The sequence below is a fragment of the Colias croceus genome, chromosome 7, assembly GCF_905220415.1.
Source record: "Colias croceus chromosome 7, ilColCroc2.1".
NCBI classification, from domain to species: Eukaryota; Metazoa; Arthropoda; class Insecta; order Lepidoptera; family Pieridae; genus Colias; species Colias croceus.
The window spans coordinates 2,271,751-2,509,267 of NC_059543.1; the positions used below are offsets into that span (position 1 = coordinate 2,271,751).

Consider the following 237,517-nt stretch of genomic DNA (forward strand, 5'->3'; position numbering starts at 1 on the left):
AAGTATGAAATAATTATTTGTTTATTATTGTATGTTGGCTTACTTGGATAGCTTCCAATGGAATGATTTTATAATTAATCTTGGATGAAGTTATGAAAATTCAGATTTTGCTACATTGTGCATAATATACAAAGCATAATAGAATGAGGAATATTTTGTTAATTTATTTTTTAATTATCTTAGTCACGTCAAAGAGAGGCAAAGAAAACAATCATGTATGCTGCCGTATTTCTTATATAACATAAAAGAAATAGCATCTACAAGTACTTGACGAATAGCGAAATTGCTGATATCAAGTTGATATGACACTGTTTGGCTATTAGCCATGTAATAGCAAAACAAAACGTGTTTTAGTTTTATTAATAATTCTAAGTGCACTTAGAATACGACACTTTTAAGACTCGCAATTTGCTCATTAGCATACACATTTTCCTGACTACTGTATCTTATAACTAAGTAAGCTCTTTTATTCTAAAGTGCTATATCTAACTTGATAAACTTAAAATATAAGATAACTTTTTCACAGATCTTGTTACAAGGTCACATCGGAATAAACAGAGCGATCGACGGAGACATTGTAGCAATCGAAATATTCCCCGAAGAAGATTGGAGGAAGCCGAGTGACATAGTTCTAGAGGACAAGGCTGATGATCCAGGGGATTGTTTGGAAGAAGAAACGATTCTCTTGAACAGTGCGAAGTCAGCTGCGAGCGCTGATATCAGTCCAACGGGGAAGGTGGTCGGCATCATACGGAGGAAATGGAGGCAGTACTGTGGTATACTGATGCCGAGCAAGTTCCCTGGTATGTGAGAGATGTTTTAAGGATATAAAATTTAGGGCCGATTTTTCAATCCTTGGTTAAAATTTATCTATCCAATAAAGTATTACAAGAACATTTTAAAATGTCACCTGTAAACTGTCAAATACGGACAATTAGAATAAATTTTTGAAATGGTAGTTAAATACGTTATTCAATGAATAAGTTTTAACCAAGTATTGAAAAATCAGCCCTTAGTATAACAGGAGACTAAGATATGTTGATACTGGCATGATAATGTTTGTGTTTGATTTACTTTACTACTGTTGTGTACAGCTGTTGTAGATAGTGTTTTTTTATAATTTGAAATGAAATCCTTTCTTTATAACCATGTTAAATATCGTTAAAATTAATTGGACGTTTGGAATTGTTAAAAATATTAATAAGAAAGAAAGAAAAAGTTGTGTCATGTTTATATTTTAATTATTTATTTTTAAAATATTTATGAGAGGCGGGCTCATCGGCTGGTGAAACCGTGCGGCGTAATAAAAAAAAATGCGTCAACAAGTGTCAAATTGGCTATAAGAAACGCTATTAGAGCTAGCGCACAAGAGCAACTTTTGTCTCCGCAACTATTTTGGCTCTCGCATCAATTCTATGGGCTAGTAAGAAAGTGCGCGCACGTAGCGACGCAACTTCCTAAAGAGTTGATGGGAGAGACAAAACAGTTGCGGAGACAAAAGTTTCTCTTGCGCGCTAGCTTTTAGGAAATTAAAGTTGTCAAACAAAGGATGGAAGAAAGAAAGAAAGAAAGAAAAGAATTATTGCCAAAAAAAAAAAACACAGCCAAACACATTATAAAATTTATCTTACAATTAGGCAAACAGAGACAGCCTCAGCAAAATGCTGCACAAAAGCAGCGCTGATTTTCAGGCTGTACCGGCGATTGCGGTTCGTCTTAATATTAAAAAAGAATTAAGTCTAGGTACTTAAAATAAATATATAGATAAGGAAGTATATAAATATTAATAATAAATAAATAAATGCATATAATTTATATTACGGCAGAAACATATAAATAAGAATAATATAATATATTAAAAGGCATATAATGTGTCATATATACATATACAATAAATCTCAGGAAAGTCAGAATGACAGAAATATATTACTTTTTTCAAATATAATTATTTTCCAGGCGCCACCCGTCACTTATTCAGTCCTGCAGAGCGGCGTATACCGCGTGTGCGTATAGAGACGCGGCAAAGCGACGTGCTGGCGTCGCAGAGGATACTCGTCGCGCTTGACTCTTGGCCCCGCAACAGCCGCTACCCGTTGGGCCACTTTGTGAGGGCCTTGGGGCCTATTGGTGAGTTATTAATTTATTATTTAGATGAGAATATTTCGTGTGCGTATAGAAAGCCGGCAAAGCGACGTACTTTCGTCGCAAAGGATACTCGTGGGCCACTTTGTGAGGGCCTTGGGGCCTATTGGTGAGATACCTTTATTTTATTTTACTATTCAGCAAATTATATATTTAACTCCTCTTGAAGAAACACGCTATCCATTGGTGAAAACAGAATGAAAATCGGTGCAGCAGTTTTCGAGTTTATTTCAAACAGATAGACAGACAGACGCGGTGGAAGGTTTCATTTTATAATAGTGTATACATATATATATGTATATAATAGTGTATGTAGTACACACGTTTGACACAGAAAATTACATAAACACAAAAATGATATGTGTAAATGGCGCGTTATTGGTAAATGTAGGTCTAAATAAATTTAAATACATATATTTTAAATTACTTACCATTAAAATAATTGCTATTAAGATGGAACCAGAAAACTTTGTACTCAGACCTCTCAAATCACTCCACCATTAAGCCTGTTATACACTATTTAATGTTCACTTTATATGGCTTTAAATAAGAGTAAAGTTACTATAAATATTTATTTCAGGTGATAAGGACGCGGAAAACGAAGTGATACTGCTAGAACATGATGTACCGCACGCGAGATTCAGCGAAGCAGTACTATCTTGTCTACCGCCCGATGATTGGACTATACCCGAAGAGGTAATCATTTATACTATAGATACAAAATCATATAGAAAACCCCTTAAAAGTGTCTACAAATGTGTTTGTCAAATTATAGTTGAGAGAATCAAATGTTAAAGCAAAATGAAGCTTATTTGCATTGCGCTAAGGTGTATTTTTAAAACGTACCAAACGGCTAAAACTAAGTCAATGTATAGGTAAATAAATTGAACCTTATAGCAGTGGTTTAAAGTCCGAATTTACATGTACTCAATCTGATTAACAAATCAAAATAAATTTTGTTAATCACTACATAGTATAAAAAAAGTCGCTTTCTCTGTCCCTTTGTATGCTTAAATCTTTAAAACTACGGAACGGATTTTGATGATGTTTTTTTAATAGATAGAGTGATTCAAGAGGAACGTTTTAGTATATAATTTATTAGGTTTTAGACAAAACGGGCAAAGCCGCGGTCGGTAAACTAGTTATCTATATTTTGAGTAGTTCATAACTTATACTTCCTTTTTCTGTTTCTTTGCCATAACTCAAAAAGTTTTTTGAACGTGTTTTTTTAACAGGAAATCAAAAAGCGCGTAGACCTCCGTTCTGTTTGCGTTTGCTCCGTCGACCCGCCTGGATGTACCGATATCGATGATGCTCTCCACGCGAGACTGCTGCCGGAGAAGACGAAAGATGGTCTACTCAAGTATGAAGTTGGCGTGCACATTGCGGACGTGACGTACTTCGTGAGACCGAATACTGCTCTGGATAAGGAAGCCGCGTCCCGGTCTACTACGGTCTACTTGGTGGGGAAGAGGATTGATATGGTCCCAGGTTGGTTAAAGTAGCTTATTTTTAAATATTTAGATGTTGGGGCGGTCTACTGAGAAGACGAAAGACGGTCTACTCAAGTACGAAGTTGGCGTGCATATTGCGGACGTGACGTACTTCGTGAGACCGAATACTGCTCTGGATAAGGAAGCCGCGTCCCGGTCTACTACGGTCTACTTGGTGGGGAAGAGGATTGATATGGTCCCAGGTTGGTTAAAGTAGCTTATTTTTAAATATTTAGATGTTGGGGCGGTCTACTGAGAAGACGAAAGACGGTCTACTACGGTCTACTTGGTGAGTATGAAGATTGATATGGTTGCAGGTCGGTCTTAGCAGAATATTATTAAATATTTTGTTGATGGGGTGGTCTACTGAGAAGACGTCAACTGTCTCTGTCGTAAACGACTCGTGAAGCACTTAGGAGTTTTTTAAAATCTCCTAAGTACTTCACGAGACATTTTAAAATTTATGTTTATAGGTATTTTGGTGTATTTCTTAAATAGGTAAAGTTTTAGGCTTTAGTAGAATTTCTTAAGGCCGTGTACGCGGTCCGTGCGCTGTTTGGCTCAAATATGTGATTTTCCAAACCAGATTGTCCATCAACCACTTATCTTACAAACATATGAATTACTAATAATTTTAGGGAATTTTATTGTCTATATAGTTAGTTAAGAGTTTTTTTCAATTAATACAGTATTTGTGAATACCATCAAGATAACTGAGCCGATGATTACTTGATTTCACTTTTAGTGTCAATTTCGAAGCTAAAAATATATGAAATTGCTGACAGATCTAACACACATTTTTTTTTAACTAACTGCAAAAATCCTTATTAAAATAGTTAGTTAAAAGATTTTTTTAATTTGGACTCCTAACTTACGAAATTAAAATCCGAACAATGTGAATTTTTTTAGAAATTATACTCGACAAAATGATTATTTTCACCAAGATATTTGACTTAGTTGAATATAATTTATACATATTGCAATAAAAGAACGTATTACTTATAAGATAAAATTTAAAAAATCAACTAAGGTACCTCTATTATTTTTCTACAATTTTTTTTAAAGTACTATAAAACACTGCGCGCGACCCGATTAAAATCAGTCGGCAGCGAGCCTTCCCAGCGAGAGGACATGTAGCTCGGCGCTCTCCTGTGGACCTATGCTGTTCATAGTAAAAGGATAGCGCAAGCCGCGATCTATCGTAATAGATCGCGGAGATTTTGACTTGCGTTAAATTGAATAAGCGCTCTTAAAATATGTTACCAACACATTTGTTATATTTACTATGACAATCTATTTTGACTAGATACTGCTTCAAAAATGCAACTTCTAGAATCGTCCTTATAATTTTTTTTTACTGCTTGATAAAATTACAAAAACACATTATTGCAAAATCCACAGACAAAGGCATATTATACATTTCTTCACTATCACTACATAGTATAAAACAAAGTCGCTTTCTCTGTCCCTTTGTATGCTTAAATCTTTAAAAATACGTAACAGATTTTGATGCAATTTTTTTAATAGATAGAGTGATTCAAGAGGAAGGTTTTAGTATATAATTTATTAGGTTTTTGACAAAGCGGGTGAAACCACGGGCGGTAAGCTAGTCAACTATTAAATAACGCACATAATGAAATTTAAATTATTTTCAGATCTATTAAGTTCTAACTTATGTTCGTTACGCGGCGGTGAAGAAAGACTCGCATTTTCTTGCGTTTGGGAAGTCGACGAAAACGCAAACGTGCTGTCTACAAAATTCCATAAGAGTGTTATAAAGGTATGTTCGTTTATTTATCTATTAATTATTGATAATATTGTATACAGGAAATAAAAAAAAATATGTTTTGTTGGATTTTTATCTCACTACATCAAAACACACGTAAAATTAATATGCCGTTTAAAATCTAACTGGTGTAAACGTGTAAACTGTTAAAGAAAATATAACAATTTTTCACTACGTTACGCAATATTATACGCATATCTGACGAAGTTTTGTAACAGATTTATATCAAAATCACATTATAAGAATGCAAATGATATTTATTATAAAACAATTTATTTTATTTTCCACTAAAAATAACCTCAAAAAGTATGTAGTATTTAATAATTTCCAGTCCCGCGCAGCGATGACATACGAAGAAGCACAAATAGCAATAGATAGTTCTAGAAGTGACGAAATAGCTGAATCTTTGAGAGTTCTCAATGCGTTAGCTAAGAAACTCAAACAGAAGAGATTGGACAATGGCGCCTTGTTATTGGCCTCCCCGGAGATACGGTTTGAGGTAAGTTTTAAGGAAAATGTAATTTAAAATGTTTTCTTTTTTGTATTTGTCATAATTTTCCATAATTTTTCCTCTTCTTACATGAGTATTATACATTTAGAAATGAAAAATATAAACGGATTTTAAACGCGATTTATTCAATATATTCTTATCTCGACGAGCGAGCGTTGTCACGGAGAGACCGCTCCACGCTGCAAAGTGTGCGAAACGTTGAGATTATATGCATAAATCGCGTTTAAAATCCGTTAAAATCTTTTTAATAGTATGTCTTAATATCTCCCAGGTGGACTCCGAAACGCACGAACCCATGGAGGTGCAAGCGAAACGCATTTTAGACACTAATTCCATGGTAGAAGAGTTCATGTTGCTGGCAAACGTTAGTGTGGCTCAGCACATAGCGGGCGAGTTCCCACAGAGCGCTCTGCTGCGGCGACACCCCGCACCGCCGCCAGCTAACTTCAACACTTTCCTGAAGGCCGCTGCTCAGCAAGTGAGTATAATTGAGTATTTGAATAAAAAAAAATTATTGATTTCTTTATGTATTTTAAAACTTTATTATTAATAATATTGATATTTAATGCAAAAAACTTCAAATTTTTTTTTCCATTAATTATAAGCAATTAAAAATTGATGAAATTTAAATTCAAATCACGTGACTAAAAACGCGCCGTGACTGGTCACTATAGTTGTGACGTCATAATGTTATAGCTATTGACTGCAGTACAGCGTTTACGGCTATTCGGTGTAATAGCCGTAAACGCTGTACACGTGACTAGCACTAGACAAATGAAAATTTATTGAAACTACTATATTGAAAATTTATTGCTAAAATACGATTTGTTAGTTGGTTCCGAATTAGTTAGTTAGTTCCTAAAATAATATTCTTGATGTTGATATATTTATAATCACCGATTTTTGTCAGGAGTTGCCTTTGTAGTATTCGTACATAATGGTACAAAACGATAACTTTTGAGGTTCGCCATTTTCAATATAAATTTAAATAATATAATTAACAATTAATATAATTAATATATACTTATTAATTTTATAATAACAAAAAAATTAAATAGATCAAAACACTGAATTATTATTAACCCACTTAAAACCGACGGATTTTGTTCAAATTTTGAACACTGATTATCAAGGTCCGACGACAATACAATAATATCATAAATTTATCGTGAATTTATCCTTTTATCCTGATAAGGATCGCTATCAGCTTAAAACATATGTTTGTATGTAACCAATTCTCCTTTCGATTCGATTTAGACCCATTATAAACCACCGGAAGGAAGTTAGCGCGGAAAGTTTTTTTTTTATTATTATTAATATCTCAAAAAATTGCTCCTTAAATGCTCCATCAGAATCTGTAATTGCTCCACTTCTATAATTATTAGTTTATTTATAATTAATTTAAAAAAAAATCCAAATACTGAAAATTTGATTTCCCTATAGAATGAAAAATATTCACTTTTCATAAAAAATTTTTTTGCAAAAAAATTGCTCCCGATTTGCTCTACCAATTACAAAAAAAATTATTTAATTTTGATAATTTTTACAATAATTAACTGAAAAACTATGTTTGCATAGTAAACTACTGCGCTGTGACGTCATCAATTATTGTCGTTGCGACGCATAAGGGCCATATTTACATGTATCAGCACTGCAGCGATATGTATAGACCTTAATGTTTATGTTTTCTTATTTATATTATTCACTAATTTCCGCCCGCGGCTTCGCTCGCGTTTTCATAGGAAAACCCGCATAGTTCCCGTTCCCGTGGGATTACCGGGATAAAACCTATCCTATGTGTTAATCCAAGTTACGGTCTATATGTGTGCTAAATTTCATTGGAATCGGTTCAGTAGTATTTGCGTGAATGAGTAACAAACACACACACATCCTCACAAACTTTCGCATTTATTATATTACTAGCGGTCCGCCCCGGCTTCGCCCGTGGTACATATTTCGCAATAAAAGGTAGCCTATGTTCTTTCTCAGGGTCTAAAGATTGTCTGTGCCAAATTTCATCAAAATCGGTATAGTAGTTTATGCGTGAAAACCATACATACATACATACAAACCTTTCCTCTTTATAATATTAGTATAGAAGTATAGATTAGTAGGATGGTATTACTTAAAAGGTTATTAATTATTATCATGTAATTATTTGGTTCTGATCACAGATCACAGAAACTAAAGGGTTCTGATGATAAGAATAATAAGAAATAATTATAATTTTTGTTTTATTGAGTCTTCAAGTTAGGATTGCAGGTTCGAATGATAATAATTTTTGTATACCATCGTATATATATTACATATAACATAATATGGAGACATTTCATCATGTCCACAACAATATCAAGGTTAGTAATAAATATTTCTACTATCAATTATCATCAAAGTATTAAATCGGTAATAAGTATTTTTATAATTGAATTTGAATTTCTGTTTACTATAAGAAAAATTAATAGGCACTTTTTATTTTAGGGTGTGAAGGGATTCAGTCAAGGAGTTTTAAATTATTGAAGAGTGGTAATTATTTAGAAGTAGGGTTCGCGAAAAAATTGAGCCCTACTTTTATATAATCACCTGAAAATTTTTCACTAGAGTATAAATAATAAAATATGTGCTAATTATAAAGAATTTTATTTTTGACAAAAGGTTTTACATACAAGACATAACTGCGTTAAAAACTGTGGTTAAAAACAACCGACTTCAAACTTGCACTTGCAACATTTACAAATACAGACAAAAATGCTCATAAAATAAAATACTGGGCCTATCCTAATAAAATTTTTATGGGACCAATTCGACACCATCCCGCATCGAACAAAAAAAGAATCACGTAAATGATTTATTAAATAATTCACAAAACACGAAGATTGAATTTGATATTTTTGGTTTTATGACATTCAAATGCTTTATAAATATAAATTTATAAATATAAAGAATATAAACATTCGATCACGAAATTATGCGGGTTCGAGTCCCGCCTCGTGATCGAATTTTTTCTATTCTTTATAAATTTATAAAACACGAAGATTTTAAAAATGTAACCAATGAACACAATCAATATTAGATTAATTGTAATGGTGTATAAAAAGTATTATGTCCTATGGAATTCTACTATGGGGCAGGGCAGCAGATATAGAAACTATATTTATCTTACAGAAAAGAGCCATTCGCTCTATATAATATAATTTACGTGCTCGGGACTCGCTAAGAGATCTCTTTAAGAATACTGGTATCCTTACTGTACCATCACAGTATATATTTAATAATATTTTGCATGTACACAAAAACGCCGACTTACACACAAGAGTAGGAGATAAACACTGTTATGGCACAAGGAACAGAAATAAAATTGAAATGCCATTTTACCGGTTAGCCAAAGTTAAAAATTCATTTATGGGTCTAGGTATACGCTTTTACAACAGAATTCCACATTGTATTAAAGAGTTTGGTAGTGCTAAATTCAGGTAAAACTCATGTAAAAAATATATTAGTTCAGAGAGCCTAATATAGCATTAAGGAATATATGGAAGATGAAAATGATATATTATGAAGTTAGATATAAGTTACAGATTATGTAATATTGACATGATTTTAAAAGAGCAACTATTTAATATGATTAATTACCTTAAAATGACATTAATAAGTTTTATGCTGGGAATAATAATATTATTATTTAATACTTAGTACTTACCTTATGTTGCTATTAATTATACTCTAAGAATATCTAGGCGCCATATTTTAATTATTGAGTTTTCATCTAGCAAAATTTCAAGGAACAGATATTACCTCTATTATGTACCTATTTAAATCATTCTTATTATAGGTATTTTTTATAAACATTTCCCTACCTATCCCTAAACTCGTACGTTTATTCGTATTATTAAAAGTTCAAGTAATTATCAATTAATTTGTGTTTCAGTCGTTTGTTTCATCTTTCGGTGTCAAGTTGCTATCGTTTGCGTTAGCGGGAACTACCTATGCGGGTTTTCCTTTGAAAACGCGGGCGAAGCCGCGGGCGGAAATCTAGTGAATAATATAAATAAGAAAACATAAACATTAAGGTCTATACATATCGCTGCAGTGCTGATACATGTAAATATGGCCCTTATGCGTCGCAACGACAATAATTGATGACGTCACAGCGCAGTAGTTTACTATGCAAACATAGTTTTTCAGTTAATTATTGTAAAAATTATCAAAATTAAATAATTTTTTTTGTAGTTGATAGAGCAAATCGGGAGCAATTTTTTTGCAAAAAAATTTTTTATGAAAAGTGAATATTTTTCATTCTATAGGGAAATCAAGTTTTCAGTATTTGGATTTTTTTATATTAATTATAAATAAACTAATAATTATAGAAGTGGAGCAATTACTGATTCTGATGGAGCATTTAAGGAGCAATTTTTTTGCAAAAAAAATTTTTATGAAAAGTGAATATTTTTCATTCTATAGGGAAATCAAGTTTTCAGTATTTGGATTTTTTTAAAAATTAATTATAAATAAACTAATAATTATAGAAGTGGAGCAATTACTGATTCTGATGGAGCATTTAAGGAGCAATTTTTTTGCAAAAAAAATTTTTATGAAAAGTGAATATTTTTCATTCTATAGGGAAATCAAGTTTTCAGTATTTGGATTTTTTTTAAAATTAATTATAAATAAACTAATAATTATAGAAGTGGAGCAATTACTGATTCTGATGGAGCATTTAAGGAGCAATTTTTTTGCAAAAAAATTTTTTATGAAAAGTGAATATTTTTCATTCTATAGGGAAATCAAGTTTTCAGTATTTGGATTTTTTAAAAATTAATTATAAATAAACTAATAATTATAGAAGTGGAGCAATTACTGATTCTGATGGAGCATTTAAGGAGCAATTTTTTTGCAAAAAAATTTTTTATGAAAAGTGAATATTTTTCATTCTATAGGGAAATCAAGTTTTCAGTATTTGGATTTTTTTAAAAATTAATTATAAATAAACTAATAATTATAGAAGTGGAGCAATTACTGATTCTGATGGAGCATTTAAGGAGCAATTTTTTGAGATATTAATAATTAAAAAAAAAAAACTTTCCGCGCTAACTTCCTTCCGGTTTATAAACCGACGGATTTAATTTAAATTTTGAATACTTATAAAAACCCGTAACAATACAATAATTTCATGAATTTATCTTATTATCCTGATAAGGATGGCCACACAATGTGTAACTATTTTACACACGATTTCAACCCAATATTTGTGAAAAAAGCGTGGGGTGGCCATGTAGAATGTAGATACCTATCTATAATACGATCAGCTCATGAAAAGCGCCCCACGCTTTTTCCACAAAAATACTATGTATTGGTTATTGCTTGATGCCTAGATTAAGAATTATTTTCTACTTTTTAGTTGTAAGTATCTATCTTGAAAGCGTGTTTTTTAGTTTTTCAAACTATATTTATTTTTCTATCAACTGCAATGAGTGAAAACTAACATTATGACGTCACACGCGCTCTGGTGACGCTTCGGGAGTTGTCGGCGCGTTTTCGGTACTGGATTCAAAGACTAATTTTTGTTTTGAAATAACTTTTGAATTATTGCAAAAAAAAATAAAATAAAAACAGTTTTGTTATAAAACTAATACATAATCTTTCCATTTATCACAAAAAAAATTAATTCAAATACTCAATTATATAGGGGAACTCGGGGACTGCCGCGGTTGCGCTATTGCATGCTATGCCTTCAAGCCACACCTCCGCCCGTCGGAGTGGGGAGCGTGAGGTTTTTTCGTTACGGAATTTCTCGATTCGGTCCCCGCGCTCAAGGCCCGCGATAGAAGCTATGCAATAGCTTAAAAAATAGAGGGGAGAATAGTGTTCAAAGCATTCTAGGCACTATTTACATGGTAAATGAGTTCATGTTGTTAGCCAATGTTGGCGTGGCGCGGCATACAGCAAATTATCTACAATTTCATGATTTATGTTTTATTTTGTAAAAAAAAAAATCTTATGTAAGATGATAGGAGTCTTCTGTACTAATGAATTCATTAATGTTTATTAAAATTGACCAAAATTGTATAAGTTCTGGTGATTAGCAATGTTATTGCTACCATTTACATGAATTTACCATTTACATTGTTTTTTTTTTACTTCAAATTGAATACCAATGTCTTGCTGCAATATGAGGCTCTATATTCTCATAAACATTTTGGTCCATAATTAAATTTGACTGAAAATATCTCCCCTACTCAACAAAGGTAATGTCTGTAATCTATATAATAAAAAAAAATCTAAATATTATTTATGTATGTGCTAAAAATTTAATTCACCAGACACACTAAGTAAATTTAAGATTTCCGTTAATACATTTATGTACTATAAATATATCCAACTAAATTTCCGCCCGCGGCTTCGCCCGCGTTTGCAAAGGAAAACCCGCATAGTTCCCGTTCCCGTGGGATTTCCGGGATAAAAACTATCCTATGTGTTAATCCAAGTTACCCTCTATATGTGTGCTAAATTTCATTGTAATCGGTTCAGTAGTTTTTACGTGAAAGAGTAACAAACATCCATACAAACTTTCGCATTTATAATATTAGTAGGATTCCCCACACTAAACACTGAATATTTCCAGGGTTTCGATCTTGACGTATCAACAAACAAAGCGTTCTCCAAATCTCTCAACGAAGCGATAATACCAGAACGACCATTTTTCAACACGTTATTGCGTATAATGGCAACCCGTTGCATGCAGCAAGCGGTTTACTTCTCAAGTGGGAGTATAGCACAAGAGGAGTTCTATCACTATGGGCTTGCGTGTCCTATTTATACGCATTTTACGTCGCCGATCCGTAGGTAAGTGTGAATGTAGACTCTATTCCTAATAGTTTTAGAGGCGAATTTAGTAACTTTGAGATTGTGGGCCTTATTTATACGCACTTTACGTCGACGATTCTTAGGTGAGTGCAAATATAGATACTGTTTAAGGATGAATTTTCCAAAAGTCTTTAGCTTTAAAGGTGATTTTCCAAAAGTCTATAGTAGCGTGTTACTCTATCACTTTGGACTTGCGTGTCCTATTTATACGCATTTTACGTCACTGATTCGTAGGTGGGTGCAAATATAGACTCTAACTATAATAGTTTTATGGGTAAATTTCCATAATTCTTTAGTAGCTTTGGGCTTGCGTGGCCTATTTATACGCACTTTACGTCACGACACTACCACAAAGAGTAAAAAATATAACAAGTAATTAAATATGTACACGTTTATTAAAAATTAGTTGCTGAATATTGGATTAAATTTTAACTATTAGATGATTTGCTTGAATGGCTGCATAGCAAAAAATGTATATCATTTAAAAATCGATACTAACTATTAAAAAAAAATGTGTGTGTGTACTAGTGTACACACGTAAGAAGTGAAACTTCTTTATGATCTTATTTTTCAAAAAATAATTTACTATAAGTATGCAACTTTACAGAAATACGTAGAATCACGCGTGGTAGGGATAAAAAAAAGATGGCGCGTAACGGCAAAATGTCACGCGTAACGAAAAAATGTTACACTAAATTTTTTCCAACCCCGATAAAGAAGTTTCACTTCAAACTCAAACTCAAACATTCATTTATTAGACTACTATTTAGTAGCACTTTCGAATCGTCATTACATAATTATTTTTAACATTCACCACCGATTCGGAAAGCAGTGATCTATGGAGAAGAACCGGCAAGAAACTCCATAGTTGCTCTTTTAAAATCATGTCGATATTACATAATATGTAACTTATATCTAAATACATAATATATCATTCAAAAATAAATTCATTTGACCAGACCCTCCAAAACTCTTCCCTTCCAGATACGCAGATGTGATAGTACACCGTCTGCTAGCTGCGTGTATCGGCGCGGACTCAACGCACGCGTCCATTTTGGACACAAAGTACGCGATCTCCCTGTGTGAGAACCTGAACTACCGGCACCGACAGGCGCAGTACGCGGGACGGGCGTCCGTAGCTTTGAACACACATGTGGGTACTTTGGAATTTTGTTTGAATGTTTATTTGGGATAATATTCTTTTTTTTTCGTTTGTAAAACTATTACGTTATAACAATGACCTATTATACTAGTAGACGCGGCATACGCCAACATCATTGCACTAAAAAACAGCGTAACTAATACATACCTACTTACTAACGCATTATCACCAATACAGTTGTTCTCTCTTTCACTCTCACGCACGAGACATAATACATGTCTCACTCATGTACTTCGTAATAACAACTGCCGATTAAAATACAAAAAGAACGTCCAGCCACGACGCTGAATGGTGCGTGACTAAGTGAAACTCGGGCACTTACCTGAGTTTTTTCTTGCCAAAATAGAGAGCGGGTAACGTATCTAGCTCTTTTATATATCATAGCGTTATAATTGTTACGTTATTGTTGTTGAGAACCTTTAATTGGTTTTATGTTATCGTTAACTGCTGCATATCTCTTGTATGTAAAAGCTGTTGGTGCTCTAAGTAAAATAAATAAATAATGAGCATGTGAGCATGATACACTGACGGCGGAACACCCTATATATTATATAATAGAAACATGAAAATCGATCGAGTAGTGTTAATTCATAATAATAAATTAATAAAAAACACTATTTTATCAATATGACTATAGAACATTTTGGCTTTAAATTAAATTTTGTTTGAAAAAAATTACAGCAGGATTTTCTATTCCAGTACTTTGTCAAAAATATCAAAGTTTTGCATTCACATACACATTTTAAATGTGTATTTAAAATGTCGTTGAATGTTGACAGAGCAGCTCACTAGAACCAAAGAAATTGTCTAATAATCCTAAAATATGCGAAAGTAGCTCTGTCTGCCTACACGCTTCAACCACTGAACCGATTTAGATAAAATTGGATACAGTGATAGCTTGAGACCTAAGAAATGTCATAGGGTAGGTTTTATACCGAAAATCTCGTGGGAACAGGAAATATGAGAATTTCTTATTAAATACGTGGACAAAGCCGCGGGTGAAAAGCTAGTGATATTATATTGCGTCACAAATGAATGCGGCGGGATTCCCTTTACGCGAAGCGTCATAAAGTATGACATTGTGTGAAGGAGATGTTTGGGTCATTCGTGTCAGTTACAATTATAATAGATATTAAATAAATAAATAAACATAAGAAGGCACGTACATCTTGTATTGGTACTTCTGACATTATTTTTTTATACATTGTAACTATCTTATAGGTAACTAGTCAGTTTGTAAATTGTAAAAGGGTGAAATTGTTTTACATTCAAAATAACAGTGTCTTTTACTTTTCAAAGTGTATTTAATATACATACCTTGAAAAGTGGCCTTTTAAAAGTTGTAGCGAAAAGGCGACAGCAGGCATTTCTTATAATAATATATCTAAAATATGAAATCATATCATATTTGCCAGATGCCATTTAAATTCCACTCTTCTCCTTGTTTATTACAAAAACGTTGTTTATACGACGTTCGACCCCACTACCTTCACTTTGCTAATAGTCGTTGACTTGCTGCGTTTTGTTATCAACTACCTACATCAATTAGGTAGCTGTGTAGAATCGCAGTACATTCTTATTACATTTCCAACTAATATTTAACCCGGTTTCGCTTTTTATTTCTTATAATACTTTCTTTACAGATTCTCTTCAAAAATCGTATTGAGATTGAATCAGCGGTAGTGTTGGCGGTGAAACGTAACGCCTTACAAGTGTTGATCCCGAAGTACGGTCTGGAAGGGCCTTTATATCTGCCCTCCGATAAGTTTGTTTATAATGAAGAGGTATGTAGTAATTTTTGTGATTTTTTTTTGGTGTAGTTGTCAATGTTTTGTTTAAACTTAAGAGGGCTTATTCAATTTAACGCAAGTCAAAATCTCCGCGATCTATTACGATAGATCGCGGCTTGCGCTATCCTTTTACTATGAACAGCATAGGTCCACAGGAGAGCGCCGAGCAACATGTCCTCTCTCTGGAAAGGCTCGCTGCCGACTGATTTTATTCGGGTCGCGCGCAGTGTTTTATAGTACTTTAAAAAAAATTGTAGAAAAATAATAGAGGTACCTTAGTTGATTTTTTAAATTTTATCTTATAAGTAAGACGTTCTTTTATTGCAATATGTATAAATTATATTCAACTAAGTCAGATATCTTGGTGAAAATAATCATTTTGTCGACTATAATTTCTAAAAAAATTCACATTGTTCGGATTTTAATTTCGTAAGTTAGGAGTCCAAAATAAAAAAATCTTTTAACTAACTATTTTAATAAGGATTTTTGCAGTTAGTTAAAAAAAATGTGTGTTAGATCTGTCAGCAATTTCAGATATTTTTAGCTTCGAAATTGACACTAAAAGTAAAATCAAGTAATCATCGGCTCAGTTATCTTGATGGTATTCACAAATACTGTATTAATTGAAATAAACTCTTAACTAACTATATAGACAATAAAATTTCCTAAAATTATTAGTAATTCATATGTTTGTAAGATAAGTGGTTGATGGACAATCTGGTTTGGAAAATCACATATTTGAGCCAAACAGCGCACGGACCGCGTACACGGCCTTAAATAGAGGAGAGAGGATAGATAAAGTGGTTTTTTGTGTTATGTTTATTATATGAATCGTGAATACTGTTTTATCAATGCTTCAAAGAACAATACAGAATAAAAATAAATAAAATAAATAGTAAATTACGGCATAGTGTCAGTACGAAGCAGTTAGAAATTAGAATATAAGTGCTACAGTAAGAAGTCTTGAATACGACTTCAAATTTTGACTAGAAAGTCTTGGTTTGCTGTCATAAAGAAAATGCGTTTGATTTTATATTTGTTTGTTTATTATTAAACTAGCGTTCCGCCCCGGCTTCGCCGGTGGTACATATTTCGCAATAAAAGGTAGCCTATGTTCTTTCTCAGGGTCTAAAGATTGTCTGTGCCAAATTTCATCAAAATCGGTCCAGTAGTTTATGCGTGAAAACCATACATAAATACAAACCTTTTCACTTTATAATATTGGTATAGATTTTTATCAATCGTTACTTTATCTACAATGTTATTTTACAGGAACACGTTCAAATATGCAATGGAGTGGTATTACGAACATTTGACGAAATAGTAGTGCGTTTGAGTCTAGACAGTTCGAACTTACAGCACAGGAAATTAGTTTTCCAGTTAGTTAAACCCTCCATACCCGGTTTTAGTTACGTAGAAGATAAAGATATGGACGTGCAAATCATAGACAAGACAGAAGTCATAGAGATTGTGGATACCACAGACAAACAAACGAAGAAACGCAAAGACGCGCCAGAAGGAAAGGGCAAGAAAAAGAAATCGAAGCAATAATTACTTTTGTAACGCTTTAAGTTTAATAAAAAATGATTTATAATAAAACTTTTATTTTTCATTGAAAATACAATATAACAACATAGATACAAACTTAAATAACAGTCTAAACCAAAGTCACAATGGTACAATCCTAATTAAAATTAAATTTATTCATTCGTAAAACTATGCCTTCTTATTGGCGGTGGACTATCTGCTAAAGTTGTAGGCGGCATCAAAGTTCCTTGACTAGTTTCGACTTCCTGTGATTCGTCTATGCCGTTTTCTATTTCTGGTTCTGGTTCTATAATCTCTGGTATACGAACAGTCTCTGGTATGAATTCTCTTATCTCTGGTACTTGACTAGTGCTCGGTTCTATCTGTTGTATAGTCTGTGGTATTGTGACTTGAGCTTGCGCGGCAATTCGAGCGATTTGTTGATCGATTTTGTTGACTAGTTGTTCGATTGCTGTCGGCCATCTTGATGTGGGTATCGTGTGTGAAGGTGTGAGACGAGCGTCGGCCATTACGGTTAAGCAAACCGTGTCGGCGTATTGAATTACTGTTAGCGACATACCTGAAAAAAGAGTAAAGTTTTTTAATTATTTCGTAAACAGTAAAATTTTGTATGTTTTAAAATATAAGGATTCAAATAACTAAAATAAGAATATTAAGTGATATCAAGCATTTTTTTAACCAATTCCATTTTAATTGAAGTTTTTTAATTGTCAAACTTACTTATATTAGCTTGAGGCGGTCTCCAATACAAAACAGCATCCACTTCTTGTCCCCACAACGTTTTCCGTTGCCTCGAGTCCAACGGGGCATTTATTTCGGCGTACGACACCGCATATCTCCTGGATAGTGCATTAAGAGTCAGTCTAGCGAAGGGCGAAGGCACGGAGCGTGTTAGGGCTCCGCAGCGGGCCTGGGCAGCCCATGCACCGGCTAAGGCAACTTGCCTGTTACATGCTTCTTCTACAACGGATGCTATTCGGCGTGGTGTAGCACCAACGGGTAGAGATAGACAGACCATTCCTGGAAATATGAGGAGGGATATTTTGCAGATTTATTACTAGATAATGTGCACTAAAATTAATGAATCGTTAAGTTAAAGATTAGACATTTCAATATTGCCAACCAAAATCATCGTGTAATCTTTCTAATGTGAAACTATGGCCAAGACTTATTATTTGTCTCTTCTAACATAACGTAACAGGTTATTTTACAAATATTTTATCAATGATATCATAATTTAAATCATAACACCTTACCTCCAGTTTTAGATTTCTTATAGTTCTTCCCATTGCCTTCAGCAAAAGTAAATAGAAAATCTTCTGAAGCGGCTCTTGCAGTGACTAGAACAGAATCAGGTGTACCACATTGGGACTGTTCGAAGAATGCCCGCAGAGCCTCGGTGGCTGCGAATAATGCTATATCAGTAGATGATACTCCGAGAGCTCGGGCCGCTCTGTCTATGTTCGCTCGAGGGACTGGTCTGGACCATGAGGTTACCTGAAAGTAACATAGAAATTAACTGATTATAATAATACAAATTTATAATTTTCTAATTTATTTAAATGGAAACAACTACTTTTCATTGTGCACTATATTAAGGCTTTATATTTGTTGAGTTTAAATAGTTTGATGGTAAATGATTTATTCAATCAATTACTTGACCTAACATAGAACTAAATACATATACTAATAGGTTTGTAGAAATTAACATGTCGTGTCAAATAAGCTGTAATTGTTTTCATCTCAAATGTATCACTTTGTGATTGTGTTATTTTATTTTCTATAACAGACAATATCTCACCTTCCTTCCACACAACGATATAGTTTGCAACAAATGCCGCTTTCCATCGTCAGCTCCAATGGTATCGGTCCATAACTTTCGAGGAGCCCTGTACGCTTCTACCGTGCCCCTGATTGTTTCACCCACAGCTTTGACAAACAATTGAATCAAATCTCCATACTTCCAAGTCAACGTATGGGTTTGACGAACTTGTCCTGTATTTTTTAACTCATTGAGAGCCAGGATTTCATCCCGCATTCTAAAGGGTAGCGTTACAAAAATTTTCGTAGTTGTCAATGCTGCATCTATCATTCTTCTTGGCCACTTCCGAGGGTCCACTGTTACAAGAGGTGAAATAATTATCTGTAATTACAAAACTGAAATCAATGCAAGAATAATTTATATATTTTAAAGAAGAATTTGTCGCATACCTTTGGAAAAGTTAAGTTCCTTCGTTTGCATTCTTTTTGCACGGTTAGAACGAATTTAGCTGCCGACAACTCGGCTGGGCCGTTTCTTTCTTGAAATCTCTTTTTGGAAATTTCTCTTAACGCGCTAGCTACTGATATGGAGACTAATCCAGCAACATGGAATGCTCCAGGTAATGATTTCAAGGCCCGAGGGCTTTCTACCGGATCATATTCACAAATGAACTCATTCCATATATTTGATAGGCTCTCATTTAACTTTGACCATAATTCTGGAATAGCGGACGGTGTTGGAAATAGTTGTGCTAGCGGGCTCAAGTGTCGGATATCACGGTCTAGTGATCGATTTGGCAGTTGTTCCATAAGGAGAAAATCTCCAATGTTAAGCGAGTTTTTCCCAGTGAGCAGTAAATGATGGGCTCGAATGAGTATGTAATACTTTGGCTCTGTTGATACACAGGAAATTATTATATACTGCCAAGGAGGATGATCACTAGGAAAATATTTTGATATTATATCGCTGATATAATCCTGGAATGAACCCAAACAACAAGTTAGTAATTTTCCTTCGAAATTAAAAGAACAATGTTATTGTAATAGGTTAACGTTGTGTTTTAATTATTTGTTAATTTATTGTGACTTTGGTAAATTTTAGACCAGATAGAAGGTATGGATATATTATATACTTTTATAGTATGGATGGAAAGTTTATGAACTAAATATACCAACCTGTATATTAGTATCTGTAACAGGTCTCCCTCTATAAATTGCATTGGCTACTAGTACATGATTATCAGGTCTAAAAGGCACGTGTTTGTCCCAGGCATAGTTGCCCCAACAAGACACTAGGAGTTGCCGCAGTCGAGGGAACATGAGATCACCATTTTGATTCCTTCTATCAATGACGTGTTGATATAATTGGAGTTTAATATCATCTATATTGGGAGTACCTGCGAATAATAAAAAATAATATCGATTAGAAAATATAGGCTTCTATAATACAGTGATGGTTTTTAAAATATTCGTGCTACGAGCTATCTCATGGAAATGGTTCAAGTTGTAGCCATTAGTTTATTACAGAGGTGGCCAGACGAAGGGAATTGAAGTGTAGAGACCTCATTATTTTCTACTATTATGTTTTTACATTGAAAGTCAAAACTTGATCCATAAATGAATGAGTTCATTGGACACGTAGTAAAAATTTATTGTTCTTAAATCACCTGTTATATAAACAGTCATCGTCAATTACTGGGTGTTATACGATTACGAAACAGTACCAAATTAGGGCTATAATTATATTTTAATACCTTCAAATATTTACCTTTAACGCATAACAGAACATTGATAATTCCCTGGTTCCTGTGAGTGTCCAGTAAGGAGCGGACTGTGTCTGTCCTTATAAATTCCAAACTGGGATATTTGCTGGCAAGTAACTTTATCCATAAGTGCTTGCTTATTCTAACAACTGTAAAAACAGTTTAATAACATTAGTTTTATGCGTTGGAATTAATTGTTGCGAATAATTTTCCCGGTTTTTTTAATAAAATTAAGAAAATAGTTATTTTAAAAAATGTTGAATGTTTTTTTTAATTCACATTTAAAATAATAAAGAAATATTGATTGGTAAACTTAACTATAGATCAAACAAGGCCTGATTTCTACATATGAAATCAAACCTAATTATTCTAAAGATACGCTAATTTCATCACCGCTACACCGGCATCGAAATGATTTTATTATTTACGGAAATTAATTATCGATATCGATAGGCAAATTGTTTTCATTCGAAATCGTTCAATGATACTTAATCGGCGAGGCCATTGACCTTTCGAATTATCAACATAAATCGCTATCTTAGTCTGTTCCTATGCAAATAAATATTAAAAAAAAAGTAAATTGCCAACTGTTATATAAATGCCGAATTTCAAATAAATCATATATCATATTATTTCTTACATAATGGCGAAGTAGAAAAATTATTTACGCGCCATTTTTGAGCTTACAAATAAGAAAAAAAGAAACTATATAACTATACACGTAAGAATTATTGAAATACAAAATAACATTACATTTAATATTAAATGTTCACTCAGTGATATGAAAATCTAATCACATTTGTGTGACTTTAGATCTCCACTGATTTTCAGTGGACACTACATTGACCTCCTGACTAATAATTTACGCACGTAAATGTTAACAATATAAATTAAACCACAAACTAATTAATTGACAACAAATAATCAGTAAAACATTAATTTTAATAATATATTGTTTCAAATGATTAATAACTTACCAACATACGATAGTGCGAGTGCAGGCAGAGCAGACACGGCAATACAGAAAGCACAATATGTATAGAATTCCTCTCTCAATCTTGATCTGAAACTTAGCGGCTGTCTCCTCATTTTTAAGTAATTATTTAAACTGAAGATAAAATCTTATACCTGTAAAACATAAATTAGAGAAATTAATTGTTTTATTTATAAAGCGATTTATCAAAATTATGGAATATTTCGATTTAGTTAAATTGATTATTTTAAGTCTCATGAGATTTCTCCACTATGTTATCAGAAATTAGTGGACACCAAATTAGGTCAATAATATTAACTAAGGTCGACTGATGTTTATTTTACTTAGAAATGTTTGAGGAGATAATATTATGATCGAATTTAAACAACGTTATTATTTAAAACATAATTATTAATTACCTAATTATTTTCCTTTTAAATAATTTTAATCAAATACAAAGTTTTACCAAAAATGTTTATTTTTTATGTATAAAATTGACTTTGATTTTAATATATTAACTAAAGGTGTTATCACATTGATCAGCGAGAACCGAGAAACTGGCTATTATAATAATACTTTAATACATATAGACAGTATGGAGGTGGAAATGGTTACTTTCTCTTAGTTTTGAGGTAAATCGATAGCTCTCTCCATTTACATACCGTCTCTCAAAGTCAATGCTACGAAATACAATAAAAATCGAATTGCAGAACTTTACGTAAATACGATTACCTACCTACAGTAGCAAATATAAGTATTGTAAAACTGTGATTACAGTTTAAATTAAAATGCAAATTACATAAGTATCTATCTATTAGGGCCGTTTTTCAAACTTAAGCTAAAACTTATCCGTCCAATAAAGTAATAAATAATCATATAAAAGGGTCACCTGAAAAATATGAAAAGAGGGGCAATAAGAACAAATTTTTTAGATGATTGTTTAAAACTATAAATTACTTTAAGTTGGTGGTCACTGTGTTCGTGGGTTACATTTCCAAAATATTATGTTGGTGTGAGAATAGTTACTAATGACTAAAGTGCATTAGGTATATATTTTTTTATTACATTACTTACTACTTATATGCAAGGTGAAAAGGGTATCGTGGTAGAAATTAGAACATCGTATGTCGAATGAGAAGTACCTTTATGATTTATTTTGACTTAGTTATATCCTACAAGTACCTAATTAAACAAAGTTACAAAATATACATACCTAGTCATCTCTGCATGCGTGTATTATAAAATGATTATAATGTTAAACGTTTTAATATAACCTACTAGTTTATCTAGTATTATCTTATTATAAAACAACTATCATGCCCCATTTAGTTTTACTATTGGAGATAACATCAATTCTATCTTTATTTGATAATAATAAGAGCGCGCTGGGTGACCTTTAGGAGAGTCACGAAGTTAAGTGAAAGAAAGACAATCAACTAACTTTACCTATGATTGTGCATCCAGTAACAATTTTGGTTAGGGGTCAAGAGCGTTCCTTATTTCGCCAAATATTTTAAATATGTTTTATACACGCATAATAAGAAATTTCGAAATTTCAGCTTTCATGAAATGTGTTCTTAACATGTTTGTTTATTTTGCTAGAATAATTTAATAATCATCCTTTTCTCTGTTCAAGTAATCAATAAACGGATTTTATACACGTTCTTAATTGCCGTACTTATTATGTTTTGTTATTATATTGCGATACGTGGTAAAAATTACCTGTAGGTTTCACTTAATTCATTAAAGATTACCTTTTAATTTATTCTTAATGTTTCGTTATAGATTAAGTCTCCTTTATTTTTTTTTATATATGAAAAAGAAACAAGCGTCGAAATAACTTTAAAATTGACCCAATTAACGAAGTCAATATTTAAATTTGTAGTTGCATATTTTATTCCTAAAGCCTAATGGGACATGTAACTTCACCAACAAAAATATTTTTATATAAAGATTGACCATACTAGACTAGGTAACTAACGTTATACCTAATAATGAAAGCACTTTACATGAGGATTAGACGAATTAAGTAGAATATTTTTATACGAACGAAAATAATTGTAAAAGATAACCTTTTGATATAAACCGATGTAGTTAAGTTATAAATGAAAAGTTTACACGATCAAAACTGAAAAAATATTTATAAAAAACTTACTGTAAACACAACACAATTAACTCACTTACACAATGTTTTCACAAAACAAATTATTCAGAGTGTGTCGTGGAGCAACCGCGGTCGACTGTGTACCAAGTCGCTTGTGGGTGTCGACTGTAGAGTGTAGACTGGCTATTGCTTATCACCGCTTTGTCCAAGGTTCAAGAACGGCGGTTATTAATAAATGGACGTGGAAAGCATGTTTACTATGGTGATACGGTTTCGTTTACTTGTGGGTAGTTTTTCGTAACGTTACTTAAAAAGATTATACACAGCTAAAGAGAAGCCGTTCGACTCGGGTAGGTAATGTTAGGAAATTGTGGTTCAAATTAAAAAAATGTTTTCGTGTTACAAAGTTTATTTATCGAGGAATGCTACAGTCAATATTACAACACGTCGGTCACCGCAGCATACTACGGCCGGAGGGAGCGGAGCAGCAATGAATATGGGAATTACATACATTGCTTTTGAGAGCAGTCGAAATTGCGTGATTCAGCCATGAACAAAATTGGAAAACAAACCAAAAATTACTAGATTATTGCGTAACTTTGTGTTGTAAGTTTTTCTATTGATCGTCAATAATGCATAAATTTTTGGAAAGTAAAAATACATTTCATGAAAATAAAGTGGTTTTTTTTTGTTCCTTTCATCCCTTCAAGTTTCCTCATTGTGTCAAAGTATGTAGATATATGATACGACAATGATGATCCATATTTTAACCATAAGTTTAATAATCAAAATTACAATTGTAGGTATTCAACTTAACTTACTAAGTATTTATTTTATTTTTTTACTTTCATTCAAAATTATTTTATCTTCTTTAAATCTCGTAATTTTTGTTTCTCAAAAAATCTGTATCATGTGGACCTTTTTACTATTATCGCAGAATAATAACTAGAATGCTATTATGTCAGTGGATCATGACCTATATGTTGGTGATATCATGGCGGCCCTCACGCATCTATAAAAACGTATCAAGTCAAATTATGTAACTGACGAAACTTAGATTACATTCGGAACCAGAAACTGCATTAAATATTTTTGAAGTGAAATAAAATATGGGCAAATAAATAGGTGTTTTGAACAAGCAACCCGGAGTGATAGGAGTTGATAGAAGGAACTAAAAAGCAATATGAACCTACTGTAAATGCTATTTTCTCGATCTAATCACTTATTAAAAAAATTGTATCTTGTCTACCTATATAGAAATAGAATGTTGTATGAGTCTAATAAAAAAATATCTAATTTTTTTTTCAACATACTTGATTAATCTATGTGTTACAGGATTACTGAAAGTACCTAAGTAATGTCTGTAATTATTGAAGTTTCGATTCTTATACCAATAAAAAATTATTTCCTGAGTGACCTAAATCATATTATTATTAATGATGAATAATAATATATTTACTATGTAGCAACACTATTGTAGTGCCCAACGAACCGGCACAGGTCAGCAAACCCATTCTAATGTTATAGATGAGAAAGTTATTGTGTATAATTTTGTTACTCTTTCACGTTTAAACTAGGTACTTAACCAATTTTAATGAAATTTGATAGACACAGCATTAAATATATAAATGGGTTGAAATTTGGTGATTTTTTATGAATACTAGTAATATTTTTTTTTCTTATAATTAAAAGTAAAAACTAAGCAGGGATGGAAACACACAGGTAAAATAAGAAACACGTACAAAATTAAAGTTATTTATTGAAACAATTTGATTTTTAAATTAATGATAATATATATTTTACTAAAGCTACTGGGTTTTCACTTATGAGGAGAAATGTACAATAACATAATTTTGCTGTTAATAGCGTTAAGTACACAAAATGCATACTAATATTTCATAAATAGGTATCAATAGGACTTAAATTAGGCAATGCGGAAAATATATCTATACAAGATAATATTATTTAATAGGCATGATTATATAGTCTAAGAGATGGCTAGAATAAGGGGGGGCTTTTTTTATAAATATTTATTTCATTTTTTTTAGTAAAATTAAACCACAAAATATTGCGGGGTTATTAAGGTAGAAAGAGTTATAAATGCGCAAGCCCGCTCGCGATATATTTCATTAATAATCTGCTATTATTCTCTTAAAAAAATAAAGTTTATCCTTCTCCTAGCCCTCCCTTAAATTTTATTTTCCAGTAATCAACAAATGCAATGACAAGGAATACAACTTTGTACCTATTTGATACCTAACTACCGATTACAAATACATTTTCATAGTACATTGAGGATTAGACGATTATAAAATAACGAAAAAAAGAACTTACAGCCACTCTTATCACATAACAGCATTATCAACTACTTTGTCTATCATAGAAAATCTAAGATAATTTTCGCCCGTATATAAATTAAACTATGGAATACTCCCGATATCCTACGTATGATACAGGTGTCATGTACAAAGGAAAATTGCGAAACGCAAACACTTCTGAAATAATCGATTTCAAGTCAAGTAAAAAATAAATTGCATAAGCAAACATTTTGGCATCTTTAACTTAACATTAGCGTCGCGAAACGAATGCGAGTAAGCCTTGTGACAATGGCGCCCCGGGGTCTTCACGATATGCACCAATGGAGTCGCCATATTACAAAACTCGCTAAATGTCGGCAAAGCTTACGCTACACGAAAATGCTATTTATGTGCAATAAATTATCTCTTTAATATTGTCAAGTTAGGGCAGAAGCGGCGACCCTAGGACCAGTCTTTGACCCGAGATCAGAGATACAATTCAACGATTTCGTTCAAGAGAAATTTCCAGAATGTTCTAGAACAATTTCAGACCGCGCTCGCTCGGATTTGCTTCGTCGATATGAATTTTTGTTCGAGCGATCTCCTCGGAATTCCGCTGACTTTTTTCGGGGATCCGTAGTTTATGGACGAGGGCAGAGACTTGTAGCCTCCATCTGAGCTATAGTCTGTATCTGTTGACTGTCCGTTTAAGCTGGGACTGTGTCTGTTCACGCTTTCTCTACTCCCGATCCTTCCATTATACAGATCCCCGTATGAAGTGTGATGTTTCATCGTGGTCTCTTCTATGACGGCCGTTTTGGACAGCAAGGGTTCTGCTGTCGAATAGTTCTGGTTCTGGAAGTTTTCTATCGAGCGAGATCTGTTTGCATACAGGTTTCTTCTATCCGATTTCTCTCCTAACGAGGAGTCTCTCTTGACGTATCTCCTCTCGGTATTCCCGGCTACGGCTTGTAGGTATTTGGTTCCGACCCGGCTGTTCGGCTTGAGATGTATGGCGTCCCGTGTCTGTCTGTCTGTCTGTACGTTGTCGTCAAGTCCGTTCACATTTCTCGCACCGCACTGACATTTCACTAGCCCGTTGGTAACAGGTCTCTTTGTCTTTTGTGCTTCACTGTATAACGGCAGCTTTCTTCCGCTCCCTTGTTCATTCCAACTGAAAATAATAATGTTTGATTGAATTATTAGTGTTCACCTTTTGACCGTTTGGTATTACATTACCTACTTTTTTGTAGAAAAGTATGTATTTATATTATGTACATTTAATTTAAAAGTTTAATATGTTTTTAAGGGCGTATTATAAGGTTGGTATATTTTATGTTCAAGTTATGTGACATATTCACAAATATGAGAATTCGTATATTTACACATGTCTCACCTTTAAATTCTGACGAGGCAGCGTGTAACACAGACAAAAGTTTCATAATCAAAGTATAAAATAAAAAATCAGTCAGTCAAAAACCAAAAAAAAAAATCACAAAACGACTTAGAAAAAACACACGACAGTTTCAGACTTATTAGGCGATATTAGTTTGTGCGTGGTTCAGCATAGAGTAAGGCAAGTATCACAGAAAAGTTAAACAGCGTAAGAAGGCACAGTCGGCAATTCCCTATTGGCAATCGAAAAGTTTCCTGCAATAGTCGTTAATTTCGCTTTCATAAATCTGAATGGTGTTCTCGGAACTTTTGTACGCGAGATGCAAGAAGCAGGCAACATTGATGGAACACAGAAGGAACACAGCAAGCAAGCAATCCAACCACGCTACCTGATCTGACGGACGAACCCTCGAACCGCCCAAGTGGAAACTGTCGTTCAACATCCATACATTTCGAATATATCCAAAGAAATGAAAGCAGCATGTGAGGAAATAGAAATGGAATTAATGGGCACCGAGATTTACACAATGGTTTGGCTACGGGAGCAATTAACTCCGTATTTGTGGTAAACATTTGTGCAGCAAAACTTGACTCAATATTTTTCTTTCAACGAGTCAATAGAGCATGTTGAAATTTTTTCGGAGGAACATTTGAACCTCGCAGAGGCCAAGTCTATAGGAAAATGCTGGAGCGAAATAAAACATGCTGCCAAAAATCAGGATACATGGCGATGTACTGTCGATCGCCTTTTGCCCCACCTAGGGGCCTTAGGATATTAAGTAAGTAAGTAAGTAATATTCAAGAGTTTGAACCTATGTTTAAATGTTCTTGGAGCGACATTTAAAGTGTCCAGCGATTGTCGATCAACTGTGGCCCAACAAATGTTTACCATTAATACGAAGCTTAACTATCTAAAACTATGAATGAAATAATACGCTAAATGAAGACGCCAGTGAAATATGGTGTCATAGTGAGCGTGATTCGGCACATAGAGGTTGGCGAAAAGGTCATTTTCTTATTCATGTAATCTTTGAAAATGCTTATCCATTTGGAATTGCGCAAGTCTGTAGTTAGCTGGTAGCTTTTGGAGATTGTGTTTTTGGTGCCTTTATAGCATAGCTCTTTGTAGTGTGAGAACTTTAAGGGCGTGAGGGGGCGGAATATTCTAAGGGGTGATATTAAGGTGATACAGTAGTATTTCAATGAGCTTAACGTGGCGGCGAAAAACCTAAAACAATAGACATATAGATAGAGCGGATTTGTTTACTGATAATAATTAATAGGAATAAATTGTATAATATGGGAAGTAGAAATAAGGTTTAAATGGAATTAAAAATAATATATTGACTAAGCAACTTCACGTCAATTATTATCTATTATATTTATAAACAAAAATAAATAAACATAAAAGGGATACTACATATAAATTGACATTATAAAGACAGTCAGTGATGGATGAAATCGATATGAAGATGTGTTTATCGATATAAAAGATAAGATTCAGATAATTACCTCACTAATCCGGAATTATCAGAACTGGTAAGTGTTGAACCCATCGGTGGCCGCAACTGAAAGTAAACATACAATATTTATTAGTTTTGTAATATTAGTACTAAAAGATTTACGTATTAATAGAATTAATTATAAAATATAGTTGCCATAAATTTGGTTTATATTAGAGTGGGATGGATGGGAAAAAGGGACATGATTATTTTGATAATATGAGATTTTTACTACCTGTAATTGTTTCACAAGTGAACATAAAAAACAGGCCTTATCAAGAACAAAACAAAACTCAAATTCCAATTTTCCTGGAAAATGAGTCAGACTAGAATCTAGACCGACCAAACGGAATACTCATCCTACCCACAAAACAAAATGAAAATGCTTATTTGCCTACACTTTATCAGCATGGGTTTATAATTCATTAGAAAATAAGCCAGACCAGACGGTCCAGACGGACCAGCCAGACCAGATCGAGGACTCACCCTATCCGTCTGCGTGGCGACGTTGCAGGTGTCGTCTGCGCGCGGCTCGTGGCCCTCCGCCATGCGCAGCATCTGCTGCTGCAGCACGCGGACCAGACGGTCGCGCTCCTCGAGCTGGCTCTGCAATGATTTTGGGAGAAGCTATAGATTTTCTGCTATCTTTTTGGAGGACAAATGATATTAAATTACAAAGAAAGAAAGTGCATTTATTTCTACCTAAAATTAACATGACCGTACAAAATGGATAATTCTCTCAGTGATTAATTAATTAGTCACATTTTAATGTACTACTTCCGGAACGCTTAAGCTATCTTTTTACTTTCACAAATTATTATTGTAGGGGAAAGCCTCCCAACATAATGGACAAACGAAAATAATTCTAATAAATACGTTCGTGAAGAAAACCCACTATATTGTTAGAGTAATTTATACAGAAAATTAAAATTAGTATTCTCATATTTCAAAAGGTAAGTACAGGATTTGGTAACGTCGTCCATGTAATTAAAAACCTAAAATGAATCACTTCCTCGCAATGTTTTCATTATGAAAAAATATTTCGTCGGTGCTAATTGAAACGGCGGATTTTAAAGTTTAAACCTGACGAGGTGGAAGATCGAATATTAATTCATAGTCATATTAAAAATGTAATCTTTTGCATGAAATTGAAATAAGGGATTTTTACGAAATGGATCTTTCTCCTTTTTACACTGATGTGAAGAATGTTTTCTGTTTTTATGATTCACACTTTAAATCTGACGAAGTTTTATAAAAAATTTACAGTTACAGTTCGTGTGTGTAGTAAACACAGTTAGGAATATGGGTGCTGAAAACAGCATCTTCTATAGTTTATTTTTTGTTCATCAGTAAAAAGTATAAGTTGTTGTTTATGTGTGCGTTTTTGTCGGCGCGTGACTATTTTGACTTATGCATGTTGCATGTGTGTTTGTACGCATGTCTAATTGTTTAGTTTGCTGTTGTGTGTTCACGTGTCTAGTGTGTGTGTTTGCGTACGTCTATAGTGTGACAAATGCATGTTTGTGTGCGTGCACGTGTGTAACTAGTATTGGTGTGTTTACATGCTATTGTGAATAGTTTGCGCGTGTGTGAACTTTTGTTACTAGGGTTGGTATGTGCGTGTGTGTCCGTCCTATTCTGTTTAGTACGTAGTGACTATTTTTTTTTTTTTTTTTGTAAGGTGTTTCTCAATGTTAGCCAGAAGGGCTTCTACATTTTAACGCGGACGCGGGGGTGAACTGAAGGTTCACCCTGGTAGCGACATGCACAAGGGCGTCCCCCCTTGACGGGGACCACGAACCTCGGCTTGAGCTGTCGCTTGAGTGGAGGAGGCCAGAAGGGCCCTAATCGGACGGGATCGTAGTGACTAGTGTGTGTGTGTGTGTGTGTATGTATGTACGTACCTGCAGATAGACAATCTGTCGCCGCATCTCGGCGCAGGCGTCGGGGTGCAGCGGCGAGGCGGGGGGGCGGCGCCCGTTGCCGCGCGCGGGGCTCTCCGCGCACGCCGCTAGCAACGGGTCGAGAGTTTCGCTCTGCAAGTTGCAGAAATAGTTGTTATTTGGGTGAAGTTATGGATTTTTTTAAAGGAATGATGCTTTTGGTCAAACTCGAGAAGGTTATCAGGTTTAGAGAACCTAAAGCTTTGTGAAATCACTGCTAAAACAAATGTGGGAGAGCTAAACAATTATTTTCTTCTTTAAAAATTTTTTTTTGAAAGATATAATTAATTTAGGTCCCAAGTTCAGTTATGTAATGTGTCATGAGGAAGATATAGAATGATATTAGAAGCACATTATAATTAATTTATACATTGTACATTTTACCAAAATTACCCAACACCACAAGTTAAACAAAATAAACTCAAATTACATTTTAATGAAAGGTAAGTCTCAATTTAGCTATCGCAATTATAAACTTCCAAAATCCATTAACCAAACATAATTATGTTTGTAAATTCAATTTCATTCAATCAATCCCCTGAAATCCTAAAACAACCTCACCTCAAAGTTATAAGCTATATACAATAATTAATAACAAAAAGTATCAAAACTGTTACATTACCACATTCTTCTTCTTGCGAAGTAGGATAGAGAAATAAATAAAAAGCGTTATTTCAAAGCGAGAAAAACAGTGCAAAAAGTTGTAAGGAGATACATGCATCTATCTGTCAACTGTGCTCATACCTTGGTTGAAGATATGGTTACTTATATGGCAAGGTCGATTACTACACAATAAGGACAGTATTTAACGTGACATTGATCTCTTAGGAAAATTTCATTGTAAGACGTTTTTGTATTCTCCTATGACATAGTAAAAATGTGTGCGTGTACTAGTGTACACACGTAAGAAGTGAAACTTCTTTATGATCTTATTATTCAAAAAATAATTTACTATAATATGCAACTTTACAGAAATACGTCGAATCACGCGTGGTAGGGATAAGAAAAAGTGGCGCGTACCTAACGGATAAATATCGGAAAAAATGTTACACTTACATTTTTTTCCAACCCCGATAAAGAAGTTTCACTTCAAAAATCTCTTTTTACTATGCCTAATAAGTGTCCTGTTTATTTAATACAAGTACAACCGTTTGATTTTCAACATTTTTGAACTCGTTAAAAATGTATGGTACAATTGAAACAATTTTATAATATTTATTAATCATTACTTCATGAAGTAGGAAATGCATTTATCTTGAGCGCAAAGCTAATTATTAGTATTTATTGGTACACCCTCACGCTATTTACAGCCAACCTGCGTGCTTCACCTATTTGCACAAACTGCTTGCGCAAACTTCAAGCTGTAGTCGAAGAAAATAAATAATTTTTGTAGAGATAGAGTTGTAATATTGAATGGAATGTTGATACCTATTCAATAATTGTAATTCTGTGAACTAATTGAATATTTATTTGCTGCTTTCTTGCAAATACTCAGGAAGGTACATACTACTGAAGCGAATTAACAATTGAATGAAATATAGCAGGCAGACAGATTATTGCCTGAAACATTGCTATTTTTTCCTGAACCACGCAAACGAAGCCGTACAGTATAGTGCAGTTAAACGTAATACCAATCATAATCGAACATTTGTCAAACCGCAAAAGTAAGCTTATGGACCCTCTACACTACACGATGGGCAGCGTTAGAGTAGAGGTACGTAGTACTATTATATATTCTGTGGTAGAGGCAATAACGAATAGTCCTAAATGTCAATGATCGGTCATCATTGCAGATGTTTTTTCATAATCGCAAATGGCGTAAATGGCGGCAAACATGGATCATTTGAGCCAGGCCCATTACTCAAATTGACGCCAAGCATACCCGAAACTGTCTACAATATTCTACAATTCAACATTACAACTCCACTTTTACCCAACTCCATACTTTCCCAAGCCGACCCGAGAACGCAGTGCAAACATTTACTTACACTCATCGTATTGTGCTCCTCCCCGGGCTGTAGTTGCGTGCAGCGAAACGATGCAACCAAAACATAAAAATTATAACACGAACAAATCATAATGTGCCAACAAGCAACAAAAAAACTTAATGGTCGCGATCAACGCTCGCGACGAAATTGCTTTATAAGATTTTTAATTTGTCATGCTTAAATGGATTAAAGATATCTTTTGCACAATGCCTTTTCAGATGTAACTTATTAGTTTTATTACTTATAAGTAGTATCCACTATTGTAACTTATTACGTTGGAGGATAGATATTTAATACTGATGAAATTATGTTTTTAAAGGCTGAAAAAGCATTGTGCAAAATAGATTAATTAAAACAACATAAAAACAACAAAAAAATATTAAAACAACTTGAAAGAAATGTATTATAAGAATAATTGAATTATTGACTCTAGCTGCTATTTATCGTCATACTTGCTTCAATGTATAATTATTAAAATAAAAGCGCTTTTATAATAAAGAGCATTTTTTGTTTCATTAGATTATAAGCAACCCATTTTTTAATGATTGAGATTAATACAGGAACTTAAGATTCGAAGGTACCGTAATTAAAAATTTTTACAAACTATTTTTACAACAAAAGATATTACCAGTTCTCATAATTATTTTTACTCTATATTCTAGCATTATCTGTGGCTTTTGACATTGACAGATCACGAGAAAACTCACTATGCTAATGAGAATAAATTATCACGCGATATTGCAAGCATATTTAAATCAATTAGCGAAAATTACTAAGCTGTGTTGCCATAATATAGCTTCCTATGCGTAATTTAAATTAACATGCAATGTTTGATACAGATTTAACGACACGCATGAGGTTCGTTTTATAGTCATTACTATGCGCATTGCCAATAAATTGGGTTACATTTAAAATTGCTCTTTTATGTTGACTTTCTAAGGCTGTTTGAGAGATAATGCACGGCTATTAATGTCAAGTTGAACGACTGGATGTGAATATAAATTCGTTTTTAAAATAGATATATCGTATACTGACGTTATACTAACATTAAAAAAAATGTCAAACAACTGATATAAATGAAATTGATAAAACAGAGAAAATAAAATCAAATACCTAATTTGATATAATACTCTTATGACAAAAATAATGATAAACTATGAATTTCGTTACACGTGCACTAATCTATAAAATAATAAAAAAACATACTAATAACACGATGCCATCAAACTTTCATAACAATAATAACAAAGTAAATTATTAAAAAAAAATCTTCACATAAAACATTAAAAGGAAAAGAAAACTTATATTATGTATTGGCTTATTTACAGGTAAATGCATGACAATTTATACAAAGCCACAAATTGTTGAACGACTCACATTAATGTAGAACGCTGTCAATGGCCTTAATTCTGATGTCACTAAACTTAAATCACATCCATCACGATATAAGTAATTATACCCGGCGCGGCCTAAGATGATCCCTATGACAGTTCGTCTTAGTGATTGCTTGTATGATGGATCGTGTCGATACTTTTAACTATTTTACAGGCAAAGGCGTGGTTTGCATTCAGCCACGTCGGTAAACATGTTTTTACAAATATTATAAAATGATTTTTTAACGTCTATTATGTAAACGAAACGGTAAGTAAAACGAAAGTTTTTCTAAACATAAAAATGCACCTTATCATTTTCTCGTAATTTTTAACCCGTTTAACACAGTGTATATTATTTTATCATGAAAATGGAATCCCCTATTTAATTTTTCTAAAAAACTTATATTATCATAGGTAAGTAAATTAACGCGAACGGTAATTAATTATGCTGCGATCTTCTGTTCCATTCAATAGTGAATGAACTATAGCTTAAGCATGGAAAAAATGTGAACTCGTTTTCATTATCGAAATTTGTTTATCGATACTTTCCGCACTAGTCGATAAATGCCAACGATGTAAGTTTTGAAGGACGTAAACGTAAAGTCAGATTGATATAATATCTCGTAAATGTTAAGAATTGTTATAATTCCAACGGAATATCATTGTAATGGCATAAAGCTACGTAAAAATTAATAAATGCCATTTTTAGACGCCTCCAATACGTTTCTAATTTAATGGTGACGCCATTACAAGTTTGTCTCTTGAGAATAACTGTCAGTGTCATAGGGATCATCTTAGGCCGCGCCGGGTATAAGTACACACAAATCAAACTGTGATATTTAATAATGCCAGTAGATGGACGATTCTGACTGAAAAATTGTTTTTGTTATTATGAAAATTTGTGCTTATTATTCTACTATTTACTAAAGTTAGCTAAAATTTATCAAATGTGTTAAAAATTAATGTTTAGTGACAACAAAATCTCGCGATTGCATCTTAACCTTGGCACACAATATCAAGACGAAGTCTTATGTTCTATACCTGACGACTGAAACCTATTAGAACATCACTACCTTTTCGCGAATGAATCTCTAATCTAGTTCATTTAGTAATATCACTGCTTACGAAAGTCTATTTCTCATTGTTATAAGTAATGAAATAATGAAATAATTTATTTGCAGGAATTGTGGTCTACAAGGTTTTACAATATATTACATTAAAGTGCGCACAATTCGCCAGCAGACTGGCATACAAATATTTATGTGTATTTAACTAACTAAATTACAATATATATTTAGATTAATTTTAACATTTTACATTACAGTTATTATTATTATCTACCTTTTCTATCTTTAGTGTTTACAAGCAAAGAACTCATTTATATTATAAAAGCAATGAGATTGCAGCCACTTTTTTAATTTAAGTTTAAACAATTGCATGGGCAATTCCTTAAATACCATTGGGATTTTATTATATATCTTCGCACTCATAACATGACTGTTTTTGCTACATAAAGCAGTGCGACAAATTGGAAGTTGCAATCTGTGAGGATCCCTGGTTGGGTACTGACTATTTTGACAACTTTTAATGTACATATAGGGATGCTGTTTCACAAATATTCCAACCTCCAAGATGTATAAGGAAGTAAGTGTTAAAAGTCCGAGTCGCTTAAATAAGTCTCGACAACTTTCTAAGGGCCCTACTCCACATATTGCTCTGACACACCTTTTCTGAGCTATAAAAACTTTTTTTACGTTAGTAGAGTTGCCCCATAAAATAAGACCATACCGAAGCAACGATGAAACATAACCATGATATGCAATGATTGCCGCTCTCTCATCAATAATCTGTTTAATTCTTCTGAGGGCAAATACAAACTTATTTACACGGGTACAAACAGAATCCGTGTGAGCTTTCCAATTTAAGTGGTTGTCTAATGTGATACCTAAAAATACCGTTTCAGTAACTTCGTCAATACGTTGTCCATTATAAATTATGTCAAGGTTATGTCTAATGTTATGATAATTACAGAATTGCATTAGTTTTGTCTTTGTAATGTTAGGAGTTAAATTATTATATTTTAGCCATTCTGTTACATTTTTAATAGTCAAATAAATGTCTTCTTTGTAGGTGGTCAATTTGTTACGAGGTATGGTGATGGATACATCATCCGCGAACAGAGTACATTTATGTTCTGTAACGTTAGGAAGATCATTTATGTACAATAAGAACAGGAGAGGCCCGAGGATACTGCCTTGTGGCACTCCGTATTTATTATGTACGTATTGTGATCTTACCGACTTTTTTAACGAATTGTTGTCTATATACGATATCTCTACACATTGCATACGGTTAGTCAAGTATGAGGTCAGCCACTTGTGCGCTGGACCTCTTATTCCGTACAGAAAACATTTGCTGAGTAGAAATTCATGGTCAACACAGTCAAATGCACAGCTCATATCAAAGAAGACTACAGATACCTCATTACGCCTATCAATGTTGTCAATAATATTTTTTGTCAATGTGTGAGTTGCGAGTGTGGTCGATTTACCTTGTTGAAATCCATTCTGTTCTTGTTTAATGATGTTAAATTTGCTTATAAATCGATTTAACCTGCTATACATAATTTTTTCATAAATCTTTGCTATTATTGGTATAAGGGTAATTGGTCTATAATTGACTAATTCCTGACGTTTGCCTTTTTTATGTATAGGTCTAATGACTGAATATTTGAGTCTATCAGGGAATATACCTTGTGTAAGAGATAAATTAAGCAGATGGACTAATACAGGACATATTACTTTAATACACATTTTAATAGTACATGTTGGTATATTGTCATATCCTACTGCTGCAGTATTATTCAAGGATTGTACAGCTTTATAAACATCGGATTCTATGCACGGAGATAAGAAAATAGAGGATTCTTTAGACACAATACTATACTTAGCAGAACCAGAACCATTAGCGGAGTTATGTCTATTGAAAAACGTATTGAAAGCTTCTGCAATTTTAGCTGGTTCATCTATTACAATATCGTTTTGTGATATATATTCGATATTTTCAGACATGTTACTATTATTAATTTTATTTGATATTATATTCCATGTCGCTTTTGATTTATTTTTTGATTTATTTATATAATTACGGTTAATACATTTTTGAGAAGATACAATACACTTTCTTAAAACTCTTTCGTATTTTTTATAATTATTTCTGTTATTTTCAGATTTATTTTTGAAGTATGTATGACGAAGCTTACGTTTATTTCGACTTGAGATTCTTATACCTTTTGAAATCCATTTGGGTGATGCTACACTGTTCTTTAATTTGATTTTGTTTATGGGAAAGCATAGATCAAAAAATAATTTAATGATGTCATGAAATTCATTGAAAGCTTCATTACTTGAGGTTTGTTGTAGAACCTCGGTCCAGGATAAGCTGTTTAGAGCATTTACAAATTTCTTCGTATTTTCTTTACTGTAACAACGTTTTTTTATAAAGATGTGATTTTTTTTCTTCACTGTGGCAATGGGAAATTGTAACGTTTGGCCAGTTTCATGGTCTGACAGATCAAGAAAATGAACTTTGCCAATTGACTCTCTAATGTTACTTATGATAACATCCAAGCAGGAGTTTCGCCGCGTGGGTTGGTTAATGTGCAAATAAAGGTTGTAGGCCATTAAGATTTCTTTAAAACTATTGGAAATGGGTGTATTTTTTAAAATATCAATGTTCATGTCGCCAGCAATTATGATTTTTTTATTTGATTTAAAAGTCATTTTATGCAAAAGAATTTCAAAAATGTTTAGAAAGTTGGTACTATTAGAATCTGGTGTCCTATAGATACAAATAATAATCATTTTCATATTTGGTATTTCGACTCCGCAACATTCAAATACTTTTTCCACTGAAATTTCATTACAGTACGGTATATTAATTGATTGTATAGTTTTGTCAGTTAAGATACATACTCCTCCTCGCTTTTCATTGCGTCTAGAGAAGGAACTTGCAAGTTTAAAGTTTTTTAATTGTATGCATGTTTCGTGTCCTGCTTTTATAAAAGTTTCCGAAAAACAAATAAAGTCAATTTTATTACCAAATTCCGAAAGCTCGTTAATTGTAACTTCAATAAGTTGCATTTTGTTAAGTAGGCCCGCAATATTTTGATGTAATAGACTAGCTACGTTAGACTCGAAAAAATGTTACTGACGTGTCTGGAATCGAACTAACGTGTATCTCCGACGACTTTGAACATTTTGTTTTTGAAACAATAGGAAAGTAGTATGGTATGGTACCTTTTTCAGGAGGCAACTCTTTTTTTACAGAAAACGTTTTTTGTCTTTTATAATGGCTTTTTTTGAAGGTTAAAAATGTTTTTGTATAGTAATACATGTCAATTTTATAGTTGAGAATTTTACAAAGTTCAAAATAGTACATTTTAGTTGTCCTATAAAAGGGTTTTAGATTTACAAAGTCACAGTTTTTAAAATTATTACATACATAAAATAACATCTCATTTAGCTTTTTTTCGCTTAGGTACAGATTATTAATTACACTTAACAAGATTACTTTTGCATTTTTAATATTTCTTAGGATAACTATGAGTTCTGACATTATTTCGAAGGGATTTTTGTCATGCTCGCCAATACATAAAATTAGGACATTATTGGGAGAATCTGGAAAATTGGAAACATTTTTCGTTATTTCAGGGGTTGAGGCATACGGTTTTGTAAACGAACTTATCGCATATTTTAGGTACTTTGTCTTTTCCCTGCTTTGTATCAATGCGGTTGATAAACCGATGCATTGCTGTCCACCTAGGATAAGTATTTTGTTCTCATTTGTCGACTCATTCACAGGTAAAATAATGCGTTTATTATCTGTATTATTTTTTAATTCAGCGCCATCTAGCGAGAGTACTGATGTGGAAGAGTTTGCTTCCGCGCCATCTTGTGTTGGATAGGGTGCTTCATTATTTATGATTTTGTGACTAATATCTATTGGACACTTTGAATTTGTCGATTTTTCTTGTTGGCCATCTAGTGACGAGGAGCATGCATTTTTCTTAGATGTTTTATGATTCGATGTTGAGGGTAGTGATATTTTTTCAAGCGAGGCTATGTAATCCTTGTTTTGTTTATAGTTTAAATTCAAGTCTGTACAGCTATTACTAAGTTGCTCATCAAGAGTAGATTCATTTAAGTATTTACGCCGTTTTCTAACACTTGAAGTTTTTAACATGGTGGGCGTTGTGCATATAGATTTATATTTTGATATTGTGATTTGTTGTGATGAGGTAAGTTTTTTTAGGGAGTTTATTTCTAAGTTTAACTCGTCAATTTCATTATGTGCAGCTTGTAGTTGATAACTTAATTTTCGGATTTCTTCTTTAAGTTCTTCTCTGTCATTTATTACAGTTGATAAGTCAGGTAGGCTTTTTGGTGAAATAGTGGAATGCAAGGACCTGAATGAAGAGTTTAAGGATGTATTCAGTGTTTGGGATTTATATTTCCGCAGAGTTACGAATTCTTCATCCATATTTAGATTTAGATAGATTTCATTTCCTGACTCGTGCTATAATCAGTATTTAGTAGTGATAACCCTTATAAATATATACCAGCTGTTTTAGTATCTAGATGTCTCTCATGTCATGTAGGTAATAACTAATAACGGTCTCAGGGACAAGATTTAATTTATATATTTTTTCCTCTAGAATTTATTTTCTATGTTGAAAATTTGGATTTTTGTCAATTCCACTAGTTATTTGTTATTCATTTAACCTTGAAAGTTGGAGTTGTTGCTTGATTTCGAGAGTTTTAACAGTTACGGTTAAATGTCTTACTACCTATATGGAATTTTTGCAGTATTATATGTAACTTACGGCACTTATTGTGAGCAGTGAGGTAAAATCCATTTACACAATTGTTTTTTGTTGAATTCTTCTTAGTTCAAGAAATATTTTTTACTTAGTAAACTATCTTTATATCTAGTTCATATAGGCTGGTTGCAGAGCTTGACCGACCATCAGTGCGTACCGTCGGTCATGACGATACGCAATACGCATCAACAATTATTGTATGACTATATGACACTAATATACGCATGACAATACGCGTGCGTATGGTCGGTCTAGCTATGAACGGTTTTATGAATTTCCATACATATGACAAGCGCGACTGACGTACACACTGATGGTCGGTCAAGCTCTGCAATCAGCCTTAGTAACATCACTACCTGTAAATTGAGTAACTGACCTCCTGTAAGACCCGTTTCAGCTGCAACAGCAGCGTTTTGATGTCCACGACGTCCTGTAACAGCGTGGAGGGGGCCGCGGGGGACCCGCTGCCATCGCTTATACCGGCGTCAGATGGCGTCTGCGTGCGCGACCGTTGGAGTAAACGCGCGCTCCTGATTGGTAGACTGGCCCTGGGGAGGGTTTGGATGTTTAGAAATGTGGATTAGAATTTAAAGAACTTTTGCGATTGCCAGATGTGGCGTCAACACTTTTTTACTCGTGTGGTATGAAGCTATGAGTAGGTACGCAAACGGTTAAGTAAGCAACGTTACGGATTTAATATTTTATGTTTATGATATAAATAATATAATAAAAATAAAGTATATAAACTCAAGTTAAGTACATGATAAATATAAGAATGGAGAATTACAAATAGGTAAATAAACACCTGTAAGTTTGGGGTGACCTATCCAGTATCCTGACCGATTTATTTCAATCTATCTAACGGCGTTATTAATCCTATCATAATATTATCCTTATTAACTAAAGGCTTATAGCATAATAAGAACATATTACGAAAGTAGTAGAAAAATCCTATTATCACATAATGTTTTCATTTCATGACAAAGAGACTCGTTTTACACATTCATAGAGATCGGATTAAGTACAACATTATTAACCGAGTTAGCATGAATAGCACAAATATAAACACAAGAGGAATATTTATAGAAAGTATTCAAATAGACGTGTTCTAGTTATTTCAAGAGATACATAGAAAGTCTGTTTAAATTAGTTATTTGTAACAATCATGTTGTACTTGTACATGTGATCTTCTATAGTACTAAATATTTAAACTCAAACTCATTCATTTATTTATTCAATTAGACTTCTTCTAGAAGCACTTGAATCGTCATATATAGTTTTACCATTTGCCATCAGTTCGGAAAGCAGTTTCTACAGAGAAGAGCCGACAAGAAACACCCTAGTTGCTCTTTTAAAAGTCATGTCATTTTCAAAATATGTAGATAGTAATAACGATGCTAAAGAACTTTTAACATTTAAAATTAACTATTGATAACATAAGTAGGATACATATCTTATGGAATATGGATAGACTCATCCATATTTAAGAGAAATTGGTGTAGATTAACTAAATATAGGTATCTAAATATATAGTAAATACATCCTTTTAACCCGCACTCTCGTTAAAACTTTGGCTTTCTGTCACCTTCCTCATTAATTTTACACAAACTACGGATATTCTACACGACCGGAGTGAGATCAGGTGTAAAGCAAAAGTTTCAAAGTGCTATATAAAGCAAATTCTTGTAAAAGCTTGCTAAGGTACCTATATAACGCAAATATAAGGTGTAAGTTTATAAAAACCCCTATATTAATCTTACTTTAAATGTGTCCTTTGATTAATTGTCGTACATATTTCTTATGTATAATAAGAACTGACTAGCGACAGCAATCTCCGTATAACTATCCATACTTAATATTATAAATGCGAAAGTAACTCTGTCTGTCTGCCTGTTACTCAATCACGCCTAAACTACTGAACCAATTTTCATGAAATTTGGTATGGAGATATTTTTATAGCCGAGATAGGACATAGGAACTGTGCGGGTTTTTCTTTGACTGCGCGGGCGAAGCCGCGGTCGGAAACCTAGTTGGTAATAATTATTGTCTTTTCGTTTCTTTTAAAACGCAAATATCTGCACCTTTGCATGCAATGCATAATCTAAATGTAGCTTGTGAAGTTAAAATAACTTTCTAAGTATTTCTTTATAAAATAGTTAATCAGTAGATAGCAAAATATTATAACAACTTGTTGGAAAAATTTGGAATAGCTGAAAAACACTACTAGGCATATTATGATTGTAAAAAGCCCTTCCTTTTTAGTAAATAGGTGAACACCTAAATAAATTGATCTATAAAAGAAATAATAATTAATCCACTAATCCAGATCCATTTGGTTAAAAGCAATTTGTCTGTGTTTAATTTCGTTTGCCATTGAAATAAGGCGTGTCTTGATACCTGAAATTAATTAGGAAAATTACGTTTTCCGATATGTACCTAACTAAAGCGAACGCACATAATATTAGCACTGATGAAATTACTGCTAGGTAGCTAGAAGCAACGGTGGAAATATAGACTGGTATATTTATTTTTGAAGAGAAACTTCTTTGGGCGCGTTGAGAGTAAAATTTCGAGGTGGCGTCTGCGTTATGGCTATACCGTCACGACATCGAGAAAGGCGACGATTTTTGTATCTTACAAAGAAGTTTCACTTCTGACACGTGTGCTCCGTACGTTCTTTATTATCATGGCCAGTTTTTTTATGTTTATCTAATGTTTTGAAGGTTATAGACAAAGAAGAAGTAACTACATATTGTCTAACAAAATAGGCAGAATAATATTCTGTGTTTACGTTTATCTCGCTCTAATAATGTTATCTTTTATCACACTATCTCTATTTAAAATCTAGTTTAAGTATGTGTCACATTTTAAGAATTTTGAATTCAATATTCTAAATTCTCTTTTTTTTTCTTTATTGACCCATTGATTAAGTTTACCACTCATTAGGATTGCTATATAAAATCAACTTAACTATTTAGAATTACTTTAAGCAAATGTATTTGTCTATTTAATATCCGTTGAGTGATATATAAATACATACTCAAAATAGATCGGAAGTTAATCTGTCACTAAAACCAATTAACGGTACCGTCTAAACATCCTTGATTCTCTAAAGTCTAAACGAACCAAGGGCAAAACACTTAATATCAATTAAAGAAGATTACCATACCTATCACAAAATGTCACAGTCACAGGTAGATTGACAAATGACAAATAATAATAGTACCTATTCCACCAGGGATAAGCAAAGGCGACTTTAACCCTTCTCTTTTTTCTCGATTTTTTTTATCATCACTCTTCATTCGACTATTTTCATTCCAAATTATATCAAAATCAGGGATCCACTTGCCCAGGCTCAACAATTAAAAATTAATCAAAACATAGACAATCAAACAGCCTCGTAAATCGTAGTATAGTAAAAGTATTTTTTTTTTGTTGGTTTGTATTATCTAGAAAGAATGTCACATGAAATTCTTGTGTTAGTAAATCTCAGAAACAGCTTGTCCGGTTAATATGAAAAAGTAAACTATTTTCTCTTACTCCTAATCCAATAAGAGCGCTTAGACAACCGTCAAAACGCAAAGGAATAGAATCCGCTAGCGATACTAATTGTCAAAAGCTTACGATATTTCGTTAAGGATTTGTTCACCCTACCAACGACGAAAACGACCACAAACAAAATTTTCATTCAGTCGCAATTTAACAAAATTGTGAAAAACACACTTAAAAATAAAATATTAAAATTTCCTGTCGTCCTGGTGATTGGAATTTTTTTTTTTGAGATCAACGAATGAAAAAATAGATTTTTCGTAGAAACGGTGGCTCCTAGATAAAAATGTATTTGAAGTTTTTTATAGATAATTTTATGATCTACAATTTTGGTAAAAGGTAAATTATATGATTAACTTACCGTCTCGGCGAAAATCGCAAAAAACCTATTTTTATATTAACTGTACTCGAATTTTTTTTCTTTCCGAGTATCAGTATGACGGGAAATTTTAATATTTTATTTTGAAACAATTTTGTCAGGATGAAAATTTTGGTCGTGGTCGTAGTCGTCGTGGGTAGTGTGACCGAACCATTACTAAAATATCATGACCGTATGTCAAAAATTAGCGATAGCAGTTTCTATTCCTTAGCGTTTATTCTATTCTCTGCCGTTAAGGTAAGTCTTGGCAGAACAACTATTCGGGGCAGCTAATTCTTTGTAATTTGAGTCTTTAGAATATTATTTACTTTCATATCAATTAAAGTTTGCATGTTTGTATTAGATAAAACGCATATTCGCATGAACGCGTATTCCGCGAATCGATGCGAAAATTATTATAACCATATTTAAATTGAATAACCATATTACAACAGTATTGAGTTTCTACAAACTGTAAAGTTTATAAATGTAATATAATATCTGTATAAAAAACTCTTATAGATATTAATTATAACAAGACAATAATTATGAAACTAGTTAACTTGTTTAATTTTGATAAACATAAACGATTGTTTTTTTTTTCAATCAATCCTTTTACAATATCATTATATTTTTACGAATTTACGAATGATATTCTTTCATCACACATACCTATTGAGTTTACATAGAGTTTGTGCGATAGGCTTATTGCATCTCTATTTACCTTTTAATATAAAAATTAAAATAAAATTCCAATTACCATAGATATTATTTTTAAGCTGGGTGGGTGGGTAAGATTCTTCAAAAATAAATTGTTAGAGTCACAATTTCAATTTAAGTTAGAAATATACAAACAGGGCGAACATGTTATAAATTCTCTAAAAAGCACTAAAAATTAGATATAAGTCATATCTTATAATTATTATGCGAAAGGGGCTTCCACCCTTCCGTCGTGATGGCCTTCAGAGCACCCTGTTTATAGTTATTATTAAAATCGCAATGATTGCCAAAAGAGACTATTATCACTACATAGTATAAAACAAAGTCGCTTTCTCTATCCATATGTCCCTTTGTATCCCTTTGTATGTATCTTTTATACTACGCAACGGATTTTGATGCGGTTTTTTATATAGTGATTCAAGAGGAAGGTTTTACCTAGTATATAATTTATTAGGTTTTAGACAAAGCGGGCGAAGACGCGGGCGATAAGCTAGTTCTATATATTATGAAGATGTACCTAATGTACCTCTACTAAAGTATTTTATAATGTATACGTATGTTAGTATCGAATTAATGCTACTAATAAAAATTGTATGCAGACATTGACATAAAATTAATAAGTGCATAAGTAAATAAATGCTCTTCTTTATAAACGCGCAAAACTTTCGCAACAATACATATTGGTCAGTAATTTCTTCATTTGTAAGGGATAACTTACATAAACCATATAAAGATCATACGCTTATAATATTATATTCTACGATATATAATATTTTTATTCGTGTCTTGTTTGAAGTCGACATGTATGACATGCATATTTTTCGTTCTATTTTACCATTTTGCTTTCTACGAACTAACATTTTTAGTATTCATTCTTGGAAAAAATAATTGAATATTTATGGGATTGGACTTGCTACAGGGAATTATGAAATTTAACTGATATCACTGATATAAAATAAAATTCAGACAATTTACTACCTAATTAATCTACAAAATAAAATTTGTCCTTTTTTGCAAGTTTTTCCCTATCATATGAAAATACTGAAGCGTTATAACACATCACACACTCTAGCTCGCAAGCACGCACACTTACATTACGTTTTTGAATAACATTTTGGATACTTTTGTAGAGGAAAGCTGAAGTTAGTGAGCGTTACACGTTACTGTTAGTACGGTCATTAAAATTCAACAAAAAAACATCACGTAAGCTAGAAAAAGGTTAAAAGTGAACGAATACAATACTAGAAAGGAAAAACATCGCATCCGGTTATGACATAAACCAATAGAGCGTTGAAAGAGCGCAATATTTTCACCAAAATAAAAACAAAAAGCATAGAAACTTAATATCTTTGTAGAGCAACAAGTCGGTGGGCACTCGAACATGAAAAGCAGGTTTTGTATAATTTCTAGGATAAATATCTCTCTGCCTTTGTATCTCGAACCATATACACATAATTAATTACCTTATCACCGTCCGTATAAACATAAATAGAAACTTGCCCCGACTATAACATGTTGAAAAATCATAAAAAATGCATGCGAATTGCAACAACAATCCCGCGCATAGAACCTTGACTTTTGCGGAATCAATTAATTTCATTACTAGACTCTCGCTTGACCTTGTTATTGTCTTATATTTCCAATAACCGAACAGCACTCGAAACATCAAAAATAATCTTATCAGTCGATACGGAGTTGAAGTCACTGTAAAAATGGTAAATGAATGACCTGTACTGCTTTGCTCGCTGGCTGCGTAAGCTCTGCGCCGGGCTGGTGGATCTGGAAGGCTCGGCCACATGGAGGTCCGTCTTCTGGCGCCGAGCCCCCAGCGACGCGGACGGAGCGGCGGTCGTGGCGCAACGCATGGCGGACTAGTTGCGCGCACGCATTCACTCGACTGAGGACTGGAGCACCGGCCCGAGCTGCCGACCGATCTCGCGACCCTACCCATTCACGCTGAACGGATAATGTTTTCTTTTCGCAGTCTGTTTCCAATTTTTTGCCCGAAATTATCACAATCTATTTTCTAACTTCTAATTCGTATAACTGGCAACCACGGTCAACTAGTGTCAGTGCCATTGACACGTTATGAATGGACGTAAAAAAGATAGCGTCGATTTTTAATTTAAAGCTACTTGTATCACTTGAACGCTATTCACTCATATCAGTCTTTGTATTGGACTCGAAACGCCTGCGGAAAAATTCGCGCAAACATGTTTAGCGACGGATTTGTGGTTTGATTTTGTTTATAAGGTACTCATGGGTCAGTGTCAGACGGGGTTTGTTTATTTTGTGAGCGTTCGCCGGCAGAGGGACCTTGGTACACTTGTGCGCATGCGTGGGACCGTTCAATAATAACTGCTTTGGCTCAGCTGACTCACATTTTTAGTTTATGTTAGCGTCCCGACGCGTACTATCAAGGATGCAGCTGTATTGACCCTGTATTACATGAATGAGATGAAATATTACCTAGATACACATCTTTATTTCATCTCTGTACTTACTATTTATTCGTGTAAACTAAAGCATAAGCATGTTCTTCTTGACTTTTTTGTTCTCATACTAGTACGAGATCCGGCTGCAGGATTAGTGCGTTCATCGGTTTTTTGCTGAAAACCGAATTTTTATGTATATTTATAATTAGGAGAATATATATCGACTAGGTTGCCAGTCAAAATTTGGCCGCAAGCATGTTTAATTAAAATTTTTCTAATCGATTTTTGGGAAAAAAATTCGTTCACTTGTTTTTTGAATAAAATGTAGTCTACATCACGGCAAATGATATAAAGATTCAAAAAAATCACGGTTGCCGCTTTTCACCTGGCCGCAACATCTTGGCAGCCTGGTGCAAACAGGTATGATTTCGATTCATTTTTACGTTCATAACGTACATTTATGAACCATATATCAAATTAAAGCTAATTTTTTTCTATTTATTATCATATATGGTTGCCTAATTAAATCCGGCCGCAAATAAGGGTTGCCGGCTGTTAAAAATTATAAATATTTACGCCTATTAGTACACCGACGCATTCGCGTGCGGCAGCGAAACAACGAGAAAAAGAGAGGATCGGCTGTTAATTATATTAAATCAATATTACTTTTTAAATTTGTCATTTTGAAAAGGACGACATATTTTCTTTCACTCAACCTTAAATATTCAACATCTTTAACAGCCGGCAACCCTTATTTGCGGCCGGATTTAATTAGGCAACCATATATGATAATAAATAGAAAAAAATTAGCTTTAATTTGATATATGATTCATAAATGTACGTTATGAACGTAAAAATGAATCGAAATTATACCTGTTTGCACCAGGCTGCCAAGATGTTGCGGCCAGGTGAAAAGCGGCAACCGTGATTTTTTAGAATCTTTATATCATTTGCCGTGATGTAGACTACATTTTATTCAAAAAACAAGTGAACGAATTTTTTTCCCAAAAATCGATTAGAAAAATTTTAATTAAACATGCTTGCGGCCAAATTTTGACTGGCAACCTAGGCGATACATATTCTCCTAATTATAAATATACATAAAAAGAATGCGTCGGTGTACTAATAGGCGTAAATATATATAATTTTTAACAGCCGGCAACCCTTATTTGCGGCCGGATTTAATTAGGCAACCATATATGATAATAAATAGAAAAAAATTAGCTTTAATTTGATATATGATTCATAAATGTACGTTATGAACGTAAAAATGAATCGAAATCATACCTGTCTGCACCAGGCTGCCAAGATGTTGCGGCCAGGTGAAAAGCGGCAACCGTGATTTTTTTGAATCTTTATATCATTTGCCGTGATGTAGACTACATTTTATTCAAAAAAACAAGTGAACGAATTTTTTTCCCAAAAATCGATTAGAAAAATTTTAATTAAACATGCTTGCGGCCAAATTTTGACTGGCAACCTAGTCGATATATATTCTCCTAATTATAAATATACATAAAAATTCGGTTTTCAGCAAAAAACCGATGAACGCACTAATCCTGCAGCCGGATCTTAGACTATACGTAAAAAGTCAATCTTCCTTCACAATATAAAATTAATTATATTATTTGGTAACTAAGCGTTGCCTATATTTTTCAGGCATTAGTTCCGTATACAAGAGTCGGATATATCCAACGTAATGTCTACCTCTATACCTACTAGGTTAATAGACTGTCTAAAATAGCTCACAGAGAATAGTAAATCAGTGTTTCAGACAGTTGTTTGTTCTCTAGCTTTACTCAGTTAGATTGTCATCTGTCACTGTATGTACAATTATTAAATATTTACTAACTTAACAAGTACCTATACCACAATTGATTTTTCTTTTTTTTATTGTAACCCCGGCAATGGAGCAAGCGACCCACTTGATGGTAGGTGATGGTCGCCGCCCATGACAGTTCACCGAGATTAAACTGAAATATCTTTCAGGATTTCTATGTGATAGTGCTTGTCTAGTGTTAACAGTTTTTATTAGTCCAAACTTTGAAAATGTTAATAAAATCCATAAATACTAATTATTAATTACTTAGCATAAAATATATAATGGTAAAGAACTTAATTTTAAAAGCCACAGACAATTTTCTTTTTTGACGATTTTCAACAAGAACAACGGCATTTTAAAGTAGCGCAATTTTCTTGATTACACATCAATTAAAGAAATAGGGTATGAAATTTTGCTCTAGCGTGTATTTTTTGTAAAAACTAAAAAGTTTCGACGTTATCAGTATAAATTAGATAGAGAGATAAACATCGCTGCCGGTAACACGTTGGTATCTTGTATAGAAAATGAAGGCTTTATCCGAATTTAAATCTATAGTAATATTATAAAGCTGAAGAGTTTGTTTGTTTGTTTGTTTGAACGCGCTAATCTCGGGAATTAATGGTCCGATTTGAAAAATTCTTTCGGTTTTAGATAGCCCATTTATCGAGGAAGGCTATATCATCACGCTAAGACCAACAAAAGCGGAGCAATGCGGGTGAAACCGCGGGGAGCAGCTAGTTTAGATATATACGCTATTGCTAGTAGGATGGCATTGATATTATTTAGGGAAAATTAGGTAATAATAATTAATTTTATTTTTTTATACAGTTCATAAATTGTTGTGACTGTTTTTTTAAATATACATTATTTCTATGTAACACTAAACACCTTAATTACTTTTGTATGTACATAATATTATAATTAACTATGGTAAAATTTTATAGTCGTTTTATCATGAATTGCTATTTAAAAATTTCATTTTGTTTTCATTATAAATAACTAGCGGTCCGCCCCGGCTTCGCCCGTGGTGCATATTAACGTTTTCTCTACATAAGAACCATCCTCGTACTTCAAGGAATATAATAAAAAAAGAATTATCGAAATCGGTTCAGCCGTTCTCGAGTTATGGAATTACAACGAAAAGTGGCATTGATTTTTATACAGTGGTGGTCACATAATTAAAGACACTAAGAGCATTTTATACTACCCAAGACACTTCTCTCAACATTTTTTTTTACACTACCATTGGAACTTGTTAAATAATTTTAAAATATTCAGGTATGTGTTGTCTAATGCTAAACTAAATTTTATCAACAGAACTTGTCGGTTTGTTAGATTTTATTCGGTTCATCCTTACTACTAGCAGTTTTAACCTAGCAAAGGTCTGGCCATATAATTAAAGACATTAGACTCGCTTATAAGAAATATAAAAAAAATATTATTTTAATGAGATTATTTTTACAACACAAAATACCTGACGTATTTAGTATTTACAAAACATTTGTACACTTTTCAATTATATTTGGTTGCATGTCCTTTGGCAGTAATGACGGTTTACATCTCTTGGGCATGGAAGCAACTAATTTTGTTCAAGTTGCATCACTAAATTGGTTCCATTCTTCGAAAATGTTTTGCAAAGTTAGTCGACGTTTGATGATCGCTTTGCCGCGACTTCTTTCTTTCTTGATTTCATAACTTTTCGATCGGATTTGAATCCGGACTGTGAGGGGGCCAATCCAAAACAGTTACAGATTGGTTCCTTAACAAGCACTTCACTACTTTTGCTGTGTGCTTGGGATCATTATCGTGTTGAAAAGTCCAAACAACAGGTAAATTTTCCTCTGCATAGGGCAGCATGGATTGCTCTAAAATATACTTGTACTGGAATTTATCCATGTTGCCTTCTGTCTTTTTGACAGGTCCAACACCAAGTCCAGAAAAACAGCGCCACACTTTGATATTTCCACCCCCATGTATGACTACTTTTTAGAGTATCTTGGATCCATTTCCTTGTTGAGATGGCGTCTTACATATTGTTTTCTGACAGAATTAATCATATTTATCTTAGTTTCATGCAGAAACAGCACATGTTTCCACTCTCGTTCAGTCCATTGTTCGTATTTTGTAGCAAAGTGAAATCTTGCCTGCACATTTTGTTTTTTCAAAAGTGGTACTTTCCGAGATACTCTTCAGTGCAAGTTTTCCTCACACAGTCTCCGTCTAATTGTGCTTGCAGACCCCCCTTCAAGCCTGCTGCACCATACAACTCTGAACTGTATCAGTTCCGACCCTTTAAATGGATCTTTTTAGCCAACAACACCATTTTTTAATATTTCGGCCAAGTAGTTTCACTTGGTTTTGCTTTTCTGAGTACGTTTTCGGTCGTGTGGAACATCTTGACATATTTTATCGCATTCATAACCATATCCTTGAAACAGTTTAATTACCATGGAAGTTAGAAATATTTTTTTCTTGCGGAGGAGTCGCAACTCTTGTTTTTAACCATAGTAATTGATATTAAAACTATTAAACGTATGAATTTTAATTTTAAAAGTTAAAAATAACCAAAAAAATTATAGTGTCAACGATTTATGAAATTACGCGCCAAAAGGAAGTAAAGCACAATGCTATTTCTTTTTATTTATAAAAAATTGTAACTCATTTCTTGTTGTCTTTAATTAAGTGGCCAGCTACACGTACGTTAACAAAGTTTGTGTTACATTCCCACAGAGAGCAAGTGTCGAAACTAACAAGGAATATAACTATTTTTTGTCCCTCATTTTAAAGAACATATTGTTGTATGGTTTAATAAAAATAATACTAGATTAAATACCTTTTTCAGATAATTGTACTTCCTAATGTAAATCTTTTATGGTCAATTCGGGGGTGTCTTTAATTATGTGACCACCACTGTATATTAGATTTTTAACTAAAATGCCCTCTATCTCAGATATAAAATGATAAAAATATATATTAACGTTGCGTTGTTGCTGCGTTGTTTTAAATTTTAATGAAATAACGGTATAATACACAATATTGAAATGATGAAGATTGCGCAGTGATCGCGAAAGGCGCAAAAAATTTAAAATCACTTTTAAAAGCTTTATTTTTTACTAGCTTCCGCCCGCGACTCCGTCCGCGCGGAAAAATTAAGATTTATTTTTTTTCTACGTATTTTTCCGAGATAAAAAGTATCCTATTTTATGCCCAGGATAATAAGGTATAATTATACCAAGTTTCATCGAAATCGAACCGTTAGTTTTCACGCGATGCCTGAACATACAGACAGACAGACAGACAGACAGACAGACAAAAAATTTTTTAATCACATATTTGGGTTTTGTATCGATCCAGTAACACCCCCTGCTATTTATTTTTTCAATATTTTCAATGTAGAGAATTGACCCTTCTACAGATTTATTATGTGTAATATAGATGACAACTGTTAAACCCATTATTGCTAATTCTTTAACAGACAAACAAACAATTATTAAACACTGTCACCGTTCGAATCTACCCGTAGATTAAACGCAACCGCGCGAATCGGTAAGCCATTGTTAGGGTAACTGTAAGCCTGTCACAGTTCCACTCATTTGATTCGCGACAGATACAGCTTTACAGCTTCTACCTTCTTCGGGACCATGACCTCTTCCGGTGGTTATCTTTGGTTCATAGTGTGGTGCAGTGGTGGCTCAGTGTTGAGCATCTCAGACTCCAATCGATAAGTCCGGGGTTCGAGACTAGCAGAAAATAAATTTGTTATTCAATTTATCTGCGTATGTTATAACATCACCTGCTCGAACGGTGAAGGATAGCATCGTCACAACCGACATATCGAAGAATCAAAAGTTCGACAACCTGTGCCATCCGCCAACCCACATTTGGTCAGCTTGGTGGATTATGGCCTGTACCCTCATAGGAGGCTCGTGTCCCAGGGAACGTACATGGGCTGATGATGATGATGACTGTGGTATCATCTGTGGTGATATGGGATGTGGTTTATTCTAGTCTACCTGTTTTTCGAGACCATGACCTCTTATGTTGGTAATCTGTGGCTCATACGGTTGTAATATATAATCCGTGGTTCATAAGAATATCATTTGTGGTTTATTCGTAACGGGTATGATATTTTGGAGTAATGTGTAGGATAACGGTACATTGAAGTATAATATTCATGTGCAAGCATGCGGTTTTTGATGCGTGTCTTCTTATATCTACTTTAAAATTTAAATACATTAGACACTGTTACATAGCCACCATACAAAGCTCTAAGATACAAAGACTACATACCTAAATAACAATAATCTTACGGACGATTTTTTTCGGTTAGGGTACCCCTTCCCTCTGCGCATCGTCCTATAAGGAACTTCGTTCCAAAAATTAGACATATTTTAGTGAAAACTTTTATTCTTATTTATTAAATAGTTACAATATAAGGATTAAGCTACCTACGCTTGCAGTATGCAGGCGTGATCGGAAGCTACTATGACTAACGTTCTGAATACTACAGTATGACGCAGATTGAAATACTCCTCTATCTATTAAAAATAATAGACTTTAATAGATAATTAAGGCTTTTAATGCCCGTATTTAAACTTTTTAACGTTACATAATATTTTCTCTAACGAAAGTAGTTTTACAATATTATCATCGTCAATGACTGCAAACTACAAAAAAATATTAAATTTTAACGAATGTCAAAAGCGTTATTGCTTCATACCTACATATATACAAATATTATGTAGCTAAACACTCTTATTAACCGGAAACTGTAGGTACCATTACATAAAAATTCATGTAAGTTTTACGCAATGCAGACGAGTCAATCATGACACTCATTTGGCTAACGGGTTTGATAAGCATCTGATGTTTCTCAGAAACGGTGCAGGCATTTATTATAATCTTATATGCATGAGTATTGGCAGATGTTGCCTTTTTTTGATGAAAGTTGAAAGAACATAGAATTTGGTTTACTTACATATCATTTAAATTAAGTTTACAATAGCCAAATTATCATTATTCGAAATACTTTGTAATTTTTTGAGTATGTACGAAAAATTGCCAAAAACGGAGGCTTCTCATATTTTTAATGTTTTAATAAAATGTTATTATTAAAATATGGTCGTTCATAAATTATATTCCATATATACCTACTATTCAAAATACGAACTGGTAAATTGGTAAACGCATTGATTACGCGAAAGGAAAACTATAGCAGCCATTGAAAAAATACAACAATAATAAAACCCAATAGTTGCAACCCTACACGAATTAACAATACATACCACCTCTGGAATTTGTGACACGTATTTAAGAGAAGCCATACAGAAACAAGAAGGTACAGTAATGCCATAAGAACTGGAGTAACCCACTTTTTACGTGATAAAGCTATTAAGAGAATGTTTGCGCACAGTAAAATCTTTAAGTTGGCTTTAAAATTTTAATAGCATCCGTTCAAAACAATTTCTTATTTGTAGAATACTGTTTGCGCAACTGTTATTTATTTATCTATAAACTTTAATTGCCTTCACTTAGACTTGTTCCGGATACACCAAATAAGACTTAAAAAATAGTTCTGACAATAGCTAGAACTTTGGAAGGTGGAAAACCTTAAAATTGTCAGAAATGAAACAAATTTATAATGGAACCACATGGCAGGCACAAGATTTCAAATAAAAAAAGAATTATCAAAATCTGATCACCGAAAGTTCTGATGTAACTACAGGATGTAACAAACCCGAAAAAATAGATACAATCGAACGGAGAATCTTCTCCCTTTTTGAAGCCGGTTAAAAATATACCCTCTTGAGTATTGACTCAAGCTAAGGACTCAAGAATAAGATGGATTACGGATGGTGAAATAATATTCATTAAATTTCAAAATCTTTGAAAATTGCAGTATTGAAGCATATTTGCTTCAAATAAATAAATGAACATTTAATTTTTCCCCGTTCTTATAATTAGTATGTTAAACTATGTATGTAAAATAATTTTATTTATGTTACCTAAAAACATGTACACTGTACAGTTATAAACTTTTACGAATTATCTACATGACGTTGGAACCCGTTTTTATATCCGTTGAGTGGTTTAGAGGAAAAACGTACAGACAGACACAGAGGTGCATATTTTATATGTATTTTGTATAGATTTTTAAACTAAATCTAAACTAAGTATTTATTTTATTTTATTTAGCAAACAAATGTAGATCTATACATATATAATAAATCTGTAGAAGGGTCAATTCTGTACATTGAAAATATTGAAAAATGTTACTGGATCGATACCAAACCCAAATATGTGATTAAAAAAATTTTTGTCTGTCTGTCTGTCTGTATGTATGTGAAGGCATCACGTGAAAACTAACGGTTCGATTTCGATGAAACTTGGTATAATTATACTTTATTATCCTGGGCGTAAAATAGGATACTTTTTATCCTGGAAAAATACGTAGAAAAAATTAATCTTAATTTTTCAGTTTTGTAGAACCGCGAACACACGTTGCGTAGGTATTATTATAGGCCTAGCCGTATTTGGGTCCAATAGATATTTATAAGATGTCATTGTCAGATTTACTCAAAATGGAGAAATAAACCATCCACGCGAAGACCGACATCCGCGCGGACGGAGTCGCGGGCGGAAGCTAGTATTAAATAAATAAAAACAAATCAAAATGAGTATTTATTCCGATTTCCAAACTTTCAAAGTGGCGGACTGCGGAGATATTATTTTCATATTTATTATGTAAAGAAACCAAGATAATGTGAACAAAATAAATAAAACAATAGGTATTTTATTCCGTGAACTTTTTTGTTTATTTTTATTTTAAAATACCTTTGTGATTGTGTTATATTGAACGAGAAAGTGAAAGGTATAACGTAAAATAAATATAATATTATGTATATCGACGACATTTATTTAAAACATTTACATAAACGAGCATACTATAAATATTTCTCAATGAATTTACATTCATAAAAATTAAGATAAATTTTATTACACATTTTTATTTTATAGCTATAAAGATTGTATTTAATGAGATCGGAGTCTTTTGATGTACCTAGATAATGAACATTATTTTAAACCAAACTAAAAAAGAACTTTTTTATTGGGGTCTTGCTTAAAAACTACGCACTCAAGCCTAGTATAATAATAGGTCATTGACTCAAGCCCTTTAAAATATTTATTTATTTAACCACACCATTTAACATTACAATGTGCAGGATATATAGTTGTATAGATGCGAGGTAAAGTAAAAAAGGCGACCTTATCGCTTAAAAGCGATTTCTTCCAGGCCACCTAAGGTAGAGGATAGATATATTACGTTACGTTACGTTATTTACGTTAACACTAATAATAATTACTAATAGTAATACTTAGGCATTATTATACCATTTGGAATCGAATCTTTATCAAGTTACATGGACAATATTTTTTTTAAATTTCTTATCCCAGGTAAAATCGGGCCAGGTAGCACCGTAGCAACAAGCCTCCAGTTTTATAAAAGAACATTTCGTACCAATATAAAATTTACGATATAAAAAAGGCTTTTATTATTAATTTACATCTGATCCGATAATTTAAACTATAAATGCTCGTGCACTGATAAGTGAAAACATATACAAAAGTTATGTAAAGTTTTATTACAGTACAAAGAAGCCAAATAAAATATATTGGTCCAAATATAACTTTTACAGATCTTAAAAAGTAATATACAGAATGATAAAGTTTAAAATTTGAATATAATATCTATACTAATTTTACCTATAAAGCTGAATAGTTTGTTTGTTTGAACGCGCTAATCTCGGGAACTACTTACTCGTCCGATTTGAAAAATTCTTTCGGTGTTAGAAGTATTCAATATGTAAACTAAGTACTTCTTAATAAAACATGACCAACTAAAAATTTATTACCTAATATTACTAGCTGACTCGCCAATCCGAATGATCAATGAACTGTTAATCGCGCGAAGTTTGCGTAGTCGTTAAGTTTTTTTTTTTTATATTCAAGGAACTGTTTTAATATATTTCTTTGTAAGAATCCTTCACAATGGATAAGTGTTTATAGATTAGAATAGAATTACCACCAGTTCTATACTGTGACTTAGGCCAGGGAATCTGATCAATAAAATTAGATAGTACAACGGTAACGGAGGTACTAAATATATTATAGAAATAATATCGCCTGTACGAAAAGGGTAAGAATATTAAATAACCCTTTATTTGCGAGATGCAATGTCATGTAAACTGAGATTAGAGGCAAAGCGGGTCATGTAGGTACCTACTTCGGACGTCTCTTGAGAATTAAACTTAGGAATTAAACGATTGAATATACCTAGTAGGTAACTAATTACTTAGGTACGTAACAATATTTCGTGACATAATGTTGATTAATAAAATAAAATGTTGAAAAAATAATAATTGACGAATTCAATGTAAGAACATACCTAATAATGCATAGGTCCAAGAAATAGCAGGACTGCATTTGTTTTTAAATTTTTCAAAGACTTTCCTGCTGACTGAAACATTGTGCTTAAACTTTTTATTCTTATATTAAAGCTAACTTATCTTAGAAACGTTTGTATTCTGTATCGCAATAATATAGAAACGGATTAAATCGCTTTTTAAAACTTGAATTACGAGCATCAAAAACGAACCTTGAATTTAACACCAAAATAATTTATATAGCCTATGCAAGATCTAAAACATCTGCTAGTTTTGTGAAGTTGAACAATTCTCGTGTCTTGCAAAAAGTACATGTTATAACAATACATACCTCTGTGCTTGGCCATTCAGCATGGTAACAACCTGGGCCACTATGCCCTTTACCGGGGCCTCCCGGTCCGACACTGCACTCTTTTCCATAGTCATCACAATGTTCATTTAAACACACACACTGGGTAACTTGTAACACTGATCACTTAGAGCATTCGTTGTTTTAATGCTTTTAAACTTATTATGAAGATCTATAATCTAGGTAAGATTGAAATTTGAGGAAATTTCATTCTAAGGCTAGCTATGTATTCATTGTATTTCTATAAATTGTCGGAATTAACCAAATAAAAGTGCAACAAAACAATTCGAAAGTATCAATTGATATTTTATTATTTTTATAACATTTTTATATGCAGTTTATAAAAAAGGGAAAGCGAAAGACGTGCGGGTTGAAATAAATCCCACCTCACGATCTAATATTTTCTATTCTATCACACTTTTAATGTCATTTGGATTAGTATTATTGCTTTTAAATTAACCTAGACTTACTAGTGTCTAATCTAGTTCTTCTAGTTTTTAATAAGTATGTTCATGTTCATATGCAAATATGGCTAATATAAACAAATCGTCAAATATAGCGTATCATCTGTGGTATCGTGTAAACATCGTATGATAATGTGGTGTCAATCAAACGCACTGCAAATGTATTTAACTGTACTATACTGAGCAAAAAGTGAATGAATAGTAAGCAATATCACCGGTATCGATACAGTAAGAAAATGGTAAACAGTTGTATTGGAAACATACGTAAATTTGTATTAATTTGAGCTATTTTGTAATAACTTTAATTAAGACATCTCATAAAGCTTGTAATTTTTTTGTCGTGTTTAATTAAGTATTTACCTTTAGGATCATACTAGTGTTTTTAATACCTATACAATATACATACGCGAATCAAAATTTGTACATGCATTAATAATGTACCTACGCATGCAGCAGACGTTGCATGTCTCGGGAGAAAAAAATTAAATTCAAAAATTGCACCATTCATATAATATGGTATAAATTATAATTTATAATAGTTTAATTAGTATTTGTGAATTAATTCTAGTTTACTATATATGCTCATGATGCTAGTCTATAGTATAACAATGAATCCCAAAATGTGTTTGGTAAGCGCATAACTTGAGAACGGCTGAACGGGCTGAACCGATTTCGTTAATTCTTTTTTTATTATATTCCTTGAAGTACGAGGATGGTTCTTATGTAGAGAAAACGTAAATATGTACCACGGGCGAAGCCGGGGCGGACTGCTAGTTAATTATATAATAAGTTGCGGATTAAAATGTCATCATTTAACATTTTATTGTCCCAAAGTCGTCTTGACCAATCATTAGTTACGTAGCATTTAATTTCGTTATATATTTCACACGAATTACATTATATTATTACCTTATTATTTTTTGTTACTATTGTTTTTGTTCTAAGTACTAAACAAAATCTAGGTTTATATTTTACAACATTTAATATTAAAGTTGCATTAATTATGCATTAATCTAGATTCTAGAAAAAATGCGGTTTCAAAATTTTAGGTAGTTATTTTATCCTATTGTCACAGTCTACTGTTGTTAAAATTTATATTATTTTTAAATTTATTCGTACCTACCTGTATACCTATACATATAAAAAAATCGTAGGAAAGTCAAATCTGTACATTGAACATTTTTTTTAAATAGTTGGGCGTGATCTACAATCGATTTGGAAGGCAAAAATATATTTTTTTTAATGTCTGTTTATCTGTATGTCCGGGCTAAATTCAAAAAGCACTGTATGGATTTACTTCAAAGGTACAGAGATAGCTTGAGCTCTAAGGAAGGACATAGGATAGGATTTACCCTGGAAATTCCACAGGAACGGGAACGTTTTTTGACTACGCGGGCGAAACCGTTGCCGGAAAGCTAGTAGGTAGATATTATTTATAAAAGCCAGGTATGCTAACTTTCTGTTGAGGTTTGTATTATTTCCGCAACGTTCTTTGTTAAAAGGAATACAATACATATTTTTCAAACGTGAAACTAGGTACCTATTTTGTATAGAAAAAACTCCTTTCAATCATAAATTCTACTTTCGAAACCTCATATCGAGCTTTGTTCGACTTAATGTGGCTTTTTCATAATAAAAATAACTTTTTGACATGTTACTCAATTTAGTAACATTAGTAGCGTTACATAATTGTTACATTTGATTGAACAATTTACATAATAAAGCCTTTGTGATAGATCCTATGTATAATCTTAAGATAAAATTTACATATTATTACGTAGGTTACCTACACGTTTCCGAAAACATTTATTTGTATTGTCTTCTATATAAAAATATATAAACTTAAATTTTTGTAACTAATAAAAGGTACATATTATATTTTTCTTGTAGAAATTTAAAACGAAATTTAGTAGGTAGGTAGGTAGTTTATTGTTTTGGAAAAAATAACTTGGTAAATAATAATTTCACTTAACTAATTAAAACAGTTTCATTAAACATAACAAATTGCAACACAGTTTAGTTTATTTATGAGATTTTTTGTTAAAAAAATACCGTAGCCAGCTTAGCCAGTTGGTAGGTAACTCCATAGTCCATAGAAAGGTTGACGAACCTATAATTATTTCATCGATAATAACATAATGAGATGAGGCTTGGTTCACTCTATGAACTACCGAAATATTCGAACGTTAATTGACCAAAATTAGAGGTTTCATCGCTTCAAAATTATTAAAAAAAACTTTCAAATACGTTACCGGTAAAATTAACTATAAGGTATAAGGTAGATAATTACATCTTAAAAAGTACCGTCTAAGATGATGTGCAAAAATTAAAGAACCCAATTCACTTCACTCGCTAATCATATTTTTTGCTAGGTAGATAGAGATTGGATAGTATTTATAATACCGAAAGAACAGGAAAGATATTCAATATTGCCATGGTGATTTTATTTCGACAACAGGGCAACCCCCACCTCGTTGTGTTCGAAAATACATATTATGTAAAAGATATGGCAATTATTGTAAATTGTTGTTTATAGTTTACGAATTTACAATTTTTTTATGTATTGAGCATTGATTATTTCTAGCTAGAAGTACTAGTTGTAGGTAGTACATAGAGATAATATTTTAATATCTATGATTTGAATTTCAAAATAGGGATTTAAAATTGATAAAAATGTTCTTCTTTTTAAAAAATAACAAACAATAATTGTTTTGATTTACCTATTGTTATTATTTCGTGTGTAAGTAACTATGTATATATGATTTATGTAAGTACCTAATAAATACATTTTTTTGTATGTTTGTATCATATTTTTACAGAGCGTTAATAATAGGTAATAAATTTAGAAAATATTGTTTAACCACCAGAATGCATCGTTATGTTGTTTATAAAGAAATGGTATATAAAAAGCATTAAACCGCTGTAAAAATAACTAATATACCTAACTGCAATTTCCCGTCCGATTAGGGCCCTTCTGGCCTCCTCCACTCAAGCGACAGCTCAAGCCGAGGTTCGTGGTCCCCGTCAAGGGGGGACGCCCTTGTGCATGTCGCTACCAGGGTGAACCTTCAGTTCACCCCCGCGTCCGCGTTAAAATGTAGAAGCCCTTCTGGCTAACATTGAGAAACACCACACAAAAAAAAAAAAAAAAAAAAAAAAAAAAACTGCAATTTAGTTCAATTAATCCGTCCTAGTGAGTGGCAACTATAAGCGGGTAGAATTGACGTTACATAGAACGTTGGAACCGTTCAAGCGACAATAAAATTAAAAAGGTCAAGGCATTGTACTTAAGAAAGGGAACATCCACAAATAAATGCCATTGCACGAAGGAATCTCTGCTTGCACGTGTTCCTTTCTACCGTACAGCTGTTAACATTTTTTGTCAATAAAAGAATGCGTTCAGCAATGTTCGAAATACAACGGATATTTAGCGGAAACATTATCTTATCAATACATTGATTGTTTTATACACATGTCATCGAACTGTAGCACTGCAACGCGAAACAATTAATATAATTAGGAACACACGTGCACTTAAAACTTACGTCGAATGGAATACAATAGCCGGCTTTCGGAATTTTTTTTTGCGTACGATACGTACGCTCGCGTGCGCGTCACTTTGCAAACTAAAGTTAGTTCGACTTAAGCGCTTCGCGGCAATCGTGAGCGCATCTCAGCAGCTGCGTGGTGCAAGGACCTTTCGACACTACCAAGACCAAGAATCACCGCAAAACGTACCTTGAAAATTGCAACTCTTTCGTAAACTATTGGTCATTATTTGGTAATGGTTAATTGATTTTTATTGATTGGAATAAGAAACTACGGCTAATTGCAGTTTTAAGGTTGGTTCGTGTAAAACGAACTTGGAACTTTACAGTCTGTTGGTTTAAATTTTAACGAAAGTTTTCAAATACCTAACAAATATTAATTACAGTCTATACAGATGCCTAAAATATCGAGTTAATTAAAAGATACGAAATTATTATTAATTAAATCTTTAATCCCCATACCCATAGATAGGAAGAAAAGATAACAAAACCTGAATCAAACTTACAATTAAAATTTATATACAAAAATAGAATATATTTTCAACAATAATTTCACCTCATTAGAATGCAAAGACTGAAACCGTACAACTACCAAGATAAATGCAAGTAAAAGCTTATGCATTATAGATTATTTATAACGTGGGGCCTTGATTGGCCTCTTATATGGCCTTAAATCTATTGTTTCACGTAATCCATTGTGTCTCAGTTAGTGAAGCAGTGAACCCCATAATTAAGAGTATTATCTACTTACTTATAATTACAATGAAATTTCAGCTAATTTTCTTTACAAAGAAGGTTAGCGGAACTGATAATAATTAATTAGATACCTAAGTATTTTGTAGTCTTTGGTATAGTAATAACTTAATACTTAGGTATATATTATACATATTTAAGTATGTACCTATATGAAATATTAATAATTTTGTTTTTTTTTCATGCATTATCACGTAAAGACAACCTTGATCCAAAATATTTTTTTCATAATGTTCTTACTTAAAAATTTGATTACTTTTAGTACAGATAATTAATATTATAATAGATACTATACATCAAGTAGGATAGTAATATCAAGCAGTAGGTAGAGACTACGTAGTGCAGTATATTAATTATAACTCAAGTGTACAAACTTCTAAGTTTCGACTAAAATATATTGTACCTTAGTGAATAATTCTGTAAACATGTCTATCCCACACAATAACCATATAAAGCTTATGTCAGCATCTCTAGACCTTGGGAAGTAACGGACAATCTAACCTTTGATGCTATCTTTGAGCTTTTAAAGAATAAAGACGTGTTAAAAGATTTGTTTCCCCTTAACTATATCTATTTATTAATTAATTTATTTATAAATATTTGGGAAAAACAGTCATTATATTTGAAAAGTATCAAATACAAACTAGGTACTTAACTACATATACCTAATAGGTACTTTGTGGAACGCATTTTCTCGAATAAATTACGTCAAAGGTTTAAACATCTTATTCGTTGATTTTGTGAATGTAGGTTAATTAAATACAGAGATAAAATCGCTATCTTGTTTTAAAAGGTGTTAGAATTTATGTCTATTATGTATACGATGAGACATCGAAAGAAATTCGTGATTTATTTGAAGATAACAAATCAATTACCTAACAAAGATATCTTTCAAAATCACACTTTCAAAATAAGTTTTACGCTGGGCTATGTTTTATGGATTTAACAAAGGTCTAAGATCGTTTTTTTTTTATAAATTCTGTTATAATAATACAATAATATAATAATTGATATTTTATAAGTTGTCGTTAATAATACTACTTATCAACATCTGCATCGTTGAAAAGTTTGCAAAAACAGGAACGAAGAAATTTTTAAAGAAAGTTGCATTTTATTGCAGACATGCAAACTGAGTGTTAATAGGTATTTCAGGCAAATAAGGTTTATATGTTTTCTGTTTAAATTACCACATATGGCGTTGAGATTGTGTGCAAAAGTAAAAATGGTATAGTTACCTAACTACCTACTTTTTATTTTAATATTGCATATTATTTTTGAAATATTGAAAAGAAAATTGTTCTTCATATAAAATCTATATGATTACATTTCTGTACATTTCTGATTACTGTACCAAAAAGGTCGAAAACTACTTATTTCGATAATTCCTTCAACAAATATCAACATAAAAAAAACCCACCCAAATTAAACACCATTTAAAAATTAAAAACAAAACAAACAACGGAATGTGAATGTGATTCTTCAACTCGTCTATAACAATGCTCATTATTACAGATAATGTTTGTAAACATGTCACTTATGAGTTATTATTCTGTGTTTGTGGACTGTGTTAGAGGAAATATCACTTAAATCATAATTGCTTTTGTTAGTAACTATCTAGACATTTATACATTGTAATTCCTGTGTTAAATGGTGAAATAAAGCTTTTTTTTTAATGCTATAAATATTTTAGAAGTGCATATGTCGTGGTCATATCGTAGATTTGATCATTTCATGATATGAGTGGCCATTTCACGAAATGGTCGCATATCGTGAAATGGCCAATTTAGTTTGGCCACATCATGATGTGGTTTGGGCAGATCAATGATAAGAAATCATTTCACGATATGGCCAATTAACGCACGGTTTTTTCATGAAATGATCAAAATTATTTGATCATATCGTAAAATAGTTACATTAATCGTTGGTAGAGGCGCTGCAAGCTCTGTGTTTATGTGATAAGATGGCGGCCGCTGGCGAAAATTAAATTGTTCGCAGTTAAAAACTTCATAATTCGTTTAATAACAATATTATGAAGAAAGTCATAGCAAAGAATTTACGACGAAGAGGTACGAGTACTATGGAAAATGTGGATATCTTATATGTATTTAAGAAAAAATGCGACTTAAATAAAATAATTTAAGAAACTACTACTATATTATTATAATTGTTTGTTTTTTAAAAAGCGATCCGCTTCTGGCACTCGCCGGCCGCTGCCGCGGCACGCTCGCTTTGCTCGCTCGGCTCGTGCGTTGTTTATCAAAGTCTAACCTAACCTAACCTAACTGTTTTCTATTGCAAAAACGATTCGCTTCTGGCATTCGCCGGCCGCTGCCGCGGCACTAACTTAAATGACATTAAACAAGTTTTTAGAATATAGTTATTCTGAATTTTTTAAATATTTTATGGACTCTTTATATTTTATACGATCTGGCCAAACGTGGATGACCAAATCGTGAAACGTTGACGATTTAACGATCTGATCAAACTATGTTGGCCATTTCACGATATGCGACCATTTCGTGAAATGGCCACTCATATCATGAAATGATCAAATCTACGATATGACCACGACACATATATTATCATGCATGTGTGCACTGTGTATATAATATAGGTACATGAAACAATTCAATTTGATTATTACTTTAGGCCGAAACCACACGACTATTTGAATAAGATTAAAAAAAACTGTCTATTAATAGTTTACGTTATATACTTATTAAAAATGAATTATTTCCATCGTTGTTTTAAATTTTAATTAAATAGTAACTACGGAGTTTCTTGCCGGTTCATCTCCGTAGAAACGATTCCGTGGTAATTGGTAAAACTATGTTATGTCGATTCAAAAGTGCTTCTAGGAGAAGTCTAATATAATATTAATAAAGAAAGGTTTGAGTTTTAACATTTCAATTATTTACCTAATAAGTATTTTGCTGAAGGAAGAAACATACTTATTCTGTTTATATGAAAATTGGTGTCTCACAGTAAATTCTGTGATATTTTCATCAAAGTACCTATATTCAAACTAGGGATTAATGCTATCGATACAATCGTGTATGTTTACATTCGTTATCAGCGCGATACAATATAATCTACGTATTGAGTTTGAGATAAAATTCTAACAAAGGGTTTCGATAAACATTTTATGGTACCAAGGCATATTTTGTATATATGATAAATTAAGAATACCTAGGTATGTTGTGATTCTGATGTTGAAGATATCTAATTTATTATAGTTCAGTTTTAGGAAAATTGTTAATTCAATTAAATTTTAGTGCAGAAAATATTCGAATTGTCTCCATAATGCTATACATGTTACAGTCAAAACCCTTAACCAGTCAATAACCTACATTTAAAATCTCGGAAAAGTACGTTGCGTACGTGACCGAATCAGGTTCTCTCCTCAAATACTTAAAGAACAAATCTTTGTGATGACAGATGAAGCATATCGCTTGGTAGATATAGAAGAGGCCGCTTCCACTCCTCAAGTAAATGAAGAACAAATTCTTAAGATAGAGCAAATCCTTTGGTACCTATAAAAGAGATCACTATCCTGAAAAACAAACATAATAATATCACTTACCCAATATTACTCAAACTGGCTGTACTCCCACTGGATTCACCTCCCGCGGCCATAGCAGCGAGCTGGCGGTCGAGTAAACTATTCCGTTCCAACAGCTGGCTCCACTGGCGCACAGCTGCTGTGGACGACGACAGCTCTTGGCGGAGCTGCTTCTCGTCCAGGGAGTTTAGCCCACTACGGAGCGAACTATCCAACCTGATGGAAAGTGTTTTATTGATAGATAGATGCGAAAAACAGCTGGGAACGATATGGGATATGTCAAGTTCTGGATAGGATAATGATAGTGTTCCGTTCCAGCAGTTGGCTCCACAAAGTATCCATTGCATAAGGTATGATTTTGGAAAACGATGGAAAAACTTTAATTCGGAAAATCCCTTATTTGAAACTTTTCAAAGATGGATGGAATTATAGATAGATTAAAAACGATTTTTTATTCTATCGAGTAATAATGCCAAGCTCTTGCCGGAGGTGCTCTCTAATCAGGAAGTTTAACCCAGAGAGAGAACCGTTCAAGCTGATATGTGTATACTTATGATGTTAACTTAGAAAATTATGAAGTTATTTGCAGTTTAGCCGCTGCGCAGTAGAGTTTTCAATTTAATGTAACAGAAAAGATGTTGAACAATTTTAGGTGATAATTAGTACTTTGTATGGTAGGATGGAAGAATGGTTAATAATTTCAGGCAAAAACGGTAGAAGAGTTATTTGATTGTTAAGAACCGCAAAGAAATATCACAAAATATAGCTGATTAAATCAAATGTATCACTGACATGAACGAATTCCTTTTGTTAATAAAGAACAACCTAAATCCATACTCAATACATATCTGACATTAGTCACCTGATTAGTCTCAATGTTTTCAATATTTTGGCAAACCAACATTCTAATTTAATTTTATCTGGAAAAAACCGGCCAAGTGCGAGTCGGGCTCGCGCACAAAGGGTTCCGTAGCAGCAAATATAATAAACTTATTATGTCAATTTATACACCTGGTGAATGGAGCCTAAACTCTCCCGATATTTTGCCTTGTACTTTTATGTATGAATATTAATTTTATATATGTATTTATAAATATTCCGTGCTATAGGCGTGCCCAAATCGGCTTGTGATAACTGAATAAAGAAGTATATACACCAGCTTCACAATTAAAATTACCAAATATATTATCCAGGTGAGTTTCACCTCTAGTGGTTATACAATTTTGGAGAAGAGGTGTATATCCCGCATTCTGCATAAATTTATGTATGTAGTTTTGTTTGAGGAAATCTTCGTTAAAATCTCCAAAAATTAGTGTAGGCATAGAATGTTCAGAATACATGACTCCGATAGATACGGAAACAAGGCTTTTACATATATTTTTTGCGATTTTCCTAGAACACCAACAAGACTATCGTACACACGCAGTATTCCATTAATGTAATAAATACAACTCCAGTGCCCCACTAATCCCACGTCACCGTCATAAATTACTTGAAGGTGCGTCTCATTTTTAGGTACAGGTTCAATCAGTTCAGGGTGTTGAAATAATTCTAGCTCACGCGGTCTAAATGATGTGCACCGAAGTAACTTTTCATGAAATGCGCGAACCACATCATCTTCGATATAGTTATTATAATTCAGAATGTAGGAAAACGTATTATCTAAAGTATCCATTGTTAGATGATATACAATAAGCTTTAGAAATTTTAAAAACCTGCTACGAAACACTAAAATTTGCACCAAAAACAAATGAATTTATATTATTGGGGGATTTATTAGTACGTGACCGGTTTAATAGCACCTATTAAACCAGTATACCTACTTACTTATTTTTTATAATAGGTACAATTCAATATTAATAAATGGGAACGATGAAATTCTCTTAGCGCGCACAAGTGACAACGACGTCTGCCCTCACGTGTCTGCCCGTTCGGGTCGACGCGGTTAGCTATCTTATCCCCGCCCCCGCGCGAGACCAAGCCCCGCAACTCACGCGCTGCAGCGCAGCGAGCGACCGATCTTCTTGAATCGATGTAATAATAATAATCTATAGGATTAACGCGTTTTAAAAATATTGGTTCGATGGATATGTTTAACCTATTATTACTCAACAATCACATTTGTAATATTAAACTTTATCAAATGCACAATGTATTTAAGGTACATTACTGGATAAGGATTAATGGCGTATTGCTTGAATAAGCTAATATTTCTCGTAAAAAGTACCTACATTATAAAGATTTTATATCATCGCGGATTTTTAAAGGTGTACAATACTGTAGTATATTTTTTGATCTATCTTATAAGGTTCAGCCATCGTTTTCAGTGTAAGCACAATAACTTAACCAAAATTACAGTTAAATCAACCTATCTCAAAAACTATAAGAGATACTTTGATCAAACCAAAAATCGTTGAAAGAGTTAATTAGCATGCATCACCTCTATTTTTTTTAGAATTTTATACCCCGTAGTTATAAAAATAGAGGGGGGGGGACATACTTTTTACGACTTTGAGAGCTGATATCTCAAAAACCGTTCACTTTAAGAAAAATGTTTTTTAGAAAACTTTATATCATTTTAAAAGACCTTTCCATTGATACCCCACACGGGTATGTACATCGAAAAAAAAAATTTCATCCCTCAGTTACATGTATGGGGGGCCCCACCCCCAATTCTTTTTTTTACTATTTAGTGTCATATTTTTGTAGCGGTTCATACAACACATATTCCCATCAAATTTCATCACTGTAGTACTTATAGTTTCCGAGTAAATCGGCTGTGACAGACGGACAGACGGACAGACGGACAGACGGACATGACGAAACTATAAGGGTTCCGTTTTTGCCATTTTGGCTACGGAACCCTAAAAAACGTATTTGGCGATTTTATTGGCATGATTAACATAAAGTTACCTACGCCAATAACTATTTTTTGTACCTCGTTTTCTTTAAATAATCTAATATATATTATAAAGGCGAAAGTTTGTAAGTATGGATGTATGGATGTTTGTTACTCTTTCACGTAAAAACTACTGAACCGATTACAATGAAATTTAGCACACATATAGAGGGTAACTTGGATTAACACATAGGATAGTTTTTATCCCGAAAATCCCACGGGAACGGGAACTAAGCGGGTTTTCCTTGCAAACGCGGGCGAAGCCGCGGGCGAAAATCTAGTACTTAACTAATTGTGATGAAGATTGGTCGACGGTCGTACCAGAAACCTTCGTGAGTTCAAGCACAGTTCAAGCACAACACTTTCATTTTCTTTTGACACTAGATGTTATGATCAAATGCATAGTTTACGATTTCATAGAGAACAGTTGGACATACATATATTTTAATATTGCGGGCAAAAGCTCCTACCTTCTTCTTATATCCATCATCACTGCCATGTGGTATGTAAATTCATTAATTAGTTTTCGCGTGAAAGAGTAGAGAAGTGTTATTTTTAATTATCTTAAATCATTGTGATATACATATGGAGACGACACTGCCTACATCACTTATGTTCCGCTCAACATACGCCATATGGCGTAACTGCACGCTCATTTTTTATTTGTTTTAAAGTGAAACGCATCAAATATGCCTTCGTGTGTGTTACGATATTGCACAAATAATACAAATAATACGGAAAAGTGCAAAGGAATAACTTTAATCGGTAAGTACCTAACTAGATAATAATTTTTAAAACTTAGTTAGAGCAAAAAAATGGCGCACAGATTTTGTTCGTGGTGTCTCCTCCATACGAAGTAATATTATCTCAATGTATTAAATACTAACCGTTCGATATAATCATCAACGCTCTGCAGGCTGGTGATGGACTGCGCCAGGTCGTTGTCCATCATCAGGTCGTCTGATGCTAAACTGGATAAAGTGTCCAGTGATGCTGTTCTCTCTGCCGGATTTCTAGCGCCATTCACTATGGGATAGCGAATAGTTTCATTATTCGAGTGTTAGCTAAGATCTTTTAAATAAAGTTTGAATCATTATTGCACGTGATAGCTCAAAATAAAAGATACATAATCCTATAGAGTCGAGTTCGATAATACCTACAAGGTAATTTTTTTCTAATAACACTTTTATCGAATATTCTATTCATTTTATAATTGAAAGGTCTTGCAAATATTGCCAGAATGTATTTAAAAATGTCTACATAACAATTTATAAATTATTATATTGGTACATAAAAATTCACAAAAAATATAATAATTTGAAATATTTATTACGAAGAATTATTTAACAATCTATTCGATCCCAATTAAAAAAGATATTGATAAAAATTAACATTTTTACTAACTTTTAGGACTTCTCCTTGCTAATGGACTAGACATTAAGTGCTCCTTTGATCTTCTTAACTGTTTGCCGACGTCTGAATCCGCTCGCTTCACTGTGGGACTTCCGTGGGTATTTTCTGGTAATAATTATTGGGAATTAATTATTGATTAAGGAGATAAATAATTTATAAATAAAAGTATCAGAGAGATATGCATTGGCACTTGCCAATGCATAACACTTGTTAGTAGTTTTGTATTAAAATATGTATAGACCCGATGGTCTTAAAGAAATTAAGTCCAATATATTTCCAATCCTTACATTGACTTCATTTGAATCAGAAAATATGTAAAATAATGCTTGTCCGTTATTCCATGATATATAAAAATTTACGTCATGTAATATTTATTTATTTATATAATTTATATTTATAAAGCATTTGAATGCCATAAAAACCAAAAAATATAAATTCATTTATTTATTTGTTTTTTATTTATAAAAAATAAATAAATTACTTGAATAATTACTAACTTAACATCTTTCTTACCAAATACCAATTCTGAATCTATGACAAATGACGCAAAATGGCACCCGCCAAAAATTTTGAGAGTCAGAGACTTCAATATCTCAAAATGTAAAATCTTTTGTCAATAAAATTTTACTTAATTTTATTATATATTTTTTACAAATTTTCACTTACTCCTAAACAACAAAGCCGGTTGGTCAGCAATCTCATCATCAAAGAAATCTCTCCCATCAGACAGTGAGAGTGAGTTGGACGCGTGTGTGGGAGTCCCCGGGGACGGGGGGGTTGTGTTCTTGTCACCGCTTATTGTGTCCGAACTGAAATCAAATAAATTTCTGAAATATTGTATTTAAATAACTTTTTTCTTTACAAGATTTCATAACATTTTTTGAAGTTATACTTCTTTTGGCGCGATGGAGAAAAATGACGAGAGTGAATTTTTACGCTGCGCGCGCACACCGACACATAAATTTAACAGCATGAAGTTAGTTGTAGGTGGTATGAAACTTGATAAGTTCTATGTTCAAGTTGTATATGCTAGTATTTTCCATACGCCAAAGAAGTATAACTTCTAACGCGTGTACATAAGTACACACACTCTTTTTTTTATTTCAACACGCATTTACGATACAAAATTATAGCAATAGATGATAAAATATTGCACCTGACAGCTTATTTTCCATTCCAAGGGCAAAATAAAGTTATTCGAATTGATGCTGGAGAGATCTCGTCGTCTAGCAGTCTGTGTGGAAGTTTCTAGAGCTGACCTTTAATATTTTTAACTAAAATAAATACAAACCTAGATTCCTTCTTCTCCCCATCAACACTATCTTCTTCCACAATGGGTTCCGGCGACTTAGTCTTAGTATTCGCCGTCTGATAAGCGCTGGATATCGTATCATGGACTATATCGTTATTGGAGTCGCTAGTACTTGTGGAAGATATCTACTGAATACCGGTTGGTTTGGTTAGTAACCCTGTCTTCCAAGCCAGTGGTCGTGGGTTCGATTCCCAAGGCAAATATTTGTATGATGAACATCGATATTTGCTCTACTTCTGGGTGTTAATTTATTCATAGAAGTATTTATTTCAAATTATTTATGTGTATCAGCCATGTGGTTTCCATAACAAGCGAAAGCTTAATATGGGAAAAGAGCGTGCCGTGTGCGAAAAATGTCCTGAAATATCTATTTATTTATCTGCTGGAAAGGTCTCGTCGTCTAGCAGTCTGTGTGGAAGTTTCTAGAGCTGACCTTTAATATTTTTAACTAAAATAAATACAAACCTAGATTCCTTCTTCTCCCCATCAACACTATCTTCTTCCACTATGGGTTCCGGCGACTTAGTCTTAGTATTCGCCGTCTGATAAGCGCTGGATATCGTATCATGGACTATCTCGTTATTGGAGTCGCTAGTACTAGTGGAAGATATCAGGCTATCTGCTGGAGAAGTTTCATCATCTAGCAGACTCTGTGTGGAAGTTTCTAGAGCTGACATGTCAAATTTGGACTCTTCTAGCGTTAGGGTTAGAGTGTGGGCGTTGCTTTGGTTTGTGCATGTGCTTGTCGTGCTGTAGTTGGAGCTGGTCATTGAACCTGGAATAAATATATCATTTTAATATTGTATTCTATTTGTTAATACAACAAGTTTTTTATTTGTATTAAGTTGTAGTGACATAGTTTTGGTATGGTTTTGGTGGTTCTTTGTATTAGGTAGTATGGTATGATTTTGGTAAAAAAATAGATGTTTTATGTTTGACTAATGTAAAATTTTATTCAAATGTTGGTGTTTAGAATCGATCAAAAATGCAATTGCAATTTGCAGGATATTTAATACAGGACTGATTCAAAGAAAAAAAAAGACGGGTTGCACTCCGGGAGTGCCGGCAGAAGTGAAAACTTGATTATTAACGTTCAGCATGTTTGATATTTTGGAATGGTATCCGTCTTACGCATGGAATACTTATAAGGGCTAAAAAAATCCGTCTTACGCTTTTTCGATCAGGCCACGTGTCCTGACGCGAGTTTAAGATTTTATACCCAACGCCGCTAAAGAAGTTTTCACTTCAAAAAAACAAATTGGAGATTTTTAATATATTATGTACAGCTTTAAAACATAAATCCTACATTTGCCTTACAAAATCAAAAAATACAAATTTGTAAACCATAGAAAAATTCGATTACGAGACGGGATCCGAACCCGTATCTCTCGCCATCCCACTTCGTGATCGAATTTCTATTCCTTAAAAAATTAAATTTATAAAGCATATAAATGCTTTAAAACTAAAATATAATCCAAAAAATAAAACATACCCATCATAGAACTTCGTAACGCGTCATGTTGGCTCAAAGTCAGCGATTTCATCAACAACGGGTGAGGAGGTTCATCCACAATAAGTATTGTTTTCTTTGGAATTTCCACTTCTTTCTCTTTTTCCTTTACTTCGAATTTGGACTTGTCTTCTTCACAACTTGACACACTTAGTGCGAGGGACACGTCGTCTTGTGATCTGTGGAGAAAATAAAGTTAAAAATATATAACGTATTACAATAAAAATAATTAAAACTTTATCTTTTTAAATGATATGAAATAAGATTACGTCAAATAGGATTATTTTCACCATTTTCAAATAAAACCCAAAGTATCAAAAGTACTTAGATAATAATTTTACCAAATGAGGGTACTTGGGTAATTATTTTTTAATCTTAGTGTGAATTTAACCAAATTGAAGTACCAAGTTTTTCCTGTGTTTAATTTTGAAATTGAAGTTTAACAAGCGGATTTTAATTGCAAATTATTCGTTATTACGCTATCTATCTATCTCTTTATCTGGGCATTGAAAAATCGACCCTTATAAGAGGATTTTTATCTCGAGTTTATTCATTATCACGCAATGTTTAACATTTTTAAAGCCGTAATTATCTTTTTTTTTTAATTTTTGAGGGTACCTCCATAATCTTAATCTTAATATCTTAATATATATTATAAAGGCGAAAGTTTGTATGGATGTATGGATGTTTGTTACTCTTTCACGTTAAAACTACTGAACCGATTACAATGAAATTTAGCACACATATAGAAGGTAACTTGGATTAACACATAGTTAGGTTTTATCCCGGAAATCCCACGGGAACGGGAACTATGCGGGTTTTCCTTTGCAAACGCGGGCGAAGCCGCGGGCGGAAATCTAGTATAGCTATATTAAAAGGAGAAAGTAAGTAACTAAAATAAAAATAAATTTAATTCTGTTTTATTATAATCACAACGCATTCATAATACCTGTTAGCCATAGCCTCTCCCGCGGCGTGGCTCTGCCAAGCGCTGGTGAAGTTCTCTTCGCTCTTGCAAGAAGGACTCGACTCTTTGGACGAGTCCACTGTTGTGGGTGAGGCCACACCGCTTGACGGCTTTGTGAATGATGTCTGGAATTAAAATATCTTAATCAATACATAATATAAAGAAATATATAATGCGGACGATGCGACGGGCGGAGCACTAGTTTTATATAATTTAGCATATAAAATCAGTTATCAGAATAGAAATGGCACTTTTAATGGTTAGGCTATTTAGGCTATATAACTTACCTAAGTACTAACTTTTACCATTATGAAAAAAAAAAATTTGCAAGTTTGCTTGAAAATGAGTAGGTATATCCGTATATTGTGAAGCCTTACCATTAGAAGTGTATAAATTTTACAACAATGTATACCTAGCTTGTAAATAAATAAAAGAAAATTATTTTTCTATGATCTCTTTTAAAATATTCAGCCAATTTATTTTCCAAAATATTATCCATATATCTGAGAGTTTTACAATTTCTGAACCAAAATCTTTTGCCTATTACTTAGAATTGTATATAACTACAAACCTGTTTATCCAAAACTTCAGTTTGAGTCCTATCCAACACGAACTTCTCTTCCTTATACTCTATATTCTGTATCCTACTTGGCCGTTTCGTCCTATATCTGTCCAGGGTGGACATTGGCTGTGTTTCCATGGCAACGGGTGGTGGTGATATCGGGGAGCGGGTTTCCATGGCAACCGGGGGTGGTGATGGGGATAGCTCTTCTGGTGACTCGGTGAAGGAACTTGGTAGTTTGGGGAGGGGTATCACGGTGTGGCCTGTTACTACTGCTTCGTCTGGAAAGTTGGAAATAGGTATTAAGATATTAGGAAAATCTTTTAGGGTAAAAATTCTTAAAACAGAATGTATTATGAATTATCATAATTAATTCCATTAAAATCAAACGACATTTTGTTTTTTCTTTAGCTTTTTGCTAAAAATCGGGATTATCAACTTCTATTTCAAAGTTTTTCCATAAATATCGTCTCTCACATAAATGATAATAAAATAAATTTTTTTTTCCACTTATTTATTTATCAACGAACAATTATATTATTAACAATATATGTATTTTTTATTTTTTGCTAGAATACGTACCCATAATATCCAAATCAGCGACTTGCAGTTCACGAAGATGGAAGCTATGCGAGCCTCGCATCACCATCTCCAGACTGCGCGGGCGACGGCGCGGGGAATCCTCGCACGCGTACACACCAGAGTCGCTTGATACTGCTGAACCTGCGCCTGACGTGAAATAACGCATTAAATATCGAAGGAACTCGAGTAAAAAATAACGTCAATGATCCTTTCAAAAAACTAAACAAACAACTTGAGAGGAATCAAGAAACACCTCGATGGAACGAAGTGGCTGGCTTGCTTTTTGAGAGATAGACAGATAGAGAAACACGCGCACGCCGCACGGCTTACTAGCTAAAGCAAACAGTCGTTTCAAGTTTTGTTCCAAATTCTGTATAGCCCCCTTTCACAACGCGCGATAAGGTACTTCGTTTCAATAAAGTCAACGATTAGGTACTTTCCTAGTGGATGGAACCACTCCAAATTCTAAAATGACAACAATTCACACAAAATAGATTCTAAGTTTTAAGACGCGTGTATTCTTCGCAAGCGTACACTCCAGAAGTCCAGAGTCACTTGATACTGCTGAACCTGCGCCTGACACGAAGCAAATGGACAGATCCCGAGTGAACAATAAAGTCACTGATTATTATTTTATACAAAATACATCACCGACGCACCTGGATAAGGGTAATACAACAATTTCCTACGAAACATTAAAATAATCATGTCAATCGCGAATAAGGACGCACGCGGAAGAGGTGGAGTAAGACCACAGAGTTATCAGGTAACAAATACAAAAAGAGTCGAATAGAGAATTTTGAGAAGGCGATTTTTTGGAACGAAAAACACTTCGATAAGATTAATATATAATATCATCAAAATCAGACAAGACATAACTGTAAATAGCGCGCCTAAAATATTAAAAATGGCAGCGCTATATAGGTCGTCTAGCGCCATAAGTTTTCCACACTGGAAATAAAACTGCTAGAAAACGTAAGGTAGTACCTAACTCCCGTGTTAGACTAGCAAGGGTTGTCATATTATGTCTGTTAGTGCAACCAGCTTTCGAAAATTGGACGAAGAAACATATTTTTCTACAATTTTTGTTTTTGCATTATGTTTTATGGGAAGCTCTTATTTTGACACTAAATAAATATTGTTCAGTGTAAAATTATGATTTAATGATAGCACCTTTCAATAATTTTTGTGAAAATAATGTTTGTTACTTTCAAATATGCAAATCTATTTGTTAAGAAGTTGCTCTTGCAACAGCATTAAACTAAGTTAACGAAACTTATTGTTCTAATACTTAAAAACTTAAAAAGCATACTTCTTCATAAAAAAAATAAATTACAAAAATATACCAATACATAAAACTGTAATTTTTATATGACTAAAAGAAGATAGCTTCAAAATATATTAATATTACAATAGAAATAGAATAATGATATTATGAAATATACAAGAAAGTTTACCTTCTCTCCATCCATCGGCGTTCGCCTTCCTCGTGTTATTGACAACCTGAAAACAAAATACATTAAGCACAGATCATACACCAAGTACACGAATAAATAAGTAATAATAACCATTTTTCACATCCGAACCACTTCACATTACGAACCGCGTTCAAATGTCGTTACTACTCGCCTATCTTACCAAAATAAACTGCACTTACTACTCGGGATATATCTTGAGATAAAACTTTTTAAAGTGTAAATCATAAAAACACGTGTGAACAAGACGAAGTTTTTCTGTATTGTACGAATAATGTAATTATACGGTACGTTACAAAACTCGAACATTCACTTGCAGATTAGAATTTGCTCTTTCTCTATTTACAAATTCTAATAAAATTGCCATTTCGCGTGTTATGTAAGCTTTCAACATTATTTCGATATGATATTCTATTGTTGCACGAATTCATGTTTTGTTTCAAAGGAAAATTAAATTTTAATTCAATTAAACAAAATCTTACTTAACGTTATATTTTTGGATAATAATAATTATTTTATACAACGCGAACGTTACGAAATAAATGAGCAAAATATTACTTAGCGTGATTTTTTTGGATTATAATTATTTTATCCAACGTTACGAAATGGGTACTTATAAATAACTATTACGAATCATCTTTAATAATAATCATTTTTTTAATTAGTAATAAAAACAAAATAATAATACCCCTTAATAAACAATCTCGTGTATATCCACCGAATGCATACTGCAGTGATATTATTTTCGGCAAACGGCACCCGGTTTCCAAATCACAAGCCCTGAAATAGGTGATGTATGACCTACTTCCTATTCATTTCTAATATAGATCTTATTCCATAGTAATACAGTCTATTTTGGCATATATAGAGTTGTGATGTAAGAAAATTTTTAACAGTCATTAAGAATGGTCAATGAAAGTGGTCATTAAGCGAAGATAAACGATGTTCTAGATTATTAATTATTCTTATTCTAGGTAAGAATATGATTTCGTTGCTAGTTTTTGTAACAGAATGTATTTATTTTCATTGCTATATAAAATGATCATATTGGAATTTGGAAGTGAAATAATCAGTACATAGTACGAAACAAAGTCGATTTCTCTGTCCCTATATCTCTTTGTGTGCATAAATCTTTAAAACTACGCAACGGATATTGATGTGGTTTTTTCAATAGATAGAGCGATTCAAGAGGAAGGTTATATTATGTAGTATACCTATAATTTATTAGGTTTTAGACAAAGCGGGTGAAGCCGCGGGCGGTATGCTAGTAGACATATAATATGCATGGAATAATATATTATTTATTTACAATTTAAATATTGTCTGAGCCTTATTTTTTTACGTTTTACGGTTTGATGCAGTCAAAAAGCTGTTACTGAAAGATTTTGAATTAGAGGTATGTACTTTACTTTTTTGTACGATTCAAGTCATTGTTTATGACCTCAAAAAATGCTGTGATCAGGAGGTGCCATAGACAAGAAAAACAAACAATAAACAAAAAAAGAAGAAGAATTTTATTATACCCTTACCTGTTTCGCAGTCTTAGCATCTATGGTTTTCACAGCTGGATATTGAGGTCTTGGTAATTGGTTGGTTTGGAAGGTGTATTTCCCAGGTGGTTTTTGGTCGAAAGCTGACGGTGGTCTGGATTGACGGACTGGTGCTTCTGTTTTGGGTTTCCTGCCATCCTGTGGGAAATAGGTTGGAATGAGATATGGAAGGTAAATTATTTTTGGAAAAACGAATAAACTGCTTGTTTCCTGCCTACTAAAAATGAAATGAATAATACGATGCTTTTTAATTTTTATATTCATGTTTTAGAACTACTCCCCTTCAGAGTAGGTGTAAGAAATTCGCTCGCTGAGATAGGATCATGGGTCACGCGTGATCACGGTCATGATCATATTATGTTTTCTATACTTTAAATATTATTAATAATAATAATTTATTTATTAATTCAAGCATCAGGACTCATTTTGTTAGTAACAATTGATAACTTAAAAATTATGTTAGTAAAAATAATACATTATTATTAGTTCTTTTTCAATAAAATCTATAAAAATTAATAAGAAAGAAACAATAGCAATATTTGCTATTCGACACTTTTCTGTACTACTAAAAGATCTATAAAATTTATAACTATAACTAGCTTTCCACCCGCAGCTTCGCCCGCGAAGTTAAAGTTAAAAAAAAAACCGCATTTATCCCGTTGGATTCTCGTGGGATTTCCGGGATAAAACCTACATTATTTCCCGGGGTACAAAGTAGCCTATGTCCTTTCACGGGTATCAAAATATCTCTATACCAAATTTCATGCATGCATTCAGTAGTTAAGGCGTGATTGAGTAACAGACAGACAGACAGAGTTACTTTCGCATTTATAATATTAGTATGGATACCTGGCTGGGATACTGTTGTGCTTGGTAAGTGAGTATGACGGTTTGCTTCGTCACCGGTTTGGGGACACCGGCCGCCGACACTATGTTCGTCACCCCGTTGCTTACTTGTGTTGGTACGAGCGGCTGGGTTTTCTTATCTGTGGAAATTAATGTTATAAATTAATTCAAATCAAATTGTAATACATACTGAAATGATTTAAAAGAGCAACTATGGAGTTTCTTGCCGATTCTTCTCCATAGATACTGCTTTCCGAATCGGTGGTAAATGTTAAAAATATGTATTGGCGTTTCAAAAGTGCTTCTCGAAGAGGTCTAATTGAATAAATAAATGTTAGAGTTAGAGTTTGTAATGCGATATTCAAATTAAAAAACAGCATAGTGTCGAGCACACGTGTCAGAAGCGAAACTTATTTGGCAAGATTCAAATATACTAAACCATCGCCTTACGGCATGACGTGGCGCCTTATTGCCATGAAATTTTACTCTCAACGCGCCTAAAGAAGTTTCACTTCAAAAAATATTTATTTGGAACCTACTGAATAAGTATACTCAAATTAAAGCTTATAAACCTTTTATTAATTCTAATTTTATTAATTCTTCTTAAAAGTGAATGTCTTTAATCTTCGTAATTTCAGTGACACATAAGCCACATAATTGAAGTTAATTTGTCCCTTTGTATCCACTAATTACAATATCTATTATTATCTCCGGAGGCAGACGCCCTTTGGCATGACCTACAAGGTGACCCTACAGTTCGTACTTTACTCTCAAGTTCGGGTTAAGTTGAAATAAAGTTCATTGACGATTCATATAAAAAATGTATGCTATAGTTTTCGCTATATGTTACATTATAATGCGCTTTGTGCTATAAACAAAATTACATTCATTTAGATCAGACAGTCAAATGGGCTGGTACTGTGGCTGGTACATATTTAGTTAGGATTCCTTCACGTTTCGAAAGGTTCCACAAGGCTTTATTTTTGCGTCTAAACGTATGGATTATATCTATATTCAATCCACTATAAATATTTCATGACTATCCTACACAAAGATAGATTTCTAATGATTTATTTCTTCCTATATCCTAAGGTTGCCTGGAAGAAATCGCTTTTAAGCGATAAGGCCGCCAAATTGTACATCTATTTAAGTTATTATATAAGTGAATGTTATTTTCGTGTGCATTGTACAATATAGTGTTTTCTACACAAAGATAGCTATGAATTGACCAAGAAAATATTAACAGTCCAAAAAATTAATTCTATGATAGCTGGGAAGAGACTTTATAACGAATTCTTCTTTATTTCATTTTCTTTTGTTGCTTCTTGGGTTTATTCCAAAGCGAATAAATTTCTGAGTCTATAAATGTTTGACCAAAATTCTGATTATTTAATTTACTTATTGTTTCCTCAAACAATTAATTATTCATCTAACCTTGATTAATGTAGTATTGTCAACAACCAAGGCTTTATTGTCTTTTCTTCTATTGTTGTGGCTTTGTGTCGATTATGGCAAAGATTTATGATATTAGTTACAATAGAAGCGCCATAAACACCGGGGCATATAATGAGCAATTGATTTTAATTTAATGTTTATTTTTAGATTAGTATTGTGTTTATTTTTAGATATTGAAGAAAGTCTAAAAGATACACATAAATAAATCAAGTTGGTTACAAATTTTAGATGACTATTAATTTACGAAGATAATATTCGGAAAACTTTACCCGGTTGCCCCGGTTTGGCAAAAAGATGCGGGTTCGAATTCCGCCTCGTGATCGAATTTTTTTTTAAAATATCATTTTTATAGCATTTGAACGCTATAAAACTAAACATCCATTTATAGATAAAGCAGTTAAATAGTATTAAATAATACTCAAGCATGATTAGATTTAATCTAATAGGATTTGACTTGCCTCATATAGCAGAATATTTATTAAGTCACCTTACAAATAACTCTTAAAAAGAAAACATTGCAATATTTGCAAAATGTGGTATAAAAAACTTAACAATTAACAAATCCGAACTATTTATACCATGAATACATATACATATTTTGTAAGTGGCAGGAACTTTTTACACTTCCAAATTACCATTTTTAACACGCTTTTATTAGCTTCACCAGTAGGTATATTTGTATGTAATCTATATATGAGACGTAAATAAATAAATAATTAAGGACCTTTAGGCTCTATTTTAACCCACTTTATCAGACACTAATCCTTCACCACGAAAATACTACATAATCACATCTTTATATAAAAATTAATCCTTATTTCCCTTCACTTCAGGTCACGACATCACGCGCGAATGGCTAGACCGATTTTGAATTTTTTTTTATATGTTCGTTATTGTCAAGAGAAGCAGTTTAAAAAAAGCTTAAGAAATGTATTTATTACTTACCTAAATTATTATTGAACGCCTCCTTATTTCCGAACGCGTGTTCTGCGGTCGCGCTCACATCTCCCACCTTCGCCGTCTTGTTGTGTTGCTGCCTGAAACCGAACCTACGGGATGATGGGAGCGTCACTTGTGTGTTTGTTAACACACTGTAGTGTTATTTACTAGCTGTGTTAAGCGATTATACCATTGCTCGTTTTAGCGTGATGATTATACCCTATAGACCTCTCGATAAATAGGCTATTTCAACACTGCTTGATTTTTTCAAATCGGACCATTAGTTTCAATCTCTGTGTGTTTTTACAAACTAGCGCGGACGAAGTCGGAAATTAGGAGAATTTATAGTTTATATTATAGGATTGCAGATTGTTATTTTTTTATAATGCATAAAAAAATTACACGTAACGGATAAAAAAACATTCATGTTAGTTGCCATACTTTTCGATAAACATTCAGTATTATAACTTATAAGAAACACACATTAACTCTACTTACAGAACATTTAAATTCATTGTCTCTTTAGTTTTATGTACGTATAGTTCTTATTAAAACAATTCTGCAAAGGTCGTTTAACATGCAACAATGGAGAAACGTTGGAAGTAGGCGTCAAAGCACCGGGTGTGAAGAGCAATTTGAAACTTAACGCGCCTGTGAAAATAAAATAGCAAAGCTGTGTTTGTGCGTTCTATCTCACTTTTTATTTTAAAATTTAAGTTAAAAAGCAAGCGGCCTCCCTTTTGAAACTTCTTTGTTTTATAATTTGAATAGAATAAAAATTAACACTGCGATACAAGTATATTTTAGTAAGAGATCGCAGTATTAATTTTATCAATATTCGCCTATGATATTCGCAGTTTTTTGTGAAAAAGGTGAAAATAAAAAATTATACACTGAACTAGCAAGACTGAATTTCGTATCGCTTATCAGTCGATTCTATTTTTTTTTTTCGCCTACGTACCTACTTCAAGGAATATCATAAAAAAAGTATCAACGAAATCCGTTCAGCCATTCTCGAGATTTGCGCTTAGCAAAAAATTTTGCGTTTTATAAATAAATTCATATTAACAAAACTAGTGCAAACTTTCGGACTCGCAATCAATTAAAAATTACACAACACATTTAATATAACAAAATACTAATTTATATTGGCACCTCGATAAATCATTGTGCCTGAACATATCAATTACAGTAATGATAATTAATCGGAACAGGAATCGGTTTCATTTTATCTTTTGCCACTTTCTTTTTCATGTAAATAATATGCGACAGGAAGTTTTTATGCTATGGCTATGACGTCATCACTTTCACAATCTAATATCAAAGGAAGTGATCTATGTTTTACATATTACGAGAAAAGAATCGTATCAATTGATTATTTTTATTTTGATTTCTTAATTTTTACTTTGATATTTTTAATTAAACACATATTAATTATCCTTATTGTTTACGAATATTGTTCAAAAACGTTCTCAATATTTATTTACGTATAGAAAATCTACAACTTCGTTATACTGTGTATACCAAATACTCTGTCTTACTCAAATAATCGCTTAAAATTTAATATTAGAATATCATATTTTGAATAACTTTATAAAATAAAAATATCTAAATATTTATACTGGGTATATATATAATTACTGTTATGAAGCAGGTACGATTATAGCACAATTTTTTACTAGGGTCATTGTCAAATTTTGCGCAGGTTAACTTGTCCCTCAAAACTTTTTTACTTCTATACCATTAAAAAATTAACTGTCACTAAAAACTTACAGCAAATACAAACTTAATCGCATTAATAAACAGATATTAATAAAATAAAGACTTAGTTTTCATTTTTTATTTTATTTTTTAAAGTAACATTGTGGTTTTTTCTGGTAACAGAAGGGTTTTCCATACAAATTTGACCTGTCCCAAGTAGCACTTCGTTACAGAAAATATAAAATAACTACAATTTCCAATATACCAACCCACATCAATTAAAATATTAATATAAACAGAATATTGCGAATATTTCTAAAAGTACATTTTCAACCCGATCAGTGCTAAGATTTATTTTATAAAAAAAATTTTAACTTTGTCCCACGTAGTGTTTGGAATCGTGTGCACTACTATGTTACTAAATAAATCATTACTCAAAATAGAGGTGGCGCTGTTTTCGACTTTCTATTAGCTTGAGCGAGGTTTCTGCAGCCATTGTGGTCGTTCGTTAGGTCTGGGGGTGGGGTACATTGAATCTCAGTCGACCGCGTGGCGCTGAACGTGCCGCGTGTTTTTATTCCGCATCAACATTGTTACCTACCTATTAAAGTAAGTAAAACCGTTTTTTTCTATTAACTTACGTTCACTTTGTTGTTTAAGGGGTAATAATGCTCAATTTGAAATAAAAAAATAACTAAATGCATTATTCTATGATTTATGTCTTTTAGAATGTAAAATTTACAACTCTGTTATCATCATTCTGTTACTTAGCTCATGGTAACAGAGTTGAGTAAGCATGTATTCTGTAACTTTTGTTTGAAATTTTATATTTGTAATAATTTTTTTTCTTAAGAATCGGTTTCCCAAAGTAATTTTGAGTTGTTATATGTAAATAAATCATATTTAATTAAATGTAACTTTGAAGATATTGTTACAGGTTATTCTGCCGTTATTAACGCCCTTAAAATGCCTCTCACGCCAGCTGAGAAGCAAGCAAGTTAACAGAAACAGATCCAAGTTATTTACAGGTTATATAAAATTTAAGTAACAATTAGAAACAGTTAACAAGAGATAGGAGACGTATAAAAAACAATGCAACAGAGAAAAACGAAAGAAGTCTAAAAATAAGGACGGCAATCCAGAAAATCCAGTAAATGCTATTAAAAATGGCCATGAAAAAGTTAAGAATCTGAAGGAAAAGTATGCTATTGATAAAATATTCGACAAGAAGGCCGTTAAAATGTCTAGGCAGGAAATACAAATTATACAAGAGTGTCTTGCTGTGGATCAAAGTTTCATATGAAAAAAATCAGCCCACATGTAAGAAAAATGTTTTTAGAACCAAAATCAATCTTTTCGAACGTGACGACATATCAAAAGTATGCAATTTATTCACTTATAGTACAAAAAGAACAACTAAGTTACTGTGTTACAACTCTGTTACTTTCGTGTCCCGAAGATTAAAGAACTTAGTTACGAAATTTAGGAAAAGCTATTCAATATAATACTGCTAAATTACAATAGGTTAATTTGTCAGTTAATGAAGCGGTTATATGTTGTAATTAGCTGTTAATTTACAGATATTTCATGGAGTAGTGTAGAATTTAAGGTTTGTTATTATTCATAAAGTAATAGAGTTGACTAAAATTGTAAATAAATTACTGTTAAACTTAAAAAAAGCTTGTGCTTCTTATGGTGATTATAAGATATAAGACTGTAATTAATATAAAAGCCAAAATATGTGCGACTGGCTTATTTAATTTAATGATAAAAGGTAAAGTGTAATAATAACAGAGTTGTATTTTTTCTCCACCCTGACGCACTAAATCTGAAATAAATCTTAAATTATTAGCTAAACATCTCGGCCAACTTGAATTACAGATACTTCAGTTATTTTAACAGGCACGGGCATAAAGAAAAGTTCAATTTTTAAATATTTTCTTTTTCACATTTTTGAAATCTGCAGTTACGTTTACCTGCGCAAAATTTGACAATGACCCACTACATATTTAAAATTAAGGTTTTATACTAGTTCATGCCTCTAAACTCTAAAGTAAAGCAGCTTTAAAATTACGTTTCATAAAACTGCATAAAATGCTTTGCTCAATATTATTAAAAAGCACAAGGAAACTCATAACCGTTCTATATTTAATGAAATAGAACGAACTATAACATTTATTTGGCCATGAACTTTTACGGTATTATTATGTTACTATCAGATCATAATATTAGATAGCGTTGTTACAGCTTACAATATAATTTTATTGATATTGCCATTATAGTGTGAACTAATCTTAATCATTGGTTTTGTAAATTATTACTTGATTTTCGAAATACATAGTGTTGAATTGCAAGTAGGTAGTTATAGGTACTATGCTTTTTTAGTTAGATAGTTATGTGATTCTTTTTATAATCCTAGTCTAAAGTCAGGTGAACTTCGTGTCCCCCCAACGGTCCAGGCCTTGTCGCGGCGGAGGGGCTCAGTAGCTCAGAGTTATGGCCCTCTGAGTGAAGCGAAATTGGACCAGCGAGGGGCTGAACGGCTGGTTTAGAGTCGGGGAGATTCAACCGGCCCGACGGCCAGGGCTAGGTGTGGCCCAGCGGCCGCTGTGTGCGGCGTGGGATGGCGACCAGAGGTCGTGGTTTGGTGGACCCCGTGTCCACTAGGCAAAGGTGGCGCTGAACGGCAGTTGGGGTTGGAAAGCCTCGACTGACCCGACGGCAGAGGTCCTGTTTGTGGTCCAGAGAGGAGCCGGCTTTTATGCGGCGGTGGATGGCGGCCAGAGGTCGCGGCGCGGCGGGCTCGCTGGTTTAGCAAGCCACGCCGTGCAGCGGAGGGCGGGATCCCGACGCGTCATTGTGATGACGCGCGGAGACTCCTGCAGAGAGGTGTGGGGCGGCGGCCGCTGTAAAACGGCCGTCTGCCAACTCGTAATCCGGTCCGTGGGGCCGGACCGACGGCCGCCACCTCTGGTGAGGTGGGGGCTGCGAGGTAATCTCTATAAAAGTGCGCCGGAGGGTCCCCCGACGTGTATTTCACACATCGGAGGAGGAAAAAAAAAAAAAAAAAAAAAAAAAGGTGAACTTCGTGTCATCTACATAACAGGTTTTCCTCTTTGTTTATTTGTTAAGAAACTTCATCATTACGAGTATAGCAACTAACACTTTGACATAACAATACTACACATACGTACGTACATAATATAATTATCTATAGATATTATTTACCGATTAGTTCGCAGCGGCTGACCTGCCGTCTCCTTGCGGGGTCGCGCGAGCGGCGTCGACCGTCCTGAAAGAACCTCCTCCGCCCGAAGTTCTTCTGTTGACCCTGTTTATATTATAGTAATATCAATAAAAGGACGACATTACAAAACAAATAAACGTTCCGACAAGTCCAATTCCGTTGTTTCTGTTCCGGCTAAAAGGACCAATATGTGAAATAATAGAACGCTTTGTAAAACAGAGAGGATGTAACAAGTACACAATGCATCCACTAAAATAGGATAAAAGGTACCTGATGAGCATGAGCTTATGTAAAAGAAACACACACAGATGATATTCATCTTCCTCGCAAAACATTAAGAGAAAGAGTGAAAAGCTATCTTACTAACGCATGCATAACAAGTGTGCAATGAAAAATTATTCATTTATTTAGAATATGCATTGATTTTTTTTTTTTGAAAATGAGTACCTATAATTAGAAATACTACCAATGCTGCAAACGAAAGGTATGTATTATATATTTTTTTGATAAACTGCCTACGGAACCGTTGAATTTGTAAAAGGCATTTTGGCCATGACAGCTCAATCACTAATCAATTAATTATGATGGACGGAAATCATTATAGAGAAATCAGAAACACAGGTGTTGTCTTTTTTTGGAGTGAAGGTGTGAGGATAATGACAATTTCTTCTCATACAGTTCATGTATTTGTTTATTTTTATTATTACTATTGATTAATGTCTAAATTACACTTTGAGAAGAAGAATGATATAAAAATAACAATGAAATAAAAGGCTTCGAAATAAAAGGAGCACTAGCATACTTCTATTGAATTAACTTCCTTACAAAAAAGGACAAACACTAAAAGATGATTATCATATAACAAGTCATACGCAAAACTGGTCTATATATAGCCTTTATATAACACGTATTATAATATTTCTATTATCTTTGTAAGTGGTGTTGGAATAATCCCATTGTAACTAATGCTATTTGTGCACCTTTATAAGACTTTATACATAACTACCGGCTTTAAAGAATAGCTTTAAAATGGTTTTTTTTTAAACCTCTATATAACTAAATTATATACACATTGTTTTAAAAGTACGAGAGCTACGTAATATAACATTCTTGACATGCAATATTTTAGTGTATCCAAATCTAATTGTTCTTGAATAGTTTTAATGCCTTTTAACCTTTTCTATGAAAATTATAATATTTAGAAGAATCAAGATAGGAAAGACATCTGGATTGATATTTTATTCGCTGACAGACAAAGAGTTGTTGCAAGAGATACTTGAAGATACTTTTCTACCTCAGCCATACTATAGACCAGAGCTACCATCATAAGTTTAATTTCAGTTCTTTCCTAAAAGTTTGGTACATATCATTCCAGAATATGCTCAAATGTCTGAAGCTGAACGATGTTGCAACACCTCGTGTTGCTTGTTGCCGTCATTCACGCTCCTGACTCATAAATCATTCCAGAATGTTCTACAATATTGTCTTACCTCCATTCCCGTTCTTATCATGCGGTTTCTTCCTAGCATTGTCATCAGCTCGGGACGTGCTGGCTGGTCGCCGCCTGAAGCCGAACGATGTCGCAACACCACGCGTGGGCTTGTTGCCGTTGCTCACACTCTTGTCTCTCTTCTTAGCCCCCTTTGACTCGGAATGACCCTGGAGACAAAGAATAATTCAATTTAACATTTGTAGGTAGGTATTGGTAGTTATGCTGGGAAAAAAATGGTAAGCTCTTTTTGTAGAAATTGCTTTCCGAATCGGTGGTAGTTAAATGTTAATCAAAAACGCTTCAATAAAGAGTGTGATTTTATGAATAAATGTTTGAGTTGGGGTTTGGAAAACTGGACTAATACTGAGAGGTCGCGTTCTGAATAACTTTCAATTAGGTCAGGATTAGGGTCGGTATACATCATCCAAACAAAAAACAAACTGGAAATTCACTGAATTATTTACCAGAGAGAGTTAAAATTAAGAACTTAAATATAACTGTTTTCGTAGGATCATTCTGTCGTCTATACATTTAAAGGGAAACGACATTTCCACAAACAGTTTTACATGTCGATTCCTATCGTGTACCGTCATGTTCGTAGGTAATTATAAGCAATAATAATTATGTATTTCTGTTATCTTTACCAATTACTTTATTGGCAAGCTTATCAGTTTTCTGCATCCTGTCAGCGTGGAACTTTCTTTGGAAAATTGTCATTAATGTGAAAATTGAATCCGCTTTTCATTAGTTTGTCTTTCACGTAATTTATTATAATATTTACTTAAATCAATAACCGCGACTTTATTTTTTCTAGAGACATCTGATATAGAAAGAACATGATCTGTTCTTTGGACAAGAAATGAATTTGCATTGCATTCATTACAAAATTAAATAGGACAATTTGGCGAATGTTCCTGTCAAATTAAAAACATAGGAACACTAACTAACAGGTTTTATTAAGTGTTGGTTCTTCATAATGCGTAACATTTAAATCATTTATTAAAAACATACCGAGTGACGCCCACACATAAGTCAAGTTTTAACAGATGTCACTTTGTTCTATTGCCCAAGAGAATACAGGTTAAATTATGCATTTACTGTTTAACATTCAGCCTCAATAGCCAGCAAAATAACAGATGTTAAGATTACTATCGGCTGATTAACATATTTGGACTTGTTTTGTTAGGTAATGTCATAAAATTATATGGGGTTCATCTGAATATTATTTGGTTGGTGATTCATTAGAGGAATCCATACAGAACGAGCAATATCTTGAAGCAATTGCTGCGCGAAGTAGCTCGGTACATGTGGCCCTACCTAATAACGAATAAATCTATCATAATTTGATGAATATTGTACTGAATAGATTGTCTTATTTTTATTTGTTGGTTGTACTTTAATTGATCTTAAATTCCATACTAATGTGACACTTTTCACGCCTGAAATGTGGAGTAGTATAATTAAAATTTCCAGAATATACTAATTCATCAAAATTATACATATCTATCGTTCAGCATGAATTGAGCTTACACGGTGCTCTAGTTTTTTTCTAACAACTGAACTTCTATGCGGGTAGTTTAAAATTCTCAAAATCAAGGCTTTTAGAATGAACTTAACATTCATTTTTAATTACAAACGTCAAAGGTCTACGTTATGTCATAGAGCAAGCTATGTTAATCCGCTTAGTTCGCTCGCTTTACCGGCTTGTTCTGATAAATTGATTGTGACGTGAGGAATGCGTGGTCTAGTTTCATAAATAAGAGATCCGTTTTATATTTTATAATATAAAGTTATTCTTTTTAAAATAGCTGGGTAAATAGGGTAATTTGTTTAAGTGCATTAAGGTTATAGTGTGGATATTGTTTTTGCACATGTGTATTTTATTACAAAGTAACAATAGGCATAGTAAGCAAGTAGGTAGGTACATACAGCCGACAGCGTGTAATATTAATTAAAATATAAATATAATAAAAGTAATTGAAGTAGATAAAGTAGTTATTAATATACAAGATATTGAGCCTCAAACTAAACCCATAATTATTGATCAAATCTAAAATTTTCACTGATATGAGAAATTATAAAAATCACGAAATAGAATAAACTAGAATCTTCTGTTATTTATATTTTATTTAAGATTCTTAAATGCAGATTTCAATAAGTTGTATAGAAAATAATAATTCTATATTATAAGATTGCATGCTAAAATAAATTTAAAGTTCTATTTTATTTGTGTATAAATTACTGACAAGAATGCAATAAAATATTATTCAGTTATTTTATCCACAGTTCCCAATTACTAGTCGTAAATGAAACGAGGTGAATGAATCTACAGCATAATGATTTTACATGTAAAAGCTCTTTATTCGCGGGCAATAGGTTCCGTAAATGTGCCGCGAATAGAGAAACCATGAATATGGAATGGTAATTTGTATGGGGTTATAGGGGATACGTTCCTAGGTGACGACAACAAAAAGCAAATGCATAAAGAAATCAGTTTTATTGAAATTTTTGACCATGCATACATATTTATTAATTAATTGCCATTTAATTAGGTATTATCTTCAGGTTTAGGCAATGGCTTGGCACTTTTTGTTTTTACTCGCTTTTTAGTCGATATTTTAAATTCGTAGTTGTAGTTCAGGCGTTTACTAAGGAATTAAGGATAACGATTGATTTTTATTTAGGTAAATATGTATATACATATTTTTTTGGTTTTTATGGCATTCAAAATAAATTAATATAATAAATTTATAAATATGTACATATATGTATGTACCGATTCGATCCGCGAATAAAGAATTTTGGGCCGCGATTATAGAAATTAATTTTTCCATCCGCGAATAGTGAAACCGCGAATGAAGGAAGCGCGAATAAGGAGCTTTGACTGTATAAACCTACATTAGTATGTAGACTATGTAAGTAATACTTCCTAAGTGCTCTGTTCCTGAATTAAAATAACTTGCACATAATATGGAGAGCGACAAAAAACAAAAATATTATGTATTATATAAACTTCGAAGAAAAAATTGAATGTCACATGTGTGATGTGCGTCTATTTATCTTTTTACATATTTATGTCGTAACATAATGAGTACAGACTGCTAATGCGAAATTATTCGTAAATTTGAGTCGTAACACACTGTAGTCGTAACGTCAAACTTTCGAGGATTGCAGTTGATTTCAATATAGGTAGGCAGTTAAGTTTTCTAGAATTATTTATCAGTTGAACATCGGACAAATGTGTGTCTGAAATAATAATTCTGGCAACATTTTTATCGCTCTCTGGAACATAAAATGTTGCCAAGCTATCACGACAATCATTGCTTGTGCCAAACATAATACATATGATACAAAATCCCATTCAAAAATTTTGCAGTTTCTGTAAGAAAACTCACAAGACAAAGATCTGATATCTAATTTCTCTTTAAGACTGATAAGTATCCTACAACAATTGAAAAGTTTATTTAAAACTTTAAACATAAGTAAAAATTCCCTTACAACTATATGTATGAACCTACCCAGAAAGATCTAATCTCTTATAACTTATAAATAAAATTATCAAGTAAATCACGTTTCCAACTTATCGACCTAAAGAATGGACCATGAGAACTATTCTCATTATTTCAGAACTCTTATATCGCTAAGCTGTACTTTACGTTGCAATTGTAAGGAAGTATTTCAACACAATAATATGGGATTTGTGCAACGTTCTGTCACTTGCAGAAACATGGTCATTAGTATGATCAAACGTGAGTAAATATTTGCATAATTTAGCCCATATTAGTCTGTCAAGATATCTTTACGGGAAGAGGTATTTGATCATAGTATAAACTTAAAAAAGGCAGAGAATCTTGGAGTTCAAACGTCTTTTCAAGGAGATGGGTTATAACAACGTATTATGTAACTCGATGTAAGTTTTACCCTGGCATTGTCGGTCAACAAGGTAATATCAAGTAAAGGACACTAAACTTAAGATGCCCGTATACAGCTACTTTTACGCTGCATTGTAGCCCTTATATCTACTTGAAATACTCCGAGAATATTAACTTTAGTTATTACAGATTTTCATTTGAATTGTAACGGTTTACTTGGTAATAGCATTTCATACAAACTTTGTATATACCTACTTTTGTAATACAAAGCATACAAAAGTATTTTTTGCAATACGCTTGTAGCTTTTTGTGCGTAAGATTCAATGAACATGGACATGGAAAGGCAAAGTTAAGAGAATGTATCTTCTTGCGACAGACTATTTTAAGAGATGACAATCAGGCCCGTAACAGCTCATTACAAAGTATCACAACAATTAATCATTCGTCTATTGCATTTTTTAAAGAGGCCATAAAGCCGCTAAGTTTAAAGGAAGTTGCATAATACAGAAGTGTTCAGATACGGCTAAACAATAGCCCTCTCGGCTCCTGCTTGACATATTTGGCACCTCACGTAGAAACTTCTGACGTGTTTGAAGTTGGAGTGTGATTTAATGGAAACGTTATAAAATATCGCTTGACCAAGCTAGGTTTAGACGTAATATATGTATAATGCTGTAAGTTAGGAGGGTTTGTAAGTTAGTAATGAAATATCCAATGTATAACTTGCTTAAGAAACACTGCTGCAAATGCAATTGGTAGAGTAATACATAGATTTCTAGGAATTGGAAAGGAATTCACTCGTATGAAAAATAAATAATCTATGGTAGTCGATAAAAGCACCTACCTAATGTTTTATGATATCGTGCTACCTACACACATAGGTACTTTATTATTTGCGAATTGTATATCATGATTTCCTGTAACGTCTATTGAAAAATGCCTATGAAGCATGCTCCGTGTCCCAGCCTCAATCATGCAAACTTTAGGCTATACATACGATTATAAACATGGCATAAACGAATCCCGTGGAAGAATTTAGTTATTAAGCGGATACTTGGTTGTAATTTATTGCAAATAACATTCAAATTCACAACAATGGTGCTGAGCGTGCGAAAGTACAAGCAAGTGAACGGTCAGAGAATATAAACATTGTTAAATTTAAGTGGAATCTGAGCATTGTCTTGTGAGTTCTGTTATCAATGGGAATTGTATTAAAATGTAAAAGGTGAAACCTTTATTTATTTATTCCATATTTATATTATTAGTAATGTCATATTACTAAATAGCTGTGGAAATATGGAGTTGTAAAATTGGCTGCTGCTTGTGAGTTGTGACACTTCATATACCTATAATTAATTTTTATTTGATTATAATATATAATTACTTACAAAAATCACTAAACAAGATTTTGTATTATTTCTCTTACCTACCTATATCTAGAAAAGCTACATTATCAATGCTGTTTTTTCCTAATAAATATGCTATAAGTAGGTTCAGAGTAAATGCGGGGCGCAGTACAATATTATCATAATATTATAAAATATGTTTCCATAGCCATAATAAGAAAGCAAAAACTCACAAAAAACCAAACTAAAAAGCCTATATCTACCACAAAAAGCATCACGATGTCAGTTTTTCCCACATTTTATAAGCCATTCAACTTTTTGCCTCCATTACAACCGATCTTCACTTGGCAAGTACATTATTATATTATCTTGGCATTTGATTCACATAGGCCATGTCAGTCGATTCAATGTTAATGACTTGATCTTACAATGCTGTTAAATAAACCAGACGTTTTGTAATACTTGATGCAATGGATGTTCAACTGTTTCAAAATAGTATATTTCATTTAGCTATAAGTTCTCTATGTCTATGAGGTCAAAGCTCGAAGGTTTCTTTGGTCAATATAGTGTCATAATTAATGGAAGGGTGCGATCTTCACTTGGCAAGTACATTATTATATTATCTTGGCATTTGATTCACATAGGCCATGTCAGTCGATTCAATGTTAATGACTTGATCTTACAATGCTGTTAAATAAACCAGACGTTTTGTAATACTTGATGCAATGGATGTTCGACTGTTTCGAAATAGTGTATTCATTTAGCTATAAGTTCTCTATGTCTATGAGGTCAAAGCTCGAAGGTTTCTTTGGTCAATATAGTGTCATAACTCATAATTAATGGAAGGGTTTTTAGTATCACTGAGATTATTTAGTATTAATACTATTGGCATTAATTAACGACAAACGAAAAAACCTGAAAGTGCATATTGTAATTTAACGATAATTTGTGGTAACTATATAAAAACTTTACGAAGCATTTGAATATGATTTGAATGACTGATAGTTTGATAACATTAATTAAGTCCTATTTGACATGTTCAATTGCTTAAACCGGAGAGTTTTTATATGATATCCCAATTAGAGAGGCATTAGATATTACAAAAAAGAAACAAATCACGATATATTATTAGGTATTGAGTAATTGTAACATAATACGAAATTCATGAATTTTTCATAACTGTTACCTATAAACTACCAACGGGCCTAATAATTAACCGTTTATCGATAAGAATTAAACGTTATGAAAATTTCCTTAGAACGCATTTTCCAAGAGGAAAGTTACCGAGCTCAGATATTTTTTTCAAAATAAGCTTATTGACTCGTTTTCCTACCAAGAACAAACTTCGTTAAATCGATGCAACCGTCTGTATTCTATTTATTTATTTCCCGTATATTATAAGCAACGTGTTCTTATATCACTTTATTTTAATCACTCCCCACGGCTACAGACGACAAGTCACGCAACGGTAACAGATTTAGTTCAAAACATTTCATAAATTATAGAAGCACTCCTACAAAACCTACTTGGTATTCCATAACCGTGGGTTGAGAATAAATTTTACATTTTGAGCGCTAAGTTTGATGGTCACTGAACTTAGAAATGAGCTTTACAAATCGTAGTACAAATACAAATAACGACATAACACTCGTACTTTTTCTACAAATGTGTTGAACAACTGTTGAATATAAGAAATAACAGTTGAATCAACAGTTATTCAATAGAATTTAGTAAGCAAATAACTCAAAATGCGTTAGAACTTAGAGGTGATGTAAGTTGAGAAAAGCTTTTTAAAAATGTAACTCGATGTTACTGATTCACTAAAGGGCTTATTTTCTAGTTCTATATCATTTATCACTTTCTACGGGGATAATATTGTCCCTTTCTTTAAATTTAAGTTTTAAAATTGATACATTTATTGGCGCTCTTGACCATTAATATTTGTTTGTTGTTTATGATTTTGTTTACAAAATATATGCAAATTCACCATAATTATCATACTATTAATACATATTTAACATAGATTCTATACGTATAAATTATAAAGTACAATGAACCTTTCTATCACCAATAGATAAGAAAGAAATACTATCAATCATGCTCCACATAGATATTTTCTAAAGAGAAACAAGACATGATTATACACATCAAAGCATGTACTATTGTGTAATACATTACATAATTTCGATCAACTTCCTATCTAATCTGTATTACAATAACAATGGAGTAAAAGTGTACAATTTATTTTGAATTTATTCAATAGATACTCCATTGTACGTGGCCGTACAAAGCGCTGATTTGATTGTTAACTCTTAGGTTTGACGGTCATAAGAATGCTAACATTTTGAGTGAGAAACTTTATTATACCACAAACGCTAATATAAAATTATAAGTTAGAAATAACTTACATAAATTTGATTGGTAAATAGATATAAATGAGATGCGATAGAGGTAATGCAATAATACACTAGTGAAAGCTTTTTGTTTAGTATTTGTTATTGATAAGTGTTATCGATATCACGTTACACGTATCGCGAAATATATCGCTATGGCAGAAAAGTTCAATCACATTCAAACACACCCCTTTTTATTTAAAGTGCTATGAGTATTGAGTAACTTTAATTAAATACGAGAAAAAATGTCAAGTCAAAGCTGAATATTTTGTGGAAGCAAAACATTATACATTTATACCTCGGAGAGGTCATGTAAATTGTAAAGACAATACTTTAAGATCTGTAAATCCCTCTACAGAATGGATTTCAGAGGGACACATACATTCTTCTTCTTAACACTAAAAAGTTGTTGTAGAAATTATAAAACATCGGGGTGACATAGCCATTAAGTATGTTTAATAATTCTTCTTTGATCTAGTCGCTATACTATAAATTTAAAACCTATCCATTCTGCAGCATTGTTGGCACTCCTAAGGGAAACGATAGCGTTACTAAAACAACTGAGCTAGACGCCACTGTAGTCGATCAATAATGGAAGAAATTTCGAGCTTTAGCTAGCGTCTAGACTATAAAACATGCACTATAGAGCACATGATAGTGTTATGTTAGTCTTTTTAGCACTTGTGTTGTAAGTTGTAAAACTACTAAATAAATTACTGAAAATACCTTCATGGCTTGCGCTCACGAGTGTTAAAAACGTCAAATACACATCAAGTTCACTGTTCAGGTAATAACTGCTGCTATTTCTATTTGATTAATAGAATTAATTCATTAATTCGTCCATTTATGGTTTGAAAAATTAGAAAGAGATAGTTTAAAACAAGTTATCCTAGACCTAGACCATCAAGTAGTTACATTACTTCACAAATAAATAACGTCTAAGGCGAATGCATTGTTTTAACTTTTATGTAGTTAGGCAGTTTAAGTGTAATTAAGATTGTTCAAATTCTAACAACTTTGTTGGTTTAAGAATTTCTTTGAATTTGATGATTAATTTAGTATTTGAACTGAAAGTATTATTAGTCTGGTGAGCGTCAACCCTAACAATGTTTTATGAAAACCCTTTGTAACGTCACGCTAAAACAGTCAATAAACGACGAAAGTGCCAATTTACTTGTATACGTGTAAAATAAGTACTACGTACTCCTAGGTTTCCGCCCGCAGCTTCGCCCGCGCAGTCAAAGAAAAACCCGCATAGTTCCCGTTCCCTTAGGATTTCCGGGATTGCATCATTTTCCCGGGATGAAAAGAAGCCTATGTCTTTTCTCGGGTATCAAAATATCCCCATACAAAATTTCATAAAAATTGGTTCAGTAGTTTAGGCGTGATTGAGAAACAGACAGACAGGCAGAGTTACTTTCGCATTTATAATATTAGTATGGATAGTATGGATTTATACCTACTGGAAAACAATTTTTGACGTATTTAAGATCGTCCATTGGATATTATTCGCCCATTGGACTTCTGCGGTCTGCCGTTCATCAGAAAAGATGAAAAATTTCTAATTTAGGTAAGTAAATATGTTATTTTATTTCGTAGTTTTGTTTAACAGGAATATTTAATAACAACCACAGAATACATAATATGTAGTAGCTAAACGCTATAACAACTTAAATTCAAATTTAATAGAAATCCTAGACAATTTAAGAAATAAACGCCACTGAAAAAACCAACCATAGTAAAAAAAAGACCAACGAAGTACCAGGCTACCAGAACGACCAAGAAGCAACTAAACGTTTTGTTCTCTCCAAATTAATTCATTTAATTGCCATTGAATCGCGCAATTACGTATTTGCATCTAAAGACGGCATCAATTAAAATGATTCGCGAGTTAAGGCTTCCGGTGCTTTAGCTACCAAATGTACACGCTTATGTAAGTACAAGTCAGCTATTATAATGAATGAAGTAGTGAAACTGTTCTGATCATAGCAATCGAAGATATCTTAGAATAAAATGTTCCAAAATTGGGAACAAGTAAAAGCTGTAGTAGGTAGTTAAAGAGTATGTTATTATACATAACACCACGGCATGAAAATTGTTTATGAGGAAACAATCTAGCTTTTAAACAGAAGGAATCTTAAACTCAAACTTGAAAAAATAAGAAATGTCTAACGCTTACAAATATGTCCCCATTGACCATTTACTCCTGCGCTTTGACACAGATAAAGACGTAGAAATGTCTGCCAAAAGGTCACCTTTACTCTTACACCCATAGCAGCCATTTAAAACAAAATTTATAGCGAACTTCATTCGTAACTATTCCCATACCATAACGGTACATGGCGGATGTAAGACTTGATATCATCCAAGGGCCAGACCACATGCCGTCCTAACAAGCTCAATTGAATTGCTCCTAGACGTGTGATAACATGCTTGATAGTTGTGAAACTGAAATGAACCCTTGCTTAATAGAAATAACGATAAAATTACATAAATAAGTATTAAATTGCAGTTTGCGGCGCCCTGTACAGTTATCCGTACGCCAATAAATTGTTTTATTACTATGAGATCGTTTATTATTGAATTATAGGTAATTTCAAACAGACCAGCAATGGTCGGTACGAGTTACTATCTACTGATTGGTCAATTATCAAATTAATATCAAACTAGACACTTTACTTTGGGCTAAATATCAAACATAACTGTAAAAAATTTCTAAATAACTATTTGTTAACCAGTTTCCCTGATTAATATAAATATTAATAATAGGCCTATGATATTTCTCACTATTTCTATATATTCATAACTGTAGTTTATAAGATTTGCATCACAATATAATCAGAAAAGCTTACATTTTGTGATGTTAATTATCCACGCATTTCACACGTCAACGCTAAAATTACTCAGTTAGCCATTGAAAGGGTAATTTCTTTGATAAGTTGCACCTAGCTGTTCAAAACCTGTCAAGAGCAAGGTCTTTTAGTACTAGGGCTACCACCTCATAAGTTATGATAATTTATATATCAACTAGATTTCCGCCCGCGGCTTCGCCCGCGTTTGCAAAGGAAAACCCGCATAGTTCCCGTTCCCGTGGGATTTCTGGGATAAAAACTATCCTATGTTTTAATCCAAGTTACCCTCTATATGTGTGCTAAATTTCATTGTAATCGGTTCAGTAGTTTTTACGTGAAAGAGTAACAAACATCCATACATCCATACAAACTTTCACCTTTATAATATACTAGATTTCCGCCCGCGGCTTCGCCCGCGTTTGCAAAGGAAAACCCGCATAGTTCCCGTTCCCGTGGGATTTCCGGGATAAAAACTATCCTATGTGTTAATCCAAGTTACCCTCTATATGTGTGCTAAATTTCATTGTAATCGGTGCAGTAGTTTTTACGTGAAAGAGTAACAAACATCCATACATCCATACATCCTTACAAACTTTCGCCTTTATAATATATATTAGATATTAGATTAGATGGTAGGATCTGTTTTTAATGTGTAGATAACAGGGACATCAGTTGTTCAGGATTTGGTTATATTATTGACTCTATCGTCTATATTATATGGTCTAAATCGCGCGTATGTAAAACTCAATTATATCGTGGATACATTTCTGATTTATTTATTTTAATGAATGACATAATATGTTACAGAATCAATGCCATCTCGTCATACTGATTAGGTAACGATGCAAATTGAATGCATGAATAATCATAGGATCCTTCCTCACTTCCTACTAGATACTATTGCAACGAATAAGAAAAATAAATTGTCTGAATAACTATATTTCATTAAAAATCATCCAAATCCTAGACATATTCACACATGTTGAATTTTCGAATAAACCACCACATTATTTAACAATGTAAAAGAACTTAACCATGGAAATACCTTAAAATGACAACCATGCATGCCCTATAACGGCATGTAATCGGATAGCTGTAATAAATTGATGCTGTTTATACCATCAGCAAGTAATTTCATCTTGATGATGCTAAAGCACCAGATATGTCTTCTACTATAAATAAATTGAACAGAGTTTTGATCAAAGATGTTACTAAAAATCTCTCAAATTCTATCAAAGTTTATGGTTTGCAGTCATTTATATTTCATTAAAGTTTATACAACATTCACTTATGTATGTAAGTAAATAACTTTCCACGAATTTAAGTTTCGTTAAAATTATTCAATTAAATTTTTATCATCATCATTATTAGAATCTTGCATTATTATTTATTACAACTGTCAAAGGTTCTACAAGTCAAAACTAAGTATAATGTGAAAGAGTAAGAATTTTTTTATGTTTAGAAAGTGAATTTTTAAATGAATTTATAATTAGTGATCCACAACTCTTAACTTATTATTATTAAAATGATTTTATATTTTATTTTGCTTTAATATAATATTAAAATACAAAATTAAATTAAAATTATTTCTTTCCTCTATCTGTAACCAAAATGCAGGTAAAATTGCGTAAACGCATTCTCCCCAGAAGAAATAAGTTCTAGATAGGTACATCCAGAAAAAGGTCTATTTTCGAATGGTAACTGGTAAGCTATTGCAAATCCATTTTACATTGGTGTACTATAAGCGCAATTTATTCCCACTGCAAGAAATGCCGAGTGTAATCTTAAAACGTTTGTCAACGTAAGTGTGAAATTCGTAATAACAATAATGCGAAATTTATTGGACACAGCGTCTCATCATAAGAGCCTATATTATATGTGTGTCTTAAAGCAGTATTTATTGCAACGTCGAAAAATTACTTTATAGGTCATCTTGCGCATTCGCTTTTCCTGTAAATAATCCTGTTTAAAGACATCATGGTAACCCCCTGAGTTTTAAACACCTATCTACCTATAGGTATATAAAAGGTAAAAGGCAATTCATAAGTTTAAAAGGTGGCATAAGGTTAATACGAAAGGGGAGAGATCTCTTTCCAATAAAAGGAGTTTAATCCCAGGCCAAGAAAGTTTCCTTTGAGCTGAATAGTGTAGTCCCCAGTGTAACAAGAATATATGCTTTTCATATATTTCCCTGTAAAAGAATATTCTTAGATTCGTGTGAAGTTTTCGAGCAACTTTTGGAACCAGTCAAGACAAGGTATTGTAAGAATTACAGGTTTTTGGAAATGAAAACCTGGTGAAGAAATATTAGGTAATTCAATGTTCAATTACATAAAATATCCTTGGATCTATCTAGCCCAACATAATTGGAAATATCTTTATATATTCAACATAGGCTTAGTTACTGGAATAGGCTCACCTATACGTAATATATTGTCCGCAGTTTAAACAAATTGATTTATTAATTAATCAAATAACTCCATAGCAGTACAAAAAATAATATTCTTTTCATGTATACTAAAGGTATAGTAGTACCTATACATTTCCATCAAAAAGAATACTTAACCGTACTGATAAAATATTCAGTAACAGAGATGGCATGACCATATTTTTAAGATCAATAACCGACAGCATAACCTATTGACCGTCAAATTGTCCATCACAAAATGGACCCCGTTATGCTCGTGACAAGCGGAACCGGATTCCGATGTATCATATACACGCGATGCACTGACCTATTTAATACTTCTGAACTACTTTTGCTGTAATGTGTTTAGCCTTTGTAAGTAGACCACTGTTCAGAATGCGTAGGAATGCCTTCATTCACAGGTGCAACTGTGTATCAAACTTGGGGCCGGCTTTTTCAATGAAGTGTTCCACAATCATTGCAATTTCTTCTTATTGTGATTTTGTATTAAATATTCAAAAGCACAATAAAAAGAAATTTTGAAATTGTGTAATACTTTACTGGACGGACAAGTTTTAACCAAATATTAAATCGGCCCTTGAACATAATAAGTAGCTAGAGATGGTAGTGTAGATCTAGATTTCAGAAAATCAATTATTATCACCATTGACCAAAACGTAAGGTGAGGCTTCTTCATTATTTTTAAGTTACCCAACTACCAACTTACAGTTTTATACCACTTCCTAAGTTTTTATGTATTATATCGTGTAGGTATCAAATCAGCCAACGTAACCATGACCCAATTCTTACTGAAGAATGTTCAACCATCCCACATGAAAAATCATCAACATTCCATATAAATTAACCAAAATGTTATAAAACCAAATGTCCCCTAAGTTTTAATATGTTAGTCACGAAAGAGAATGTTTTTGTTTGCCTCTATATTGTACAAAAGAAATGCTCGATGCTATTTTTATTCCAGATCTACAATTTTACATTCTGGTTACAAAACTAAAATAAATTATCGATAAATACTTGTTATATTTCAGTTTCAGTTTCTTGTTATTAGATCTATATTATTAAATCGTTTTTCAAGAAAAATCAAGAAAATTATCCACTGTCCTTCCAAATTGAAGTGGGCTTTTCCAACATATAATTGGAAACCATGTTTTTTATTTTTCATTTGTATATCTCGAGTGTCTTGTTATTTAGATTTCTATGTATATCTCCATTATATCTACTTCAATCTGTTCTTTTCAAGAACATATTCAAATAGAATTATGAAATTCATTATCTTAGACTTAAATTAAACAAATAATTGCAAAGTTACCTTTTAGGATGAACGCAAAAAGTATTTCAATGCTATTTAATGTACATACATATTTCTCAAGGTTTTGTAAAGACGTTTTCATATTGATAGTTCATCCATTACATCAAACAATAGCAAAGCGTGTGAAATGGCATAATGATGTTCTGAACATGCTTTCACTATTGATTTATGATTTTTATTTATTATTGTGTTATGAAGAATGAAGATTAATTATTAAGGCTTATATTGTTCTTTTTTTTGTTAATAATAAGTAATCAGTCTTATTTTAATTAAAGAATATTGTTCCTCTCAGTGAGTATAATGGAGCTAATAATAATAAATAATCGATCTCTATGCCTATTTTGCTGGTACAGATAGGACTAGGTACGATAAGAAGTCGGAAAAGTTAAGTTATATTAGAATTATATACATTTATATTTATAGTAGACACAATCTAGTTAATTCCTGTAATCCCTTCAAACGTTGTTGCACATTGATGTAAAAAAATCTATCTGCGATCAAAAATAAAAACTCTAAATTGAATTATATGTTGGCAATTATATAGATATATATTATAATTTATGATGATAGCACGTTATTTATTTATAGGTAATTGTTGCTTCGTTAATCACAAACAATGTTACAAAGTTAAAACAATTTAATTATTATTAAAAATAAAAATACAACATTTAAATCAACCTTCAAATTCACGCAAGCGTATCCAGGGTTGAAAATAATAGTTTTTCTTCGGAATTTTGTCTGAAGTTCTTATCGACGTCGGAAACCTTGATAAAGCGTAGAAAAAGTACCTACTTTGCTCATAATACTACTTCGCTTAGTCAAAGCAAAGTTGTAGTTAATTAGATTTTCAAACATGGCACAATTTCAAATTTGGCTCTTAGCCAATGCTTAGTCAGAGTAATAATGATTGCATACGAACTAGGAATAAATTACATGCAACGTACAGACTGTTAAGTACAAGGATGAACTTATCGACCAATTTAATCCCTATAAAGACGACTTAAGTGGCTGATAAACACGAAATCCACGTAAGCCTTGATCAATACTTTAGTCTGCAATGCCAATGTCTTGAAGACATCATGCAAAACCGTTTTCAAGAACACATTGTTGCTTTTCAATGTACTTAATCTTCTCTAATATATAAAAATCAATGCCACTTTTCGTTGTAATTCCATAACTCGAGAACGGCTGAACCGATTTCGATAATTCTTTTTTTATTATATTCCTTGAAGTACGAGGATGGTTCTTATGTAGAGAAAACGTTAATATGTACCACGGGCGAAGCCGGGGCGGACCGCTAGTTTTATATAACTATACTAACATAAATTGCACAATACGTAGCATTATTAAATACTTTTTTGTTTAATTTGCAAACAATTTAATGGCCTGCGTATTTACGTAAAGGCGACAATGGTGGCTAGTTGCATAACGTTCCACATAGATAAGGAAAGGCATACCATATCGCGATCTTCGCCGTCGTCGTAGAAACTGTAGTCATCCATTCTGGGTACTGGGCAGGTCCTTCAAGCCGGGTCTGGCCCGCTCCACTCGCACCGCCGGACCACCGGCATCAGAACTGATCGGGTTGCCCCTATGACTCACTTAATGCAATACCTCTCTAACTGTTACAAATTGCAAGCGAATACTTGAAAATAAATACACAGACGTTCCTTGTTTTTGTACACTTGTGTAATATTTTGTCAAGGGCGATTCGCGCTAGGTTTCACAGATGTTTTTAGCGAACTGCGTAGATGGGATACTCGCGTCAGAAGGGTGGCGCGCGCAGGTGGTGAACATTGATCGTGGCTCTATTGCGCATGACGTAGTTTCCCTGTTTAACCGAGGGTGCAGTGGTGAATGACAGGTTTATTGATAAAAGTTTAAAATTCTATTTACATCGCACCTGTATTCTTAGGTAATGAATCTTGGATCATAAATATGGGAGCAACTCTATGGAACTACTATATTAGGAAGTCGATTTTCTTCATCGATGCTTAGAACTGGAACTATCTGCATCTGTTTATACTGTTGCGTACAGCGTTAGAGAGTAAGATAGGGTCATTTAGATAGCTTTAACGATATTATGAGTTATGACACGTTCAGTTCTTAAAGTGGCATGAGTCAAAGACTCAAAGTTGAGGTCTACCTATATTATTTATAGCCCATATTTATGCAATGCGGTTAAATAACTTATTATATAAGCATTAAAATATAAAAGTAACAGGAAACTCGATTAAAAGTCTGTTGGTCATCCAGAATATTGTTACCCTAACCGAATATAGTGTCACACGAAGACTTCCATAATCGGAATTTATCTAACACTAGCGGTCCACCCCGGCTTCGCCCATTTTACATATTTACGTTTTCTCTACATAAGAATCATCCTCGAACTTCAAGGAATATTATAAAAAAAGAATTAACGAAATCGGTTAAGCCGTTCTCAAGTTATGCGCTTACCAACACATTTTGGGATTCATTTTTTTTATATATTAATATTATTTCTTAGAAGTCAATTGTTGCAGGAAAAGAGACGTTTGCAAGTTATTAATAGGAAATGAATGTTTGCTCTCACGCTTTTTCTTCAGAGGCTGAGTGCCACTTAGATGCCATTCCATGGTCGATTGAATTGTAAATATGCATGCTATTTTATGTAAGGTATTTACTATTTACCCTATAATACTATGCACTTGTCTTTATCTAATTAAGTCCTTTTAACTTGTTAAACCTTTAGGATTAGAGAAAAGAAAACATTTTTCACGTTTGATATAGTTGAAGCAGAGAGAAATAACGAATTTTATATAACCTGCTTGATATATATAGTTATATTTCGGTTAAAACAAAGGTGATTAATAGATCTAGTCTAGACATGTTTCGAGGAATGAATTACTTAATTGTCAGATACAACGACTGTCCTCCGCAAACAAGATTAATATATTACACAAAGACAATAAACTATATATAATATAGTTACCTAGAGAATGGTAACCATTATTAGTAATTATTTCAAAGATTTTCATAAAGAGTAGGTACTAATAAGAAAGAAGTTTGATAAATATATTACAAAGTTAAATAGCTAGACTATGTTGCAAAGACATTGAAAACTTGAAAAGACAAAATTTTAACATCATTCTTCAGTCTTGAGTATAAAGCTAGTACCTAAGGCTAGTACATAACAAGAGACCTAGATACGACTTGTCAACTTTCATGCTATTGACATTCGTATACAATATGAAAAGCTCGCACCTAAAGCCTTTGTTCATGAACCTGTACAAATAAACTGTTTGTGACTGTGACCTCGTGTGTACTATAAGTCGTACATGAATAACACATTAGACGTAAAAAACTAAAGGACAGGACAATGTAGCTTAAAAAGGTGAAGGCGTTGTGGAATAAATTAGGTATTTTTGTTGATAGCAGCGTACAAGACAAAAAGCAGTGCGCGAGATAAAAAGAAGCAGATAAATCCTTGAAATTTTAGCTCAAATGGTAACAGGTAAATGGTTCAGCAAATCATCACACTGAAAAAAAAATTCATCCACTAATAATAGCTTTTACCATGCCCCTGGAAAAAACATAGTAAGAAAAAAAATGCTCTATATTTATTTTCGAGCTTTACACATTCACACTCTATAATAATAATTATTATTGATCAACATCAGTTTGATTAAGGATCAATCATATTATGTCACATTTCTTAAATTGTAGATGTAGATGCAATGTGTTTATTAGGTACAACTTAGAAAACTTTTGTAACGTCAGTAAAGTTTCGCATTTTCTTTTCGGTTGCAAAAAAGTTTGGTAAAACGCAGATCTATTGTTTCAATGTCGGTGTCACACCATGCGCCGGCGCAGACAAACACGAATTTGATCTATGTCAAGGCGCACAGGATACGTTCACTGAACAGGTACCTATCAAACATTGCAAATCTCATCTCACAAACATAGATACAAGCCCTTTGATGTAAATATTGTTGAGGATTTTTGCAGGACAGTTTATTATTGTATCATGAAACAATTTAGCCAGGTCAAAGAAATTGGGAGTAGGTAAGAAACTACTTAGTCGTTTATTCCCAACGTTTTTTCTATTCATCAGAAATATAATATCCAGGATAAAGGTGTTAAAAAATATGCTTTCTTCTCTAATTAGACCCGACAAACAAGTTTATGTGCTTGTTCATATTATGTTCTTACTGTTCTGTGTTCATATTATTGTAATTTTATGTAGCTTTTATTCACTAAAAACCGTAAGCTCAAAATTATTAATAGAAATTACGACATCAGAAATTCCATTTATAATAGAAACATCCATTAAAATACTATTAAAATATTCAAGTCTAAAAACAAATGTTAAAATAAAATCACAACAAAACACGTAATAAAACAAAAGATCGTCTGAAGCATCAGCAATCCGCATTGCACCTAGTCGAACGATTGATTAAAACCATTTGATTACAAACACTATAAAACTGGTGTATAAAAAGAGCATTAAAATCTCATTCCCCTGCAGCGGCGGTCATTCCCCGTTGTGGAGCCACATTCCTGTGGACCGCATTATGCACACGTCAATCACGCATCTACAGGCTACTGTGTAACTCTTGGATACAGCCATCCATCATGGTTATCGCTTCGACGATCGTAAGTTGGAATCATTCTTGAGATGTAATGTTTGGTAGGTTTATTTATTCGATTTTAATGTAAATATTGTAAGATATTATGTTAGATAAGTATTATTTAAACATAATTAATTTTTTTACTAGAAATAGAAGTACTGTATTAATACGAATTAATACGAATGAATTGTAAATAAGAGGAAAATCCTTAGAAAAATAATTTTCATCAATCTCATCATCATTATTTTCAACAATCAAGTACCTACTTTTACCTATTGTGATGAAATTTCGAATTCCCGATATTAAAAAAAGAGTAAACACTTTTGACGTTTGCGCAATACCGTGGCAAAAGTGATTCATTTCTCACGCTTTGATTTGATTTTCGATTCGTAGGCAATTATTTGAGAGAACGTGGTACGATTACGAGATTTTTTATTTGTGCGAAATGTTACGATTGTGTGTACTTTTACCGTGTAGGTATATAAAATAAGTTCATTCAGATTTCAGATGTATCTAATAAATTAAGTATTATATGAATTGGAGTTTTATGACGTTGAGTAATATTATGTGAAACATTTCATCATAAGAGCTAGCTAGTAAGAAAGTGCGCGCACGTAGCTACGCAATAACGCAACTCCCCATAGAGTTGATGGGAGAGACAAAATAGTTGCGGAAACAAAAGTTGCTCTTGCGCGCTAGCTCTACTAAAATAAGATAGCTTGTCATACTTTATTTCTTATAATTCCCAATCAAACAGAAAAATAAACATAACATAATAAAAAACAATGAATTGAAATGTTTTACCTGAGTGTTAAGCATATCTATCGTATATTTTTTACTTTATATTATAAGTTATAACCAATAAAACGCTTGAAGCATTAGGCATAAAATCATGCACATGTTACACATACTCATTAAGTAAACAACCACAGAAATCAGTAAAAAATATAAGAATTACAAATTAATTCACTCTCGCAACTATTTCGCTCTTCCCATCTTTTCCGCTAGCTTACTGAGTTACCATCTTCAACATTCTAATGCAAATTCTAACACACAATTTTATCACAAATATGTACCATAAACTGAGGACATAAGGACTACAGTAGTTTATTTAAGATAAATACAAATGTTCTTTCTACAAATTAACAAAACCACAACCACATTCCTCCTCAGTGTAGTAGTGAAGCCACAAACAAATAGCACCTTGCTTTAAATTTAAATTGACAGCTCAGTAAACAAACGCAACACAACACAATAATTTACTAAAGCTCGCGCTATTTACTGTACACCTCGATTATTGCACAGTATAACTCTATACTATGGTTATTGCGTAGCATAATCGAGTATTAAAGTCCATCGGTTCATTTAAATGCAATTTCCTCGCCAGATCGTAAATGCTTCAAGCAATACACGCAATGTATAACTTCCTGGCTTATAAACAAAGTTCGAAGCCTGTGCGAGCTTCTGACGTAACTTCGTATTACCAATTACGTATCGTATAATTAATTACATTCATGCGTGCTTGCGTAATTGCATTCATTAAATGAATTAAAGTGTGAAGTTTAATTCAAACTTTAACAATCAGCTGATGGCTATCGGTTATCTACTATGTTATAATAGTAATGAAATTGGTACGTGGTCATTTTTTTGTTGTTTACACAGGCCTTCTAGAGTTAATCTAATTTGCGCGTATAATATATTTAACTATTGCACGCCTCATAAGCGAAGCGTTGAGGTGGGTACTACTGTCACTTCGCGCAAAACATCTGATTTTTCAAACTTAAAATGTCTTTATGTATCATACATTGCACTTGTAAGATAATACATACACACACATATTAAGAAAAAACACTATTTTTAACGTTCATGATATTTTTGATGTCATTTTTGTTATTTAAACTAGTTAAAAAACAGTTTAAAAAAGTTCTGTCTTGGACGTCCGTGTGTCTGTATGTGCGGATCCTTTTTCTTGTTAACACGATAGCGACCGAAATACTTTACTAATCGAGTCTTTTTTTTTCTCTTACGCTTGAGTATGCTCAGGAATAGAACCCTTTCATTTTTCAGGGTCTGATTCGATGTGGTTTAATTGTTATTAAATAAACAACAAAAAAACTCGCGTCAGGACACGTGGCTGATCGAAAAAGCGTAAGACCACAGTTGACAGATATATACTACGTACATACAGTTAGGAAACTAAGCCCCTGCGATGAAATTATGACGTATAGCTATAGGGCTGTTACCTTTTTGATATTTAACCGACTTCAAAAATGGAGGAGGTTATCAATTCGGCCTGTATATTTCTGTTTTCTTTTTTTCACAGTTGACTTTGTGGTAATTTTGAGATTAAAACCCGTTAAAATTAAAAAATGGTGTAGCCTAAATATGAATTTACAAGAAGAAACAATCTCAATAAAATATATATACCTTGTAAAAGTAAATAGGTACGTTTTTTTCAGTGCTATATTTCGAAATCTTGTCTTTTTTGGACGCCGAAGGCTATTTTAATGTAGGTACCTACCTAAATTATTTATAATGCTTGATATTTGTATGATACATATAAGTATTCAATAATTATTTTAAACCAGAATTAACAATACTTGTATGTAGGTATACCTACTAAATTATTTTTAAAACGATAAATTAAATTAAATTAAAAAACACAAAATATGCAAAAATAAATTAAAATTATTATTATACGAACATAGAACCTCCTTTTATATAACCTTTTTGTTTTAGGATGAAAAAGAAAATAGTTTGACAGGCTTAGTGCTTGACAAAGTGGTAAAGTCACGTATCGATAAAAATACAATAATTATTATAATATCTATCTTTTTCTTCCCTAATATTTACGTAATTATGCACATAAATTTAAACAAGATTTTTTAAGGTTTCCATTTTTTAGATTTTCGTGCTCTTCTAGATTGCGTAAAAAATAGATGCGGTCTTTAAACAGACTGGACTCCTAATAGGTACTATTTGTAGCATCTACATTTTGGTAGAAAATATGTCAACATAATTTAAAACTCATACTGCCATATCTATAGAAATTAAAAAATAGTCTCTTTTTAACTTGTAGTCAGATACGATACAGATATATATTTATTGAAAGGGCTACAAACTGAAACAATCGATATTTATTTAATGTGAAATGACATCACTTTAAACTTTTTTCCATACTATATTCAAAATCTGTGGATGTGTCACCCGCTACTATCGATCCCCCTCAATACCCTCGAAAACACGCTTTATGGGGGGGGGAGCCATTTCGAACATTTTGTATGAAGTTTCCTTACTGTATGTATCTGTATATTGTGGTAAGACGGATGTTTTTTTTTTTTTTTTTTGAAGTGAATTTTTATATTTTTATTGAAATTGATTCCAGAAGATTACTGGGAACTTTAAAAATTAATTTTGTTACTTTTATTAGTAGGTACGATCCTTATAAGTATTTTAGTGTATTCAACCAACTTAAAAAAGTGTGACTATTTTACAACAATTTGAATATGAATTGTATTATTGTATACAATATCGAAGCTTTTTAAGAAATGTATAAAATACTTTTTTAAGAATTATTATCATACATAATATTATGTTACCGGCAATATATTAAAACCGGCATTGTATGCAATTCTTAGTAAATGTATGTTATTCCGAGAAACAGTCGGAATGAAATAAATTAAATTCGTCACATTACCTACTTATATCTTTAAATCTGAACTTTTCCTAAGTAGCAAACACATTTGCAAATGTGGGTGGTTTTTGGGGTAGCTATTAACCAATATGAGGTCAAAACTAAAATCCAAGATGGCGCCGACGAAAATTTGAAATCTTTTCGTCATGGGTGTCATTTTCATGGTTTTTGGGGTAGCTATTAACGAATATGAGGTCAAAACTATAATCCAAGATGGCGCTGATGAAAATTTGACTTTTTTTCGTGATGGGTGTCATTTTCATGGTTTTTGGGGTAGCTATTAACGAATATGAGGTCAAAACTAAAATCCAAGATGGCGCCGACAAAAAATTTACATCTTTTCGTCATGGGTGTCATTTTCATGGTTTTTGGGGTAGCTATTAAACAATATGAGGTCAAAATTAAAATTCAAGATGGCGCCGACGAAAATTTTACACATTTTCGTCATGGGTGTCATTTTCATGGTTATTGGGGTAGCTATTAACCAATATGAGGTCAAAACTCAAATCCAAGATGGCGCCGACGAAAATTTTACATATTTTCGTCATGGGTGTCATTTTCATGGTTATTGGGGTATCTATTAACCAATATGAGGTCAAAACTAAAATTCAATATGGCGCCGACGAAAATTTTACATCTTTTCGACACGGGTGTCATTTTCATGGTTTTTGGGGTAGCTATTAACCAATATGAGGTCAAAACTAAAATCGAAGATGGCGCCGACGAAAATTTTACATCTTTTCATCATGGGTGTCATTTTCAAGGTTTTTGAGACAGCTATTACCAAATCCCCAATGTAACCGTCGATAATTAGGTATATTGCACGCCTCATAAGCGAAGCGTTGAGGTGGGTACTACTGTCACTTCGCGCAAAACATCTGATTTTTCAAACTTAAAATGTCATTATGTATCATACATTGCACTTGTAAGATAATACATACACACAGATATTAAGAAAAAACACTATTTTTAACATTCATGATACTTTTGATGTCATTTTTGTTATTTAAACTAGTTAAATAACAGTTTAAAAAAGTTCTGTCTTGGACGTCCGTGTGTCTGTATGTGCGGAGGATTTTCTTGTTAACACGATAGCGACCGAAATACTTTACTAATCGAGTCTTTTTTTTTCTCTTACGCTTGAGTATGCTCAGGAATAGAACCCTTTCATTTTTCAGGGTCTGATTCGATGTGGTTTAATTGTTATTAAATAAACAATAAAAAATATCGACTGTTCTCCATAATAATTGTAGTATATCTATATATTATATTCTTTATTTTTTTTTATATTTATACTGTACTCAAAATTCACCATTATAAACTCGATTCTTTATACTATAAGCCTAGGTTTAAAAAAATAAGTTGGTAGTCAGTCCCTTAAACCTGCGCAGTTTCACATCTAGGTGGGGCCACAAGAAAAATAGCTCAATTATTACGGTACCGCTTTCTTTACTTTTCCAACTGTTTTATTTTATTTCTTTTTTATATTTATAGTGTACTCTTTATAAATAATCAATTTTATTGTAAAGGATGAGATTATGAGGCGTGCACTTTTGGATTTTCCAAACTATTTTTTTAAATGTAATCAGACCTAATTCAACGATAGAATTCCTGAATAGTCTAGTGGTAGACCGTAGATGTTCTTCCAATCACACATTCTAATAGTCTCCAAGTTACGAAGACATGGCTAAATGAACTTTCTTCATTCTTCTACTCGATAGACGAAAAGTAAACTTGATAAAGCATAGTACCTATTCTGGGATAGATTTGCCGATTATATTGGGCAAAAAGATCATCAAAAACTTTACATTTTGAGGAGATTTAAAGCACGATATACATCGATATCTCGAGATCGAAGTACAGTGAAAGGACTTGGAAAGTTCGATACGCCCTTCGGTGATAGTGAGAAGATATCTTGTTTTACGAGTTTTTTATCATTGTGCCTAGTGCTCCTTTTCATCGAGTACGAAACGTTACTATCGCGTTTGCGTCACAGCCGAATTAGTATGGGAAATCGAACAGCGCCCCTAGCGGACGTATGGGGAAGCTTTGATTCCCCATACAAATTTCGCTGTGACGCAGACGCGATAGTAACGTTTCGTACTCGATGAAAACTCGCACTAGGCACACATTTAGTGAAAATATTATATCATCGTTAATACTCTTCATTCTGAGATTATACTTCCTTGATTATGCAGGTATAAGATGTCACATCTGTCTACACTTTTCCTTATAGCAAGTTTGTAATTACACTTACTATAGTACCATTTTAATAGTTTAGTTAGAATGCTTTCTATTCTCAAACCTCTATATGTTCAAAACTTCAACCAAAATTCGGCTAACAGCGGCGTATTGAATACCCCGTGAAGTAAACATAAAGAACCAATAAATGAAATAATTAAATTATCATAATTTTTTCGTTAGAATTATTATCAAAATATAGAAGGCATAGATAATAGCTTTTTTTTTTCGTTTTATAACGACCTTATGGTCATGCTACTCGCACCAGAATTGTAATTTTTACCCGACTGCCAAAGAAGGAGGGTAATGTTTTTCGAGTGTATGTAAGTATGTATGTATGTCTTTTCCTTTGTGACCACCTGTAGCCTAAACGGCTTGATGGATTTTGATGTATGAGGTATCGTTAGATTTGTCTTGATTACGGGAGTGTCATAGGATACATTTTATCCTAAAAGTCCCACGGGATAAAGACATAATAATATTTTTTCTAAATTTCCCTTTAAAAAAATATGTATGCGGTATCATTAGATTCATTTCAATCACGGGAGTAATTAATATAGGATTTTTACTCTTTTTTTAGTGTGCAGTCGGGTATTTTGTTTTTTTAATAATTATCAACACTTGTTACATCGTCTTCTTGTAAAATGTACTCATAATTTACATATTACCACTAAGAAAGTTAACAAAATCCAAGTCCGCGATAATAAGCGGGTAGATAAATTATATTGATTGCAGTCATTATAGATGCATCTCATAATAGGTACCCACGGTATGTAGGCAAGCCGGTGTAATATTATGCACAGCTTTCTCTCAACCTGGGATGGTCATAGACTAAACTCCTGTAGGTTAAGATGAGGCATTCATGTTTAGTAAATTTTAATCTTGTATGGAAAATTGATGGATTATTAAAGATATAAAATATATGGTTGTGTCGATGCCAGATGTTAGATGAGTATGTGAAACTGCTATGTTACAGATTATCATTATTTTAGACTAGCTGTTCCCCGCGGTTTCACTCGCATTGCTCCGGTCCTGTTGGTCTGAGCGTGATGATATATAGCCTATAGCCTTCCTCGATAAATGGGCTATCAAACACCGAAAGAATTTTTCAAATCGGACCAGTAGTTCCTGAAATTAGCGCGTTCAAACAAACAAACAAACAAACAAACAAACTCTTCAGCTTTATAATATTAGTATAGATAGTATAGATTACATTTCACAGCCTCACACGTGATGTAGGTCAAGTTATAAGATATAGGTTTACCATTTTAGTATAGATGGGTCAGGAAATGAAACAAAATATTATATCCAGAACGGCATCAAACACTGGGTAAATGAAACTTAGAAATAGTTTTTAATTTAGAATAAGTACCTATTCCTTAAAACAAATTGCGATCATATGTTAGACACAGAGGTATGTAGTCAAATAACTCTACTTTTTTAATTAAATTCTTGTCTTAGTTGGTAATAGTAATAACGTGTACAATTCTAAGTATGCATACTTAATATAGAGGTAAAAAAACATACGTGAATATTTCCTTTAAATTACAATTATTTACACACAGTGTGCTGATAATTGCGAAACGTGATAACAAAGAGGAAGTAAAGAATTTTTCCGACATCTGTGCGATATATATTTCAGAACAATGGGACAATACACATTCCTTATTATAGTGAAAGTTTCTAAGATGTAGTGATTTCTAGTAAACAGAGGCGAATAATGAATGAAATGTATTCACAGTCTCACACGTGACGTAGGTACTTATGGTTTTCGAAAATTATATGAATTTAATTATGAAATATATGAATTAATGTTTGCTATAATTGGTTCAATGTACCCAATATTAAACAAAAAATAAATTAAGCAATTCTACGAAAGAAAAACTGTAAATAGTTGCATGTCTGTAAGGATGTGGTGAGGATTATCCCGGTCCAACGCTTCTTTGTGATAGTAAAATACTTTCAAAAACCACATTCTTTTTAAAGAGTTCTATCGTTCCTACAAAATTGTACTTGAATCCTAAATAAAAAAGCGAGTTCATTCTTGAATTCTTACCATTTTAAAAGCCTCATTTAAAGGCAAAAACCCAACCAAGCAGCATCACAATTAGACGAGCGAGACCAATCAGAAAGTTCTCCCTTCCCACCGGAAAGTATCATTTGTTCCAATAAAACATTACAAGTTAAGGACGTTAAAAGCAACGCACAGACAGTTAGACAAATTGTCGGGGACGCAGTCACGAGGCAGCTTCGTGATTGGTGATACCATGAGTTCTGATTTGTATGGACGTTAGGGATAACACTAGTATTAATTCTAGTTTCCTATTAGAGACGAATGATGTCTTGCTGTTGTTTGAGATAGACACAAATACGACTGTAGTTCCTGCGATATTATTGTTATTGGGTCATAATGAATAATTTTATCATCCGCCTTCTCTTTTCAACCTATGTTCATCCACTGTTGGACGTAGGTCTCACTCATGGCACGGCACTTAGTCCGATTGTAGGTTTCTTGCCGCTAGTTTTTGCCTTAGTTAAAACATTAAAGGTACATACACAAATCATCTTTAAATATATAAGTGGTTGAATGAACCGATTTATTTCACTTAATTAGAACAGAAGTCACCTTAACTTAAATTGATGACCATAATATGTATGTATATGTAATTCAGACGTATTCTTATATAGATAGATGCTCATAAAAGGGTAAAAGGTTAAAGTGAAACTTACAATGTTATGTTCTAATAATAATGGAGATCTTAATTTATAATTTCAGAAATCTCTGTTGCTTTGTATCCATTTGGCAAAGTTTTTCAAAAATGCATATTCTATTGGCTTGGCCACAAAATTATCTACAAAAACACATAAAATATCTGTCTTATACATTTACATAATTAAGCTATTATTTGAAAGTATGGTTACACTACCCGTGGAGATATCGTGCGAACATAATAAAGTACAATACAACTGCTATAGCTCCGCCGAATAGCGCCTTTTAACAATCGTTACTTTTTGCAAATAGTTATTAAGTACTAAAAATGAAATCATTTTTTGTTAAGAAATATAGATCTGCTCTACTTTCGTGATAAGCGAAATGACTATCTAAAATTCTAAACGAATATTGTGAATGCGAAATTTTTATGCCTTTTTGTTTCCTGAATCCGTTCCACAGTGAACGGATTGATATGGATTTTCATATATAAATGGAAATTGGTAACAGCGTTATCAGACTGCATTGTATGTTGTTTTGTTGTAGTTTTATTCAGCATTAAACTATGTACTATACAAATCCATTGATTTGTATCAAAAAGAAACGAAGTAGAAATCTTCTAAAAATCAATAAATGTATGTACTAATAATATTTGAACTAATAAATTGAGCAGTAACAAAAGTAGCAGCAATTCATTCAATATCATTATTATATTGAATGAAACAATCACAAAAATCTAATACCAAACCGACATCAATTAAATACCGCTGCAGCTGATTAAAAAATTGATTGAATGAAAAATCGTAACTAAGCAGAATTCTGAAAAGGGTTAAGGGCCATACGGCCTGTGTGATCTTTTAAAGCCCTATGCGTTGAATTCGAAAGTTTTTATGAATAGGCGGAAAAAGTCCAAAAGATTGTCATACTTAACATTAATTTCCAACTGTTCACAGACAGATTGTAAACAAATTGAACATGAAACGTGGAAATATCACAATTTATTATACCCCTAATAGAGACGATAACAAACAATCCTTCGTGAGATTAACCTTTACTACTCCCAACAGTATTTTATTACGAGAAAGTCACGTTCCGTAACTAGATCTGCGGTTAACTATTTTCTTTTTACATACACCATATCGCATATCAACAAAGGTAAATTAATCTGCCACAAAAAGGGAAAGTTTCGCATGGCTCACACTTTATATCGCTGATGAAATGTAAACAGGGCTCAATTACATGTGAATTACGGAGATACTGTCTCAATGAGACTGTGGTTGAAGACATTTCTGTTACATTCATTGAAAGTCATCTCAAAATATCGATTTTCCCAATATGTTTGTAATGGTTTGTAAAGTGAGCTTTGCAAAAGTGAGGATACTTCCAAAATATCAGCAGCTGAAATGTAGGTATGTGAAATTACATTTTGCTCCGCTGTCTCAAGCAAGAGTAGTAGGGAATAAGGAGCATGTAAGTATGATAAGCATAAACAGCATCTTTATAATATGTATTTCCAAATTCTGACCATAGATAAGTTTGAATATACTTCTCCATACATATCTATATCTATTTGAATTCCATATAATTTTAAGCAAACCACACACGAGGTGTCTGGCTCATGTGCGTGCTCAACTCAGTTAAAGAACCTATTTTAGGACTTAAACTAACTATGTCTAGACGCCCTAATCTAGAAAACTAAAACTCATACAGTCCTAAAATTGTAAAATATAAAGGTGTTTTATTTTGTTTTTGATTTACCAATAGTGTGGGAAGTAAGTAAGTTATTACGTTCTGAGAAAGTTATAATGATTTATTTAAATCATTCGTCATATTGGATTTTGATGGGAAATATTGGTTATCGTGGTGAAAGTTTCGGAGCATCTGAGCATTTATTGCATAATTTATGAATTATTGATGTATTGTTTATTATATTATAATGTAAATTGTAACATATATACAAATTCATAAGACGTGATAAATTAATATTGGTACCAGCATCTGCTTATTCTTATTATTCCTATTTAATCCATTTGCCCTGTTATGAAGTTCTATAAATGGCAAAAGACACAGTAAATAAATAAATATATACTTCAATAACAACTTTGTATGAAAACAAACGCTGTCAATTTTTTCTCTCCATACCTTTTCTTAATCTTTCAACATACAGCCACAAGCAAAACGCGATAAAGCCTACTCGGTCTATTATTTTTAACGCAAACGCAGGAAACTGGTCAACCACTTACATGGTAAGGTAATACCTTGCATTATTACTGGCCCGAGGGTTATAACAGGTATTGGGAGTGGTTCTTGTATAGGTACCCCTTGCGACTTCTTTATTTTTAACTTCAAGGCAAGCGTTGATCAAGCAAATGCACTTTTCTAATATGAATTTTATCTTACAGATTCTTTTCTGCCTGTACATAATATTATCGTAAGATGCGTAGTTGTATGTTATATTCTTGTTTGAGTAGTAAATATATTTTTATGTAATTTTTTATTAAGTAACGGACTTTTAATTAATTGTAGCTTTTCTAACAACTTAACTCAGGTCTGTGATTTTCATGATGATGATAAATCCTTGAAAAGTTTTATTGTACATAATAGAAATATAAAATAAATTAAATACGTAACTACCTGTTGAAAAATAATATGTAAGTCAACCACAAATCCATACTTTTTATTTCACAGCCATTCTTCTAGATTTATTAAAGCTGGATTATCTGAGTTTGATTTATCTATCGTATCGGTTTCTAAACGTGCCTCCAAACCTGTCACAACGTTCAGTCTTCCTTGTAGACATTTAAACGCCACCTGCTATCTGATGGTTATCTTGTCTCTGCTATATTTTATCTATTGCAAACCATAAAATTGTATAATCGCATAACAATTAATTAATTTATTAAGGCCATTACACACAAATAACAAAGCACCATTTAAGATTTTAATTGCTGACATGTTAATGCTGTTTGCTTTAATAGGACATCCATATTACTTAGGGGTAAGTATAAAAATATAAAAATAGGCTCCAACCTATTTCTTCGTTAAACTCTGTGACACGAGAATTTCATATTAAATATAGATTTTACATATAATATTTTTTCTATCGTAACTTTAAAAGTACTCTACAACTGTAAAAGCTCAATTTTGTCATCATATTATAATAAAATATGCCCACTTAGTCATAGCTATGTGATAGAACGAGAACGTGCAGTCAGACAGGAAAACGATGTGGTAAATCATGTTCATAGTCCAGAGGCATTTGAGCAAGATATCAGTCAAATTTCAGCGTCAAGGGGTTACCATGATGTCTTAAAGCAGTATAAATTGCAGTATGCAACAATGACAGAGCTTTATAGGTCGTCTAGCGCCATCACTATCCTACGACGTCGTCTACGAAGACGTCTCAAACAATAATTATCCCTTCCTGCCGTTGCAATAGAAGCTTTTAGCTCTATCAATCTAGAGGTAACCGATACTAAACTACGATATAATTCAAAGCAAAGTACGTATATATTTGATATGTACCGACTAGCTACATGCCTATTTCGATACCTATATGCTTGCACGTCCACTTTCTCGGAGATTATATAAGGGACGACTACCTAAAAAGGGCATACATTTAATGACGGATGCAATATTTTGTGCAACAGATAAGAGTGAAATTGTAAACAGGTTTAATTATTATTTTGGTGAATAACTGAATTGTTATAATACTTAATTAATTATGCGGTTTTGTTTTTCTTATTTATAAGTATCTAAATTATTAAATTTCTAATATGATTTGAACATAATTTTCAACAAACAAAATATGGTGTGTGTGTGTACTTCTCTAAATAAAAGGGTATCGATCTCTTTTAAACAAGCAATTATTCCAATTGTTTTGCAATTGAGATGCGAACAGACACCTAAAACCAGGAAGAGTTAGAGCGTATTCAGAAAGAAAGCTGGAAACTTATAAGCGCTTATCGGCGCTTGTCAGCGCTGGTAACCCGCGCAGGAAAATATATGAACACGTGCTGATACGCGCTGTACGGCGCCTACAAGCTTCAATCCGCGCTGGTCACTGCTGAGCGCTTAGTCTTGGTCTGCTGCTTCCTTTGTGTAGAACGAACCAACGCTGACAAGCGCCGCATATAAGTTTCCAGCTTTCTTTCTGAATACGGCCTTACTCTTGAATTTTTTCAATATATGTAATATCAAAATAGCTTACGATAAAATCAAATGTTTCAAAAGCAATTATTTCATATTATTTAAGGAATAATTTGTACAAAGTAATTACAAGATAAACAAAAGTAATTATGCCGCGGCAATAGTATTGTGAAAGACGCGGACGGCTCCGCGCACGTTTTTAATTAACGAATTATCATCTGATACAGAATGTTTCTTAATAATATAATTGTGAATATGAAGAAAGACTGCATCATCTTATTGTATTTTGTTGATAAATTAAAGCCAAAATTTTGTGGCTCACAAAATTGAGACGAGTCAAAAAATTTGTAAATCATTAGCTGAATAATGATATACTTAGGTACGCTAATAAAACCTCATAAAAGTTAACGCATAGTAAGTTTTGTTTTGCTATAATCTTATATCCTTAAAACTTAGACCTGCCTTTCGAATGTTTAGCCTTTTTAGCAATTTTGTACATGTCCAAAAACGCTATTTAATTTGGCAATTGCCAATAATAGGTACCCTCGTTTTATCTACAAACTGAGACATAAATCTCATAAAATTTGAAGCTGTGGTTGACCATATAAGTTCCTGATTGACAAACCTTATATGTATAGTTTAAAACAAATAACTATAGTTACTACGGATAAGGGGATTTTGAAGAAAATTATTTTATTGATTACAAAAATAACAGTAAGTATCTGGTTTAACTAATATTAGGACAGCTTCTTCCATGCTGTATATTTATTTACATTTATTACAGACGAACTATCATTAAAGTGTAACTACTTACCTACAATTTTTTTACGATAATTTATTCTAATAGACAAAGAACTATTGATTAGTAATTATCTTTAACAAGGACACCTCACTACGTTTTAAAGATATAAAAACGTAAATTATTAGCTTCATACTCCGAAAAATCATTTGAGTTTCACGTAAATTTATATTTTATCGATCTTTCAGCTTAATTAACGAGAATAACCATTAGTTTGATTTATATGCTCATAAGTAGTTTTAGTGTTTTATAGACAGATAAGCCTAAATAATAGCGATATTACTTACCACAAACAGCCAAGTTTTATTGATTAATAATACTGATTTATATCAACACATCGACCTTAGATTTCAGCAACATCCTCAGTTTTGTATGAATCACTAATTGGTACCCGAAAAAATATTGAACAATGGCATTGTGAAAACAAAAGATTACGCTGAGACGGTTAATAAAATTGCTTGAATTAATGTAAACAAGGTGTTAGCTATATTTGAGGTTACACTCTAACTTCCTCGCATAGGTGATGTGTTCCATTGAAATCCACATGGCATGCAAACATTCGTACAATGTTCGAATGTGCCCATGTATGGAAAAACATTTGTAAATGCCGTCCTACACGTCTTGTGGGTTTGGTATTCGTGCGAATGTGAGTGATCTGACGATAAATTTGTATTGCCATAACAATACAAAGACATAAATGAATCTTCCCAACACCAAGAAAGTAACGCTCTAATAGGAACTAGAAAACGACCAATTGCATATTATTATTAAGTATGTATATTAGCTATATATCACAAGAAAACCAAAATTTTAACTTTGCGAATAAAGGCATATTCGATGATTCAGCGTTCAAAAATCTTTTACAACTTAAAACGGGTATTCAGATTATTATTCCACTAACTTACATGCCTTGGACCTGAGTAGCGCAGTTATCCCATATTATAAACAGGTATCTCGTTAATATGTATCTTTAGTGGTTAGATAAAGAAAATGATAAACTAATAACATGTTTCTCTAAATATATTCTGTCCGGAAACAGCATGGAATGTTGTTAAGTTGTCTTTACTGCAAATTATTGTAGTAAATCCCTAAATTAAAAGGATAAAGACGAAGAAATTATTAGCTCTTCTTTCTCTTTAACTAAAAGTTCAGCTTTTTCTTTGAACATTAATTAATTAATAATACATTAATTAATAATCTCTTAAAATACCTACTTATTTGCTCAATCGTCTTTGCAAAAAGCATTATCGGAGCTTTAATCACTAATCTCTTAGATACGATACCAATTACAAGGACATTCCAGCATCCTAACTGATAAGCATTAGCTGAGCAGGTCTACGTATACATTTATCATTTTAATTCAGTGTTAATTCCAGAGTTCCAAGGAAATATGACTCTATTAACGCCATTAGACTTGCCGTTGCCTTTCTACCACCTCTCGTTCGAACTTCGAATAACCGTTTAGAGAATAACTAAACTTATACTTTAGATAGGAACACAGGAGATTATTGAATCTCAGACAATCGCGTAGAAACCGTGCTTATGGTCTGTAACGATCATGATAGTGAAAATACACTCACGACGCCATTAGACGATATAATTATTCATAATACTATTACGGGGCATAATTAACTGGAGAATGTGGAAATATTTTGTTTAAAATTAAATTATTCTCGTGTAAATATGGAATATGTTATTATGTTGAGATGGAATATTTTAGTTTTTATTAATCGCTATTACAGGAAAGAGAAAAGACTTACGAGATTCTGCATAGATGCCATAGTATCGTCACAGTATTACAAAATTTTATGTCTGTAGTAGCGTATAGCGATAAAAATATACCAATTAAGTGGCAATTATAGACGAAGTATGCAAAACTTTAACTTATTAGTTTCGTCTGTCCATAAACTTCTATAAAATATTTTAATGTCTGTGTACCTACCTGTTTAATTCACTTCGCTAACCGTAACCATGCTTAGCAAGAACTACGTTAATCCATAAAATTTGCTCTCCTGACGCAATTAAAAGTACTAGGCAGTAATAAAATCCTACTTACCCATTATTTAATTGTTTGAAAACTGTGTAACACTGATTTTATTGTACCCATTAACAATAGACCAGTGTTGTCATGACACAAAACTAAATTGCAATCAGCATGATACATCTCGTACCTTCATTCATCCCTAGTCACGCTTTGAAAGTTTTAGAAATCGGAGTAATAAAGCTTTTTAGGTTTTAATTGGGTTTATCTGTGAGATAGGTCAATACTGATACATGTTATTGACAATAATTAGGTTTATCTTAAAACGTTTACTTTAAATTTTGTTATGTTGTTAAAATTTACGTAGTAAATTGTACCTAACACCTACCTATTTTTTTTTTATAGGGCAGATAGGACATCAAAAAAATAATTCCAAAACATAAGATATAGATTGAAAGTGTATGTACCTACCTAGTTAATATTCTTAAAATTTTGGACTTTTTTAGTAGAAATATTCCTACATTATACCTACCTACTTACTTAGGTAATTTAAAATTTTTATATTTTATGAAATATTTTGCAATAAGTATTATAAAATGTTCCAGATTGCGTTATCATTTACGTCATAAATACAATTAATTTAATATTTCTAATTAAGATTTTAATATCAAATTTTGAATATTTATACAATGTCTGTCAAGGAACTAGTAGTAGGATCTAAAAACCGAGGTCATCAACTCATCACTCATCTGATGTTCGCAACAAAGTCGGAGTAAAGAATGCTGATCGTGTTTTAGTTATAAAATGTGAATCATCTTAACCCGCTGCATAATGTTATTTATTATGTGTTTTAGCATGTTATGTAGTATTTAAGTAACATGTTTATGATCTTATTTTATCGAATATGTACGAAATATTGATTAATAAACTTTATTATAACGAATGATATTTTTTATATCATGCATGTAATAGGTACCTAGTTAGTTACCTACTTATCTTATCATTACGTATTTTTTTCATAACTTTAAGGACCTTTTAGGAGGCATAGAGATAATATAAGGAAAAGTACTTACTCGTCTCGAAGAACCAATACTGCTGGCAAGACTCTCGACGTCATAGTGCCGTGCGAACTCATAGGGGCCCGGATAATCCCGGGACACACATTGCCCCATATGCTCGTCACCACTCACAACAAATTGTAAACGATATCACATCTGGCAACACAATTTGTGTTTTTATTTTTAATTTTATACCTCCAGCTCATTCTAAATTCAAATTAATTGTTACAGATAAAGGAATTTTGATTGGAATTCAAACAGTTCGGAAGCAATTGTTTAATTAACTGCGCAAAAGAATGAATTGAATTAAATGTTTTTGTGCGTTCTGAAGGTTGTTAATAAAATGTACACCCACGCTTGACTGATAGTGAATAAACTGAATAATAATATTACCTTCTGTTTTAATATTGTAAGCATTGCATTTGCATAGCTGCCTACAAGCATCTACAAGTAAGTAATAGATAATTCTTAGGTGATAGGTATTCTCATATTCACCCATGTAAAATATCACCGATTGTAATTATTATTACTAATGTTATTGTAGATAACAATATTATATATATTTCAATTTTCATCCATTAATTCACAAAACTGATAAACTTTATTGTATTCATATTGTATTAAATTATTATGCAAATCAAAAATCGTACAAGGTGTAAAAAATTGAAGACTTGAATTAAAATTATTCATATGAATTAGTAATATAACTTCACCGAACTATTTACCTAATACAACACGTAACAGTACTTTTACGAAAACTTTTTATTTATCAAAACACAATGTTTACATTTTTCACTGATCGAATTTTGGCGGTCACCTGTCAAACGCAACATGTGCGCATGCGCGGTGCGCGCGCTACGCTAAACCCGACTGGACTGGCGGCGTGGCGTGGCGATTGGACGGTTTGGAGCGCTCGCGCCGGACGCCGGGTGGGCGTCTTTACATTATGCGATACGATTTTGGTAATCTGAAAGCCTCCGACATTTTTTGACTGTTTTTTGTTTTATCAAAACCATATTATTCTTATATTTATGCTGTAACATGAAACTACGTTAGTACCTATTAAGTATTTCAAAATTGATTTTACATAGAAAACCAAGGATTTTGCAAATATATTTCTTATTTATTTATAAAGGTAAATGAACATCTAATCTAACAATAATTATTCTATTTGCACAATTTTATCACTGACAATCTTAACAATTTAAATTACAATTTTAACAATGTTACATGAATAGTTTATTACAACTTGCAAACATTTTTACTTCTATAAACGACAGTCTATACTATGAAATCAAATTTCTTACAGAGATGTAATATTTTCAAATAATATCGTGTCGTGTAAAAAGATCGTCGCGGGCCATGCCCAGCTGTTGTCACGGAGTATCGTAGACAGTAGTGACTCATTCAACGAATTCTGATGCAGCTCAAATGTCGGCGATAGACTACTTTAGGTGTCCAAATTTCAGTGATGGTATTATGTTACATTCAGAACAATGGTTCATAAATTAAGTACTATATAGCTCTATAGCTGCTCTAATGCTGGACAATGTACCGAATATTATCATTTATCATCCTTTGTTAATTATATCATTATATTTTGTATAACATATCTATTCGTTTTGTAATGCCAATTGTTATCTATATTCCAGCCAAAATCGGTTATTAAAAACAAAGCAAGTCTTGCTTTGTTACAATAATTTATACTTACTAAAATATGAATTATATTAATTTCATGAATTTTACATAGCTTTATCAATAACAGTCTGGATAACCGTTATACATTGCATGACTTTAAGTATTTGAGCATGTGTAATTCGTCGTACAAACTCCAGTCTGTAGTGGGGTTGAAAACGGATGTCGAAGGACAGGTATAGGTGTACTGTTCGATCGTGCCATCGCTGAGCTCTACACACAGGTAGTAGGTTTGGCACGTCGTGTCTGACGTGTCAGCGATCCTCCCAGACGTGGTACACGTGTCAGTAGTACTTGTACTATTATCAGACGTTGCTGTACAGGTGTAGTTGGAATCGCAGAATGTCGTGTTCGGATTGAAATAGGTCGTATTAGGACAGGTGAGCGTAGTTTCTTCGAACGTGCCATTTATGCTCACACATTGGATGTACGTCGAGCAGTCAGTTGAGTTGGAATCAGCGACGTATCCATCTTCGGTACAAACAGACGTGGTAGTATTAGTTGAATTTGTCGTATCAGTCACAGTACATTCGTAATCTGTGGTACAGACTTGAGTGGTCGGATTGAATAGAGATGTTGATGGACATGTGTAGTTGTATGATGTGAACGAACTGGTAGAACTGATGTAGACGCAGAGGTAATAGTTCTGGCATGTAGTGTCGTCTGGGTCAGCGAAGCGACCGGCAGTTGTGCAGTTTACTGCCGCGTGTGCCTGCCAAGCGGCACAGGATATCTATAATGCAAGATTTACATTCAGAATATTAAAACAAATAAATGAGAAGTGAAAATATTATGTCACCCACTTATTAAAAAAGAGACCCTAAACAATTTATAAGAAAAAGCTTACTACTACGAATATAATAATTCATAAGTAACAAATAAAGAATAATATTATACTTAAATAATATAAGTACTTACTATAAAAATCACAATTAATACTTTATCCGTCATCATTGATTCACAACGAAGCTGAAGTGGAGAAAATCGTTATCCGTTCGTCTTTTATATTGCTAGAAAAATTACATTTATGGCACCAATAGCAATAAGCAATTTGGGTTTTGATAATATCAATAATCTTTAAATTAAACGTGCCGCTATATTATTATCAATGAATCAATGCAATTTATGTTACTTATCTATATAGCAATTTTCCTATATAAATTCGTAATAGTTATTTTATTTACAGAGGTCAAGTACATTATTACAGAGATAATATTAAGTATTAATACAATATATTAACCACACCGTTATCAAAATGAGTACATGGTTTTGTCTTAATTGTGTGTCTTTTTTTGCTTAAAAAAGGAAAAGATTAAAACTCATTCCTCAAATTATTACTTCTATTATTACCTATGTAAAAAAATATTCTTTAGTCACTTGATTTATAAAATACCAATGTATCGTTACATAAGTATAAAGTAGCAAGTATAGTCACGCGTACCTCGGCTAAAGTTATCTCATACAAATATTAAATTAAATACAATATTATTGATTCAAACTTTTAAATGTGGCGCCATTTGTGCATTGAATGTTGCTATTGTAAAAAGCTTAAGAAGGAATTACTATTGATACAAATCAAACTCCATTTAATCAAGTATATATGACAAAAAATAACGTATTATTTGGTAATTTTAGTTACTCCCTATTTTATTTCTTTTTCTGTTTCCAAGCTTTCTCATAAAAGTTTGGGTCCATTGGGCCATAAAGGTTGACTGATGACATTGAATTTGACGTTGACAATGACAACTGATAATATTTTAAAATTTGTTCTATATTTCTTGATAAATTATTGTAACTGTGCACTCACAGTTATCTATTTAATATTTTAGAATTTATTTTGAAGGATTCTTTGCAATATTCCTTGGTTCAGTTAAATTAAAACATTTGGAATGCTGACAAGATCAAGAGCCTTCTCAACACAGGCGTTAAAAGTTGTCAACAATGTTGCTAGGCAACAGTTTGTAGTCGGCTTGAAGGATGGTATGTGCATTTTATTGTAAAATTCATAAATAAGAAATAAGAATAGTTCAATGTTTACATCTAGTTAGGTTTATTTCTTCTAGATTTACTTATTTTCAGTACATAAATCAGTCGTTAACTTTTGTTGTTTCTTTTTGTACTTGTTTATAGCAAGACAAACAGACTGATATAATTTATGGTATTACTAGCGGTCCGCCCCGGCTTCGCCCGTGGTACATGTTTACATTTTCTCTCCATAAGAACCATCCTCGTACTTCAAGGAATATTATAAAAAAAGAATTAACGAAATCAGTTCAGCCGTTCTCGAGTTATGCGCTTACCAACACATTTTGCGATTCATTTTTATAGTATAGATTTAGCAAAATAGTCTTGCATAAGTAAAACTTATTCATTAAGTAGTTGATTTATTACAATACTCATAATATTATAGTGGATAGTTGTTTCATAAAAATTTCCCTCTCTGTTAATTTTAATTTTTCGTATAATTTTCCGGATTTCAAATGTAAAAATACTTTTTATGAGTTTTGTTAAAAATCATTCTAGCAGAAGCTACACTAAGCTATGAACAAAAGGGGAAAGAAATATCATTCAATCATACAGAGGTGCCTCCAGTGTTCCAAGGAAAAGGTGTTGGGAAATTACTGGGACAGGTAATCATATATTTTCTGATTATTTAGGAATAATTGTGATAATATCTTGAATAGTATCTTTTAGGCTTTAAAGCACATAAAACAAATTAAGTTTAACAGTATCACTGATAAAATCATGTATTAATTCAAGAATTTACTATTGGTTTCTTTAATTTTGCAACCAATTAGAATAAGAGCAAGACAACAAGTAGAGCGAATAAAATATATTCTATTATATTTTAATCATTAACATGTTGTTTTTTTTTCAGCATGCCTTTGAATATGCCCTCGAAAACAAACTAGATGTTACTTGCAGATGTCACTTCCTAGCGAAGTACTATCAGGATAACATTAATAAGTACAAAAACCTTAAAGTGAAACTTGACTTAGAATAGTTGTAAGAAAATGGAAAACATATGGCATAGGAGTAACATACATTATTATTTAAGAGAGAAGTGTTTTGGGAAAGCTAAGGAAATTGCTAAACATGCTTCAATACAATACAATGATTCAGCAGAATTTTTATTTTATCACGGTTTGGCGAACATACTTGAGGGACAGGTACAAACAGGAATACATGAATTGTCGCAGCTACAATCTGATAAAGATGTGCAGTTGGCTGTTGTTATGGCATTAATCTATAGCTATAAACTAGTAAATACTATGGAAAGAGATGAACTCTACAATTTAGAAGCCAAATTAAAAGAAGAACGGAAGTATGCTAGTGCAATATCACTATACTTTGCTGGTCTGTTCCTGTTCTTTGCAGAAAAATATGAGAAAGCAACAGATTACATCAATAAATCATTGAGAAAAGATCCCAATTATCTAGAAGCTATTATTCTAAAAGCTTACAATGATATGTATATTAATTTGGATATGCATAATTCTATCTATGACTGCTTGGAATTGGTTTTGAGTAAAGACAATAAAAATATTGATGCTTTATTAGCGTTCGCTAAATTAAAATACCTGGTTAAAAAACATGAAGAATCTAATTTAACGTTAGACAAATTAATAGTCCATCATCCAAGACAAGTTGTACCTTTGATTGAGAAATTGAAAAATGAATTTGCTACACAGAAATGGGAATCTGTTTATGATACTATTGAAAGAGTGCTATCATTAGAACCTACTAATGTTGAAGCACTTAAAATAAGAATATTCATAGCATTATGTAAGAATTCTGATTATATAGAAGCAGTCGATCAGTTAAATACACTGTTTAATGTCTTAGAGAATGAAGAGAGTAATAATGCATATCAGTTTTACAACACTGCACAAACATTTTCAAAAGTATGTGGAAGATCAAGTACTGTTATATCACAAGTGTACAGATTCGCGCAATACGCATCGGAAATGTATTCCAATAATGTCGATTATTTGAGCGAAGTTGGCTACCAGTGCATTTTACAAGGCAAATACAAAGACGCGTTAAATTTTTTCAAAGCAGCAAGTAAAATAGACAGTAACTCAATAACCGCTTTATGCGGTTTAACTTTATGTCAAATGTATGATAATGGTCCAACTGACCAAGTAGCGCAGCAAGTAGAATTACTATTTGAAATGCAAGGAAACGACAAGTTTCCCATACTGTATTTACTATCAGCAAAATTGAATAGCAAAAATGCCAATGCCAAAACATTCTTGAACCAAGCATTTGAATCTCAACTGTCATATGCAAATCAATATCCGTTCAGTTTGTTGTACATCAAAAATTTAGATCCTGACTTCTTATTGGAGGTTTACAAAGAATATAAGAAGCATCTTCCTAAAAAGCCCTTTTTAATAACCAGCTATTTATTATACACCCAAGACGACAAAGATACTTCAGCAGAGACGTGTTTGAACATGTTGAATACCATATGTAAGGCATGTCCTGGCTTAATACCAGCCCATTTTGAATTGGCCAAGTTAAGATTCCTATCTGGTCAGGCGTCGGAAGCGGAGAAATTGGCTTTACAAATTGGAGAACTTGACAATACGCACGCAGGAAGTCATGTCCTCTTAACTCAGATTTATATCCAACAACAACAATATACAAAAGCCTCTCAGTGCCTTGAAATGTGTTTGAGTTACAACTTTAAAGTGCGGGATAGTGCTATGTATCATTTTCTAAATGGAGTCATTTTGAAGAACACAAATCAACTACAGGATGCCTTGTCGTTTTTTTTGACGAGCGTACAGATATTGAATAGCAAGAATAATATTGGTTCGAATAAACAAACTGACGCAGACTTGAATATAATAGATAAAGCTACATTGTATTTCCAAGTAATAGAGTTGCAGACTGCATTAGGCCAATTTGGAGAAGCTGGGAAAACTATGCAGGTATTTCATGTTATTTTAATTTTTTATTGTCAACTTGCTGTTCCTCGCGGTTTCACCCGCATTGCTCCGCTCCTGTTGGTCTTAGCGTGATAATATAAATATATAGCCTATAGCCTAGGCTATCTAACACTGAAAGAATTTTTTCAAATCGGACCAGTAGTTCCTGAGATTAACACGTTCAAACAAACAAACAAACATACTCTTCAGCTTTATAATATTAGTATAGATTACAGTTCAAAATTTCTTAATATTAGAATCTTATTAAGCTTTGTGTTTTTTATATTGGTTGCTGATTTATTTGAATGTATAATATGATGATGAGTTATTCTTGAATTATAAAAACCATTAAAAGATATTAATATAGACTACTAGAGGTCCGCCGCGGCTTCGCCCGTGGTACATATTTCGCAATAAAAGGTAGCCTATGTCCTTTCTCGGGTATCAAAATATCTCCATACCAAATTTCATGCAAATTGGTTCAGTAGTTTAGGCGTGATTGAGTAACAGACAGAGTTACTTTCGCATTTATAATATTAGTATGGATATCTCACTCACTGCATATTTTTATTTATAAACAGGAAGCAATACAAGAATTCTCATACACCTCTGAAGAGAATCGTCTGCTAATCGCTCGTGCGGATATAGCCTTAAAAAAGGGTGACGTAGACAATGCTATAGACACACTCAACGATGTGAAACCGGGCCAGCCGTATTACTTCCAAGCTCATAGCAAAATGGCGCATATATATCTAAAAGAGAAGAAAGATCGGGCTATGTTCACTAATTGCTTCAAGGATATTGTCAGCAACCATCCAATGGCAGATGCTCATACTATGATGGGGGATGCTTTCATGTCCATTTTTGGTAATTTTTTATTGTTTTGGTACTCCAGTCTGTATGTATATTAAGTTAAATAAGTGAGATATTTATTTTGCTAAAATATAAATGTTTCACATAAGGTTTCATAATTACCAGCAAGAAAAGAACATAAATCTACCTCTATTTTTAGATAAAAAGTTATGAAATTTTATTTAAAATTTCTTAATCACATTAAAACATTTGAGTAAGCTTGTAATAAATACTTGGGCAATACAGTTCCTTACCTTTTTTTCTACAAAAAAAAAATTGAAAAAATATTTTTTGTTAATTAGTTTGTTTATTTTGTTATAGAACCAATACAAGCAGCGGAATCGTACGAATCGGCGCTAAAAGGCAACCCCAAAGATATACAACTAGTTAAAAAACTTGGCGCTGCGTTGATGAAAATGCATGAATATGACAAGGCAATTCAACACTATGAAAATGCGATAAAACTGACCAATGACGATGAACTTAGGTTCGAACATCTTGAACTTCTTATCAAGGTATAGTAGTAATTTGTTTTATTTTTTAAAACGGTTAATTTAACCGTATTTTTTTTTCTTATGAATATGCGAAAAATAATATTTTAGGATTCATCTAATTTTTAAAATAGCTTGACCGCAACAGCTGTACCGCGCCTTAGGTATGCGCGGCGAGGCGGGGGAGAGTACCGACCGTTCCTTTGTGCTAGAAATAATGAATTGTGATAATAAATAAGAGTGATTTTGTTACAACAAGCAGCAAATAACGCATAACACTTAGAACACACACACGCACGTACATAAACAGATCAACACTAATAGTAGTCATTTAGCAGTATTTCTACAAGTACCTTTATAATTTCAGCTAAAACAATACGACAAGGTCGATTCAGTTATATCGTCCGAACTAAACCAACCGAGCAATAAAGAAAAAGATACGGCAACATTAAAAAAGCGCATAAAACTGCTTCTAGTTCAAGCAAGAAGTAGGGAATTGAAAAACCCCGCTACAACAAACACTAACTTAATCCTAGCGGAAGCTAAAGATCTGCAAAATGCGGTGTTAAAAAGAGTAGAGATAGACTCGAAAGCAGATATACAAGAAGAGAAAGAGAAGATGTCTTCTATTCTCTGTTTGTTAGCGAAGGTGAAAGCGTATAAGGAACCGGCTGTTGCTACTAATTTGCTGTCTGAAGCTCTTATTTATTCGCCCAGGAATTCGGAAACTTTGTTGGCATTGGCCAAGTTATATGCTCAGGTGAATAAATCGATAATTTATTTTTTATAACGGGGTTCACTTAGTTCTTCACTTACCTATAGGCTATAGTGCCTTGAGATCTTTTGCATTTGATTTTTGTATGTATGAAAGTCGAAAAGAAAAAATTACAAAACGTTGGCAAAAAAAAATGCATTTCTTCATTGCGAGATAGGAAAAGAATAAAATATTTCAACCTAGATATATTATAGACTTATATAAATATCTTTGTAATTTTTCAGATGAATAATCCAGAAAAATGTGAACAGACTTGTGGAATTCTCCTGAATTCTGACCCTAACAATGAATCCGCCGCTGTTATGATGGCTGATTTGGCTTTCCGGAAGGTAATTTGCATACATTAACGTTAATACCGAGAAAAAATTGACATATTTATTAAATTTTATTTGCCTGTTGTCAATTTCACAATAAAGATAAATCTGATGATAACCCCCATATGTTTTAAAGTATCAAACTAATTCTTAGTAGCAAAGGCCGTTTTTTCTGTTCTGTGGTTGCTATTCTCTTTTTCAACGACTGTGGACCCACAGTTTGTATGTAAAAACATATCACGAAAATTACAGGTAGATCTAGAAACAGCGCAACGTCACTTGACCCAGATACTATCAGTGAAGCCAAACAGTTGGGAAGCGCTCGCGCAGCTCATAGAAGTGCAGTGGAGACGGGGTTCGTTAGCTGAAGTGGAATCGGCCATAGAACGTTCTAGAGAAGCGATCGGGAAGAATGAGGATCTTGGTAAAGAGAAAATAATTTTTCAAGTACATTGACGGGTGGGAGGGATGGGGACTTGCCAATTGCATAACGCGTACTTGTAGCGCTTATTAATCAGTAGAAGTCCATATGTCGCTGGCTCAAATCCGGCTCGAAGGGCCACTAAATGTAAGAGCCGAGTAATAAATATAATTCTGTTTTATTATAATCACAACGCGGTTATTACTTTATGCTGATATTTCTACAAAAGTTATCATTGTATTCGATTTTAGATATCACATTAACACGCATTATGGTGCATGTTGCGTGTCAACGCACGTACACACGTACTCGCGGGGGTGTGGATCTGCATCATCGTGTGATATAACGCCTGCCTACGTTTTGAGGATTATTTATTTATTTACTCTTTATTGTAAAACAGTCTTATAAAAACCGCACCCACGCGCGTGTTTGCGTGTTACTTCACTTGTAGGCGCGTGATTTGAATGAACGTGCGTGGATAAATTTTACATCTTTGTCTTGGACAATCAACAAAAACGTCAACGCACGCGTTTATTCGCTACGCTGCGTAGTGCTTACGCGTTGTAATAATCGCCTCACTGCACGATTTTCTTCGCGCCAAATAGGTGATTGTGATGAAAATGCACTTGCGTGCGAGTGAATGCACGCAAGATTCACTCCAAAATTAATTATTCAATGATTTGTTGACCAGTATGACAATTGACACCGTGTTTTCATATAGTATCAATTTTTTATTTATTCAAAAATACCGTGTACACGGTCGCAGGTTACTCATACTGCGAGGGCCTATACTCCGCGTACCAGGGCAAAGTGAACGCAGCGCTGCGGCAGCTGAACGCAGCGCGACGTGCGACACGCTGGGCGAGCGGGGCCGCGCGACGCATGGTGCTGCTGTGCCTCGCGCAGCACGCGCCGCGGGAGGAGTGAGTGTGCGAGTGTACTGACGCTTGCGTTATACAAGAAACACATACAGTCACGCCCGCACAATCACACACACATACGCACGCACTCACGACCGTATAATCACTTATGCACACAAATTCAGACATACGCACTCACGCGCGTATAATCACTCACCCGCGTATAATCACTCACCCGCGTATAATCACTCACCCACGTATAATCACTCACCCACGTATAATCACTCACCCGCGTATAATCACTCACCCACGTATAATCACTCACCCGCGTATAATCACTCACCCACGTATAATCACTCACCCACGTATAATCACTCACGCGAGTATAATCACTCACGTGCGTATAATCACTCACGCGCGTATAATCATTCAAGCGCGTATAATCACTCACGCGCGTATAATCACTCACGCGCGTATAATCACTCAAGCGCGAATAATCACTCAAGCGCGTATAATCACTCTCCCGCGTATAATAACTCACCCGAGTATAATCACTCACGCGCGTAAAATCACTCACGCGCGTATAATCACTCTACCGCGTATAATCACTCACCGGCGTATAATCACTCACCCGCGTATAATCACTCAACCGCGTATAATCACTCACCGGCGTATAATCACTCACCGGCGTATAATCACTCAACCGCGTATAATCACTCAACGGCGTATAATCACTCAAACGCGTATAATCACTCACCCGCGTATAATCACTCACGCGCGTATAATCACTCATGCACACAAACGCAGACTTTCAAGTAAATAAAAATAACCAATTTTATCACTTTTTAGCGATACCCGAATTCTAGCACTGCGCACAGCAGAGAAACTGCTTCTAGAAGTTTCGCCATCGGAGCGAAAAGGTCTACACGCACTACTGCAATTGGCTTCAAAGCAAAAGTCGAACGCAGAGAGAGTACTGCAAGAGTTATTGCCGTCCGTCAGCGAGGAGGGGGCACATGACGATCCATATGTTATATTGGCTATAGCTAATGCGTAAGTTTTATTGACGTGACAACATGTTATAATTCGATGGAGCCGGCTGCACGCACGAAAAAATATGACTTATGCGGCGTTACCTCGCTCTGAGGCGTTCCGTAGGGCTTGAAGTGCGAGCGAGAGCGCGGAACGAGCGACAAAGAAGCACAATCGGCCTTAAAACGTTGTCAAGCTAGCTATCGTCAGTAAACCGACTTTACAGACAACCAAGTTTTTTTTTATAGTGAAACTTCTTTAGGCGCGTTGAGAGTATTATTTCAAGGTCATAACAATCATGTCATGAAGTAAGGCGACGATTTTGGTATCTTTGAATCTTGCTAAAGAAGTTTAACTTCTGACACGTGTGCTCGACACATACGCTCTTTTTTATTTATCCGATTGTCTGATACTTAGCGGTCGCTGTCACAATGCTTTGCCCACGGCCTTTAGAAGGTCTCCAAATGTTAATTTTATAGTTCGAATTTTATTATCAAAGTCTACTGTTATACTTTTAAATGCAATATATTTTAATCCTATGATTTTTCAGTAAAAGTATGGGAAGTATTTTAGAACTGGTTTGTTCAATAAATACGTCTACGTACATTTTAATTTGACTGGTCGTATGTTTTATTGTTTCAGGTACAATATTGTCAAGCAACCGACACGCGCGAAAAATATATTAAAGAGGACAATATCATCTATACCTTGGACACCGGAGAATGCAGATGGGTTGGAAAAGTAAGAATTGTTTTATTTATCTAAATTTGAAGTAAATTTTCGTTAATTATTTGACAGATAAGCTGAACAGAACATTTTACAACGTAAACCTTAGAGAGGTTAGAGAAAGAGTTCAATAGATACATATGTTTACTACTACTACTCATTTCATTCTAATATGGTTAAGAAAATTAAAATTAAGTAAAAAAAAATTACCTTTATTTTACTAGTCGGTGGTAAACAAATCAATGTCACCTAATCTTATTCCTATATTATTTTTGTTGTCATTCTCTCTTTATACTTTAAGATGCTGGTTAGAAGTGGCAGACAACCAGATAAACTCTGGTAGAACGGATGCGGCGAAGGAGTTATTAGCAAAGGTGCTCACACACAACAAATCTTGCGTTTCTGCTTATCAGTACTTGGGTATGTATATTCAGTCTCTAAGTAAGCTTTTTATAAAAAAAAAAAATACTTAAAAATTTAAATACTGAATCAGTCGGTAAAATAGTATTTAAGGATGCAGTAGTTTAAATTGAACTATTGCATATGGCAATCTGAAGCTGTTTAAAATTGTAATAGGGAATATGCTTAAAATTTTAAATGGCCTAAAATATTCTTTTCTCGAATACTTATTATCGCAATATTATAATGAAAAGGTTTTTTTTTTATTTACTTATTATTTAAACCCCTAAAATAATATTCAAAAAGTGCAAAATAAGGGAGCGACATTCAAACTTCCAAAACGCGCCACCACAGGTCGAACGAAATGTGACGTCATCTGACACGACGTTGTATTCATCACTCCACAGTTAACACTAAGGTAAACACCCACTGGACGTGTCATGTGACGTCACGCAAAGCGCGCGCACAATGGCGGCGTTTGAACTGCTTAAATTTTTTAAAAGTTTTGAATTTCATTTTTAAAAATATCTAGAATATTTTGAAGCCCATTAATATTTTTTTCTACGTTATAAAATAGTAAACTATTAATTTAAGACAAAAAAGAAAAACATGAATATTCCCCATTGTAAAAGGTACTTATGTATCTTTCTAATTGCACCTCATTTCTCCTACATAAAATCTTAATAAACCAATTTGCCGGAATTGTAAACAATTATATTTTTTTTTCAGGTTACTTATCGGAAAAAGAGCAAAACTACAAGAGCGCGGCATACAACTACGAAAACGCGTGGGTTCACTCGGCCAAAACCGACCTGGCCATTGGTTATAAACTATCATATGCGTATTTAAAACTTAAAAAGTATCCAGAATGTATAGTTGTCTGTAGACAGATACTGAAAATACACCCAGAATATCCTAAGATCAAAAAGGAGATATTGGAAAAGGCTAAAACTAATTTACGAACGTGAATTGAGTTTTTTTAAGTTATTGAAGTTCTACTTCTTTTGGCGCGATGGAGAAAAATGATGAGTGAATTTTTACGATGCGCGCGCACACCGACACCTAAATTTAACGGTATGAAGTTAGTTCTAGGTGGTATGAAAATTGATAACTATTTTCAAGTTGTATATGCTAGTATTTTCCATACGCCAAAGAAGTATAACTTCTAACGCGTGTACATAAGTACACACACTCTTTTTTTAATCAATAAGAGTTTGAGCAGCACGCACAATTGTTTATTTATTTTGTTCATGGAATATTATGACGTAAAAATATGTATAATTATTTTTGAGGAAATGTGAATTTAGCAAATATAGGAATATTTACTCACCCAGAATTTGTATGTAAAGATTTCACAGTTGATGATAAATTGTTATTTTTGTCATACTATGTGCCTTTTTGTCTATATAACTATAGTAGAGCCGTTTTAATAGGCAACATTTGACAGTTCAACAAAATTCAACAACGTAACCTAGTAACGACGACAAAGAATAACATGATATTTCGTTTTGTTAGAACTGCACATTTGCTTAACTTATTTCAATTACGATTACATATTTATAATAATAATGACCGATATAAACAATTTTAAGATTTGATTTTACTGATAAACCATTCTTAACATAATAAACAATTTCTGATTTAAAGAACTGACGTCTTTACAATTTTGTGTCAATAAACCTTTTTTCTTTTTAAATACCAGAGACGTTACTCTAAAAATCGAAATCTGATATCTAGAATCGGATGCATTGATTACTTGTAAATAAAAATCATCATAAATTATTGACATGTGTTTCAAGTTCGATTTACAAATGTTTCAAGTCCGTATCGATTAATTCACTTCAATCGATGTTTTTAAGCAGGTTACCACCCTATGAAGATAAAATTGATAGACGTCAAATGTTGCCTATTAAATTGGCTCTACTATAAGATTAAAGTTGGTTTAAGCGCTATGTCATTTATGAATGTTCGAAATAAAACACATAAAAACAAGACTAATTAGTTTTATTGTATTCTAAAAACATATATTATAATAATTTATCATTGTCTTAAAATACCTATTATCAAGAAAGATGAAACTACTAGCTTACCGCCCGCGGCTTCGCCCGCTTTCTCTAAAACAATTTGAGATTTAAACTATCCTATCTCTCAAGTTGGATCGAACTACACATGGTGTGCGAATTTTATTATAATCGGTTAAGTGGTTTAGGAGTCCATTGAGGACAAACATTGTGACACGAGATTTATATATATTAAGAAGAAGATATTTTATTCATATTGACATAATTTCTGTGTTTCTATTGAATGCAAATTCTATACAAATTTTTGAAGTGAAACTTCACGCATTGATAGTAAAATTTCAAGGTTGCGTCATGGCAATACCGTCACATGATGACATGATAAATAGTAAAGACGATTTTGGTATCTTTGAATTTGATATTTTGGTTTTATGGCATTCAAATGGCATTAATAATTTTTAAAGAATAGAAAAAAATCGATCACGAGGCGGGATTCGAACCCGTGTCCTTCACGCCAATCCGGGGTAGATGCCTCGACTAACTCTGTCACCCGTGATCCCGCCAGAGTAATTGAGTTTAGTTTATTCTTTCAGTTTTATGTATGTAAGGGACACATTCCTGTGCACATTCCGCACCATTGAAATAATTGACTACTATCTCAACCAATATGAAAATAATATTTTAATAATTAACTACAATATTGTAACGATGGAACGCGGGCCTTGTTGTTGAATTTGATATTTTGGTTTTTTGGCATTGAAATGCTTTATAAATATAAGTTTTTATGATTGACGGAAAACGCGGGTTCGAATCCTGCCTCGTGATCGACTTTTTTCTATCCTTTAAAAACTTTTATCTTTGAATCTTGTCAAAGAACACTTCTAACACGTGTGCCCGTCGGCATACACGTTCTTTTTTGTCATACGTGCCTTTTTGTATATGTAACTTAGTTGGTTTAAGCACTATGACATTTATGAATGTTCAAAATAAAACACATAAAAACAAGACTAAATACTTTTATTGCATTCTAATTGTGACCTTGATCGTCAAACATATTGATTCTAAAACGAGTTTAATCTTCACTGTCCTCTTGTTCGAGGATGGTTTTGAAGCAGAAGGGCTGGAAGATGTATCCCAGACCAGCGTAGAATTTGCTCATGAACTCCACCCTGGAAACGAAAAAAAGTGTAAAATAGTTGTTTGATGATTTTAATAACAATATTTAGGCTACAGGCCACTTTAAAAATATTATGCTCTGATTAAAAAAAATTAACATTATTACGACATAGTACGCAATCTTCGATCATACGCAACTCAATAACAACCCTAGTAATATTTTAACAATTGATACATGGCGAACTTAATTATTATTTTTTATTAGTTAGTACTTTAACAAATGATGATATTAGTTCAATTGTTTCATTTTAAAGTTAGAAATGGTAAAAAATCGTGCAGTAGAGTAATCAGAATTCAGAATATATAGTTAGCGGAATAGGCAATAGGGGACGTATTTGGCCTTCATGGAGGTGAAAGATGGAAAAGGGATTGCTGGCCAGTTAGCGAGGACGGTGGATATATTATGTCAGGCACCGCGTTCGATTTCGCTCTCTTGTTTTTACACGGATCGGATAGACATCGTCACCAATTCGCTTATTATAAATGTTAACATTTAATATTAAAAATTGTGATTATTCTTTGAAAGCATTTTCTTTAAAATAAATAGCCGTCTAAAAGGCTAATTATATTATATTTTATTCCACAGAAGTAATGACAAGAATAAAAAAAATTCAACTTATAAATGGGCCAATAAAATTTCATGTTTTTACTCAAATATCCAAACTTACCAATGCAAACGCAGGGTGTGAAGGAAAGCAGACAGACCCTCCATCATGACCAGAATGGCGAGTGTGAACAGCGCCCAGAAGCAGAACGCTACGTACAGTTTGATGGCGCCCACATAGCCTTCTGTTTTGAGGCCCATGGCTAACACCATGTTCCATAGCACTTCGGATAACTCTGTAATATTTATTTTTATTTATTTTTTTTATTTGTTATATTATTATATTAATGATAATGATTAGAAAATGTTATGATACTAAATTTTTTGGGTTACATCTAGCTTGGAATTGAAATAAACATGAAGAGTTAAATATTACCAGGTACCACTAGTTTAAATAAGAATGAAGGAAAAGCAATATTAATAATGTTTATGGATTAGCTAAGTCACCTAACATTTAGGCTTGTTTGCATCATATTATAGTTATAGTTAAGGGTACTGTCAAATTTAACATTAACGGTTAAACGGTGACTTTAACAATGACAACGAACAGCGTATTTTTAAGCATTGTTAACACAAATTGTTAAAGTTATCAGTCTCAAGACAAATGACATCTTATTTTAAATTTGACCCTCTGAGGGTTATTTAACGTTGTCAATAGCTTTATTTGGTGATACACGAGCCGTTTTATTTAGTGTTAAAATTAGGACATTCTCTATAAAATTGTCGTACTTACCAGCATGAGCAAGCGACAGCGCCCACAGTCGCAAATAGGACGCAGTGTGGGAAATAGTACTGAGCACATATTCAATGGTGTGGATCGCTTGGTGTATCATCACTTCGCTGAAGGCCTCGTCCTCGTGGTCGTGGGACTCCGCCTTTGCCGGTTTGGGGGCTTCGCTGATGTCCGTTTGTTCTTGTAGCTCGATGCCTTGCACGTTGCCGTTCGCTTGTTCAGGCTTACAACAAATTAAAAATATTAATAGACCTAAAAACTTGGAATTTAGGATGAGCTGGTAATTTTTATTAAAATTGATCAGTATTAATAATGATATTGTTTATTTTTATATTTCTTCAGTAGTTGTACGTTGTACGATTTAAATAACACGATTTAAATGACTCAAAGATCTCTCTGTAATCTGTGTTTTATCTATGCAAAATTTTGTGAAACTAACATTTCATAAATTGATTCTGACGCCCGAAGTAGGTTAAGAATGCCAATTTTTAACTCCATTGTGACCATCCTTATGCTAAAAAATCATAAAAAAAAAAAACAAAATATTTCCTTACAAGCCCGATTCGAGCGACGTCTATCTAAATATATATAAATTTTACCTTAAAACTCACCTTATCATGCTTCTTCTTAGTGGCCAACAGATACAACGGTTTCCCCAGCAACATGACGGGTATACACGCTAACGCCACAAGCACGAAGACCCTCTGCAGCTGACCTTGACCTTCGAACATGAACTCCTTACATCCTGCCTCTGGCTCATTGCTGGAGAACAGCATCATGTTGATGAACAGGATCAGCACGGATGGCGCGCAGCCTTGCGTGTAGGCTTGGTCTGAAATATAGAGGAAGTTTAATAGATTAATACAGTAAGATGTCTGGAAGAAATCGCTGTTTAGTGATAAGACCGCCATTTTTTTAATTTATAATTAGACTAGCTTTCCACCCGCAGCTTCGCCCGCGCAGTCTAAGAAAAACCCGCATAGTTCCCGTATAAAACATAGGATAGGTTTTATCCCGGAAATCCCACGGGATCTAGGGTATCAAAATATCTCTATACCAAATTTCATGCAAATTGGTTCAGTATAGTTAAGGCGTGTTTGAGTAACAGACAGACAGAGTTACTTTCGCATTTATAATATTAGTATGGATTACGTTCATAGTTATCTCAGAGCAATAAAGTATGAATAAATAAACAAATAAGATTAGTAGAAATAGAAATGGAGAAAGTTTTGAGATATTTTTTGATACAGGTTCACTTTACAAACTGAATTTTAGATTTAATTGTAATCAGTATACTGACTTAACTTTAAGGTAATAGAAAAGTAGGGTAAATTATGAGCAATAACAACAATTACAAATATAGACTGCAAATTAAGAAAAAGAGCGTGTGTGCCGACGACACGTGTCAGAAGTGAAACTTATTTGTCAAGATTCAAATCCAGTACCAATATCGTCGCCTTCTCTATGACGTGTCGTTATTGCCATGACGCGACCTTTACTCTCCTCGCGACTTAAGAAGTTTTACAAATATTTTGAAAAGAAAAATGAATATTACCTTCAGAGAAAGTGCTGTAGGCGACCCATTTGAAGAACATCATGAACACCATGTATAAGAAGAGAAGACACAGGAAAATAACTTGGGGCAAGAACTCCAGGATGATTGAATAGCGACGCTTGAAGAAGCTGCAAATAATATTTGTTGTTAGTACAATTTCGGATTTTTATATTAATTTTTTCATCAATTTAGTGTGTTGGTTTCTTTTTTATTATGTTGGTCACAAATAAACGATCGTCGTCAGAGAACGCATTTTAATTTCAAACCTCAAGACTCATTCAAAACAGATCTTTATTACAAGAACATAATATGTTTGGTCCTTCGAGCCGGATAATTTAATTAAATTTTAGACTAGGTATTAAGTGACAGTAAGTTTATTTATTATTCCTATCCATTTGGGACAAATATTCAATCAATATTTTAATTATTTATAATTTCAAAGACTTAAATATAACTTATCTTATAGATAACTTACTTGTAGTTGACGACACTCATGCACACACCAAAGATCATGTGGACAACGCCGAAAATGATTGACAGCTTCATTTTGTACGAGTTAAGGAAAATGATCTTGTTGTCAGCAGTCTGGAAATAGAATTTAAATTACAATCTATCCTATATATTTGTGTTTAGAATTTACATTTAAAGATGTTAATTTAGGATACATTAAACTGTCATAGAAGCGGTTTATAGGTTGGACAAAGATAGAATATATATTTAAACCATTAGCCGAAAAGACCAAAGATAACCAAGGTGAATTAGCTGACTTCAAACGGAACGTATTTTATACGTGTATGCCGCTTCTACCTCAGGTAGAATGAATTCTTAAAACTCTATGTGTACACCCCTAACAAGCAACCCGCCCAACTTTAACACCAGCACGTGAGCTATCGTTTAAGATTATGTTTTCACAGACAAAATGCTCACATTAGATAAGCGGTATGTACCGGCTGCGCGAAGCTAGAGACGAAAACATGGATTTTTTGGAAAAATTTAGCAAAAAATTTTTGACGTAATTTTGTTGTTTAAGTATTTTTTACGTGATCAGTGTATGCAATACTCCAAGTCACTTCGCGCTTAGTATACCAATAGTGGGACACCCTGTATAATATATATATATATATATATATATATATATATATATAAATACCAACTTGGGCACTAAGTTGATCCAGCCCGACTGCCGTGCATTGCCGACTCCACCTTTACCCCAATATTACTCGACTCCGGTTGCATAGATCTTGCCCGGAGTGGCAACGGCGCAAATAATTGAGCGATGTTGCCAAACGTATTCGTGGAGAAATTGATATACTCAACATTTTTATTGCTAAGATCTCGAACTGAATCGACTCCGTAACGGCCGAAATTCAGAAACCCATAAACACTTGTTGGCTCCGTTTTATATACCAAATCCAAAGTCGTATGTTGATCATTATCATTTATATTATCAAAATTACAGCTTTATTTGATCCGACAAAACGTAACTGTATATTAAGTAACGTAGATTAATTTTTCGTAAACTCTACAGTATTTGTTGGCTCCGTACACAAACATATTATAGTTAGTTAATGTTCCATACATTGCTAAATCCGCCTAGACTAGACGAACTCGACTTCGTAACGGTTCAAATTTTGAAATGCTCAAATACTTCTTGACTCCGTTTTATATACCAAATCATAAGTCGTATGTTGATCTGTTCCATTTATATGCACTTGCATGACGTTGACATGGGGATATGAAATTAGGGCTACCAAAAAATCTCCTGAGTTTTATGGAAGTTGAAGAAGTCGACCGTAATTCAATTGAAACTTATAGAAAACGTTGTGAAACTAAAAATACGGAACCCTAAAAAGATATATTTGGACGAACCTTTCGTCATACAGTGACGGTGATAATTCTCAAGTAGTATGCAGCCTACAAATAACAACCTACCTCTTGAATCAGGGCAACTCTTTGGCGAACGCTACACGTAAGATCCATATTGTGATCCGTCAATATTTACTATCGGATTACGATATTTATTGACGTGTAGGGTAGTGTATTGACGGATCACAATACAGGGTTAGTTTTCAATGACCAGCCAAAACTTAAAATTAAGATCTAGATATTAAACCAAAGGTGCATTTGACACATTATTGTCGAATAAAATTAAATAAAAATAATAGCATTCATTTGAAAATGTCTTAAAAATTTCCTAAATCGTAAACACCCCCAGAATCAATGCACTTGTGTGCGTGCGCGCATTGCCAAATTTATGTGTGTGCTAACTTCTACCTATCTAGGTTGTTGAACTGAATTGTTGCTTTTGTAATGTCCACACGTTCGCTTTTTAGTGGTGGACAGGAATGAAATCTAATTTAAAAAAAAAAGTTTTTTTTTTCATTAGTTCTAAAATGTTATCGATTCTGAACCATTTCTGAAAATTTGGCCGGTCATTGAGAACTAACCCTGTATATCGCTAGATTTCTGGAACTCCTTGTGATCTGATCCCAGGACCTACATCGCAATATTTATCTTGCCGTCATCACGTCTGGCTCATACAAAGAACGTTTCAGTACTGACGCGATACGTATTGATGGTGTAGGGTGCGCTGTGATCCCTCCCAAGATACATCAGTAAATATCAAGATAATTATCATAATATTTATTGACGTGTAGCGTTCGCCTTTGCCCTGATTCTGATATCAATCTGATAAAATAATTAAAATGTTAGATTTAAGTCAAAAACAAATGACGACTCATATTCTTGCACAAATTATCCATTGCGGAGTAAATATGAGTGTACGCAGATCGCCAACACGTTTAACCAGCAGTGGTGCAGTGGGTACTGCCGGTGGATCGCATCCCGATCTATCGAAGCTAAGTTCGTTTTCTACGAGTTCTACGCCAACTGATACTTAAATTACTTACAGAAAACGGAAACAACCGCTAGAACACGATTGCAGATGTAATGATGATATGAAGGATATTCGGTCGGAGTTGTGCCGTATTAGTACATTATTTGAAAAATATGTATGCTCAAATGAACAAATAGTAAACAAAATTCATTCAATTAAACATTCATTTCAACATTTCATTCAATTAAACAAAATCATTTCGGCGGTATGGCGACCATTTAGAATCGTCTGAAAAGTATGGCAATGCATGGCGATTTTCGTAAATGGCTGCACGACGATGGTTACCTGTGCAAAAGTTAGCCTGGTACCAATAAAATAATAAATAAAATATAATTTATTAGTAACTTCAAATATAACATTACAATATTGCTCTGCCTTCTGAACTAGGTAATTCCTATATCTCAGAAGGCAGTGCCTTCCCTTGCAAATTCCATGTTACATTATATTTGGCAAGTTAACAAAATAATTTTTAGTGACTAATGATAAAGGATAGAAAGTAAATGATTAAGAAAATAAAAGTATACGATTTTAATTGCACAATACAATGGTTGAATTGTTTTTTTTAAATGAACGCATTCGCGTCGGTATGGCGGGCTTTATGTCACACCGGAAAAGTATGGCATGACACTACCGTCTACATCTTTTTTATGGGCTATCGGTAAATTCTAAAATTTTTGTGTTACAAATCGTTTGACTTTCGCTATTTTTCCGACGAGTTTGACTAACGCCCACGCGACTAAGCCGCCGGTACCAGCGTTCACACCATCATTTTTCTTTCTGTCATTGCGAACTAAGACCCCTGTAGAACCGCCATCCTGTTACAAATGACTCGAAATTTTGTGTCAATGACTCCCGATCTACTAGGTTTGCGAATCGACAGCTCTCTAAAATGGAATCATCACATCGACCACCTAAAAAATAAATTATCAGCACTTCTTAGATCTCTGCGTAATATTACTTCTTGCATTCCTCATAAATTACGCCACACCATCTACAACACGTTAGTAAAGCCGCACCTAATGTATTTAATAGAAGTATGGGGGAGTGCTTACAAAAATAAATTAGCGCCACTCCAAATTTTACAAAATAAAATCATTAAAACTATCTTTTACTATCCTTTTTTAACTAAAAAAATCTACGACGACACTAAAATAATGAATTTAAAACAATTATACTTTTATAATACGTGTATGTTCATCCGCAAAGCGCTACATAAAAACATAAATACAAATATTATATTCTCAACATCAAATCGCCACTATCCTAATAGACGAGCTAGCTATCTTGCCCTCCCGAAGATCCGAACAAATTATGTAAGGCGAACGGCAACATACGTTTCTATAACGGGAATAAATGTCTTTAAACCTTCAAATGGCTAAGGCCGCAAGCGACCAATGGCTGAGCTCGGTGGGCTCTGATTGGCTCATTTGAATCGGATCAACAAGAGCTAAAACGCAAAAAAGGTGGATTTGTATAAAAAGCACGTAATTATTATTATTACTGATGGTGACACTTGTGGCTCCGTTCGGATCCACATACGGACGGTGGTGTGGCAATGGATCCACAAATACCAACCGGATCAACAAGTGAAAACGGATCAAATAATTACTAACTATATGGCACGTTTGATCAACATAGTGCCCGTGGAGATATCTATATATATATATATATATATATTCAACTTAGTGCCCAAGTTGGTATTTATATATATATATATATATATATATATATATATATATATATATATATATATATATATATATATATATATATAAATACCAACTTGGGCACTAAGTTGATCCAGCCCGACTGCCGTGCATTCCTGACTCCACCTTTTCCCCGATATTACTCGAATCCGGTTGCATAGATCTTGCCCGGAGTGGCAACGGCGCAAATATTTGGGCGATGTTGCCAAACGTATTCATGGAGAAATTGATATACTCAACATTTTTATTGCTAAGATCTCGAACTGAATCGACTCCGTAACGGCCGAAATTCAGAAACCCATAAACACTTGTTGGCTCCATTTTATATACCAAATCCAAAGTCGTATGTTGATCATTATCATTTATAGTATCAAAATTACAGCTTTATTTGATCCGACAAAACGAAACTGTATATTAAGTAACGTAGATTAATTTTTCGTAAACACTACAGTATTTGTTGGCTCCGTACACAAACATATTATAGTTAGGTATAATGTTCCATACATTGCTAAATCCGCCTAGACTAGACGAACTCGACTTCCGTAACGGTTCAAATTTTGAAATGCTCAAACACTTCTTGACTCCGTTTTATATACCAAATCATAAGTCGTATGTTGATCTGTTCCATTTATATGCACTTGCATGACATTGACATGGGGATATGAAATTAGAGCTAGCAAAAAATCTCCTGAGTTTTATGGAAGTTGAAGAAGTCGACCGTAATTAAATTGAAACTTATAGAAAACGTTGTGAAACTAAAAATACGGAACCCTAAAAAGATAGATATTTGGACGAACCTGTCGTCATACAGTGACGGTGATAATTCTCAAGTAGTATGCATCCTACAAATAACAACCTACCTCTTGAATCATCAGTAAATATCAAGATAATTATCATAATATTTATTGACGTGTAGCGTTCGCCTTTGCCCTATTCTGATATCAATCTGATAAAATAATTAAAATGTTAGATTTAGGTCAAACAAATGACGACTCATATTCCTGCACAAATTATCCATTGCGGAGTAAATATGAGTGTACGCAGATCGCCAACACGTTTAACCAGCAGTGGTGCGTGGGTACTGCCGGTGGATCGCATCCCTATCTATCGAAGCTAAGTTCGTTTTCTACGAGTTCTACGCCAACTGATACTCAAATTACTTACAGAAAACGGAAACAACCGCTAGAACAAGATTGCAGATGATATGAAGGATATTCGGTCGCAGTTGAGCCGTATTAGTACATTACTTGAAAAATATGTATGCTCAAATGAACAAATAGTAAACAAAATTCATGAAAACATTTCTGAGGTAAAAAAACAAATTACCGAAATTAAATCGTCCAACGAACAACCCTTGAATTTAATTCGCCAAAATACGAATCAAATCAATTCATTCATTCATTCAATTACTGAACAAAACATATTGATGAGTATGGTCTAAGATCCGAATATAAGTCGAAATGCATCGGCGTGATAATAGAATGAGACCAATTTTATAATTAACTAGCAGTCCGCCCCGGTCTTTGACTAGTACTATTTCTCAATTAGAATCCCAGATCAACCAGGGTGAGAGTAAAATAAAATCACTGGAATTAAATCTTCAATCAATAAATCAGACAGCCAATCCATCGAGTTTTACGTCTAAAAATCAACTTCATATAAATGAACACATAATCAAGGAACTACGGGACAGAAAGAGCCGCGAAAAAAATGTAATTTTTGCTGGTTTCCCAGAATCAACATCTTATAACTCAGAGGAGAGGATATCTAAATACAAATACGAAATTTAAAAAATTATCTCACTAATAAGTTCAGACCTACCGAAGCCAGTAAAAATATATAATTATAAATAACCTTAATTCAAACTGTAGTACAGGTCTTTATGGTATTACTACAAAAACAATTAAATGCATCAAAAAAAATTAAATCATAGCTTAAGCGACTGTTTTAACCAAGCCATAAGTCAAGGACGTTTTCCGGACTCGTTAACGACCTCCTATCTATAAGAGTGGCTCAAAATTTGAACCTGGTAACTAAAGGCCAATTTCGGTTTTGCCAGTATTGTCAAAAATATTGGAGAAGATTTTACACACGAGATTAGAAAAATATTTAGACTCATTTAATTTTATTTCAGTGCATCAATACGGATTTAAGCCAAAAAGTAACACTCTGTCAGCGACTATGGACCTAACTATTAAAATAAAACAGAACATTGACGCAAAAAATATAGTTTTGGGAGTGTTAATTGACCTACAAAAGGCCTTCGATACCGTTTCTCACGAACTTTTAATGAAGAAATTAGCATCCATTAACATTAATGGTAAAGCACTAGATATGCTGAAATCATATTTAAAAAATCGATCAAAAATAGTTAAAATAGATAACCACGATAGCTTTCCCTTACCAATTACATGTGGCATACCACAAGGTACGATTCTAGGCCCATTGCTTTTTTTAATTTATATTAATAATTTACAAGATTTATGCGGATGACACCTGTCTGTTTTATTTTGGTCCCTCTATACATGACATGATAGCGCAAGCACAAAATGATTTAAATAAATTAAATAAATGGTTTCAATGCAATCTACTAAAAATAAATATATCTAAAACATGTTATATTAAATTCAAAGCTCATAAAAAAATTATTCCACCACACGCTCCACTTAAAATTAACGGTGTTGTATTAGAACATAAGACCCACGAGAAATACCTTTATTATCACATCGACCACCTAAAAAATAAATTATCAGCACTTCTTAGATCTCTGCCTAATATTACTTCTTCCATTCCTCTTAAATTACGCCACACCATCTACAATACGTTAGTAAAGCCGCACCTAATAGAAGTATGGGGGAGTGCTTACAAAAATAAATTAGCGCCACTCCAAATTTTACAAAATAAAATCATTAAAACTATCTTTAACTATCCTTTTTTAACTTCTACAAATAAAATCTACGACGACACTAAAATAATGAATTTAAAACAATTATACTTTTATAATACGTGTATGTTCATCCGCAAAGCGCTACCTAAAACATAAATACAAATATTATAATCTCAACATCAAATCGCCACTATCCTAATAGACGAGCTAGCTATCTTGCCCTCCCGAAGATCCGAACAAATTATCGAAGGCGAACGGCAACATACGTTTCTATAACGGGAATAAATGTCTTTAAACCTTCAAATGGCTAAGGCCGCAAGCGACCAATGGCTGAGCTCAGTGGGCTCTGATTGGCTCATTTGAATCGGATCAACAAGAGCTAAAACGCAAAAAAGGTGGATTTGTATAAAAATCACGTAATTATTATTATTACTGATGGTGACACTTGTGGCTCCGTTCGGATCCACATACGGACGGTGGTGTGGCAATGGATCCACAAATACCAACCGGATCAACAAGTGAAAACGGATCAAATAATTACTAACTATATGTCACGTTTGATCAACATAGTGCCCGTGGAGATATCTATATATATGTATTTATATATATATATATATATATATATATATATATATATATATATATTCTAAGTTAACATCTTAAATCTTTATTTTTAATATTCAGGATGCTAAAAGAATAGTTACCTGCCAAATAGGATCAATACCAATGAAGTAGGGTACATTAGTATACGAATCTCTAGGGTCCAAAGTCATAGCGGCATTATGTTCGAGCGTCTCATTATCGTACGGAATGAACCACGAAGATCCAAAGATGTTCATTGATTTCGAGAATATATCGTTATATACGAGTCCAGTGTACATGGAAAAGAGACCCATGAGCAGGATAATGTAGCGACCGGCGAAGAAAATGTTCCAGATTTCGTTGTTCGACTTCTTAGCGCCAAGAGAAACTTCCTTGACGACCATCCAAGCTCCGAACATGGCCATGATCAGACCGTGGCCTAAGTCTCCGAACATCACCGCAAAGAGGAACGGGAAGGTAATGATTGTGTATAATGCTGGAAATAAAAAATGGATTAGTTTAATGCGTATAGTGAAAATTTGAATTTTCTTAATAAAAATTATTATCAAGGTGTAAAGTTGTAAGTTACGTTACTTTTGTTAGAAAAAGCAAAATTTTGTTGGAAGAAAAGGAAATACTTTATTAGGGATCTTTTTTTTACGAATAAAATGTTTTCCATTTCCACTTTCAATTTTTTTTTTCCTTTAGAATACTCCAATGCTAAATAATATCGTGTCTGGATTTAGCAAATTCCGAGACACTACTGTGTCACACAAAAGTAGTTTTTCCTTTTGTAACGGATCTAACTGGTCCATTTATGTAAAAATTAAATTCAATGACGGCTCTTTTTTATTTTTGATCTAAATCTCTTACCCGGGTTACACTCCCTGTAAGAGGCCACTCCATACGAGTCGATGAGGTTCTGGAAGCCACGTGTGAAGCGGTTGGTGCGGTTGAAGGTGGGCGGCACTTCGTCTGTTTCGATACAGTTCAGGAATGATGGGATTGAGCTGCCACACGCATTCTGAAGAAATATAGTAGTTTTTGATCATGTTATGAATGCTATTCAGTATTCTTAATGAAATATAAGGTAACCTAAGATAAAAAAAAAAATATTGTATTTGATCCGTAAAACTAGCAATGGTAGAGTGCTACCTAAATTAAGCTTCATTTGTTCAAGGAAATAAAGCATGAGTAAATAAATAATAAAATTATCCAAGGTTTTTGCATTGATTACTACGTATACAGGGTTACTTGTAAAACACCGGCAACCTCGCAGGACAAGATAGCTAACATCATAAGCAACAACATTTGTTCTACGACTTTTGATAATTTGTTAGATTTTATTTTCATACAAAAATAAATATTCATTTAATTTTCCGTTTGAATATTATAAACTCTGCGCCTCCCAAAGATTCTGTAAACAAGAAGTGAACGAGAGGGGGAAGGGGGCGTCGCGCCGACCATCCGATAATGAATAGAACATAGACTTACAAATGTTAGGAGAGTACAATAAAAGTTTAAAAAATCATTTAAAAATAATTTATTGCGTTATGCCAAAAGTCGTAGAACAAATGTTGTTAGTTATGATGTTAGCTATCTTGTCCTGCGAGGTTGCTGGTGTTTTACAAGTAACCCTGTAGAGAGGACACCACGAACAAAATCTGATGGCGGCGCGCGGCGGCGCGGGGCAGCTAGTGAGTCATACACTTTGTAGTCTATATTCTGCCTCTTATTACTTATAAATTAAAACCAATCAATGTAACAAAAAAAATGGTTTGAGACGATTGGCTCTAACTCGAGTTACAAACAGTGTAGTAGCGATGTCCTCTCTAATATGTAGTACATAGTATCTTAATGGGTTTTTGCTAATTTTCTTAAGCTAAGTTTCATTGGTTCAAGGAAATTAAACATGAGTTAATAAAGTTTTTGCTAATTTATAATAAAAAGAATTTCAGCAAGTATTACATCATTATCATACATCATTATCATTTCCACTCGCAAAATTTGACTAGCAATTATGTTAAACAAAATTCAAATGTAATTTTTTCTGATTAACTTACCGATCCGTCAGCCAAAGCCTTCTGCACGTTGGGCAGATCCGCAGTTGGCACCCAGCATTCGCCAATCAGGCATTTCTTGGTCACATCCATGTTGAACAGATTCAGGGTGTGGTAGATGGCCTTCATCTTGCGGACCATGATGGACCAGCATTGTAATTCCTTGGCCACTGATACGAGTACACGCTGTCTGTGGTCGCGGGTTTGGTTTAACACCTAGACAAATTCAATAGATGAAATCATTTCGAAGAAATATCGTTTTTGACGTATTGGAATAAATGGTTTCTTTCTTTATAAAGAGTTCAGTAACATTGATAGAATATTTTAAGTAGATAGGTAATGGATTTTAAGGAAAAGAATAATGTTTTAGGGCAGGATAATTAACGATGGTGGGAGGTAACAGACCAATTAAGAACGTTCATAATTTTCTGTAAAGTCTTTCTTCTATTTTTAAGATTAAATGTACCCTGAAAGGGGACAAAATTTAAAATTCAATTTACTTTTTTAATATACCTTAAAATTATGGATGAAATAGTGATTTTGTTGCTATATGCTCTCACTTAAGAAACCAAGTGTAGTTTGATGTATAAGTTAGTAGCTGCGCCCTGCGGTTTCACCCGCATTGCTCCGCTCCTGTTGGTATTACGGTGATGATAAATAGCCTATAACCTTCTTCTATCTAACACCGAAAGAATTTTTCAAATCGGACCAGCAGTTCCTGAGATTAGCGCGTTCAAACAAACTCTTCAGCTTTATAATATTTATTAGTATAGATTTACCATATTAAGATCCTCCAATCTAGTCCGAACCCCCTTGACCATATCCTGTCGCTCAGTGTTGGAGGGCGGGCACGGGTAGAGCGACGCGTGGAAGCCGGTGCACACCTTCTTGATGCGCGACTTGAGCTGCTCGCCTTGGAAGAACGCCACGAACACTGTCTTGTAGATCTCGTTGCCCTGGGAACGTTAGTTTGCCAAGTTTTTGAAGTGAAACTTCTTTGTCGGGGTTGGAAAAAAATTTAGTGTAACATTTTTTTCGTTACGCGTGACATTTTTCCATTACGCGCCATCTTTTTCTTATCCCTACCACGCGTGATACCGACGTATTTCTGTAAAGCTATAGTAAATTATTTTTTGAAAAATAATGTCATTAAGAAGTTTCACTTTTTACGTGTGTACGTACACGCACACATTTTTTGGCTATTGCATAGCTATCGCGGGCCTTGAGCGCGGGGACCGAATCTAGAAATTCTGTAACGAAAAACCTCACGCTCCCCACTCCGACGGGCGGAGGTGTGGCTTGAAGGCATAGCATGCAATAGCGCAACCGCGGCAGTCCCCGAGTGCCACACGTATTTTTTTTATGTAAACACTAATAAAATAACAGGTGACTCGAATAAAAAAGCGTTCGCATTGTCGAGAACTCTACAAACGTTTTGTTGGCCTTTCAAAAATTGTAAATAAGCCAAATCTGAATGGAAATGTATAGCATATTATATAAATAAACGGTTTATGAATCTTTTTCAAGGGAACAATAACATTTGTAGCATTTCGAGTCCCGCCTCGTGATCGAATTTTTTCTATTCTTTATAAATTTATATTTGTAGCATAATTAATTCAGTAGGTATTCATGTGCGAATATCTGTCATCTTAAGGGGACGTATAAATTACGTGAGGTGTTTTAAGGGGGAGGGGGTCGAGTTATACGTTACGTTAGGGAGAGTATTAATTGCTAGTGTTAACAAATTGTAAATAGAGACACAAAACATTTTTTTTTACAATCAATGCCTTTACATATAGGTACACATTTTGAAAAATCTCATGTGAGATTGGGGGATGGGGGGAGGGGGTTTAATAAAATCTCACAACATCTCACCAGGGGGGAGGGAGGGTCAAAAACACCAAAAATTTAAAAAAGGAGGGAGGGTCAAAAATTGAAAAAAAACAAAACACCTCACGTAATTTATGCACGCCCCCTAACTAAATTGTGAGTTCCGTTGACGTCACACACAATAACTCACAGAAGCGGGATCCTCCAGCGGCTGGTCCAGCTCCGCGCGGCGCAGGAACACGTTCCCGCGGGAGATGCGCCATAACATGCGCTCAAACGCCGGCACACGTTCCCGTTGTACTACACCGGCTACGAACCCTAGACGACCCCGGGTGGCCGCTTGCTGACCAGCTTCGTCCGTCATTAGTGACCTATAGAACATACATGATCATAATCGGCTGAGAAATAATCTACAAAGGTGTACAAGGTTATCCGCCTCTTTGTTACAGTGGTTGACGTCCTGGGTTCGATTCCCGGTGGAGACGAAGAAAAAAATGTCTCGGTTTGGTAGGACACAGAAGGCTGATCACCTACTTGTCCCTAAAAAGAAAATCGATCAGTGAAACAGTTGTATTGCATCTGCCCCTTACCCCACTATCTACAGTAAAAGATACATCGTGTTGTGAAGGTCGTAATCAAATCTGATTATAAATCTGTTAAAAGAAGAAATAAGTGCCGTACCATGATCAAAACCTTCTAGAAAGAACTATAATGATGTTAAAAATAAGATGTAAAAGTAACACAAATTATAAAACAAAAAAAAATATTTTTTTTTATAAATTTTATAAAAGGACACAATATGAATACGATATTTACTCACTTTGTCAATGAGTCCATGCCGAATTCCTCCTGAGCCATGAAGAAAGCTTCCGTCTTTTCCAAGACATGTTTAAGTTCCGTCAGCTCTAAATAGTTCTGTTTCAAGTTAATGGCATTGTGTGACAGCTCCAGAATTTCATTCTCTGTCTTTTCCAAATGCGCCTGAAGTAAAAAACAATATTTACTTACCCGTTAATAAAACATATAACCTAAAAAGCTAAAGAATATCTAAGAAATTGGCTGTTAGAGTACAAACTAGATCATGAATATTTGTAATGATTATTCTCGTCCTTGCTCTACAAAAAGAGGCCGATAAAGTACGATTCACGAGGAATATATATTAAAAATTTAGTCATTATTAAATAGGTACTACAGTAATTTGAGTAATACCAACCAGTCTTTCAAAATTCAAAAAGAATTTAATTCTATTATCTAAAATTGTAACATCAAACAGTAGGCAATCCAACATTACGCGATAGAGTCTATATTATTATGTACCTAAGAAATAAGGTGCATGCATGTTCAGTAAAGTTATATAAAACTGACGATGTATTTTTACTGACAGCATATATTAAAACCTCATCAATTCTACACTCGAGCTATAATAAAACCACACCGAAACTCGCTCTAGCCTCTCATGTTCAGTAAAATTATATAAAACTGACGATGTATTTTCTTTGCTGACAGCGTATATTAAAACCTCGTCAATTCACTTTTGCTGTTATAAAATAACACCGACCAACACTAACTAACATGCGATGTATCATCTCCGGTCGCACGCAATAAATGTCTTGTAATTCTTGTCAGATCATTAGAGGTACATGTTTGCGGTAACGTCGGTATTAATAACATCTCCATGTTGTAAGCCACAATGTTATAATATACGGTTTACATAGCGTTTTACGATCTAATATTATGTTATTTCCACAGAAATAGGACTGAGGGCATCTTTTACTACATTGGAAAAGCTATCGAATTAAAAACAGGAGAACAGTTTCCATCCAGTGTTTCTAAAAAGTACGTTTCTCAATACCCTATTCTTGTCTTATTCGATCCTATATTCGATCCATACTATGCAATTTTTGAAGTGAAACTTCTTTAGGCGTGTTGAGACTAAAATTTCAAGGTCGCGTCATAGTCTTTCAATATTTTCAAATAAGTTTCACTTCTGACACTCTGCACACACGCTTTTTTTTCTGTCTCTTCCTTACCTCAAGATCAATAATCTCCCTAGGGTTGGGCGCTCTGGGCATGTCCTTGACGGCGGGCACGTGCACCTTGTCTTTGTGCACTTCAGCCTCGATGTAGCGCAGTTTGCGCTCCATCTCATCGCAGCGGCGGACCTCATTCACGAATTTACGTTGGAACGCGTTTACGTCTGGGTTTAACTGTAAAAAAAAACAAAATAAGAAATATGCCGAAATGTCGAAAATTTTTTTTAGTTCTGTCTGATTTATCTACTTAAGTTTTAACAGAATATGAGCAAACGCATGTAATATGGAGCAATCCTTCACATTAGGTAATGGGTTTGACAAGGAACTCGATAAAATTAATCAACCTATCATAAACTACGTTTCTTTGGAATTCCCCCTTTTATTATTACGGGCTGGAATGGAGAATAGACCTAGTAGCTGGTATCTTCTTAACCTTTTGTTATTTGAATAGGAATAAATAATCACACATACAAATGCTATTGTTACGAATATAGAAGGTAATCAAACCAGTACAATGCAGGCACGCGAATTAAGATTACTATCAACTAGGTAAGTATCAGCAAATAAAATAGTTTTAACTTCATTAGTTTATCCAGTTTGTAAAAGTCCCTATAGGTAAATTATTCGAAAGTTTTTGATTTTGTTATCTGGAAGCTTTGATCTATAAAGTTTATTAAGTTTGTAACAGAAGTAAGACAAATTAATACGTAGATGACCTCTTTATGTATTGAGCAATCATAACCGCTGTAAAATAAGTACCTAGATGTAATAAGAAACTTTGTGTTAAATAATATCCTACTAATTATTAATTGGAATGCATGAATGGATGTCATAATACTGATTGCTTACATACAAAGTCTAGCGCGGAATTTGCTGACTTTTATTTTTATGATAACTTTACAATCTGTATTGACATTTAGCGAGATTTTTCTGGGCCCTATAGGGCTAAAACTTTTACCTAATATATATGTATATATTATTACTAGCTGCGCTTCACGGTTTCACCCGCGTGGCTCTGCGTCTTAGCGTAATGATATAATTAAAGCCATAGCCTTTCTCGATAAAGGGGCTATCTAGCACTGAAAGAATTTTTCAAATCGGACCAGTAGTTCCTGAGATTAGCGCGTTCAAACAAACAAACAAACAAACTCTTCAGCTTTATGATATTAGTACGGTCTATAGATTGGTGATTGAAATTAAAAATGACGTTGACCCATTAAATCCTTTTACTTCCGTTGGATATAAAACTGAGTAAACGCAAAGACACTAAAATGATAAAAACAATAAAACCTGGAAAGCATTATCATATTTTTTACAATATGATGGAGGAAAACGTGATAATTACAAAAACAAAGCGATTACCTATTGTGACGTTTATATTGTTATAACCAAGTTATAACACTTAAATAATAGCTCAAATATTTATTTTAAAATTAAAATAACTAAACTAATTTTTTCGAGCTTCACTATGATCAAAATAAATAGTAAAATCTATACTAATACTAGCGGTCCGCCCCGGCTTCGCCCGTGGTACCTACATGTTTACGTTTTTTTTCATGAAAACTATACTATCTCTCAAGTTGGATCGAACTGCACATGGTGTGCGAATTTTATTATTATCGGTTAAGTGGTTTAGGAGTCCATTGAGGACAAACATTGTGGCTCGAGATTTATATATATTAAGATTATAAAACTGAAGAGTTTGTTTGTTTGTTTGTTTGAACGCGCTAATCTCATGAACAACCTACTGGTCCGATTTGAAATATTATTTCGGTGTTATAGCCTATTCTTCGAGGAAGGCTATAAGGAATTTATCATGACGCTAGGACCAACAGGAGCAGAGCCACGCGGGTGAAACCGCGGAGCGCAGATAGCATCATATAAATGTGCAATCTAGAAATAGTTTTTTCAATCTCCATGCGAAATTGAAACAAGATTGCATTTATTTATACATTTTTCCTGTCCGATATCCCGTTTGAATCATGGCCGTCGAGACTCAGGTAAAATTGTCGTAAAGGACTCGGCACGCAAGGCTGCCCATAAAAAGTACCTTAATTACGGGCTGACGTCTGATTTATATCGAAAGGGTTACAAGGTTTAGGCAACCGTACATGTATGGTAAAAACAACGTAGGAATTTTTCATATGATAATCATTCGTCCTGACTACTACTTTAAGTTTTTACGGAAATATACACATTGAAACTGAAAGTACCTAGTTGCTAAAAGTAGTGTATAAATAGACGAAAAGCTCCCAAAAAGTATTCATATTTTATAAGAACGTAAACTACATTAATTTCAATGTCGATTGGTGAAAATTTTCTGACATTAATTTTCCTTTTAAATTAATCCTTGGAATTTTAAAGAAAAAATGAACAATAAACATTTTAATCCATAAAAGGTTCTATTTCGATTAACGTCGTACCTATCTTTTAGAGCTTATGCTAACTTCACACCTAACAAGTAACACTCTTCTATATAATTAAAGGATACGTTTCTGAATACTATCTAATAAGTAGCTGTAAGTTTATAAAAACTATTTGACCTTAAGAACGCGAATGCCATACACAGTGAAGTTGACCTCGAGATGTAAACACCAAATTACCATCTCGCTAACCTTTCTCTGCAAACACGTTATGCAACGCCTTAAGGCGAAGGAACCAGTCTTCAATATTTATGAGCTAATTTAGATCTTAGTTTACTACTGTTTCGTAATAGTGGTAATACTGTGAACTGTCTGGTTACTATTATTACGTGTATTAATAGCGATAGTTTAGCAGGATGTTTAGATGGGCAATTCTTTGCAAGTCAATCATGGAATAATAATTAGATTTATCTGTGATCCACAGGACCTGCGATCTGACTATTTCATAATGCTAGTTGGAATTGAGATAAAATCAAAATGTATGAATTTTAGTATGTATACGTAATTAGGTACCTATTTAACTATTTATTGAAAAGTCGACCAGTTCCATGCAGACTGACTGGCATTTTGAATATTTGAAATATAACGTACAAAATAATGTCCCCTTAAATTCTGTATACCAAAAGCACTCCACAAAAAATGGAGCCTTAAAACCTTTGGTCTTGTGACCATTCACCATTCCATTCCGATTTAAGGCGAAGTCGCTCCAAACTTGGACCGCAGAAAACAATACCAACATAAATGGGACAACACTTACATTTTTATCGTTATTTACTTTGAAAATTGTGAAGTAAACGCTTATGATTGCTAATTGAGGTATTTAGGTCGATATCGTTGCCTTGCATTGAGTGCATTGAGATTGTCGTGCAATTTATTTATCATGATATTGCATGGGATTAAATAGAATTATTGCAAATACCTCGTGTTTGTTATATGAGGATTTATTTTAAACAAATACGCGTGTTCAACATTGATAATGCAAATTACCATATCGCAGACACATGAATTATTTATGTATTGAGTTTATTGAACGAAATATAGGTGTACAATGTTTGGTTTGTGAATATATTTTTTTTAATGCTATTAATAAGTATATTGTGTCTCATATTTTATTTTAATTTATGGAAAAACAATCATTTTCACATATTTAAGTAACCAAATCAATAAACTAATATTTTTTTCAATGAAGATTATTGAATTTTTTCCAAAGTTGCATTAGGTAATTGCCAATTGGGTAAATTGTAATGTCATAAACCAGTATTCAATCTAGTGTTTAAAAATGACAGAGCTTAATAGCTTGCCTAGCGCCATCAATGAAATTTAAAGTACTTCAAGACAAGGTAATCCTTCAAATCTTTAATTACTATGAAGGAACACTCACATCTCTAAACTGCACAGAGCCAGCCTCCCCCAGCTCCGACACCGAGGTGTACGCCGCCTCTGGTTGTATGAAGAGCTGGCAGAGCGCCATCTCCTCGCTTCGGAACATCGCCCCCATGGTGGAAGTCTATTCTGTTCCCCCTGTCTGTAACAAGCATTAAAAAAAAAACATTAAACATATGTGTAGTTGCTTATATCTTTGATCATCGAGCAAACGACGTCATCACTATATAGTGAAGTCATCCGTTGCGTCTGTCTGTCTGGTCGCGAAAAACTCAAAAACTAATGCGTCGATTTTCATTCTGTTTTCACTAATGGATAGCGTGATTCTCGGGGAAGGTTTTAATATATAATTTGTTAAGTTGTAGAGCATGCGGGCGAAGCTGCAGGAGGTAAGCTAGTTATTACATATAACAAATTAGTTACGTTTACACACGGTAGAGGCGCTTTTTATATTCCCATACAAATGCCTCCAATGACGACACGAATACTTTGGCGATAGTTTTCGTGCTCACGCTTCAGTATATGAGTCAGTCGAAGTTACGGTCGGTGCGGATGGATGGAACAAAGAATGATCTTGTAGTAAATCAACATTTACATTGATGACTGATATCATTAAGAACGATGGAGATACTTTATTGCTGTAATTTTAAAGTATTATCTCACCTATAATAGTCTACCGTAACGTAATCCAATCAACTCCGGTATACTTAAAATAATAAGAATTCTAAGTCTACACTGTGCTTTCTCATAAAACAAATACAATGTATGTAATCATAACATCATTCTTAGTCATCAATTAAACAGCAAACATCAATTTACTGCCGGAATGAAACAATAATACCTTATCATCCTAAAACCAAAAAAGTCGTTGTTGACTTTTGTTGTCTTACATATTTGTCCACTAACCGATAAACCTTAACCAAAGCAATTATTTTCTCGATAATAATTTCATTATGTAAGTAATAGAATCTATTATGTTTATAATAGTTTACATGTAACACTATCCACTTTGCTGACCTCGAATTCAAGATGTCCAAAACATAATAAGTATATTAGCTTTGTGGCATTTAAATTGTTGCTATTTGCATTCCCTTCGTATTATTTACATTTAACATTAGCAATGCTCTTAAATCCATCTAAGTATATGGCAAAGTTTAATCTTTGATTCCTTTGTTTATATACACACCGGCACAATTAGCGGAACAGAAAAAAAAGTGAGACTATGAGATAATAACGCATATATTTGACGGAAATGTAATTAGACACAAAATAACAAATTGATTAACATCTTTTAACAACGACTTTGAAAAGTCTTCGTTATTTTTTATTGAAAAATAAAGAAATTTTGAAATAAGTGAAATTTTTAGATGATTATGAACCATCACAAAAAATAAAAAAGTAAGCGTTTAAATGATTTAACAATAAAATTAAAGCAAAATTAATAACGAGTGTTTCCCCCTCTTGCTCTGATTACGGTTTCCATTTGTCTGGGCTTGCTACAGATTATGTTATCGATGATTTCTTGAGGCAACCGCTCTCACTCCTCAAGTAATGCGTTTCCAAGTTCATTCAGATTGTTGGGGGGTGGCATTCTGGATTTAACCCTTCTTTTTATCAAGTCCCAGACATGCTCTATCGTATTCATATTGGGGGAATTTGCTGGCCATTGCATCACCGGTATACCTACGTGGCTCAGATATGCCTGTACCGATTGTGCACTATGAGCACGAGCATTATCTTGCATTAGAATAAAGTCGTCGCCAATAAATGGGGCAAATGGTACACCATGTTATTCTTAAATGTCTCTGATAGATAGGGAGGCGAGGTAGCTAAATGGCGTAATTAAACGGCGCCGTCGAGACTTATCAAAATCGATAGATAAAATAATTTCGAAAAGAAAAGCTTCTATGGTAAAAACCATTTTAGCGGTGGGTTTGGCGTGTACGGATTTTCAAAAATGTAAAAAAAAATAGTTACTTGGGCATTCTCGAGCGCGTCAGATATTCATACTACGTATGCCCCAAGTGCCTCTGATAACAACGGTATACTAATCTGCCGGTTTGCGTGGTGGGGCTAGGCATATTAATTCGTCAAAAATGCACAAAAAAAAAATTTACTCGAGCGCGTCAGATTTTCGGAAGGGGTGTTAAGTAGGCCCCAAGGAAGCTCCCCTTAAAAAAACTGACGATTTCGGCGTGACGATAAGTTACGATGAATTTTTGAAAATGCAGAAAAAAAAAGTCCTTTTGAAATACTCGAGCGCGTCAGATTTTCATAGGGGAGGTTTATCTCGGTCTCCTGAAAGCATATTTTCTTAATCTGACAAAAATGTTGGTGGGTTCTCTTAATCTGACCGAAAAAGGTTTGAGAGTTTCTTTTTTTTAATCATCGTTATTTCATATCAATTTTTCTTAACACCCTCAGTTTTCGAGATATACTCAAAAAACCGGGAGTTTGAGTTTTTATGATGCTTCAAGTCAAAAAGTTTTAACTTTGGACAAAAATGTAAAGAGACCTTTTTTGTGTAAAATAAAATGACCTTTTTTGTTTATTCAAACTTTTTTTTTTGTAAAATGTATCGTTCGCGACTTATATACTGCAACGCGTTTTTCGGAAGACGAAATGGCTCCTCCAGGCTTCCGGTCACGCGGAAACCGGCAGCTTTTGTATTTTTAGTAAGTTTTAGATTATATTCTTCAAAATAAAAATAAAAAAAATCGCGCTCGAGAATGCCGGATTAACGTTTTTTTTTTACAAGTTCGCGACCCTATAACTTGGCGGCGTCAAGGACTTATCGTCAGATTAGTTAAATTTAGTCTTAAAACACTAAAATCAACCCCCAATATCTTAATCTGACGCGCTCGAGTATTTCAGACTATCGATTTTTTTTTACTAATCTGATCGTCTATCCTGGGCGCGCGTCACTACTTAAAGAGCTAAATAGTTAACAAGGTTGTTCTATTAGGTCTAAGGTATCTCTCATATCTTAAACTGCCACGCTCGAGTATTGCAGAAAATTCCCCTCTTCGCCTCCCTATCTATGATGTATCGATCTGCTGTCATGGTCCCTCCTGTGACTATCACTAACTCCGTGCGAGCTCCCAAACATATCCCTCCCCAAACCATAATCGAGCCGCGACTATAAGCCACTGTGTATTCAAAATTAGACTATATTTGGCGTTCTATTCTGTGTCTCCATATTCGCTGTCTCCCATCGATCTGTTTTAAAAGAACTCTGCACTCATCAGTAAAAAGAACCTGCTGCCATTCGTTCAAATCCCAGACGATGTTCTCGCGTATAGGTTTCTGTTCCGCTAATTGTGCCGGTGTGTGTAGTTCACAGTACGTACCTACCTAATGATTAGTCGTAGGTACTTAATAATAATTATTCTGTCAGTGTTTTCAATTTTCATAAAATGAGTCATTCGATTTTAATCTGCAATATTTACATAAACATAAAGTGGAGTGTAAAATAGAACCGCCACATTTTTGTTATTAATTTTAACTTATATTTGAATTAGCTGCGCCCCGCAGTTTCACCCGCGTGACTCCGCTCCTGTTGGTCTTAGCGTGATGATATATTGCCTATAGCCTTCCTCGATGAATGGGCTATCTAACACCGAAATAATTTTTCAAATAGGACCAGTAGTTCCAGAGATTAGCGCGTTCAAACAAACAAACAAATAGATTATTACTATACCACGTGTAGGATATGTAATAAACTATAGACTTTTTTCACGCACGCAAGCACGTATCTTAGAACATAAAATTATAATGGGCTATGAGATTTATTCCAAATTGCGTTGCCTTAAATTGTATCACGAACCCTTTTACGAAGCAAGGTTATATTTGATTGCTTGATTGAAATGGAATTATTGTCAACAATCATAGAATCAGGAGGGGAATTCAAGTGCAAGTTGCTACATTACAACCGTAGTCATTGAAATTAAAGATCAATTTTGATCTGTGTATGCATGACACTGGACACTGGCAGAATCGGTCTCTACTGGGATCGGGAAGGCCATAAACAAAAAAGAAGAAGAAGAATTCAACTGTCGATCAAAAATACTCATTTATTTTTACTTTTTAGGTATTTAAATGATCAATGTTTATCTTCAATGACGTACTAAGCAAATAATTGCATTGCATTTAAGTAATGTCTGTTTGTTATAGAAGTCAGTTCATTGTTTGAATAAGAAATTCTTTTGTTAAAACATGAAGAGCGAAAAACACACAGTTTTATTTAGATCACAACCAAATTTATCTACATTCTATTAGATATCCGGTATGAAACAAGTTCTCGTATTAAATCATATTTTATTGTAAACAATAGTTACAAGCTTATAACTGCGTTAAAAACAACCGACTTCAAACTTGCACTTGCAACATTTACAAATACAGACAAAAATGCTCATAAAATAAAAACTACTGGACCTATCCGAATAAAGAGCATGGGACATTTTAGTATGAAGCCTGGTATACCTACCAATTTGCGATAAAAAAAAAAGTCATTTTGGCGGCAAGAGATGAAACATGTGCCAATCGATAGTACATCAAAATACAAATAGGAAATACTCTTTGGTAAAATGTCGTAATTGATACGGTTTCGGAATAAATAAGAGTTTTAAAAAAATTTTTTTTTTTAGTTTTTTGAATTATTTGTTACTTCTTACACTTAAACGTTAAGACAAAGCATATACAACTTCTAATTTGTAATAAAAGGGTTTCAAAATGTTGTATTACTATCAAAACGAAAGTAATAAACCAACTTTGGGCTAGGGATACGCACGTGCGGTGCGTCACTTATCGACAACCGTTATCGATTCTTAGAAGGATGAAGAATAGTATACGCTGGCGTAAGTGCGACAGAGAGCGCAATAGATTGCGTCCTGTTTCCACGAATTACTACCCCGCGGGCGGCGAATCTTTAGCGAGTTGGAGCGAGAGGTCCGATAGTCTAAGAGAGAAACTTGAGTCCGGTCGAGAAAAGCGCTGTAGTAGTTTACTGTTTAGTTTGCCACTGTCTTTCCTATTGGCACAAGCGTGTTCGGAGGCTATTTGCAATTGTTCGTTGTTGATTATTTAATTAAGTTTTTGTTATTCAGTTTATGTTGTTGGATTTTTGACATTTTGTGTTGTTACAATTAACTATTATGTCACGCAACTACGGCCCGCCTGGGTCACAGTGTTTCTTATGTGAGAGGAGCACCGCACCGCGCATGGGTGGACGCCAACCCAGACAACAACTATGCAGCTATGAGCTATCTGAAACATATATGGCTGAAAATCCACATGTACTAGCTTACGCGCGTCATCTTCAAAGAGGAGATCAGGTTAGTACAAAAGTATTTTACTTTTATTTTAAAGCCGGAGGCCGAGCGGCACTCGCTGAAGCGACATTTTTCGAAATTAAAATTCAAGTTTTTGTTGGAATTCTAACCTCACTTTTTTGACAACAATGCCCAACTTGCATATAGCATCCCAACTAGCAAAGCGAGCCCGATAGGGCGAGCTTTCATCAAAAGTTGCAACAACGCAATAAAATAAAATTCAAAAGTTTTTGTTGGAATTCTAACCTCACTTTTTTGTCAACAATGCCCAAGCTGCATACAGCATCCCAACTAGTAAAGCGAGGCCGTTAGGGCGAGCTTTTATCAAAAGTTGCTTAACCCAAACTCGAAGCGGATCCAAACCCCGCGGGCATCAGATGCCCGCGCAATGGGCAACCTCTAGCTAAACATATAAATATGCTTACTAGTCAGACGAATGCAAAACGAACTTTACACCGTGGTATTTCCCTCTCTTTTGTTATCATAATTATAGTAAACATTTATTTATTCTTAGTGCTTTTTCGTGACATGGGTTACAGACTACATGTTGTAGTCTTGTTTTGTAAAGTGATAAATCAAAGCTTATGTATATAATTATTCAACGCTGAGAAACTGTATGTGCAGTTGCACCAAGTACCTATTGGTTTTCTTTCTAAACACCATTTATAATTTTTTTTGGCATTTTATTTATTTTGGCCTTGCTATAATAAGATGAATTATAAAGTATTGTCTGGAGTTTTTAAAATGTGACTGTTAAAATAAATCTTCTTTGTAGTCTTGCGCATTATAATTCGCGACAGGGAGCGCTCAGTTTAGTTCACAGCTCTTAAACGAACTAGTTTGCTCTTTTAGTTCGTTAGTTCCTTCTTTGAAGTCAAGAAATAATAGACATTCTCGTAAAAAACATAACAGTCGCAGATCGAACGAACGAACTAAATGATGACGAATCTGAGAACTGAGATCGAACGAACTGTCTGACGCTCTAAACACTGAGCCACGGAGGCAGTCGCGCACTCGCGGTGAATTTGTTTAATACAATAGTAAGAACCTCTAATTGGCTTTCCGTGTCTATTACTGTTTATTTTGTGTTTATATGCTGTTGGATATCCTACAAAATAAAAATAAAATAATAATAAACGCAGTACCGTAGGTAATTTGTTTTTTTAATGTTTTTTTCTTTTCTTTTCAGATTGACCCAATTTCTCGGATTTGTCGCCCATGCGTTCAACGGGCTAGTCGTTTTTATACCCGTGAACAGGATCGTTTGGCTGTTGAACAGGAAGCTGTAGAATTACTTTTTCAACCACCTCCAGAAGAATCGGCTGATGGACCTGCGAGTGATCCACTAAGAGACGAAATAGAAGCTATCCCACAAGAAGTTCCGTTAGAAGCTCCCGATGACGTTCAGATGGGAGCCCCAGAAGCAGATCAACGTGATGATGTGGACAATCTTCAAAGTGCCTCCCCTGATCTGCAAGTTCCAGTTCCTGGATATTCACGAGTGTCCTCTTCTACCACTTATTGTCTTGTAGCGGGATGCAATTTAAGAGACAACTTACACAGAATAAAACAAACAGTGAGGGCGCATATTTTGCGTAAAGATAGCATTTACATTCCAGAACAAGCGAGAGTTTGTGATGAGCATTTAAATGCAGGCTTAATTTGGCAAGATTTCCCCGATCATACACGGCCCCGACATGACTTGTTTACACCAGTTCAATTGGCAAACATGATGTTATTATTAAAAAAGCCTGTTGAACATTAAGATTTCGAAAAATTAGAGATGATGCAGTTTTTCAGTTTTATACTGGGTTTAACAAAGAAGCTTTTTTAAATATTCTAGAGAATACACCATCTTTGCAACAATTTCGCAGCCCAAAAAGAGCGTTAGCAACAGTGCTGTGCAAATTACATACGGGGGACTCTAACGCGAGATTGTCCAGTTTATTCCGCATCACTCCCAAACATTTTGGTCGTCTTATGAAAACTGTGCGAATGCATTTGTTGAATGAATTCACACCATTGCATTTAGGATTGTCACGGCATGGTGACAATGTAGATCGGGAACGCGAAGAATTGCGTCAAAGAATTTTAACGATACCGGGCTTATTATATTCGAATTCGGAACACTCAAATCGTCTGATAGTAATTTGTGATGGGACATATGTTTACCTGCAAAAGAGTTCAAACTAATCATTCCAAAAAAAATCCTATTCCCTGCAATCCTGCCCTATATCGCAATTTGCTTAAAATGTTCATGATTGTCAGTCCCGATGGTTACATAATAGAAGCATTTGGGCCCTATGCAGCCGATAAGTCTGATGCCGTCATCATGAGAGAATTGACTGAAAATGGAGAATTTCGCAGGTTTTTCCAGTCTGGTGACGTATTTATTCTTGATAGAGGTTTCAGGGACGTAATGGGTACACTTCAAGCATGAGGATATCGGGCTTTCATGCCCAAAACAAAAAGTAGACACGAACGGCAACTTTCTACCCAAGATGGGAACGATTCACGGAAAGTGACAATATGCCGTTGGGTAGTGGAAGCGGTTAATGGTCATATAAAGACACAATTCCGTCAACTGCGAAATCAATACTCGAATGTTGCTGCACGCAAGCTGAAGGAGGAATTTAGAATAGCATGCGCTTTATTAAATGCGTTTGGTGCACGTTTCACTGATCACGTGTTAGTTAATCAAATGGTGAACGAAATTAATTTAAAACAATACGCCCCAAATCCGCTCTCAGAAACGGTTATACAAAATAATTTGAATCTGCGTAGAGTCCAATTTCAAACCATAGACGCAGCTATTGGTCTGGAAGATTTTCCAGTCCTAACCAAAGATGATGTGATACGTTCCTAAAGCTTTTATGATTAGATAATCATAAAAGCTTTAGGAACGTATCAAATTGCACAAGCCAGAAGTTATTACGGTGAGCATATAAAAAGAAATGGTGTTTACGAAATACAAGTCTGTAGGGATGATGGAGGCCTATTTCTGGAGAACTTGTGGCTATTACGAGCCAAAATTGATTCACGGCATGCCGGAAACCGGACATATTTTGTTTATATTTTAATAAACAATGGCATGCAAGGAAGGGACAAACTCGAAGGCCATTATTGCTCTTGCATAGTAGGGAAGAGAACTCTGGGATGTTGTTCCCATATCATGAGCGTTATATGGTTCTTGGGATGGGCCCGTCACCAAAATGTTTTTCCGCTGCCACCAGCATTATTTTTGGATACAATTATTGTACGACATGACGTAGAAAATGAAGCTAATGACGAATTTTAATCCATACCGATCACCTTCCTAAAAGCTATGTAGATATTTTTAAGTTTGTGTTATGTTCTTTACTTTTTTCTCATTGAAATGTCGTCTAATCAAAGTAGCACTGCAATTACTACTACTTTTATTATTGCAGTACTACTACTATTACTATTGCAGTGCTACTTTGATAAGACAACATTATTTTAAATGTGTCTGAAGTTTTCAACAATTGAGAATTGTATGATTGCTTTTAAAAAATATTTAACGAGCAAACATGTCATATTGGAAATCAATAATCAATAAATTACAATAAATAAGTATACAAAGTCAAAAAAGCTTAAGTTATTTTGCCGCAGACCACATTTTAAAACCCTTTTTTTACAAATTAGAAGTTTTATATGCTTTGTCTTAACCTTTAAGTGTAAGAAGTAACAAATAATTCAAAAAACTGAAAAAAAAAAATTTTTTTTTAACCCTTATTTATTCCGAAACCGTATCAATTACGACATTTTACCAAAGAGTATTTCCTATTTGTATTTTGATGTACTATCGATTGGCACATGTTTCATCTCTTGCCGCCAAAATGAAGTTTTTTCAAAATTTCCAACTTTAGGTATACCAGTTAGGTTCCTTGTCTTTTTTATGGGACCAATTCGACACCATCCCGCATCGAACAAAAAAAGAATCACGTAAATCGGTTCAGAAACCTCGGAGTAATCGGTGTACATACATAAAAAAAACATACCGGCCGAATTGATAACCTCCTCCTTTTTTTGAAGTCGGTTAAAAAGGCGCGGGAAATTGAAGTATATTCAAGCCACAGATAATAAAAAAAGACGTGTGGCTCTCGGGGACAATTAGCATGCCTTGAAGCCACACCTCCGAGCCCGTCGGAGTGAGGAGCGTGAGGTTTTTTCGTTACGGAATTTCTCGATTCGGTCCCCGCGCTCAAGGCCCGCAATAGAAGCTATGCAATAGCTTAAAAGTACAAGTAAAGAATTGTATAATCTGTGATAATATTCTTTCATTTTTTTGCATTCCTATAAAATCCAGAACCAATGTTTACGTTAATGTGCTCAAAAACTGGTCATACCTGAGTTAATTATTCAATAAGCAAACTTGTATGATGTCATGATATGTGGACAGAATAAAATGAACCTTAATGCTTATAAATATAGTAGGTTATTGTGTACTTTGTTCAGATCAATGCAAGCTGATGATGGTCCTGATAACATTGCATTGGTGACTGTTTTACGAGTTTTTGAATGTATGTTAATCAGTCCGTAACCTTAAAGTACCTATGGGAATAAGGTAGGTAGTGTAATATTATATTATCTTCTCCTTTAAACGTACCTAAACTTAACATCCAAAAGGATTTTGTTGTTTTGATATAACTTAAAAAGTACTTTATCGTTTTTCAACTGCTAGTTTATTCATTTGTATAGAAAATTCATTTATTCCTGAGTGATAAAGGGGCATCACGGGATCAAGCGACTAAGTAAGTACCTATTTGATTTATAGATAAAAACTAAAATAGTGCAAATATGTGTAAGTAGGTAATATTTATCTAAGTATGTAAGTACATACTTAAATATCGCTACAAAATTACGACAACTTTGTAAATAATATCTCACGTATTTTCCAATTAAGAGTAAACAAGACGAAAATATAAAACGTTAAAAGCAAGCAAAACTAATGACCGAGTTAAATTTTAACAGCTTAATTAGCATAATTACAAAATATGTACTTATTTCAGTTTATTTCGAGTCTAAATGACCAGGATGTTAATAGTTTTCAACTAAATCTGTTCTTATGTTAATACCTTGTAACAAATTATGATAAACAATTAGGTAACTACGCACATTTTTTACAGTGCTTCCCGGTCTTAGTCCCGGTATATGACTAGAAAATGCAACGCAAAATTTAAATGTTTTTTTTTTAGATTATGTATGTAATGTAGTATACAGTAATGTAATATAACATTTAAACATTATTTTGCGTATAAATTATAAATCAGTTGATGATGCTTTTTAGGTTTACGTCACGCCTAAATAAATAGATAAATATATTTGTCCGTATTTAAGCAAAAAGGAACCAACCAGCAAATACGCACTTCTGAGATATCAAAGGATTTACAAAAACATTTGCAGCTCTGTTAGATGAAGTAAAATTAATATTTATTTTATTTAAATTCATTGATAAATTACTTATTTAAGTATGTGTATATAAATTTGTTCTGAATACTCTTAAACTTTCTAGATAATTAAGAAAATGTGCATGTGGTTCCTTTTAACATTTATCAATTGATAGGTTTTCTCTTATACAAAAAAGAACCACAACCCAGGGATTTAATGATATAAATGAAACTATGTATTTATAATATCGTAATAAAGCTTTTATTAAAAAGATATATAAAATAATACATATAGAGGACGTTTATTCGACGTTATCATCAAATTGGATTTCGAAATCCACCTTATCTAGTCCATCTATGTGGTCTTCTATTGCATCATCACTAATAAGATTGTTATAAAAACTCTGTGCATATTGTGGAATGAGATGTAATATGGCCTGAATATCGCTTGAAGGTGAAGAAAGCTTCTCCAGAGGCATCGACGTATAAGGTTCTTCGTTATCTTCTGTAATAAAAAGAAAAAAGCTTTAAATCAAAACAATAAAGCCGCGTGGCTTTTATACGTAGATATATGGCGACAGCAAAATATAATTAGTTCTTATAAAGCCGTGCCCCTACTAGACGACTAAGTATGTTGTAGGTACATGCGCTATGTACAAAAAACTGGCTAAGTGCGAGTCGGACTCGCGCAACGAAGAGTTCCGTACCATTATCTATAAAAACGGCAAAAAAATCACGGTTTATTGTATGGGAGCCTCTTAAATATTTATTTTATTCTGTTTTTTAGTATTTGTTGTTACAGCGGCATCAGAAATACATCATCTATGAAAATTTCGACTGTCTAACTATCACAGTTCATGAGACAGAGGGACAGACAGACAGACGGACAGCGGAGTCTTAGTAATAGGGTCTCGTTTTACGTTTTGGGTACGGAACCCTAAAAATCACACGCAACAGTGACCAAACCTAAAAAAAAATTAAATAAACTTGTTAAAATTTTCAATTTCGCGGGCTAGGGCCTTGTTCCGGTCAAAACAGTGACAGCGCGACTTTTAAAATCAAACAAATTATTATATGCGCTGAATGTACTGTACTGAATCTGAATCTAAACGTATTTTACCAAAATAGTAGGTAGGTACCTAGATCATCGACAGTTGATTTTAAAACAGGGTTTAGTAGTTTCATCTCACAATGACAGATGAATCGTAACAAAATGACTCTTAATAATTCGACTCGCCTTCGTGAACAACAACAGTGTCGTTAAAATACGTAAATCCACACAGGATTCCTCTTGTACTTACTAATTAATGAACTATCTTTTTAAAATCACTCCACAATCGGGAATGAATCAAAAGTGGATAAAGCGTACATACCTGCATCTCATAGATTCAATAAGTACTTAAATGCATTAAATAAAACTACTTACCCGTTGTATCTTCATTATTATCTTTGGTGTTCGTCTCCAATGCTTTTCTTTCCAATTGCTTCCTTATTTATTTATTACTAAACATTTTCACATTTAATTTTAAAGGTAATTAACAAAAACAATAGAACTTACTTCGCGGAGAAAAAAAACGGCCGTCACGTATTCGAAATACTTCGCTGAATGTCACCTATATTGACAGATGTTCGACGTTTTACTTTAAAAATTGGAGTTTTGCACTTTGAGCTATATAAGACGTAATGAAATACGTTGTTTAAAGATGAGAAGCATTCTGCATTGTGCACAAGTCAAGGCATTTGGTTCCGTATAGCGATGATGGGTTTCTGGATGTTTTACAATATTTATTTATGCATGATAGAACCGAATGCTTGTGGTTTTATTTTGCAATAAAAAATTACAATTAAATTATGAATTTATTTTACGCATAACCATACCACAGAAACCTGGTTCCATTTTGTGTATTAAAAATAATTTTTATTGATAGAAATATGTGTACTGTATAATGGTACCAAGTATCTGCGGATCTGTTTTGTATATAATGACATGATAGTAATATCGTTTATTTGTATGAACAAAGCAGTCCCGTAGTGCTGTGGTTCGGTTTTGCTTCATATGTATTATTCGTTGTTGCTGGTGGTTCCTTTCTGCTTTTAGTATACCTTGTTTCCAAGGTAAAATTCATGTGGTTCTTGTTTGTATAAGAATTTAGACCACTTTTAAATGAGTATTCTTCAAGAAACGGAAAAAAGCAAATTTGTCGAGTGGTTCCATTTTGCATAAATACGGACATTTATTCTCATTACTCAATTCCCTCAAAATATAGTTCTAGTTTGTTAGAGTCGTAGGCTCGTAGCCAATATAAATTATTAAGACTATGTTATACCTAAGTTATTAAGACAATGTATTTTTTTCAAGTATAAATTGTGTCACTATTTCCTAGTTAGTCTGTAAACATGACAACAAACTGCGTATTTATGTCCGTGATTTGTTACACATCAATACTTTCATTCACAGTTAATTAGTTTCATTTAACGAAGCACAGCGACCAAGTACAAGGCTAGTGTTTTTTTATACCGTCTTGTTTTTTTATGACGGCCCAATTCTTTCACTGGGACAATGGAACGTGCCAATGAACAAATTTTTTTTAAACAAAATTCCTTCTATAAAAACATAGGAAACTATATCGTCTGGTATTTTCATCCGACTACAAAAAGGAGGTTCTCAACTGTATGTTTGGGTTTGTTACTACAGGAAATTTGCCTGGGGGTCCGATTTTGGACGAAATGAAATCTAAATAGGTAGATCGTGTTAATAGGATAGGTAATATTAACAGCACTGCATTTTATTATTCTTTATTTTTACCGAATTATATAGTTCTTTGTTAAGTTTACCAAGGCAAAAAAAAAATTGATAAAAATTGGGAATATTATACAGCTGTAGGTACGATTTAATATTTTCATTGGTCTATTTTTAACCGACATCAAAAAAAAGGAGGAGGTTATCAATTCGACCGGTAAGTTTTTTTTTATGTATGTACCTACACCGATTATGCCGAGGTTTTTAAACCGATTTACGTGATTATTTTTTTTGTTCAATGCGGGATGGTGTCGAATTGGTCCCATAATAAATTTTATTCGGATAGGCCCAGTAGTTTTTATTTTATGAGCATTTTTATCTGTATTTGTAAATGTTGCAAGTGCAAGTTTGAAGTCGGTTGTTTTTAACGCAGTTATCACTTGTAGTGTTGTTGCTTAGGTACACAGCTTAGGTATCATAGAAAGTTGCCATTCTTACGAAAAATATTTAGGTAATAAGTATCTAGATCATAGATACTATTTGATTGAATAGATCAGTGTAAATCAACACTGTGAAGGTGTACAAATTAATTATGGACTACAACAATATGTTTACAAATTAATTTGCATGCTTATACATATAGTGCAATTATATAGACACGGCAAATAAAGCCCGGCATTCACTACACGCGCCGCGAGCCGAGCCCCGAGCCGTACCAATCCGTGGACAAATCCGTCATCGCCCACACACTACTCGTCTATCACTATCCGTCTCCAGACGGCGTCCGGCGAGCGCCGCGCCGAGCCGCGAGCCGCGCACAACTACACATACACACGCAGATTTGTCCGCGGACTTGTCGCCAGCTACAAATCCAGCGGATGGGTGCGCCTGTGAATGGTACCCTTAAGGGTTGCCAGATCCATCAATTTTAAGAGTTAATGCTGATGTTTGCGTATAATTGAATTTTCTGTAAGGAAAATGGACCCTTGAATTGTACAACTAAAACTAAAAATCTTAACACACTAAATCTAATAAATATATATAATATAGGAAATAATTGCCTATATAAGAACCATTTTCCATCCCACCTTATTCTAGGGTTCACGAGTAATCATACGTGCAATTACATTTATTATCTTTTCACTGTCAACCCTGCATGAACCGAGATTTTGCGCAGGATAATATCAACTGAAGGTTGGTGTATGCACTGGTATTTATAAAACCCTCGTTATTAATGTACGAAGGTCATGACAAGGCGATTTCCGTCTCTCTGTTTCCGATTGCGACCTTTGTGACTTTTTATCCGTTTTAAACAAATTATCCTTAGTGGACAACATTTAAATCGATGTTGTATCTATCTACATTAATATTATAAAGAAGAAAACTTTGTTTGTTTGATTGTAATGAATAGGCTCATAAAATACTGGACCGATTTTGATGAAATTTGGCACAGACAATCTTTAGACCCTGAGAAAGAACATAGGCTACCTTTTATAGCGAAATATGTATCACGAGCGAAGCCGGGGCGGACCGTTTTATATTTAAGTACCTACATGTCTAGATCTACAGGTTCGGATAGGAATTTGCTTATCATGATAATAAAATAAGGAGTGAAAAAAATATAGTGGGGAACGTTTTCCACGTGACAGATAATTAATTTAAGTAACATGTACATTATATTGCAGTGTACTGCGAATTAGTTTGTATAGTTATTTTAGGTTTACTAACATTAAATTCTAGGAAATTCTGCACAGAGGAAGCGAGATATAAGGTAAAGATCTAAACCAGGCCAGTTTTTACGATAATCTGTATTGTAAACAGCTCCAATACGTCGATAAATCAACTAAATTTAGTGTAAATATACCAGATGCATTATGGCTTTCTACATTATTCAATCACGAGTTTGTTATTTTATTAAAATGGGTGAACAATGGTTTTTATACAGTGTAGTCGTGTAAGTTTAATTTTATAATGCTGGCAATTTTTTTTTTGTAAAAAAGTCATATTATGATAAATACCTAGTAATAATTAATATTACCTAGGTACAAGGATCTAGGAAATTGCCAATGGACTTTTTTTAACTATTACATTCAACATAGAAAAAAATATATAGATAGAATGAAAATAACAAGCATCAAGCAGAAACATGGTCAACACTCAACGCTAACGAAGACTACCCATATGTTTAGATTCATGTGTGTCTACTGTCTATTAGTCCATGTTCTTAGTTTGGAAATAGGGCTAGATATTTTATGATAAAAGTTCACTTTAAATAATCGCCCCGAATCCTATTCATAATATTTATAAAATAAATACATAAATATGTATTACCACATTTTCTTTGATATTCAAATAACCTACATATGAACGCACATCGATTAGGCTGTCGTACGTTTAACATTATACAAATGTTGATAACAAAAATATTTTAAACTCGAAAATGTTTACGCAATAAATTAAATAAACTGTGACTAATTTGTATGGTATTGAAGTTGTATTTTACGTTACACGTTTGCTTCGTCTGTACATATTGATTGTACAAATCCTACTCTATGAAAAGAGTAAAGTACCTACTAATTATAAATTATACTTTATGCTGAAAGACCCATTTTTTTAAGCTTGTCAAACAATTCGAGATAATGTGTGTAAATTTGCAAGGTTTTTGAGAGTAGGTTACAGATAAGTATTTTTCAAAGCTTTGGTTATATAAATGGTTACATGTGGATTATTTTTTTACCACATAAATAACCTGTCCTGTACAGAAAAATATCCTGTGAAATAAAGTAATTTCGCCTATGAACTGGATTTATTGTATTTTGTGTTGTATGCATAATATAGGTGTAATATTCTCTTGCACTTAGAACAGGAAAGGTTATTTACAAAGTGCATCTTATCTAGAAAATGCTACATGAATCTAAGATGCCATTGTAAATGCCCCATTTACCAAACTACACTTGGCTGCACAAAGTACAAACGCTCGTAAATTTTGCTTCCGTAGTTATCAATAATAATTAATTTGTGTGTGAGCAAAGAATCTTTGATGAGTTATAAGAATTTGTTGTATTCATCATCACTACATAGTATAAAACAAAGTCGCTTTCTCTGTCCCTATGTCCCTTTGTATGCTTAAATCTTTAAAACTACGCAACGGATTTCAATGTGTTTTTTTTAATAGATAGAGTGATTCAATAGGAAGGTTTTAGTATATATTAGGTTTTAGACAAAGCGGGCGAAGCCGCGGGCGGTAAGCTAGTTATCCATAAAGGTAGTTTTGGAGGTATACAATATAGGCATACCTATGTGTTTTAATTTTATATGTCCAGCAGGACAGGAGGACTTAATAGATATCCGGATTAAGGAAGATTTATGGAATTGCACACAATATTATACACTTTACTTATAAAATCAACTCAAAGAGATTAAAGCAAGCAAACAAAGCAGTCTATAATGAAGGACATGCATAAGAAATAGGTCTCGAGATTTCTAACCCAGGGCTTATCAAATGGATTATAATATATTACTGTATCGACGTATCATATCAGAAAATCTTATGTCCCCAAGCAATACATGTCACTACAATGTGATAAGCAAGACATGATGTATTACAGGATTGTCACGATAAATGTGATCTATCAGTGACAGTAATGGAAAGGTTGTATTTTATTATATTTTAAATTTAGAGGCAATGCCAACCGTGTGTTATTGAGATGTTATCTTTTATCTGTTAGGTCATGTTAAGATTACTTTAGATGTAATTTTTTTAAGTCTGTAAGTTTTATTTACTGGCAGCCAAATTGGGTTTTTATGTAATGTCACGAGATGAAATGATGGGATTATAATGGCAAAAAATAGGGAGGAATGAGGATAAGGTAGGGATAATCATGAAGAATTTTTTTATTTGTTTAAAATGAGAATATTTCTTAACATAGTTGATTGGAGTAATGTAGGTACGATTATAGATGTAGATTAAGGGCCGGGCCCTAATGGCTTACCTGTTTACCTAACAGTTAACACTTTTTGACGTAAATTTAGATAGATTAGATAAGCTAAACACAAAATATCAGGAAGCTGTGGAACCTCAAACTTACATATAGATCATACACTTGAATATAGAAACTAACTAGGTATCCTTGATAGAGATTACTCTCCATATTTCGTTCCATTTTCATGAAACTTTTACTTCAGAACGCACTCATTTTTTATGCAATTATATTTTTTGTATTTACATCTCGTGTAGCACCCTCCCTTAGCTGAAGAAATTTGATTAATTTCTTTACCTAGGTACCTACTATCTATCTTCGGTCAAGTCAGAGTCGGACTAGCGTCTAAGGGTTCCGTGACAATAACCTACTGCTGAAACATCCTGTTTCATCCTTTGGGTACGGAACCGTAAAAATAACCTACGTAGGTAGGGTACCTATAATTATGTTATTCATGTGCACTGTGTAAAATTGCGAATTACATGACATTGTTTAGTTTATTTATCAAGGTCATTGCTAATTTCCTATGCATTGAGGACCTATTACATGTCTACCATATTGATGGAATGCATGCAATACTAAAGTATTTTTAAATTTTAAAACTATGAATAAATTAACTATTATTTATAAAACATCTTTAGATTTATTTATTTCTTAATCAGTTCAATTATTAACATTTATCCTTATCAAAGAAAATACAGAGTAAATTCATAACGAATTCAGTCATTATATTGCCGTAAAATAGCAATTTATATGCGTAATAACACCGGAAGGAAGTTAGCGCGGAAAGTTTTTTTTTTATTATTATTAATATCTCAAAAAATTGCTCCTTAAATGCTCCATCAGAATCTGTAATTGCTCCACTTCTATAATTATTAGTTTATTTATAATTAATTTAAAAAAAAAAAACCAAATACTGAAAACTTGATTTCCCTATAGAATGAAAAATATTCACTTTTCATAAAAAAATTTTTTCCAGAAAAATTGCTCCCGATTTGCTCTATCAATTACAAAAAAAATTATTTAATTTTGATAATTTTTACAATAATTAACTGAAAAACTATGTTTGCATAGTAAACTACTGCGCTGTGACGTCATCAATTATTGTCGTTGCGACGCATAAGGGCCATATTTACATGTATCAGCACTGCAGTGATATGTATAGACCTTAATGTTTATGTTTTCTTATTTATATTATTCACTAGATTTCCGCCCGCGGCTTCGCCCGCGTTTTCATAGGAAAACCCGCATAGTTCCCGTTCCCGTGGGATTACCGGGATAAAACCTATCCTATGTGTTAATCCAAGTTACGGTCTATCTGTGTGCTAAATTTCATTGTAATCGGTTCAGTAGTATTTGCGTGAATGAGTAACAAACACACACACATCCTCACAAACTTTCGCATTTATTATATTACTAGCGGTCCGCCCCGGCTTCGCCCGTGGTACATATTTCGCAATAAAAGGTAGCCTATGTTCTTTCTCAGGGTCTAAAGATTGTCTGTGCCAAATTTCATCAAAATCGGTATAGTAGTTTATGCGTGAAAACCATACATACATACATACAAACCTTTCCTCTTTATAATATTAGTATAGAAGTATAGATTAGTAGGATGGTATTACTTAAAAGGTTATTAATTATTATCATGTAATTATTTGGTTCTGATCACAGATCACAGAAACTAAAGGGTTCTGATGATAAGAATAATAAGAAATAATTATAATTTTTGTTTTATTGAGTCTTCAAGTTAGGATTGCAGGTTCGAATGATAATAATTTTTGTGTATCATCGTATATATTACATATAACATAATATGGAGACATTTCATCATGTCCACAACTATATCAAGGTTAGTAATAAATATTTCTACTATCAATTATCATCAAAGTATTAAATCGGTAATAAGTATTTTTATAATTGAATTTGAATTTCTGTTTACTATAAGAAAAATTAATAGGCACTTTTTATTTTAGGGTGTGAAGGGATTCAGTCAAGGAGTTTTAAATTATTGAAGAGTGGTAATTATTTAGAAGTAGGGTTCGCGAAAAAATTGAGCCCTACTTTTATATAATCACCTGAAAATTTTTCACTAGAGTATGAATAATAAAATATGTGCTAATTATAAAGAATTTTATTTTTGACAAAAGGTTTTACATACAAGACATAACTGCGCTAAAAACAATCGACTTCAAACTTGCACTTGCAACATTTACAAATACAGACAAAAATGCTCATAAAATAAAATACTGGGCCTATCCTAATAAAATTTTTATGGGACCAATTCGACACCATCCCGCATCGAACAAAAAAAGAATCACGTAAATGATTTATTAAATAATTCACAAAACACGAAGATTGAATTTGATATTTTTGGTTTTATGACATTCAAATGCTTTATAAATATAAATTTATAAATATAAAGAATATAAACATTCGATCACGAAATTATGCGGGTTCGAGTCCCGCCTCGTGATCGAATTTTTTCTATCTATACAAATATTATAAAGAGGAAAGGTTTGATTTTTTGTTTGTTTGTTTGTTTGTATGAATTGAATAGGCTCCGAAACTACTTGGCAGATTTGAAAAATTCTTTCACCATTCGAAAGCTACATTATCCACGAGTAACATAGGCTAGGTTTTATCCCTGAAATCCCACGGGAACGGGAACTATGCGGGTTTTTCTTTGAAAACGCGGGCGAAGCCGCGGGCGGAAAGCTAGTTCTTTATAAATTTATAAAACACGAAGATTTTAAAAATGTAACCAATGAACACAATCAATATTAGATTAATTGTAATGGTGTATAAAAAGTATTATGTCCTATGGAATTCTACTATGGGGCAGGGCAGCAGATATAGAAACTACCTATATTTATCTTACAGAAAAGAGCCATTCGCTCTATATATAATTTACGTGCTCGGGACTCGCTAAGAGATCTCTTTAAGAGTAAGTGAATATTTTTCATTCTATAGGGAAATCAAGTTTTCAGTATTTGGATTTTTTAAAAAATTAATTATAAATAAACTAATAATTATAGAAGTGGAGCAATTACTGATTCTGATGGAACATTTAAGGAGAAATTTTTTTGCAAAAAAATTTTTTATGAAAAGTGAATATTTTTCATTCTATAGGGAAATCAAGTTTTCAGTTTTTGGATTTTTTTTTAAATTAATTATAAATAAACTAATAATTATAGAAGTGGAGCAATTACTGATTCTGATGGAGCATTTAAGGAGCAATTTTTTTGCAAAAAAATTTTTTATGAAAAGTGAATATTTTTCATTCTATAGGGAAATCAAGTTTTCAGTATTTGGATTTTTTTTAAATTAATTATAAATAAACTAATACTTATAGAAGTGGAGCAATTACTGATTCTGATGGAGCATTTAAGGAGCAATTTTTTTGCAAAAAAATTTTTTATGAAAAGTGAATATTTTTCATTCTATAGGGAAATCAAGTTTTCAGTATTTGGATTTTTTAAAAAATTAATTATAAATAAACTAATAATTATAGAAGTGGAGCAATTACTGATTCTGATGGAGCATTTAAGGAGCAATTTTTTTGCAAAAAAAATTTTTATGAAAAGTGAATATTTTTCATTCTATAAGGAAATCAAGTTTTCAGTATTTGGATTTTTTTTAAAATTAATTATAAATAAACTAATAATTATAGAAGTGGAGCAATTACTGATTCTGATGGAGCATTTAAGGAGCAATTTTTTTGCAAAAAAATTTTTTATGAAAAGTGAATATTTTTCATTCTATAGGGAAATCAAGTTTTCAGTATTTGGATTTTTTAAAAAATTAATTATAAATAAACTAATAATTATAGAAGTGGAGCAATTACTGATTCTGATGGAGCATTTAAGGAGCAATTTTTTGAGATATTAATAATTAAAAAAAAAAAACTTTCCGCGCTAACTTCCTTCCGGTCGTAATAACTACGGCATTTCTCTAAAATACACAGAAAACATACATCGACACATTCTACGAGTCCAGCATAGTTTAGTAAAAACATTAAAAACTGACAGCATTTGTTTTTAAAAATGGAATATAGTTTACATGACACAGATTATTAAAAAAAAAAGTTAATAAAAAAAAGTAACGCACCAGTATTCGTATTTTGAATCCGTAAATGGAACGTACACGTTAAGCGCGACTCACGCGCAGCGGCAAACTGACTGGCTTGTTATGTTGGTGCCTCCGACCATGTGACCGGTTACCGTTGACGTGATGGGATCCTTAAGAGTGGGCATAAAGGCAGAGAATTTCTAAAGTTATGGGCCCCGCCCTAGCGCGCCATGGCGCGCGCAATCTTTCTTCCATCATACACTCCGCACCCGGCTCATCGTACTTACGTAAAGTTCATCGGACGCTAAATTAAACACAATATTCTTCGCTCGTTCTACGCGTATTTTCGGTAGTTAGTATATTAATGAAATAATTATATAAAACAGTGAAGTTGAAATCATGGCAAATTATGTAATATGATAATTTATTATTATTTTTTATTTATAATTATTGATGATAATCTATACGTATATAATAAAACAGTAAAAAAGTGTAAGTATGTATGTAATATATTAAAAAAAAAAAATATTAGGGAAACAGTATAGAGCACGAATCCGTAAAAAAATTCTGCCTGTGTGTTTATGTCTGTTTGTTTGTATGATTTGAATGAATGTTATATTGTTGTGTTTATATTATATTTATTATATACTACTTTCCGCCCGCGGCATCGCCCGCGCAGTCAAAGAAAAACCCGCATAATTCCCGTTCCCGTGGGATTTCCGGGATAAAACCTATCCTATGTCCTTTCTCGGGTATCAAAATATCTCTATACCAAATTACATGCAAATTGGTTCAGTAGGAGTGATTGAGTAACAGACAGACAGACAGAGTTACTTTCACATTTACAATATTAGTACAACATTAGTATAATATTAGTACAAGGTAAATTAGCTTGGAGAAATATTTGCATATCTAGTGGTGTGTATGTCGTGGTCATATTGTAGATTTGCTCATTTCATGAAATGGCCAACATAGTTTGGTCAGATCGTTAAATCGTCAACGTTTCACGATTTGGTCATCGACATTTGGCCAGAACGTATAAAATATAGGTTAGGTTAGACTTTAATAAACAACGCACGAGCCGAGCGAGCAAAGCGAGCGTGCCGCGGCAGCGGCCGGCGAGTGCCAGAAGCGAATCGCTTTAACAAAAATGGTCGAATTTCGTGAAATGGCCATCCACGTTTGGCCAGATCGACGATCTGGCCAAATGTGGATGACCAAATCGTGAAACGTTGGCAATTTAACGATCTGGCCAAACTAAATTGGCCATTTCATGAAATGAGCAAATCTACGATATGGCCACGACATGTATATTACTCAGATCTTAGAGCGCGTTTCCACTATAACGTTCAGGCCTATACAAAAATGTTTCGATATCCTAACATTACTATTTAATGTTATACTTATTCCTAGCAACACTCTGATTTTTGTTTTCAATAAAAACAAGTTTTTATTTGAAAGAAAATGGTTTTGACTTTATAAAAAAAAATAATTATCATTCAATTTCACGTTCTTGAGCAAACGACAAGACGACTACCGTGAAACAATAAAATATCGAGTCCATAATAATTTGTTTCGTTATTAATATTTGACCATAATAATTACGAAAAAAAAACAAATAAATAAATCGTCACTTGATAGTTGAAAGTGGAAACACGCACAAAACCAGAATTTGCATTCGCGAGTGTATTCATACTTAGGGTTGCCAAACAGTATTCTACTGTTTTTCACTAAATTATACTTTTTACTGTTTAACAAAAAAAAAGTACTTATACAAAAGACTGTTTTCAGCATCAAAGTGCAGACACATTATTATGTGTTACATTTAGACGCTCACAATTTTTTTTATTTAGTCAGAGGGCACACACTACAATAAATAATGTTTGTTTTGCTAAAATACTGTTTAATAATCTTCATAGACCTGAATAATGAATTATGAATATACGTACTTTATTTCTTGTAAAAAAAGTTGGCAACCCTATTCATAGTGTTTGTCTACACTAATCTACACTAATATTATAAAGAGGAAAACTTTGTTTGTTTGTTTGTTTGATTGTAATGAATAGGCTCATAAACTACTAGACCGATTTTAAAAATTCTTTCACCATTCGAAAGCTACATTATCCACGAGTAACATAGGCTAGGTTTTATCCCGGAAATCCCACGGGAACGGGAACTATGCGGGTTTTTCTTTGAAAACGCGGGCGAAGCCGCAGGCGGAAAACTAGTGAATGATATGTATTTTATTTGTAACTAGCGGTCCGCCCCGGCTTCGCCCGTACATATTTACGTTTTCTCTACATGAGAACCATCCTTGTACTTCAAGGGATACAATAAAAAAGAATTGAAAAAACACGTGATATCGTGACAACGCGAAACACGAAATTTTATTGACACTAATTTTACGATAGATTTCAAATAATGAGCAGGTATAACTTTATAATTTACTAGAGGTCCGCCCCGGCTTCGCCCGTGGTACATATTTCGCAATAAAAGGTAGCCTATGTCCTTTCTCGGGTATCAAAATATCTCCATACCAAATTTCATGCAAATTGGTTCAGTAGTTTAGGCGTGATTGAGTAACAGACAGACAGACAGAGTTACTTTCGCATTTATAATATAAGTATGGATTATAATAATTATTTATGGGAGTTCACTCATCACTGCACCAGTGATTAGTAATACAGATTGTGAATATATTATATTATATATACCTACTATTCACAACCTATTTACGTTATTTACTGGAACAACCATAGGAATCTACAAATAGGTAGTAGGTAATCATAGTAGTAATGGTAATAAGTAATAATATAATAATTCATAAAAAAATATACCATAAATCTTTCTTGATTTTATTGATGTAACACTATGAATGAAATATTTGTATCCATATAATATATATATATATATATATGTTTGTATACCTAAGATCGTCGCGTCAATACTCAGCCCACGGAAACGAATTTATGCATAAATTCGTGTGAGTGTGATTAGATATTACATATTTATGTAATATCTAAACTCACCTGCATAAAGTTTCTGAAATGAATCGAAAGTCGTATTTTTTATTAATACATATTAATAAATAATAATTTATTATTTATTATAAATAACTAATAATTATTTATTAATAATATGATTACAATACTATATTAACTTATCTTCGAAAATTAGTTAGATATCATTTAAATATGAATCTCTTTTAGTTCTCGTTTCTGAAGTTTCAATGTTCTTTTGTTGTGTACCATTTTCAAAAAAACAATATTGAAACAATATTATTAAAAAATCGGCGCGCGGCACAGCAATTTGAGCATGGTCTACTCGTCTCAACGGAGCGATAGCGTCTGATGTATGAAATAGAATTATGTTTTTAGCTCCCGGAACGTGCGATGCAAGATGATTTCTTGCGTAATTAAAAATATAGTAAGCGCCAAAAGTGTTTTATCGTGATTAAACCAAAACTATAAGTAATTACAAAAAAGTGGTCGGACAAAGTTCTCACAAATGTTTCAATACAATTGTTTATGAAAAAAAGAACATAATAGGCATTACCATGTCAAGTAAAAAACGTAAAAGTGTGAAATTTAGAGGTAACTTCGTGAATTTTTTCTATCGAGTCAATTTCAATATTTTATGTTTTTGATCTGACAGTATAATCGAAAATATCATCAAGTTTTACATATATTTTATTTTTTATATTTGGTCTTGAATATTACACGTATCAACTAAATGTTGATTGGTGATTTGACTTTATTCGCGTTCTTAACGATAATTTGATAGCAGATGAGTTCATGACCAACCAGACTTGAACCGACAAAGTCAGAGATAACTATCATTGTATTACCTATATATATTTTGAAAGGGTGCTTACCTTTTGTAAGGCGAACTCTTTTCTTCAGTTAAGTCTTTCGTTGCATTAGGTATGAGGAGCGAAAATTAAATAACTTACCTACTCCTTAAACTTGGAACTTAAAAATATCATTAAAATTAACCTGGAATAATGTCTTATAATATTTATTTTCTATACTGTTCAAAATATCTAAATTAAATGATAATTACCTATCTACTTAAAGTAAATAACTACTTGCGGTTAAAATAACATTCAAATAATTAACAAATTGATTATTTTGGAAGAGCCGCTAATCGTTATCTAGTTTTTTCTTATTGGTAAATGATATAATTCAGCCATGTATAACATTATAAACTTTAATATTTTTATAACCAAGCCCTCTCTGCTCTGCCACACCTCTACTAGACCGAAACGTTTTTTTGTCCACTCCAAAGTTCATTAGTTCTGGCCCTCGGTATGATAATTATTTTTTATATTATGCAGTGTTTACTTAACCATTACAAGTTTAAATAAATAATATTGATAATTGTATCACGTATATTATAGTTAGATAAATAGTAGTAATGGAAAAATAAAAACGACACAATTTACGCACAGAATATTCTAGAATATTTTGTACAATTTATTTTGTGTACATCTAATAAAAATACTTACGTAAAGGCTCCCGTAAGCAGCTACTGATAAAATCATGCAACTAATGTTTGCACCTAATCAGCTGATAAAAGATTTTCATCTCGTGATTTTGCGTTACAGTTGGCAGCACTGCTTTTGCCTCCCCACTACGTTAACTATAGCATACACTAAATTGTTGTTGCACGACTATTTTACATAATATAATTATTATAATTATAGCGATGCTCTTGTGTGCACAAAATTTTGAATTAATTTGATTCTACACATACCTACCTACTATTGTATCGAGTTAAATGTTGCAAAATTCACTAACAATACCTACTTTTAATTGGTAATTGAAAAAAATAAAATAAAAATAGCGGGGGTGGAATCTCTTGATATTTTCTATTCTGTATAGATCATGTAAATTGGATTAAATTAAAAAAAAATACCTATATCTTTTACTGTTCCAGATAATTCGAGCAATATTGATCAACCTTGACTGAAACTTTACATATTGTTCTTATTCGGTCAATGGGAATACGGAAATTAAAATTCAAGGCTAAATTCTAATTTGTAGCCTGGAGGTAATAAATCAAATAAAATTAAAATTAATTATTTTATAGGTAACTAAGTATGTATATTATAATATTATAGGAGTATTTCTATAGTTAAAAAGTTTAATAAGTTCGCTGGTAGATAGGTAAGCTACGAACAGTCTAAACCATCATCAAAATCCGTTCATTGGTTTTCGCGAGAAAGATTAACAAACGTCTAAACATTTTTACAACCATGATTGTCAATAAGTACATCAGTGGAGTTGAATTGGAAATAATTTTTTTTTCAAACATTGGAATTATTAAATGAAAACTATTCATATTTCAAATAGGAAACAACAGCATTCGTTACCTGCATAATCGCTTTTATAATGTGGGACTTACATAATAGAAAAAAAAGAAGTTATAAAAATAACAATTTATTAACTCCAACCCAATAACAAATAAATAAATTCATTTCACAAGTTTAAAAACAACCATTTAACTAAGTTTACGTAAATTAATTAACATTGTGGAACACAAATGGTTTTACATATTATAAATATAATATTACAATTTACAATATTAAAATATAGAAGAAACATATTGGGAGGAATAATAACTATTCAGATGTGATTCCAAAATTAACAAAACTCCAACAAATAATAAAAAATACATATCAATTACATATTATAAATAAATAGAATATAATTTAAAATCAAACATGTACGTTTATAGCGAGAAAAAAGTAAACCAACAACATTAAGATACTATTACTACGTATGGAGACGACACCGCCTACATCACTTATGTTCCGCTCAACATAGGTTAAATGGCCTCACTGCACTCAGTCGTTTGCTCGCTAAATGTCACGCTCATTTTTTGTTTGTTTTAAAGTGAAACTCATCAAATATACCTTCGTGCGTGTTACGATATTGCACAAATAATACGATACATATAGATAAGTTTGTCGGCGTGAAAAGGAATTGGTAAAGTACACGATGTGACACTGGATGGAGCTAGTGTCGCGTACCGATGGAACGCCAGGGCCGAAAAAGCAACATTGGTACTGGAATATCAAGTCAGCAGCAGTCGCAACCAATTTCAAGTGATATGGAAAGTTTTCATGCGAGCGATGCGTGGATTGGTTAATGGTGGAGTGCAAAATCAAACGACGCTCATGAAATACGACCCCGATGACCCCGAAGTGGATATCGAGAGTTGGTGTAGAATAAATGAGGTGTTGGTAAAACATAAAGATACTAAAGGTACCGACCTACTATTAAGTCTGACGCAAGCACTCCGTTGCCGAGCTGCTACTTGCCTTGCAAAAATGCATCCCGATTGTATAACATGGGAAAATGTGAAAGAACATTTCATTGCTAGGTTTTCAAAACCTTTGCTCATACAAGATAACTTTGAACGTGTTATAACATTTAAAATGAATGACAAAGAGACGGCTGCAGGTGCTTGTATATGCCTTTGGCACTTTATCGAGTCAATACCCAAGTCAAATATGACCATAGAGGTTATCACGGGATTTTGCTATATTATCATTTATCACGTCTGGATAATAATACAAAGAGGGAATTGAATTCCAATAATATTAACAATAAATCCGAATTATGTCGGGCACTGCGGGTTGTATCCTTGAACAGACATGTTGATGATGTGAACACAGTCACTGAAAATAAACGCCAACGCTATATAATCCATCGCAATGCAAGTTTTGTTGGTTTTTGCCATCGTTGTCGAGAACAGGGGCATAAATCCTTTAATTGTAATAAATCGCAAAGTTCACAGACATTGAAGCCTCGTTCTGAAGAAAAACGTCTTGTCACCTGCTATTCCTGTGGATCGCCTGGTCATCTAGCAAATGCCTGCCCTGCTAAAAATTCATCTTTGGTGACAACAAAAGAAGTCAAGCTGTGTGGTAGTTCTGGTGAGCTGCAAGTTGCGGGTATGATTATTCATTTTCTTTTTGAATCTGGGTCTGAATGTTCACTCATTAAAGTTTTGCAAGCCAGCAGGGCTTGTAGATGGTATTAAATTTAATGAATTAAGTTTCTCAAATAGGTATTGAAAATACAAAAATTATATGTAAGGAACAATAAACTATGAGATTTTTTTTCATATTGTAGATGACAAATATTTAACTGAACCAATTATCTTGGGCCGTGTTATTATTAACATGGGTGTCCAGTTAGAAATCAATTCAGAGGGTGTCACTATTTTAAAACAGCTTTGTACAAAAGCTAGTCAATTAAATAATATCATGTCTCAAATAGATACAGATTTAGTTGGTACTAATAAAGAACGCCTATATACTATACTAAGTAAATTCGCCGATAGTTTCGTTGAAGGTACGCCGACGATACGAGCTAAAACGGTTGAAATGAAAATAGAATTACTTGATCCGAATAAAACTGTCCAAAGACGTTAGACCCTATAGGTTATCACTTATCACCGACTGAAAGAGATATATTGAAGTAAAAAATCTCTGAATTATTGGAAGCTGGAATAATTCGTGAGAGTAACTCCCCGTTTGCTAGTCCGATATTACTTGTAAGAAAGAAGGATGGTGGAAATCGAATGGTAGTAGATTACCGGGAATTAAATGCAAATACTCGCGCAGATAATTATCCTCTTCCTCGTATTAGTGACCAGATTGATAGACTATATGGCGCGAATTTCTTCACTTTCCTTGATATGACTTCTAGTTTTCATTCTATAAGCATAGAACCGCTGTCAGTAGAGCGTACAGCCTTTGTTACACCAAATTGTCAGTTTGAATACCTGGCCATGCCTTTTGGCTTAAAAAATTCTCCATCGGTATTCCAGCGAGGTATTCAAGCTGCACTGAGAAACTGTACCCTCAGATTGATTATTCAGCAGTTAGAGACGTTGTTGTGAATCCATCAATAAGCAAGGACGATAAAATTGATGATGGTGATACTGTATCCCTATTCCCTATATAGAATTTGCGATGAGGATAGCGACGGTGAAGGTTCGACAGCTACTCGTTTTGCTGATCACATTGATGATGATGATTTGGTTAATGTGTGGAGAATATGTGATGATCAAGGTAATTTGCTACAGTAGTTTCTAAAGTTTGAAGCTAGCTGGGCATAGAGTAGTGGGAGAGTTATTACAGCGATAGCCTCGTGTTCGGGACTAGGTGGAATATTTTTCGTTTTACGCTTTCAATGATACTTAATGACTTATCGGGCTGCAGTATTCTCATGAGTAACTGCAATCTTCTACAGTGCCTCATACTATAGGTATGGTGGCTTTAAGAGGTTTCGCAGGAATTGAATGGGTGCTGCTGAAGTATTCCTTAATGAGAGTGTTTTTTCTAATATGTGGTCCTTTTCAGATGAGTAACGACTAGGCATATGCTTGGACTCGTACGTAAGACGATTAACCCCCGAGGCCGGGCGTCTGTCGGAAGGCCGTGTCAGCGTGAAAAGGAATTGGCAAAGTACGCGATGTGACACTGGATGGAGCTAGTGCCGCGTACCGACGGAACGCCGGGACCGAAAAAGGGGCGTGAAAAAGAACTGTGACTTGTCACTGTGACTTGTTTTTGCCCATTGTCCTTTTGAATAATAATTTTGTAAAGGATTTGCTATTAAGAGTTATTAAGAGTCGATGACATCACTTAATCTATGACCGACAAGCCGCCCCGCGCCGCCGATTTTGGCGCACAGATTTTGTTCGTCGTGTCTCCTCTATACGTAGTAATAATAGCTCAATGATCAACTAAGCCCGTATAAAACAACCTGAATCTAAAACAACATCTAGTTACTAAGTATAAACATATACAATGAAATCAATGCATAATTACATTACTATAAAAAATCAATAACAGGAATCTAGTTATTAAACTTTCATATTATATTTTTAATATAATCTATGTTGAAAAAATAACTAGCTGAAATAAAAAATTAAGTACGTACGTCATATTATGTACAAGCAAGATGTGAAGCATGTATAGGAAACTATTATTTACGACTTTTTTATTTACTTTTCTCGCTTATTTGGTTTCATAATACAATTATAATATGTATTGTGCTCTTATTAATTTAATTTATATTCAACTATTATTTATAAAATCTTTGATAGCGAGGTATTGTCATTGTTAATACAAAAGTTCTGTATTCCACTATTAATATTAAAAAATATAAAGAAAATTCTATTATAATTTCCTATAATTTTAAAAAACATATCGTGTGTGCCGAGCACACGTGTCAGAAGTGAAACTTCTTTGGCAAGATTCAAAGATACCAAAATCGTCACCTTGCTCAATGGCGTGACGGTATACCATGACGCGACCTTGAAATTTTACTCTCAACGCGCCTAAATAACTTTCACTTCAAAATAAGTACTCAAGTTTAGAGCTTTTCGCTAACGTATATTATATGCTTGAAATGTCATTCTGTCAGTTTAACATAATAATAAAAAAAAAATTAAATTCTATTAAAAAATATTTTTGTGTGCATAGTACAAGTCAAATATTAGACGGAAAAGTTCATTCTGTCTACTTCATAATTCGTTTTTTAAACAATGTTCACGATTACAAACTAATGGAAAAGGGTCTAAATTATTATTATATAGTTTACCATTCGTCTGCACTGTTATTGTGTACCTAAAAAGGAAAAGGTGGTTAAAATAACTATATTCTATACTATATAATTCTCATGATTGATTACGTGTAAGTTGATTCGATTTTTTTAGGTCTCCTTTTATTAGGTGTGATTAAATAACTGTTATAATAGTAGATATATTATTATAGACTAGTTTTCCGCCCGCGGCTTCGCTCGCTCAGTCAAAGCCGCATAGTACCCGTTCCCGTGGGATTTCCGAGATAAAACCTACCCTATGTCCCAGGGTAAAAAGTAGCCTATGTCCTTTCTCGGGTATCAAAATATATCTATACGAAATTTCACGCAAATTGGTTCAGTAGTTAAGGCGTGATTGAGTAACAGAGAGAGTTACTTTCGCATTTAAAATATTACTAGCTTTCCGCCCGCGGCATCACCCGCGCATTCAAAGAAAAACCCGCATAGTTCCCGTTCCCGTGGAATTTCCGGGATAAAACCTATCCTATGTCCTTTCTCGGGTATCAGAATATCTCTATACCAAATTTTATGCGTGATTGAGTAACAGACGGACAGACAGAGTTACTTTCGCATTTATAATATTAATAATATAATAATATTAAGTATGGATATATTTATTAAGGATATAAATACTTACAAAATAGACTAGGAACTTTCATTGACCATAGTAAAGTGTGACTGCATTTGATTTTCACAAATTCAGAACCATCAAAGGTATTTGATGTACTCACTAGAACTCCATATTTTAACGGTTGATTATCTAAAAGGACAAAATAAATAATAAGTTAACATTAATTACATGGAAAATAAAGTTTTATCAATAAAACACGATTATTGATAAAACTTTATTTGTATGGTGAATACATTTTATCTTGTTTGAATATTTATAAACAATCAGTAAAGCCAAAAAAAAACTTTTTTCCCCGACAAGACGAAAGACGCAATTTAGAATCCCACATTAAGATCGAAATTATTGTACTCTATAAAAAAATCTCATTTCATTTCAATGCTATAAAATTAAATATATTTAAAAAATCTTACTCAAATTCCACTTCAATCCACTAGTCGTCACAAATTCACAGCTTTCCCCAATCGGCACCAAAGAACACCAAGATCGTTTATTATTTCTAGAATCTTCTGGAACAAATATCACATGGTCTCCCGGTGACAGGAGCCAGGATATTGTATCGTCTGACATTATATATACTTTGGTGTTTGGGTTCAGTAGCTCTCGATCTCTGACGAGGAAAAGTGTTTGTATGTTGCCTAGGATTTGGTCTATGCGGCCTGAGTTTTGGCCAATGGCTATTACATGATCCATCTGAAATGTAGAAATTTGGATGGAAATATGATTTGTCACCGAATTATTATTTTTTTTGATAGGGTTGGACTGGTACTTGGGAGCAAAATTTAAACCATTTAGCTTGATTCAGTTAATTTTTTACGTATTTTTACAAATAGTTGCTTGAAAAACAAATTATGCGATTTTTAAAAGAGCCAAATTAGAACAGTGATTTTGACAGTATCTGTAATTTTTACGAAATAGTTTTCTCAATGAAGTGTATTCTTACCTCTGTCTCATTTTGTTTGCAATAATTATTCAATTCTATCAATGCTTTCGTAAAGTCTGTGTCGTTTTGATCTGGCGTGTGTAAAGCCTGTAATTTAATTAATCATTACTTGAACTATGTTTGCATAAAGATTTTTTGACAAAATGTGTAGTTTTTTTTACATATTTTTTTAAGATATTGTACTGCAAATCTTTAAAATATATTTTTTCCTTAACAAAAATAAAAGTTCAATGTAAAACTAATTTGCATATTTTAAAGTTACCAACTATCATAATAATGTTAATATCACCTTACAACCTTTCTTTTTATACTCCTGCAGTAGATCTGTGGTAATGGAGTCAAAATCTCCAGTTATCATGTCTGGCAACTGCATCGTTTTCTGCTCTTCCAAGGAAAGATTTTTCAAGAATTTGTTCCAATGTGTTGTACCACCATCTACCGTCATTCTAAGTGCAGCTGAAAATTAATAACTTTTATTTCTTAATGTTCTTTCACTATTGAGTAATAGTGAAAGTACCTACATTAAATCAAAGTCATAAAAAATGCCAAATACAAAATTGCTCTTCTACTTGAATAAATAAATATTTAAGTTGACAAGTTTCTCATATTATATTAATTATTAAATTAAAATCTTAATATATATAAATCTCGTGTCACAATGTTTGTCCTCAATAGACTCCTAAACCACTTAACCGATTATAATAAAATTCGCACACCATATGCAGTTCGATCCAACTTGAGAGATAGGATAGTTTAAACATGTAGATACCACGGGCGAAGCCGGGGCGGACCACTAGTAGCTATATAATAAACTTACCACCATTCCAAAAGCCCATAACAAAGTCTCGACTCTGTGACACGGGCCGATTTAACACTAAAACTGCATATTTAGTGTTTTTCCTCTTCTCAATGTCCAGTATATGTGAAATATCCCATTGCCAACACTTGACAACGTTACACATTTGTTTGCACGATACATGCTGTACAGAAAACGTATGGTGTAATTTTTTTACCTACAAATATTTGAAATAAAGGACCTTTTTTTCAAGGCAACATTTATTTTTAATTGAATATTATTTAAGATTTGTGAGGTAAGGAATAATCAAAATCACACAAACATGTAGTACAGTAGTATGAACAAAATTATAAAAACAGTTTATATACCTCAATATATTTAATGAATGAATGAATGAATGAAAACGCTTTATTGTACACCATTACAAACAGGAAAAAAACATACAGAAGAGCGACATGTACAAATGGCGGCCTTATGGCTTTAGTAGCCATCTCGGTATCAGGCAACCAAACACAAGATAAAAAACAAAAAATTATGACAGAGGGTGGTGGTTAAGCTGTATTAGATTAATAATTAAAAAACAAAAATTCAAACCACATTATACAACCCCAATATAGGTATTGTTTCCCATGTAGAGGAAAAAAATGATTGGAATCTTAATATAATTATAATAATGCGATATTCTTACGCAATATTTAGCTTACCTTTTGTACAAGTCCATTTGTAGTCATTTTGCTATCTTCAATTTGAAATTATAAGTTAAGATTTAAGAAAAAATATGTTCTTTCGCCTCTAGTTACTGAGAATTTATCATGCGCTATTGTGCAGTCATAACCTTGACTTTTGATGCACTGCAATCAATGAAATGTTTATAAATATTAAATAGTAAATTTAAATATACTATCAGTGTAAGAATTTATTTATTTTACGACGAAGATACAAATATTATTTCACCTTGCGAAATTTTGACAGAAATTTGAAATTTCGCGAATAAAATTTGACTTTGAGAACTTTTAATTTTTTTTTTCGTTTGTAACGTCAGTGAGCAAAGTCTTTCTGACAGTGCAAGGTGTGAAGTAGGTTTCTGTGAGTACCTAGTTTTCATGGTATAGAATATTATATATTTAGATTGCATGGTTTCGTAAGGTTTTACAACGTTAGAATATTTGCTTTACTACCATTGAGATATACATATGGAGACGACACCGCCTACATCACTTATGTTCCGCTCAACATACGCCATATGGCGTAACTGCACGCTCATTTTTTATTTGTTTTAAAGTGAAACGCATCAAATATTATGCCTTCGTGTGTGTTACGATTGTGGTTACGATATTGCACAAATAATACAGAAAAGTGCAAAGGAATAACTTTCATCGGTAAGTACCTAACTAGATAATAATTTTTAAAACTAAGTTAGAGCAAAAAATGAACCACAGATTTTGTTCGTGGTGTCTCCTCCATACGTAGTAAGATTATCTCAATGTTTAATACACTCTGAATAAAAAAAAAGTAAATATATGAATGTTTCTTCGTATATTCTCAAAACTTTTGAGACTTCTCTTATTTAAAACTACTTATAGTTTTGAAGGGAAATTTCTTTATCGCGGGAGGGAAAAAAAATTGATCAAAAGATGATCCTGATGTAGCGTTTTGCAAATTAGTGACAAGATTAACTTCATTGAACGATCATGTGTTATCACAAAAACATAAGAAGCATAGGTATGGTCGGGTATAGCGGCCAGTCATCGGTAAGTACTTCAATAATCGTAAAAGTTTTTAAAGTGAAACTTTTATTACATCGTCTCAAACTTTTTGGTCTGTGTAGCGCATGTCGCGTGACGCACGATACGTACGATAAATTATCGTACAAATACGATAATTTTTAGTTAAATGTCTATAGTGTGAAAAAAAATTTTCACTATTACCGTGGTTTCATAAAACCACACAACATTTTTTTTTCCAAATTATTATTATTATTACTTTAATAAGTTTCAAAATACTTACTAATATGAAACAATTATTTCAGGTAAATTTTTTTTAAGAAATCGCCATTGGAAGAGGAAGTAAAAAAAGCAGAACTTAATATTTGTGCTATGCTGATGGAACACAATTTACCGTGAAGCAAATGTTGATACATTTTGATACATTTATGTATTTAGTTAATTAATAAAGAATTTTTTTTTTAATAACATACTTTTTTTTATTCATACCCGCCTCCAATCTCCATGGCATATTATTGGCATTTTCAGGAGTGGATTGTGGCAGATTTTTTGCCAGCGTCCGGCAGATTTGCCATTTTTGAAATGGTCACCCTGATTCTGTGTCTGTAGCACAGAATACATAATAGTAGCTAAACGCTATCTGTAGCACTAAGCACAGTGAAAAATAAATTCTTTGAATGAACAGAGAAAGCGCGGGAAACTTCGAAGTTGGAGGGAGTGTTTCTAAAGCTGATTTAATTTTAATTATTTTTTTTTGTAGTCAGAGGTGTTTATTTTGTAAATATTACTTGTATTTATTATATATATTTGTAAATTCATATAGTTTTGTGGTGTATATTGGTAAGTTTTCTTGTAGATATATTTTTAGTATGTAAGAACCCTCGCGGGAGTTTCGGGCGGGAATATGAACGACCCTCCCGATCCTTTTTCAGAGGATTCAGATTTACGCTCTGGTCCTCTTGTGGCAAGTTATGTCACATTGGAATCAAACAATGAAAGTATACTATTAGATCCGGAACTAAATAGAAAAAGGCGGCGTAAAAAAATTATGAATGATAGCGATACAAATATTAATTCTAGTAATGATTCTTCTTCCTTTATATCAAATAATAATGTAGCAGAAACATCAAACTCAGTTCCACCTAATCCTACAGATCATAATATCCGTGCCAATTATATCCAAACAGATGGATATCCATATATTATAGTTCATGTGCAGAGAATAGAAGGCTCTGAGGGAGATGGCTCCACATTGCACCCTATCACATTTGGAAATTTCTTAAAGAAAAATAAAATTCAAAATATTGTTCCTGGCAGTGTTAAGAGAATAGGGAGAAATAGATGTTCTGTTGCGTTTTCAACCTTTTACGATGCCAATGCATTTTTAAATAATAGCAATCTAAATACATTTAAACTAAAAGCTAAAATCCCAACATTTCACATTACAAGAATGGGTTTAGTTAGGGGTGTTCCGAGTGACTGGTCTCCTGAGGAAGTTATAGATAATATATCTGTGCCTTCTGGCTGTGGTAAAATTATTAAAATTAGGCGAATCAATTTTAAAGTAAACATTGATGGATCCAATGTTTGGAAGCCATCCCAATCTGTCATTTTAACCTTCGATGGTCAAGTCCTACCCCAAAAAATATACATGTGTTATAATGCATTACCAGTTGATTTGTATATTTTCCCAACAATTCAATGTTTTAACTGTTGCCGATATGGCCATACAAAAAACATCTGTAGATCGAAACCTCGTTGTTATAAATGTGGTCTAGATCATTCAGGTGAGACATGCACTGTTGAGGAAGATTGCGCACAGTGTATTACATGTTCTGGCTTTCACTACGCTACGAATAAAGTCTGTCCAGAATTTAATAGACAAAGGAACATTAAAATTTCAATGGCTCAGCAGAATATATCATATGCTGAAGCAAGTAAATTACATCCACAAATTTCTAAATCTTTTACAGACATATTACAGTCAACCCCAACTGTACATCTCACATCAAATAAAACAAATTCATTACATGCTGGCACTCAGAGGTCATCATATAAAAAGACAGTAGCTTTAAAACCACGATCTCCACCTAAAACAAGTGTGGGATATGATAGAGCTTCGCATGAAGCCCTCATAAAGGAATATCAGATCCCAGCTCCTGATAATGGTTGCGCAATTCAGCCTAGTAGTGACCAGTCTCCTAATAATGTCATATTAGATTTATTATCAACTTTAATAGAAGCTTTACATCAAAACAATATCTTAAAACCGTCCAACGTTGCTCAGTTAAACAATGTGCTCAAAAATTTCGGTAATAATAATGGATTCAAATATAATTCAGTGGAACTGTAGAAGTGTTATCCCTAAAAAAACGGAACTAATACATCTTATAAATAAATATAAACCTTTGGCAATTGCCTTAAATGAAACATGGTTAAAACCAAATTCATTTTTTCGCATTCCTGGATATCACTGTTTACGTGATGACAGGAGTGATGGATATGGTGGGGTTGCTATTTTATTAAAAAATTCATTGCTATACAAAAAAATAATTTTTTTCAACAATAATCAGTCTTGTAATATAAACGTTGTGGGAGCCGTTGTTGACAAAATTTCCGTTGTGTCAATTTACATACCCCATCCAACTTCTGAAGCTTTAAATGATTTAAGACAGGTATTGAATTCACTACATGGTCAAGTGCTTGTGTTAGGGGATTTTAATTCACACCATCAAGTATGGGGCAGTAGTATTACTAATACCAATGGAGAATTATTATTGGAGTTAATTGATAAATTCAATTTATGTTTATTGAATACAGGTGAACCGACTCGACGGACACATATTAATGAAAATATTAGTGCAGTAGATTTATCAATGTGCTCGGCAAATTTAGCTTCAAAAATATCGTGGAAGCCTTTAGTGTCTACTTTTGGAAGCGACCACTTTCCAATTTTGTTAAATCTTCCTAATAAAAATAATAAGCATTGTAATAAAAGATCACCACGCTGTAAATATAATTTAAAAAATGTAGACTGGGATATTTATCGAAATCGCATAGAAAACGAGGTTAAGGAGCTGTCTGAAGTCAAAGAGGGGAAAGAAACAGAATGTTCAAACAATTTTGCAAAAATTATTTTAAAAGTAGCTGATGAAATTTTTCCTACAAAACCAACGAAAACTTCAATACTACCTTTTCCCCCTTGGTGAGATAAGGAATGTTCAGAGGCTATCAAGAAAAGGAAATCCATAGAGAAAGTATATAACAAAGACATGTCAGAAGAAAATTTGGATATTTTAAACGCGATTATAAAAGATACCCAAATTCTTCTTAAAAAGAAAAAAAGGGAAGGATGGAAATCATTTTGTGCCTCTCTTTCTCCCAATTCTAATCCTAGCGAAGTATGGAACTCTATAAGACGCTTCAGGTCAGTTTATAGAGATCAACAATTTATAGTTCCAGAATCGTTAGCTGAAGAATTTATAGATACAATAGCACCACCTTCAGTCCCATCACAGTTAGATTACTTCCCCATTTTAAAATCTGTTCAAATGGATCATAACTATGCAATACTATCAACACCATTCACATTATATGAATTAAAGGGTACTTTGTCTGGAGTGAACGATTCTGCACCGGGTTTAGACGGAATACCTTACTCCTTCCTCACGCACCTCGGCGATTCTGCCTTGGAATATTATCTAAACCTTATTAACGTTGTTTTGCTGACAGGAAATATACCACCTCAATGGATGGAGCAGGAAGTGATACCTGTGTTAAAACCTAACAAAAACCCAGAGGAAGCATCCTCCTACAGACCTATCGTTTTATCATCAGTATTAGCCAAAATAGCCGAACATTTAGTTAAAAACCGTATAGAGTGGTATATTGAACATCATAACTCATTATCAAAAACACAGTTTGGTTTTCGGAAAGGTAAAAGTACTATGGACAACATAAGTATTTTAACAACGGATATTCGTATTGCTTTTTCTGATAACCAACATGTCATTGCTGTTTTCCTTGATATTAATTCTGCGTATGATAATGTTAATATACAAATTCTAAAGAATAAATTGATCAAATTATAGATCCCCGAAATACTAATTAACTTTATAATTGTAATAGCCACTGAGAGAAAATTAAATTTAAAGTTAAATTATTCTGACTCAACATTATCGCGAACTGTACATAAAGGACTTCCTCAAGGATCCGTCCTCAGCCCATTATTGTATAACATATATACAAGCGATTTAGAAGATATATTTTTTGATTCTGTTAACATATTACAATACGCTGATGACGTTGTAATATATATTGCAAATGATAATTTAATTTCAGCTTGTAGCTCGATAAACAATAACTTGCATGTATTAGGCGAATGGCTTGATATTAACTCACTCGATATATCGGTTTCCAAAAGTTCTGTTGTAGTTTTTTCTAGACAACGGTCGTCACCGACCGTAAATATCGTGTATAAAAATAATACCTTACCTCAACACGATCAGACTAAATTTTTAGGCGTTATATTGGATTATAGGCTCACAGGCACTCCTCACATAAATTACGTGATAATAAAGTGCGAAAAATATTTAAATATGTTAAGGTGCCTCTCGGGGGTGTGGTGGGGAGCTCACCCATTTTGTTTGAAGCTTGTTTATAATGCCATTATAAGAAGTACTATGGACTACGGGATGTTTCTCTTAGACGGTGGAAATGTTACAGCCTTTAAAAAGTTAGATCTTATTCAATCGAAAGCGTTACGAATAATAACAGGTGCCATGAAATCTAGCCCAATCAATGCGCTTCAAATAGAATGTTGTGAGCCTCCGCTATCCCTTCGGAGGCAATATTTATCAGATAGATATGTATTTCGTCTATTTCAATTCTCTAGACATCCCTTGTTCAATAGATTAGAAAAATTATATTGCAAAATTCTAACATGCAGGTATTGGGACCATAAAATGTTACCATGTCTGATTCAAAGTTATCACAGAATCAAATCTATACCTTCCCCGATTCATCGGTCTTCGGCGTTGCCGCTATTTAGTAATAATTTCAAATCTCTTCTTATATCCCCAGATATAGTTTATAATATAGGCATAACGAAACATGATTCATATGCTTATATAGAATTTAAAAATGCACTGAATTGTAAAGAATGGGAAAAACATAATCACATTTATACTGACGCATCAAAATCATCACCTCAGAGTTGTGTAGGAGTTGGAGTGTTTCACCAGCAGTTCAACATTTATGTAAAAAATAAACTTCCGCCAGAATCGTCAGTTTTTACTGGAGAATGCTTAGGTATACTTAAGGCCGTAGAGTATGTAATCTTAATGAAACTGCCAAAAACAATTATATTTACAGATTCCAAGAGTGCCTTGCAAAGTCTTCACAAATTTTCATTTCTTAATAAACCATTTTACCCCATTATTTTTGATATCAAAAGTAAATTATTAGAATGTTCATTCAAAGGTTATGCTGTTACATTTGCTTGGATACCAAGTCACAGTGGTATCCAAGGAAATGAAAAAGCTGATGAGTTGGCAAGGTCTGCTGTGCGATGTGGAGACATGTTTCCCTATCAGAGTTATTGCCATGACTTGGTCAGTTTGCCTAAAATTTACTTGCACGAGTCTTGGGAAAATCTCTGGAAACAAAGTACATTATATAAAGGAAAGCAATATTATAAGTTACAAGAAGTCGTTACCACTAAACCTTGGTTCAATAAAGTTACAGGCTGTAAGCTTGTAACCTCTATTATTATAAGAATGCGTCTTGGTCATACATGTTGCCCAGCTCATCTTGCGAGACTGGGTATTTTAAATAGTGCCATCTGTGAATGTGGAACTGATGTAGGAGATATAGATCACATATTTTTTGCATGCCCCTTACTTGACCACTCTTCGTTTATATCCAACTTGATATCCCTTCGTATCCCATTTCCAACTCGTATGTTATGTTTACTACAAAATCCTATAAAGTTATACAACGCCTTATCATCATTTATAATAAGTAATAACTTAAAGTTATAATAATTTATACATATATATTTGTATCTAGTAACATTAAACGTATCTATAATAAGTAAATAATAATATAAATAGTAATCTATGTATATATAAATATTTCCCAACTCCTCTGACTTAAATCCAAATCTCCTCACCATAATCCTTACCGCGAATTGTTTCCTTACCTTTTATCATACTTGACACTGGCAAATAGTCACATCTTCTTGCCATGAAAACAAAAAAAAAAAAAAAAAAAAAATTCTTTGAATAAATTTTAAAACGTCAAACTTGTTGACTGTTGTGTGTTGTGACAAGATTCAAGAAATAAAAATTAAAATTCGAAAATAACTTTGTTTTTGATTAACTCTGTGCCTATTCGATTAATCTTAATTCACAAAAATGAATAGAATATTTGGAAGAGGAAAACCTAAAACTCCAGGTCCGAGCATATCAGACTGCATAAGTACTGTAAGTAGAAGCTAAAGCGATGAGATAGTATGATTCATACCTTGAAATACTAATAAGAATGTTGTAATTTCTAGGTGGATAGCCGAGCTGATAATATTGAACAAAAAGTTCAAAAGCTAGATGCGGAGCTAAGGAAATACAAAGAACAAATGGCCAAAATGCGAGAAGGGCCAGCGAAAAATTCTGTAAAGCAAAAGGCGATGAGAGTTCTAAAACAGAAGAAAATGTATGGTTCTTATTTATTTAGTTAATTATCTTCATCTAAATCGTCTAAATTGATATAAAATATATTAGGAAAGATGTTTATTCCAATAATTTTTACTACTTCCTGATAGATTTTGCTAAATATGGCACTTTCATTAAACAAAGAAGAAAAATGCATTTTAAGTCTTAACAACATTAGTATTTTATTGTGCACAAGTGTGTACAAGCTTATGATAAGTATTTTAAATAATAAATACAACAAAACACTTTGAATAAAGAATGTCAACAAACTCGTCTTTATATTTTCAAATATTTCTCAGTATAAACATATTTTTTTGCATGAAATACAAAAAATATTAACTTATGTATTATTTCCAGGTATGAACAACAGATTGATAACCTCCGAGCTCAATCATTCAACATGGAACAGGCAAACTACGCAACACAAACATTAAAAGACACTCACGCTACAGTCACAGCAATGAAAGATGGTGTCGCGTCTATGAAAAAGGAGTTCAAAAAGATCAATATTGATTCTATTGATGTAAGTTTTAATCTATTTTTTATTTAAATAATATTCTGTCATAATACATAATCTACACTACATAATTTTAACCAGGAAAGATTTGATTGTTTGTTTGTTTTAATTGAATAGGCTCGAAACTACTAGACCGTATAAAAAAAAATACCATTACAATCATACATTATTCCTGATGAACATAGACTTTATTTTATTCGCCCGGGTTGACCCCCGAAAACAACATGAAAACCAGAATGCTGCAGGAGCCAGGATGATTGTCTAGTATAAAAATAAATTGCAACTCAAAGAACTAATTACATATGCATCTAACAATAAATAAACTGGCTCAGCTTATGAAAATTATGTTTTATTGGTTCACTTCATAGAATGATAAACCTTGAAAAATTATCTTCTATATAGCAGCTGAAATTATTTATTCAGTTTATTGTAGTGTCTTTTTTTGTAAGTGGGGAAATCTGTTTAAGAATGTGCTAATATTATAAAGCCGATATTTTTTCTCGTAAGAAAAGTTTTTCTTACAATTTTATCCACAAAGATACTCACAATAATTTTATCCAAATATAAGTATCAAGTTCAATATTTAATAACAAGAATTCAAATTGCAGGATGTGAACGACGAACTCGCTGACATGTTGGAACAAGCTGATGAAGTGCAGGAGGCGCTCGGCAGGCAGTACGGCATGCCGGAGATTGATGATGATGAGCTAGCTGCGGAGTTGGATGCATTGGGTAATTTAATTCATACTTGCGTGTTTGTTATATTGATGCACAAGCTATTACGATGTCTTCGTGCGAACGAGAGTGATATCTAACCTCAATCATACCACAAAAAAAAAGTTAGACTAAATCCAATAGAAACTTAGTGTTTAGTATGTATAGCTTTTCAACACAAAAGCAATAATTCTTAAAATTCCAACTACTCTTTATCATAAAAAAATTCATAGACAAATAACCAAATCCAAGTAAGAAAATCCATTCAGCTAAACTTGAGTTATGAATGACGAAATTAACACGACTTTCTTTAAAAGATATCCGATATCCATACATGATAATGTTTTCACTTAGCTAATCCCTATCAAAGAGTCATAGACTGGTGGCAAATTTTAAATTACTTATGTACATATTAAAAACTCTGCCCCCGGAATCACAGACACAATAGAAAATCTATTGTGTCGTGAACCGATCGGGCCGCTGGGGGCTCATGGGTTAAAATTTAAAAGCGTTTGTAAAGGAAATCTAGTTGTATGAATAAGTGTCCGATTAGAAACCTTTGAATCAATCATACATAAATCAATAACTCATTACTACTTATTTTATTATTCCAGGTGACGAAATAGCATTAGACGATGACACATCATACCTTGATGATGTGGTCAAAGCCCCCGCGGCACCAGACAAGGAGCCAGGCGCGGACAGCATCAGGAACAAAGATGGTGTGCCCGTCGATGAGTTTGGTCTGCCGCAAGTTCCAAGCGCTGCTCATGCTAAATAGATGTGAGTATACTTATACTCATGAGGATATATATATTCAGGATTTATTTTTATTATTTATAGCTATAAGCCATATAAACCATTTTTTTAATTGTATATCAATGATTCTAGGGTACAAGTTATGTACAATGTGTTAAAAAGACACACATGGTCACATAGTACTCTTGAATAAATAGTTGTACGGCTGTGTACCCTACACAGAGGCGGCTCGTGACAAAATTGTATGATGTGTTCACTTGAATTTGAAAATATAATAGCATTAGCGGGATAATTTATTACAAAAAAATGAACACCACATTATAAATGCCCATTTAAACACTAAAAATTATAAAATACAGGCTTCAAAACGAATTCAATGATTAATTATCAATAAATAAATAATTAGAAAATCCCCGAATTTGCATTCGCGAGCTTATTCATAGTGTTTGTTTATATAGTAGTATAGAAATGGCAACGTCGCGCGCAATTGGTACTGTCATGCGATGCGGTGGTAATAACCGGTAACGTCGCGTGTGAGCAGCGCTCCGAATATGGCTATTTTTCCATAGTAAATCTTTTGTTTCGCTTAGGACTGTGGCGAAATTTCTCTTTCACTCTTATTGGATTTCGTATTTAGGCAATGTACTTGTGTGTAATTTTCACAGGAGCACAATCGAGAGCGCTCCATATGCTCCGTTTCGCGCGTTTCTTATGTAATGATACAGAACAAGAGTGTATGTAATGATGTATTTTATTTGTGATGTGTAAAAGGTATTTATTTTATTTATATTTTTTTTACGATAGGTTTTAAATAGTCATATTAATTATTAAATGAATGAGCAGGTATTACTACGTATAACTTTATTATAATAATTATTTATGGGAGTTCACTGCACCTTAGGACGAGCCGCCTCTAATCCTACACTATATTTTATTCTTTTAATTTTAACATAATATAAGACTCACTCACATTCACATAAAGTCAACACACATAAAATAATATTTTAAATGAAACTCTGCTTACGCGTCTATTAGGCAGACTTTTCTAAAGGGCAGGATTTTGAACTGTACTGCCACAAAATAAGATACATATTTGAATAAAAACATTGTCGCTCGGCCTTAACTTTTATTTCATTGTTCACAGATAGTCTTCATCATCACACCATAGAATATTATTTTTTAATATAATGTTATGTTTATTTTTTTATAATTTCGATTTTAAGTTATAAAGTTTACAAGTTGAAAAGAGATTTAAACGCTATTAGCACATTTACTTTAAGAACATATTACATATACCTATCTATATTAAAATTGTCTGAGGATCAAAAAATATTTATCTCTAAAATAGTATGTAATATTAATAATAATTATAAAAATAGCCGTAATACTTGTTGCATTGTTGCTTTAATGTTTATTTGTAATACTAAATGTAATATTTGTATCGAATTAATAAATTGTTTTAAAGCTTTACATGTATTTGTATTGATATCATCTTTTCAGTACACCATAATATGTATACTGTCTAGGCACCTATTGCAAATAATTAATATTTATATTTATTGTACTCGTGTTTATTGTCAGATTAAATCATCACTCTAGAATATATTCTAGAATTATAGATACAACAATACTTAGAAAAGCACACAATAGAACGGGGTATGAAATCAAACAACCAATGTATTAATAGGCGAAATAACCTTTAATAATAAATATATTAATAATTTAAGGGCATTATATTACAAAGTCAACATTAAAATACTGTTGTTCAATCTTACATTATTATCTGCTCTTCAATAATTTGTACTGAATCACAGTAACTGCGCCATTTATCATTACGGACAATAAATAATACTTAGGCCACGAAGTTTACATCCTAATATGTACATTTCACATGGTTCACTACAGACAGTCTAATCGGTCCATGCTCGACTTGCGTTTGCGCAGCCGCCAAAAAGTGGCTTTTACCCCAAAAACTTTATAGATTTGTAGAATGAGGTAAAAAGGTCGAGTATGGCCGGTCTAATTGCACTAGGTTGGTACTCGCTTAATCGAGGGCTTCTTGTCCTGTCTTTGGCAAGAGGAAGCAGAGGATCGCGGCAACTGGAAAAAAATGTAGATTAGTATTTTATTCACAATTTGAAGAATTGCTATGGTTATTTTATAAATGTTTAAAAATTTTCAAGAGTAGGAAAAATTCGATTACCAGGCGGGATTCGAACCCGCGTCTTCCGCCATATTTTACACTAGCTGTTCCCCGCGGTTTCACCCGCAGTACTCGATGATACAATATAACCTTCCTCGATAAATGGGCTATCTAACACCGAAAGAATTTTTCAGATCGGACCAATAGTTCCCGAGATTAGCGCGTTCAAAGAAACAAACAAACTCTTCAGCTTTATAATATTAGTATAGATTTAAAATTTTTAAAGAGTATGAAAAATTCGATCACGAGGCGGGATTTGAACTGTGTCTTCTCTGTGTAGGGTTATTGTATATATATATATATATATATATATATTTATTTAAGGTTTATAGTCTAAGTAACTAGAACAAACAGATAAAAGGAATAACTCTTCATTAATTACTAGTGTAACTAATACTGTTCATTGACGAGTCAATTTGAGATATTAATTGTACGTCGTGAGCCATTATTTTAATCAGTATTATATATCGTTAGTTTTCATATAACGTACATTTTTTGAGGTCAAAACTTCTTTAGCTGCGATAAATACATTTTTGTAAGCGAAAACCTTACGAATTCGCGTCATCGACATGATAATATTATGAAATTTCAAATATTATTTATAAATTATTCAGATTTTATTTTAAGCTTTAAGGACGCTATAACGTATTTTTACAAAAACACGCTGTTTTTCGGTACCATTTTAACTTAAAGCAATTACACGTGAGAACATAGTAATATCTTAATTTAAAGATAATATATTCAGCTCTACGTTCATCTTATAAAAATTGTACGACGTCATACAAAATTGTCGCTGAAATACGTTTTTTCCATCACAATAAACGCATAAAATGCAAAAAAATGGGGTCTAAACCGGTACCATTTTAGGAAAATTAAGAGCCTAATCTATCTTCTTAACTATATCTTATTGAGGGATATATAGTCCTTTATATATGGTGTAATTTTTATGAATCTAAATCAAAATTTTATTTCAATAATGAGCTAAATTAAAAATACTTGTCGATTTCTTCATACATTTTGTTCTCGCGGTTCGTCAGACCGCGCTCAGAAGCGCTCTTGGAAGGACGGGTGTATCGCTCCTCGTGCCAAAAATAAAAACGAAATAAAAAAGATTATTGTGCGTGCACTGTCTTTTTCGTGATTTGAAATATTTGATACTTTTTATGAGTAAACTGTATAAGTTTCATATTCCAATTATTTGTAATTTAAAATTATGTTTTTAAAATTACCTTGCCTGAGATCCTCTTTTTTATGGGTTGTTGAATAGATTGGTGGGGTAAAACAATTCAAGGTGGCGTCGATGAAAATTTGGCTTTTTTTCGTGATGGGTGTCATTTTCATAGTTTTTGGGGTAGCTATTACCGAATATGAGGTCAAAACTGAAATCCAAGATGGCGCCGACGAAAATTTTACATCTTTTCGTCATGGGTGTCATTTTCATGGTTTTTGGGGTAGCTATTAACGAATATGAGGTCAAAACTATAATCCAAGATGGCGCCGACAAAAATTTTACAACTTTTCGTCATGGGTGTCATTTTCATGGTTTTTGGGGTAGCTATTAACCAATATGAGGTCAAAACTGAAATCCAAGATGGCGCCGACGAAAATTTTACATCTTTTCGTCATGGGTGTCATTTTCATGGTTTTTGGGGTAGCTATTAACGAATATGAGGTCAAAACTATAATCCAAGATGGCGCCGACAAAAATTTTACATCTTTTCGTCATGGGTGTCATTTTCATGGTTTTTGGGGTAGCTATTAACCAATATGAGGTCAAAACTGAAATCCAAGATGGCGCCGACGAAAATTTTACATCTTTTCGTCATGGGTGTCATTTTCATGGTTTTTGGGGTAGCTATTATCGAATATGAGGTCAAAACTATAATCCAAGATGGCGCCGACGAAAAATTTGACATCTTTTCATCATGGGTGTCATTTTCATGGTTTTTGGGATAGCTATTAACGAATATGAGGTCAAAACTATAATCCAAGATGGCGCTGACGAAAATTTGACATTTTTCGTGATGGGTGTCATTTTCATGGTTTTTGGGGTAGCTATTAACGAATATGAGGTCAAAACTAAAATCCAAGATGGTCGTCGAATTTCAAGATCGCGTCATGGTAATACTGTCGCGTTATGGAGCAAGGCGGCGATTTTGGTATCTATGAATCTCGCCAAAGAAGTTTCACTCCTGACACGTTTTCTCGGCACACACGTTCTTTTTTATTTTATTCTCTTCGTTTAAATGTTTTAGATAAACTTTATTTTAAATAAAGTTTAGCGAATATATTTAAAGAATATATTTAAAGTTACTAATATCTGTCAGAATATTAACATGATTGCCACAGAGTTGCGTTTTATATTAAATTTCTAAATATGCATTTCAATGTTCTTTAAAATTGTTTTTTTTTAAGACTTTCTACAAAACTGTGGTTGTTAACGTTTTTGTTATTTTATTTAAGTTTACTTTAAAGGAGTAAGAAAAATATACCTAATTATCGACGGTTACATTGGGGATTTGGTAATAGCTGTCTCAAAAACCTTGAAAATGACACCCATGCCGAAAAGATGTAAAGTTTCGTCGACACCATCTTGGATTTTAGTTTTGACCTCATATTGGTTAATAGATACCCCAAAAACCATGAAAATGACACCCATGACGAAAATATGTAAAATTTTCGTCGGCGCCATCTTGGATTTTAGTTTTGACCTCATATTCGTTAATAGCTACCCCAATAACCATGAAAATGACACCCGTGACGAAATGATGTAAAATTTTCGTCGGCGCCATCTTCGATTTTAGTTTTGACCTCATATTGGTTAATAGCTACCCCAAAAACCATGAAAATGACACCCATGTCGAAAAGATGTAAAATTTTCGTCGGCGCCATCTTGGATTTTAGTTTTGACCTCATATTCGTTAATAGCTACCCCAATAACCATGAAAATGACACCCATGAAGAAAATATATAAAATTTTTGTCGGCGCCATCTTGGATTTTAGTTTTGACCTCATATTGGTTAAAAGCTACCCCAAAAACCATGAAAATGACACCCGTGACGAAATGATGTCAAATTGTCGTCGGCGCCATTTTGGATTTTAGATTTGACCTCATATTGATTAATACTTATTTAATAGCTACTCCAACTCCTTGAAAATGACACCCATGACGAAAAGATTTCAAATTTTCGTTGGTGCCATCTTGGATTTTAGTTTTGACCTCATATTGGTTAATAGCTACCCCAAAAACCACCCACATTTGCAAATGTGTTTGCTACTTAGGAAAAGTTCATATTTAAAGATATAGGTAATGTGAATGTGTGGTAACGAATTTAATTTATTTCATTCCGACTGTTTCTCGGAATAACATACATTTACTAAGAATTGCTTACAATGCCGGGTTTAATATATTGCCGGTAACATATAATATTATGTATGATAATAATTCTTAAAAAAGTATTTTATACATTTCTTAAAAAGCTTCGATATTGCTTTTTTAAGTTGGTTGAATACACTAAAATACTTATAAGGATCGTACCTACTAATAATAGTAACAAAATGAATTTTTAAAGTTCCCAGTAATCTTCTGGAATCAATTTCAATAAAAATATAAAAAAAAATAATATCAAGTATGAAGATGGTCTATAAAATGGAATGCGCTATGTTTACGTGAGCGCGATGTTCCCGCGAACCACGTGGCGACGTTAGATACCTAAATTTGAGTAACGCAGATTTGTGACAGCGTCCTTAAATATGTATAAAAATTTCAAACTTAAAAATCTGGACTGCCCGCAGAAATTCCAAATTAAGTTTTATAAGCAGTCTTGTGCATTTGCCTTCTAGTGCTTACCATTTTTTTATTTCTAATATTCAAAAATACTCACTGAACAAGAAAGCCGCGAACACTACAATTGGTATGACGCAGTTGATGTCTATGAGGTAGCCGAACGACAAGTTGCCGATGAGACCACCACCTCGACCCGCTGTTAATGAGAGTGCTGCTGCCATTACCCTGGAAAAGAAGAAATTTATTAGGGAACACATACACACAAGGCACATATTTTCACGTCCAGTCCAATATACATGCAAAACAGTTAAGTACCCATTTTAGTAAATGAAATTATTGAACCCCGTATTGTAAAGTTTGTTTGACGTCTTGTAAAGACAAAAAAAAGACTGTGGCACTCGGGGACTGCCGCGGTAAAGCTATTGCATGCTATGCCTTCAAGCCACACCTCCGCCCCAAGGAGTGGGGAGCGTGAGGTTTTTCGTTACGGAATTTCTCGATTCGGTCCCCGCGCTCAAGGCCCGCGATAGAAGCTATGCAATAGCTTAAAAACAATAGATTCGATTTTCCACATACCCCATACCACAGAATAATATCTAGTAATACCGAGTCTATGTTAAAAACAATAAATATAAATCAATGGAACTATCTTCTTTGGTACACATGACGTCTAATGCAATCTTTTTTTACTGCTGAAGATAAGATTTAAATACAATTATTAATTAATTAATATTAATGTACTAACCTGAGGTTCGTAGGGAATAGATCTACCAGCACACAAAAGACGAGAGAGATGGCGAGTGACGTCAGAGCTTCGAAGATACATGACAATACCAAGTTTTGAGTTGAGTTCTGCACGAAGAAGAGGCCCACTGTGACTAGGCCAGCAAAGCCGAGGGAGAATACTGGAATAAATGAGGTTTTTAGTAATTTTTGTCTTGAATATTTTAAATTTGTATAGAAAAGTAAAGGCTGTTTAAATAGGAGGAACACGTTAGGCCATTCTCCCATTACGATACGCACAGGCGATTCAAGTATCCTGCAAGTCTCGGAGACTAGTCGCCGCGGAGTATCGTACATACATTTGTATGTAGGCTCGTACACTACGCTACCGGTACCTACATACGAAATATGTATGTGAGATATTCCGCGGCGACTAGTCTCCGAGATTTGCAGGATACTTGAATCGCCTGTGCGTACCGTAATGGGAGAATGGCCTAACTTAATTTAGAGTTAGTATCCCTTCCTACCTATTGAAGTATTATATATAGTTATCAAAAAAAAATTTTGGATAATGAAAAAACAATATGATTGAAATGTGTACTAATTTAAAGTACATATTTTGATTGAAGTATAATTGTGCCTCGTGGTTTATAATTTGATGGTAAATAAATCTTATCAGAGTATTATTATCCAAACTATAAAATAAAGAATTAATATTGTACGGATGTAAAAAAGTTATGAATTTTGGTATGCAGATAAACTGGTGCTAAATAACAACTATATACGGGTATTATTCAGCAGCGATGCGGGTTGAATTAGTATTCAAAATTACGCCCAAATACCAAGGCATAAATTGTTTTTTACGTAATGATGCAATCGTAAAAATTTATTTCGTTTTAACGTTCTTATCATTTTCTACCAAGAAGCCTTTAAAAATATGTATGTAAATACCTAACTCTAACGTTATATTAAAATGACAGTCTAGTCAAAAGTGAATTAGTGATAAAGTTTCTAAAAATGTAAGCAAGTTCGGATTGATGGCACAAATAATTTATGTCTAGTTTTAGCAAAAGCATTTCTATTTCCTAAATATCCAAAAACTAAAACTATAAAATGTAGATTTTCTACACTAAATCTAATCTTCTAGTCTAAAAAACAATACTAACTCAAGAAAAACTCAGCCACAAGTTTGTGTATACACAGCTTTCTAGTTCTACTCTAAGGCTGGTTGCAGAGCTTGACCGACCATCAGTGCGTACCGTCGGTCCTGACGATACGCATCAACAATGTGTATGACTATGACACTAATGCGCATGACAATACGCGTGCGTATGGTCGGTCTAGCTATGAACGGTTTTATGAATTTCCATACACATGACAAGCGCGACTGACGTACGCACTGACGGTCGGTCAAGCTCTGCAACCAGCCTAAAAATGTAAACAGTACTTACTCAAGAAGAACTTAGCTCCAAGTTTGTGTACACACAACGGCAACCACAGTGACGTGGGTATACAAGCCAGACCCACAATCAGGGTGTGCATGTAAACACTCTGGTCTATGATCTTCTCGCAATCGTACGGGTCCATAGAGTCGTCGTCCACAACGACACCGGACACGTCGCACACTGAGGCCGACGTGTTGGGGAAGCGGTGCTCGAACTCCTCGTAGCGGTTGAACAACTCGGGGAACCAGATCATTAGCGTGTAGTAGCTGGAAGGGGAGAAGAGCTTGAGCTTTTTGGGTATATGTAGTCTACACTAATAATATAGAGGAAAACTTTGTTTGTTTGTTTGTTTGATTGTAATGAATAGGCTCATAAACTACTGGACCGATTTTGATGAAATTTGGCACAGACAATCTTTAGTGCCCTTACGCACTAGCGGTTAACCGCGGGGGCGGCTAACCGCGCGGTTAGCCGCTTTCCCATTTTAAATATGCAACCGCTTATGATTGTTCGCACTAATCATAAAATCGGTTGCATATTAAAATGGGAAAGCGGCTAACCGCGCAGTTAGCCGTCCCCGCGGTTAACCGCTAGTGCGTAAGGGCACTTAGACCCTGAGAAAGAACATAGGCTACTTTTTATTGCGAAATATGTACCACGGGCGAAGCCGGGGTGGACCGCTAGTGTGATATATGTCTGTAGTAAAATTGTTTTTGAAGTGAAACTTCTTTAACGGGGTTGGAAAAAAATTTAGTGTAACACTTTTTCGTTACGCGTGACATTTTTCTATTACGCGCCATCTTTTTCTTATCCGTTATTAAAAAGGAGGAGGTTATCAATTCGGTCGGTATGTTTTTTTATGTATGTACACCGATTACTCCGAGGTTTATTTACGTGATTCTTTTTTCACTTCTTACGTGTGTACACTAGTAGGTACACGCACACATTTGTTTAGTATTTGAAGTGAGTTATGGAAATGCTGCAGAAAGCAAATGAGTTTTTTAACGAGCATGGCCTTTTGAAAAATACTAGTCAGCCATATTTGCTCTGCTCTTTTGCTTGAATGTAATGTCTTTTGGAAGGCACTAGATGCAACAATGTATTGCAATTGCTGCTAAGAAAAGACAATATTTTTAAACTATGTTTCAATTTTTAAACATAATTGCAATGATAACAGCTTCATGAAAATTGAATTAATTCTACCTTTTGGGTCTTGAATTACGCTGATATTTAGATTTAGGGTATAAGTTATTGAAGATAAGAAAAACGTAAAATAAATTATCGAAAAAAGTATTTGCCATTTTAACTTACCTAGTAGTTAAGCCAAACTGAATAAGACATGTGAGTATTGTGTATTTGAGATAGGGAGGCCTGCACAAAGCCTTGGTTTGAGTCCAGATCTCGCTAAACAGTCTCTTGAGGTCCTTGCGCTTGCGCATGCTCAGTGATCGGACTGATTTCTGGGAGTTTTGCGATGCCACCGAAATTGTACGCTGTTTCTCCTTGAGGCTTTTGATCTGTCGAAAATAATAAATGGTTAGTTGGTATTGTAATATTTACAATTTTAATTGCATCGAAAGATTAGAACGTGTACGATACTATACGTATACGATGTACTTTATTTTTTCTTCATCTAATATTGTGGCAACTTGATTTTGACTAAAACAATAGTCATAATATGTAACGAAATATCACTTCTGTTTGATAGTTTGATAATCAGCGATCATTCTTTTGAGGAAATAAATTAGTCTTCATACTTATTATTATTTAATACTAAAAATATATCATACATAATTGATGTCATAATTGAGAGTTAAAAATATCAATTACCGGGTAGTTATCGGGGTCATCGCCGGTGTTCTGCTTGTAGACGCTCTTCAAGCAAGCCAGTGCATCATCATAGTCCCCGCACTCCATCATGAACTTGGGGCTCTCCGGGAAGGTCATGAGCCAGAAGCCCAGCATCAGGGATGGGATCCCGCAAGCTGCGACGAACCAGTTCCAGGAATCGTAGGAGAAGCTGCCGCTTTCCATGCGGATGCCCTGGATCGGGATGATGGCCCAGGCGATGACTGTAAAGGAGTATTAGCTTTTATTGTACATGCTTGCTTGATGGCCAATGTCTAGAAAGAATATTAGATGATAATATGGCATGTGATATTGTAAATTGTGAACGCTGTCGTTTATGAATTACGGTGTGAGTTGCTTTAACTTTGGTTAGAAAATACAAGTTCCATAGTTTACCATGTTTATCATAGGTGAATTAGTGTCAGATAATTTTTTATTCCCAGTGCATAGGTGTCCTGTAATCTAGTAATCTAGTATACAATGACATTAGGTAAAACTTCACCAAGTTTATTGTCATTTTACAGTCGAGCACGTAAACAAAAAAAAAACCTCGTTTATGCTATGAATTTTTTTGTACAATTATTTTTAAACTCTGCTAACTATGTCTTTTTCGAGTTTATTTTTATAATCTACTAGAGGTCCGCCCCGGCTTCGCCCGTGGTACATATTTCGCAATAAAATGTAGCCTATGTTCTTTCTCGTGTATCAAAATATCTCCATACCAAATTTCATGCAAATTGGTTCAGTAGTTTGGGCGTGATTGAGTAACAGACAGACAGACAGAGTTACTTTCGCATTTATAATATTAGTATGGATAAAGACTTACGTGGTAGCAAGATGACACCAAGCGTCCAGAACATTTCCATCCAGCAGAGGATCTTCTCTCTGTACTTGGTGGCTTGGAACTCTCCCAGGTACGGGAAACAGATACCCATGGCTCCGGCGACCCTGTGAATAAATACATCATTAGAACTAGTTTGTATAGGGTACAATATTCTTCTTGGATTACTATGGATAAGTACCTTTTCGTGTGTTAAATGTAAAATATCTGTTAATTATTTTGTGTAATTTGTTTAGTATTTGAAAACATGGCAGACTTATTGAGTTAGCGACAAATTATCGGAAATCTATTTCTTATCCTTTCTGGTTCATGATATACATAAAAATAACTTACAGGATGTATACAAATATTCAGGCTGAATTAAACAGTAAGTATAGATGGGTACTTTATTTTATCCGATAGGCATTTTTGGATAACTTAAGTAAACATAATAAAATATTTAGAAACTTACGCAAAACCGTTAACGAATCTACACGCCATGAAGACGGGTAGAATTTGTACGAACGATGACACGATGCCGATGAAGCCATCGAGCAATAGCGTGGAGACTAGCACGATCTTACGGCCCTTTGTGTCGGCCAAGCAGCCCCAGAAGTATGAGCCGATAACCATACCTGGAAATAAAATTGTTACATAAAATGCTGATTTTGGTTTTTGTTTTATGTTTTTCTGTTTGTAGACAGTGGTCAGTATTATTGATATTGTATGTACTATGTACTAGGCTTAATGATTTTTTATATTTCTTCATGATACATTGTTTCCAACCGAATCGTACCTACTTAATAGGTACCTATATTTCATGTACTAGGTACCTATCTAATATCTATCTAATGGGTATTTTACTCTGCTATTCAGATAAAGAAAGATTAATAAGAAGATTGAATTAACTACTAGTAGGTATATTGCTTTTTGATTTTTGCGATGAAGAAAACATTAAAATTTTACATTGTGTCTTTTACAGAAATATTGTAAAACCGCTCTTTAAGTAATCTTTGCCTACTCGTAATTGATTACATTGAAGATAGAAGTAATCTCTCTGAGTAATATTTGCCTATTCACTAACGCCACCACTCGACACTTACACGATAAAGAGATACGAACAGCAGCTAAACTCACTACAAAACTTTCAAAACGGCTCACTCACATATACATCGACTTGGATATATGGCAGCTTTCGCTAAGCAGTCTCGTATACGTAGTATCTCTATTTGACAATCTGTGATCTCGTTTTATAGGGCAGTTTCCCTACTGTTTGCGTTGTTTTACTATGTCTCAATACTCACCCAACATAGGCGCTGCAGTAAGCCATCCCTTATCAGCCGATGTCATTCGGAAGTCGCATGTCGCAGCCGGTAGTACAAACGATACTATAGTGATGCCGATAGCGGTGTCTGCGTAGATCAGCCCCGTGATCGCGAGCAGACAGAAGTGGAAGCGACCGAAGCCTGGAAGAAATATATTGTTACCACTTTTTTCCCACTAAGAATAATATAGGGAATTAGCACAATTTTTCCTACTGCAGACATAGGCCTACTATATGGGTTTAGGTTGTTATATCTACGTTAAGAACGATATAATCAGCTCATATATTTCCATTGCATCGACTCAATGTCATTTTTTTGCCAAAATTAAAAAAAAAGTATATAGATACTATTACAAGACTTCTGTATGTACAGTCAGATATTATAAAGCGTGTTTGAATGTTACAAATTACAATAAACACTGCATATCTTCAAACCGGTAATTGTTTATAAAATAATACTTGTAACATTCCATACAAAAGGTGATTGATGATAGACATGCATTATGTTGTTTTTAACATTCAACTGTATGAACTAATTCGTCAACTGTATGTCCTAAGAAAGAACAACGTTTACTTTACGCTGCTATACAACAGCAGTGAACAATACAATATTTTGGCTATGGACTTTTCTAGAAGTATTTTTGTATCACTTATAACTCATTTTTACGTAGGAAGTAAATAGTACGTACCGGTCGCCGAGATAGCGGCTTCGAAGTCCGCTCCATGCTCTAAGAAGTCTAAACCTGTAACCAAAATATCTTCGTCAGCAAACAAAAAACACACCACACTCAAATCCACGTTTTAACACTTAACTGATAATACTGGTCGAAGGGTTCTAGTTACAGTTAAATGTTGTTCTACCATAGTCATATTGATTCAATTATCAATATTCACAATTCACTTTGTTTATTAATAAATCATTCTGTGCCGTTTAACCGAATACCCTATTGTATGCACTGCTTGACATTTCTTAAATGATAATATTTAAAGGGCTTACACTATTATAAACCCTATTCGACCGTGATTAAGACGGAAATAGTGTGCAGTTATGCTGCAAATCGTAATTATGCATATGTTATAATTATGTGGGTATGCTGTGACCTTATTAGCGAAGGATTGCCTACCCTCATAAGATTAGGAATACATGTTTGACACGCATTGTTTCTTTTATATTCAAGAAGTTTTTTTCGATTGACAGGTTTAATAATAATGCCGGATATGAGTTATTTTTTTATAAATTACATGCTTTGAAGTAAATTTCATTACAACGATCAAAACATCTCAGTCTGTCAGTGTCTGTGCTCTTAAAAAGTTTTTTAATCTAACGTCGCGTCGTTGAACATTACAAATTGTTTCACTGGATATTCAGAATCGCCTGATAACTTTAGTCGCTAATCAAACAGGTATATTAATCAAATTAGGACTAAGTTAAAATCAATAGTCAATCATAATATACCTACTCTGTCATAATAAAACTTTACAAACATAAATTTTAGCCCCAACCACAGAATAATAACTAAGTAGTAGCTAGCTACCCCTACTAAACCTATCCTATGTATCACTTGATATACACTATTAAAATAATTGTATATTTTCAGATAAATTAAATTTCTATTGTGTTTAATCATACAACATAAAATGTGATTAATTTATGCACGACAATATTTGAATTAAATTATAATTTTAATTATATTGTGGAATAGTAGGTAGATAAGTACATAGTAAATAATATCTAGAATTTTTATGTTAATATTTATTTTGTGAACTTAAGATAACGTACCTAGTTACGCATCCACCCCAACCCTCTGTGTTAGGTTGAGCAATAGCCTTCCGCTGGCCTCAGCAAGACCACCGGAGAGTTCTTGCAATTTAACATAAGCATTCCACATAATGGAAAACATTTGTTTCGCAATAAGGTATCGCTTGTATCATTGCATGTAATTCTGGCATTAACATTTGTGACTCCAAATCGTCCACTTGTTATAGTTAAGTAATTAAATAAGTTTAATTTTAATTTTATTTTATTTCTTTTTTAAAAAAGTCAAATCGCTCCCGCAAAGTTTAACTGGCGCAGCCGGTAGGATAGCCACATAAGGTCTGCATGTCTAGAGGTCTTCAAAATTAGCCCTAGAACATTGCTATAAAGGCCGTGCTATCCTAAAAGAACCGAAATATAAATTTGTTAAACGACCACGACAAGGACATGGGATCGACGATCGGTTGGTGAGTAAAACTTTTTGCCATCCTTTCTCATATATTCCTATATCCTTTTCACGAGAGTGTAATTTTGACTTTTAACTATTTTTTTTTTTTACTGTTATTTTGGGATTGAACGTCTCTCACTATAACGGATCTGGTTTTAATATGAAATTCTATTAAATCAGTAAATTAGTTATAACTTATACAATAAGGAATATCGTATTTAATTCTAAGAATTGTCTTGCATAAAACTCTGCACAGACTAATTAGCTATAGAATGTAACTTAAATAAAAGTTTTACATAAGAAAAGTAAATGAATTTTTGCATAAAGAAATATTAATATTAATTGATTTAAATGATCTCAAAATTGATCGTAATTCAATTAATAAATTTTATATTTTTTATGTGATTCACTTTACTTCAAGTTTTAATTTTTATAGTAATTGATAACATATAATTTTTTATTCTGCTATATTTTAATAATTTTTATTATATTGTGTTTTAAATTGATTTCTGTGTGTGTGTGATTTTAATAGTTCGAAATTATTGTAATTGGTTAAAGACTTCAGAACTTTAATTACTCTGTACTTATTTAACATGGAAAGCGTAAACGTAATAACAATTCCGAGTGATATGTTAAAGCTTATTCCTCTTTTTGGTGGAGACAAAAGAATTTTGAATTTATTCTTTCGAAAATGTGAATATATAATTAATAAATTTAGAGGGCATGAAGAACAGAATATTTACGTTTTACATGCCATAACTAGTAGATTAATAGGCGATGCCGCCGCGTTATTATCCGAGCGCGAAGATATTAATACTTGGCCCGCTTTAAAGGAATTACTAGAACAGCATTTTGGTGATCCGCGTAGTGAGGATTGCATAAAAATCTCTCTCGAGTCCTGTAAAATTAAATCCGGCGAAAGTTACCTTGAATTTTGTAATAGGATACAGAATATTCGATCATTATTAATATCGAAGGTAAATTTATCGGTAGATATGGAAATTAAACGCGCGAAAATTGCGATTTATAATCATACAGCCCTGAACGTTTTCTTATATAATTTGCCCGAAAGCATGGTGCGTATTGTAAGACTAAAATCACCTAGTACATTAGAACAGGCTTTAGAAATCGTTTTAGAAGAAGTTAATTTTCACGAGCAATACCAATCGCGCAATCGTATCCACAATAATACAACGCTGCCGAAGCAAACGCCTAACGATACGGTGCCCCAATTTTTACAAAATAATCCTCAACAAAGATTTAATTTTGGGATACCAAATGTACCTCAAAATGCACAACAGGCAAAATTTGGTTTTAAATTTACACCTCAACAACCGTTTAATAAAAACCCACAGTTCGGCCTTCATTCAATCAAAATCCACAATTTGGTTATAGGCCTCCTCAAACTTTTGGTATAACGCCACAGAATTTTGGTCAAAGACCTCCTCAAAATAACCACTTTGAGACTACTGACGTTTCCATGAGGACAGCACCCCCTCGACCACAAAATATAACTCAGCCAGGTTTTAGAGTGAACGAAACCGACTTACATAATGACAATTATTACTATGACTACAATCCTTACGAATAAATAATAAATATACGAATTACTATAGCTATAATCCTTACGACTACACGAATTACTATGGCTGTAATCCTTATGATACGACTTATGAATACGATGAGAGTAAGATTTATACACCCACTGACGATACTCAAGACATTAATGTGCTTCCGTCTCAAAAAAAAAATTTTCGAACGAAAGCCTCTACCAAGAAAAAACCGTAGAATCAAATTGCGATCCAAATCTGAAATTGCCACATATTTATATTTCTGAAATTAATTCCAAATTTGTGCTTGATAATGGGAAGCAAAATTTAAACGCGGACGAAAACGAATCTATGGTTGTTAATATAGGCGATAGAGACAATAGGCCAAGAACGCGTAACGACTCTAGTACAATTTCTATATCAGAACGCGATTCTAGTGAAACGATATCTATTCCCGATCCTGAAACTCTATCGGCGCTGAGTTCTCCTAGAAGGTCACAATTTGTAACGTCGAAATCGGATACAGTTCAATCAGCTAATATTGTAGAATCGTCCGGTATACCCATACTCCATAAAACCAAGTTTATAGAACAAGGTTCAAGGAACGTTATACCGATAGAGATTGGTAAAAGGAAGACTAAGGTCCCTATTAAAAATGTAAAACGCCCTCCGCGTTGTGGTGTTGGCTGATAGTGATGAGGTCCGCGCTGGCACTTCAACTACAACCTCTTAAACATAACCGGAAATTTAGACTATAGTGACGCAATGAGATACGATAAACTTACACCTAAACTTGAAAACGATCAAACTATCATTAGAAATAAAATTACTTTAATATCTAAAATCCTCTATAGTTTTATCAATTCTACTGAAGTCTTAAATCAAAATTCTAATATATTAGATAAGCGTTTAAAAATTGTAGAATCTATGATTAAGGAATTAGCATCTAAGGATAATCATTGGGTTTATACTACTTATGTTGTAAGCCTTTTAAATTTATTTGTAAGTAACTTTCGTACTATTTTTATAAAATTAGGGGAAGTAGAGACTGCTCTAGCATTTAGTAAAGTATCCATACTACATCAAAGCATTATTAATTCTACAGAGTTGTTGCAACATTTAGTTCTTATATCCCAAACTGAAAGTTTAGTGTTTAAAGCGAGTGAGGCAAATTTAGTAAAACTAGAAGAAACTATTAATGTTAAATCATATATTAAACAAAACCAGATTACGTTCATAATGGAGGTTTCAATTACAGATAATTATACTTATAACTATTACAAATTATACTCTATACCTATGTACCGTGCTTCCGATAGTAAAACCCTTTCCATTTTTCCTAAATATCCTTACCTGTTGGCAAAGGGGATGAAATACTTACCGATCGTAAAACCGTGCCGATCGCTCGCTGCTGGAGAACAATTTCTATGCGATGAACAAAATCAAACGCCTTATCCTGAAACTACTTGCATAGAACAACTGCTTAAATTTGAAGGAAACCCAATGCACTGCGAACAACAGCTAATCAATATAGAGAATGTAAGAATTCAAAGAATCACATCTATAAGTTGGATACTTTTCTCAAAATACAGAAATACTCTGACTCAAATTTGCAATGGTGATGTCAGCAAATATCCTGTCGTGGGCACATACATAATGACCATCGACGAACCATGTAGCATCGAGATCCAGAATATAACGATTCGCCCTCACCAAGTAATCACTGAGAATGATCCTGTAGAACCAACAAAAATTATAGTTTTGCCGCAATTACCTGTGAATAGAACTCCAACATTATCCAGTACTCGTGTACTCAATATGCGAGGAATCAACTTGGACGAAGTTAAATATATGTCAACGATATTAAAGCAATCAGTGTTCAGTGATAGTGAAATGGTTAACAGTGAAAGAAATTTTAGATTCAGTGCAACTTTAGGCTATACGTCTCTATTTTTAATATTTGTACTTGTAATTCTATTTTTACTTTACTTACTTCGTTATAAGATATTAAATGTAACGTGTCTGCGAAATCATCGGATAGTTATTAAAAATGAACAAACCGATAATTTCGCACTTAAGGAGGGAGGAGTTACGCATCCACCCCAACCCTCTGTGTTAGGTTGAGCAATAGCCTTCCGCTGGCCTCAGCAAGACCACCGGAGAGTTCTTGCAATTTAACATAAGCATTCCACATAATGGAAAACATTTGTTTCGCAATAAGGTATCGCTTGTATCATTGCATGTAATTCTGGCATTAACATTTGTGACTCCAAATCGTCCACTTGTTATAGTTAAGTAATTAAATAAGTTTAATTTTAATTTAATTTTATTTCTTTTTTAAAAAAGTCAAATCGCTCCCGCAAAGTTTAACTACCTACCTAATTTACTTGTTTACCTACTTTCACCTAAATTAGCAATAAAAATATAGATGAACAAATAAAAATACCTAGATAAAATGAGTAGGTACTTACATAATGAAAATATGAATACTCGCATAAATTTGAAGTAACTAAGTACTTAATAATTATTGGATTGGCATATTTATTTTGGTTTTAGTTTTTGTTTTGCGAGATAGCATTATTATAGGTATTTACTGAGCCCTTGATTCAATAAATTGCTTCGATTACGCAAAGGAACTACAGACTGTAGATATGCAGTATGGTTATTTTGGCGCCATTTTTGTATAGGTAACTTTTTATTTTTTTTTTTAATGCCAAAATTTATTTTATTTTATTTATTTATAGCCTTTATTGCCAATATTTCAGGTTACATTTTTACTTAAAACTAAAATTAAATTGCATTGTGGGTGTTGGCGTGTCCTTGTGACACAAAGGCCTCTTCCAACTTCTTCCACTCGCCACGTTCTTTCGCCTTCCGTAACCATAGCGGCCCCGCCACTCTCCTTATTTCATCTGACCACCTTTTTCGTTGTCTTCCTCTTTTTCTATTAGCATCTACTCTGGGAGTCCATTCAGTAATTACCCTTGTCCATCGGTTTCCCTTTTCTCTGAGCATATGCCCTACCCACCTCCATTTAAGAACCTTTGTCTTTTTCACAACATCTTCTATTTTCGTTATATTTCTTATGTCTACAGCTCTTTTTCTATGTTTTTTTGTATAACCCATTATGCTCCTCTCCATTGCTCTTTGGCATGTTACCAATTTTGTGTCATGTTTTTTTGTTTTAGCCCAAGTTTGGCAACCATAGGTTAATATTGGCAAAATGCAGGTATTGAATAGTCTTCTTTTAATTGTGATATTATATTGTGTATTTTTAAATATTTCTTTCAGCGACCAGTATCTCTTCCAAGAATGAGCAACCCGTCTCTCAATTTCATGTTCCATTTGGTCGGTGAAAGCTATTATTTGGCCTAAATAAATATAAGAATTGACATATTCGATTAACTTATCTTCTATTTTAATTGGGGTTCGCACTCTATTTGCTATAATTTTGGTTTTTCCATAGTTAATTGATAGTCCCACTTTTTTGCTTTCTTTTGCCAGTTGAAGAAGCATGGTTTGAAGGTTTCCAGGGTTATCTGTTATCAGTATTATATCATCAGCAAATCTGAGATGATTCAAATTTGTTCCATTAATGTTTATGCCGAAGTTATCCCAGTCTAATTTTCTAAAGATTCCCTCTAATACTGAGGAAAAAAGTTTTGGTGAGAGTGGGTCTCCCTGTCTCACGCCTCGATTTATAGGGAATACTTCACCTTCGGTTTCCAATTTTACTCTGCCTGTGCTATTTTTGTATATATTCTTTATGATCCTTATGTATTTATTGTTTATTCCTTGGTTCTTCAAAGCTTCCCATATAGATCGGTGTTCCAGTGAATCAAATGCCTTGTTGTAGTCTACAAATGCCATGTAAAGTCGATAGTTGTATTCATGGCTTTTCTCGATCAACTGTTTCACCACATGAATATGATCCGCTGTAGAGTATCCTGCTCTAAACCCTGCCTGTTCCCTCGGTTGTTCTTCGTCGAGCTTTTTAGTGATACGGTTAAGCAGTATTTTTGAGAAAACTTTATATACGTTCGACATCAGGCTAATTGGGCGATAGTTACCTATTTCAGATCTGTCTCCTTTTTTGTGAATGAGAGTAATGGTAGTTGTTGTCCACTGTATGGGGATGAATTCAGTGTTCAGCATGGTATTGAAGAGCTTAGTTAGTCTTTTTGACGTTTCCGGTAATGTAGCTTTCATCATTTCATTAGTGATGTTGTCTAATCCTGGTGCTTTATCATTTTTCTGGGATTTTACTGCTTGTTGGACTTCGCTTTCGAGAATTTCTGGGATATCTTCTGTACAGTCTTCGAGGCTTGAGTTGCTATCTAATTGAATGTCTTTGGTAGAGTATAGAGTGCGATAAAAGTCTGTAGCAATCTTGAGGACTGGTTGTCTTCTTGTAACTTGTTTGTTTAATTTGTTTTTCATTTTTGGAATCCAAACCTTTTCCTCTTTCAGTTCTCGTAATGCCTTGTTTATGCCTCCTGTTTTCGATATGTGGTGTTTTATACGTTCAAATCTTCTGTCAGCTTTATCTTGTTTAATTTTACGGTTAATTTCTTTGCTCAAGTTATTTATTTCTTTTAAAGTGGCTTTGTCTCTTCTATTTCTAAGTAGTAGTTTCCTTTTCTGAATAAGATCAATGGTCTGCGAGGTAAGTGGGTTTTTCTTAATTCTTTCCTTATTTTTTATTTTATTTATTTTATAAATCTCATTTATTTCCGAGTTGTAAAGTTCCTGCATCGTATCTATTTCTTTGAATGGTGTATTCCTTGGAAGTGCGAACATTGTTGTTGGGTTATTTTTCAGGTATTTTCGTCGTTTCCTAGGTTGTTTGTTGAATAAACTTGCTCTGACCATACGGTGGTTGCTGTTAAAGTTAAAGTTATTTATAACGTTTACGTTTTTGAATGATTTAGGTTGATTGGTTATTATAAAATCTATTTCATTTCGATAGGTTCCGTCTGGTGATATCCAGGTCCATTTTTTGGTTGGCTTCTTCATAAAAATACTATTCATAATAGTTAGGTTGTTTTCGAGAGCTAAGGTTACAAGTCTTTTACCGTTCTCACTTCTCTTACCTGTGCTATACTTTCCAACTACATGCTCTTCGCCTTCATTCTGTTTTCCTATTTTGCCATTAAAATCTCCCATTACAATAGTATTTTTATGAGCCCTCTGTAGTGTATCTGAAAGTTGACTATAGAATTCATCTTTAGCTGTTTCTTCTGCTGCTTCTGTTGGTGCGTATATCTGTATTATAGTCCAGCTATTTTTGTATCCCTCAATGTGTATATTAAGTACGGCGATTCTTTCGGATATGCCTTTGATCTCTAGGATTTGTTTTTTAAGATGCTTTCTTACCATGAACCCCACTCCATGTAACCCCTTTGTTTCACCTATATAGTACAGAATATATTTATCGTGTTCTTCTATTTGGTTTCCTAATCGTCTTACTTCGCTCAGACCTAAAATGTCCCATTTAATGTCTTCTAAAGCTAGTTCAAGTTCCGTAAGTTTTTCTGGTGTCCTTAATGAAAGTGTATTAAAAGTGGCTATATAAATATTTTTTGGTTTTTCTTTATTTTTAGTGTTCTTAGTGTTCTTCGTTGGAAGGTAGTGGTCGTCTTCCCCCACGGTGACCAACCGGCTTGGGGTGTGTTCTTCAGTAGTTGTTTTGCATAAAGTTGTGTGATATTGGGTTTGATTCCAGGTGCCGGTGGTCGTTACAAGTTTTTTGGGATTTCTGAGAGTGAAGCTGACCTAGGTCGTTCCATGAAGTTAAGGATAGTTGGTTTCATTATGTTTTCTTTCACAACTCCTTTAGATTTTGTAGCCGTTGTATATGCTGTGACTTTTGTGTTTAATTTCTTCTGAATCGATTTAGGAGAGCCCGAGGCTTCCCTTTTCCTCTTGTCTCTTGCTTGGTCCAATGGTTTCTTCACTATTAATTTATCATATTTTATAAAGGCTATGTTTCCCTTCTTTCTTTCTTCCTCCACCTGTGGTTGTAGTAACTTCCGTTTTTCCAAAGTTTCTTTCGAGAAATCTTCCTTTACATACCTGGTGCATTCAATAAGTACCTAGCCTCATCGCCAGAGGGTGCTATTGTTTCAAAATAGGTTTACCACAGTGTAGCTCATTCTTTTTTAATTATTTTTTTAAATTTTCATTCCAATCCCTTCATTTGTTTTAATTTGACAACCTATGGAAGCGAACGTGTCGATCGGTTTTACAAAAATGGAAAAAGAGCAATATCGTTCGGTGATTCGATTCCTATTTTTGGACGGGAAAGAGCGTATCGAAATCAAAGACCGCTTTGTTGCTGTGTACGGTGACTCTTCTCCATCGATAGCCACCGTCAAGAATTGGTTCAACGAGTTTGCACGTGGCCGTACGTCGCTTTTTCATGAACCACGTCCAGCTGCACCAAAAACAGCTGCTACGGAGGAAAACATTTAAAAAATCCATGATCTCGTATTGACAGATCGCTAATTGAAAGTTCGGTAGCTAGCTGAGACTGTAGGCATTTCAGAAGGAACAGTCAATCATATTCTTCACGAGGAACTCGGCATGAGAAAGCTGTCGGCGCGATGGGTGCCGCATTTACTCACACAGGAAAACAAGCGCAACCGTGAGTCCACGTCGGAGACGTGTTTGGCGCTGTTTAAGCGGAATCCAGGGGAGTTTTTGCGTCGTTTTGTGACGGTCGATGAAACCTGGATTTACTGGTACACACCAGAGACCAAGGAGTAATCAAAACAATGGATCCAGACCGGGGAACGTGCTCTAAAGAAGGCGAAAACTGTAAAATCGGCCGGAAAAGTTATGGCCACCGTTTTCTGGGATTCACAAAGAGTTGTTTACATCGATTACCTCGAGAAGGGTAAACCAATTACAGGGCTTTACTATGCCGATTTATTGGACCGATTCGACGCCGAATTAAAGAAAAAGCGACCCCATCTGGCTAAGAAAAAGGTGCTGTTTCACCACGACAACGCACCGGTTCACACGTCTGCCGTTGCCAAGGCCAAATTGGTCGAATTACGCTACGAATTGCTGCCTCATCCACCGTATTCTCCAGATTTGGCCCCTGGTGACTTCTTTCTGTTTCCTCATCTGAAAAAATCCCTCGCCGGGAATAGATATGGATCAAATGAAGAGGTTATCGCTGCCACGGAGGCCTATTTTGCAGAGTTTGAGAAAACCTATTTTTCGGACGGGTTAAAAAAGTTGGAACATCGCTGGGCTAAGTGTATCGAACTAAAAGGAGACTATGTTGAAAAATAAATTGCCACTTTTCCAAAATTTTCGTATACTTTTTGTAGGCTAAGTATTTATTGAATCGCCCTCGTATATACCTTGCGGAAGTCTAGCTTTATTTTTCAAAATTAGATGTTTCTTCCATGTGGATGTTACTGTAACCACAATGGGGCGATTTTTATTATTAATTCTTTTCCCAATTCTATAAATGTTACTTATCTCCTGGCTGTCTAGATGCGTTCCTGAATCAATAATAGTTTCTTTAATGTAGTCCACGAGTTCTGCTTCCGATTTGCCAAATTCGTCAATTCCAAAAAATACTAAGTTACATTTCCTTTTATCCTTATCGATTGCATTTAATTTTAACTCCAACTTTGATATTTTAGATTTAAGTTCAATATTTTCTTCGGTTATGGTTTTGATTCTCTCATCTATAGCAAACATAACGTTTTGCGTTACTGATTCAGTTATAAGCGTGACTTGTTGATTTAATTTCGCGTCTAATCTTGACCAGAGCAACTCCATACTTTTTTCCATTTTTTTGTTTTTTTGTTGTGGTAAATATCCAGTACTGAGTGGAAATTGTAATCTGTTACTGGCAACACTGAGTTGTATGTTTGCTGTCACTTTGGTTGACACCTGACAATTGACACTTGACAGGTTTAACGGTTATCCGTTAGGTTGGTAGCACTTTATGATGGTGATAATAATTAGTTTTTAGGTTATGATATTTGATCGTAAAGTTGAGATTTATTGATGAAACAGATGTAAATTTTGCACTGTTCACTTTCTGCAATTATAGTTTGATCACTAATTTGGACGAACTTGTGGTGTAGCAAGTTTTTCTTTCGCAGTGTACAATATTATTAATTAATATTAACGGAGCAAATTTCGCGTACGTGTTTACAATACGATCACCGGAACCGGAAAAAAGCCAACCAAAATTTATAAGCTTAATTATATACCTAACTTTGAATGTCTATTCGCTGTCAATTAAATAATAAACAAAAACCTATTGGTATTAAAAATAAAGTAAATCTTAATATAAGTAAAGAAATGTGTTGTGAAAAGAAAATTTCGTCATATTGCATAGGTAACAGTTTGTTAAACGAATTAAGTAACACCACCACTTACCTATAGATAAAAAAGTAACTATAGATTTCAAATATTTTTAGTCTGTTAAATTTGTTTCCGTTTGATTTAGGAACTGTTATTGCTCTTAGGTTAAGAATTAGAAAACGGTCAGCTAGTTTGTGACGAAAACAATATTGCATTAACATTTACAAAAGTAGCAAGACTGTTTTTTGACAGAATCGTATCTATCTGTGGAAACAAGTTGGAAACAGTTTACGTAAGTACTTAAAAGAATAACAGATACATTCTATAAGTAGGTTTTTATTCAATGGAAAAATCTTGTTTATGAAGGTTTTCGGAGATAAAAAGATATCTCTTCAATTATCTGATACAATTGTGTTCAGAAAGTAAAGTAGGTAGGTAGGTAAATATAAATGCTTCCGTTGCAATAATATAACGTCCACATTATTGAAACGAGATTGAGGGTTACAAAAACCTATTTTTTTATTATTATTAAATCACCTAAAAACCGGATTTTATATCCGTTTTCAAAGTGGACTTTTTTAATTTATTTTTTTCCAGACCAAAAAATCGCGGGAATCAATAACAATAATTAAACAAATAGGATTACCACAGTATTACCTGCGTTATTGCACCTTTTAAGGCTATGTACACAAATATCATCAAAACTGTAAACAGTTGATACACTCAATTAAATTGTCACTATTGTGTACACAGCGCTATCTTATCTCAGGTAGCATTTCTATAGCGGTGTCATGATAAATCAATTTTAACTAAAAATGAGATGAAGGATTTTTCCCGTAAGTAAAATGACATGTGTAAGCAAGTGTTATCTTGTGTGCAGGTAAACACGCTTGTATGGGCTGCCGTTTGGCATTGCAAGGTCATGGGTTTTGGAATAATGAGATAGTAATGTCGTCTAGCTGAAAGAATGTAAAAAAATAAATTTGTTTCTGTCATGTTTAAGATGCAATGTCAATTTTTGTGGCACTACAGATAAAATTTTTAATCATAGTGTTTGATAAGAAAAAAATTCTTATAAAAATCATAATATCAAAATCTATTATAGTCATTTCGCTGACCCGCTTCGCTTGTAACATATTTATGTCTATAGTTTTTAAATCTGTAAATATATATTTACAACATACCTTCATTCACTTTTATGGGCATACGATTAGTAAATGATTAGGTGCTTCGAGAGCAAATGCTTCACATTATAGAACAAATAAACATGTAAAACCCAAAATTGACTCACACACTTTACTTACGCTATAATTCAGAGTACAACAACTACTACATTCACAAATCTTATCATTTTCGTCGTAACTATAAATTTTAATGCGTCAATATTTATGTAGAGTCGATATAAATTAAAGAAAAAAAAAAAAACCAAAAAATTATATTGAATAAATGTGCTACAGATAGGCTACGAACCTAAGTTTAATTTGAATTTTATGTACCTTTATTTATCAGAAAAAATAAATAAATGGGAATCTTTTCTATTACTTCAGGATTCACCTTTTTAATTTATTAAAATTTCTGACGACACAGACTAGGTACCTACTTGAAGAAAAAGTAAGGTAAGTCTCTTTATAGAGACAAAAATATTACATATACATAATATCTTAGAAATCACAATCTATATTTATTGTATTTCTTAAAACATCTTACTATTACTATGATTATAGCATTAATACTATGAATAGTCGTGAAATAGTTGTAATTCAATTTTATTACTTCTCGGCAACACATGGTAATTATAGATATAGAACTTACATTATATTATATTTCCAGTAATAATAATTAACCTTTCTAATATGATTAGTCATTCGCCTTTTACAAAAAAAAAACGGTCAAGTGCGAGTCGGACTCGCGCACGAAGGGTTCCGTAGGTACTATGGGGACCCCCTTTATAAGTATATAATATATATTTTTAAATTTTTAGTATTTGGTGTTATAGCAGCAACGGAAATACATCATTTGTGAAAATTTCATCTTTCTAGCTATCACGGTTTATGAGATACAGCCTGGAGACAGACAGACAACGAATTCTCAATAATAGACGTAAGTATGTTATTATTAGTCTGTGGTAATAGGGTCCCGTTTTACCGTTTCGGTACGGAACACTAAAAAGTAACGAAATTCAATAATTAGGTACTATAGAATTATAGAATTTACTACAGATATAAAATGTCACGGGTGGAAATTTTCCAGTGGCATACACTACACACAGTTAACAATCTTACACACAGTTAAGTTATCGTAATTATGCATATCTTTTATTTTAGCATATTTTTTTATTTTTATTTCTTAGTAGGTATTGTATAACGTTAATAAAAAAATATTCCCAATTCCTAAACTTCATTGAGTCTGCTCTGAAAGATTCATATTAAAATATGTAGATATTTTTTTTTACAAAAACCTCTATATTGACAGCCCTAGCCGTTCTCTATGCTCGTGATTTTTCCGGATTTCCGTTTACCGAGCATTCCTGCACAAATACCTTCAAACTGATTAAAAAGTAATCTTGTACAAGTTCACTTTAAATGAATGAAATATTACCTTTTCGAGCTTTTCTTAACTTAGTTACATTTAATTATTTGTTTTTTGAAAATTGATGAATTTACGTTTCTCAAAAATTATAAGTGAAGCCCTCCTAAAATTATTTTCATTTACTATGTGTAAGTGTAATTCTATAGTTTACTAATTTCATTAATAAACAAGGAAAACATTCTTAAAATTAGTTAAGTACTTACTTATGTCTATTTAAGTTAGTTATTACCTAACTTTGAATATCGTTCATATTATACAATATAAATTTTAAGTATACTATATAATTTTCAGTCCAAAAATCGATCTTTAAAATATTCCTTAGCATACTATTCCTTCATATTATTACAGAAGAATACAAGTATATATTAGTAAATATTAACAAGACAATAGCATGCTTGTTTTACTTATATCTATTACTGCCAAGACTCAAGTTTCTTTATAATCCAACAAAGAATGAACTTGGTTCTTGAAGTCGTTGTAACATTGTCAACATAATATGATTGGCAGCCGTGTAGTTTCCAATTTACGATATAAAAAAAAACATAACACAAAGCGCGAACACTGACAGTTATTTATTGAAATACAATTAGCAAACTTAATTGGTTTCGCATTCATTATCATCGCACTTATCAACTTAGAGATTTTTAACGTTAAAATCTAGTTATAAAAACTGCACAAAAATTGCTTACCCATTTTTATAACGGAATCACTTCACTATTAAAAAGTCCGATACAAATCACGACAATCGGTCTATCGGCATAGCATCATCACCCTGTAGTATTGCAACGAATGCGCGCGCGCAAGTCTCCGTCGCCTCAAGGATGTCGCGTGCCTTCTGAGGCTGCTGTGCGAATGCTGGCTCGCTACCGGCTTCCAACCAATATTCCTACCACTTGATAACAGATACAGAGGCCGCGTTATCGCTCATCTCATATTATCTAGACGGTCACCGCCATCCATCTTGCCGCTAGGCCGACGTCAGATTCGTTACGTAAGGCAAGTTCACGTCCGGAATTTGAGCAATTTACTCCTTTGCCTTTATCATAATTAATTGAGACGGTAACGCACTGTTATCATCGATTACAGGGCTGCCGATGTCTATTTTTTCATGGTAATCGGAAAATTTTTAACGGGCGTTCAGCAAGTTAGTTTAAACCAGATAATTCTTGTTTAGTTTTACGTATTTATTACAAGGTCTATTGAAATTTGCAAAATTGATAAGGGCACAAAAACACTTACATTAATTAGTTCCACAACTTTGTAAAATTTTACAATTTTTTTATATTAACTGTTGAACTAAAATATGTATTTCGATAAGAACGCATAACTTTTCATATCATTCATTTCATTTCAACTATGAACGTAGGTTCTTAGGGGGCTCTTCGCTATAAATAAGTTTATTAAACAGCTTATGAAGACGTTTATCATATACATAACAACATACTCACTGTTGGATTGGCACTAGATAACATAGCACTGAAAAATAATGGTAGATAGGTATGCTATATCCTTTCGTAGCATCAACTTTCCAGTTTCCAGTCAAAAACCCCATATTCAATCTTGGAAAATCAATTACCTAGCATATTGTTATACGCAAATGAAAATTATTTATTACATTTCAATTTGCCCACGCTCGATTGTAAATGTTCGAAATGTCGGGCTGAATAATTTGATGAATGAATCTCGTTTTAAAATGTTTGTGAGCGTTAAATTACTATGGGAATCTCTTAAATTGGTTATAATCGATGATATAATAATGCACTTTATATTCTGCATCTACTTACGTGTAAAATTGTCAAGGTATAGGTACTTAGTTCGCTTCGCTTTCAGTGGTACATACCTCAGGGCTTCTTTCTCCAGAGCCTCGGATATGTGCAATAACTTCTTTTAAAATAAGGTAAGTACTCACGGTATGTTTTTGATCTCAGTACTAGAAATTTGCAAACAAATTTTTGCATTGCAGCATTAAAAATATATTAAAACACAATTAAACACATTTTGTAGTAAATACGTCGTGTTTTGTTCACGTTTTTAAGTTAACAACACATGTTATACGATGACATTCAAAAATACATTAAACGTTAAAAACGTAATGAATTACATTATTACACACTCAGTAAAAATAAATTAATATATCGACTGTTTAGTATAATTATTATCAAAACTAATGTTATTTCTTAAAATGTTAATGAACAGAAAATTTTGATGTGTTCTTTTTTGAAGTCGATTAAAAAGGATCGTAATGCTTTGTTTTCGAAGGTTCATAATCTTTATAATTGAACTATTTTATTTAAATTCTGATATTTACTCATAGAAGAAAAAATTAAATATCCAACATATTATCATGGTTTAGGATTAACAGTTGTGAAAAGCTAATGCATTAATAAATTAGAAATAGTTATATATTTTTAATAATATAATTTTATTTTACGGAAGCATTTTGTAATTAAATAGTCCTTCTATTGATTATTATAAGATTATTATATTATGTAGATTGTTGAATATTTCGTAAACTTCGTTAGCAAATAGCAATAAAACAATAAATATTTTTTATAAATTAATTTCCTATGTCATTATGATATTATCAGAAAATAATTTGCCTTTCGTGTCTCTATTTGATCCCCTAATAATAATCTATAAGAATATACCTAATATGTAAGTGTAATATTTCTCTTTGCCATATTACTCGAAATCTATTGAAGATATCTACAGAATACTTTTTTAGCAACATTTGCTTCTTAATCTTATATAATTATAAGAATATTTATGTGTTAGGTTCGTAAATAGAGATTGATTTTTTGTGAAGCACCTTATAAAATTGATACGGCAAGTTGAAGATATTATTTACCTATCTATATTTTCTTCAGAGGATCTAATTTATTAGAAATAGAGAGCCTTTTGTTATTTATTACGCAGATACAATTCATATTATTGGTATACTTCAGCTTTTTATTACCTGACTGAAAAAGATTTTCTTCGAAAAGAAAAAGCTAATATTTCTTAATTTTGTTAAAAAAAGAAATAATGGTTTAACATAAAGATGTTTCAATATTTCGTAATGCATATTTACAATTAAAATAAAATAATTTAATAAGAAAATTAATTAGTAGATGTTCTATGTATTACAGCTTCCGCTTTCTTCGGTTGCTGCAGGTATAGAGTAATCTTTGTACAGATTAGAGCCTGGATCTGTATCCAGGCTCTAATCTTATATCGTGAATTTTGATAGAGATAAGCTGAACTGTTCGAGAGATTAAAGTTCGTAAGAGTGAAGAATATCGATCAAAACTAGCGATTTCAATGTACCTTTGTACATTGTTTGTAAGAAATGGCTCTAAAACGTTATTCTGTTTTATAAGTGCAATAAATAGTACTTATCAACTCTATGGGAAGTTGCGTCGCTACGTGCGCGCATTTTCTTACTAGCCCATAGAATTGATGCGAGAGACAAAATAGTTGCGGAGACAAAAGTTGCTCTTGCGCGCTAGCTCTTTGGTAAGAACGTGATCATTAACGCCTTTACCTACCTACATACATCTTTTACTAAAGATACGTTTCACAAAAGATGAAAATATCCCTCCGACAAATTAATACCAACAGAATCTGTCATAATAATTATAATACCTTATATAATACGTTATTAGGAGGAAAACGTATTTGATTGTTTCTCCGCAATTTGTGATAGCAAACCGTCTTAGAGTCCCAGAGGAACATGGCGGACATCTGCGGTCTTATAAATGAACAGGCTTCGTTTAAGAAGATTAAATTGTGCCAATCAACATTTTAATAAGCACTTCTGTGGAGTGATATTAATGAAAAATTGTGTTATTTTATTGGATATGATTTTAAATCGTAAATATTTATTTGGTTCGATGTTAATGGCATGACGACAAATTATTTTATGTATGCTGGTAATTTTAATAGGATAGTGTACCAATTTATGATGGTGATGATAATGATTGGGGTTTATTCTTCTTACATCTATTTAATATTAAACTATCTATAGGTACATAGACATTAAGTATGTAACGTTTTCCTAAAAAAGATAGCACATATTTTTTTGAAATAGATTATAAACAGATAATAAATCTTGATTTTATTATATTCAATGACAGTGCAGCTGTATAACGATTTATTTACATGGTCCGGGAGCCAGAAGCAGATTTTATGACCAAGTTCCTCTCAAGCGGTAATTAGTAGTGATGTGCCGATTATGACTTTTGCCGACTAGCCGACTAGCCGATTAGTCGGTTGTAATAATACCGACTAGTCGGCTAAGCCGATTACGGTTTCGGGGATTTCCGTAACGCTTCGTTTACGGCTGATTCGCGCACAATCGCATACACCGCCTGCGAGCGTGTCGGAACATGTTTTGTTTACTTCGCATTTTTCCTTCATTTTTGCTTGTGTAATGGTCGAGAGCGGTGTTTTAGGGTAAAAAAATATTTTCTTGCTTTAATACATCGCACCTTCATTCAAATAACGAATTAACTCAAAATAACAATTTTGTGGGAAAACGCATTTAAAGTTTGACATGGTTAGATTGTTGAATTCAAATAATCATAAAAAAATTAAGAACTCGTTTAAGTGAACTTCAAAACTAGGAATAGGTAGTGTAACTAATAATATATTTATTAATGTAGCAATATATCACAATTAATTACAGGAAGTATTTTTATTTTAATTTTTTTAAAATTGTTCCTACTTATTTCACTTTTTGATAAAAAATGTGATTATTTTTCTTAAATACAGACAAAGTAATTTCAAATGTTGCAATTATAAAATAAAATAATATTGAAAATAGATGAATTATTTCGATTTTTTGCAATATTATACCAATCACCTTAAAGTGTATGAGAAATATTACGTATAATTGCTATTTACAAAATTTTATATACCTAACATTTAAGCGTTTCTATAATTAAAAAACCGTGTTATAAGTTAATTATTAATTATCACAAATTGTTTACAATATTTTTGTATTATCTACTTAGGAACTATAGGGAATTATAATCATAAAAATTTCTCAAATAATTATTTTTTCTATAAAAAAACGACAAAACAAAAAACAATATTCTTTTACAAATTGGCGTTTTCAAACTCAAACATTTATTTATTCAATTAGACTTCTTCGAGAAGCACCTTTGAAACGTCAATACATATTTTTAACATTTACCACCGATTCGGAAAGCAGTATCTATGGAGAAGAATCGGCCAGAAACTCCATAGTTGCTCTTTTAAATCATTTCAGTATTACAATTTAATTTTACAAAATATGTAAGTAACTGTACGTATATATTATCATAATATGCCAAAGAACTGTCCTGTGGTTTTTACGCGACAACCCTCCATGGGTTTTTATCTTCCATATATTCCTTAATGCCGTAATAGGCTCTCTGAACTAATACGTTTTTTACATAATTTTTAAATTTAGTACTACTAAACTCTTTAATACTATGAGGAATTCTGTTGTAAAAAAGTATACCTTGGCCCATAAATGAATTTTTAACTTTGGCTAACCGGTAAAATGGCATTTCAATTTTGATTTCTGTTCCTTGTGCCATAACGGTGTCTATCTCCTACTCTTGTGTGTAAGTCTGCGTTTTTGTGTACATATAAAATATTATTAAATATATACTGTGATGGTACAGTGAGGATACCAGTATTCTTAAAGAGATCTCTTAGTGAGTCCCTAGCACGTAAATTATATATAGAGCGTATAGCTCTTTTCTGTAATATAAATATAGTTTATATATCTGCAGCCCTGCCCCATAGCAGAATTCCATAGGACATAATGCTATGAAAGTAGCTAAAATAAACCAATCTAGCCGTGTCTTCATCGGTGAGATGCCTTATTCTTCGAACTGCATATGCAGCTGAACTAAGCTTAGCAGCGGTGGTGGCAACATGGGCCCCCCATTGTAGCTTCTCATCTAGTGTCAAACCAAGAAAAACAGTAGAATCCACAGGGTATAATACCTCCCCGTTTAAAATAATATCCCTTTTCACCTTTTTTACATTTGGAAGGATAAATTCTACACAATTTGTTTTTTTTGCATTTAATAATAAATTATTAGCAGTGAACCAATTGGATATGCGTAAAAGAGCAGAGTTTACTTCGTCAACATTTGTGTCATGTCTATCCACGTTAAATATTAATGAGGTATCATCTGCAAACAGTACTATTTCACACATATCCTGCAAATAATAAAGTAGGTCATTAATATATACTAAGAACAAAAACGGTCCTAAGATAGATCCCTGCGGAACACCTATGTTAATCGGCGCACCGCGAGATTTCTCTCCATTAACAACAACGGTTTGTACCCTGTTCTGAAGATATGAAGTTATGAGGTCCTGAGATAAACCTTTAATACCATAAAAATTTAGTTTCCTTAATAGAGTGGTATGTTCTACACAGTCAAAAGCCTTAGAAAGGTCGCAGAATATCCCTAAAGCATTCTTTGACTTTTCCCATGCTTTATATATATGCGACAAAAGAGCTATTCCAGCATCAGTGGTAGAGCGCCCCTTTGTGAAACCAAACTGTTTGGCGTGCAGTAAACCATTTGATACAAAATGACTACATAATTGGTTTAAAATTAATTTCTCGAAGACTTTGCTCAAAGTTGGTAAAATGGAAATTGGCCTATAGTTATTACAGTCTTCTTGGTCACCACTTTTAAATAAAG

At 33.3% G+C, this 237,517-nt stretch overlaps 11 protein-coding genes and 1 long non-coding RNA gene across 22 annotated transcripts in view; 6 read left to right on the forward strand and 6 right to left on the reverse strand.

Moving 5' to 3' along the window:
• The window catches only part of LOC123693415 (exosome complex exonuclease RRP44), a 19,360-nt gene extending 2,016 nt beyond the window's left edge, over positions 1-17,344 (forward strand). The window contains exons 5-16 of one of the 2 annotated variants that reach the window (XM_045638501.1): positions 527-803; positions 1,957-2,127; positions 2,723-2,838; positions 3,378-3,492; positions 3,698-3,838; positions 5,291-5,415; positions 5,753-5,920; positions 6,204-6,410; positions 12,552-12,772; positions 13,778-13,946; positions 15,599-15,739; positions 17,018-17,344. In XM_045638501.1, coding sequence (XP_045494457.1) covers positions 527-803; positions 1,957-2,127; positions 2,723-2,838; positions 3,378-3,492; positions 3,698-3,838; positions 5,291-5,415; positions 5,753-5,920; positions 6,204-6,410; positions 12,552-12,772; positions 13,778-13,946; positions 15,599-15,739; positions 17,018-17,296 — 2,130 coding nt within the window. In that variant the 3' untranslated portion in view covers positions 17,297-17,344. Of the gene's footprint in view, positions 1-526; positions 804-1,956; positions 2,128-2,722; positions 2,839-3,377; positions 3,634-3,697; positions 3,839-5,290; positions 5,416-5,752; positions 5,921-6,203; positions 6,411-12,551; positions 12,773-13,777; positions 13,947-15,598; positions 15,740-17,017 lie in introns of both variants that reach the window. The other variant, XM_045638502.1, reaches the window with a different exon arrangement.
• Positions 8,234-8,557, forward strand: LOC123693433. The gene is made up of 2 exons (XR_006751685.1): positions 8,234-8,286; positions 8,411-8,557. It is a non-coding gene; the product is annotated as an uncharacterized LOC123693433 (long non-coding RNA).
• Positions 17,333-24,083, reverse strand: LOC123693420. 2 transcript variants are annotated; one of them, XM_045638509.1, is made up of 9 exons: positions 23,975-24,083; positions 21,795-21,945; positions 20,823-20,966; positions 20,231-20,451; positions 19,505-20,032; positions 19,095-19,436; positions 18,550-18,790; positions 18,014-18,313; positions 17,333-17,852 (listed from the first exon to the last, which is right to left on the reverse strand). In XM_045638509.1, exons 2-9 carry the CDS (start codon positions 21,904-21,906, stop codon positions 17,446-17,448), a joined length of 2,295 nt encoding a protein of 764 aa, XP_045494465.1. In that variant the 5' UTR covers positions 21,907-21,945; positions 23,975-24,083; the 3' UTR covers positions 17,333-17,445. The 2 variants fall into 2 exon arrangements, with proteins under 2 accessions (XP_045494465.1, XP_045494464.1); XM_045638508.1 differs by having other exon boundaries at positions 23,946-24,074.
• A 1,552-nt stretch (positions 24,084-25,635) lies between these two features.
• Positions 25,636-124,525, reverse strand: LOC123693413. 7 transcript variants are annotated; one of them, XR_006751683.1, is made up of 25 exons: positions 124,395-124,525; positions 123,685-123,876; positions 88,226-88,394; positions 86,717-86,819; positions 81,794-81,897; positions 79,397-79,533; positions 78,527-78,685; positions 76,980-77,025; positions 75,523-75,669; positions 74,950-75,221; positions 74,361-74,503; positions 73,394-73,590; positions 72,477-72,676; positions 71,881-71,990; positions 71,256-71,398; positions 70,581-70,694; positions 70,064-70,202; positions 66,299-66,493; positions 40,650-40,821; positions 33,020-33,046; positions 30,993-31,124; positions 29,575-29,694; positions 29,099-29,154; positions 27,976-28,814; positions 27,251-27,365 (listed from the first exon to the last, which is right to left on the reverse strand). XR_006751683.1 is itself a non-coding variant. In XM_045638495.1 (24 exons), the coding sequence occupies exons 2-24, from the start codon at positions 123,781-123,783 to the stop codon at positions 26,738-26,740; spliced, it is 3,612 nt and encodes a 1,203-aa protein (XP_045494451.1). In that variant the 5' UTR covers positions 123,784-123,825; positions 124,395-124,525; the 3' UTR covers positions 25,636-26,737. The 7 variants fall into 7 exon arrangements, 6 of the variants coding, with proteins under 6 accessions (XP_045494451.1, XP_045494453.1, XP_045494452.1 ...); XM_045638495.1 differs by lacking the exon at positions 27,976-28,814 and having other exon boundaries at positions 25,636-27,365; positions 123,685-123,825; XM_045638497.1 differs by lacking the exon at positions 27,976-28,814 and having other exon boundaries at positions 25,636-27,365; positions 81,794-81,885.
• Positions 124,526-125,446: 921 nt separating this feature from the next.
• Positions 125,447-126,317, reverse strand: LOC123693203. Its single transcript, XM_045638202.1, has 2 exons — positions 126,283-126,317; positions 125,447-126,097 (listed from the first exon to the last, which is right to left on the reverse strand). Exons 1-2 carry the CDS (start codon positions 126,313-126,315, stop codon positions 125,447-125,449), a joined length of 684 nt encoding a protein of 227 aa, XP_045494158.1. The 5' UTR covers positions 126,316-126,317.
• An 812-nt stretch (positions 126,318-127,129) lies between these two features.
• LOC123693412 (tetratricopeptide repeat protein 21B-like) lies at positions 127,130-137,410 on the forward strand. 2 transcript variants are annotated; one of them, XM_045638491.1, is made up of 13 exons: positions 127,130-127,344; positions 127,888-127,994; positions 128,243-130,304; positions 130,883-131,168; positions 131,475-131,668; positions 132,012-132,404; positions 132,644-132,748; positions 132,986-133,157; positions 133,921-134,077; positions 134,864-135,067; positions 135,689-135,787; positions 136,074-136,192; positions 136,901-137,410. In XM_045638491.1, exons 3-13 carry the CDS (start codon positions 128,379-128,381, stop codon positions 137,137-137,139), a joined length of 3,894 nt encoding a protein of 1,297 aa, XP_045494447.1. In that variant the 5' UTR covers positions 127,130-127,344; positions 127,888-127,994; positions 128,243-128,378; the 3' UTR covers positions 137,140-137,410. The 2 variants fall into 2 exon arrangements, with proteins under 2 accessions (XP_045494447.1, XP_045494448.1); XM_045638492.1 differs by having other exon boundaries at positions 127,891-127,994.
• Positions 137,411-139,189: 1,779 nt separating this feature from the next.
• LOC123693419 (V-type proton ATPase 116 kDa subunit a1) lies at positions 139,190-181,747 on the reverse strand. Its single transcript, XM_045638506.1, has 15 exons — positions 181,623-181,747; positions 160,056-160,199; positions 156,249-156,425; positions 155,039-155,199; positions 154,409-154,589; positions 153,168-153,344; positions 152,392-152,604; positions 151,202-151,352; positions 150,451-150,824; positions 142,733-142,842; positions 142,258-142,385; positions 141,314-141,534; positions 140,703-140,925; positions 140,034-140,205; positions 139,190-139,358 (listed from the first exon to the last, which is right to left on the reverse strand). The coding sequence occupies exons 2-15, from the start codon at positions 160,170-160,172 to the stop codon at positions 139,262-139,264; spliced, it is 2,502 nt and encodes an 833-aa protein (XP_045494462.1). The 5' UTR covers positions 160,173-160,199; positions 181,623-181,747; the 3' UTR covers positions 139,190-139,261.
• Positions 165,211-167,152, forward strand: LOC123693205. The gene is made up of 2 exons (XM_045638204.1): positions 165,211-165,390; positions 166,577-167,152. The coding sequence occupies exons 1-2, from the start codon at positions 165,211-165,213 to the stop codon at positions 167,150-167,152; spliced, it is 756 nt and encodes a 251-aa protein (XP_045494160.1).
• Positions 167,630-168,686, forward strand: LOC123693428. The gene is made up of 2 exons (XM_045638518.1): positions 167,630-168,238; positions 168,269-168,686. Exons 1-2 carry the CDS (start codon positions 167,843-167,845, stop codon positions 168,683-168,685), a joined length of 813 nt encoding a protein of 270 aa, XP_045494474.1. The 5' UTR covers positions 167,630-167,842; the 3' UTR covers position 168,686.
• Positions 181,748-187,037: 5,290 nt separating the features above from the next.
• LOC123693427 (thiamin pyrophosphokinase 1) lies at positions 187,038-194,465 on the reverse strand. Its single transcript, XM_045638517.1, has 7 exons — positions 194,278-194,465; positions 193,595-193,757; positions 193,067-193,233; positions 192,778-192,864; positions 192,248-192,527; positions 191,844-191,966; positions 187,038-191,232 (listed from the first exon to the last, which is right to left on the reverse strand). Exons 1-7 carry the CDS (start codon positions 194,302-194,304, stop codon positions 191,222-191,224), a joined length of 858 nt encoding a protein of 285 aa, XP_045494473.1. The 5' UTR covers positions 194,305-194,465; the 3' UTR covers positions 187,038-191,221.
• Positions 194,466-201,595: 7,130 nt separating this feature from the next.
• On the forward strand, positions 201,596-205,465 carry LOC123693429 (charged multivesicular body protein 5). The gene is made up of 6 exons (XM_045638520.1): positions 201,596-201,782; positions 201,857-202,008; positions 202,365-202,530; positions 203,133-203,256; positions 203,853-204,021; positions 205,142-205,465. The coding sequence occupies exons 1-5, from the start codon at positions 201,714-201,716 to the stop codon at positions 204,017-204,019; spliced, it is 678 nt and encodes a 225-aa protein (XP_045494476.1). The 5' UTR covers positions 201,596-201,713; the 3' UTR covers positions 204,020-204,021; positions 205,142-205,465.
• Positions 205,466-205,675: 210 nt separating this feature from the next.
• LOC123693422 (synaptic vesicle glycoprotein 2C-like) lies at positions 205,676-231,688 on the reverse strand. Of its 2 annotated transcripts, none has more exons than XM_045638513.1 (11): positions 231,515-231,688; positions 216,838-216,891; positions 216,129-216,290; positions 215,297-215,459; positions 214,831-214,952; positions 213,987-214,228; positions 213,468-213,673; positions 212,163-212,422; positions 210,734-210,893; positions 210,086-210,213; positions 205,676-206,097 (listed from the first exon to the last, which is right to left on the reverse strand). In XM_045638513.1, exons 1-11 carry the CDS (start codon positions 231,516-231,518, stop codon positions 206,042-206,044), a joined length of 1,557 nt encoding a protein of 518 aa, XP_045494469.1. In that variant the 5' UTR covers positions 231,519-231,688; the 3' UTR covers positions 205,676-206,041. The 2 variants fall into 2 exon arrangements, with proteins under 2 accessions (XP_045494469.1, XP_045494468.1); XM_045638512.1 differs by lacking the exon at positions 231,515-231,688 and adding an exon at positions 216,961-217,107.
• Between the last annotated feature and the right edge of the window lie 5,829 nt (positions 231,689-237,517).

Coding starts and splice junctions, on each gene's coding strand:
- LOC123693203 (XM_045638202.1), bottom strand. CDS start 126,315: ATGACGGATAAAGTATTAATTGTGATTTTTATA. Junction 126,098..126,282: donor TATTAATTGTGATTTTTATA/GTAAGTACTTAT, acceptor CTTGCATTATAG/ATATCCTGTGCCGCTTGGCA.
- LOC123693205 (XM_045638204.1), top strand. CDS start 165,211: ATGTCACGCAACTACGGCCCGCCTGGGTCACAGTGTTTCTTATGTGAG. Junction 165,391..166,576: donor ATCTTCAAAGAGGAGATCAG/GTTAGTACAAAA, acceptor TTTTCTTTTCAG/ATTGACCCAATTTCTCGGAT.
- LOC123693427 (XM_045638517.1), bottom strand. CDS start 194,304: ATGACTACAAATGGACTTGTACAAAAG. Junction 193,758..194,277: donor CAAATGGACTTGTACAAAAG/GTAAGCTAAATA, acceptor TTTTCTGTACAG/CATGTATCGTGCAAACAAAT. Junction 193,234..193,594: donor TATGGGCTTTTGGAATGGTG/GTAAGTTTATTA, acceptor ATTAATTTTCAG/CTGCACTTAGAATGACGGTA.
- LOC123693412 (XM_045638491.1), top strand. CDS start 128,379: ATGGAAAACATATGGCATAGGAGTAACATACATTATTATTTAAGAGAG. Junction 130,305..130,882: donor AAGCTGGGAAAACTATGCAG/GTATTTCATGTT, acceptor ATTTATAAACAG/GAAGCAATACAAGAATTCTC. Junction 135,788..136,073: donor AATGCAGATGGGTTGGAAAA/GTAAGAATTGTT, acceptor TTATACTTTAAG/ATGCTGGTTAGAAGTGGCAG.
- LOC123693429 (XM_045638520.1), top strand. CDS start 201,714: ATGAATAGAATATTTGGAAGAGGAAAACCTAAAACTCCAGGTCCGAGC. Junction 202,009..202,364: donor GTTCTAAAACAGAAGAAAAT/GTATGGTTCTTA, acceptor TATTATTTCCAG/GTATGAACAACAGATTGATA. Junction 203,257..203,852: donor TGCGGAGTTGGATGCATTGG/GTAATTTAATTC, acceptor TTATTATTCCAG/GTGACGAAATAGCATTAGAC.
- LOC123693422 (XM_045638512.1), bottom strand. CDS start 217,018: ATGACTATGGTAGAACAACATTTAACTGTAACTAGAACCCTTCGACCA. Junction 212,423..213,467: donor CAGTTTGGCTTAACTACTAG/GTAAGTTAAAAT, acceptor CTCCCCTTCCAG/CTACTACACGCTAATGATCT. Junction 206,098..210,085: donor GTTCGCGGCTTTCTTGTTCA/GTGAGTATTTTT, acceptor ATTTTTTTCCAG/TTGCCGCGATCCTCTGCTTC.
- LOC123693428 (XM_045638518.1), top strand. CDS start 167,843: ATGCCCAAAACAAAAAGTAGACACGAACGGCAACTTTCTACCCAAGAT. Junction 168,239..168,268: donor CAGTCCTAACCAAAGATGAT/GTGATACGTTCC, acceptor TTTTATGATTAG/ATAATCATAAAAGCTTTAGG.
- LOC123693413 (XM_045638495.1), bottom strand. CDS start 123,783: ATGGGGCAATGTGTGTCCCGGGATTATCCGGGCCCCTATGAGTTCGCA. Junction 71,399..71,880: donor GGGGAGAAGAAGGAATCTAG/GTTTGTATTTAT, acceptor ATTTGATTTCAG/TTCGGACACAATAAGCGGTG. Junction 40,822..66,298: donor GCCAGTTTGAGTAATATTGG/GTAAGTGATATT, acceptor AACCCTCCCCAG/GGCCAGTCTACCAATCAGGA.
- LOC123693419 (XM_045638506.1), bottom strand. CDS start 160,172: ATGGGGGCGATGTTCCGAAGCGAGGAGATGGCGCTCTGCCAGCTCTTC. Junction 142,386..142,732: donor ATGAGTGTCGTCAACTACAA/GTAAGTTATCTA, acceptor TATTATTTGCAG/CTTCTTCAAGCGTCGCTATT. Junction 141,535..142,257: donor CTACAGCACTTTCTCTGAAG/GTAATATTCATT, acceptor TCTATATTTCAG/ACCAAGCCTACACGCAAGGC.
- LOC123693420 (XM_045638509.1), bottom strand. CDS start 21,906: ATGAGGAGACAGCCGCTAAGTTTCAGATCAAGATTGAGAGAGGAATTC. Junction 20,452..20,822: donor TGTTCTGTTATGCGTTAAAG/GTAAATATTTGA, acceptor TATTATTCGCAG/GTACTCCCAATATAGATGAT. Junction 19,437..19,504: donor GGAACTTAACTTTTCCAAAG/GTATGCGACAAA, acceptor TTGTAATTACAG/ATAATTATTTCACCTCTTGT.